Here is a 288,358-nt window from a genome sequence, read left to right as displayed (position 1 = left end):
AGGCCCTCCTTTGAATATTAAACGCACAGAGAAACTACAGAAAGTGTAGACAAAATTCAAACAGACACCTATGAATTTGAGAGTGATGTACTTTCCCTTTAGTGGCCCTTGTTATGTCCTCCTTAGAGCTCTCCCTATTATTGAATGGCAGTTTCTCACAATTGAAATCACTTGGCCTAAGCCCATTAAAAAAAAACGTAAGCATATTAATAAAGAAAATCAAATTGAAACCATTTTTGAGGCTGACAGAAGATAATTTAATCCTACCCTGCAGCCTGTAGTCTGTGATAGGCTGGTGGCATGTCAGCATTCAGAGGAAATCATGTTGAGACCAGCGGTCTCAGCAGCAGCTCACACTCAGTCAAACAACAACCTACTGTGGCCCTTTGAGTTTCACACATACTGTACCTATCAAAAACTGCATAGCTTTACTTGGGAGTGATAGCTTTACAACCAGAGGACCATATGCAGCTCTACAGGAAGGGGTCTGCTTCATTGTGGCAGTAATTGGAGAGAGAGGAGAGAGGAGGAGACACAGATAGTGTGATGACACTTGAGAAATGAGATCTAACTCTATCCCAGCGCCAGTCCTGACAGCCAGAGTCCTCCACCTCCATTCTTCTGCTTTCTCCCTTTGTCTGGACCCTTTTCAGTCCCTCTGAGCCAAACCTGTTCCCCTTCACATCCCTTCTCGCACGGGATGTGAGTCCTCTGTTGAGCGGCTGCTGTCTCTGTTTTATCTGTCCATCCATCCATCTCTGACACCTCTCCTCCTCACTCCTCTGCTCTCCTCCCCGTCCCTCTCCACTGGCAGAGCAGTTTTCTTCTCCTTCAATCATCTTGGCTCATAAAACTTGGGGAGGAGGGCTAGCAGGCTGTGTTTTCAGGGCTGGCTACACTGCTATGGGTGCACTGACTCGGACTAATGCTATTCACATCTCACATTTGCTCGCCAGGTCCTATGAAAAGGGATGGCCACGGCACCCTTTATGGGACACGCAACAAAGGACCATCATTCATCAGACAGCAAAGCACCAAGGAGTGGCAGAGTTTGGGTTCATCCTAGCCCTCAGCTGCTTGCATTTGCTAGCATCTTGTTCGGGCATGGTTGTCTTTTCAAGACCTGTAATTATGGTCGCTTTATTTTGAAAAACAGCTACTCCCAAATTGAGAAAAGTTGAATTTTCTTCTTCTTTTTTTTCTCCAGAAGGTTTGATCTGTCCTGGATGTCCTGGTTTGGTAGGCCTTCCACAGCTTTCACATGGTGCTGATGTGTGTGTGTGTGTATGTGTGTGTGCAACACACAGAAAGACAGACATGCACTATGGCTGAGTGTCTGGTGGCGATATAGATTTATAGCCCTACTCCCAGGTCATTGAGCCACTATTAATCTTCACCTTTCCTTGGCTGTTCCTTCACACAGCGCCAGAAGCTTTTGAGTCCTGTTGGCAGCTCACAACAATACCCAGAATGCCGCAGGACCTTGTCAGCCTGTCCTAATTTGTGACTGTGGTCCTGGGGTTGAATTCAGCCGCTGCTGGCTGCTTGACCTGCTGTATTCTGTTGGCGGATTAGCAACATCTTTCAGTCTCCATGCAGGGCAACACCAATAGGCTGATACGCAGCCTGCAATCACACAGCAGGAACACCCTGCTTAGACACACACACATGCATGCATGTACACACACACACACATATAAATGTTTATGGATAGATGGATAGATGAAGAGTTGGCTGAAGAGGGAAAGAGAAGCAGGTGATGTGGCGGTTGCCTCTTTTGAAGAGGACTTAAGAAAGAGAGGGGGAGACTGCAGGGGAAAGGGAAACTGTCTCAGTGTGTGTTTTGGGGTTTTGTACTTACACAGTGGGTATTCAGCCGATATTGTGTACATGGAAATCAATGTATCGAGGGACTGAGCAGCAGCTTATCTTCACAGAGATGGCACTGTACCACAGCACAGCATCAGAGTGCCAACAGATGCCAGACAAAGATTAAAATGGCCAAAATGCTCCAATTCAAATCAATCACAGGGTGTCATAGAGGGTGTAACCATGCAAATGTCCTATAGTGTTTGAGATATTATGAAAGAAACTCCTGAGTAGTGTTGGCAAGTGACTGATACTGTAGTAATGCAATGAAAGTGAAAGTGCAATGTCATTGGATAAATCTTTAAAGATTGTTTTAGAAATTTTATGCAAATAAATCAACTTTATGAAAAGCTGTACCTACTAAGTGTTTGTTGTCATTAACAACTTTATTACTTTAGTCATTAATAGAACTTGCACTAATGTTCAAAAGTTAAAGGACCATTAGTATTTCTCACTGCTGGTGAAAACAGTTGTATAATGTCTCCTGTGCCTCTGAAGAGAAGTTTCTGAAGTCTGAGAAAATAACTCTAATTATGTCATTCTGAAAGTCGTTATTGAGTTGCATTGTGGAAACTAGGATCCAGCATTTATAGAATTTAACCCAAATGAGTAGCTGAAAGTTGAGACATCTCAGCCTCTGCTGTATAGGTTTTGGACTGTTCTTTGATTTAATCCATCTCTCATACGTCACCCAAATGTATATTTATATTGATATATTAATATTAATATACTAGAACTAAAAGAACTCTTAGCAGCTCAGGTGTGAGCTGACATTTAGGTAAACATTTCCTTTGGTTAGTATGAGTTTCCTTTGACAATATTAATTGTTTTATTAGAAATCACTTGTCCTATTAACCATTTACCACCCTAATATTCTGGAAAGACAGTACACAAAGCTGATGCCATAAAATACATTAATGACCTACAAGCATTTGCAACTACAGACTGGTTACCTTATTGTGAAATTGGGAATTTAAAACCATTACTAACATGGTAGGTTCTCAGTTCTTCGCCGACAGTAGCAGATTGTTATTTCACTGGAGATGCATCAATAAAATTCACTGATAAAAGTTTTAAGTCTCAAGGAAGCTACAAAATAAAATACAGTGTTCAAAATTTCTCCATAAGCATGGATTTGCACAGTGTTGTCCCAGGGTAAAACAAAAGACCTAAACATAGATAACAACGGGCAGATATGCGGCAGGTCAAGCGCAGATCAGAGTTGGCAGCGCAGAACAGCATCTTACAGTGAACACAAAGCCTTCAACGATGGGAATAGGGAAATTGGCAAACCTAACATGGTCCCCTGCCATCATCCCTCGCTCCCTCCCTCTGTTTCACAACAGATGCTGTGTTCCATGAAGACACTGTCAGCTGCACAAGAATGGCCCGAAATTTGTCGGCAATGATGGTGGACAAAAAAAAGGGACCCAAAAAAAAAGGAAAAACAAAAAATGTTCTCAGAGTCAGCATCTGAGTTAACAATGACAACACAGCACAGAGGGAGGAGGGCAGTATGCAAGTGCATGCAGAGTCCTCTCTCCAGGAATAGGACCTATCGCTATGGAAACACGCCCCTACACCCCTCCCCACTACTATTACTATAGTATACATATACACGCACACACTTGTCAGCTGCAGGCCAGGCGCTGTCTGAGCCCAGATGGTGGTGAACTACATAACTCACTTATCTGTCTCTGGCCTCTAAAGGAATGCTTAAAGGCCTCTCCAATTCCCAGTGGACGTCACCAAAAAAGAGAGAGAGAGAGAGAGGGAGAGAGAGGGAGAGGCACGCCATCTGCTCCCAGACACCGTGGGCACCCCCCTTTTCTGTCTGTCCCCCAAATTCATCTCCTCCTTTTTTACCTTCAACCCCCCAAAACCCTTCTTGTGAGCCCTGAGTCGTTCCTAGAGAGTCACCGGGAATAGGTAGAGGGGTTACACGGGAAGAATTAGCATCATTTGATTTGTGCGATGCATAAATCCACTAGAATAATGCTATGTAGTCATTTTGGAACATTAAGAACATTTGGAACATAGGAGTTTTGCTTCCTGTTAGCCAGTTGTTTAAATAAAATAACTAGAATTTAATTAAAGGTTTTAATGAGGCAAACTGAGATTCTGGTGGTAAAACTCAGCCTGTCTGAGTCTTTCTTATCCACTGTTTTTCATATATTGTACACTGTTCTGTATGAAAAAAAACCCCAGAATGACGGGCATTCCTTTTCATAGAAATATATAACAAACCTCCCTGTTTTAATGCTCTACAAAACAAGACCGTGCTGGAACACATAACCCCAGGACAAAGAGAGCTTACATATTTTTCACAGGGACAGTACAAGCCAAGGGTCACTGGGTTCAGTCTATACAACCTTCTGTCAGGAATCTTCTCATCGCTCCTGATGGTTTGCAAAATGGGGCTTTCCAGAACGACTGTAATTACGCCTCCTTTTCCATATACATATACTGGAAATGTATGTTCTTTTGCAACTGATTATTCAGTTGCATAAGATATAAGATAAAGGTTTACTGCTGGAAAGACATGTAAGGAAAAGAGATGTAAGAATGTGAATTAAATTAAAAAATTAAATTGACATTTGAAAACACTTAAAAGAGGGTGGTGAAAGTTTTACCTTCATCAAGATGCCAACTCTTTACTCTCACTCTTAAAGCTACTGATTAAGCAGCACACCCTTCTCCATCTCATTGAATATCACTGCACTGTTTAAAGAGGCGAAATCTGGCGAGCTCTCCACCACCCACTGAGTCAAGTGTGGCTCAGGTGTGTGTGTTCGCCACATGTGCTTGTGTGCATGCTGGTGTGTGGTCCGTCCAGTTCGCGTGAGCACAGTCAGAGGGTTTTCTTGTACGTGCCTGCATATGCACACACGGAAAACAATAAGTGTAGCTTTTCACAAGCAGTGAGAGAGAAAGATGACGAAAGAGACAATGATGGAAATGGGGTGTGTGTTTGTGTGTGTGATGAGAGAAGGAGAGGAAGATAAGGCAGCAAAGATGCACTTGCAGCAGTACTGGAAACCACAAGACCGAGTACAGATAGCAAAAGTGAAGATTGAAGTGATGGCCTGTGTTTATAAAAGCTTAAATATTATCTCTGAGGACAAAGTTGTAATGTCCACAGTATAAAAAGGGTAGTTCTATTTAATCTTTTTCATATTTTTAAGTTATATTAACCTTTCTTGCTTGTCCATCTTAAAAGATGGGACAGGAAGATGGTATGCCTCATGCATGGAGAAATGATAAAGTGAAAAACATAATTTGCACTAGAGATCAAACATATTCAAATTTACAGCACAGAGGTAGCTACATTTCCTAGAGTGTCTTCAATACCACCTGTTACTACAGCTGCTATTGTTATGAAGAGTGCATTGCTTGCTTTGCTTTAAGAACATTGGTGGCTCAGCAGGGCATTATCAGTGACAGACGATGAAAAAGGCCGGGACTGTCGGATTGTTGGTTTCAGGGACAACAAATCCTGTTTGTCCAAATATCTGCAGGAGAAGGACGCACAAATGAATCTTTACCAACTGATTGTATTGAATCATGACTGACACTGACAGAATCAGTAAGTTAGCAGTGGAGTTCTGCTCACTGGTGACTGAGAGCTCCGTTGCTCCGTAATTCAGAGTACATTACTTCCTGTCAAAGCAATTAAAGAAAGGAAAGAAATTAAAAAAATAATAATAATCTGATAACTCTGCCAAAAATCATCAGTTGCTGAGCTATTACCCTTACATACGGTGACAGTGAGGGAAAAATAAGAGTGGCAGGAACAAGACTGTAAACGTTTTTGGACTCCCAGTTTTTGGTTCTGAGATCTGAGATTTAACTGTGACATGACACAATCTACTTTGAAATGCTATTATTGTGCTGGAAATATCTTTATATCATATCATGTCATCTACATGATTAGATATATTGGGGAGTAAAAAAAAAGATACATCTGTTTTAATATGGTTTTCCCCTTTAATTTCAGTCTTTGTTTCAGACAGAGAAAGACGTACTGATTCTCTCAGTAATTGCAACAGTAGGATAAGTTCAAAATCCTTGTGTTGTCAAAGCCCCACTGTTCTAACAGAAAATTCATCAAACTTTCCCTTGTTAGGAAAGGATTACTTCTGATAGATAAACGCTTGCTTAAGTCTCAGGTCATGACACAAGTCTTCAACAAGTCAGGACAAGCACTTCTATCATGTGGCCTCACAGCACCACCAGCTCTTAGCAGCTTTTCCTCAGCCACCGACAAAACGTGTGGAACAAATGGCACCAGCCAAATGGAGAGGCAATAAGGCGAGGGGCCCTCTGTGAAGTGTGTGTGTGTGTTTGTGTGTCTGAGAGTGCGTGTGTGGGAGCGTGTGTGTGTGTTGATAAAGTGTACCCAAGCAGACAGGACGTGGTGTGTGTGGATTTTGCAGAGTGAATGGTGATTGTGTATTTTCAAAAGAGAGGGGGTGTCTCCCTGTGTGAGAGTGAATGTCAGAGCCCTCTGTGAGTGAGGGTGTGTGTGTGTTTGTGTGCGTCGGTGTGTGCATGTGTGTGTGTGTGTGTGTGTGTCACAACAGGCCAGACTGGGTGAGAAAGTGCAGTCTGTCGGTTCAAGTATGCCCCCATGTGACCGTTGTGAGAAGTTGAAGGTCGAGACGGAAGAATCACAGACTTCTGGTTTCTTGCAGACCATCGAGTTAGCTGTAATTTCTCCTTTTCTAAACACCAACATGTTGGTGATGTTCAGCTTTTGTCAAGACTGTCTTTGCATGATGGAATACAGATGGGTGAAAAATGAAAAGACTAACCAACATAAAGCGTCTTTGAAATGGTATGGAACACTGTTCTTCCAAATGATATCCCCTAATTTGGTATTTCAAAGACTGTGATGGGGATCACTGCTTAACACAAATCTCCCATAGGTGGTTTATCTATGGACACAAGCAATTAGGGTTCATTGTCTTCCCTAAGGACAGTTCAACATGTTGTCAGGAGGAACCAGGGATCAAACCTCCAATCCTGTCATCAGTGGATGACCAGCTCTACTTCCTGATCCTCAGCCTTTCAGTGAACCCTGTATGAAAACATCTGCATTTCTTGTTTTCTCACAAAAAAGTTTTTCCCTTTAATTTGTCAGCTGTCTCTGTGTCATTAACAAGAAATCCTCCAAATTAGACTGCAAAGTATGTTGTTTGTTTGTCCTCTAGAGTGAAAAAAACCCAAACAAAACAAAGCAAAACAAAACAAAACAAAAAACCTACATAAACTTTCCCAAAGTGGTAGTTGCTGTTCTGAGTCATGTGATGTTATTGTTATTTTGTCAGTAGAATACAGTGCAGAGCCTCTCTCACTCTTTGAGTGACTATGCAGAAAATTTGAAGTTAGTAACTTTTGTGGTATTTCTGTTTTGGGTAACTGAAAATTGCAAGTCAGCTCTGTTTGAGAAACTGGACAACAGCACCCTTCATGCACTCGTCCACTGAATTGTGGATTCATGCTCATCCAACACCTGCCCTGTTCACCTGATTTGGCACCTTCAGACTACAACCTCTTCCTCAAGATGAAGAAAGAGCTCAGTGGTCTCCAATTTGACAGTGATGATAAAATGAATACAAGTGGCTGACAGTATCTCTGGTTTCCACTTTTTTAAGCCCACTAATCTCTCATGAAAACTTGTGTGTTAAGAGTTAAGGAAGATGAACAGTGGAAATGCCCATCATCACCCATTCACAGTTTACCATTTTCACACACTAATAGCAAAAGCCTCACCATGTATATTCCTTTCAGTGAACCAGTTGTGGATAATGTGTTTTCCTGTGGAGGGCTTGACTCCACAGTAGCTGAGTGGCTTGTTGACCATCTCATCAAATCCCTGCTTCTACCGCATCCAAGAGGATTTTCACCCCTTTGATTAAAGTCCCCCAACAAAGAAGGAGAGCATTGAGGTTTTAAAGCCCCAAATAAGACACTGTCAGCCTGAAGAGACACTTGCAAAACAGACAGGAGGGGAGGCAAGCAAAGTAAGCAAACAAAGCCACTGGGATAGAGATATTGTGTGTTTATCTTTTGTTAAGAAAACACAAATCAGCCTTTTTGTTTTGCTCTTTTTTTTTTTTATCAGATAGCCATAATGAGCTGCCTTCTGAGTAGTTCAATAAGAGGGCCCTATGATCAGAGGGTGCTTTTATCGTAACCAGAAAACTTCAAAACGAACAACAACAAACATTTCAAAAAGCTAGCTGAACCCCAGGAGCTGGCCTCTTTTATCTGCCTCCCTTGTTACACTGGGATTGTTTTGTGAAAGAGAGTCCAGTGTTATCAGGCCATTATGTCTAAAATTATCCCCAAAACCTTTCATCTCTTTTTCAACCAGACCCTCCGTCATGGAATCAAACCTTCTCACTCTCTCCTTCCCTTCCCTTGAAAAAAATAACTCGTGTCTATTAAACTCTTTCATCTGCCCACAACGTCACATCTGGGCTGGGATCTGACATCAGTGCAGAGGTTTGTGTCAGATGTGGTTCCCAATTAGCTAACGTGGCTGGTTCACCGCCCTCTCCCCTCTCCTTCCTTTTTTTTTGCCTTTTGAGCAGAGACCAACAGAAAGACTGCATGTAAAGGCCAGGGGCTGCTGGGTAGCAGGGCTGGAGTGTAAAAACAGTACTAATTGCGCTTGGCTGCTCTTTATAAAGTTGGAAGTCATGTTGCTCGGTGCCACGCCCACCTCCTCTACTCTCAAGTCACACAGAGGCGACAACTACACACTATAAACACCGCCCTGGCAGGATTTGTGGTCACTTGTGATCAAAGTCACACATGGGTTGATGGGTCTGGTGCTGCATGTGTGTGTGTGTGTGTGTGAGAGAGAGAGAGGAGGTTAATGTATAGGTTTTGTCATTGGAACTCTTTATGACTGTAACTGCTGTGCAGTTTGATGAGTGAACATGACGCTAACATGCTACCCTCTGACGCACTATGTTTGTGTGTGTAAGGGTGTAGCTCAATTAAAATGTAACTGTTACTAGTAGAAAACATTCAATCCATCCCCTTAAGAGATGCCGAAGAGATACCAAAGCCTAGTAATGTCTTATCCACCTTGAGGCTTGAGAAGAGGGGTGGGCTGATGTTTTCATGCAGATAAACTGCCAATAGTGTAATGCACTGTTAACTGAAAGAATTGTCAGTTCAGCTATGATATGCAGTGTGTTATTTTGATAGTAATTTAAAAAACAGTGCTTTTATATGCCTAGTTTTACACTGAACTGATCAATACAAGCTACAAATTGAACTTAGAATCCAAGAATGGGTCATAAGAAGCAGTGCTTTAAGGCCAGTGTGGTTGAACTGGGTTGTACAACATGCTCTCTGGCCACATCTGAACAGTCACTCTCAAAGGTGGGGTGAAAGGCCTGCCACCATAGGAGAAGGGTGAATCAATAGGGATTAAATGGGGGATTATGGTGCACACTTTTGGACAGTCTCTCCACGAAGCCCGAAGAATGACAAAAGAATGCCTGAGGGAGAAGTTCAAACCATGACTACTTTTGATTCCAACACTTTTGTAATGTGACAATGTTGTAGTAAATGTTTGGTTAGGTTTTAGGCACAGAAACAACTTGGTTGGGTTAAGGGAATGGTCATGGTTTGGTTACAATAATGAACATGTGGTTTAGGTTATAGAACTATCGTGGTCATGGTTAACAGAAACAATGCTGACTATCGGTTTAAATGGGAAATGAACAGCAGCCTTCGATGTTGAAGTCCAGTGTTATGTCAATCCATATGTAGTGTGAAGTGCTTTGAGTGGCTGATCTGACTAGAGAAGCACTATATAAGTATAGTCCACTTACCATTTACCATCTTTCTGCCCTGACCTCCTCCCACTGAAGACTTTGCTGCTCAACAACAACACCTGACTTCCTCCTTTGCTTCTGTCATAAGACCCTTGTCACTTAGAATAGAATAGGCTTTATTGTCACTGTACAGTTAAGTACCACGAAATTGTGGGTGCTCCACGAAGACAAACAGTGCACTATGGAATTTATGGAAATTATATACAATAAGAAATACAAAATGTACACTTGAACATAAACATATGTCATTTTGGGGCAAAATAACTTGCACGACTGCTAGATGTCACTTAACAATAAAACATGATAATAGGTTGTCTAACACAAATGACCGCTTGAGTTGTTTTTTTAATGGGAGGACAGCCTCATTCGAACTGTAAATTAGAGTCAGGAATTATGAACCATTGCACTAATACGAACACAATGACTTGAGTCAGCAGAGCAATTAGTCTAATGTCACTGTGCCTAATGGAGGATCAGTGCTGTGCTTTGCTGCTGATATGGAACAGCTGCACTGCCACGATTAAGTTACAATTAAGTGGCTCACTTATCACATCGATGGTGCAAGTGGTGGCAAAACAGAGGCAGTGGTAGTTGTTGGTTGTAGTGCTTTTAGTGGTAGTGCTTTTACAGCCGTTTGTTTTGAGGAAATGAAAAGTCTTTTCTGTGCCTGTGTCTTACTCACTGTGCTATCTCCAACATCAGTTTGAGGATACTGACTTTAAGTGCCCTGCTGGCCATTTTTCCTCCCTTTTCCTCCTTGTTCTCCTGTTCCTTCCCTTTATTGTTCCCTTTGTCCTTTCTTTTCCTCTTCCTGTTTCTTATTCTTCATTTTCCTTCCACTCCTTTCTCCTTTCCACCCTCCTCACCCCCCTATGTACGTACAAAAGGACAGTCAGGCCATTTCTATTGGGTGTTGTTTTGTTTGACTCGGTTTTCTCACTCTTCTCTGCCTTTCTTTCTTTCCCCTTTTCTCTCTTTCTGTGTGTTTTGTATATACTTCGACAATGCTCGATTTTACACTATCTTTTTGTTTCCTCTACCTGTCGGCCTCTTCTTCCTCTTTAATCATATCTTGCTCCATCTTTCTTTCCTCTTCTTTTCGATCTCTTTTTTGGTCAGTGTCCCATTTTTTTTCTTGGGCTCTCTCCTCTCCATTTATTATCGCCAGCTGAGAAAAACAGAGGAGTCTTTTGGCACCGAGCCAGAGCAAACACTGATATCCAACCAGCCCCCCTCGCTGCTCTCTCCTTCCACTGGCAGCTGTCCATAACTAAACACACAATGTAACAGTACACACACATACACACACTCCCTGGAGTGTCCACTGTAGCTGTTTGGCTGACATGCCCTGCTATAATTGCAGCGGTCTGTACAGTGCACTACAGCCTGCAGCTGTGGACCTTTCCAAAGCTTAGGCTGCAGCCAGCCAGAAACAGCAACAAACTCCGGACTGGCAGAAAATAAACAGACACTTTTAGTCTTTTACATGGCCTCTCTACTCATTTTCCCCTGCATTTTTTTAAGAGGATTGTCTGCTCTTTACAGACCATATGCAGAGTGAAACTGGAACTGGTTGGAGCAAGGGCATGCCATACAACAGAGGTCATTAAAAAGATCAAAAAATATATTTGTAGTAGAAGGGATGATGATGAGTTCATCCCACTGAATCATCGAAAAACATGAGGAATAAGTTGTGTAGTTGACAGCAGTAGTAGCAGTGTCACAAAGTTCCTTCTTTACAAACTCACAGTCACACAGTCTCACTTCTCTCATAAGAACTATTTTCATATTCTTGCATATCATTGCTTGACATCCTTTTTTTGTAATTTGTTTGTCTTCTTCTTGACTTTTCCTTTGTTTACTTGTACTACCTTTGTGTGTTTATGTTGTAGATGTTTTCCTAAGGTAACTAATTTGTCATTACCTACACACTTTTCTTTTCCCTACTGTTTTTACAGGAACGGTTTGACACTTTGGGAAATGTGCTTATTCACTTTACTGGAGAGGATTTACACTAACATCTGTCCAGTAAGATATAAGGCTACAGCCAGCAGCCAGTTAGCTTAGCTTGACATTATATGCATCCTAACACCTCCACAGTTCACTGATTATATCTGTATATAACCCAAAGTGTTAAAGCACAGCTTGCAGTTTATGGTGGTAATGTGTGGCATATTTCTGCACGTAGGCACTGATGTGTGAAATCTCCATTCATGGTGACCACAAATCTTTCCCCCATCACAGAAATATCCGGTGCATAATTCCCCATAACACCACAACATGTTTGTTTTACTTTTTAGATTTTGTACGGATTAAGCAAACACGTTAGCTTCATTTAATGGACAAATATGAGAGTTAACTTCTAATCTAAATCTTGGCAAGAAAGCGAATAAGCACATTTCCCAAAATGTTGAACTATTCCTTTAAGTAACACAGTGTAGGAAAAGCTGGGATCGGTCTCTTGTGTCTGCAAGTATTCACCCTGCTGGAATATTACCAAGCGGGACGCTGGGTCCCTGCCAGGTTACTGTTCTGTAGCTCTGATCTCTCCACAGGGAGGCTGTGGAGGAGGTTGAGCAAAGTCATAATTCCTTCTGAGGATACATATAGAACAAATCAAGTGGTACTTGTGTTATTATTATAATTTCTGTGTATGTGAAAAAATAAGGAAAAGAACATGCCGCCTGCACATTGAAAACGTAAGCATGCCAAAATTCCATCATACAACATTTATGCTTACATCATGAATATTTCGCTTTTTCTTTGTATGCTTTTTATGCCTTTGTCCAGCACCTGTACCCAACTGGGGTTATATGTGCACACCATCCACCATCATTGCATGTCAGAAAATAAACCATCCTCACGTCAAAACATGTTTTTCATAGTCAAAGCCTGTTGCAACATGCTGAATTTGTAGAAAAAGGAACAAAACTGTGTTTTGCAAGGTTATTGCAACAAATATGTTTATTGCAAGAATGAAACTTACATGTACCCTACAAGACAATACACAGGTCAAAATGATGGTTGTACAAAACACAAAAATAATGTGAAGAGGTTTTGAAAAACTGCCTTATGTTGTGTTTTTTTTTAAATTTTCCTGAAATTTAACACCAGGAATTTGTTGTTATTGAATCATACAAGTAAAAAAAGTTCACTTAAAATCTATGTTAGAATTAAGAATTAAACACATTACTCTTTATAAGATCTGTAATTAGTTTGATTATTTATTATTCAACTTTTCCCAACCTCTCAAACCCCTCCCCCCATCACATAATTTCCTGACTGTAAATGCTCTCCTGACTGCTTCCAGTCTGCGTGCCAAGCTAATACTAGACTAAACATGTCCTGGATCTCTCTACTGCCTGCACAGACATGGAATTAAAATAAATCTTTTTGTATAACTACCGTAAGATAAGGTTAGAGAGCAGACAAGGTCTCACAAAATGTTTTTTACTTCAGGGCATCTTAAGTATTTTTTCAGATCAAATCCATTTATTCAACCACCTCTTGGTCACAACCATTGCATGTCTCTGAGGTAAACCCTCAATTGTTTCCACACACACATGCTGACAGCTCGTTAATGACAGGTAATAAAGGTTGTGTAAACACATCTGTTGGCGCTGAGTTACCATACAGTTAAAGGCCTTCTCCTCTGGCTGTAAAACTGTGAGCCATCAGGCCCAGTACAGAGCACCCATTATCAGTTCAGTGTCCTCACTCCAAGCTCTGACCCTCACTTACAATTCAGTTGCTCATCACCACACTTTGTTTTTGTTTGTTTGTTTTGTCTCTATTGTGGAAAGTTGTTTAAGGAATACCCTTGAGTTTGAATGTCCCCCCTGCTTTTGTGTATTGTCATTGTGTTTTACTGCTTCACACTGATGCCTTGTCATAAAAAAGACAATGACAAATGATTTTAAAGGTCAATATCCAACTTGAAAACATATATAGACGGCTGTTAGAAAGGTTATTAGCAATGAGCAGAATGATTTTTCTTCCCAAGAAAAGCTGTGCACAGCAGTAGTTTCATTCACTGTAAATCTTTGGATTGTTGCAAAGTTAAAGGGGTAAAATCAAGAGATTAGCACCTGCCCAACGCCCTGAACACCCATCCCCACACAGTCACTCACATACAACACACACACACACACACACACACACACTAACAAGTATCCTGTAGGAGTCACAGTAATGAGCTGGTGGGCAGAAGCAGCTCTATCCTGGACAAGCACGTTGTTTGAGTGTTGTATGGGCACGTCTACTGGGAATAAGTGCCACATGGCTGATAACCAGATCTGCCCCACGCTCTGAACAGATGGCACTGGGCGTATCATTAGTAGTGCAGAAGTGTTTGCCAAATGAGATGAAACCAATAGTGGTGATTAAGAACAATCAATAACAGTGATTAAATGAGATTTGACACAAAGAACAGGACGCTAGGACGCTGAGACAGAAGGGCTAAACATGTCCCAAAGCACCTTTTACGATCTGCGCTGAGCTCTGTCGACCTGCTGAAATTGAGGCCATTGGATAAAATCAGTGGCTCTATTCAAAGGAAAGACGCCAATAACATGCAGATTAATATGACTGAAAAATTAGTAATGCAGATTAATTGATTTTATTTATTTGCAAGTCAATAACTCGTCTTCCTTTTGAAATTCAAATCTAACACTGATTGCCAAAAAGAACCCTTTGATGCAACACCTTTGGATGGAAAAGTGGTTATGTAAAACCTATCTACATATTCTTTTTGAGCGTTTACCTTAAAATCCTTTGAGGTAGAACCTAAAAATCTAACTTCCCTTTGCTGCGCACACGTTATTCTCAGCAACACAGTACAATATTTCATTGTACTCTATGCAAAGATAAAGCACATATAGGCTGTGATGGGCATTTACAGTGGACAGTAGTATGAACCTGGAAATTCTCTGAAAATTCATTACCAGCACATCACGTTCATGTTTCAGCTATGCTAGAATATATCTGTGTATGTCTGTGACTTTAATATGAATGTACAAGACAGTTCAGATGGAAAAAGAGGTACTCACACACATGCACACTGGCACCGAAAGCACACCTTGTCCATCTTATAACTCTCAGAGTGATTCCAGGTGTTTTTGGCATCTGTCCTACTCTGCAGGGGCTGTGAATTAAAAATTATATAAAATAAAATGCTGGCTCCATCTCAAGGCCAATGCAGCACATATGGTTTTAATCAAATTCACACCTTAGGGAAGGACGATGAAGGGTGATACAGAAAGAGGGAAAGAGAGAAAAAGTAAGAGTGAGAAAGAGCAAAAGAGAAAAACGAGACCATTTTTGCTTTTGTGAGATCAGGATTTACTGTTTATCACTGATGCAAACTGTGAAAGATCACAAAATGATCACTGATGTTTTCTTTTCTTAAATTCGCCCACATCCTCCCCTCAGTGTGAATGATTGAGAGATCTGGGACATGGAGCGGAGCCAAAAAGGAAAAGTGAGTGCACTGATGTGTCCTGGCTTGTTTTCATTCAGCCTCTCTGACTTTGTTTATGTCAAATCAGCAAAGTGGTGGCTGGGGGCTGGGCGAGGTTTTACGTATATATGTGTGCGTTAACAACACACGCTTGTTTGGCAATATACAGTAAAGTTTACAGGGAAACAACTGAACAGTAAAAGGAGGATTTCTCCTCCTCTGATGATGAAGCACTGAAATGGAAAGTGAGGGTGAGAGGCGTCGAAAAATCTGCAATGAGATGACAATACAATACACAGCATTAAACTAAATTAGCAGATACAAATATTAAATAAATATAATTCTCTTATTTATCACTCTGTTTCTCCGTATTGTAATTTTATAACTACTTCTTCTGTCTATACACTCTGTATATTTAACATATGTACGGTACAGACATTATAACCTCACACTTGTCTTGTCTGATTACAGGCTCCCACCGCCAAGCCAGACTTCTCTGAAGACTACGTCAAAGAGTCTTTTCTGACAAATCTAATTGTTTAACCATGTTCTAGATGACTGCAACACAGGTCATAGATGAATGGAAATGTATATAATGTCTGCTTTTCCTGGAAAGTGGGTTACCACTGCGAGTAACCTAGAAATATAGGTGACACCAGTTATTGTTGTATAGTTTCTTCAAACTAATCAGAGTTTTCTCTTACAACTTATTTGTGGATGTGGTGGAGGGCACATAATTCAGTGGTGCTTTGAGAGAGTATATGTTGCGGACTTGGCCTCTTGTCCCCACCCCTTCACCCCCAATGGAGAAGTTAAAGCCAGATTCTTTGGTCACTGAGTGCTGATGGTTCAGGTCCAATCAGCACTACTGGCTCGTCTCCATTTTTCCCTTGCCCGACATTCCACCCCTCTGGACAGTGAACATAATCCTTCACTTTCTCCCTCTCTGGGTTTCTTTGGGACAGTTTTCCATTGCAGGAAGCCAGATGGGACTGTGGCATGCCAGGCATTTCACCTGGTTCTAGTCGTGTCTCTTGACGTTCCCCGCACGTCAGGAGTCCGGGCATGAACTGCCTCCTGCTGAGGCACGCGACGCCCCTTGCATTGTTCCCAGCTTTGGCTGCACCTCAGGACTTCACCGCAGGCTATTGTTCCTGCCAGTGGGGAAGAGAAAGAGGCACGTTCACACAAACAAGGACAAACTCACTCAGACTGACATACAAATCCACTTTCACACTTGGAATCATTCAAAACTGAAAAAAAGTTCCAAGAGCCTACAAAGAGCACACACTTATGTTTCTGTATTCTACTAAATACAACAAATCAACACCTTCACTCACTTTGCCTGCAGATCTGTTAGTGTGTGTTGCTGTCTCTCTGTGCCTGTTTCAGCAGGCCTCAGACTGCAGTCTCTTGCAGTCTCTTGCAGTCTGTTCTTCGTTGCATGCTCTACTTTCTCATAAAATAGTTCTTGCCTGTCTTACCCTATTCACTCCAGTCTCTCCATAGTCCATCAGCAGTTTTGCTGTCTATATTACCCCTTTCTTTAACATATCGCATTACATTCCTCCTGGCTGCAGGCAGTTGAGAGTTGCAAAAACTCTTTCTAGGTCAATGCCTTTGTGGTGAATCCTTTTTAAGAAAAAAGTTGGACTTAGATTCCTCGTGTCAAACACTTTAACTGTAGAAACCAAGTCAAGTCAATTCAAGTCAAACCATACTAAGCCACACACAAAATGTTTACTTAACTCAGTGGCCTCATGTGCACCCTTTTGTCAAATTAATATCTGTGTCTCTGGCTTTGGTAAATGTGAACATTTTCACCTTTATTCCTCTAGGAGTGAACTTCTGTTATTTTTTTCCTGCTCTAATTGTCCCTGTCACTTCCATTTTCCCACACTGTCAAAGTTCCCTTAATAAATGTCACAAACTCTGACATCATCACATCTGAACAATGCTCACTCTGCCCATGTTCCTCGAACCAGTCGTTCTTTAATCTTAACTTAACTGTAGCACTGTCAAACAGATCATCACCCCCTCATCACATCCATTACCTCAACTAACAACTTCCTGGCTTAACTCCGCCACCACCACCACCAATATCTGGATACCACAGGATCCTGTCCCATCTCTTGTCTTCATGGGTTTACACCTAATGAAGGTGCTTCAAATTGATGAGGACTGATCAAACTGCTAAAGTTTGTCTTTGTTGCCAGCCTCAATAAGTATTGTTACATTTCCATCTGATCTCTCTTTATTGGACTGATACTTGGGAGATTGCCAAACATAAGACAATGGGTTCTGCTTCTCTGGATCCTAGTAACAGAGGAGGCACTACCAACTGTGTTGGTGCAGTTTATATTTGGAGAAAATGCCATGTGTATAGTGGATAGTCTGATTGTTACTGCTCAGCTCTCCCTTACTCGTCTCTTTGCATAAAGAAAGGCACTCACTAAATTATTCCCAAGCTTGAATGTGCAGTTTTTTGTGGTAAATTGGCAGCACGACAAGACATGACAAGAAAATTGGTTCCAGTTTTTCTGTGTGATTAGTGTGCTACATTAGTGTTGAGATAATGGTATGATGGCACAAACAGCTGGTGTATAGGCCTACTCTAAAAAAAAAAAAAAACATGTGGTGAGACTAACAGTTGGCTTTTTTGGCTCAGGGCTTGGCTGTTTCCCAGTTCTGTGGAATTGGCCAAAACAATGGAAAATCATTTCAGAGCAGAAGAGTCAAATTTCTAAGCAGGCTTCTCTCCCTGTCCCAAACAACCACAAATATTTAAGTTTTTGATGGTGCTCTGAATCGAGCTGTGGTGCATGCACTTTGGACCTGAATTCAGCAAAAACATTTTTCTACAAACTGGGCAAAAATTTGAAATCAAGTAAATGGTTAATATAATGTGGCACTACTTTTGTTTGCAGTGAATTCTTTTTTATAATAATGATAATTATTAGAATAATTCCTCTGCAGCCAGGGCTCTTTCAATAAAATACAGAGACGACTGGCAAAGAACTTTCATCTTGGCTCAACTTTTGCTGTAGCTCAGTTCGATCATCTGGCAACACGCTATACTGGGAAAAGAAAAAAAGTGCAGTTGCACATGTTGGGTAGAATACCTGATAGTGTGTAACTTGTGGAATTGCACTGCTTAGAAATTAAAATTTAGCTTTATTTTGCTGGTCCGTAATTCCCTAAAAATTATTTTTGACATTTCATGGAAAGACTTGTGTAATTTAATCCAAGTTTACGGAAAACATGAATGTCCTTGAAAGAAAAGATCTGTTGAACCTCACACAAATATGCCTTCATTATTCATTTATAATTGGAAACTTTGAATGAACTATTGAATGTAGATGCAGGACACAAGGCTTTAAACCTCATCTAATCTGTTCATTGTAACTGTAAAACAAGCATTTCTCTCAAATCTGTATCCTGCACTGAAAGTCCTGTTTTAGTCAGTAAGTTTTCCATCACTACTGGTTTGTAATTTGGTTAATTCTTTGTATTGGTATTTCTGTCTGTTTCAGGGACATCTAGCAGTGAACAACAGCTGTATTTAGCTGTGTCTTAACCACTTGGCTGCTGCCCACTTCAGATTATCACCCTCGTAAAATGCAGCCATGGCTAATTACGTGGGAAGGGAATCCGTGACTTTTGCAGTTTTGGGTAAAAACGCACACTTGCAAAGCCACATAGACAAAATTTATTCACAAAATGTGCAAGCAACAAGACACAAATTCACTAACACGTATACACACACACTCAAACACACATATTTACACTTCTGGGGGCCAACACATGGAGGGGACCACCCAAGAAGGAGCAGCCTCTTTGAAAATAATGAAAATTCCACTGCAGCCTGGTGCTGCACAGCAGGCCGAGGCATCGCTGTGTCTACACAGGAGAGTCTATGGACACTTGCATCCCACCTGGCTGCAGTGGTTGGAGAGTACAGGCAGAGAGCAATAATGATAAACAGTTACAGTTTTTCCATCTGCAAAAAAACCCTCTGTGGGACCTCTGTGATCTCTCTGCCTGTGGATGCTGTCAGGGGCGAAACAACAACAACAGATATCTGTGCTAAAACCTGGACTGATTTCAGGCTAAATGACTGTATATAATGGAAATATCTGAAAAAGAAGGATCATTCACCTGATCATTTCCCTGTTGAGGAAAAAAGATCAGTAATTGTTGCACCAGTAAATGTATATGTTATTGTTTGTTCCAAGTCAAGTGTCTTCTCGATTCTTCAACTGTGAAAACTGCAAGTACAGTAAAATGTTTAGTGGCTAACACAATTATAGTATAACTGAATTTATTCAGTAAAAAACAAAACAAAAAAACAAAAAACAAAAAACCCCCAAAACATATTTCAACACCTGTGGTCTGCTTTGTATTATCTGGTTTGTATTGATGTATTGACATGTTTTTGCATTTCTGACAGCACCAAGAGTCATCAAACTTAATTACTGACAGAAAAGAGCACCACCTTCAGAAACCCAACCTAAATGGAGCGTTGCACCAGCTGTCAGCTGTATAACTGGTTTATGGGTGCATCATCCACTTGCTACCACCCAACAGGCTACATCTAGTCAAATTTATACACAAGGTGGCCTTTACAATGTGACACTTCTCACAATCGTTCTGCTGATGACTTTATGCCACTACTGCTTGCTGCAGCAGCTACCACCTCAACACAGACAATCATCAAACCACCTACAAGTGCACACCCCCACTCACCCTGTGGGTGCAAGAGGAAAGCTGCAGATGAAGTGAAAACATGGTTTTGGTGAAAATCAGGGCTTTCCTGCTGGTTGAGACAATAAGTGGGAACCACATGGAGTCAGGAGACTCTTTGACTTCCTGTGAGCATAGATTGTTCAGCCCAAAGAATGTGCCAAACCCATTTGTACAATAGAAGTTAAAAGGTAACTGAGGAAGGCGGGGGTATTGCTCAGACCACAGGATCCTTCAGTCTCCAAACCTCAACATCTATCACCGAAGTCAAGCCCTGCCCGCTCTCTCTTCTGCCTGGAACTTTGTCAAATTTCGTGGCTCGGGCCAGCAATCATAAGTTATAAAAATGATCACCCAAATTCCACCAGCGTAAAGTGGGTATTTATAAGGCATCCCTCGACTGCTCCACAAGCACTCTCCTGTTCCTCTATAGTGATGCTTCCATAGTGATGCCTAATTTTGATTATGGCTCACCCAAGTCTTGTGATTTAACAAGAGCCTAACCTGTAAATCGGAGGGTCCCAGAGCACAGAGGGAGTGCTGATTCACTGGTCAGAACAGTGAAAAACTGATGAAATCATCAGAGAATTCATCAACTCCCCAGTGCCTGGAGCACATTGAAAACTCAGGATAGACACTACAAATACTACTACATTGAGAACACCTTAACTGTAAAGAGAAATTGGACAATTCAGCTAGAGTAAGAAATATATATGGAAGTATATTTATGGCTAGAGGAGGAGGAATTTAGACTGGTCCTCAACACAACCGTATCTAAACAGACAGTGGCATTGAAAGAGCATATTACCCAAACAATAGCCGAGAGTTCCATTTTATAGTTTGACCAATTATTGGAAATAATACTTAGCTACAGCTGACTTAAAATAACAATTGTTGCTGGAAAATCAGTTGTCAAAACCAACATGAACATATAATTTTGCAGATGCTACACTACCTTCGCTACACAGATCAAAATATTAAAGTTTGGTGTATGCTACAGTTTTGTTTTCTTTTAAATTACAGCTTTCAAACCCACAAAAACACCAGAGTGGCCATCTCCTAGTAAGGAAACTCAGAGTTACATAAAGCAACACCAATATTACTGCTAGCTAACGTCAAAGAGGAAGGATTTTAACTCCATTGTTTGGGTTGAAAAATTAAGGGAGGATAGTGAGTGAGACAATTCAATGCAAGCTTCATTTCCTACGTCAGCAGCACTACAGAGGAACCAATAATAAAAGGGTCTAAGGTCAGAGCCATAATGTCCTGAGAGCATTCCTGAGACCAAACAAATGAGCATTTAAGAGAAAATATTCCAGAGAGAAATAATAACAGCAGCCCAGAGAGAGGTGTGTGACACAAAAATTAGAGGTGTGTGTTGGTTCCTGTTATTAGACTGGCAGTAGTACAGCTTCTTCACAAGAATAGAGAATTACATAGATAGGTATTTTGATCGAATCCTGTAACAGTTTGTGGGTGCATGTCATCAAAAAGAACATGACAGAAAAAAGAAGGTTGAATCAGCATAACAGTGTATGTGTTTGTACAACTGTGGGGGTTAAGCTTGGGCTGTGAGATAATGCAAGGCAGCCTGAAGAGTTATGGAGCAGTGAGACTGAAGTTACTCCAGTCCAGAGACTTGGTCTAGTGCCAGCCCTCCTGGTCCAGAACATTTTGTACCATAGTGAAGGCATGCAGGCAACAGCCATTGTCCTCATAAACGCACACATACACACACACACACACACACACACACACACACACACGTATACTTGACCCTCTTTGTGAGAACCACAGATTTATTTTGGAGTGGAATCGTATTTCCTTAACCTAAGACCCTTAAATGAACCCAAATCTTAACTCTAAACCTGAGCCTATATTGCAGTGTCAGAGCCTTAAAACTAGACCTGAATGTAACCTCAGCTGTAACCATTATGGTCTAAACCATTGCCAAGAAATGAAAGTGAGTCATAAAAATATTCTCCTCTTCTAATCATTCTACGCTATTCTCCCCTTGTACCTGGTATTAAAAAGAGTCTTATATCCAGATTGTATTTAGATATGATTTTAACCTGATTACATTTACACTTGGTGTTAATGTGTCTCTAGTCATCAAGATCACATCAACATCCGAATGAGATTTGATCACACATGTCGCATCCTCATACTTGCGTTTGTGAGGATGGATACATCAATAATGGCTAACAGTAGTAAAACAAGTTTATTTCCTGTGTGATATGTTTCCATGCATTGTTTTTCTTGTCAAAGCTCCCGTGGCTTGTGGAAGTTACATTGAACAGAACTTTTCCTCTTTTTTGTTTAAAGTTCTTCTACACGGTTGAGCAGAGTAGAACAATTACGTGCTTCAGTTTTATGAGGAAATCAAAACAAGTGCAGAGGAACAGATGACATTTGAATAAATTTGAACCTTTCTTGACTTCCCCACTTCGTGCTACCGCCCAACTTTAAGTTTTGGTGTGCAGCATGTTTTTTATGTTTGAGACCATATGTGTGAAGAAGGCATTGCAGATATCATCTTAAATTTCTGCTTTCATCACATATGTTGACCAAAGAGCTGGTATGATTAAAGTAAAATGAAAGGAGGTCAGTAATACCTTTGATGCTGTAGCAAAACACAAATACAGCTGATTAGATTAGATTAGATTAGATAGATATTTTATTAATCTGCAAAGGAAAATTCACAAATGATGACAGAATGAGTGGCTTTCAGTGCTGTAGACATTTTTTAAATCACTCATTCACCTTGTGCTGCTGTTTGTGTCTTTCATCATTTCTTAGTCCCATATTCACTCTACTTTGTCCCAAAGGGTTGTAAATATGGACCCATATACAAACACACAGAGCATTCCAATCCCAATCTCTCACACACAGTCACACACACTTACACATAAAATACTCTGAACAACTTCAGTGCAGTTTTGAACTAAACTGACAGTTTAACACACGTATCTTCCACTAATACGCTCTAGGCCTGGACTTACAAACAGCTCAATTTAGCTGTGGTTAGCTTTAACCGTTAGCCGCAGCCCCCAACCCAAGAGAATTAATAGGTAGGGCTGGACACAGGCATCCCCTTGTCTCTATCTGGCAGACCCCACACCATACACACACACACACACACACATAGCTGCACACTGGGTACGCTACGCTAAGTATAGTCGTGCAGGGTAACCACACACTGAGCTGGAGGTTTGGCTGTGAGACAGCTTGAGCTGCCAGGCTAGCTTCCCCCTGCTTTTAGAAGTGTCCGTCACACATAAACACACAATCACACTGTGGGCCAGAGCTATTTTGAGAAGCCCAGTAAAATAAGTGCACGAGCTGCATACGACACAGCCTGAATACACACAGGCAAGTATGCAGCATATGCACACAATGTAAACACACAAACCCAAAAGCTGACATGGGGCGCACACAGAATCACATGGCACACACAAATGGATATTTACACTTGATAAACACCTGGTGGCTGAGAATAACCATGTCAACAGCCCTTTTTACCTGAGCTCAACGGTGCCTTTAGGATCTTAAAATACCCAATAAGTAGCCACAAGAGACTCTCCCGGGACCTTCAGTACTTTATTTTGATAGGCTGAGCAATCTGGCCTGAGCAACAGAGCTGCCTATAGTGTTAGGGAAGCTACTTGAAAAAAGGGATTACTTATTACATGTAAATTATACTGCTTTATTAATTACTCATCATCAAAAGTAATATGTTTTTGACACAGCCAAATCAAAGATGTCTTTGAACTCTAAAGCCTTCAAACCCATTTGTCATATATTCTGTATTTAACATGTGAAAATAGAAGCTAACTGTCTCCTCACACCTTGAGACAACAAAAAAACTGACCCTAGAACTGTTCAGGTATAGGAGCATTAGAGTCAGATGAGGATTATTTGACACAGGTGAGCCAGCTAAGTGGTGCTGGGACTCTCTCTTTTTTGTTTTTTACAAGGATAAATGTTTGTGGCTCATTTAAATGTGATAACAGATGCTTTGTGGCTATACTTGAATATCATATCTGTCATCACTTTGTATGCTCAGCAGCTTGGTAATGACCTCTGGTCAGCATTGTATATATGAGCCATGATCAATACTTGTTCCAGTGTCTGAAAACAAAAACAGCAAAATACATAAATATGAACAACTACATTGTGAATTTAGCTGCAATAAAACACAGTGTGGGTGATTGCAGGGAGTAGGAGTGGTATTGCTCCCTTACACTGCTGACAACTGGCAGTTACATTCCATTTAGCTTTTAATTGTGTAAATGAATGTGTTCAGTCATTTGAGGTGTTGTAATGACAAAAATGACTCACTATTTGTTTTGTTTTGCTAATAGCCCACACTCTAAATTGAAATGGTGGAGTTATTAAGCAGTGAGTGATTTCTATTAGTGCTGTTTCTATACACAGAGGAACCTTTTTCTTTTCAACACAGCAAACCCATAATACAACCCATGTCACTTAAAGGCTTGCAAGCATCATTAATAATGTCATGACCCCAGACGACGGTGAAAACAAATGAGACACTGTGCTGCAGACCGGCTGGGGAATCAGAGGTATACAACTCCATTGAGGACTGTAACTCAGCTAAATGAGTGGACTATCAAATAATTACAATCACAGTCTCCCCTCCACCAAAATGGAGTAAAAAAAATAGTTGGGGTCTGCAATTTAAAACCTACTCAGTAAAATGTGACCACCCCAACAAGGACCTCAATTATCTGGCAACACACCCCCAGCCCCAGCCCGATCCCACTTCCATGGTAATAACCTCCCTAAGCAGACAGGAGACCTAAATAGCAGCACTTAAGATGACCACGGGTGGGCAGACATCTACCCACGGGGCAGCCACTGTTCCATAGTCTGCACTTTCATATATACATGCATACAGCCCCCAGCCGAGAGCAAACCCAGCCAAGTGATTAGGATTGGACTAATGAGTAGCCTTCAATAAACCAGTGGCTCCTGTAAGCTCCTGAATGTACCAAACCACTACTTCCTGTCCTCTGGGATCTCTCACCTAACAAAAAATATTTCTGCTCAAGGTTATCATGGTTGAAGTAGAGGTTAACAGGATTTGTTCAGTTGCCTGATGGAGAATCACCCCTGAAATGTCAACATGAAGTCTTTCATCTCCTCTCTGATAGCTATGATGGGTCTGACTTGACCCATTACTAAAGCAACCTGGACACACTCATTTCAGAAAAGGTCAGAGGTCACAAAAGAAAAACGAACATTCTGCCACTCTCCAAAAATAACAGCTTGTCCTCAGACACACTGGGGTTAATGCCACATGTGACCAGCACTGCAATTAGCAATTTGCAACGGGTAACTGAGGGGCACTTTGACTGAGTCAGGTAAGAACTATTGTATTACTAATCCCCATTTTAAGACATGGACAAATGAGTTTGTGTAACCAGCTCTATTTTTTAAAGAGATATAGTTTTGGACATAGTCCTGGAGCATGGTTAAAAAGAGGCTGGTTTTAGTGACAATGATGTGATTACACTATGCTCCAGAAAGTCAGAATTCATGGAAGTTAGTCAGGTTAATGTCCTGAATTCTACACACAAAGTATAATGCCTTAGATAAAAGTCTCCTCTAATAATGGCCATATTGACAAACTTTTTAGAGCATTTTATTTAATTGTAAACCAAATAAAGACATCATTAAAAAAAAAATTACATTCTTCCAACTTCTTCTAGCCTTCTCTCAAGTAAACTGGTGAAAACATCATTGCAACAAAACACAGGAGAAACAACCACCTAAGAGCAAAGTTTTATCTATATAAAAACCTTTAAGTGATTTGGCTGGAAAAAGTTTTTAGAGCTTTGAAAGTGTAGCATAAATACTGAGTGGGAAGAAGACAAGAAACTTTTTATGTCTTCCTCCCACTCTCAATCTTGTCCCATTTCAGTTCCATGAATCCAGCCTGTCAGAACATGTTGCGATGCAGCTCAGTAGAATGAATGCAACCTTTGACACAACATGTGTTTAGTTACGCAGATGGGGGAACATGCTTGTTTGCCTATTGGTTATTTTTTAAAAACATATTTATCTGTAGTATTTGTATAAATGTGAGGCATTTGACCGATGAACCCATCCTGACCATCAGGATCAACTGATCCGAGTGTGACTGTAGTTCCTGTTACTATAATGTTTGGAGGACTATGTTAATGTTTTCATGGTGATTGTCCACCCAGTGTCAGAGAGACAACCAAGCACCTAAGGATGAATGACTTTTTCATATGGTTACCTTTTTCTCTATATCCTTATATACATTTATTTAATAGTAAATGCCAGGGTATTTACAAAAACCCTTATATCTAGTAACTTTGTATTTTATTGTTGAAATTACATTGGTTTTACTATCTGGAAAATACATATATTTTTAATGGTAACTTTGTGGTGTACAGGCTTATATAAAACCCTTTAGGGTAATACTATTTCAATCTTTACAAAAACCATGCCACGCCTTTTTCCATCATATAAAACTTGCATCAAAACTTAAAAATGACATAAGTGGATGACAAGGCAGCTCATTTTTAGATTTTATTTAATGTCAACTATGTAATTTGAAAAAAGCCACAAAGGTCCACATGTATCCTCCGAACCACATATACAGTACAATGATGATACTATAGCTCTTCAGTCCTACACAATTGATTAAGGCTGCTGAAAACAAAAATTTCTGTCTGAAAGTGACTGGACTCTATATTTCTATGTCATCTATTCATCTGCAGCTGTTATAATGTGTCTCAGTCCAAACAAAGCCTCCAAATCTAAACTTCTGGGTGAAGTCAGAGGACAATCAGCTCAGTGTTTTTCTTCTGGAGCTTTATGAGTGAATCACGCAGCATCCAGACGTCCAGACATGCCTCTGTGGGTCTGCATCCCCACAGGCCCTGGGGAGTAAAGGTCAACCTGCTGATCCTGCTGATGAAGGGGTGGGGTAGGTTGAGTGAGAATGGAACAGAGGGGTTTGTGTCTGTATGTGTGTCTGTGTCGGAGTCAGTCTGCAGGTGTGTGAGTGGGAGGATTTAAGAATTGGCTTCTGTGTCAGTCAGTAGCCGGTACCATGTGGGAAACCACCAGTCAGATGTGTGCCTGTGACTTTGTAGATCGCGTTTGCTTTACTATTATTTTATGTTTTGATAATCATACTGTCATTAAAAAACTTTATTGTACCTTTTTCAAGTATGTTCTGAAATCATTACATGTCTACCCATGTTATGGCAAATTCAGATGTACATTGGGGAAACAAAACAACTGCTTCACAAGTGCATGGCACTGCACAGGTGAGCCAACTCCTCAGGTCAGGACTCAGCAGTCTACCTACATCTTAAGAACAAGGGACACTCATCTGAACACAGGAATGTACACAGAGAAGACAGAAGTCATCTACACCAAACCAGAATGACCATCACTAAACAGAGCAGGTGGTCTGTGACACGAACAGTGCACAAAGCTGCTGCACCCCTGTACACCACCATCTTGCTATAAGACATGACTAATACATGTACACTCACACACACACACACACACAGTCCAACTAAGTGTCAGGGTGCCCTCCAGTAATCCTAAACTCTAAGGCACCTGGCTGATGTCCAATTGCTCCAAGCAAACATTAAGAAGACAGTTCCTCCAATCAGCCCCCATTACACACACACACAAAGTTGTTAATGTGTTAAAGTGTTATAATCACACTCACAGCTCTGTTCTAGTTCGAGGGCACTGAGCCAACGAAACCTTCTGTCTATGCTTACTTCTGCACCACTTCTGCTGCAAAAGCACAGATAACATCTATCACTAGACTGGACAGGGAGGAGGGTAGGTGGGGTGGGTGAGTTGGGCTGAGCAGATAATGTCAGAGAAGATTATACAGTTTTTTTCTTTTTTTTCCACTTTGCCCCCCCAGTTATGGCAGCAAAACTGTGCATACCCTGAAAGTTGATGAAATGAGCACAGACTGTAACATGCAGATTATACGTTGTAGACACAAATTATATGATGATTATGATCCTCCACCGCAAATGATGTGACAATGGCATAAATTAGATATGCCACTGTGTTGTTGGCTACATGTAATGGTTAGCTCGGAGTAAAACAACTATGATTAAGGCTGAGGTTAAGAAGGAAAGAAAACCTTAAATTTCAGCCATGTATTGACACGAGGTGGAACTTGAACCTGGGTTTCTTTATCTTAAAAGTGAAAAGTTACCCACCAATGCCCCATCTTAACCTACACACTTTTACATGGCCTGTGTAACCCACAGGAAGTGCTTACTGGATGGCTTGAACAATGTCTACAATCCCCTTCCAATCACCACAGACCCACAGCATCATTTGTCTTGTCTGCCTTTTACTCATTATTTCTTCTATTCATTATATTGATTTGAAAATCCCCTTTTGTTAAAGTAAACTGGAAATGAAAGCAGTACTAGAGTTTCAAGTTAAAATTCAAAAGACTCAAAAAAAAGTGGCGTAGATGTGTACAAATGTTATGAAATTACACTCGCAAATCTTTTTCCACCACTTATATCAAGAAAACCTCCTTCCTCCAGTTAAATTACACTGTCCATAATTACATTGCCCTCAGGGACATTCAGCAATTTCAATCTCCTTGCTGAGGATGAGGATATTGTCCAAAAGCAGGCTTGACCAAGAACCAAGGTAACACACTTGTTACACCAAAAGAATGGAGGATGACTAAGAGAGAGCATGGTAGAGAGAAATGCAGATCACTGATGAGGAGTGGGGTTGGATTATTAAAAAAAAAAAGCTGACTCTGGCTCTCGTTGCAGATGTAGATATTGCCTGTACAAGATGGACAGAGGCTCTGTACACTGTTATGAGTTTTCTGTTTGTGTTTGTTCAAGAGATATCTCTGGCTATGAGACAGGAGACTGTGGAAGTTGTGTGCGCAAACAGTGTGTGGGCTCAACTTTAATCTGTCTGTCTCTGCCAGGAGGCTAACACTAGGTAGTATCTGTCTGCAGGTAACAAGCTGATGACCTGTCAACACAAACAGTGGAGATGAATTAGTGGGCAGATCTTCAGTTCCTATCCTGTCTGTGCTCACAGTGGTCATTAAAGTGGTTGTCTGTAAGTAGTTGAAGCATCTGTTACTGACAATCCATCCTGTTACTTTATAATATATGCATAGGGGGTCCAGGCTATAATTTATGTTGTGGAGACCTAAATCAGTTTGCACAGTCACATTATGGGGACTTGTCTTCCTTATGAGGACAATAAGCAAGTCCTCATAATGTAAATTATTATTCTTTAAGGTGAAGACATGTTTTAAGGTTAGGGCAAGGTTGAGGTTAGGTAGTAGTTTATGGTTAAGGTCAGGAAATGAATGTACGTCAATGTAAGTTCCTCTGAAGTCACAGAGACATGACAGTGACTGTGCATGTGTGTGTCTGTGATGCATGTAACCTCCCTTCCTCCACCTACTCTGCAATGTAAAGCTAATTATACTTCAGCCACACTTCCGTCCCTCTCGACTTTGACCTGCCAAAAGCTGCTAATTATAGACTGACCTTGATAGTGCTGCTTCATGGTCAACTGCCGCCCTCCCACTCACTGTGCAGGACCTGGTAATTACATAAGTAACTATCACTCTTGGTCAAAGGCACCCACACCCTGTCCTCTGACACCCTTCAACTGGTTGACTGCTTAGAATAGGACAAGGGTGCATTTTTATTAATACGCAAACACAATTTCTTGAAAAACAAAGGCCAGACTCAGTGACTTGGTCTTAGTCTTGGTTGCCAAACTAGTCACAGTGAGTCTCCAAGTAAATAGGTAACTGTTTGTCAAGAAATAGGTACAGCACACAACTTTTGTGCAGCTTTAACAAATAAGGTTCAACATGTTAATTAGTGAGCTTTAGAGGTTTTTTGTTCATTTTTATTTTACTCTGGACAGAGTCAGGCTGGCTGCTAGGTTTATTGCAAGTTTCACCTTTATTGGTTTGGTTCTAATAGCATGGTTTTTGGCCAAAGCAGCTGTTTTCAGCAAAGAAGCTGTAAAAACGACTGTACAGTACCAGCTCAGTAGCGGACTGCAGACAGACACATTTAGCGACTAGATGTTTAACAAGACTGAGCATTCAATAACTAAAGAGGAGTTGGAAGAGACAAAAAAAATGTATATGGATATGTAACTAAACTGCCCTTGTGTGTCAAAAAATAACAATTAACAAAGCATTTAGCCATAATTAAACTTGCATAAAAAATGAGGTGAAAAACAGACAATGTAAGTGGAGTAAAAGTACATTTTCCTGCTATTTAAAAGGCTGCCTAAATCTTTGAACAAGTCATTCCCACAGCATCAAAGCACAGGCATAAAAGAGATGCTTCCAGACACACAAATTTACATCAGTGTTCAAAGGGGAAAATCCATCATTTCAAAGGATAAACTTAAGGAGTCACTGAAGTAGATGAGTCAGTTGGAGATCAGTTGGAGAGCTTGGTAGCCTGATGACACAGACTGACAATATGTAATGCTTAAATAATACAAATAAATAAGTTAAAGCAGGGTAGACTGTATTAAAGCATATACAGAACATATAGACACTCAAGTATATGTGTGTTGCATGCCCTTACATTGTATTGTCAGATTCATCTCAAAGGGTTTTGTCATCTTCTGAAATAAAATGTCAAACTAACTTCATGTCAGAAGTCAAATGCTGAATTATCCTTTAAGGAGAAAGACAGAAGAGTGGCAACTTCACAGGACTCCACATACTACCGCCAGACTGGCATCAGTCAGCCTCATTCACCATCTCATCATGACTAATCTAAAATTAAAGTGGCACTGATCACATGCAGCTAGCCACATGTGTCTGAAGACTCCCCAACTAACTACAGACCACTGGAGCCAGAGTAGAGCCCTCCCCAGACAGAGCTGCCCTGGGGCAAATGTGCTTCATGTTCCACCAGCCTCCCCAAAACAGCAATTTTGTTTCTTTGAGGTTGGTTTGGCAGACTAACTTAAAAGACATTGGCCATGAAGTATCAAAGGACAGTTTCAGTTGCTCTCAATTCTTTTTCTGTGACACGATGGCAATAAAGATCTCAAAATATGTCATAATATAAAAATAACAATATGCAACGAGAGTTTTGGAAAAGGCTTTGGCAAAATATTATTCTAAAGACTGTTTCTGTGCATGATATATTTGTTGAAATTAAAGTATTCTTACTTTCATAAGTTACCATGTCAGTGCGATGGACTGCTGATCTACATAGGGTGTACCAAACCTCTCACCCAATGTCAGCTGGGATAGGCCATGACCCTTACTGGATAGGTGGTATAGATAATGAATGAATGAAGTTACCATGTTTTACTTTGTTTGATAGGTTTCTCTTTGCTAAAGGATAAGCTGAGTGTAAACATTTGTTTTAGATCAAGTGGCCACTAAAACAGTAGTTTTAAACTGCTAGCATCGCTCAGCCTCTGTCCTCCTCATTAAAATCATTTGCTGAATTTAGGCTATAAAAGCAAATGCAGCAATTGCTGGCATGAGGCTTCAATTAGAGTTATGACTAGAGGGGGGGCTGTATGGGGGATTTTTCCAGATCTATGTGTGTGTGTGTGTGTGTGTGTGTTCAGCATACACTCAATGTAGATGTTTTGCAATATGCCTGTCATGATATCATACGTCCTCAAAACACCTGTATGCATCCGTGACAGACAGTAGAAGAAATGTGATTAATCTCTCTTGATAGGGACGTGTGAACGTGCAAAAGCTTGTCTTCTGCTCCTTTGACTTGCACATGACCCGCAAGTTAAAGCTTCAGGCGGTTTACAGTTTCATTAGCAATCAGATTCTTAGTACCTTAATGGCAAATCTATGATTAGTATGTGCATGAAAATGTGCTTTTGGCATATACAAGTCAGATTTAGTGTGCCTCGTGTTTTTTCAATTTATTAAATATCTCTGTCTCTGTTTGACTTCAGTAAATCTTCTCAGGTTTAGCCTCTAGACTGAATTCTAATCACATTATAAAACTATAAAACTACTACTTCCTCTGTAAAGGAGAACAACAATGTGCACAGAACAGCAGTATGCTAATCAGCTTGAATCATGTGCGCTTTGCACAAAAAGCTTTCAGCCAAAATCTACATCTGAATCATTTGACATCAAAACACATTTGTAAAGTTTGTTTAAAACATTCTGTCCTTAAGTAAATTGTGTCACATGAGACTCTCATGATACATGTGCGAGTCAGTGGATTTGGTCATTTTAGGATTTAAGGTGAAAAACATCATTATTTATGATGTGTTTCAAAATGTAGACGAAACCTTTTCTATAGAAACAAAGGTCCATCCAAGGTGTGCGAAACTAAAAAAAAACAAAAAAAAAAACACTGCATTTCATGTAGTATTAACAAGCTCAATGTAAAAAAAACCCCCACAGACATAACAGTATCAATTATACCAACCTGATGTGGGTTATACAACACTATTGTGCAACGAGAATTTCAATATTGGATGATGGATTATGTTTAATAACAAAAAAAGCTAACACTAAGAAAAGGAAAGGATTGTATTTTGAGTTAACAAAAAGGAACGTGGTAATTGCAGGTCGGTTACATGAGTCAAACTCTGGCCTGCGGCATGAAGTTGACGCCCGTTCACCTTCCCGACCTTCGCACTATTACTGTACTTTCTGTCTTGCAAAGTGGAGGGCACACTATTTCCTGCACTGGTGCTGAATGTTGGCATCGTGCACAAATCATGACGTGTAGAATTTCTCACCAAAAGATCAAATAAACTGACTATTGCCTATCAGTTATGGGAATTGTATATAGTCAACTAGCAAACCGATGAATAACTTCAGCAAATCTCAGGTCAGTTAATGAGTAGAAATGTAACTTAAAACTGCATTTGGGCAGGTTGCAAACACATGAGCAGCTAGCATTGCTCTCGAACTTATTTCAAATTCAAGTGCATGTTATGACACTTGCACCATTCAGACTGTAGTTTACCCTGATTTACAGGGATATATTTATGAAATCATGTGCATGTTATCTATAATTTTCTTTAAATCATTCTAAATATGATATCCCAGAAGAAACATGAGCAGTGTTATGATAAGGGGTGGGGTTTCATGTAATTTTAAAGCTACAATCCCAAGAAATCATGTATGATTAACATCCATCAGTGATATCAGATTTCTGATGTGATGCATCATACACTTCAAAACATCTCTCAGTTAATATTAAGAGCAGCTGTGTTACCTGAGGCCTTACAAGAATAAAAGATATTGAATCAAATCCAACACGCACAGGGAGCCAAAAAATGACTGAAGAAAGACAAGAAGGGGAGGAGGGATAAACAGAAAAGAAAGTGACAGGAGGAAAGAGTAATGAGAGAGGAGAGAGAGAGATCGAGATAAGAATCTTCATTGAATGTTTATTTGAACAGAGATGGATATCTAAACGCAGACAACTCAACAAACAGTCTGATGCCACAAAACACAAGGTTTATAAGATAAGTCATAGTGTTTTTCCCTAATGGGCTTTTGTTGATAAATGAGATATAGTGCAATAAATAAGAAGATAGGGAGAGAAAGTTACCCATGATTATATGACTGGTGGCTCAGAGTCAATTTATATTTTAAGTTGTCCAAATTATGATTAATTCTGTGTCGTATGGGAAAGAATGCCCATATATTGACCCATTGTACAGATGTGTCACCAGTCAGGAGCCTGGTAAACATTTATGGATGACTTTAAAGTTGGCTGATTAATGGCTACTTCAAAATCTAAACACTGCTTTTGCCATGGGATATGATATGAAAGGTCCTATTATCTTGAGAGGTTTTATTTTGGCAGAGTTTGCTGAAGACAGCACAGTATAGTGTGTATAAATCTGCTTTTGCACCAGTCTCATCACATAAATTGGATTCTCTGTTGAAACAACATGAAACTTGTTTCCTAGGCTGTCTTCTCAAGGCAAAGTTTAATAATGGTTGATTCAAACATCTTAAAATATTCTCTACATACACAGAGCACCAAAACAGGAGCTAAAGCAGTTCCTTGGATACTGCATACAGTAATCTGTGGCATTACATGAAATTTTAAATGAATAGCTCAACATTTTGGGTAATACTCTTATTTGCTGTCTTGCTGAGAGTAAGATGAGAAGATGGATACTACTCTCATTCCTGCACAGAAGATATGTAGCTGGAGCTAGCAACAGGTTAGCGTAGCACAAAGACTGGAAACAGGTGGTAACAAACAGAACCTCTAAAGCTCACGTGTTTACATGTTATATTTTGTTTGCTCTGTTTTTTACAAAAGTTAGTGTTAACCACTGCACCGTTGCCTCACTGTGGGGAGATTGTATATTTCCCGTGTCTGCGTGGGTTCTCTCCGGGTACTCTGGCTTCCTCCCACTGTTCAAAGACATGCAAGTTAGGTTAATAGGGGACTCTAAATTGCCTATCAGTGTGAATGTGAGTGTGAATGGATGTTTGTTTATATATGATGGCCCTACAATGGACTGGCAATCCATAGAGGGTGTACCACACCTCTTGCCCAATGTCAGCTGTGATAGGCTCCAGACCCCCCGCAACCCTGATAAGCAGATGACTGAATGAGGCTGAACAAAAAACAAGTGACAAATCACACTTATTCCTGGTCAGCAGAGACTATAATCCCCACACCTAGTTATAGTTCCCACAGCTACATTGATAGGAACTAAAACTTTTTGTTTCATCTACATTCTAAGATTAAGAATTGTTTCCAGATTTGCACTCTTGAATCCAGGCTTTTTCAAAAGATGATGTCAAGTGCGTGTGGCCAAGTCAATAGTCCCATTCATAGAAAAACTGCCCACACACAGACAAAGAAGTAAAGCAGTTCTGTTTCACTGAATGTTTCAGTCAAAGGACCATCAGCACAACTTACAGACCCTGCCGTTCTGGAGACATAAATAGGCTACCAGACTATCAACAAGGACCAATCAGAGCAGGGGGGACAAGGAGCACAAGGTGTTCCACATGAACTCATCAGGCACCTAGGTGTGGTCACACAACCTGCATGGAGAGCACAATAATTACACTGACAATACATTTATATGTATGCAACATTCAAATCATTATGTATGGGATTGTATATACAGTAACATATATACATGTACCAAAAAATTGTGATGTTTGGGTGCCTAAAATTAAACATACAACCACATAAATGGCAAATCAGAAATCAGGTAATGACTGCTGTTAAGATATGAGGACTTGTTGTGTCTGGACTGGACTGGATGTGACTGGATTATCTACTGACAACTGGGCTATATGTTGAATCAAAGGGGAAGACATTAGCCATAAAAAATGTTGACAAGTGTTGACAGGCTGGCTGATAATTTACTCATCAGTTTTGATGATAAATTCACCCTGGGGAGAGCTGGGTCTCTTTTATTCTCTGTTTATTGTGTCCTTTAAGCCTTGGAGAAGAACTGAAATTGAGACATAAAAGAGAAAAGAAGGAAAGAAGTAGTAGAGTACAGAAGCAGGGAATAGACTGTAATGGCTTTGAAGGACGAGCAGGTCAAACGAGATGAGTCAACATGGGAACTGAGAACTGAGAGAAAAAGAAAGGTTTTGGTGATGGGACTTTTTGATTCTTCACTCTGACAGTAAATTCTCAGCCTGGGACAACAAGCAGGCGAGTCACTCCTCTGCTTCATCTTCCAACGGCTGAAGAAGTTTGTTTCCCCTGTGAACAAATGTTACTATGGCAATGAATTGCAACACAATGTGGCGTTACCAGAAATCTGAGGTGAGTAATAAAGAAACAATCCAAGCAATGGATGCCTGGTTGTCATTGAGACACAAAAAACCCCTTACAGACATTCAGTTTCTATATCTGTACACCAGTCTGATGTGTAATCACCCCAAGTAAAAAAAAAAACTGGAATCTGGCATCATTACACAACAACAGGACATACAGGTCCAGCATCTTTGACTGAAAAACATCTCACTAATACTTAACCTCATGCCACCTCACCTGAAATGCGATCAGGTTCCAGCACAGTTCAGGTCAACATAAGTAACTTCTGATTTAGAGAAGCATTGTAGTCAGATAATCTTGTGGTAATACTTTGTCAATGAGTGTTGCTAAATTAAATCCTTTTTTTGACACCAGCCCAAAATATATACTTGAGTTCTAGTAATTATTTCAAGTTTTTATAAATCTATCTTACACACAATTTCCTAGCAAACAGGAAAATCACCTCTGTTTTTTCTTATTTTTAAATTGAGTGGTCTGTGCTTTTTCAGGGAATCTGAAACCTAGAGAACTTGCCTGGACATGAATGCAGTCAGTATGGATGGACAGACAAATACCAGTAACAACAGTAATTGCATAGTCACAACGAAACAACTGGTTTTTCAAGAGAATGGAGTTACACCCCTTACTAAAAAGCATCATGTACTGTTCACACTAGTTTGTTGAGGGTACTTTCATTGGAGAAATATGCACCCCTTCCTCTTTCATGATGAGCCTTTCCCTGTGTGATGTTCTGCTGACTGAGTTTAATAAAAGGCATCTACACCATGTCTTGCACGTGACAGATAAGAAAATAAAAGTGGTGATGTTCAAGCACAGACATCACGGCATTGTTGGGAGTTTTTTTTTTTTTATTTGTATTTTTATTGCTTAAATGCTCTAATGAATTAATGTTTGATTTGGTTTGGATTTGATTCAGTTTGGATTTGATTAACTAATTTTTTCAATATTGTATTATTATTTGTTGGTGCTATAGCTGTAACTTGTCTGAATTTAACCAATTTTAGCCCATTCATGTAAATTGCTGTTTTAATTGTGTTCATTTTCCTCATTGATATTTTTATAATTATATTTTAGGCATTATTAGACAGGTTTATCAAGTTTGCAAATTAAACAGTCATGTTATAGTTTTGACTTTTGTTGACCCTTTGGGGTTATCATTGACTTTTTGTGATTCATGGTGACTTTTAATGACAATGGCAGCTCCTGATGCCTCCCATGACATTTAAAGTAAGCTGCTTAGCTGTGATAAATAGAGCCTCATTAGTTACCCAGATGACTGCTCATCTCACTCAGACAGGTATCTGACTTCTTCATCTATGCAGGAATGTCTAGGTGTGATGGATGTGATTACTTTCACTTCAAAGACAAAGGTGAAGTTGATTGACTCGTTTGTTTGACACAAAAGTGTGAGGAGACAACCTGGGTGGAGGCAGCTAGTGAACTGAAATGTCATCGTCCAGGCCACGACTATCAGATGCTAATCACTGCTAACAGTAGCCAAAGACCGGCTAGACGTTGACAAAAGATGTTGGGCAGCAGATCAGGACAAGCTGCTCCATCTTTAACATTGCACCAACATGTTGCTTCAGCTTGGTTTCATCCTTGCATTTAACTGAATAAATAAAATGTGATTTATTATTGGAAAAACAATCACATATATCCTAAAACTGTGAAGATTATTGCATGTATAATTTATTTGGTTACATATACTATATATAAAATTAATTCATATATAGCTAAAACCTTCTAATTACTGCTAACATAGTTATGTAAAATGGTAAAAATAGGAAACTAAGGAAGGACTGGTTTGCTGGAAGTAAGAGGCTATCCATACAAATGCAGGTCTTCAAACCGTTAGAATACACACAATCAAGCTTCGTTGTCACCTCCCTGCTGTGAGAAGTCCCCGTTTTTTGACGAGTACCACAGCTTGATGAAGTCCATCTGCATCAGACGTGTAATATTTGAAAGATGCATGTCAAGCATTTCAATTTCAGCAGTGTCTGTTACCCTTCACCAGAATAACGTGATCTCATGGGATTGAGGACAAATATTATGCTACTTTGTGTGTCATTTCTATGCATTTTAAGTGTTTACACCCACTATTCACTCATTATTCAAGTTAATGAGACCAGGCTGATCAGTGCTACTTTTTTTGCTGCTACTCTCAGTTTCATGTTTCGTGTACTTTCAATTTCGTGAAAGTAGGACTGAATAAATACTGTTTACTGTCACTTTTTCACTCTTTCATTTTCTATTGTGGACTGTCTCTTTCTCCTTCTGTTTTGTTAAAAAAATTCCCACCTCTAGTTTCATCAAAAATATTGGCAAACCCTTGACATACAGTGCATATAAAATAAACCCCTGGGCAGTTTTCAGGTTTTATTGTTTTATTGAACACTGACTGAATCAAAGACAATCTAATTTTTACACTGATCATCAGTAAAGATCTGTTAATGTCAAAATAAAATAGCTTGCTACAAATGATCTAAATAATTGCAAATATAAAATACACTCTCCAATTGGGTTAAGTACTTAAATAAAACATACTGTGGCTTTAGAAATTATTTTTCACATCAATCAACACTCAGTAACTCACAAAGAGTGAAAACATATGTTTTATAAATGGAAAAAATCAAAAACTGAAATCTCTCACTTACAAAAGTATTCAGTCATATTGCTTTGGCTGTCCAAATTGTGGTCAGGTGCATCCTGTTTGCCTCGATTACCTTTGAGATGTGTCTAGAGCTTGATTGAAGTCCACCTGTGGCAAAGTGAACTGATTGGGCAGAGTTTATAAAGTCACCCACCAAACATTTCACAGCCAGCCAAGTCCAATGAGCTCTCTGTAATCTCTGCCATAAACATGTGGCAGATTAGAGCAAAAACACTTTCTAAGGTTTTAAGTGTTCCTAGGAGCACAGTACTCTCAATAATCTTGAAACTGAAGCAGTTTGGAACCACCCCGATTCCTCTTAGATGTGTCTGTCCAGCCAAACTGAGGAACGGAGGACTCCATCAGGAGGGTAGAATGAATACAAGTCTGACTCATAAAATTTGTGTGAAGTGGCCCAAGAATCTTCAGTGTTGAAATGTGAAATGATTCCTGTTCTTTATATAAATTAGTTTGTGTTTACAGGTAGCAGGAATATTTAAAGACCGAAAGCTTTCTCATGGTCCTGTACACCTTTTTTTTTTGGGGGGGGGGGTGTCCTCTTAACAGTATATCAATGTGTTTTATCTGACCTGGCCTCAAGACCTGGCTTCTGACCCAGGTTTAATATGCTTCTTAAACTGTACAGATTTGGTATGAAAGGGGTAAACTCAGATTTCACGAGGTAGCGAGTATGTATCACATAAACACCCCACAATTCACGTATTAGTCAAACAAATACAGTGTCTGGTTGGGTTCTCAGTGGTGGATGTTTTCTCGCATTTAAATTAAGCTCTTTGTCTACACCCATCAAATCTGTGACAATGTCATCTCCAGCACCTTCAGCACTTTATGTTGGAAGAACATTTAAACTATAAATCATACACTCCTTTTATTTAAGTACAGTATATGAGACTGTCAACAGCCCCTGGTATGGTTAAGGGCGCCCACTGTCCAGTGATGTCACCTACAGGTGAAAGCGACACTGTTGTTTTCGTGAACTCCTCCTTTTCTTCCTGTGCCACCATTACATAATCCCCTCTGAATAGAGAGCCGCGGATACCTGCCTACCTACTTTATTCACCATACATGGTGGCCCTATATCCCTTACCTGTGGTGAATAGTACTTAGTGCAGCCGGTTCTTTTGTACCTGCAGATATAGAGAGGGAGGCCCAGGCCCCCTCCGTGATCCGGTGTCCTACAGTCTCAGGTTTCCTTCAGGGAACCCCTGGTATCTTTCCGTTTGGCCAACATTATGTGTGACTTCCTGTCAGTGGCAGGGATATGACTGGAGGATGTCTCAGGGGACAAGGTGACAATTGTCCTCTTCTTTAGTTTGCCTTTCTTTTCTTTTTGTTTGGCTGTTTTTGTTTTTTTAACTAGAAGGGGGTGTGTTTGTCTGTGTCAGTAACAGTATGTAGTTTTGTATGCCTGAGAAATGCTGGCAGAATAAGGCCCAATGTTGAAACTTGTAGCACTCTTCTATAATGTACAAGGTTTTTTTTGTTGTTTGTTTGTTTCGTTTGTTTTTTTTAACCTCATACACGTGTATTTTAGTAAAGGCTGTATGGATTATTTTAGATTATTTAGAGGAGACACAACAGATTATCCTAAATGGATAAATGTGGAGGCTTTTTTTTGGCAAAATTAGCAGCAATAAAATGAAAACAGCAGAACATTTGAACCATATTTTATTCATTGGCATTAGGAAATTGTGGAATAGCAACGTTGGAGTTAACACAGACCTTCTCAAAAGTGTAACTACAAGTCAGAGTCCAGTGGTTACAGAGATCATGGAGACCACAGAAACTTTAACTAGTTCAACTGGTGACCAATGACTGTATATAAAGATGGACAATAGGACAGATGACGATTGCCCCCTTGTTGCTGGCTGCAGTAACGGAGAGGACATGGGCAAATGAAACTGAAAAATCAAAGTACACACCAAATAACTTTTTCTACCAAAGATGATTTCTGTCATTTTAGGTAGCTCTTACCACACTGTATGTTCATTTTTCCAATAAGATTGGTTTTAAGTTTTTAGTTATTTGAGGTTATAAAAAGGGAGGGTGGCATCATAATTACCAGCTGTGATTTACTTGCGATTGGTTGGATGGGTGCATGGATAAGAGTTTACTATATAATTAGATCATGGGACCATCTGTTTTAATTCAATACTCAAAATGCATGTGGAAAGAATGAATGGCGGCTGTAATCATCCCTCCAGTTTATACAGGCCATAGAACGTTCCCTCATAGTGCAGCTCCAATGTAAGATATGGGGACCAGAATCCACAGTCCTGTTTTTAAAGTGCATTTTGAAGCTAATACGACTTAGACAGATGAGGTGGATAACTAACTACAGAACTATGTTACTATCTCCTCCCAAACTGTCCAGGATGACACAAAGAGGTCATTTTGTTCTAAATACAATGTAACTTTGGGAGATACCAGGCAACTCTTTCAGTGTACAAATTGGCTTGTGAGTATTGTATTAAGACAGACATGGAAAAAATCTGCTTTATTTAAAGCACAAAAAAGCCTGTTAACATGCAACACATTCGACTAGTGCTGTAATAATGTCAACACTGCATGAAATCCAACACCTAACTATAAATCAGTTTCTGCACCAGAGGCGCCCACATTGCTGCGCACAGTGACGCAGGCGCATTAATCAACTTATAGACAGAAGATAATCCCCATTTGTGACCCCAGTGCTCTGTACTTTACGGCGGTTGTATCTTACGATCACACAGACTTCTACTTAATGCTGGGAATAATAAAATGTTTGCCCGGGGTAAAGAGAGAAAAATAAAATTCTGAATTTCCATAGAGTGTGTGACTATGCGAGCTGTAGCAGGCTTAGGCACAGTCTGTGGAAATGTTGGATTTGATCACTGGTTTATATATAACTTTTAAGATGTCACAGGTAGAGCTAGCTGGAAGGGCAAACTGCCAGCATAGTTTAACGAAATCTATTTTTGCATTCATTAGCAAGCAGCAAGCAGGTTATCAGTGATGGATTATTAATCATTCAGAAACTTCAACTCTATTATTGCATTTCTGTACATGGGTTAAATGCATAGTGTGGATTTTTTTCCAAACAGCAGTAAATGAATGACTACACTGTCCTTTAAATACATGTCAAAGTCCTTTCTGTCCTGCTCATTTTGTTTAGAAAAGGTTGTCATGTTTTCCTCAACCTGAGAAAGCCGAGAGCATCCTCATGGGACTCTGGTAAAAGGTGAAACTCGAGACGATCTCTAGTTAGTGTAGCGTAGGTTAAAGCATCCTTCTTTCAGAGGCAGGCGGAGAAAGAGTGAAGGAGACAAATAGGTTCCCACCGGCAGAGAGAGAGGTCAGCTCTCCTGGGAAGCATCTCCACTATTCTCTGAGTGAGATGTGCTAGAAAAGAGTTTTTTACGTGGGTCTAGAGTGAAGAAAAGGCTCCCACCCATAACCTCACATTCTGCCTTTGACGAGCGCACAACAACATACACCATCCCTCTCTCTCACACACACAAACACACACTGCATTAACCTGCTAATGGACTGACCCCTTCTGCTCTCTGCTCTTTGTTTCCAGCTCGATTGTAGAACAGCAGGTGAGCTGCGTTCCCTCACACGCCCATCAAAATGTACAAGAGTAGGTGAAAAATCTTTCATATAGGTTTTGCTTTATGGAGGGGAGGCCTGTGGTCTACCAACACAAAAACAACAGCTGTGGGTCGCATGGTTTCTCTTGGCCTCTTGCCATATTTGTCTGCTTCACTTTTGATGCATTTGAGAGACCCTCATGCCAACAATGCATAAACAAGACATTTTCTGGCAGCGTAATACCTTATTAAAATAAACTGCCCAAATCCAGGTGTGCAAAGCTGTAGAGACTTACCAAAGAAGGCTCACAGCTGTAATTACAAAGTACTGATTTAAGGCTCTGAATACTTTTGTACGTGAGGGATTTCAGTGATTGCTTTTTAATAAAATTGAAAAAGTTAAAAACATGTAATTGAGTATACATCGATTGGCAAAATGGCAATTTTATCTATTTACAATTACATTTTTAACACAGTGTGCAAAAAGTTGCCCTTATTCTGATGCAATGACTACATGACCATTCTGGAAATGAAAGTACCTGCAACTGGCATTTAGTGTCACTTACTGAGCAGTACCAAAATTTAGTTCCAGGAACTTGTCTACAAAGTGTGTGGAGAGCTGTGAAAACAAAAGCAGAACCTATGACAAAGGATACTTGTTATGTTATGTTTCAATAACTTTCTGTTGTGGAAAAGGGTTGTAAGTGCCTGTCCTGTGCTAGTAGCTAAGATAAGTCACTCGAGTGAAACAAACCACACAGTGAGAGTTAATATTTTCAGCCTGACCCAACTTGGCAGGTTTAGACTGGTTTGCTCCCTTGGGCTGAAATCAGTTTGGATTTTATTTTATTTGTTTTATGTATTCAGGCTAATTAGATGCTGAAGTTGTTTGCGATGGAGGCAGGTTAAAACAGAACCCATGCTGGCTCAAGGAACAACGCTGATCTTTGTGCCATTAAAATGAAAAGATGATAAAAATGGTGGTTTATGTTTGGCTTAATGGTGTGTGGTGACAGCGTGTTGGTCAAACCACATTAAGTTAATTTAATGGAATGTGTGCTTTTTGGTTGATGTGAAGGCACAAAATGATTTTTCAGTGTTCAGCTGAAACTAGCATTGCTCCTATATAACACTTTTTTTTTTTTTTTTGTCAAGCTAATCCTTTCAAAAGTGATCTGTTCCTCTTGAGTCTCTGTGAATCTCTTATTCAGGGTCCATCCTGTCTTTCCATTGATCTGAGCTGCTCCCTGACTCTGACCTTTCCATTTAGAGCAGATAATCCTTCTGTCCGCAGACATGTGCAATGTTTGAGTGTGTGGCGAATGCCCTTGATCTGCCTGGGTGAAGGATTTTGTGACAAACACACCACCTCACACCGGCGTCTGAGGATACACAAGCCCATCAAAGAGATGTAGGAGACGACTAGAGTTTCACATTTATCCGTGTTGTTTGGACTTCAGCCCAGCAGTTGTACGTCTGTGTTTAAATGTATTTGAGCTGGGCTGTTTGTGTGTGTGTGTGTACGTGTATGTGTGTGTGGATGTGTGTCCCTACTCATCATCACTGGTACCAGTCAGTGTGCAGACTGTGAATGCCTTGAAGCATGCAATGAATACCAGTAGCAGAACAGAGCTCTTCCTGTAACTACAACATCACAAGTTTGACTCCTGAACTGTCAACAATGAAAATCTCCACCTCTCTTGGACGGTCTTGAATAAGATGCTGATTATTTATTCTACCTACTCGCTCAATGAATATCATTAGAAGCAAGTAAAAGTAAATAAGTACAACCTTCAAGGCTGTGTCCACGCTGAAAACAGTTTACACTTAACTCTTGTGAAATGCTGCTGATTTCTATTGGATATATACCTTTTGACTGTGAGATAATGATCTTTTAAGTTTTTGTGCATATCACACTGTGAAAGATGGGTGTCATAACTGACTGTATGATATCAATTCCAGGCACAGCAGATGAATGTGACAGAAATTGTATCACAGTCTGAATGTGAGAATTTGATGGATGTCTCTCACTGCAATTTAGGACAACTGTCAACTGTGAAACCAACTAATTAGAAACTTGGACATGTCTCAATTTCTAACTTCTTAAAATTATAGTCCTCAATGCTAGGGGGGTCTCAGATTTGGTAAAGCTTAGTTTCAGAGTTAATTTAGCCAATGTCAACTTTCAAGAAAAGTATACAGCTGCAAAATCTTTCAAAACCCCTGAACACAAGTGCTACCTCAGAGAGGAATTGTAACATAAACCATGTGTGTGGAGCTGGAGCTGAAATGATATGAGGAGGAGGAAAATGACCTCCAATTTTATGGTATGTTTGTCTTCTCTTTACTTCACAATTTATGCTGATCTGTGTTAGCCAGAGCATAAATGTTTATCACTGTCTTTGTCTGTTTATAACAGACAAAACGGAGGGAGGGTGTGTATGTGTGTGTGTGTGTGTGTGTGTGTGTGTGTGTGGTGGATGAAATGTGATCCCAGTAAGCAGAAACCCCTCCTCCCTCCTGGGCCATTATAACTCTCCTCGCTTGTACTCCCCCTCTCTCCTCCAACCATCCCTCTCTCAAAGTTTGGGCACCTGCCAGGTCCCACAGTCATTATCCTAATGAGCACTGACAACCTAAAGTCAGTCTGGCTACAACACCAGCACACACACACAAACACACAGGTTTTTGTGTGTATAACAAGGTCAGAGACAAAACACAGTGCAGGGTCCATGAAGACCCATGCCTGTATGGCAGACTGGCAGTGCAGGGCCATGTAGGCATGGCATTACTGCTGTTACACACACACATACTCTCATATCCTGGATACAGTGTGTGTGTGCATAATGATAGAGTCTTATCAGCTCTATCATTGTGCAAGTGTGATTCAGTGACTGAATCATACACTAACTACAAGTTTACATCTTTGTGTTCATTCACTTTAAGATAACTTGATATCTGCTGGTCCTCCACACCAAAATACTAGTAATTACTTTCTAGAGAACCAAATGTGTATTAATCTGTAGTTGAAAATGGCCTCAACAAGTCAACCATTGCTTACCACAGCCCAGCTGTTTTAGGAGATTACTGGGCCTTTTTTCAAAATTAAGCTATAAAGTTGTGGCCTCTCCCTCTCTCTCTCTTTGTGCATTTTTTGCACAGTTTTCTTTAGTAGGAACCAATATGTCTGACTGCCTCATGGAAGTCAGGATGTACTGTGAGAGGCAGTGTTCACTTTGGTCTCTCAGTGGAGTGGTTGGTTGGTTTATCATCTCTTGTCTGATCCTCATTGAATAAAACCAGTGACAACAGACTCATATCCATCCATGTCTGTTTCACATGGGAAATTTCATGAGTGAGACACCTGCCAGCCTTAAGAGAAGCTACGTGACCTGTTGAGGCGGTGCACTTCCTGCCCATCTGGCAGGAACACACGCAGGAAACAGGTTACTGAAGAGGCTGGTGAATGTGTGTGTGGACAGGCTACACCCTTAGGAGTGTGCCACCACGGCAACTGTCTCCGTGGGAACAATACCACCTGTCGCGCAGGGCTACCAGACAATAGAGGCCAGATGGGGAGCAAAGGGTGGAGGACGGAACCAAATGCCGACCTAAGCAGGGGCATCAAATCAAATACTTTAGGTATTCCTGATGCCAAGAACCTATGGTTTTATTGTTTATCACTGTTTGTATGGGTAATACAGTAAATGGCCATCTGTCTTTCTCTTTTTTAATCTCTTTTTGTCTCTAGGTCTTTGTGTCTTTGTCTCTCTTGCTCTTTGATACACATACATACATAGGCAGGATGAAGTCATCAAGCGATATTGTCTTGAAAATACATTTTTTGGCAACATCATTGGTACGATGCCACTTTTGTGTTCATGGTGCCATCTTGCAAGTTACATACAGTACTTTCCCTATATTGGCCATGACAAACTTTTATTAACTTTAGAGATACATGAAAATCAAAGGGTAAAACTGAAAAGATGGAATTTGTGCACTATGCATGAGTATTATTTTGTCTCTCAGTAAAGGTGTTTCATTACAGTATTGGCTGCAGTTGTCAGTTGTGAAAAGAGACAACAATGCTAAGCTGACAATCAAGTTCAGAAATGTAGATAGGCCTACATAAAAAACAAACTAGACAACAAAAATACATCTACATAAAGATTGTTACTGAGAAAGCAATTAGTTTTTATTATTTGTATTTAGAGGGTGAATAATACTGGGGCATATACTTGTAGACCTCTATGTGCAATAGGTTGTGAATGTTGCCAGTACACTATTTTGTTTATTGACATGCCAATAATGAAATGATAAAAAACAGTTTTTAAAATGATTTTTGAGTTGATGCCCGAACTGACTGGCTACATTTTTACCCCACCTGTGAGTTGCTCTTTCTGTTTCTGCTGTGTGCTGCATTTAAGGTCAATAGTATCTATCAACAGCCCACTGAAAAAGTCATTTTTTGAATCAGTGTTTGCATTTTTTAATATACGCTTATTTAAAGTGTTGACCGTTTGAGATCAAATAACTTGTATGGCATGTTTAAAACTGCATCAAAATGTATCACTGCTTATTTTACATACTACATTTTTGTATAGAGTCTATATTAAGAAAAATGTTGATGTGAGAACAAGTGGTTTGGATAAACAGCTGTATTTTTTTCTTTAACACTGGGCAAATTAAGCCATCACTAAGTTCACGTGTGGCTTAAAATTGTTTTAATTCATATAGAATATCAACACCAGCTGTGCTGTGGAGCCTTTGCAGACTGCTGCAGCGTGAAGAGTATTGAAACAGAGAGAGCTTCCGAGCACTTTCACATTAACTACACAGAACATTTTCACCTCAAAGTGTAATCTTTTGCCATCACTCAAGTCTGCAGTACAGTTACATTTACTGCTAAATCAGTGACTCAAACAGAATTACTGAGATAAGTCAGGTAGTTGGGTAAATGTCACTCTGTATGTCTGAAAGGAGTATAAGCAGAAACTGCCCTTTGGCCTGGGAATCCACCAGTGCGAGGAGGCAACAGATTTGGTCACAATCCACTTCTTCTTCAGCCAAACTCCTCTTTGTCTTTGTTGTGAGACACATCTCTCATTTCCTCTGTTGTATCTCTCATGTCCTCCTCCCTGTCTGTATCGGTGATCCCCCTCCTCCTTCTCCAGAAGCAGGATGTGAAGAAATGTTTGTAGATCAGCAAGATAAACTATGCACTTACTTTTAAATATGAAACATATCCTTCCTTAATGCTCCATAAGTTGTGTATATGTTTTGAGGAAATTGCTGTCTGTATATTTCTCAGTATTTCTGAATTACAGATCATCCAGTTCTCAGAAAAGTTTTCCAAAAGTCTGTGTAAGGTGCATGTAATATCTGGACCACTGTACCCTGTAATACATTTATCTCAGCTACTATGTATTTATGCTTACGATTAAGCCTATGTAACTTTGGCTGAACAGTGGCCACTGTGGACATAGGTAGTAATTACAACACAAAGGCATCCTGAATTAAGGCATCATTTTTCATTCAAACTATACATAATCTACTTGACTGCAACTCTCTGTTTTTGGAATGAAGGTCATAGCAATTTTGGCTAGTCTCATAATCAGAATACATTTTGTTTGCCATCATCATTTTCAGTTAACACAGAAGCTGTGGTTGCTAGGAGCAGTTAACTTCACAACTTCAATATTGATTTGAAGGCACATATCAATTACAATTACAGCCGTGCTTCACCTGCTATGACAAGTCAAAATATCTGCTGTGAGAAATGTATATTGTCATCATTTTTGCATCATGGACACTCTGCTGAGTGTGTGGAGGAAAATCTGAGAGAAATTTTAACCAAACAAAAATATGTGAAGAATCAGATGAGTCAAAATGTAGAGGCTCTGCATGAGTCAGTGTAACTGTATCCTGCAAAAACAAGAATATTTTATTTAATTATTTTTTTCTCATTTCGCATTTTTGGTTGTCAGGCACTTAGCTCCTATTGAAATATACAATACACAAGACTGTTCTTTCTGTTATCATGGCAAGACTCATTCTCGTTTTCTTGAAGCACGCTGTCTTTCCAGTAATTGACCAGGCACCACTCCCCGGTTCCCATAACTTGTATGATTACCCCATGAAAAGAAATAGTATGCACAAGAGAGCAGACGTTTTTGTGCCCCCCTTCTTTTTTTTTCTCTTATAAAAGTCTTTGCATTAAATCTTCACTATCCCTGTCACACATGCTATGCAGTATAGGAGTGAAGGCTGAATAGAACAGGAGAATGTGGGAACTGGAGGTTTTCTGCCCTGTCAGGGTCGCCATCTGCTCTTTATCCATGCTGGCACCAAGCCCTGGTCCAGCCCTTGGCACCTACACACACACACACAAACACATACACACACTGCATGCGTAATATAATTGTAACTTTGCTAAGAAAAGCAAGGAGAGCTGTGTGCAATGTACTGCAGACAAAAAAATTAAGAGGCAAACAATTCCTTTCAACACAAAATATGTGATTGTGCTCATTTGAATATGTAGGATGAGATCCAAGTGAGTGGGTTTGCATATTTAGACTTTCCTACAGAGTTCCTGGCTCTTATTTGAAATGAGTCAGTGAATGGAAGAACAAGAGTAAGTGTTTATTTGTGGATGTTCTTGCATGTGTGTGTTTGTGGGAAGGGGGGTGCTTGAGTTTGTATGTGTGCGCGAGTATGCATTTGTACACACTGAAAAACAAAGAATATGTCTTGGTGTTTGAATGGCAAGACAAGAGGGCCCTAAGTATTTTGTGTGTGTACTTCAACGTGAATGCAAACCCAAAGTGATTGGCTTTTGTTTTTGGAAGGAGTGGGTGGAGAAGGTACGTGAGAAGCACGTTTTCTCTCCTTTTGGGTTACTTGGCTCAGTTGGGGTGTTGGTGCGTGTGTGTGTGTGTGTGGCTGGTGATGATGTTGGTTCCCAAAACAAAACCAGCAGCTGTTTTTACAGGCTCACACACAAACCCATTCATCTGTTGTCATCTTAGACCCCCCCCATGCCCCCTTCCTCCTTCAGCCATGTCTTTACACTTTCAAAGAAACAAAAGTAAAAGGATGTTCAAATATAATTTCTCAATAACATAATTTCAGTGGCTGCAGAGCTTTAGCTACCAACCTGTGCATTGTGGCTAAACAGAAAAAGTCAACAATGAATTTTACTGTACAGAAGTGAGATTAACAGAGAGGAGAAAAGAATGATCGCTCACTAGCTCCGTGGTGGCGGCCAGAGTTGCCTCAGCAAGCAATGAAGCGCAGCTTGCTGAAGTTTACAGCTGGTACCACATCTGTGACCAATCAGATTATTTGGCTAAAACTTCCTGTTGTATAATGGAATTTGAAAACATCAATCTTCAGAAACTCACAGAGACATATACATCATTAATTTAGAAGGCATGAGGAGTTTCAGAGGAATTCAACTGAGATTTATTTCTCGTCAGTAACGCATACTGGAGTTGCACCACCAATAATTTGAGCAGGTAATGGTAATATAGTTGTATGTATATGTCATGTTGTAGCTTTTGCTTTCAATTGGATTGCATATTATGTATTTATTATTACATATAAATCAGTACCAATGTGCTTTGGAGATTGCATGAAGGATGAAGAAATAGAGAAAAAGATGCATTTCTAAATTCAGACAGCTTAATGCAGCGATACCTTCAGATGTAATGGGTAATCAGGTCAAGACAGATAATCTAATAATGTGATTAAGGGTAAAACTCTTAACCTCCAGTTTACATGTTGTTTGTAATCAGATTCCCTCTCAAACAACTCCACGTCTGTTGTCATTTTCGGTTTCATTTTCTGTGAACTAATTCAATGTAAAGATTTACCAAACAGAACAACTTATTAAGATCTTATTTACAGTGATTATATCACTTTATCAACTTAATATTCTTTCACTCATACTTTTCCATGTTTATGTGCAAAACAAAACAAACTTAAAAGTTTTGTTGAAGTTAATCTGGTTCATGCCTCATAGCTTGCTTAACTTGCCAAAATATACATGGAGTTTAACATGCAAATCGTATTTGTACCAAAAGTGTGTGTGGAAACATCAGATGACAGTAGTGCATTTAAATACACTGATTGACCCCCAACATGACCCAAGCAGGAAATTAACCAATCATACACAAGCACTGAAAAAAACAAAACAAAACAAACAAAAAACAAGTCAGACTCTCATCGGTGTCATCTATAGGCGCTGACTGACTGACCCCATGACTGCACGTCACTGCTGTTGTTGGTCATGGTGTGTGTCTGTGTGTACACAGATATGTTTGTGGCTTAGGCGTCAATCCCTCCACACAAGACTGTCATTAACCCTTGTAGCTCTTGAAAGACCACCCAGATCTTTAGCTCTGTGTATGTGTGTGGGGGGGGCGGCCCTGCAGACTGACATTGTGTTGTATGTTATCTATCCACTCCAGTCTGTCCATTTATGCTGCTGAGACAACAATCTCCAGAAGCTTATTATATCACCATGGCAACATACAGTTCTCAAAATGGATGAATTGAAGTTCACAATATAAAATAAATTTCATCAGGAATAAATGAGATTAAGATAGTATGAAACTGGAGTATTACAGTGGTAACCACTCCCCAGGCTTTTGTTTGAATTAAGGACATGTCTGTGTCCTGATGTGACACTTTGTTGCTTCGGTTTTCCCCTAATGACCCACCAGAGGGACACAAGGGGGGCCCACATGCCCTCTGGTTGGCTCAAGGACCCCTTAAATTGTCCTTGAATCCCCCTCAGATTCACCCCTCTGGTCAGCCTGAATGTCCCTCTGGTTGGTTCAAGTGCTGCTCTGCTTGGGACAAAAACAAACCATAACCTTGCACCTTTGTTTCCTCACAACAATGGAATGCATTTTGACATTGCGTTGTAGCAAAAGAAATCATAGAAGTGAAATCCTCAAAAAAGGCAATCACAACAAGAAAATCTTTTGTTCATAGAACATTTTACAAAAAAAAAAGGTCAACTAATGCTTAAGTTTACTCTGACGTTCACTCTGAAGTACTATTAAATACACAATTGACTCAGTTTTCCATTAGTAAACTGTTCTCTACACTGTATTAATCAGAATTACAAATGTCTTTTGGTTGGAAAAACAACAGAGAGAAAGAGCACGGCATTTATGATACTTCAGACTTCATTAGAGATGCATGAAAGGCTGTGACTGCTCAAAAACAATGTTTGCCTTTTTGTGGGCTCTCCTGAAGGGAAAACCTTTGAAAACTGTATGACTGCAGTACTTAAAGCCTCTTAACAAAAGATTATCCCTGCTCAATTTACTGACGAGAGAGATAAGACTTTTCACAATTGGTTTGTTTCAACTGTGTGCTAATGACAGCTGCGTTTGTATCTCAGAGATGTAGAGACAGTAGCCAACACCTGGAGAGGAAGTTGGACCATTTCAAAGGCACATTTAGATCTTTTCAAACACATACAGTCTTTAGTATTTATACTTGGAATTAGCATTTATAGTCATTTCAGCTGGTTGTTGTCTGTGTGGCTCCATCATTCAATCACAACTACAACCTTTCAAGAAACATCTAAGCAATTTACTTATACTGAGTCTTTTTGCATCTGAAGTGCACCTTAGTAGTAGCTCTGAAGATTAATTTACCATTCATTTTCCAAACCCTCACCTTGATTTTGTGCTTTAACGTGACAGTCTAGCAGTAACCAGAGCTCTATGAGACTCCTGCAGCTGCTGAAACATACAAAGAGTCCCTTCTTTGTAACTTTATATTCAACACACTGGTCCTCTGCACGGGATATGTTCAAAGATGGAGGGAGAAAGAGCATTACATGGGAGTTTCAAAGGGCAACCTTGGCTGCAAGACCTCAAACGCACTCACACACACACCAGCCCTCACACACCTGTGCAAACTCTCCATCTGACTTCCTTTCTCCAAGTTGTACACACACACACACACATTTCCTGTGGGCTCACACACTGCCCAGTCTGTTCTCCAGGGCGTTGCCTACTGGGCACTTAGTCAACGTGTATCCAAGTGTAATGCCTTAGTGCTTTGGGACTGGCATGCAGACAACACACACACACACACACACACACATTAATATTACATGCTAAAACACATTTGTTAAAGTTTTAGGGACATTTTTTGGATTTTGGATTGATAATTATTGTATACTGTATATTGGCCCATTGGAACAGGGAAATTTATCTGTGCATCTTCACAAAACGTGTTTGGTGGCTTAGGAACTACTCGTAGGGCTAGTTCATGAGCTACTGTAGCTGCTGAACTAATTGTTAATATAATAGCCAGCCAGGAACATGCTACCACCAGTCAGTCACAATATTCAGCAATTAATAAGCTAATCAGCTTGGTCACTAATAACACAATATGTCCAAACAGACATGTCAAAGTTCACTTGAGATCAAAAGATCTGAGTGGATTTACATAACTGTAGTGAGCAAATCCACACAAATTGTTCCCTTTTAAGTGGTGGTGTGACCAAGGGCTGATGCTTCACAGTTCTTACACATATTTGGCAAAGTAAATCTGCACTATGAAAGACTTTCAAAGGAGACAGAATTGTCTCTACAGGGCTTGCACTGCAGCCAGCTTCATTACTCGTTTCTTTAAGGTGTTTCTTTTTGCCTTTAAGTTAAATATGTTCAAATGGATTTGGGTCAGATGAATGACTTTTTTGGGTAGCACATAGCACAACCACTCTGCTGGGGCATAAAAATATTACAGATGCATAGTGTAAAATTTGGCACTTTAACCCACAGAGTCAATGTTTCATTTAAGATCCATTGTGCTGGAGTACAGAGGCACAACAATGAAAACTCACAATTAACCGATTCAAAGTGCTGTTAGACACACAGCGTTGTATCCACACAGCTGGGCAGCTGAGAAGTAAAGGAAAGACCTGGGTGATCTTTAACACACACTTGATCACGCAAACACACCTCCACACCTCCACTGTTTACACACCACTAAGCAAATGTCTGAAGAACGACGCAGCCGCGAAAAACTAAACTAAAACCCTTGTGTTACGGTCGACATCTCACTCAACATCAACCCAACATCAGTCCACACCACACAGGTGACATGACACACCATTTGCAAATACACCACGCACAAGCAACGCACACACACACAAATTCAAACTTTTATTCAATGAAAAGGGTGCTGCTTTGTTCCCTGTGTTTGGAAACTGCTTTGAAATATAAATACAAATTTGGTGAGTATGTTATTTATTTTATTTTATTTTTGGTAAATAGAAAGTTTTGAAAGGAAACTTTATATAATGGACTTATTCACCCAAATCCCATTCAAGCACAAGTGTATATTCAGTGTAGTGTACAGACTGTACAGCTCTTCGTCAAGCATGAACTATAGTGTACTGTGACATGCAGTAGATGGCTGACACAAGCAACACACCGAGCTGAATTCATCTCTGGGAAAGCTTTCTTTTCCAGTAAATCTAACTCTGCTTTAAGCTTCCATAGAAAATGATTCCCCAACCATGGCATTGAGTTAAAGCTCTGACAAATGTACCTCTGTTCCCTTTGCTAGAACATGGCATGCACAGACCATGAGATATTACCTGACATGTACAGTATGTTTGACTATACATTATCATCTAGTGGCGAATTCCAAGGCACATACCTTCAGCAACTCCAAGTTCAGGCTACACAAGAACTACATCTCTCTGTCGTCCATATTTCTCTCAAACAAAAAGAAAATAACGACAGCTGGGACACCGATTAAAAACAAAAAAACACACAGACCACCTAAACATGGTGAAAATATATTTTTTCATTGTTTTACTGTTGCCAGCACATTGTTTTTGCACCTTAATAATTCTTTTGCAACTTCTTTAGTCCTAATTTTCTTCACTTTTCCTCTTTACTCAATATGTCTTTCCCTGTCTTTATCATCACAGCTCCTCTTGTGGTCCATATTACCTCTCTTTTACTCTCTACATTACTTTCTACCTCTCTCACCAGTGTTCGACAGACTAGGCATGTGATGTACCTCTTGACTGACAGGATGGAAGTGCAGTGTTCATAGCTGCAATTATTACACACACTATAAAAAGTATTCAAAAACCCTCTCTCTACTGTGGAACATTGGTCATTTTCAATGCTTTCTGAAAGAATCAACATCAAATTATGAGATCAACAATACAGTAAATCTACTTATCTTGTACATCTTATACCTTAAATATATGCAAAACTGTCCGCAATAACCAAAATAAAGTATTTAACCCTCATATCTGCAACTAAGTGACCCAAACTCAACCGTAGATACAAGGAGGTATATTTGAGCCCATACAATCCTTCACATCCATCTCACAATATTTACCCGCCCGTCAGCCCTTTACTTCCTACTGACCAAGACGATCTCTCCCCCTGCCCCAGGATCTGACCTTTCCCCTTGGTATCACCTGCCATAAACGCCCAACGTTTGAACAAGGCATTCTTAGTCGGGGTGAGGCAACAGTCTATATCAGGAGGCACCAGTGGCCCTGAGGGAGGGCTGGAGCCGACCCCCTCACTGCTTTATGGCACTCATTTAGGAAGGCAGGCAACCAGAGTAATGTGTGCAATGATTGTGTGTGTGTGTGTGTGTGTGTGTGTGTGTGTGTGTGTGTGTGTGTAAGATTTGATTTAGGGCTGGAGGCAATGAGTGTAGACCAGTGCTGGAATCCAGCTGGCTCCACAGCTATCTAAGTATCAACCAGTAATGAGTCCTTGGGACACACAGACACAGATGTGTCATAACAACATAACACACAAAAATACACTGAAAGTGTGTGCTGGTAAAATAAATATATTGTAGGCAAGTTTGTACTGCAGTATCCAATGCACCATCATGACCCTGAAGATTGAACCTACAGTATTTCTCTCTTTGGAGTTTGACTGTCTGCCCTCTTAAAATCATAGTAGCATAACAGAGTGTGAACACAACACTGGATCTTTTGCTTTTCTCATCCCTGTGGTTTACATACAGTAAAAGACACCATTATTTAAAGTTTTTGTTTTCTGTAGACAGAGCACATACATACCGTGATAGACACTGGTGTTAAGGAATAGTTGACTGTTAACTGTAAACTTACTCAGAAACAACGGGAGGGTATATTTTGTTGTGATGAAATTTGTGATTTAGAAGTATTATCATTGAGTAAAATTACCTTAAACAGCCAGCCCTCTCAGCATATGGCACCTTCAATCACTGTCTTAAGTCAGTTCCCAGAGTTAAAGGTTGTTGCAAAAAAAAGGGATGGCAGTTGTGTGATTGAGTGGAGGAGGAAAGTCACAAAGACTTACAATAAGTGTGATAAGGTTTAGATTTTCCTTATTTTAGTGGGTATCTTCTGTATATAAATACTGGACTTCCACTGTAATGTAATGAATTAGAGAACTTTTTGTTGAGTTTTTTAAATTTAGAGGTAATGGAAGAGAATGATGCTTAACTCTATTACCATCAACAACACCAGTATTATCTTCTAACAATGAGGAGGTGTTTAATGATTAGTGGTAAAAGTTTAGATGCCTCCAACCCACTCACAGCCTGTGCTCTCTGATAGGAAGGAAAGGCTGCTGTAAATTTGTTACACACTCAGCAGGGGACATCTGTTGGGGTGATGAGTGGGCGGGTGAGCGGGGTAGGGTGGGTCACTCCGCAGGAAATCAGCTAGAGCTCCAGAGCAGAACAGAGGATGTCATGATTTTGGTGTGTCAATAGACTGTGTGTGTGTGTGTGTGTGTGTGTGAGAGAGAGAGAGAGAGAGAGAGAGAGAGAGAGTGAGAGAGAGTTCCTTCACATCAGAGTCACAGAGCCATCCTGTGCAATACACACACAAGCCACATTGCATCAACTGATAACATACAGCATACTGACAGAACAAGCAGTAAAGGTAGAGTAGCCTGAATGTGCTGCTTGAGAGTTAATGTGGTAAATTTACTGCTTTTCTGAATTGACATGCATTGATGCTGGAACATATGACAACAACATATCCTAGCGATGCAACAGATATGTTAGCAGTGTGCGGGCTTGCATAAAAGTCAATGGTTCTGGTTGTACTGGATGTGTGTTGCCCTTGATACTTGAAACTCTTCAGCTTTCCGTGTTTCAATTCAACCCTCTGCTCCTTTCACTACACTTAAGCTTCCTTTATTTCTCACTGTTTTAGTTTATCCCTCTCTCTTTGATTTAATTTTTTATGCTAGTCTTTCTACAGTTCCTACTCTTTCAGCTGCTCCTGTACACAAAGGATTTCTAGCAATGAATTGAAGCAATTAAACAGCATTTATTTTACCACATACTCTAATTAATGTCTAGTGGTGTATGGACAGATACACAGCACTGAATAGACCAGGTCTGCATACCTTGGCATGGATAGCCCGAGCAAATTTGCAGCAGTTGTTCTCACATGGCTATTACGTGATTCCTTCATAAAGAATTCAAGCAATCATCAAACACTGGAAAGAATGAAAGATCAGCTGGAATGAGGTATAAGACAACATAGAACACATAAACATACATTGATACAACATTGTATCTCCTGTTGAGAGACAGTTCAGATTTGTTTTGTTAACCTTTGCTGGCTCATCTTACCTTTAGGGGGACACTGGATATGTATCGAGGTTTGGTTTACATTTAGTAGCAGATGGTGTTCACAGAGTTGGGAAGATGCCTTTAAACATGTAACCTTATACCCAACCTTGAAGTATCACCACTTATCAGTTTTAGATGGTCAGACATTATTGTCCTAGCAAAGCGGATTTCTCTATTTCAGAAACACTACCTGATTCCTGCCAGGTGCTTCAGGTTTGAAGTCTGACGAGCAGATTGTTCCAGTTTAACGACCATGGGTTGAAAGCTCTCACTATTGTCTGTAACCAGCATTTTAGGATGCGTTCATCTTCATTGCTTCTGTGTAAATCTAGAACACCACTTATCTTCCCAAATGAGTCTGATCTTAATGTTCTTGTAATAGTTACTAACTGATTACGTGTTGAAAGGATTACATTGGGTACTCGTGTGGGTGTTTCTTAGCACAGTGACTGAACACAGCAGAAAAACAGGGGTTAATCCAGCTCTAATCATGAAATCCAAATCATTCTAGCAAAACCATGTAGCTGTCTTGCATTCTTACTTTTCTTCAGACCTGCACAGTCAAATAACTTTGTGTTATCATTGAATGAAAAACTCAGCTGATAGAAACAGAAAGTTGACCATTTAAAGTGGCTTGTATACTTCCAGGTTTTAAAACAAAAACCTTACACTTAACAACCAAATGACAAAACAGAAAACTGTGGTATCTCTGCAATAGTTACTTAAAATATATAATTCATTGTGATTTCAGAGAACAACAGTGATTTATAACAAACTGCTGATAGAGCAAAATCCACTGGTAGTTCAAGCATACAGTGAAAAGTTTGGCCTCTCCACATCTGCACAGACAGTAGTGCCTGCAATGCGTTTTTTCAGTCTCACAGTCCTCCCAACCCCCACTGACTTCCTTCTTTCTTCGTGCATGTGTGTGTGTGTGTATTCTCCCTCCACGGCACAAAGCTGTCATTGGCTGGCAAGATTTGTTGGAGGGAAAAAAGAGTGAGTAGCGGGGAGAGTGGAGCAGGGAGATAGTGCTGACTCAGGCACTCGGCCCATTGTTCTCGTCGTCTCGTAACCCTACACCTCCCTGCTTCCAGCCAGACAGCCCATTGGCCAGCCGCAAGTGCTGGAGCCAGGGGGACTGCGGTGTTAAACAGCACCAAAAAAAAATCTTATCTCTTCCTCCATTAGTCCCACAATGAGAGAATTCAGCAGACAAAATCACAATGGACACAGGGCCATTCAGGTTGTGATATCTCTGCTGCATCTTGACGAATTAGAAACAGGTATTTTGGTGATAATCAGGGCATTTTACCTGTTGTTACATTCTACCTGTTTGTTGTGTACTGCTTTGACAGAAAATGCACATTTTGTAACTTGATCTCTGCAACTATATGAGTGTCAGCCTGGTTTGTTTGTTGTCAATCTTGTCTCCTATAAATTATGTCTCTATACAACCAAACTGCAACAGCAAGTTTGTTTTGTATGAGACATAGTCACTGTGTTAAGAGGCAAGATATTGTTTTGAAGAAATGAAAAGTTACATTTACTAACAGCCGCTAAGCTTCCAGGAGCTGGACGAGGTGGATGGTGGGCATACAAATCACACAACTATCACACCACAGAAACACATCCAGAGCCTGGTCTGTGGCCACAGTCTTACCCTAACCTTAACAAAGTGCTGTTACTGAAAATGTTTTTTTCCCCTAAAGGACTGAACTAACAAAAGAAAGAATAAAACAACACTTGGAAGCACACAATTTTCACAAAAGATAGAATAGGTGTAGACCAACTTACATGGACTCTCCATCTCTCATGTGATTTCTCACTATCCCCTCTGCTACAGAGCAGAGACTAAAAGTGTAAACATAGCACATATTGTCACAATACCACAGAAGAAATGATGCAGGGGGGTGGGGTGGATGCTCGCCTTGGGGAGACAGATTACCAGGTAACAAATCAAGACTTGACAGGGGAGGAAAGTGAGAGTTGCAGCAGCACCAGTAATGGGATCCTCAGTTAACTGGGCCCTTTAGATTCTCCAGGTGATAAATATGTTATGCCTGGTACAGAGGGTTGAGTTTGGTGAGGTGGAATTTGAAAGGAAAATATTGAAAACTTTGCTGTATAACAAATTTTATGTTTTTTTTTTTAAGGCTTTGTTCATACCATAATTATGTGTTTTTCATACTTAAAGTGCCAGTATCTTTGTTCTAGCACATATAAATGTGTTTATATAGATTTTTACAGATTTAAATTATATCAGATGTTCTGAAGAGGTATGGAGATGATTTACATCCTCTATCTCTCTTGGAATAAGATTGAGGTGTGATGAAAATTGGAGGTGCATCACCTGTTTTAAAAATCAGTCGTCTTTTGTTGCACAAAAGTGGAGACAGCAAAAAGTGTTCATTATTACTGAATTTATAAATGTGCTCTTTTGTTTTTCATTTTTCATTGTTTTGTTTTAAGCTTGATTTTCAACATACAGGGACCATAACAAAAAAAAGAAAAATGAAATGCAATAAAAATGGCAGCCTCATAGTCTCACTCTACAAAACCAGTTAAACTTGTGTTTGATGTCATGATGTCATACTTCTGCTTAACAGGCCTTTGATCAGCAGTGGGGCTACGGTAGCTATGGAAGTGTTTCTACATTTTTTGTAGAGTTTCCTTATAGCATACGGAAACAGGCACAAGGAGCATAAGGAAGCGGTTTCACCATATTCATAACACCCAAATTTCCAGCTGCATCCTTCCTTAAGTAAGGGGAAGATCATCATGCTCTTGAATAGTGGATAAAAGTTTAAAGTCTGTGTGATTTAAAAGATCAGCAAAAATGTGGCCAAGGGAAATGTGAGTGCAGGAACATTGGAAGATGTAGAAATGTATGCCTTCAGGCACTGCTGAGCCCACACGCGCGTTCACACGGATATATCCACCCTCATCTGCGTTCTTTACGTTCTCCACAGCAAACACATCACATACAGAATCACAACAGTCCGTCTCTACGTTCTCATAGCTGAAGCATTGTTTGCCTGTGACGCCGAACAATTAGCTGTTTTTCCCATGTGAGACAATTGATTCCCCTAAGCCCACGTTTATTAGATTCCGCCCTGGGTGTATGAATATGGAGGAGGGCTGGCGCTGAGGGCACAAAGCCCTGCTCCTGTCTGAGACTGCACATCAAGCTTGGTCATAGATTGAAAATTCTGCCCACTGCACGAGACAACAAGGCTCTTTCAGCTGGTGGGGCAGCCCAGACTCTGCCTTGGCAACGTAATTTTGTGCATTCGTTTCTACACTTCTCCTGGGAATGCTACGCAGTAGGTTAAGAGTCATTTAATCAGGACCAGAATTACTATCCAAAAGCAGTAAATGGACTGAATCTGTAAAGTTGATGGGGCAATTTGGCAACTCAGAGAATTATTTTCTCTCAAGCTCAAGATCCACAGTGACAGGTTTGCTGGTTGTTTTGTGTGGAGTTCAGTCATGAGGGATAAAGACTTACTATTGCTGAGACAGCAGAGCAGTGGCGTGACATACAAAGCTGAACGTTTGACAGTGAAAGAAATGGCTGTGCTCCAAAATAAGATTGAGGATAGGGGACATATGTGATTAATGTCCTGCTGCTTGTATATGTAGACATACAGTAACCAGGCTACAACAGTGCATGCAAGGGAATTGTCAGATTTCTCTGAGTAACTTGGCACTGCATGTTTGAACTCTGTGGCTTGTGGTTTATTTTTTACCTCCACCATCCTCCACCCTGTGCACTACAGTCACTCTGCTCATTTGTCTTCTCTCCCTTCATTCTTCGCTTCCTCAACCCCCCACCCCCTCCTCTTGGTTCGGGTGTACAATCAGCTGTCTGGCCCTCTTTTTTCCATCCCTATGTTCCTTCAAAGAGTCAAAGCGGGGCCTCTCTGAGGTATTAAATATCTTTATTAAACTGCTGCTTTGCCCCCCCCCAGCCCCCTGCCTCTTCCTTTTCTCCTCCATACATCCCAACTATCCCCACAAACTTGGCCTCTGTCGGCTTCTCTTCAAAGGCTCCCGCCATGCGGCTTCTGCCGGCTACCTGCTGCGCTGCAAGATCATGCACAATGGCCTCCGCTGGTCCCTGCTGCGTTAAACCCTGCAAGCTCCGCCACACTCGGCTGGGCCACATCTGACGGGGGGACTTTGCCCATGTGGAGTCCAGGATCAGCAAGTTGACTGAGATGGGGGGCAGTGGGTAGAAGGGGGAGTGGATTTCGTAGGCCAGCTGTGTCATGGTTTAGTGACTGCTATCAAAAGACGAGCTCTGGAGTAACCACGTTTCCTCCCCACAAACACACACACAACAACCACATGCACCTTTTGATGGTTTCACTCATGCACGTAGTGTCACTCTGCATGTGTGTGAGGGTGTTAGGGATGTGAGTCCCTCCTACGCTATGTGAACAAAAATCCACGCTCTTTGGCAGATGGTTGCTACAAATTTGTACCATCAAAAGGTCTGACACTCCTCTCTCCAAGGGTGAGTACACTCAGAGGCGTTCCTGACTTGCATTAAGCTAAATCCTCACACCGTGGCTTTACCCAAGTCATCTGTCATAGTGACGTCACAGGAAATCATGTTAGCTTCTACAAAATATCACAATCACATAGATTAGTGGCATAGAGAATGAGCAACAAGAAACTCAAGTATTCAACATGTAGTCTCCTATATTGTAAAACAGACTGCTCAAGCAGCTAAAACAGCTAAGGAGGCCAAATTAGATTCATAAATCACCTCTTTAAAAGTGGAATCACTAGCATATACTATAGTCTGCAATAAATGGTGGTGTAATACTAAACATAGTCACTGTGTTGGAACATTCTGTCCTTACTTTGCATTTGGAGAAATGTTGTTCAGGTTTGTCAAGTTGCACCTGTCTGATGAACAGTGTTAGTGGTGTTCAATTTCATTGTTTTCAGCAAACAATATATCCACTTTGATCTTACCTGACCAGTCAATGACAGTTTAAACTAACTTAATGACTAATGCCCTTGTGTTAGTTAGTTAGTTAGTTCAGTTTTTTTTATTTATGACATCTCATCGCGATCTTTCTCAAAAGATTTCTTTTGCAAGTAAGTAACTTTACATTAGATTATAACAATATAATTCACACACACAAAATAATCATCACACACATATAGTTACACTAATTTCAGTTAATCACAAATACAAATGAAAATATATCCTTTAAAACTGTCTCTAACTAAACTTTAAAGGCTGTGTGCAAACACATTCTGGTTGCTTAGACGTCTGCATCGGCTGATAAAAATGCAAATTGTCCTGCTCTAACAGGTGCAACAAAACAAACAAGAGTCCAAGATATCTTTCAGTGTATCTATTAGTACATGCCCACTCAGACTAATCAGCCTAAAGAGTGAAAACCTGTGTGGTTTAGTCATGGATGCTCAAACATAAAGCTGCTCTTTGAGAGTCAAGTCTTGTCAAGTCACTTGTCAAGTTCTCGCAGAGGGCAGTCTTCACGGTACTTTCCGAACTGTCACTGTAATAAACCCGGCTAACAAATTAATTTTTTTGCTAAAGGAGTGCACAGAGTTTGGCGTATGCTGGACAGGAAAGCTATCCATCAACAAAAACGAGTAGATCACTAATCACGTCTATTAGTGAAAGCAGACCTTTCCAAACACTAAGTAAGTATTTTGCTAAAGTTTGAAATATTAATATTAGTATATTTTGGTATTACACTTTATAATCTAGACTACATCCAGCCAAATGTCCAAAGTGGTCTAGATCTCCTAAAATTTCTCAGTTTTGAGAATGTGTTCCTGCCAACATGTGAGCCAGTCTCCTCACATCTCAGCGTGTAATCTAACAACCTAATCAGTGAAATGTTTTGCAGTTTTTTTTTTTTTGTTTTTTTTTGTCCCCCTATCGACCGACTTCTTCCAGTGTGAAGTGGCTGCTTGTAAAACTACACTTTCAAAGTAGCCTCCCCCACACTGCCAGTTGCAGCAGACTCTTTGTCCATCACAATGTGAGCTGAGGAAACAAAGGCGCCATTGCGGACCCTGAGGTTTTTTGGGAGCCGTCTGTCACTCAAACCCATTGTTGACGTGTGCAGGGCTCAGAAGACAAAGGCACTTTGTGTGAGGAGAGAGCCAGGACACACCCTTCTCCTCCTCTATCTCTACCTCTTATCTGTCTCTCTGTCAGATTTCTCTACAGGTCTCTCTCTGATTTTTTTTCTCCAGTTTTATTCTTGCCTGGAAGTGATTTTTCAGATTTGAAAATTCAAATTTTTTTTGTCTTTTTATTTTACTCTTTGTCTCTCTCAGTGTGTTGCTTCACAGAGCAGAAGTTTAGTCAGAGGGTATGTTTTTTACCATCTTCTCCTGTCTCATAACTATCTGCAAACCAGTCGGTCTTTCTGAAGGAATGTTTTTTCCAATAGAAAAGGGTTGGATAAGACTGGATGATGTTACACAGCCTAAAATGCTGTGACAGCTTCATTGGTTTTGGATTATCCAGTAAAATTCTGTCAGTAATGCAAACTGAAATCAAAATTCACCGAAGCTGAGCTCAAAGCCAAAGATTTACATGAGCAAATCTGCTGGCACCAATTCTACTGAAATGAATGGACTTTATCTTCAAGTTTTTGTGTAACACTGGCTCTTAGTTTTTGTCCTTTTAGTCCTCCACTGTTCAACACACACACACACACACAAATAAGTGGTAATATTTATTGCAGCAAAGTTTCTATCCACATGTGACAGAAACATTTGACAGAAATTACATGGATTTATTTGTTGATTAAACCAAGCAACATTTCAAAAACATTCTTTGACAGTTCAGTAGAAAATGATCCATTTTGTGTATCTGGCTTCAGTTTCTTTGTTTCTCTACAGTCCTGTAAGTGGACCAGTAGGTCAGGACTAGCAGAATAAAGTTGGGGTTTGTTCGAAGGCCACAGGCAGTCTGGCTGTGTAGGCATCACAGTCCTGCCCTTTGACCCTGATGACATCATATGACCGGCTCTCATGCGTCTTTCGTGAACCGGGGAGGTCAAGATTATTCAGTGGACTTTCAAACAAGCAAAGAGTAAGTGTCGAGAAGCGAGAGGCTTGGACAATTATGTGTGTTTGCTCTGAGAGGCGCGGCTCTCTGTGTGCATGTGTGGTCAAAGTCGGTGGCATAGTTTGAGTCAGAGAGTGTGTGTGTGTGTGTGTGTGTGTGTGAAAGACAGAAATGCGTGTTGCGGTATGAGTATGAATGTGAATGTCCATATTTTCATCCATCTTGGATTCATTTGAAATTAATGAAATTCATGAAAATGAGGTATTTCGCCACCTCTTTCCTTTTCTTCATGAAAACGACACCATTCAATTAGTTACTGAGGTCATTTACATAACGCCTTTGATGACCCTGGTTAACCTGCAACTTGTCTCATGAGCATGTTATTCAGGACACTTGAAATGAACAAAAGAGAAACAGCATATCAGTCGGCCATGACATAATTTGATAAGGTGGTTTACTCTGTTTACAACAAAATTCTTCTCTTCTCTCATCACTCCATCATCTGCTCTACTTGCCCTTTTTCCTTTCATTATCGATCTTTTCTCCTGAAGCCCAAGTCAACATGAGTAAACTGGATAAAAGGTTTTAGGACAAATGTTAATCCCAACCCACAGTGATGAACACAACAGATATTGTAAAGTGATTTATTTTTCAGATATAGTGGACTGATTGGATTTACAATAACAAGAAATCCAGTACAAATAAACCTAATAAAAACCTAATAAACCTAATACTTAGTTTCATTAAAGGTGTGGGAAGTTTGAAGTTACCAGAGCACTCCACCATTTTAGCAGTGCACTCCTGTAACATTGTCTAACCATCTGAAAATTACATTATGTTGATGCACAAGGGACATGGTTAATCTTTAAAAGCATATGTTTTCTGTGTTTAAAGAAAAAAAAGTAATGGGATCCAAAAAAGTCAACACTATGGTTTCAGTATGTGTGGTCTGTTCTGTATATGTGGAGACTGGCATGGGCTGACATTTGGGTTCCTGACCTGAATGATCATCCTAGAACAGCACTGTTCACAAAGCACAGTTTAAAGAAAAGTTTAAAGAAGATCAAAATCAATGCAGCAGAACCAGAGACCTGTAAAGGGAATAGTGTAAAATTGGTAGACCTCCCCTTTAACAATTTTTGCTCTGTAAACCTAAGGCCATATGATGATAATAAACTTTTATTTCCATAGCATTGCTCATGTGTAAAATGCAACACGTGTGCAAGCATCATAACATTTACAATGAAACAAGGAAAAATACAACAAAATACAAAAAACTGACAAAATAAGTTAAATTAAAAGGACCACAGAGGACCTGTCACACCCAAACTCCAACACTAAAGCACTGAGTGGAATCAGATGAGCTTCTGTTTGCCCTTTACCATGACATGACATGTTCTGACATTAAAACCTGAGAGTGTTAGAGACTGTTACAAAATCTCAGCTTTTGTCTGACTGTGTTTGTGTTGCATAATGAAACGCATATGCTAGATATATGACTCCTGACCTGGAAATATAACACTGCTGTTGTTGTAGTTGTTGAACCTGAGACTGTATGAGGTCAAACACATGCAAATGAAAAGCGCAATAAATATGTTGTATGCTAACACATCTATTTGTGATGGCTCAGCGATGATGCTTCCCCAGGTTGTTTTCTCAGAAATCTCTCCACACCTGCATTTCACACCCATTTGAGTGAGTCTATTCAGCAGCCAAGGAGGAAGAAACCATGGTTGAGGTGTATGTCATCAAATAATTATGCAATGACCGATTATGCAACTTGCATAATCCAAGGCTAAATGTTCATTTTAACAGCTTAAAAAAACTATAAATAAACAATTTTTGTAGGGGGTAAGCTCAGTTTAAATTGATTTTCATTAAAAAAGTTGCTGTTTGAATTAGAGTTTTGTCATTTTCACCTGTTTTTAAATGCATTTTAACCCAAAAATTACATAACATTATTTTGATGAAATGTGAAAAAAAAACATTTTGACACTCACTCACACACACACACACACACACACACTTTCTACAAGCTTTATTTCTGGCCAGAGGCACGAGGAGCTTTCAGTGGCTTCTCTTGGCCTCTTGAGTCAACAGGGGCAGGAGGTCAGAGGTCAGAAATGATAGAATGGAGCCCAAGGAGAGAAGAGGAGGGAGGGAGGGTGAGGAGTGTTGTAGGAGGAGGAGTGCAGGACACCAGTGGGGGTGGAGGAGAAACAAACAGCAGGGGACATTTTTGGCGGGAAAACTGAGACAGACCTGGTAAGTCACCTCTTGCAGACAGACGGTGAGTCAGAGTCTGCTTCTGTCGGCCGACACACAGCCCTCTGAATCACACTCACATGCTCATACACAAGCGCAGAGCTCAGATATATAAAGCCATGCACACATACACACACACACACAACCCCCCACACCTTAGCAGCCTACACACTTACACCAAACAATAACCGCACCCCTTGCAGTTACCCCCCCTCCTGCACACACACACACTTTGAGATGATGTCATCTTTCTTTTCCTCTGTGGCACAAGCATGACTCAACATTTTGTGTATGTGTGTGTGTGTGTGTGTGCAAGTGTTAAGTTGACTCATGAGGTCAAGGTCCACATTTCAAGCCTGATGTCACTTATCACTGACTAATCCTCTTGCAACCATTTTGAACTAAATAGGACAGAGGGCGGGAAGAAAAGGGTGAATTGGAGGGAAATTTTCTTTTTCACTGTGTTTGTTTGTGTGATTGCAAGTCACAAACCACAATCTTTGTCCCCTTCCACTCACACATTTGCTACACATGCACATTACATCATTTCATCAGTCCTTAATTAGACACAGACCCAGTGCATACTGTGCTAACCTATAGAAATACAAGCACCTCTCCTCTCTGTCTCTTTCACACAGAAACACACAGAACTAAAAACAACTTTCACCACAGGTATGTAAGAGTGTCCAAACTCCTCTAATCACATGCATATTAGCTCCCACAGCAAATGCATGTGCATTTAGAGTCTGCACACTTCCTCAAAATGAGTAGTGTATAAACATGTCGCCATCACCTCCACTTCAGTGAAATGATTAGAGTGCTGGGCCAAATTAAACATCCCTTGGACCCCGGCCTGGGAAATGAACTCATAGCTAAACCCATGACATGGCCCAGTAGACATGAAAGCCCTCATAGAGCGGGCCGTCAGGTGAAACGGGGCAAAGGCAGGGTGGCACCAGGCCTGCACGGATGTGGCAGGAGGGCATGATGTCAGCTGTGTCTCTGCGGGCCCTGCCAGGCAGCGCGGTGGCCACTGATCAAGCATGCAGTCCAATGCCAGCACAGGTGCACACACAAACACACACACACACACACACCTACTACACAGTGACAGCAGCTTGGCAGGAACCTGCAGGGACATGGAAAGATGGGTTGCATATTTCACACTTGTACATATATCAGCATTGGTGTAAATGGCAGTGAGGGGAGAGTGTACAAAAGGTACTCTGTATAGGAGTAAATATGTGATTTTGTGTGTGTTTCTGTACCATTTCCTGAGTGTTAAGGGAAGGTGACACCTGAAGCTGGTGACAGCAGGTAAGATGTGGGCTGCTGCTCTCAAAAACATCAACATAATAACAACACAGAAACATATATGAATGTTACAGTATAGCAGTGAATAAACATAGTCATATACCTTTAAATAATCAGGGCATTACATGGGTTAGCTTTTGGTCCCTTGTAGGAGAGAGTTCAGGTGTCAAAAGGAGGCAGTAGGCATGTTTTGTTCACCTAATAAGGGTGCAACTCCGACCTAGAACACCTTGCTAGGATTATGAATTAAAGATGCCTTTGTTTCTAGCAGAAGAAATATGAGGCTACTGAACTGAAATAATAAAACATGTAAAAAAAATACATTGCAAAAGTGAATAAGTGAGCAACTGAGTCAGACTATCTACTTCATCACCCCATGGTGGGTGAGAAAAAATCACTGGAAATAAATTCCCAACAGTCCAATAATAGTTCTACATTAAAAAACACAAGCAACTGCACTAACTAGCAGTGACTCAGCATAGCACTGCTGCATGTAGTAAATGTAGGATTTATGCAATACATAATCTGTAATTAAGGCTAAATTATGTCAGAGATATATGACATCCCATGTAGAAAACAACCAATCACCGTACCGATGTAAAGACGTCAAGATCCCACTGCTCCCCAGACATGCTGTGGTCGAGACAAGATGGTTTGGTAAATCACAGACAGACGCTACATCATGTTAACAAGAGGCAGGGAGGTTTTTCTCTAGCACTGCGATATGTGCGATATTTTTTGTACAGAATGTAAAGAAGGGTGTGTACATGTTCTTTAACAGCACAGCCCTGATTCACATGTTGACACATGGATGTTTCTTCTGTCCGCCACAGCTCCCCTGGTGCCTTGATCAATGATAGTGAGATTGTCAAAGCTGAAGAGAAACTTTCCTCGGCTTTATTCCCATGACATTCTTTGCCTCATCTGCTCATCTCATCTGCTTATTTTGTATGTCAAGACAACTGGTGATGCATTATGGCATTAGGGTAATATCAATGAGGTTATCTTGGCTTGGAGACTTCAAATTTACTGTGAAAACTGGGCTGTGACATTTGAAAGATATTGGTATTTATTAGGCAGAGGCAGTCTACTTTGCTGCATTACGGCCATTTCTAAAGTTTGGCCCATAGTAAGGACTAAAAGTGAGCATAGCTTGGCCTCTGCTGCTTAAGTTTTGATCAGTCTTTTTGGTCTGTCTCTTATGAACCCCACAACTTTATGGAAGTGCAATTTTAAATCGCCAGAGTATGTCATCAAGCAATGAGACCACAAGTGCCACCTCAAATTAGAACCATGTAAATGCAAGCGGTTTTGGTTGATTTTTTTCTTACTTTATTCCTCCAGATAAGTCTAATTTAGGTTGGAAATCTCTTTTGCAAGGGAGACATGACCAAGATAGCAGCATAAAAAGTCACAGACAGAAAAATGCAAAAATAGGCAGCAGATAAAACAAAACTAAATATAGAATAGTTCAAATTAGCTAAGACTGGAGACAGTTAACATGTAAGAAATCATTTATCACACAAGTTGAATTTTTCAATTTGGCCAAATACTTTAGACTTTGGTTGACATTCCTTTTGCCAACTATTCAAAGTGACTGAAAGCATGAAGGCCTTCTTTCCCCTGTCTGTCTGTCTGTACATTACTGGGGAGAGGTCACACTTCGCAACAGTATGCCACTGTTTGATAGTAAACTTTGGTTTCTTTTGACCATAACCATGATCATTCTCTGACCTTACTTGAGTCATTTATGTTCTTAAATCCAACCAAACCCCAACCACAGAGGTGACAGAGCAGAATATGTTTCTGTTTTTAGTAATGATACATAACAGCTTTGGAAAGCAATGGCATTATTGTTCTGGGGGACAGTTACAAATGCTTTATTTCATCTTATAAATTGGTGGACTTTTGCTTGTGATCTAAGATAATAATTGCAAGAAGAACTCTTAAAAATGTATGTGTTTGGTTTTTGTTGCAGTTTGACCATAATCCCATCATGGCTTCATATTATTTACCTTTCTGACACAAAATTTGACACCAACTTTGTTACTAAGGTCATGTACTAGTATAAGCAACTAGGGGCTACTTTCACAGTTTCCAGAGGAAGTGAAAGTAGTGAGTGGAATAAGTTCATCTAAAAAGCACTGCTCAGCACATTTTATGTTGGTGAACACTTTTCAGTCAGGCTTTTAGTTTTAGTGTGATGCCAAAAAAGATTTACATTCAGCCAGAAAATTGTCTGTGTTTAGATCATATCTGGACTAAAATCCTTAACACTCAAGGTTCTGATAACAGGTGTGGTTTGTGAGCTTAAGGTCAGAGAGGTCACATCACATGGACATCTGTGTATGTATGCATGCCTGCCCCTCACCTAACTTTGTTTTTGTCAGATCGTAGTTTTCCTAGAAAAGTGACATGTTTCACATGCTTGTCCACAGGTAAAATTTCTGTCCAGTCTTATCTCTACAGGTTATCATTATGGGCCTTAGGTCACATCAGTCAGCACCTGGCCACGCCTTTTGTAATCTTAAAACATATTTATCATTCTCTTAAGTAATGACTATGTCAGGGCTACTTTTACTCTCAACTTTTACTCACTTTCTGTGTTCTCTTTTCCTCCTTTCTTCTTGTTGATCCAGACTCACTTATTCTTCCCTCACTCTCTTCCTCTGTCACACACACACACACACATGCGTGCGCAGCTGTGACACAATATAAGGAAGCATTTGACCTTCGGCTCGTTAACGGGAAAGTGCACAGATTTGTGAAGTAGCAACCCGTCCAGGAATCAGCATCTGGTGAACACACACATTAACTGTATCATTCATTTTGAACATTGCCTTGACAACAGTCTGCATTTTGGAGCCATTGTGAGACTTTGTTTATTTGTTTGTTTGTTTTACCTCAGGTGGGAACAATAGGTGGAAGAGGAAAAAAAAAGAAAAGAATGACCATCACTAACCTCCAAGTGCACCTAAGCCACTGTAACCCTGATAGTAATGACCCTTCCTCATGTGATCTCTGAGGTTGTAGTGACATACATAAATATCATAGATTCAGGTGCGTGTGTGAGAGAGAGAGCAAGAGAGAGAGAGAAAGAGGTGAGTGAGACGGAGATTGAGTATGTGGTTCCCCACAAGCTCTGTTCATCAAGACAGGCAGGAAATGGACCTCTACTGTCCCCTTCTGGTGCCTGTAACACATAAGGAAAATACCCCCCACCCCTTTTCCCCCATGATTTTCAGTAATACGTAGGCTTAGGATAAAAAACACAAATTTGAGTTTTTGGTAAAGGTTTTAATGGAAAATAAAGACATTGCTCCTTTGGTTCAAATGAATTAATACAGATTAATTGCCAGCGTAAATCAGAGCCATTGCACAATAAGCTGAACATACAAAAATGTCAAATTTGTCTTAAGGCAAACATATAATTTAACCTATATAAAAAAAATGGGACACCCAATGTAAAGTAAATATTTTTGTACCCAATAATTAGCACTATATTACATAGTTCTCTCCAGAAAACATCCATTAAATGTAGTGGAAGATTTATAGGAAACTATATATTTGTAAAATGATTAATTACTGTGATTTTTATTTAATTTGTTGATTCAATATCATGATTTCTACAGTTGTTCAGTGGATGAGCCAAAAAAAGAGTAGATCAGATATTCACTGAAGCAGGCCCTCAAACATCCCTTTGAAGACACTCATCCCTTTGAATTTTACAAATCATATTGGTCTTCACAAAGATAGAAATACAAAAGAACACACACACACCAATCCTGCTGTGGTGGATTGGTTTTGACACTCAAGGTACTGAAACATACCATGCCACTGATGGCACTTCTCAGTCTTCACTTTGGGCGCTGGACTTCAAAATTCAATGAGCTCAGAAGGATCAAACCCACATCCTCAGAATTTCCAAGTATTCAACTACCATGCCAAGTTGTTTGGTCAGAGACACTTCATTTCTTAGAGTCCTTAAATCTTTCATCTGGGTATTGGACTTTTAAATTCACCAAGTTGAACCCACAACCACAAAACACTCTGAGCCATTTCATCAGACATTTCTGAGTTTTATTTCTGTCATTTGAGTCTTTTGATGTTGAACTTTCTCATTGGAATTCAGTGAGCCTAAAAAGGATCAAACGCACGGCCTTCAAATTTCTGAGAGGACTGGTTGGTGGTTGTAGGCTTGATCCCTGTGTGGTGCATTGGATTTTGAAGACAGTAGGTTTGAGGTTGTGAGTTTAAAACTTATTACACCCAGTGAAATGTGAAGTCTAAAACCCAAAGTGACAATAGAAAAGTGCTCAGAAAGAAGCCCTCTCTGTGAAGGGAACTTGGTGACGTATGTGACCATAAAGTGCCAGTGGTGCAGTGTCTGGTTATGTCACAGAAAACCATGGGTGGCTAATATTTTTCTGCAACATGAAAGTGCAAGAGCTTTGTACATGTATATCCGTCTGCCCTGCATTGTGCCTCTGCACTACTGCTGTCCATGCCAGCAAGGGCCTGCATCAGTCCTGCACTGTGAGCCTGAGTAGGTGGGAGAAGGTGAATTCTTGTCACTGACATGATCTCTGGCGTGATTCCAACAGTGGACCTCCAAAATGCCCTCTGTATGCTCATGTATCCACTGTTGGTGAGTGTGTAAAACTGGGAGGTCCCCTGTTGGATAGGTATGCAAGCACACACACACATTTCAGGAAATGAACCCCATTACCTTCACATCAAGTATGAAAAGTGCTACCAAAACAGCAGAGTCACCACTTTACACAGAGTAGCCTTTCACCGATACCATCCACACGTGATCCATACACACATACACCCAAACAAAGAGGCAGTTCTCTCCAACAAGGGTGTGGCTGACCTGTGGTGGGCTGCAAGACTGAGGTTGGCATGGGTGTGTGCATATTTACATGTGTGTATCCTGCTCATGTGTGTTGAGACAGACGAGGCAAAATGGTAAAATGAATAAAAGACACAGGTATCACCAAACACTAGGATAAAACTTTCTACAGAAAACAAAACTGATGCTTCTTTCATATTGCAATGTGAAACAAAAAAGTTAATGATCACAGATATGTGGCTGTGGTCCCTCACAAATTTGTTAAAATACTTCCACACAATAGCAACATAACCTCGTCCTTAAACTGTAATCATTTGTGTTGTGTTTCAATATATGTAAACACACAAAACAGCTGTTAACACTGAGATGTCTTTATGTTTCTGCTGTTACTTGGCTTGACAAGTTTAAAATGACATATTGCCCTACATGCTAAAATGAATGTTTATATAGATTAGAGTGAATTCTCCAAAACTACACGTAGTCAATAACACCTCAGAGAGAGTCACATTAACCCTTGTGATGTGTTGCAGGGAGACAAGAGTGTTTCATTCCAGCAGTCTCCAGCAGGCTAACATTGCCTCCTGCTGGTGAGAGTGGTCAATACACAACTGTTCCTGTGTCAAGCTCAACTGACAGAGGTCAAGTGATTTTTGAGAGTATTTTCCAAGTAAAAGGATGCTAGAAATCTAAATACCAAAAACTTGTAACTGTGACTTATCACATCTATCTCAAGAAATATCATGTTATCTATCAAGTTACAGTGATATAAGTATATACCGTGAGCTTTATTGATCCCAGTGAGAAAACTGGTTAACTACAGTAGCAAAGAATAAAGGATATAAGAATATAAGAAAATTAATTTCCTCATGCCTCCAGATTTATGATTTCATATTTTTATATTGTTTGCATGCTAGTAGAAATATAAATATTTCAACAGTTGAGATAACGCTTAATCATTAATTTAGTCAGTAATACCTGTTACAATGAATAGGATATTTTGTTCAGTTAATCTTGCTGTATATTCTACAGATTCAGAGGCCAAAGTAATTCAGAAAGTGACCAGAATATAGAGTCTGGATTACTTAATGGATTATGTTAATGATACTGCAGTTTTGAAAAGGTAATCTATGGTCAGAAGCAGATTATAGTTGAATGAAAACCTTTTGAAGCTGTTAATCTCTGCTTTTCTCGGAAACAGGCACTCCTCACAAGGCAAGGGGCTAAAATTAGAAACAAAATTGCCCTAATGGGATGTAATAGTTGGATGTTTTCATTAGTGTAATGAAGCATGATGAAATGTTTCCAGAATAGATACAGTGTACTGGTTGCAGTTTTTAGCCATGAAAACAATCCTGACAGAATCAGTCTTTAATCAAACACAGGAAACACTGATAAGCCATTAGCTCAGCTTCAAGATAGAAAGTGATTAAGTCCACAACTTACAGCTCACTTATTTTATCTTGGCATGGCCAGGAGAAAACACACAACCTCATGCAATCTCACACACACACACTCACACAGAATGTGGGACTTTCTCGCAGACCAGGAGGGCTGATAGAAGAGGTCTGTATTTGATAACAAACACAAAGCGACACCAATGTCACCAAACACTGAGATTAAGCAGCGGTCGACAGGAAAGCACCAACACCTGACACCCTGAGAGGTGAGGGTAGGGGGTGGTGGTGGTGGTGGTGATTTTAGATTTTGGGATCTCACCAACAGGATTTCAGGAAAAGACGCTGTAGGTAAGGTGCTGGTGCTGGTGAGATCTAGGAACACAGAAATATTAAAAAATAAGTCAAACACAGCAAGAGCCACTAACGCTAATACTCTCAGTTTTACTTCCTAATCAGCTGGTTTAACATTGCATAACTTCAAGTTGTGGTACAGCCTCTCATCCTGAGCAGGAAGAAGTTTTTACAACACAGGAAAAGAAATCATTCTTTTAAGTATTTGATTTTTGTGAATGAATTGTGAATTATGAGTTTAAATACACATGCAGAAAATTCAGTTAAATCAAACACAACACTGACAACACAAGACAGCTTTAGGTTTTTATTCTCATTCCAGAATATTCAGATATAATATATTATTACCTCACATAAACTTTACCATCAGTCAGATTAACAATGTCTTTATTTATCTAATCAAGCTCAATATTATATTCACAACTAACACACTCCACAAAACAATATTTAACAATATTTCCTTTATCTGGTCCTTGGCTTGTAGCTGACAGACAACATTATGAAAACCCCCTTCATTCATTTGAATTCACTTCATGCATTGGACTACAAACGCAGAGGGATCGGGCAAGAAAGAAATCAGGGTCGATAAAGTAGAATCTGATCAAGTTTTGTAATGCAGCATCATGACCCAAGAACCTGTGTTGTGGCATCTAAGAAGCCTGTAATCTCAGTGATTTGTGATTTATTTCTCAAACCAGCCTTCCTGTAGCGTATTTCATCATCTTGTTGGAACCTGAAACAACACAGCAACACGTCAGATGAAATTATTCACCTCCTGGGGTCCTCAGGCACGATGTGTGATTATTTAGTCGTGTTTCCTGCCCTGTCAAACTTCACTGTGTTCCCAGATTGTGGTATTTAGTGTGATGAGTACAGTGTTACGTAATCCATTACAACAACGGCCAATGCCACAAAAATGAACCACAATTTCTTACCCACTGTATACACTTCAACCTTTGCTCAAGGAGTTTGGATTTGAATGAATAGTTTTACTCACACACCCCTGTGATAAAAATATTAAACCTTACCGCCTCAAAGTCTTTGTTCTTTGACAAGGTTGACCTCACAAAAATAACAAGAAATTGTACAATATGTTCCAGTGGCAGTCTGGATTAAATTAGGGCAATATCGTCAGCTCATCTTCGGAGTCCATTAACACAATGTGTTTATTAAAATCTACAATACAAACATCAGCACAGCTTTCCAAAGCCACTCAGTGCTCTGTCAGTCATCTGTCATCCATTGTTGTTCTCTTAATCCTACCATTGACAGTGAGGTCCATTTCCACCATCAGGGACCCAGAATTAATCAGCAGACTTAAATTAGCCCAGGGCAATTAAAACACCCAGCAAATGGTTAATTAATTGACCTTGGTGGTCATTAAACAACTCATGGAATCAATAAGGGATCAATGGTCACCAGCGACCTTTCGTGCTTGGAGCAGATGGGCTGTGGCCACTTAGATGAAATTGTAGCTGGATGACAGTGAAGATGAACTGATCATGCTTTATTTACCAGACAGATGGATATGTATAGCCCCCATCCTCCACCTCTCTTACCCCCTCCTCCCTTCCTCCCTCTTTCATCCTCAAACCCCCCCCCCCCCCCCCCCCAAAAAAAAAAAATAAATAAATAAATAAATTTTCTACCCTCAGGATACAGTGAGTATAAGCCTGAGTGCCTAAGCTGAGTGAAAAGCATCAAATACTCACTTCTGAGAAGCTGATGCTAAACAGTGTTATGTATTAGATTTAAACAGTTAATCAGTTGTCAAATTATAGCTGATTCATTTTCTTTCAATTGACTAACCAGTTCATTCACTTATCATGTCAGCTGTAACTTTTAATCAACAAAGTATTGCTTTGTTATCTATAGATCATTTGTTGGCTTACATCAGTTATCATCTAAGCACACGAGACTTAAAATGTGAAAAAAAAAAAACCTTATCATGTGGCAGCAGTTATTATTACAGTTTCTGTCTCCTCCATCAAACATATGATGTGTTTATGTTCAGTCAGTATTTTATGGTTCTAAAAATGTTTGTTTTTTTGCTATTGTTGATTTTTATAATAACCACAAGGCAACTGAGCTCAGTTGTGACATCCACCCCTCATCTTTTCTTTGCCTCTCTCTTGAACCATGGTTCGCTCCTGACCCCTGTGTGACCAGACTTTTTGAGGACAAAGGAACTCTGCTCTCTAGTACAACCACCCCCCACCCCCTGACTTCTGCTCATTTAAACTCCCCAGACTCCACCCCATCCCCCCAAACGCACACAACAACACCACCCCTACCCCCAACCCTATCCTGGTCCATCCATCCATCCACTACAAAATCTGTTGATTCTAGTTGGCTAGTGTTGATTCGTGTTCTGGACACAGGACCAATAGTCATCATTGTTTGTTTTATCCGTGATCGCTCCAAAACCTCAATGGTGTGCTTATTATTTTAACCATGACGATGAAGTTGTTTTTGTGGCTATGGCTAACCAAATAATAACCATTCCATAAGCTTAGCTTTATTATTGTTATCATGAGGACAAAGGTCCAGTACACCTGCTGCCGAGGGAGCACAATTTCAGGACACGCTCCTGTAGGTCAAATCAGAGGGTATGGAAAAACCACCAATGGTTAACATTAGCTAAATAAATCTGGTTGGTCAAAATTTGCCCAAACCATTGGTGCACATACTGAACTGAATACTGAAGGAAGCAAAACAAAAACATCTGTCTTTAACATTTTAATATGATAAAAGTCAGTATAGTGTTTCAATAGTCTTTTTGTACAACTAAAATAGGCTCATGAATTTCACAGCTGTAAAGAAGACGTGTATGAGGTCATAGTGAGATAATGTTGAAGTTAAAATGCCTTTACTGAAATATAATTACAGGATAAAGCCAGCTTTTAAAATATGTTTTCCATACTAGCAACAAATCCAATGAAACAGGTCAAAACCAATCTATCTTTATTTTAATCCATTTCTCATTACTATGTACTTTCTCAGCTTGTCTGCAAAACTCAAAGGTTCCTACAGAAGATGTAGTTTTTAGTAGTTGCTATCGAAACACCCATGGATTAACACATGCACCATGTTCATGCAATGAAGGAACATGCTGACCTGTGCAGCAGTGTGGCTTACAGATGTGTTTTTAATAGTTTTTCACCAACAATGTGTCATCTGTCATTCTCAGTGACTCTTTGCCCAAGCTCCTATTTATTGTTTCATGTTTTATGGTTTTGCTTCCTGTCCTTGTGTTTTTTTTCCCTCCGGTGTTTCATCCCCTCACCTCACCTGTTCCCACTTCCTCAATCAGCCCTGCAGTCACCCAGTCTCTTCCCACCTGCATCTTATTCCATAATCAACCTGGACTACATATACTAGTGCCTTGCCTTTGTTCCTTTGTCAGTCTGGCTTTTCAGTTTAGAAAGACAAGAAAATAAGACTGGAGGGGGGGGGACCTCAGAATTTTATTTGGCTGAACAACAAGAAAAAGTCAACAAAAAGGAAACTCTAAAACTCTAAACTCTAAACAAGAATCCTGTTTGCTTTTCTAGCACATGCACTGTTGGTGCATACAATCCATGCATTCACAAATTTTGACTGTTCTTAGGTAGCGGATTGTAATTCACTACCTACCCAGATCCTCATGGTCACGAGGATGCAGTATGGCTATTTCTGGCTGCTGAATCTATGACATGAGTTTACTGTTTTTGTTTGTTTTTGTCACAGGTTTTATTGACAACAACAAAATATAGAAAATCCCCAGTCTTATCCTGTAAGTTAAAATAAAAGTATTCAATGCAAAAACTTGTTGCAGTGTGACAGCCTTGCAGCCAGTGAACAGGATCAAAACAGTATATGTACGTGTCCGTGTGTTCAAATGCATCACCTTTGCAGTGATGTCATTGCTGCTTGGTCTACCCCCACTCCACGCAATACACATTCACAGAAACACATTCTCCGCCCTCCTCTTTCCATGGCAGCACCGGCCAGCTGTCTCCCCTGCTGCTCTCAGCTGATGGAGCATGGCTGTATGAGGGGGACACGAAGGAAGAGAGGTGGGGGTGGGTGGGTCGACAGCTGAGCAGATGCAGAAGCCCCTCCTGGGTTTGTCGGGGACAGGCTCTTTCCCAGCCACCCCGCAGCCGTGCAGCTGCCTAGGCACCAGCTGTCCTGACGATCGCACCAAACAGACCAGGGACTTCCTCACTGTAGTGGTTGGCTGAGGAAGGAGTGGAGGTGGTGTAGTGTATGGTCTCACTGTATGGACCAGCTGACACTCTCTAAACACCCCAACCCCCCACAGCCCAACCCTATCACCATACTCCAGACCAAAACTATCCCAGACAAAACATGCCTGGAAAATGCAGTTTCCCCTTTTGACCTTAGGCCGCTGGCTCGCATTCAACAAGCACATAAGGGTCTAACTTATATCTCGCAAATTAGACATTGACCAGTAGATCAGTACATTTTTATGGAAGCAAATGACTAAACGTCTAGAGTAAAGGCCTCAGTATACTTCAAACAGACTGCTACCATTGCCTCCTCCTGCATACCACTGCCTTCATAATCACTCTCCAAGAATTCTGTCTTTGGTGTATTTTTACAGTCTCTAAGACTCTACACTCTAGCCTTTCATGCTGCTGCACTGTTTGTTCATTCAGAAAAAGATAGACATAGTTGTGTCAAGAAGTTCATTGGCTACATCCACACCTCTGCACACAAAGCCATTTGCTGCATAAGGTGGACATTGTTGTTTGATTGTGAGCCCATTATGCTTATTATATGGACAGAAAAGACACTGATGTCAATATAAACTTTGGTGAGCTCCCTAATGTTGCCATGGTGGTAGTTTCAAGGGGTGAAGTAATTATATTTAAGCCTTAAATTTCTAAGGTTATATCAGTGTAAGATAAGCATATTTGTTTATGCTGTCCGTTATCAGTTAGGGGGTAAGGTTAGTGTCACACACACATTAGTTCCATATGAATGCCTAGGTGCAGAAGTGTCTCTTCTTCTCCTTGTACCATATATTTAGGAGAGAAAACTTGAACTTCTTACATAACTGTAGCACCTTCAAAAATGCAAACTTGTGTTCAGAGCAACTGCTCACATTTGCACACAACATTTGAGACTAGTTAACAAACCATTTTACCATTATAGACTTGTACATACAAGTCCTACCTCACATTGTTATTTTGCTGAACTTGGGTTTGCTTTTTCAGGAAATGAAAAAATTGAATTCTGGATAGAGAAAGTAGACTGTCTGTAAAAGGAGTTACACGTTCTTCCACCCCGACCTTGGCTATGGTCATATTCACTTCAGTTACACTTAATGAGTCCATTAGCACAGCTGGATAAACAGATCTAAAGTAACAAGACAAATATATCAGGCTGTACAGATGTGAGATGTGTGACTGCCTGGTTTATTTTAACTTTTACTCACCCCAAGGTAGGTTTGCTCAAAGTTTATACTGTTTTTCAGATCTTATCCATGAAAAACTCAAACAGTTGCATACACTTCTACCTGGCAGCTTCTTGTTTGGGTAATCATTTTATACTTATTAGACCCATTCTTAACAGGACCCAGCAGGTGGACTTTCTGAAATACAAAATTATATTCATATCTGGGAGAAACTAAGCTGATGTTTTCCAAGATCTGTTGATACAAATAGATTGGAGATAAACTCACAAACTCCTGTACAACGTAATGTAATCCAGTATAATAGCCCTATAGACTAAACATTGCCTTTGTGACCCTTATGATGTTCAGTTTTTGTTGAGACTGTGCTCAAACAGTATTGATTTAACCTTACAGAAAATTAGTTTGTGTCATTTTATGTGACATTTAAAGTTTGTAAGCTTTTACAAAAGATACTGATGCAGTGATTTTATTGTGTTCATTATTCATACAAGTACATGTATAAAGTATATGTTTTTTTTTTATAGATTTTTGTGATAGTATATGTTTTTATCATTATCAGTGATAAAATATAATAATATAAGAGAATTATACATCAGTCAAAGACAGTGAAACACTGTGTATAATACACAGGGATTAATAGTGAAATGCCAAAGTGTCTGCATTACAATCAAAGCTTTAATATAAGTGGAGGATTCTGTGTCTTTTCATGTGCATGTTTATGCGAGTGGGAAGGAGGATGGGTGAAGAGATTGATCAGATGACCAAACAGAGAGGACTGTGTGTGTGTGTGTGTGCGTGAGAGAGACAGAGGGTGGGGAGGGGTGGATACAGATGGATAATGGATGGGAAGTGCACTGATGGGCTTGGAGCTGGCAGAGACACAGCAACATGCCACTGGTGGGAGAGTGTGGGTCAGAACTGTTGACACGGCCATCCTTCCAGCTGACACCAAATGAAATTACAGTTTAATTTAATATAATAAAAGTACAGATTAAAATTAAGGTCTAATTTCATTTTCTCTCCAACGTCAGTGCCTCTAAGTCCATGTGGTGACTGGAAATGGAAAATTCCAACTTAATGACATTATATCACCCTGCAAGTTCTCATCTCATCATCACAGGTGTAAAATACGCTCACAGCTTGAGTCATCAAATGTAAAATGATAAAGCTCCAAAAGAAAAAAAGAAGTTACTGTACCAAAATGGGAAAGTGCAAATACTTAAAAGCAGAAGAGGTTTTGAATAAATGTACATAGTTACTTTCCATCTCTGCTCATTGTAGGTCATTTCATTTTAACCTAATTTAACCCAACCCATCTAATTTAATCCGGCAATTGAGTAGGACAGATGAACTTTTAAAACTGTAAAACAAAGTTGTTATGTTCGTTTTCAAAATCAAGTTTTCTCTCCCAATTTCGGGCAACATAACAGCTAATATTCAGCCTCTGAAATAGCAGTTAGACCTCCATGGGATGCAAAAGACCTTCACTACAAACCAACCAAGTCTAGTTAAATTCGTAGAGGTACAGTAGCACATTGACAGAGAGACTCTAGCATGGTAATCAGATTGACTTGCCATTTAATTTTCACTTGATTATTTATTCTATTTTTATCCCCAAATTGAGATGTAAACAGAGAGTCAGAGGTCTGGAATCAGTCTCAAGATGCCCTGGCCTTTATCAAACTGGATGAACTGATACTTGTATAATCAAAGATTCTAATTATTATAAATGACAAATGTGTCATGACAGTCAAACGTCTTTGCTGCTTTTACACACTTCAGCCAACTTTATGTTGCAGGGTGTAGCCTCTAATATAACAGCAGAGGTCAACACTCACCAGCCGATATCTGATATCCAATAAAAAGCCTAGAAACTATCTGGCAAACTAATACATCCTACTTTTCAGTGAGGGAGTACAATAAACAGAATTGAGGAAAGACTGTCAGAGGTCAGGTTGTCCTCAGGGTCAGGTTGTGCCCCCACCCAACAGTCATTAGATCAGTTTCCCCCGACCAGGACTGTCTCAGCTGTACCCTTCCATCACAGAGGCCCCAGGCACTGGCCTGGGAGCCCCTAAACCAACACTGAGTGACTGACCACAGAGAAAGGTGAGCTGCTGTCCCCATCCCTCCCTCCCTCCATCACCTGTCACCTGTTATTGTTGTCACACATCAACAGTTCTCTGACTCCTGGCTACAAACTGTAAACTGGGTGGCAGCTGCATGGCCTAATAGAGAGCAGAACACCCTGTGTGTGGGGGGTTGGTTTCTTGCCTGGACCCAGACACTAATCCTCTCTACTGTAGATGTAGCTTCTTTTGCCTGGAGGGAAGAAATGAACCAAATCACAATGGCACATGCAGCACCTTTATCTGAGGGTAAAGGAGGTTTGCAGACCCCTAAGCAAAAAAGGAAAATGGTCATTTAGCAAGAAGGGGTGGGAATATGACTCTTTGTTTGGTCCAGTATCAGTGATCAAAAGCTCTTCATGCTTTGAAGTTATCCCATTGATCCACTTCCATATAGTATCTGATATGAACAGTATTATACTTGGCTCACTAATTTGTTTCTTTAATTTCAACAATCTTTGTTTCTTGATATAAAATGATTAAACTAAGAGACAGACAAACAAAAAAAAATGTGGATTTTAAGACAACTCCCAAGAGACAGAGATATCCTAAATTTAGTCTCTAGTTTGGGTCAAACTACAAGCATACATGTCCCATAATGCAACTTTATAGTGTCTTTCACTAGATCCTTCTTGCCTCTTAAACACCTACTTCATCCAAACCCCACATTGGTAAAATACAAGTTTCTGTAAAGTTTTGTGTAGTTTTTAAATTTCATGTTAAAGAACAACTAATGCCCAAACTGAGATTACCCAGATAACATTTACATTTATTTATTTACACTTTATAAAGCTCCCCTCAGAACCACAGAAGACATGTGTTTTCACAGGCTGAGATCTCTGCTAATTTTGCTCCTGTAAGACTTTGCAAGTTGCTGTCCCACAGTGACGGAGCATCTTTCAAGTGATTCTTTTGGCATTAGTTTTAGTTTGAAGAAAAAATTGCTATCAAACTGCTTTTTTTTCCTGTTGCTTTTGGTTACACCCACCGGGGGGTGCCAAAGTTGAGAATTATCAAATTCAGCAAGGCTCAAAATACAGTGTAATCCTCCTTGTCATTTGTAGTTGGAAGATAAACTGATTTTAGCATCTGAATCAGTGATTATTGTTCTTTCAATTTGGTTTTCTGTATGCAAAGCTTAATTCCAAATCGAAAGTACTGATGCAGTTGATTAAATATGGGCAAGTACAGTTAATTAGCAGTTGGTGAGAAAATGGAATCCCTTCTCTTTCCTGCTGCTGCTGAGAGATTTGCTGAGCCAATAATTGAAATCAAAGAAGTCACATTATGACTGTTTGTTGCCTCGCGTCACACCTGTCACCTCATAACAGGACACAGCAGGATCCTGTCGACTGCCATCAAGGTGATTGGGGCGTGTAAGGTGAGGTCACAGCACCATGGTGCTCTCTAATGCTTCTGTTTCAGATGTCACCTCTCGTGTCTGTGGGAGAGGGTTGAAGTTGGCTTTGGCGCCGGCAAGTGACAAAATCCTCACGACTTACAGGGGCTGACTGTTCACAGGAAGTGTCAGCTGAGCTATTTGAAGGGTTTAACTCTGCCAGTACATTACAGCAGCTTGTGAGGATTTCTGTGAAAGATGTGAGACAATTTACACAAAAGCTGAGCTGTGCGGGAACACTGAAGAGAATTTGGCCACCTCTTTTTGTTTTCACCACAGCAATACATGACAGCACTGCACTTCATTGAGTGAAATGAATCACTCTCTAACAGATACAATACTTGTTCAGTTGCATACACCTAGCATTTTCAGGCACATCAGAAGTTAATGGTGATCATCCTCAGTGTACAACCAGATGTGTGATTGTAGCTTCAGTGTTCACCTTTAGATTGACATTGTACATACATTACAGTACTAATGTCTCAATGAGATGGTGAAAAAAATAAAATAAAATGCCATATATTGTTAATTCTGTTTAAAAAATGAAGACACTGATTACTTCTACAAAATTTAGTTTAAATGCCACGAGAAAAGAAAAGAGAAGTGCATGAATACATGAAGGTGATAACAGGAAATAAAGAGAAAGTGACAGAATTAGTGGATGCAGGATTATCCAGAGTGGAAAACACATGGAGACAACTGTTCAAGTGTCATTAGGACCTCACACACAGACAAAGGCGATCCAACACCTCAGCTGTCTGTTGACATGTGGGTGTAAGAGACAGGAACTGGTGGTCATGGTATCCAGAGGTGTCCAAACCACACAAGAGAAAATTAAAATCCAATGACAACCACAAAGTGATCCAAATGATGAGAGGGTATGAGGTGTCATCTTCCTGTCTGATTTCTATTTGTTCTTCTCTCATTTCTGTTTGACCTAAACAGCAACACATTAACCACCTGGTTTACATGACGACAGGCAGAAGACTTTGTCACACATTGAGCCCATAACACTAGTGTTAGTAGTTTCTCCCATTCACACTAATGGTTGTATGACAGTTTCACAGAGGTGAGAAAAGAAGCCTGAAAGCCATATGTTGCAGTCACAGTAGCAAACAGAAGATGTTTTTTTCATCCAAGGTTGGCATGAGCTTTGCCTTGAAGTCTGATTGTAATACACCACCTCAGAACCTTGTGTGACTAGTTTGCTTGATGTATGTATTGGTTCTCTTCATGCTGGCTGGCACCTTTCTCCATCTCACTTCTTTATAGCTGACATGGCAACCACTGAATTAATGATGGTGTGATGTAAAGTAACTATTAAAAAAATATCTCACCAGTTATCTTCTGGTTTGGCATGTCTATTTTCCTAAACTAACAGCATCTGATACTGTATACCTGCAACATGTTGTTACCATGGTAACACATCAGCATAAATATACAAATTTTTGTCATCTACTGTTGTTTCTTTTGTTTTGACAGTTAAAATTTGTGTATATATAGCCCTTTATGCAATATTAACTGCAAGTCAGTTAATATCATTCAAAGTCATGGCACTTGAATTTAACCATTACAACAACCAACACTGATCTAAAAGCTAATAAGGGAGGCAGCAGATGGAAAGACGTGTGCATTCCCGAGCAGTTGGAGGGAACAAGACACCAGATGCTTTGCTTTTATTTTTATGTGTTCGCTCAATCATTTGGAGGTATGGTGGCCCGAGCAGGACAAAGAGCCAAGGCCAAATATCTTGGCTTTGTAGGGACAACAGCTGGAAGGAACAAACCAGGAAGTCGCTCCACTTCATTAAAGGCCCAGCAGGAGAGGACCAGAGCTTTTCTAGCTCTCCTCCCACTCTCTCCATCGCTCCACTCCTCCCTTCTAATAATACTAATACTTTTAGTATTATTAGAGTAATACTTTTAATGTATTGTGATGTAGTTGAATCTCTACTGAGGTGGATGATAAAGTTGCATTGTGTTGTTCTGATTTCCCACGAATACTATTTTATTGATTCACCTAAATCAATAGACTTCATTGTGAATATTTTTAAACAGTAAAATAGTGTTCCAATGAAATGACAAATGTCATGTCATCTACCTGTTCTCACACCTGTCCTATCTGAGAGCTTAATATACCATTTCCAGTGTGTGTATGTGAGTGTGTGTCTGTGTATTCCTCATTCTTAGTTAAAGTGGTTAGTGACAAGCTCTGTGACTTCTAAGCTCTTCTGATCTGATCCTCCTACAGTGTGAAAGTGTTTCTCTCCAGCAGCAGCTACACTAATCTCCTCCACAGTGGATCCTTGCAGAGCTGCTGCTTCACAGTCATAACAACTGATCAGCTGCATCAAGATCAGTCAGTTTCTCAAAGTGTGTTTCTCTGCATGAATATTCTCACAGTTTAACACCAGTTCAGTTAAAACACTCTTCTCCTTCTTGCCTCATCTGACTCATTTCTTGCAGATATGACCCCTGCTTCTTAAAAATTACCACCTTGCACTCATCACGGAATAGCCAGTGGTGTCTAATAGCACATACAAGTCCAAACACAAGCTAGGTAAACCAAACCAAACCAAGACACTCACACACATGCAATGCCCTTTTGGTATCACTGGCCCCATCAGTAATAGCTGATCACTTCATGATTTGCTCAATCAGTGAGTGATGGACAGATTCCCCCTCAGCACCACAAAAAAAAAACACCTGTTAGAATCTGCTTAATCCTAGCCAGCGGCCCTGGTCTCTGGGCTCTTTGGGGCCCCATTTAATCTGCACAAGGGCACCAGGCCAAGGCCAGGGTAGATTAGACCCCCACCATCCATCCATCCATCCATCCATGCACACACACCTCAGAGTCTGCCCCCTAGAACGAGTGTTTGAGTTGGCCCCTTAATCCTTGGACTCGGTGGAGCCCTCCACCCAGCACACACCCACCTTCCCCCTCAGCAAAGACCTAATCTCCATGCATCCCCTTCATACCCACTCGCAGACCTGGCCCAGCCCAGCCACTCCCAACCCCCACCCCTCCTCTTCCTTTCCCCTCCCTCGGTGGGGCTGAAAGACCATTGATTTGTTGATTTCTCTTCTTTTGTCTGCAGCCGGCCGAGTGTTAACGAGACATCCAGAGTTCGGGGGCCCAGTGCCAGGACTTTTGGCATGGGAGATTAAGGTCCTGATCTGGGCATCTGTCACTGCCCAGTCCCCCTTCTCCCTTGTGGCTTTGGGAGAGGCTTTTCCTTCAGTCATTTTCAGAATGAGCTGTTCAAGCTGTAAACTGATCCAAGCAGGAGAAGAAAATGGTCTTCTTCCATGCAACAAAAGCAGATAACAGAAAACAGTTTAAAACTAAAAACAAAATTCTGAAGATATACTGCCAGTAATTGCAGTTTGACTGACTGACAGGTTGTGAGTACATCATCCATGTAAAGATACACTAAAGACACAAATGGCACATGACGACACATATACAGTAACAGATGAATGCATTGTATTCATGTGCACTCAGCTGTTTACAAACATACACACTCAAACAGATATTAAACACTATAACAGGATCCTGTCTGTGCACAGAACTTGCCTGTCAAAATGTAGGTGAGGTAGAGTTAGTCTGCTAATTTCAAAGAAGAGACATTATACATCATATATTTACATGACAATGTACAACTGTTTAATTATGTATTGGGAGGTACGATATTGTCCTCATATGAAACTGTCTGTCTAACTGTAACATCAATGTAACTTCTTCAAGAGTAATTGTGGAATAAAAAGTATTAACATCTACCTACCTCTAATATGTTGTAATTTCCACGGTAACTGTGAAACTTGGTAGTATCTTTTTAGTATAATGACATAATGAGGTAAACATCCAAATAAAATATGTAAACTGCTAACTACATAACAAACTATAACATCACATAACAATGAATGTGCAGAAAAATTCATCAAGGCTTTCATGAGTAGTGACACTACAGACCCAGGAGTTTACTCAGACTATGTCTCCATCTAGTGGTAAAAAATATCTTACATACAACCTGTAACAGGACTTTCAACCTCACTGACCTCAGGGGGTGCATATTTTATTACACCAGCTGCTCTTTATATTTGTGTAAAGTTTAATTGCTGTTTTATGAAATTTTGCTGTAAAATAAACTGGATAACTGGAAAGACAGGGTAGACTTTAAATACAATTAAACAATATAAGAAATTTTAACTGATACTAATCATTATTAATTTTTAGTAAAGGTGACTTTAAAAATATTTTAACTTGTTTCATAATGAGATGAAAATAGAAATTGAATAAACTGGCATTTAGCTATTTATGGATTAAAACAATTCAAGTATTGTTCTTCTGTTTTATATGAGCTACTGATATGAACTATAAAACTACTTAAAATACTGAGGCACACAGTTTATTGAAATGACCATGAGCTGTCACAAATGGAGTTACACAAAACTAGTTTACATCGCCATCTGGTGGTTAAGGGTTCTTGTTTTGTAGATAATAAAGGACAAACATGGAAAAAAAAACCAGTAATATGCTGATGCATAGAAATAAAAGTTTATATGGCTTTTATTCAATAAGGAACATAAGAAGGATATCATAATAACATAGAGTAAATTAAAACAGCCAAATTTGATCTAAGTAACAAAGCACAGTCTCTGCGGTCAATTTAAAACACTTTTCATGCAGTAAAAAAAAAATTGAAAAAAAAGATTTTTGCATCATTTTGTAGCAAATCTGTAGCAAAGTAAAATGGTTCCATAACAGGGAATGAGCTAACTGTTAAGTTATTGACAACAAACTGCAATCATAAGTCTATGACTTAAAAGTGCTTTAGACAAAGAATGTGTGCATTTCATTGTCACAACATTTTGAAAACATTTTTCAATTTAGATTTGGATGTCTACAGATACAGCAACTCAACCAAAATAAAAAAGAAATTAAATTAAATTAAATTAAATGAAAACCTGATTCTATTTATGTAACAAATTTCCAGTTTTAATTGGCTCTTTAATTGAAACCTTCATGATTTGCAGGAAGATAAAAATACCTGATGTTTTTCCATTCAATAAAATATGATATGTCAGCATGCAGAATATATTGTGCGTTGACAGCATCCCCAAGCTGCTCAGCAAGAACATCAAGAAGTCAATAAGAAGTTGAGAATCTTGGCTGGACCAACTAATTGGAGATGAGCTGGTCACATGGCAGCAGTGGGTTGGCACCAATTTTTTTAGCACATTCATTCTGCAGAGAAAAAATATCACAACTGAATCAGGTTAGCTTAATCTCAAAGGCTTGTTCTTCAAAGCATTAGTTGGACATTCTGGGAAATATGCTCATTTGCTTTCTTGCTAAGAGTTAGATGAGAGAATTAATACCACTGTCATGTCAGTAAGGTAAATATGAAGCTACAGCTAGCAGCCAGTTAGCTTAGCTTAGCATAAACACTGGAAGCAGGGGGAAACAGCTAACCTGGCTCTGTCTGTTAACAACAAAATCAGCCTACTAGCACTTCTAAATCTCATTAATGAACACATGTTGTATCTTGTCTGTTTCAACTGTAAAATGTGGTGGTTTTACAAGGGATTGTGTTTCAGATGTAGTCACTTTTTGAAGTCTTACCATATAGTTGATGACATTGATGTGGTAGGGAATCCCGCCCATCTCTTCACACTGGTCTATGTTCATCCTCTCGGGGTCTCCAGGAGCCAAAACAGGAGTGTCAGTGTCAGCCTGTGACAAACAACAGCAAAATGAAACTCAAGGCAATTACCTTGCTTTAAACTTGTTTTTTGTCTTGAGAAACTGCAATCACTGAACATCATCTACATATTTTCCCCCCCTTAATCAGTCTGTACATCAACATTGCAGCAGTAGGATCTACTCACAGGGTCTAGCCCTCTATGGATGGACATCAGATCTGACATCCTGTCGGTGAACCCGGGAGCAAAGTTCTCTGGGTTGATTGCCACAAAACACTGACCCTGAAAACACAAAAAGGATGACGATGAAGACTCTGTGAACTTACCAAATACAAACAGCAAAGAGAGCCATGACCTGACGTAACATGGTCTATGTCTGAGTCATTTTTCTTATCTTTTAGATAAGAGTGGCTGTCAAAGACTTGGCTCTCAACAGAGAGAGAGTCTGTTGAGTCTGCTGTTGTAGAGAACTGATCATTTTACTAACTTTACTCCTAGTCGACTGATTATTATTACAACATTGTAAAGAAATCTGTCGTGTGCATTATCTAATCTATCTATTCAAGAAATGTATTTTATCATTAGTATGTGAACTTTAATTAAACCACCCTGCTGCTTGGTCAACTGGGCAATAATTCCAAAAGCAAGACATTTGTTTAGGGGAGAACGTAACATATCTACATTATGAAATATTCCTAAATATGGCTAAATACATTTCCTTTTCCATTTCAGATATAAGAAATTAGGGTTTAGCTATAATAGTAATAGGTAAGTAATTTTCTCAAGTCTTTTCTATTTTTTTAATGGGGTCAGTATGTCCTCTCTAAAAAACAAGATGAGCCAAAAGCAAAAAAAAAAACAAAAAGACAAAGCAAAACAAACATACCAAGTTGGCAACACGGTCTGTTTCTTTCCATGTGCGGATATGTTTGCTGAATGCAGCACCAGCCAAGATACCACAGAACACCTCCACCATCATTGCCAGACCATAGCCTTTGTACCCTCCTGAAAGCAACAGAGACATAGCATGACATCAGTGAACCTCAGTTATTTCATGCAGCAAATGAACTATGTGACATAATATAGAATTGGCCATTTCAAATGGGGAATCGTCCCATTAAGGGCTGCTGCGCACAGATTAAATCCAGTCAGAGCAGTGTTTAAATTACAAACTGTTCAATTTCTCCATGATTGTTACACAACTTATATTTGAAGAGTTGGAGATTATTTCAACATGATCTAGACAGATGGACAATGTTAATATTATATTTCAGTGACATGCTAACAGAGTGGAGACATCTTAGGAAGTATCTCTTACTCCCTGAGCTGAATTCTGACAGTTGTATCTACTGGTGTCTGACCTGTGGCTTCACTGCCACCAACGGGCACCAGTCCTCCTCCACTCAGGACTCTCTTGGGGTCTGTTGTCAGCTTTCCCTGAGGGTCACAGCCCCAGCCTTCGGGAATGGGATCTCCACGCCGCTCGTGGAGCTCCACCTGAGTATATTACAAGCAATATGTTACACATATATCACTTTTCAAAACAGTTAGAAAGTGCTTGACAAACACGTATCAGCCATCACACATGAATGAAATGAAGAAAAAAAAAAAAACTAGGTCAAACTCCATAGGTGCAGGTAATACAGGTCTTGGCAGTGAGGAAGTTATGTTTTGTATGTGAGACATCCCTGATGGCTTATCAGCATAAAAGTAATCTTACCTTTCCAATTGCTACTGCTGATGTGGCCATGTCTAGAACAAAGCTGTCTCCGTCCTTAGCAGGAGCTGCCATACTGATGGGGTTGGTGCCCAGAGTGCACTACAGACAGTAGGTTCACAATATTAGGATGGGAAAGATTTTACAAGCAAGATTTTTTTCACTGATTTTGGAAACATCTTGGCTAAATGTACATTCAATCAATACATTGACATGCATACTATATACAATAAGAATACAAACACAAGATCAACTCATATGTGGTGTGTAGTACAGATTATTCCTTTAAATAAATGATGTATTTACCTCTTTCCCACGTGTAGGAACCACCAGTGGGGATGTGTTGGTAAAGGACATGCCCTGTGGTGATCAGAGCAAAATTCGAAAAAATAGACATATTTGTTAGAGTAACAGCTTTCTCCCTTCTGGAAAAAGCTGAAATGAAACAATTAAAAAAAAAAACCTGAGGAATCTTAGATGATTTAAAAAAAAAAATCTTACAACATTAACAGTGTAAATATTTAAAATGGATCAGCAGGCAGATAAATGTTTCACTCACAATCATGTTTTCCTTCAGAGCTTGCATTGCGTAGTATCCAGCAATACCATAATGATTGGAACCTAAGAATGAAAAGTGTCATTACATTTAATGGTGTAAAAAGCAATAGTAATCCATTATCATTGTTTTATTCATAAAAATGTGTTACAAAATAAATATTTATTTATATGATCAAATTTAGAGGGATTTTATTGATAAAACAAAAGTGAACTGTAGTATTTCAAGTCCAACTTGTTCAAGTATTTTCTACAGTCATCAGTCTTAATTATAGTGGTTTTCTATACTCCATATTTAACTACTTGTAATATGAGCCAAACACTCTTCTAATCTTTGAACAGGGAAAATAATCCCTTTATGAATGCTGGACATTCTGTCCCAATCAAAACACGCCCATATGTGATGCCTGTGCATGTTGGTGTGAAACATGAACTCACAATAAAAAAATAACCGTGTTTATCCAACTGTTGGACCTTGTCCCAATCAAAATGCATTATACAATTAAGTATAGAATTAAAGTATTTTAACTACAATTAAAGAAGCCACATCAACATGCCTGTAAAAAGGGACTCACCGTGTGCCACCACCCAGCCAATGCCGACTTCCTTGGCCTTCTTTATGGCCAGATTCATACAGAAGTTTCCCACCACAGGACCGAGGAGGTTCTTCCCATCCACCAGTGCTGTGGCTGCGCTCTCCTTCTCCACCACCGGTTCACCGTCCTTAGCACAGATTCCTGACTGGATGTCCTTTACGTACATGTCTGTCAGAAAGTATAGAGCCAATGAGCACAAACAACACCTATATTTAAATACCAGTCACGCTTTACCCACTCTCCTCTTCTATACCACTACACCACCTTTAAATGAAACATGCAGGTGAAGTGATGAACTTCCAGCACCACACTGACCCATCCTGTTGAGTCCATGGCTGTAGTGGCCTCTGTGGTCTCCTTCCACCAGCACCTCAGCCAGGCTACAAGCATGGTGCTGCTTGGTGCCCACGGCCATCATGCACCTCTCGATGAAGCCTTGCACCTCAGCCTTGCTAATAAGACATCTGCAGAGAGGAAATGTTTAATCAGCAATATTTTGTGTTTTTTTTTTTTTTTTGAAATATCAAAAAAAGTATCATACAGATGATTGCATCACTGTATTCAAATTATTTTAGCTGTAGTTGAGTAATGTTGGTTAATCAGTATGACAGTTGACTGATGACTGCAACTCAGACCCAGAGAAGAAATCAGTTAAGTCAACACAATAGTGTTGTGGCAAGGACGTCTGACTTTTGGCCTAAATAGCAAACCAAGCCAAAGACACAGTTGCCCAATTACGTCCCACAACAAGGATTTAACAGAGTGGTCAGTCCTGTGCTAATTCAAGGTTTGAAGTCCATCTTTGCAAAAGTGCTTGCTTAACCTGTAAACATAAAGATGATGCAGGCCACGCAGTAAACCTTCGGTAAATTGTTCCCGCAAACTGAGTTTGACCACAGTAAACAAAACTGCAACCTTTCTGTTGATTTTGCAAAGTGATGCTACGGTGAATATAACAGCGGGCAGGACATCATGCACCTGAAGATATTTTAGAAAATTTGTTTGTCTCTCTCCAAGCTATTAATATTTACATCACTGTCTCTGTTTCTGTTTTAGTTAAATTAATGTGCATTAAACCTTCGGAAAAACTGCATCAATCACACAGTATGTTTGACAGTGTGAAAGATCATATGTTTAATGCATTAGGATGAGTACTGATCAGTCATTATTTTGCCATAAATTCTTAGATTTTTGGGGAGAAAAAAAATGATTATGAAGGTGTACCTTTGCAATTCTTACAGTCTCCTGCAGTTTCAGATAGGGATTAAGAGGTCACAAACTTGAACACTAACCTTAAATGCTAAATGAACACCTAGTCTGAATAAACACCAGATGCAAATAGTTACATTACCACAGTGGTAAAGTAAATGTATGAGAAAAAAAACTTCTGAAAATTGATGTGAAAAGATGTTTAATGTTGATTATTAAGATATTTAAATACTATAAAATTGCTCCACCAAAACAAAACTTTTGAGCGCAGATAAGAAAACACAGGCTAAAGTTCAGTGATAAAGAACAAAGTTTACATGTTCTTTTTTTGTGACAGGTTAGCCTTATGTCATAGTCCGTAATACGTAGTTTTTTTTTCACTCACTGCAGTGAAACATGTTTACGCAACTAATGACAAACAGATTAATCAAAAACTCATGTCTTTATAAACACTAACAAAACAGAACACATCTGTCTTCCTGGTCTGTCATGCTGACTATGTAATGTTCTACTTCCTCCCTCATGCTTTTCCATTCCCCTCTCCTCATCCCCATGGTTCCTTCATTTTATTTTGTGGTATTTATTGGGTGGTTAGTGGAGGGAGGACACAAGTTGTTAGTGTTGGAACCATAATTGAGTCTAGATTTGGGCTGATGGTAAGTGTCTGAGTGTCACTGAGTCTTCTGCACCTCAGAAACCTGTAACTGAATTCATCGCCCAACTGTCGGATATGCTATCAAACTTGTGTAAGACTATGAGACGAGCAACTTCCATTCACACATGCTGACTAAATTCTATAAGATCATGCCAGCAGCATATTTTAATCCTTGATCCTTGTTGGCCCAACTTTTTGTTTGCAACATTTTGTTTGTTTGGTTCCATCCTCACTAAAAATTATTTGTGAGGGAAAATTGTGAAACATGTTCCTCAGCTGTTATTTATCTAAATCAAGCTGTTGCACAAGCAAGAACACTGTGTACGTCTACACCACCCCGTCTTTAATTGTAAACAGAAAAAATGTTGGCATTATTTCAATCCAGCAAGTTGACACCATTGTGCTCTTAAATGCCTTACAGAATGTACAGAGTCCCCACTGTTTTATTGTCTATGATTAATAAAACATCATGATGTTCTGATGTAGAACGCACTTCTATATAAATGTTAGTTTCTTTCCTTTCTATCACCAACACAATACAAACCTTTACCCTAGTGGACACACGTAAAACCTAGGGAGGTAGGAGTACTATCATCAGCAAGGGGGGCTGTACTGTCTGTAGGTAAGGTGGTGATCCCAATGGAAACTTTTTCAGTGTGTTCATACCATTCCTCCATTATATATAAGAGATAAAACTATATATATTCCTCCCTGAAAGAACAGAGAGCATCACATGATTATCTGGCTTTGATTGAATTCTCTGTGGACTATAGGACAGTGCAGGGTCAAAGGGGAGGCCAACTAACCCTTCACCAATTCATGTTTGTGTGCATTGTCTAAGAATGGGTTAATACTTGCCAATAACCAAACATAAAAAACAACAGAAAAAGTTCCAGTTAATAGCTGTAAATCTTGATGTATTAATGAACTGCTTGGACCTACTCTTTATCCATAAAATAAAGAAATTGCATCACCAATCATCCCTCGTGAGGAGAGAACTGACTTTGAAGATCCTCTTAAATGTGTGCAGGAGGGTGTGTAACTGTGTGTCTACTTGTCAGGTGGTTACCAAACTACATGTAAGAAGTTAGACAAGTCTACATGGAAACTAGTACACAGACATTCAAACCTAAACCCGAAATCTGGGCATAAGACTACTTTATCAACAGACTGTGCAGATTATTACTGTTTGATATGTTTTAATTGATTTATTGGTATTGATATATGTTCACAGAACTGCCTAGAAAGTCACAGCTTTTGATACTGAAGATGACTGAGATGTGATGGATGAATATGACTTGCATGGAGGATGCATTACTTAAGGATATATATATATAATCAAGTTTAATGCAGTTCAATCCAAAAACAGAAGTTTTCTATCTACATTCAATATAAACAGGCAACATAATCACTACATTGTAGTTTGTAGTGGTGTGGAAGTATAAAGTAGCATGAGATGGAAATATTAAAGTACAAGTGCTTCAGAATATGCAGCCTACTTAAAGTACAAGTCTGTGAGTCTTCTTCATAAAATAAAGAAAAGATATCTACCATGCAGCTCAGTGATACTTTAACTATATTGTCCATTATTTCTCTTAACTGGAAACCACAGCGAGTCCTTACCTGCTCATGTTGACTGTCCTTTAGGCTCCTTCGGATCTTTGGTTTGTTGGTCTTGGCTGTGGATCTGATGATCTGCTGCTGGTGTCGATGATCAACGCTGACTCCACCAACTTGCTCGTCAAGACCAGGAGTGTTTGGAAACGCCCAGTGTTGCCAAATCTAACAGGTATCTGTCTGTCTCTATCTATGGGCGTGCTGGAGGAGAGGCTGTAATGGAAAGGGGGTAGTTAAACTGCGCGCCTATCACATTAAAGCCTTTTGTGTCGTGACAAGGTGTTGGGGCTCCAGGCGTCTGGAAACATTTGTATTTTATTGACATGCTGGTGTTTGAGGCTGTCGACCGTCTGCTTACTTACAGATAATGCGCCTGACAAAGATATCACCTAATATTGGTGTAAGGACTTCAGCTGTAGATCATCAACCGGCTACTTATTAATATTGTTTTTTTAATTTTTGTTTAATGATGTTTTTTTCTGTTTCAAATTTACTAAAGTGATTAAAAGTCTTGCGGGATAATTAGTTATCCCGCTCCACACCTGTATAATACCCAAATGACTATGTAACAAGTGAAACATATTCCTGAGGGATTTTTCATATTTCTAAGGGACTTTTTTCCCTAAGGCAAATAAATTAAGAAAGCTCCCAACAAGTAATGTTGGCTGCACAATATGTAAGAAAAAATCTTACTAAAACATTTTTAGTCCTTTTAGTCAGACTTGCAGTCTGTTTGAGAATCTGCTAAAGTCACGTGAGCTGTGGAATGGGCACATTTGGCTTGAGGCTAAGGTGTTGTCAGCTGCATAATAAGACGCGTGAGGCGAGGAAGACAACACACACACACACACACACACACAAAAGAAAGAAATTATTTATTGCTCCCTCTAGTGGTGCGGATATGTCTTACATTTGTGGTACAAGTGTACCATAATAGTTGTGATACTAATGATCAAATGTGGGAGTTGTCTGCTTATTTTCTCCTTACAAAATGAAAGCATTTATGTTGCAAACTGGTAGCAACAGGAGCAGGGAAATAAAAACGCAGAAAGTCGAATCAAGCTTGAAACTTGAAAAACGTACATAACTGCCATAACCAAGATTCTCCTGATTTTTAAATAGAAATGGGCTGGGTGGATAAAAATCAGGAAATCCCATGTTTCTAGCAGGCCACAAGGGGTCAGGCACTCACTGGACATAGAAGTATGGACTCTTCCAGTAACACAATATGAGGTGTGTGGTGTAGATGTAAACTGCATATAACCTATTCTATGCGGATACTGTGTCCACACACACTACTAATGTTTGTGCTAAAGTACAAACATTAAGAATCTCAGATTTTGGCAGTCTTGTGGAAGGGCACATGTGGCGCCAGCACTGCTCTGATTTGTGAGTTACCCAAGTTCATGCTTGGCTTTCATACGCTTGTTATTCTGGCATTTATGAGACACAAAGGAGATAATGAGATTTAAGCCTCATTTGCTCTTCACTTTACAAAATATTTGAACAGTTTGTACTTTAACCTACTTTAACCCAAAAAATAAAGCTCTGACAAAATTTACTTATTCACAGAAAGAAAGAAAAGATGGATGTTGCAATGTGGCAGTGGAGCTTGTTGTGTGTTGTGTTTCTTTCTTTTTTTTTTTTTGAAAGAGTGTTAAGACTTAACTTGCTCTTGGAGCTGACACAATGCAATGAGAACAAAGGGTGTGGCAACCAGTTTAACTACAATATCACTTACCCATAATAAGAATTAATGAATTTTCACAAGAATTTTACAGGCACTATAATCAAATTATGAAATGGATACAATATATTAACAGCATTTTGACTAAATTCAACACCTGGTGACAAATGGCAAATTTACAGCATGGATGATTTTCAAGCTGTATTTGCCTCCTGTGTATTTTTATGTATCTCGTAATGAAGAGACAGGTCGAAACAATGTGTTCTCCTGTGTAACAGTCAAATTTATTTCCAATTTAACAGGAGGAGCTTGGAGTAAGTCAGGTGTGATCTCATGGGCTGTTTAAATTGGAAATTAACTGTTCTGTGTACCCAGTTACAGTGTCAGTGGATTAGATTACATTGTGACAGTTACACTACCAGTCAAAAGTTTTACAACACCTCCATTTTTACAGCTGTTATATAAATTTCCATAACTCAGTGTCTCAGTGTTTTTAAAATTAGAGTACAGAACAAATAAACAATTGGAGATTTTGAAAATATGGAATTATGAGATCTTCTTGTTGAAATCTAGATTTTGGACTCATGCAGCAGATGAGGACACTTGTGATAATCACTCTACTGTGGAAATCAAATATTGCCCAGAGAGTTCGCCCCAACACTGTTGCAGAGGTTCCCACTGATGTGTTGAACTTGTAGGCTGCTTTGCTTTCATTTTCTGTCCAGCTCATCCCAGACCAGATCCATGGGGTCAGTCTGGAGACTGTGCTGGTCTTCCATCAGTCAAAGTTACCATCTGGTTCTTTTCTTCATATATGTAGGACTAGTTTGCATTAACTTTTAAGTCTTCATAAGCTGCAGATTAATCAGTTTGTTAATCGATGAAAAAAGCCTTTCTAAGACATTGACATGATTTTTCAGTTTTGGTGACCCAACCTTTTTCTGTTTTTTATCTTGGGCAGATTCCAGCTGGGCCTTGTGCCATTTAAAGTTATTTACTGGACTTGAACTGCTTAAACTCTAAGAAAAAAATGGACAAGTGGGATGTTCTAAAACTAAAAAAAACAAATATCAAAGGTAGTACCTTCCTGATCAAACAATATACATATGCAGGGTTCATAAATAATCCACTATTGTAATTATTTGTCTAAACAGCAACTGTCCAAACAAAGGCTTAGAATCAACAATGAATGTGTCAAGAATGATTAAAATGTCTATTTGGATATAGGTGTGTCTGTAGATGTGCGCATGTTAATCTGTGTACTGTATGTCCGTTCTGCTACCGTATGTACTGCTGTCACAGTAGTGTTAATTATTGTTTCAGGAAGGTTTCAAAAATTTGGGGATGTAACCACTCGCCTCCCTTGATGGACCATAGAGAAAACAAGACTTGAACTGTTTTTAGGGTGCCCATGAGCTTGTCTGATGGTGCCAGTCAGAGCTTTTAGTCCTATTATATCACTGAGAACAACGTGTCACAATGGCAGAAAGATTGATGATATTTTAACAAGTGGGGACATTATATCAAGTCAGGGGGGTTTGAGGGTTAAAGGTTTGGTATGGGATTTGATTGAATTTGGATTTAGAAACAGGATTAGATTAGGTTTAAATTAGAACTGAGTAAATTAAGTAAGTAAGTAAGTAAATAAGTAAGTAAATCCTCACTTAAACACGTTTTAATCCCTAAAAATGTATTCTTTATGTATTGTTCATCATATACATGCTGCATAGTGCTTGATTTGACTTTTACCACCTGCTGAGTGAGTTTTAAAAGCTCTTCAGTTAGGGCAAGAGTGAGGCATGTTGTGAAGTGAAGAGTTTTGGTTAGATGTTTGTTAATTAATACAAAGGTTTTTGTATGTGTTCTTCCAGCACTGTCTTCCCAGTGCTTCCCCTGGCCTCAGCTGTAGCAAACAGAATGAGCAGCAAGAAGCTGGCGCCCCCTCCCTCTGCAGTGCTAGCCTGTAATTCTCCATGGCTCAGACATCTGTAAGCATTTCTCTCTGACCACAGGAGGAAAATAGAAAGTTGGAAGCTTGAGGCTGTGATTTGGGTGCGTATAAATAAAGTTGCGAGTGAAGGAGAGGCTGCTAATATGATGGAAGCACAGAGGGTGGGAGGTCGGGAGGAGCGGGACACCCAAGTCATCAAAGACAAAGGACAAGGAACAAGATGACAAATTAAGCCTCTAAGGGATATGCAGTGTGATGTTCACATTTATTTTCTTGATTGCTCAAGAACATCTCAATGGGTGTATTTCAAATATCACATACAAGGCATGTACCAGCTTGATTCGTTGTCTGCTGCCACATCCCTCTTGATTTGCATGTTGTCTTTATCTCAACACACTGTATGAGATGTCAGTAGTGAAAGGTAAAAATTATGCTTGCTGTTTAAATCATTACATATACGTAATGTTTATGCTCTGTACATGATGTCAAAAACACTTAAGTCCTTGAGGGCACCACAGTGTTTGCACACCTCTCAAAAATATTGGCAGGAAAGAACATCTTGGGATGATAATATATCAATAAATGTTGAATCTACATCTACTTGTTCAACTCCTTGGTTTAAAAATAAACAAAAGCAATTCCATCAAATGCAGAAGAAACCTTGTCCTGTCTGATGTATGCCATATTTAGTGTCTTTGGAAACTTGAACTTTGGGGTTTTAATCGTATTCTGATATTCAGTGGTTTTGCAGCACAACATACATCTGTGATGATGACCCCAAAGACAGGACAAAGTAGTTTGGTATCTGTTCAGTGGAAACTCCTACACATTGGCTCAGGTCATGAAGTTTTTCCTGGGACACTAAACAGCCAGCCAAGAGCTAGCAAACAGACAAGCGTTCCCCAAAATGCCACTCAATTTGTGATAATTCCTCAGACTGAGAGCAAATGAGCCATCTTGTCCAACTGCAGGCTTCCACATTGCTGCTGACTCCTCTGTAGTGGTCTGCCTGGGCAGTCCTGCCTTACAACTGGAGGGCACATTTACACAGTTTCCTAAAATGGGATGTTCTGTTTATAGTTGGTACAGCAGCAGGCTCACAGCTGGGATGAAAACAACTGTGCCTTGCCCGTTCCCTCAGATCCGCCCCAGAATCAAACCAATGAAGCCCAAAATGATTGCTTTGAAAGTTGGGTGTAGGTGCTGCAACAGAACCGCAAGGGCCATTTGAACAGTCATCTCTTCATTCCTGTGTTCATTAGCTGAAAGGGGATCTGAAAAAGACCTGAGGACTTTTGAGAGAGTAAGTAAAAGCATCATGTAAAGGAGAATACTAAGGCCAGTTTCTTTTTTTAATGCAATACTGAGGTAACAGTATCTGGTTTATTTAGCTCACTCACAAGAGACTGGCAATATGATGTAAAATCAAAATACATAAATCAACAAAATACTATTAAAAATACACGAATAATGACAAAAAATAGATGTATGTTGTAACAGGTATACAGTTTTAAAAACTGATGAAAGACAAAAAAAAAATAAAGGAGGTGGGAGGTGAATGTTGATTGTCCCTTGTAAAGTGGCTTCTCATCATCACGGTATTCAGACTTTGGCTCCACAGTCTTCTGTTCTCTCTGCTCTTTCTCTATGCTGACTAGCGGTAATTTCAGCTGTCACCCAAATTTCCACTCAACATAAATACAATAAATAACAACAAATATGACCCAGAGTAGCTGCTTGCTCAGTCTCTCAGCCTTGACTCAGCTCTTAGTCTTTCTCATTTCCACTTATTCCCTTATTTTCTATTTAACTTCACATCTCAGTGGACCATTTCTGGGAGACTGGCAGGTGTAAGCTAAACGCCCTCCAATGCTGACATTACAGTTAGGGATGCACTGATACTAATGTTCTTGATAATGCCAGACGAGACCAGATCATTCTTTATGTGTAACTCTCAGATAGTACTGGCCTAATATTTGACACTAGCATTAGTATTGGTGCATCCCTAGGAGGATATTCTTGTAATACACAACCCAAAGTTTGCTTTTCCTTTTCACCAATTAGGATTATTTTAATGCTTTGCAGATTTTAGAAAGCCTAGAACAGGCCGAGACTACAATACAAAAAAGGAGCACTTATCCCTTTATCACTTGGCTTAGCCTGGCTAAAATTCTTAGGAGCTATTATGTCAGCCCTCATATGCTAAATCTAATCAAATGCCCTCTCCTGACAGTTAGTGTGAATGGGTTGACTTTGAGACTGAACTTTTATTTGTTTTTCCCCCTCCACTGCTATCTACCAGCTGAACAGTTTCATGAAGTTTTGGAAGCCGTCCTCTCCGAGAAAGTCGAAGGAGCCCTGGGATGAGCCCAGGTGGACGAGCAAGAGGACGAGGAGGACAATGGCCAGAAGTGGAATCAGAAGGTTCCAGCCAGCTGCCAGGATGTTGTACCACTTGGCCTTGTCTGAGCACTCCTGGGCCAGCTGCAGGTTACCCTGAGTTTTCTGGTCCCTGGCCTACACACACACACACACACACACACACACACACACACAAAAAACACACTGAGTTAGTTTTAGCTGATACAGGATATAGTTAAAGACATGAAAGCTTTGTCTCCACTGTATGGCCCTGCTAGACATGCACATAAAGAACAAAAATGCCTAGCATGTGTTTACACCCATGTAAACACTAACAAAGCCTATAGTATAGCAAGGGCAAACAAAGGAATATTGTAATGTTCAGTCATGCCTTTGTTTACAGCCAGGTCATTGCAGCTTGTCCCATAATTCCCAGTTTTTCCACACACAGCACAGATTCAAGGCTGTACACGGTTGGAGTGATATGAAATCCTTGAGCTGCCTCTGAGTGTATCCGTGTATTTTGGAACAGACCAGGCCGAATCTCTCCCCAGCACTCTCTAATTTCCCATGAGTACTTGCCCATTAGGAGGATGCCAATTACACCATTTTTAACTCCCCAGACAAGCAGCCAGTCCTTGTCTTTAATTTGAGCGCTGAGCCAATACAGGGCCTGTGATTCAGAGCTGCTCCCAATGCAGACAGAAAAAAAAGACTTAAATAACGGGTATACACACCCTTTTGTGGTGAGTTTTCAGAAACCTTTTTATTCAGGTAGTTTTACAGTTTGTCCAGTCCTGCTTTACACATGGCATTTTCAAGGATCTTTTGGCCATCTTTTAAGTGAGAAAAACTTTTGTTTAGGTTTATGTTCCTGTTTCTGGACAGCCCCATTCCTGTGGTAAAGGGCACACCTACTTTCTGCTGTGTTTGCCATCTGACCAGGGACAATAACAGGTCTCTATGGTCTCAGAAATATATTGTTGTTGTTTTTTTTTTTTTTTCATTTTACAACAAAGGTTTTCCCAACAGAGCATTTACATGATGGAACAAACGCTACATGATCCTTTTTATGGCATCACTCTACCTATTGCACAAGTCTGGCAGTCTAAATCCAGCCATGCCATTTTTTTCTGTTTTGCTGGAGAAGTAATGGCAATGTCCCACTTGTTCTTTTAGCAATATGTCTATGCTTTATTTCCCAATATGATATTTTTCTCTGCCCATTATTATAAAGCTTTCTTTGCCAGTTCGGCACAGCTTTTTTTTTTTTTTTTATCACTGCCTAACTTGCACTATATAAGGCATTAAAATTATCATAGAGATGTTCTTGTTGTAGATCTAGTTGCATCAGACTGGCACTCCAGTATTTCTACTGTTGGTGTGTTCATAATGCCTAATCACTCAAGAAATCAACAAATAAAACAATTCTACTAAGATCGGTTAATAAACATCGTCAGTATTAAAATCATTTAATAAAACCCTTTTGGAGTTACAATCAATGATGAAGGTTTAAACAGATTTTAAAAGACTTTTAAAAATATGTTACTACAATAATGTCAAATAAAACAATTTTCACATAACAATTAACAATGGCTTTGGTTTGGACTTTCTATAAATCACATCTGTAAAGAGCATCTTCCAATCATTGCTTGGACATCTTCTTTTAAACATACAACAGTGCAAACTCTTCCTATCTCTTCCTTTTGACACGTCAGTTGTTGAGCGCTTCAGAAAAATCGTCCAACCTGAAACTTATACATAAAAAATGGCCCAAAAGTATGGAAAAAAACAAAAAACAAAAGCACAAGACCTCACCTTGATTGAGTAGATGAGAGCCATGAAACCCAGGCAGCAGAAGTTAACATACAAGGTGTTGCACAGCGACCAGATTAGATAGTCCCGGGGAGGATTCTTGCCAGTGTTGCCCATGTTCACCACGGTGGATCCAGCTGGCTTACGGGCAGACTTGCAGTTGGTGAGCGGGGTGCAGTCGGAGGGGAAGTTGTATGAATGGTTGTCCATGGCTATGTTAGGTAAGGTGTCCCCCCAGCTGTGGGTGAATAGATGCCTTTGCAAACTAGCTAGTCTTCCAGATGCCTTGTGCAGGTCCCTCTTTGGAAATTAGTGCCCCCCCTGTGTGAGAGGCTTATAAAGGCCCATGGAGAGGGAGGTGACCGGGAGAGGACGCATGGGCAGGGTCCTTTAATATACAGTAGGTCTGTTATTATGTGGTCAGGTCTGAGAGAGACTGAAATAGAGATACAGGAGAGACAGAAATCTGTATGAGAGAGGAGACAGAAAAAGAGACAGCAAATGAATGCATGGGCGCTGCACAAAGTCTTTCCCACCAAAGTGCCCTTCACCTCCACTTTCTTAGAGGTCCTCATGGTTGACTTGGATGGTGGTTGGAGAGGACGGTGGAGGCAGGGTTGTGCTGCTCAAAGAAGATGTTGAGGAGCAGTTCACCTAAAATGCTGTCTGCCATAGGCCTTGAGGGACGAGTCTGTGATGTGGTTCTCGTAGGGAACTGGGTGGGTGCAAAAAGGTCACACTTTACAATAATTCCACTCCTGTTACATGGTTCTAGCTGGGAATCATCGAGCCTGAACATTGTTTCTCTTAAGATAAAGTTAAAATGGTTGGTCAATCAACAGAAAGCATAGACAAGCAGAGACAAATTGGAATATATCTTTGGGTTTTGGCCTGTTGGTCAGACATTTTAACATGAAGACATGATACTGGACTCTGATGGTCGACAGCAAGGTTGAAAACTGTTTTACTTTGGTTAACTATCTTTTCACAGAGCAGGAATGGCTCAGTATTATATTTTTATAAACTTCAAGTTCATAGTTACTCATATTGGAGTTTCCAAGTACAACCACTATCTGCTTTTCGATGACCACTGCAGAAAAGATGTGTTTAGTTCCTCCATTACTCATATTCTTACACATTTTCCCAGTCAGTGTTGTTGGGGTTTACTTTGGCAAGATGTAGACACAAAGCTGCTTCTCTAGCTTTATACTCAAAGCATTATTTATCATTAAGAAATTGTTGTTTACATAAAGGTCCCGGATGTGAAGGATTTTAAATTTCAGGCCAATTAGGTGTTTCCATAGTTCTGTTTTTTTTTTTTGATTTTTTTTGTGGTATATTTGATATCCTTCAAGTACATGGGCACCCGCATTGACAAAAAACTGACCTGGCAAACCAAAACTGAGGCTATACCTAGGAAAGGGATGAGCAGACTCTATTTCCTGAGGATTTGAATCTGAGATCCTTCAACGTGTGCAGGAGGATGTTTGGAATCTCCTACCAGTCTGTTGCGGCCAGCGCACTGTACTTTGCTGTAGTCTGCTGGGGGAGCAGCATTGGAGCAACACCAACAGACTGAATGAATTCATCAAGAAGGCCAGCTCTGAAATTGCCTGTAAACCAGGCACCTTTGAAGTTATGGTGGAGAGGAAGACACTGAACAAACTGTTGTCCATTATGGGTAATCCTCAGCATCTTCTCCACCACCAACTGGACAGGCAGCGGAGTACTTTTTCTAACAGACTGGTTCAGCTCCACTGTCACATGGACCGATACAGGAGATCTTTCCTGCCAACAGCAATTAGCAGACCAACAGCTCTGGACCTTTGTCTGACAGAGAACTCTCAGGACTCTCAGCTTTATGGTTTCTGGTTCAATCAAACTCCATTCCGTTAGCACAACCTTATATGCTATGTATAATGAGATTTTTATTTTATTTTATTTTGTTTTATCTATTTATCTATTTATCTATTTATCTATCTATCTATCTATCTATCTATCTATCTATCTATCTATCTATCTACATAATGGGCTGAATCTCATGGGTGTGGTATAATAATTGAATGATCATGTTAAGCTTAAAATGAACATAAGTACTGTAAAATAGGAAACGTTCAAATCCACAGTCTATGTTCACATCTTGCAATGTGGAACAACAATACCCTCTGCTGGCCGCTTAGAAATCATTAAAATTATGGCTGATGGTCCTGTCAGCGTTCATAGTGATCTTAAAGGCCGCTTTGCACCCCTTGTGTTGTGACACAAACACAAAATACACTGTTTTCCATTGTATTTGGTACACCTGGCTAAAACTAATGCAGTCACACTTCTGGAATAAATTCTAACTTCATGAAGCTAGAAAAAGCAATACTTGTCACGTTAATGTAATGTGCACGGAACTTAAAATAAACAAGCACGGAACGTGTGCTGTTAATGGAAGAGAGTTTATTTTTAAATAAATAATTAAATAAATAGATAGCAGAGGATGGTTTCGATCCATCGACCTCTGGGTTATGGGCCCAGCACGCTTCCGCTGCGCCACTCTGCTCGACGCCATAACAGGGGAAGACATGCATATTTAACAACATATTTTCATACCGTTGACAGCAGACCATTTTGGTCTATTAATCCGGTTTTCGCCCATTTTCGCTCTTGCACTTGCTTAAAGTGTGAAATGTGTTACTCATCAACTATTCAAAATAAATGACGATAAAAACGCAGGATAGGAACGAAAGACGCTTCTCCCAAAATAAAAGCACACATTCCTGTAATGTACGGGACAGATAATGGATACATCTACAAAAGACAGTTAGCAAAGCAGCAACATTTTATACACTGTGGATAATGACTATTGGAAGAAACAAGCGTTATTGATATTTACTGTTAACTCTCAGTAAACTGTTAACTCTCTTTCTGTTGGAAAAGGAAGGGGAACCATTATCTGGGGCTTCCTATAGACTGAGGGTATTTATAATTAATTAATTAATTAATTCACTGTAAAATCTAAACGTCCAAATTAACCTTTCAAACACTGCAACATTTTCGTCAATAATGGAAACACGTAAGTAAAATAGGAAAAATGTGTCCTGTCCTATCAGGATCTTACCTTGGCCAGTTACTAGGTGAAAAAAATGTACAGGAGCTCTGTGATTGGTGATATTAAAACTAACCAATCAAAATTTACCGGTAAGAGGGAGGTGTTAAGTTAAACTAAAGTAACGCTGATTCACCGCGCAGTTAGTCTCACGTGCTACAACCTACCTCCTTTGAAACAACGTGTTTGTTATGACTGAATTTTATCGAAAAAACGTAACATAAACCGAGCCAATGAAAAATGGAGGACCTGCACCTTGTGCTGTATATTTTGGGGCAGAAAACAAATACACGAGAAAGACATTTGGATTAAAAATAATCATAATCAGTGGACCACCTGGCTGTTGGGAATGCTGTTTGATACTGAGGGCATTTTGCGTTGATTTCGCCTGGAGCTTGGGCCAAGCAAACTGGTGAGTTTGTTTTAAATGATTTAAAACGCTTACTGGGTCGTATTAAGGGGGTGGTTGTATGGGATTTTGTCTGAAACGTGCTGATGGTTCTGTGCAGCTGTGTTTTTTAGTACTTATTTGCTGACGTGCATTATGGAAACGTTTTGATTTAACATTATTGAGAAACTGTATGCTTGCTGGTTGATAGCTCAGGTTTTTAATGGTGTGTACATATCGGTTGACAGAGGCTTCAAGAATTTGTCTGCGTGTTTGGTGGGTGCACTGACCCTAACCCTAACCTCTAAATATGGGAATCCGGCTATGTTTGTGTGCCTGTTGATTCATGTGATCTTACTTTTTAAAACTGTTGTAGTAGTGCTGTTTTGGTCATATTCTGCGTGCCTTAAACAGAGATTGGTGGATCATAATGAACGTGTCATATTTAGTTTTATACATGAGATCAACTTGTCAGATCTTGTGTGTCTGTGATGCTAATCGTGTGATATTTGAGGATGTTGTAATGACCCCTTTCATATGTGATGAAAGGAAAACAAAATTACATACATTTTGTCCAGTTGCACCTATAATATAAGTTGCACAGATAGGTGCAGTCCTTGCCATTTGCTTTGAGTTTCTGTAATTATGTATTGGCACGCCATCATGGTCAGTATCTCTGTTGCTGTGAAAGAAACACCATCCATTGACAGATCCGTTTGCACTACCATTATAAAGACATACAATGCTCAAATATTCCTCTAGTTTTAACAGTGCTCATACAACTTTGTACGTTGGGATAAACTTTTGATGGTGTGAAACAGGGTTGATGGAATCAGATAAATCTGGAGCAAAACACAAATTGTTTGTCTTTTGAGTACTTACTTGACAGCAGTTCTCTTTTCTGATTCAATTTTGGTTACGCCAATTTTCACTTTAAGCTTTTTTTCCTCATTTTTCCAAAACGAAAATTAAGTAGGCTGGTAAAAAATGTCTCAAATAAATACATTAATGAAATAAGACTGCATCATTGATGTATGCTTTATTCTGCCATTGCTTTCAAAACAAAAGTGATAACAGGCTTTACATAACCCTATGCTGCTCATGGAATTATACTTATTTTAGAAAAGATTAAGATATATTACAAGGATAGCAGTGTAAAACAAAAAAAGTATTACGTGTAAGAGCAAATATTTCAAAGGGCAGTGCCTCCAAAATGTGGATCTTGCAACGGTGTCTATGATATCAAAGTGAAAATGTGGATAAGTTTATGGTCAGTATTTATTTAATTTACTGGACATTAGTATGAGAGAATGCATCTACTCATAGTATAGATACTACTTGTAGTATAGAGGGACTTGGGTGGGATACAAAACCTCTCTATAACTGACAAATGATGAACGCATTCAAGAAACATTCATGTGTTACTCGCCAGACACCATTTTCTGACAGCATGGTGCAGCCTGTACCCTGGATGGATGTGTCTGGCTGCCCTTCTCCCCATTTGGTAAAGGTCAGAGGTCGTTTTTTCTGATCAACCTCAAAATTTCCCTCCGCTTTTTTATTGTTGACGTCGATCCAGGCTGTTTTGTAAACATCTCCAAACACTTCAGTCAGTACATTGTTCTCCTCCTCATTCTGTGGCAAAGCCAGCTGTAAGCCTTGTTGGGAGCAGAACTCGACGGCACTGGAGAAAGAGTCTCTCTCCTTGTTGGACACAAAGTACTTCTGACCAACTTTTCGCACAAAGGCATAGTTTATAGCTGAAGAAAAAAACAAAATGAGCAAATGAGGACATTGTATTCTGATTGAGTGATTGTGATTGATTGTGGGAGGTTTTGTTTATAAAGATATTGATGTTAAGGTTAATGAAATCATAACTAGAGTGCAAAAATCTCACACACTGTCCATCACTTCTACTCAGTTTATGAATGACATTTTAGTTCTTAGTTCTTTTATCAGCTCATCAGCTAAAAGATGCAGTGATGGACAGTGTGCTAGGTTTTTGTATTTTGCCCTCTAGTGTATGAATTTGAAAAAAAAAAAAAAAGATGAACGCACTGTCTCTTACTTCTTGTAACCCTCCCTTGTAGTTGTTGGTTATGATACTTACCCAGCTCTAACTTAACAAGTCTGTCCTTTAAAGCGTTGAGGTCCACACAACTTAAACCAGTGGCATCTGGATGAAACAGATCAAGTTTAGTTACCAAACATTGCAACAATATGGAGCTCACATTTGCATGTACAAATGTGCAACCTTTTCAAATGACAGGCTCACCGTGTCTTCCATTTTCAGCTTCAGTTCTCTTACTGCTGTTATTTTAGTGCTCTAAATGGTTTTTTGATCTTTATGATAATCCCCTTATGTGAAGGATGTGCCATGGAGGTGTCAATTAACTTTTTGTGGCTGAAACAATTAGCTGATCACTTGATAGGCTGATCAGCAGAAAATTAATCATCAAATATTTTAATAATTGACTAACTATCTAACATTCCAATATAAGTGAAGCGTTATGGTGTTACAGAGATGCTGTGGCCTACATATTCTCCAGATATAAGGGAACATGCTTGTTTGATACAGACCCCAGCAAAAATCACATCATCATCATATTTTGTGTTGGCCCTTAGTCTAACAACTAGGCTGGTTGTGTGTTCTTTGTGCAGGATAATAGAGAAATAGAAATTTGCTCAAGTTGTATTTCAACTGCAGCCTCTAATGTAATAATGAACAAAAACAACTACTCAGCTGATGAAAAACAACTCTATAAAATATATATTATTACCTTGTGTACACATAGGTCCAGGTTGTCCATCTCTCCCTGGAGGTCCAAGTGGTCCTGGGGCCCCTGGGCTCACACGTAAGGTTAAGTAAGACAAAAACAAAAACAAAAAAAAAAAACAAAAAAAACACGATGGTGACATGGGATGATCTTGGGAAGTTTGAGGTAGATTATAGGACTGAGGCTACAAAACAAACTAATTTGCCTGTCCAACAGGGAGTTGGCAGAAAGCAGACATAATTTTGTCTGAAGTTTGGTCAGAAATAATATTCTTTGGAACAGTATTGTGATGAAGATAATATTACCTACCTACTCTACCTGGAGGTCCGGGTATACCAGGTATCCCTGGAAACCCAGTGGCACCTGGTTTACCTTCAGGTCCGGGGAAACCAGGTGGCCCTGAGCTTCCAGGAGGACCACGGGGACATTCACATTGACTGTAGCCAACTGGCAACATCAGGCAGAGGGTGCAGATTAAGAGAAGCAGCCTCATTTTCTCTGTGCAGAACTGAAAATCTGCATGAAATATAGTTAAGATGTTTGCTGTATACTGGCATATCAGAAATGTTTTATCATCCATTACAACCATAAATTCAAAGTTTATGAAATGAAATCAAAGGTTATATCACAACATTGATGCTGTAATAAGTATGAGTTGCCACTTGTTGCAACTGTACAACCAACTAAATACATACAAAGATTAGCATCTAAATTTAACCCATTACAAAAGAGAGAAGAGCAGAAAAGAACTCACTGTACAAGTTGAAGGGATCTGTGGGGTGTGCTGCTTCTCCTCTATTTCCAAAGAAAGTAGAACTCATGTATGAGGGATTTGGTGTAAACAACAGATGTAAAGTCTCATGTGGGACATAACAGAGTCCAAACCCCTCCCTCTTTTTTTTAACCAACTTATCCTGCAGAGTGTAATGAAACAATATCTTTTACAAGGCATTACCACACATTAATATGAATTGTTTGCTGATCCCTGACAATTTTAAATCGGCATGATGTGTTTCTGATAGTGTCAAGGAAGGCATAGTTAATGTATCCATGGACGGAGTGTTGAGGATTTGCCAAACATTTCCCAACCAGTTATCTTTATTCATCTTGGCCTCAGTTTGACAAGTATGTTTGTGTTTTCAGTCTTTTAAGTTCCTGCAGTTAGCCACAGTGAAGTTTTCAAGCACAGCTACAGTATGCTTTTCATTATAACTAGAGATCTTGGCTGGAGAAAGGAGGTGTTTAATGGTTTGTTCAAGGAGACGAGGAACATTACTCAACACCTTATAAATTTCCTCTGCCAAGATCTGTGTAGAGATCTATAGTTCCATGTGGAAAGTATGCATGGTATCAGGCCAGTGAGGAGGATCTGTGAGGTGTTTTTCATGGGTCATTTTGTGAATGTTTTCTGCTCCATGTTTGTTCTGATATTCAGAGGTGCTTAAGAGCTCAAATCAGATAAGAACACAAATCATGTTAAGCATAAACTGAGCATGTGGATGCTAACAGTTGAGAGACGTGCCTTGGTCAAATGGCACATTCTGGCACCACACTGCACCCTGCTGGACAGTTTGATACTATGGCTGGGTGATGTCATGGGTCTCATCATCTGTGATTGAGTGTTGAATGTTGTGATTAACAACAGCGTAAGTTGACAGATTTTCTGTATTTGCAGCATTAATATGAACACATTAGAGTCACAAAAATCCTTTGGCTTATTTGTTTTGTGTTTGAAAGTGAGGTGCGATGGGATGATGATGTGTTTTTTTTTCTTGTTAGAGTTTGAGACATGATACAGGGTTTATGAATTGATTCAATCATAATACAATTACAAGCTCAGTGACAGCAATGTCTGCATTGTCTGCAATTACTGCAGAATACTTGTACTTTTTTCCTCTTTTTCCCTTTTAATATGTAAAAAATATATATGCAGCAAAGTGCAAATAATATTTCTCAAAAATGTAACCTGTGTGTGTGTGTGTGTATGTGTGTATGTGTATATATATATATATATATATATATATATATATATATATATATATAGAAAGCAAATATGTCCAAGAGCATTTTTTCCTAAAATTGTAATCCCCAGCAATGATTCATTTAACATCACCATTGACAAATTCATAGATATTAACACAATGTGACATTTAAGATGGCTGTACAGTACTTTCTCCCAACATCAAACAAACCGAGGACACCTTAAAAACTTTCAATTAAAATAACAAGGGATATGAGAGTTTTCTATATCTGACAAATGATGTCAGCATGAAAATTTTCTGCTTTTTTAGTGTTTTTTTTCTTTTTTTACATCCAGATAATCCTTTTAGCAACCCTGTTAACTTTTCTATTTCGCATTCAGCACATAAGTTAGCTATGCAGCCAAATAGCTAAAATGTTCATGTGTTCATCTTTACTCTTGAATGATTGAAAAGAGACTGTTCCATTGCTGTACACTTTATTGTGGAATATGCTTTCAGAATATCCTCTGTTGTTTGTATATAGATATATTATCCTTCTTTTAAATTGTTTACTCCAATGATTTTTCATATAGGAATGTGTCTGCGCAACAGTAATAATGCCATGCTAATGATGCAGTTACACAAGGCTTTAGTAAGGACTACGTTGTCGTACATGGATAATGGTTTTGTGAAACAATAACTTCTGAAAGCAACAAGTGGTGATATAGGTCCTTGACACAGTTTTCATGTCATTCTCAGGAGAATGATGATACATTTAACATCAAAATTTAGAATTTGTGTGACATTTGGATGAATGTATTTGGATAACATTTGTTTCAATAGTTACAAAAACTCACTTAATTGAAACTGAAGACAGACATTTTATAAGATACAATACATGAAAACACTTGCAAGGGATATGAGGCATTTCTATAACTGACAAATGACACCATTTTCTGACAGCATGGTACAGCCAGTATCCTTGATGGATGTGTCTGGCTGCCCTTCTCCACATTTGGTAAAGTTCAGAGGTCAGTTTTTCCAATCAACCTCAAAATTCCCCTCTGATTTTTTTTATTGTTGACATCACTAATGATCAGTACATTGCTCTCCTCCTCATTCTGTGGCAAAGGCAGCTCTAAACCTTGTTGGGAGCAGAACTCGGTGGCCCTGGAGAAATAGTCTCTCTCCTTGTTGGAGACAAAGTATTTCTGACCGACTCTCCGCACAAAATTATAGTTTATAGCTGAAAAGAAAAGATGGAAGAAATCAGGAATAAATTCCAGTATAACAAAATATCAGACACTATGATCAAGGTGAAATATAGGCCTGTGTCACTGTAACAAAGCTATAGCTACATCAGGTAAAGTTCCAAATTCAGTTCAGGAAAGTAAGTTTGAAATGAAAATATATATTTTAAAAAAAATTTTTTCAGTTCTCAGCTCTCATTTTATCCCCTTTTCCTTTTCCTTTACAGTGATATAAAACTAACAGTATCATGCAAAACCAGTGAAAGGGTCCTAAATACTAATGTTATGAAAAATAACATTTACCTTTTGTTCATGATGTTTAACAGAGGTGTTGACTCACCTCTACTGTAATCTTTTAGTCCTTTAGTGCTAAAACATGAGGTCAAGTGCATACACAATATGTATAATACTGTAAGACAGAATTAATTTCAGCAGCCTTAAACCAAAAGTGTGAAAAAGGAGAAAAGTCTTAAGGGGTTAAATCATATTGTCTAATAAGTTAGAGGGCTTTAAGTGTAACAGAGTTGAAGCAGCGCCAATGTCTCAACATTAAAAGCATAACAAAGGCGTGTCCACTACTTGTTTATGTGTTAACCCCTTTGTCTGACAACTAGTCACCATGGGAAAGGCCATATTGTGAAGTCAAAAAGGTTTATCCTTTGTTGAGCATGAAAGTATTCAAAGATTTTAATATAAATCTTCCAAATTTTTTGACCTGACACTGATAGTAGACAACAGGTGACTGAAATACATTGGGCCCATCCACTATGAAGCTTTGAAGTACTCCCTCAATTATGTGGTAATCCTTGCATTATATTTCAAGATGTCTTATGTGCAAGTGGCAGCACAAAAAGGTGTCCTTACTACTGAATCTGCACTGAGCTCATAGAATCCAATACACTGTTTTCTTTTCTGCCACAAGGTGTTGCAAAGGTTGCTGCTTCATCACCACTCTATGTTGCAGAGAGGAGACCTGAAGTGGTTTTATCTATTGTCTCACTGTTTTTCATATCATTCAGGGACTGCAGATAGATCACAATCTTTTACTCACAGGTTTTCAGACATTTAGTCAGAGATCTATTAAAACAGGTTAACAATGCCTCTAGTCATGGAAATATTAAACTCAATGTAGAGTTAAGAGGGCAACTTATATAAACATTCATTTTAAAAATATGATATAAAAACATAAATGAGATAAACTGTCTGTTCTGCTGCGTTAAGACCCAGAGAGAGGGACAGGAATAATTAAAAAAAGAACAACAAAAAGCAATCCTTATTAGTCCATCAGTAGTCAGCTCTCAGATATTTGTTACATCCGTGCTCAGTCATTTCAAATGTTGATATAACCATTCGCTGTTTGTCATTAAACTTTTTATGCTGATGCATAATCCTACAATGTCAGGATTATGAAGTAAAACTGTACAACTGCACAGAAAAGAATGTATGTAACTGTGGAAGTGAATCTGAGATGCCTGACAAATTCTGTCTTGGCAGAGGTTTTCATTTTATATTGCAGTGAGTTGAAGTGTTTCACAATATTGGTTTAATTCCTGATAGTCTTTATAAGAAATAACATGCTTGATGTTTTGTTTTCCATTTTCAGTAATTTCAGCCTGTTGCAGGGACTAGACAATAGGACAATGTCATCCATCTCAGCGTGATGGGTTGGACATAGGGTTGCAAAGGGGTGGAAAATTTCCAGTAAATTTCCAGAAAACTGTCCATAGGAAGTTAAACTGGTTGAGATTAAAATAGGGAATTTGAGGAATATTCCAAGTTGGAAACTGGTAAAATGTTTTATAATTGATACTGAATAAATAAATAGAAACAGATGAATGGATGAACTCTCTTCAATAAACTGCTAAATCAAATTGAAGAAGAAACAGCATCACAGTTGAGCTAGCTAGCACCATAATAGCTAGCCTCTTGAATACAAGTCAAGTCAATTTATATTTATATTTATATTTATATAGCACTGAATCACAACAGAAGTTATCTCAAGGCACTGTACATATAAAGCAGATCTAGACCCTACTCTTTGTATTATAATATTTATAAAGAGAGACCCAACAGTTCCCACCATGAGCAGCACTAGGAAACAGTGGAGAGGAAAAACTTCCTTTTAAGAGGCAGAAACCTCAAGCAAAACCAGACTCAAATTGTCCATGAAATGGTGTTAGGTAACTTAGCATCTCTGATTTTCTGGTTAGGTAGCTACTGTATAAACACATTTTAATTTGTTTTTTCCTCATTAAACTTTAATACCACATATCAAATCTATTTACCTCAGTTATATCATCAAACCTTACTTGATTCAATGTAGTCTGTGGGCTCAGATGCAGTATTGTGGCTGTAGTGAGCAGGAGTCTCAAAATCCATAGAATCTGGAAGCAAACATGTTGGAATTTACGTGGCATCAGAGTGGCACTTAAAAGTAAAAAGGTCCAACAGATTCAAACAAATTATTGGATCCCATAATACGACTCTGTGCCTGGCCAGTGCCCATTCCATGCTCCCAGTTTGTATCTGAGGCTTTCCAGTAAGAGTTTGAAATCCCAAACCCAGTATAACTAATTATTTTCTCCAACTTTCAAAGCACCCTCCACACACACACAAAACTCTGTCGTATGCTGAGTTGTACTTTTCTCAGTAGGTAAATTAATCTTTATAATTGATACTGGCGACATGCTGCTATAAATTACATTGTGTTGTAAGATTTATAAACTCAAAGTTTTTCTATAATGCAGTCTCAAGAAAGTTTCAACACTAGGATCTTCAAAAAGTATTGTTACTCAACAGGGATGTAGTGTGTTCACCTCTTCTATATCTAACAACAAGTGAGTGTAAGTACTGAAGCTTCTTTGTGCAGGGCAATGACAACACTGAAATTTGCTCAAGTTGTACTACAGCTGTGTGCTGCATTTTCCTCTTGGTCCTGGGTCCCCTTAAAAGCAGGGGGACACATATGGTTAAAAATGGAGAGATATCTTTGCTATTTTCAGGTGCTTAGTGGGACAATACTGCAAGGTTAGCCTGAAGATGGCAGCAGAACTTACCAAAGTCTGGTTTACCTATATACCACTGCCTTGACCCGTCTGAGGTCAAACTGAAATATGAAGCTTTTCTCTTTGTGTAACGATATATAACCTATAATGATAGTGGTGCTACTGTGTTTGTTTTTCTCAAGAGACTATGGAACAGTTTCGTCCATATTTGTGGAAACAATGTCTAACAGGCCTCAGGTTTTTTCCACAACAGCAGTTAAGAGACATTAGAGAGCTGTCATTGTCAGGTTATGTGCTGTCAGTATCTGTGGTGCACAACTTATTGGAGCACATCATAGGCCTGTATGACCTGATTGATAAAAGATATCTGTTCCCACTTATCAACAAGCACATATTGTGTTTGTTAAGTATGATATAAGGAGGTGGTGGAGCTGTAGCGTTGGGCACCATCCAGATCTCCAGCTGCCTTCCAGTCTCTGGTGTGCAAGAACTTAAATACCACTGATGGAAAAATCATGATTTCCTTTTGAAGGTTTTTGGGGCTAGCACCAGCCTGTTTTCTTCCACCAAAAGACAATGAGACAAAAGCAAGCTGACCATAGAACATATAGTACATGACTTTTTTGTGTCCATAATAGTCTGCATATTTAATGCAAAAATAGAATAAGAAAAATAAATACATAGAAAGACTGGGGTCACAAGAGGACCCAACATAGTTGATATTTTAGTGGTGCACATTTGTAACAAATTTGTGATTGATAATATCATATACATCCAGGCCCGGGGGTTCGAGGCCTATGGGCAGTTGCCCACTTTGCCCAGTTGGAGATCCATCCATGTGGCAGTGGCGTGGCTGTGGGGATGGTAGTGCTGGACAGACAGAGCCTGAAGAACAACAAATGTGTAACTGTCCAAATACTACTGTCTGAACTTTGTCTTTCTGTGGAAATTAATAAAAGATAATGGGTTATATTTGGAGATAATACATAGGTGTATAAAAATATTGTGTCCCTAATAGCTGCCACATTTACTGGATTGGCCAGTGATGTTACAGAATTCAAAAATAATCAGATTCATATATTTAATAATGAATAATCATTCAACAGCAATATGACACAGAGACTTGGACATCGTGTCTTCTATCAGACACGAGTTTCATTTTTATAGATTTTGCTATATAAACCAACATCCAGATAATCTGAGGACACACCTGAGACACAGACCTTTAACACCGTTCCAAATAAAACAACTCCGCTCTCACACTCAGTGGCTTGAGGCATAAATGAGATTACTCTGTCTGAGAGACTCCCTCAACAACTCTAATAAGCTGCTGGCTGTATTGTCATTGAATCGGTGCCATCGAAAATCTTTTCCCCACTCTAAAACTGAGCAATTATGTTTAGTATGTTTGTAATATTCCCATAAACCAATAAGCCCCAACTGACAGAAAGTAAATTTCACACTCGCTCACAAATGAAACTTTGTGTTTGTTTCCCTGTAGTTTCTAGTTATTATATACTATGTATACTCTATTTTATGTGTATTGTGCATTGCTCTTTGGGATATTAGACTCAATACCTTATTCTTCTTATACACAGCATTTTGATTAGCTCATCATTTCAGAGTCATAATAAGCAAACAGTGCTTCTTTAGTTGGAAATTAGATCGGTTACAAACAGTTCTTGTAACACGACATTTATAGAATGTGAAATCATGCAGGTATACAACTACATCTGTTTACTTTAAATCTAGAAAGCACATTCAAAGAATATGAACAGATCTTTACTGACAGATGAAACTGTGACAAACTGCAGATAGAAATCTGAAATAATAAAAAGTCATAAATGTCAAACCGGACTAAAAATTAAACTAAACTAATAAACTAAACTAAAAAATTTTTGCCTGAGGAAGTAAGTAAAAATATATGAAAAGTGGTAAATTGTGCCATGAGCATAAAGCAAAGGATCAAAAAGTATCATAAAGCCACAGCAGCAGGCAGCTTTAGCCCTGTTTGAAATTCACCATTTAAAACCAAAAATAGCATCTTTTGTTCTCTTCAATTGCCTGTAGTATCACAATGATTATTGTAATGATGGAAATAAGGATCATGATGGCAGCCAGGACTGTGGCCCAGATGTTGAGGCAGCAGGCGGTAGAACCATAGTGTCAGGCACCATCCAGATCTCGAGCCACCTTCCGGTCTTTGGCCTGGAGGGACCAAAGCATATTGGTTTTAATGGTGGATTCATAGTCATCCTCAACCTCAAGGGACCTAAAACTGCCAATGCTGAGCACAGACTCAATCTCTGTATCTCATGCAAAAGCATTAGATCCTTATTTGCTGCAAGTGTGTTGTTTCTACTTCCATTCTTCCTTTTCCAGATATGATTGTTACATCTGATTCTGTCTTCAAGGATGTGCAGTCTTTTTTCTTCTCATTTCCAAATGTTTTTTCATATTTTTAAAAATATTTTATTGTTTTATTATTATACATTTTAAGCCAAATAATATCTAAAACTTAGTTAGGTCTGCATCTTACTGGTCTCCAAAAAAGATTATAAAGCCTTCACATTTTGTCAGATGACACTAAACCTCTTTTTTTCTTTCTCTTCAAACAGGCAATATAGAAAAAATTGGCACACAGATGATGAACTTACCTTGACGGAGAAGACGGAGAGAGCTGCAAGTCCGAGACAACAGGGGTTTGAGTCAGACAGAGGGACCAGATGATGTGGTTATTGGGGGTGGCTCAATGGGAACATTCACAGTGATGTCCAGGAGGCCCATCATACCTCTCCATCTGCAATGGGACAGCGTCAGCTGGGTAACCCCCAGGATTCATTCACTGTAAGTGTGGATTTCCTTTGAGATTTTGGGTTTTTTTTGTTTTGTTTTTTTCCACCCAAGACCAATGAGGTAAAAGCAGCACTGCACACTTGTGTTGATTGTGGCTTTGGCAGACGTACAATACATGACTTTTTTTCTTTCTTAAAAAAATAGCACTGAGGACACAGTACATTCTGTCTGTTAAACAGTCCTTTAAATTTCCCTCAACCAGACGGTTGTTAGACATATTTCACTCTACGCCATCACCCTCACGCCCAAAAAATTAGGCCTTCTTTTGTAGGTCTACTTTTAGAAATGTGGTTGTTGCATAACTACAACATTATGTGAATAAGTACTGCAAGGAGGTGTGTTTCAGTATACAGGTAATACTCTGATTCAGAATATCCTAACACATGTTTTGCCATGTTGTGCATTTATCTGTGTAAACTGTAGATTGTGTGGACAGTGTTGGGAATATGTTTCTAGTTTAACAACACAGGCCAGCAGTAATCCAGCAGTTTACAAAATAGAAGCTACTAAGACAAAATAGTCATGTTCTTTCTTGACTAATGTAAGTAATTAACAGATAAGTAAAAATGTTTTTCGTCTATCAAAATTATATACAGCACAAGGTAACACAGGGAAAATATCACACTGTAATTGTAGAAAATTTAGAAAATGCCAGTGTGTATACAACCACAGTATTTCTTTTTTACCTTCTAAATCCCACAAACACACTCAAGAGTTATGAAACAGAAAAGTTGAACTTTAATTATGAACTGAAACAATTGCTGAAGACAGGAAAACTGAATTTAATGTCTGGCATTCAAACACAGCAGTTGTACAAACATGGATGAGTTCCATTTAAGGCTTTTGTGATGCAAATGAGATAACAAGTGTCTGTTAAGTTTCTGTTTTGCATGCGTAAGGCAGCTAAAATTATGTGATCAGTGTAAAGCAGAAAGTATCACCAAGCCACAGCAGCAGGCATCTCTCACACTAATTGAAATTTAGTATCTGTGTCCAGCCACAGTTACAGTGAATGTAATAATGAATAGAAGCACACCAACAGCAGCCAGGATGCTTGACACAATGTTAAGGATGCGGGCAGTTGAGCCGTAGTGTCTGGCACCTTCCAGGTCCCCAGCCACCCTCCGGTCTCTGGCCTGAAAAGACAAAAGCACATCTCATAATCCCCATGTGGCAAATTTGATTGCGCTAACCTGTACTTTTAAGAATCCACCTTTTGCCTTGCTGTTCCACTTTTCCCACTTTTTGATAGATATGATTGAAAAACATAACATCACTTTGGACTGACAAAGTGCAATAATGCAATAATTTCTGAAGGAAAACAAAGTATAGGATTTGGTGTACTGGCCTACTATTTAGTGGAAAAAAAAATAGCTTACTACTGTAAATTTTGCAAGATGATTTTGAAAATATCTATACAATCCATACCTTAGTGGAAAAGGTCGTTAAACTAGAGACAGACAGAAACAAAAGCAGAGCCTATGACAAATGACATGTCAGTTGTTAAGTTTAAAAGCGTAATTTATGTGACAGCGATCAGGGAGCAGCTGGTCAGATGTTAATAAAGTATAAAATACTCCTAATATTGTTAGTATTATTATTGCTAAAATTCTTACTTTTTCTAAGAATTTTTTTCTACTACTAAATTTAACTGAAATTGCGATTTGAGCTGATGCGATTTGCAAACTGCAAAGGCTGTGATTATTTTTACTACAGAATGTCAGTGAATGAGTCGTCCTTTTTTTTTTTTTAGCTGTCTCACAGTTTACACACTGAGTACTGCAAGAGCAACAGACTTTACAACCAAATCTTGTCTTTAAATGACCAAACCATAAAACCGGTATTATGACGAGTTAAAAGCGGCTGACAGTGTCAACAGGCCGGCAAGAGAGATAACTGAGCTGTGACCAAGATGCCAACTTTGTCTGCAGTGTTTCCGCTATATACATTTTGTAGCGCTGGCCCACCACAGGAAAGTTATTGCCAAATCCCCAGTTGAGAAAATAGTAGAAAGAACTAGCTGACATTAAATTAGACTTGAAAAATCACCATTGGCATCAGTATGACCGATGTAAAATTAAGGCCAGAGAACGTAGTGCTACTGTATGTATTGTGAGAATTGTATTATGGTTAATTATATGTATGTTCTATACCTTTCTGGTTAGGATAAATAGTGAATCCTGAACTGAAGCTTGAGTTTCAAAAATTATATTGCAAATTAAATCGCAATATCTGTTCAGAAAAATCGCAGTTAGATATTTTCCCAGAATCTCTCAGCCCTAATTGGTACATTAGTGATGTAATTCACAAGCTGTTCAGAACCGTCACATATAAACTCACCTTGATAGAAAAGATGAGAGCCGCCAGTCCGAGGCAGAATGGGTTTGAGTAGACAAAGCAGCAGAGGGACCAGATGATGTGGTCTTTGGGGGGCTCAGTGGTGACATTCACGGTGGTGTACTGAACCACTGTAGGTCCTCCAGGCTGTCCAGGGGGCCCATCATACCCCCCTGTCTGCAATGGGACAGCTTCAGCTGGATGTCTTGAAGGATTCATCGCTGTCAGCTCAGCTGTAGTTTGGAGTAGAGGGAGGTGTGCAACAACTTAATGCCACTGTTGTTGAGTTCCTTTTGAAGGTTTCTGGGGTTAGTACCATCCTGTGTTTTTCCCCACCAAAGCCAATGAGACAAAAGCGAGCTGACCACACCTGGCAGAGAGTATAAAACATTTTGCTTTTTAAATAAAAGTCCATAATACACTGCAGATTTAGTTCAAAATCAGAATGCTAATAATGCTGATAATAATAACAATAATAATAAATAAATAAATAGGAGCAAGCAAGAAATAATCCCCTTGAAGATGAAGGATCAAATGTAATTGATATTTTAGTGGTGCACATTTGTAACAACTTGATATTGATAATTTTCTCAACATTCAAATGTGAAACAGGGCATATGGTAAAATTGAATTTTTCCAACTGCTGAGATAGTATACTACCAATTGTAGATGGTGTACAGTAATAGTACATATTTAGGAGACAGACTTGGTCTTGGCAGGGTGATGATGTAGAGTGAGATACATCTAGATGAGAGATCTGATATCAGTGGTACAGAAGGTGACAGTGTTTTTTGTACTAGGAAATTACAGGCAGGTAGGTGCCAGGTGTTTGACCAAACAACTGGGTCAAGCACAGAACAGATAAAGCTCTGCAGTTTTTGCAGTAAACCCAATGATGTCAGATTCAATCTGTTGTGCTGCTACTTAATGAAACTTCAAATTAAATGAAAATGTTTTTGGTCAGTCTGGTCAGTTACATTTCAGTGTTGATGCACACTATTCTCCTCTAATCAATGCAAAAAGGAAATGGGGGAGTTGCTCAATTGCTGAAAAAATAAATGTATAAATAAATGGATTGTGGGTGATGGCCACATAGATCCACAAAACTTAAAAGAACTGAAGCATTCAATCTTGCATTAGACTCTCTGATGTCTCTTCGTGAGGTTTAACTGGCAGTAGTATCAAACAGCAGAAGTTTGACATACATGTCATTTCACACATATTGTATTATTTCCTATTCACTTCAAACTGTGAAGTATGTTCATATTTTTTGCATACTCACTCATAGTATATCTATGCATTACATTAACGCACATCCGGACAATCACTGCCACCTTCCAAAATTTTTGCACTCTACACTTTACACTTTACTTTTTAATTATGTATATTTATGTTCCTTGTAAATATAGTTCTTGCTTCTTGCTCTTTACTATAACTGTCCTTTAGCACCAATATACCAAGACAAATTCCTTGTATGTGCAAACTTACTTGGCAATAAAAAGTCTATTTTATTTTATTTTATTATTCTATTCTATTCATAGAAATGCCATAAAAGTTATTAACTTCTACATTAGGCTGCAAACTTCATTTCAACCCTCATATAGGTATATATAAAATAACCTGTGATGATAGTGGGGGCATTCCTTATGCTTTTCTCAAGAGAGCATAAAACAGGTGGTCCATATTTGTGGAAACAATGTCTAACAGGCTCAGGTGACTTTTCCACAGCAGCAGTGAGAGACATCAGAGTCGTCATGTTAGGACATGCACTGTCAGTATCTGTGGTGCAACGATTGGAACACACATAGCCCTGTATAACCCATAAACATTAATACAAGGAATCTGTTCCCATGTTTTAACAGGCACATATGGTGTTTGTTATGCATGATGTAAGCCATCTGGCCCTGTACAACATTTTCTTGTAGACACACTCTGTGAGGTGTAACAAATGTTTTGAGTTCATTTCCATCCTGAGAAACCATTTGCAAAGCCAGTTTTTAAAATACTCAATCAAGTGATGTTTACATAGGCGTTTGCTTGCTAGCAGTCTTCTTGCTACACAGCTTTGCATGTTACTGCCACCAACTGTTGAGTAGTGTGCTAGTGTGAAACCAGAAGCAGGAATGTGTATTGTCACCTTCATGTTCTCCTGCACATGCATTGTTGTAACTGGGTCGCACTTGTATAGACATTGCTCTATAGCCCTATTAGTACAAAAAAAAATCTACAGGGTACCTTATAAATTTATACTCAGCTTAGAAAACTATGCATGTTTTGTTCTTAAGGCTCTGTGCTTCAGCACATTCAGTTTGAAAACAATGGATTCTACATTAAGTACCAAGGCTGAGCTTTAATTTGAATTGTTTTGAAACAACTATGTGGTAGCTCTTTTAACACATAGTCCTCAAAGTTTAGGGGTCCAAAAGTAATTGGACAGCTACACATGAAGTCAGACATTCATCATGTTTAATATTTTGTGGAAAGTTCATCAAAACATACAACTTTGTTCCAGAGCTCTTAACGCTTTTGTTTTGCCAACTGCAGTCTGGCCTAGATCAGTCTAAATGGCACCTGTCAACTCTCAATCAGCACTCACTCATCAGTTCTGAGTGTGTTTGTGTGTGAACTAACAATACCACACAGCTGCCCAAGACACATTTAATAGCTATGTATCCATGTACTTTTGAACCCTTGCAATTGGGTGTGTGTTTAAAAGGGCTATATTTCACACACTTTCTGTATGTAGATGTAAACTGACTCAAATTAAAGCTGATACTTGGCACTTAAATCTAGTATCAATTATATTATTTTAAACAGAGCCTGAAGATTCTAGGCTCCATACCTTATTCTTCTTACACACAGTATTTTGGTTTCTTCATCAGTCCTCTCTCATTTTTTTACTCCAATTTTATGAAACACTAGTTTGTCTTGGTGTTGTCTATAACGCTGGGTGAAGCTTTGTCAATAACTATCTTCGAGTCAGTATAAGGAAATGGTACACCATGCCACCATTGCTTCCTGTTTCCGCTATGGGTGGAGAGGCTCTTTATATTAAAATTACCATCAGTTACAGATTAAATACTGTTTATTTGTAGAAACGCTATAATTGTGAGTATACAGCTACAATCTGTTTTTACCTTTAAAAGATCATAAAGCACATTTTAGAGTTATGAAACAGAAACTTTTATTGACAGATGAAACTGCTGTGACACAGGTCTTGCTGATAGGAAGTCTGAATTTAATAACAAAGTCTGGCATAAATGTCAAACTGGACTAAAAATTGTCATCAAGAAAAGATGGCTGAGTTCCATTTGAGACCAACAAAAAAAGCTAATTAATCTTGCTTCAGGAAGAAAGTAAAAATATATAAAAAGTTGCAAATTGTGCCAATAGCATAAAGCAAAAAAAACAAACAAACAAACAAAAAAAAAACAAGCATCATGAAGACACAGCAGCAGCACAGCACTCACACTATTTGAAATTTACCCATTATAACTGTAATGATAATTATTGCTGTAACTGTAACTGTTTAAATTGTAAATGATCATAATAATCATGAGGAGGATCAGGATGGAACCCACAACTGTGGCCCAGATGTTGAGGCAGCGGGCAGTGGAGCCATGGCGTCGGGAACCATCCAGATCTCCAACCGCCTTCCGGTCTCTGGCCTGGAGGGACCAAAGCATATTGATTTTAAAAGTGGATTCATAGTCATCCTCGACCTCAAAGGACCTAAAACTGCCAACGCTGAGCACAGACTCAATCTCTGTAATCTCATGCAAAAGCTTTAGATCCTGATTTGCTGCAAATGTGATTGTTTTCTCCCTCTTCTCTCCATTCTTCCTTTTCCAGATATGATCGTTACATCTCTGATTCAAGGATGTCCAGTCTCCTCGTTTATATCATTATCATTTAGAAATGTTTTTCATATCCTTTTTTGTACTTTATTGTTTCATTTGTTTCTAAAATTTTAAGCCTAATAATATCGAAAACTCAGAATTATTCTTGTCATGTTCTTAGTTAGGTCTGCATCTTACTGGTCTGTAAAAAAAAAGAAGAAAAAAAAGATGGTAAAGCCTTAACATTTTTCTATTAACTCTATCTCAGCATTTGAAGATGACACTTAAACTCTTTTTTTCTTTGTTTTTAAACAGGCAATAAAGAGGAATTGGTAGACAAATGATGAACTCACCTTGATAGAGTGGATGAGAGCTGCCAGTCCGAGGCAGCAGGGGTTCAAGTGGACAAAGCTGAAGAGGGACCAAATGATGTGGTCTTTGGGGGGCTCAATGGGAACACTCACAGTGGTGTACTGAACCACTGAAGGTCCTCCAGGCTGTCCAGGGGGCACATTATACCTCCCTGCCTGCAATGGGACAGCATCAGCTGGGTAACCCTCAGGATTCATCGCTGTCAGCTCAACTGTAATTTGGAGTGGTGGCAGCAGCAAGGTGAGCAAGATCTTAAGTGTCACTGTAAGCGTTGATTTCCTTTTTAAGGGTTTGGGGGGGGGTTTCCCACCCAAGACCAATGAGGCAAAAGCAAACACACCACATTTGTCTTGGTTGTATGTGACTTTTTTTTCTTTCTTAAAAAATGTCATGAAGAGTTCGCAGATTATGTACAGTAGTACATCTGTAGTACAGTAGTACATCTGTTAAACAGTCCTTTGAATTTCCCTCAACCAGGTGGTGGGTTTCAGGCATATTTCACTCTACACCATCACCTGTAGAAAAAAATGAGGCCGGTTGCAGGTCTACTTTTAGAAATGTGGTTGTTGCATAACTACAACGTCATGTGAATAAGCCCTGCAAGGAGGTGTGTTTCAGTATACAGGTAATATTCTGATTCAGAATATCCAACACATGTTTTGCCATGTTGTGCATTTATCTGTGTAAACTGTAGATTGTGTGGACAGTGTTGGGAAATAAGTTTCTAGTTAACAACACAGGCCAGCAGTAATCCAGCGGTTTAGAAGCTACTAAGACAAAATAGTCATGTTCTTTCTTGACTAATGGAAGTAATGAACAGCTGCACTCATGTCTATATCAAAATGATACACAGCATGTGCTAACATGGTGAAAATATGGCACTGTAATTGTGGAAAATAATGCCAGTGTGTATACAAATACAGCATCTTTTTTTTACCCTCAAAATCTTACAAGCACACTTCAGAGTATTGAAACAGAAAATTGTAATTTAATAACAAAGTCAGGCATTCAGACTTGATAGGAGACAGCAGTTGTACAAACATGGATGCCTTCCATTAAAGGCATTTATAAAGCAAATAAAAATACAGATCTGTTTTGCTTGAGGATAAGCAAAAATTATGTGATGAGTATGAAGCAGAGAGGCACAAGTATCACCAGGCCACAGCAGCAGCAGAAACTGTCACACTATTTGAAATTTAGCCGTAGTGTGAGCCGGGGTAGCGAGAGTAACTGTGTACCTGCACAGATATAACCGTGATTGTAATAATGAAAATAAGAACACTGAAGGCAACTATGATGCTTGACACAATGTTAAGGATGCGGGCAGTTGAGCCATAGTGTCGGGCACCTTCCAGGTCCCCAGCCACCTTCCGGTCTCTGGCCTGAAAAGACAAAAGCACATCTCATAATCCCCATGTGGCAAATTTTCCATTCCATTCCATTCTCCCTTTCCCATCCACAAAATATATAATTTTGATTGTACAGTCATTGTAACTCTGAACCTTTGTCTTTAAGAATGTCCAGAAAGTTTATGACACATCTAAATTATCTACAGTTTTCAACCTTTTATGTCATTTATCATTTTGTTTCTTTTATTGTATCATTAGCTGTCACACACAAGGATGATTTTATCAAACATCTTGAAATGAAGAATTTTTTTTGCCCCTGAACATTCGTTCATTCATTCATTCTCTGGACATTTATAGTCAGGTGTTACTTGGTTGTCCAAAAGCAGAAAAAAAGCAATCTGGTAGAGCAATCTGCTGAAAGTATGTCTCGTCCCTGCTCTTGACCATCAACCCATGATTTTGAAAATATAAATCCAAACCTTACTGCTGTTGTTAAACTAGAAACATATTCCGTAATACCATCCACACAATCTTCAGTTTTAAGCAGATAAATGTGTAACATAGCAAACACATGTTGGATATTCTGAGTCAGAATATCATATATCATATACTGACACACATTTAACTTGCAGTGCTTATCTAAACACTCCCACATTATTAATCGGTGTGCCGTTTTGCAAACTGGCTCTTGAATTTCTTTCCCCGAGAGTACCCGGAACTTTAATTTGATATTTAGTCGAAGCTCCTGAGCCGTGCTGCATTTTATGTTTAGATACCCATAGAAAGAAAAGCAGAACCTGTGACAAGTGACATGTCAAGTCATCTGTTGTGGAAAAGGCCTAAAAGCGCAATTTATGTAGCAAATATTAATAGAATATAAAATACTCCGTTTTTATTGCTAAAATTCTTATTTTTATGTCTAAATGTGAAAAACAGAAGATCAGTACATTAGTGATGTAATTCACAAGCAATTCAGAATTGTATATATAAACTCACCTTGATAGAAAAGATGAGAGCCGCCAGTCCGAGGCAGAATGGGTTTGAGTAGACAAAGCAGCAGAGGGACCAGATGATGTGGTCTTTGGGGGGCTCAGTGGTGACATTCACAGTGGTGTACTGAACCACTGTAGGTCCTCCAGGCTGTCCAGGGGGCCCATCATACCCCCCTGTCTGCAATGGGACAGCTTCAGCTGGACGTCTTGAAGGATTCATCGCTGTCAGCTCAGCTGTAGTTTGGAGTAGAGGGAGGTGTGCAACAACTTAATGCCACTGTTGTTGAGTTCCTTTTGAAGGTTTCTGGGGTTGGCACCAGTCTATTTTTTTGTTTTCCACCAAAGCCAATGAGACAAAAGCAAGCTGACCACACCTGGTAGAGAGTATGTAGGACATGACTTTTTGCTTTTGAAAAATCCATAATAGTCTGCAGATTTAGTTCAAAATTAGAATGCAATTTAAAAGCAGGAAATAATTTCACACCGTCCCTCTTGAAGACTGGGGTCACAAGATGGATAATTGGATAAATGGATAAACATAATTGATAGTTTAGTGGTGCACATTTGTACCAAATTTGCATCTGATAATTTCATCTACATCCAAATGTAAAGTTGATGGTTTTTTTTTGTTTGTTTTTTTTAAATTCTAACTGCTGAAATAGTATACCACCAGGTACAGGCAGGTAGGTGCCAGGTGTTTGACCAAACAACTGGGTCAAGCACAGAACAGATAAAGCTCTGCAGTTTTGGCAGGAAACCCACTAATGTCAGATTCAATTTGTTGTGCTGCTACTTATGCTGTTTTTCATCTCAGTTTCATTTCAGTTTGACGTTGCGCACTGTGTAAAACATCAATGGTCACAGCTGGAGCAGAGAAAAAAGACAAATGAAAGCTGCTGATAAGATTTAATTACAAATTAATTAATACAGGCATGAAGTACACATCACATCACATCTCAAGGAGGTTCACAACTTTGAACCTTAATAAGAATAATTAAAAATCAGTTATATTCAGAGCAAAAATGTAAGAGTTTACAAATACACAACAATAGCAGTTTACATGGACAATTTATTTTGGCTCTGAGGCTGATTTTAACGTCTCCTCTCTCATCTCTTCACAGTTGACAGAATGAAGAATTATGGCTCAACTCTGGTGAGTAGGAAATAATTAGGCTCCTTTCAAAACTTTGTCGCATTTTGTAACTTTTAACCTTAAAGACACCACACCAGAAGGGCATTTTTGGGGACTTGTTCATTTTAAAAATGAATACCATTTCAGATCAGAATGTATTAGTCACTGTGAATTTACTGGCAATTTCTATCTTACAAATTATGTTACTACTTATGTTACTAATGGCACTAAAACATAGTCTCTTTCTACATTTGAATAAGTGTCCAAAATTAAACAGATCAATTCATAACAGATTATTTTAGATTAAAGGTTGAAGTCACCTGTATATTGTATATTTTGTACAAAAAAGGCACTGAAGAGTGTTTAAGTTGTAAGGAAAATATCTCATCTTAAAACTTGCTCTTCATGAAATGCATCTGATGAGACATAGACGCCCACAATGAAACAAGATTTCTCTTTGCCATTTCTACTAATCTGAATTTACATATTGTGTTGTTTCATAATTCATAATTGTCTGCAGTGTTTTAAAATAGTCAGTGGTTCAGTCAAGCATGGAGAAAACTAGACAAAACTCATCATTGCCTGTACTGAAAACAAAACAATACCATTAGCAAAGCCATGTCAATCAGGTATTTTACCAGCTTGAACCCAGATTCAAAACTGAAGCAGCTGTCAGGAACATGTTGGTGAATTACATTTCTTTTTTGCCTCAAATGTTTTTTGAATGTTGACAGAAGGAATTCTGAACGGCTGTTTGTTTTCTTTAAATTTTAGCAAAGCGTTGGATTATAAGAACATAGTAGTATACACAGACAACCTGAGGAATTATTGGAAACAATCATCACTTAATATACTGCTTCACAGTGGTTGGGATTAATTCATTAAATTTCATTGATTACTTTCAAGGCCTTGTGTGGCAGATGTCAAGTGGTATAACCAGTCAATGGTCAAAACTAGACACCATGTCTGTTTTGGTTTGAAAAAAAAAAAAGAAAGAAAAATATTTGTAATTTTTTTCAAAATTGCTGCTCACTCAAGACAAATTTGCCTCATCAGGCTTTATCACAAACCTTGAGCTTCTTGAATGTTGCCAGCTTTGAGAATTTTGAAGAAAATCAATTGTTTGGATTGGATTAGAAATGAACTAACCCCCACCCTGACAATACATGGTTAGTATTTAAGTCAAGTGCTGTCTGATCTTGTTACTGGTAGTAGCAGTTTGTAACATAAGTGCATTTGTTCTTAGAGAAGGGAGAGGGGCTGCCCCTGATAGACATTTAAGGCATCACATCTTAGAGGACGCAGCGATGGCTGAGGCTCCTGGACGGCTGTAAACACGCACGGTTGAGTTCTGAAGAAGACAATGGTAAGTTCAGTAAAGTCTTAAATTGCTTCATTTTGGTCACTTCTCCTTATTCAACAGAATGTTTTATGTTCACTTATTTGGAATTTATCAAAAATTGGAAAATAACCATAAAATCTGTGGAGTGATCAGCCATGACATCAAAACTACTAATGTCTCTACCAAAACTTGTGGCAACCTCTCCAATAGTTGTCTAGACATTTCTCTAACTACAACCTTGAGGTTGTATGCCTATTGCAGCTAATTAGCATGTGAATTCTTAAGTTATAGCCAAAAACATGTTTTTTGATGTCACAATCACCCTGACCTTTGCCTAACATATTCTAATCAGTTCATCTTTGTGTCTAATTGAATGTTTGTGCCAAATTTGAAGATATTCCCTCAAAGCACTCCTGAGAGATTGCATTCACAAGGCCAAAAACATGTTTTGTGAGCTCATTCCATGCCTTACAAGAAAAATATTAACGTCTGGTTTTTTATTATTATTTGTTATGAAAACCTGAAAATTATGAGATACCCACTTTTAGGAAACAAGGACAAACAGCCCCTGCTGCCACTTCATTAATATACCATACTAGTACAATGACAGTAGGTCAAACTACCACCTAATGTTTTGAAGTAGTAACTAACTATGTTAAGTAGCCTAGTAGATCACTGTTGTGGTACGGCAGCAATACAATAGAGTAGTTTAGTAATTAAATAATTATAAAGTAATTAAGTAAATTAGTCATGGGAGGGGGGCCAGGCCCCAGTGCTAACATTGCAGTGGGGATTCTCTCTGCTAGTCCAGGTATTGGTAACAGGTAGGATTTGAACCTTAGACACACTGCACCATAGGCACCTTACAAACCCACCACGCCACCAAGGACCTTTGCATTGAGATCTTCTCTCAAAACGCTTTTCAATCTTTACTTTGAGTGTTGTACTTCTAACTTTGGAATCTAACTCACGTCCTCAGAGCTATAAAGCAGGTGTCTTATCAGCCTGAGCTATTTAAGTCATATGGTTATCAGCTGTTTAACCCTAACCCTAACCCTTTCCCTTTACACTTAAAAATTCATTACTTCATCTAAGAATCAAACCTTCAAGCCTTCGAGTTTTTACATTTGGTCTTTAACTTCAAAAATCTTTGTTTCCTGCAATGTTTTTGTTTTGTGAAATGCTGTGTTGTAATGTTTTCTCCTTCAGGACCACCACAACATTAGAATTTGGTAGTCAAAGGTCAAGGTCATTGTGACTGCACAAAATACATTTTTGGCCATAAATTCATTCATGCTAATCAATTGCAGCTGGACTGGTTTGTGGAGGAACACAACCACGAGACAGTAATTGTAGTGTTTACCTTCTGGGCCTCTGCATTGTATTTGTTGAGAAGGGTCTGAACCCTGTTAGCATAGTCCGGATGGACAGTCTTCAAGTTCTCGACCTACAGGAAGAAACAAACAGTGAAACTTAAAAGGCCCCGAAAACACATCAAGTTCTCACTAGTGCTGAATAAAAAATTGAAATATTACAGAAACTGCAATAGAGCCAAGTGCAATCTACAAATGGAATGAGCTGCAGTTTTAAAGGATGAAATATGTTACAATATTCCATTATAAATTATGCATCATGGTGTTACATAGATGCCCCAGGCTAAAAATCAGATTCTCCAGATGTAAGGGAACATTCTTGTTTAGTACAGACCCCAGCAAAAATCACATCAACATAATTTTTAGATTTTTTTTCCTAATGTCAGTGAAATTCAGTGATTAATCTAGTCACATCTGGATTATTGTAATTCCCTGTGTTCAGGGCTCAGCCAGAAGGCCATTTCTCATCTTCAGTTTGTTCACAACTCTGCTGCCAGATATTTAACAGTTTCTAAGAGACAAGACCATATCACTCCCATCCTTGCTACACCTCATTGGCTACCTGTTAGGTATAAAATAGATTTAATATCTTTTACTAACTACTTAATTAAAGCACTGCATAGCATCTCTTCTACCTACATCATGCCCTGTAAACCTAGCCAATGTCTTGCTCCTCAGGTACAACCCACACCTCACCTCGCTACAAAAGGAAACTGGCCATTTTCCACTAGAGTCCTGCAGCTGTGGAACTCTTTACCTGAAGAACTTAGATGAGAAAACTCAGTTCCCTCTCTTGTTTCTATCCATCTTTTATCACTTGTTTTATTACTCACTGTTTTGTTAGATCTAATGTAACCATGTTAAGTGCAACACAAATAATATTTATTATAAAGACACTAAAGCCAAGTTTTCAGGGGCCTGAAATTTTTTCTCAACATCCAAATTGAATTGCCCTAATAGGCTGACAAAGTTTGTAACATTGAACGATTTCTTGTCTGCAAACTGAGAGACCACAACCAGACCACAGTGCAAAATGAAGTGCATACTTTAGCAGAAAGTTATAAACAGTTCTGCAGAAAGCCACAGTGGTTCGAGTGGTTGTGGACTGCAAACAGTGGGGGTGGCCAAAGTAGGCCTGGGAAAAAACAAAACAAACCGTCTGAATGGAAAATAATGGACTCTTTAAATGTCATCTATGTTAGTCTCAACATCTCTGTGGATACTAAAGACCAATGCAATAAATTCTAACCCAGTAAATCTGGGCTGTATTTGAAGAATTTGGTTGTTTTGCTTCTGTTGTCACATATACATTAAAAGATTTCTATGGGGTTGAATTTCAGACCTTGTTTATTTTAATCTCTATAGGACTGTGCTACATAGTATTGAGAATATCATTTTCTATCATAATTATATAGATACTGAACTTTACATATCTCTTTCCTATGATAATTTTTTCCTGTTGAAAAATTGAAACAGGTGCATCAGTCTGATTAATAAACCCTTGTCCCAAAAGTCACTTTTTTGACAGTCCACAACAAAATTCTTGATGATCTTATTATTTGTTTACAAATCAGTAAATGGCTTATCGCCCAAATTTACAATTTAACTGCTTGTGCAGTATAGAAAACAGCCAGACCTCTATGATCCACTGAGAGAAAAAATGCTCTCTGTTCTGATCAGTGAAGATTTATCCAGTTATTATTCTGTCAGTTTATTGGGACAAATTACCAGATAATGTAAGGTGTGCTCCAAATAATATTCTGCTTCCTTCTAACATTTTTATGGATTTTATTTTGTTTATATGTCTTTGTTTTCCTTTTTTATATCAGTATTAACCTCAACAATTGTGTATATATTCTAACATTTTCTTTTATTATTTTATTTATTATTTCACATTAAAAATTTCTGTGTTTGTTTTAAAGTTTTAATGTTTGTAAGCACTTTGAAACTGCCTTGTATGTATGCATATAAAACATTTATCTTTCTTTACACCACCATAACCACAGATTTCCTGAGTGCAAGTACAGTTGGTATTTCCAAAAGTTACGTCCTGTTTTTTTTCATTATGTTGCATCTCTGCATATACGAGATGCAACACCGAGTTAGTCATAATTTATTTTTAAAAATATATAAAGATTTTAATAGTAGATTAGCCATTTTAAGAGATGTCTTGTCACTGCTCATCCATTCTAAATGACCATGCTTTTTAGAGTTATAAAGCACAACAACATTAAAGACAATAAGGTGAGAGACTGTAGTGCTTGCACTGAGTGGACAATACAAAGTGATGTAGACTCACCATGCGTTTCTGGATGAAGAGCTGAGCTCCCTTCAGGGCCCCTGCCATGTTCTGGCAAAGTCTCTGGCGCTCCTCTTCATTCAGCACCTGGGTGTAGAAGGCACGAACCTGCAATCAAACACAAAGACAGGATGACACACAAAATGAGGTTCATTTAAATGAATTTCATACAGAATCTGTGGCACTATTTCAACAGTGCCCTGCCAATATACTGTATACACTCATGAGACCAAACATTATGATCACTGCTGAAACAAATAAAGATTGTCTTAATGATGGATGTCAAGGTGTGGGATTTATTATAGTCTATTCAGTCAACATGTTGGATGCAAATGTATATTGTAAAGGCCTCTATGTGAAGGCAGCATTAGTTGATTTTGTGTGAATAAAACGTTGACATGTCACAATATATTATGGCAAACGTGTTTGCATTTTTACACATTACATTAGCATACATTTAGAGTCATGCTTCTGCCCACCCACAAATCCACAGCCAATCAGAAGAGAGGCTAGAGACACAGAACACCCTATTGCTGCCAGATCTCTGCAGAAGCATGAGAGAGGAGATGTAAAACTATACTGAGATAGTTTTTGGTATTTAAAACCACAAATATAAATTTTTATGGGTGTCAAATATTATGCTGAAGCCATAGCTTATTACACTGCTAATCCTCACAAAATGTATAAGAAGCTATACAGTTAAGACACTTTTGGATGATATTTGATCATTGTGTTAGGTTAAGTGGTCTACTATTGGCCTTTCTGTCTTGCTCACCTTAATGTTCTGTACAGTTGGAAAAGCATATGAAGTAGTACATGCAAAACAACAAACCACAGATAACTTGACCACAGAAAGCATGCCCATAAAATTGTGATTTGATATTTACCTGTGTGACATTATCTTCATCTGCACTATTGTAACGGCCCACATCTGGAGACACCTTGAACTTGGACTCCACAAACCGAGGCTGGGTCTCTGGAGCACTGAAGCTGTTGGGATAGTAGTTCGGAGCTCCACCTAGAGATCAGACAGACCAGGTAGTCAGGTAGAAAGGAAGAAAAAAAAAGGAACACTGAGGGTCAAATCCTGCATCATACTGCAATTACAAAACAAAAAGCATTATTGTAGCGAATAATTTTGATCAGTGAATACAATGACAAAATGATGCCAGAGACTCCAGGTTTTAAATATGACATGCTCTAAACATTGTATAGTATGTTTATGTGATTTTAATGCATGCTATGACTGCAGTGCAGTGTGCTCTTTAATCATTAAATAAATTCATTAATTTCTGCGTACATTATGCGTTAAGTGGTTTCTCAGTAGACAGATATACTTAAGATGGATATGGATATATAGACAGAGAGACCAAATGTGACATCCTCTGGCCAAGCCTTGGTACTGCATTTGTATGGAGTATATCATCATCTCAACCTTTTTAACTACAGTAATTGTTCAAAGGTATTCAGGGTTTCCCCAGGGATATTGGTGAATGGCAAGGTGCAAACCAGTAACACTCCAATATTGCTAAAACTGCAATTATGTATAACTACACATATAAACTAAAATCACAATATTATACATGTTGAAAAATCCTTGTTAGCACAAAGGAACAGACACACAGACTGGACTATGACTTACCTTGGTTGTCAAACATGCACATCGGACCATCACGCTGGTAGTTGGCCACACGGGCCCTGAAGGGACAATTTACAGGGATCTGCAGGTAGTTGGCTCCCAGCCTGTGACGATGTGTGTCTGGGTAGGAGAAGAGACGACCCTAGAACGAAGACATGGGAGAAGACAGAGCATTGATCCACTGTAGATCTCTGTAATGTCAAACAAGGAGTTCACACTAAAGGCTGGAGCTAAAAGAACTAGCTACTTCAAAGTGTTTACAGCCATTTCAAATGGCCATGCAGAAAGGCAGGGTGAAAAGCTGGTCTTCATAGAGAGACAGGAAACATGATGTCATTTAAAAATGGGGATAACAGAACATATTTTCACATGTAAAGTGCTACAACTTGTTGTATTTCAATTGAAAAAGCTGGCTCCAGTCGCACTTACACAAAGCTGACTGATAATGGTGTGAAGTAGGTGTGAATGTCCGATCAGTTTCTGAAGGTATCCGATAAGCAGTTTGGACAGAGTATAAAGTCAGCTTAAGCTAGCTTTGAGTACTTTATTCACAAGCATGTAGTCCAGCTTTACCTTTGCTGGGAAAATGAAAACATCCTATCCTGGCTAGTACCAAATAATCTCACTGAAATGGCTGAACATGCACCACAGACTGGTCCATCATGGTTATATAAAGTTACAGGAAATGGAATGTGTTTTTAGTGCTCAAAAACTTGTTTTCCATGACCAGGCATCTTCAATATGAAGGACGTAATGTAAATTGACAGGATAAGTAGTACAAATGTTTCCCTTTTGTTCCAACAACAAATGGCACCAGGTGCCATTTTTTACACAACTGAAAAGCAATATAAACAAACCCTTTCAGGTTGTCAAGAGAAAACCTGTCATGGTGTTACCTGCAGCATCTTGTCAGGGCTCGGCTCAATGCCTGGTGGCATGTTGCTGGGGTCAAAGGCCAGCTGCTCCACCTCTGCAAAGTAGTTGACTGGGTTCCTGTTGAGAACCATTTTGCCCACGGGGATCAGAGGGTATTCTTTGTGTGACCAAACCTGAATGAGAAAACCCCATTAGATGAAAGACAGTGAAGTGACACAGCCAGGGAAGGTTTTGACATGTAAGTAAGCCCTTGCTCAGCATCCCCTCATTTCATATTTGTATAAACATTCAAAACTAGAACTTACTTTTATTAACCAGATGGTTAAATTACTCGTTAAGTAAAGTCATGATCACAGTCCAAAGCAGAGTGATATGAAAATGAGGCTGCCAAGATCAAGTTCTCCACATGTACATTTTACAGCTGCCCAAGGGATGTATTATTCATGGTTAAACAGCTTTCACATAAGCTCAGAACTTCTTACTACAATAAATGCCTGTATATGCTCATGACTTGAATTTTTTGTAATTTCTTTCAACAGATAACTGGTAATGGCATTCTCTGACACCACAGTAATTTCCACAAATACACTTTTGTATTAATAATGTCTTATTATTAATTCTCTTTGTCAGATATATCACTCAGTGTCTTGGTCGGACTGTTGTGGGACTATCTGATGCAAGTTGATAATAATGCTGTCAACCTACAAACACTCCTGCAGTTCCATACAATAAATACACGTAAGTAATGAAACAGGTTATAATGAAATTGCATTTTTACAACTGCACATCTCAACTTTATCGCCCAGATTGTTCTGCTATACCTTGGTGAGATCAAAGGGGTTGAACTGGAACTTCTCGGCCTGCTCGAATGTCATGACCTGGATGTAAAAGGTCCAGGACGGACAGTTGCCATTGGCAATGGCATTAAACAAGTCTCCGATAGCATAATCTGGGTTGGTTGAAGCCAAGCGGTCTGCCTCCTCCACTGTCAGATTCTTTATTCCTTGATCAGTCTAAAAAAAACATGACATGAAATGTAAGTATCGGCAAAATCCCAGGAAGTAGATCTGTAAAGGTAACCTGGGCTCAAACTGACCTTGTAGTGGAACTTGCAGTAGACGCGCTCCCCATCAGCATTAACCAGTTTGAAGGTGTGAGAGCCGTAGCCATTCATGTGGCGGTAACCATCAGGCAAACCTCGATCACTGAACAGGAAAGACACCTGCACAGGGGACACAGGATGAAGGACAAGATAATGACAGTTCTGTGGCAGTTAATGTTGACATAAACCAAGCATAAAGCAACACTACACTACAACACTAAATTACTTAAGAATATAAGTAAAAATAGTCATCAATTACATCATTTACATAATTTTCCTTTTTGAAATATTCCTCTGTACAATGACTACACTCATGTTGTTTTCAACAACAGCAGCAGCTACCTGATGCAGACTCTCAGGCCTCAGACTCCAGAAGTCCCACACCATGTCGGGGTCTTTCATATGAGTTTGGGGATTACGCTTTTGGGAGTGGATGAAGGATGGGAACTGCGGGGGGTAAAAGGCACAGGTCAGCGTAATATGTTTTACACTTGATTCAGGTTGACAAAAATGTGAAACATGAAAAAGTGTTTCTGGTCATATTCATCTTACAGTACAAGTAACTGTTTTAGTCTACATATGTTTGTTTTTGAAATGCATTAAATTTTTGACAAACTGTTCTTACATTTATTTGCATGTAAACTGTAATGTTGAGCACTGTGCCCCTCAACTACTAAGTAAATACTAAGCCAGTTCTGGTCCATACATCTCCTGCACCCACTCACCAGCAGGGCGTCCCTGATGAAGAAAATGGGGGTGTTGTTTCCTGTCAGGTCCCAGTTGCCCTCATCAGTGTAAAACTTGACAGCAAAGCCTCGGGGGTCTCGTACTGTGTCTGCTGATCCTGACTCCCCCGCTAAAATAAAATGAAAATATTAAGAGATAACATTTTATTCATATATTAGTGTATTAATGTGTCAGAACTGCACAAATATTGTATTGTATTATCAGTAAATGGCAACTACTTTAACACTTAATCATTTAAGTTAGTTATCAAGCAAAAACACTAAAAAGTCATGATGGTACCGAGCTTCTAAAATGCAGCTCCTTTCCCTACATTATATTAAATTGAATATCTGTAGGTTTTACACTGCTGGTCAAATAAAACAAGACATTTGAAGACATGACCTTGGACTTAAGCATCATTCATTAGACTGTTTTAATTTGAGTTAGAAGGGAAGGGGTAGTGTTTGGAGCTGTGATCTCAGCTGATAAAATTAATACAATTTTCCTAAACACTCTTGCAAGTGTAACTTTAAGTGAAAGTGGCATCATGCATCTTCCAGTACCACTCAGGCTAATCTTACTAACCATTCAAGCCAATGAGTGTGCCAAACTAACATATTCAGGGCATAACCCAGTTGTTGGAGAGAGATAACCAGTGTGGTGCCAGTTTCATACAAACAACCATCAAATTAGCCTATATTTAAACTGTAGTTGCCCTTATACTTATTTGATACTTTCTTTTCTAATATCATTTATAGCTGAAAACATGTCCTTACACCATGTTGTCAATTAATATGTGTGTTCTCCTGAGGCAATGAGTATGTGATTGTTGTATAGTTACACACATTTTTTATGGGGGTAGCACAATGAAAGAAAGAGCGCTCGGAAGACAGACACTAAATAAATACACAACCTGAGGAGCAGCTGATTAAACTAATATGTTTTCTCAACATAACAGTACCTGCATAAAATAAAGCTAAATGAGTAAAGAATGCACAACTACAATTAGTAAAAATCTAATTGTGAGTAGCATTTTCCAAACCACTTCTTCCACGGGAAAAATGACACAGGTTTAAAATCAGATTGGAAAAAATAAACAATGATACAAATACAGATACAAATGTTGAGGTGGAAATAAAAATGTACAAAAATACATGATCGTCATCTTTATACAAGTTATTTTAGGTTTGCTGCGTACATTAGCAGCAGGAAACATAACTGTGTGAGGATATAAAATTCAGGGGACAAATCATCCCATCCTTAAAATGAATCCTAGATATTCTTGATATTTTAGGGGAAATTTTAACTTGGAATAAATAATAATAAGGTATGAATCATGCTTGAACACACTGCTTATTCTTACCCACGGTGGAGAAGCGGACAGCAATAGGTGTGGTCTTGCCGACATGCTCAAACACCTTGGCCTTGCAGTAGCGGGTGATGTCATGAGTCACCTCAAAGTAGCCGAACGCCCCTGCATCATAAAAATATTGAGATGCGTCTTTTTTTTAATATCAGCTTAGACATGTTTGGATTAGATATTTGTAGCTGACTGCTCAGACTAGCTGAGTGTTACTGTATGTAACTAAGAACTGGAAAGAATGCAGCTCCCTCTTGAGTAGGCCAACAAACATAATTTGTACAGTATCTGCCCTGAATGTGACCCTAATCTGAAAATCTTGCAAAGATTTGACCAGAGTTGAATCATTTCTCACTACAAAGATTGCATTAGAATACAAAACAGGAATAGTTTCAAATTACAAGCAATAAAGGTTGAGTTTACTCTAGTTCACTTATTCTATGATGAGATATTTTTAGATTTATTTAATAATTATGACAATTTTCGACTGTATTTTTAGGCAAAGTTCATATTCAGTTGCTCTGTGTTTGGACATAGTTAGACATTTCACAAGTTTGGCTTTGTTTGTAAGATTAAACACAGGCAACATGTTTATTATTCCTCAAAGTAATGTACTAAGAGAAGTATTGTTTCAGTGTCACATTTGGTAACAAAACTGAGGTACTGTGTCTGCATTTGTATCAAAAAGCTAGCAACACACAACTTTGAATAGTACATATTTGCTGTTTACTGAAGGAGGGGATGAAACATGTAATGGGGAAATTGATCAGGACATGAAATGACAAAATGTAATGTGTGTTATGTACAATTTCAACGTGATATAACCACCATAGAAGTGACAGAACCAGCTACAATGAAGAAGCTCATCAGTGCCCACTCACCTGCACCTTTGGCATGCACCACTCTCTCTGGGATTCGTTCCCTGTCAAAGTGGGCCATCTCATCTGTGAAGACCACATCTTGGACCAGCAGGGGGCCCCTCGGTCCTGCAGTCTGCAGGTTCAGCTTGTCGCCAACAGGATGACCAGCCCCTGTGGTCAGCGTATCTGTCTTCTGATGTAAACAATGTTGGCATTAAAGAAAAAAATTTAATCACTTAGATAAGGTACATATGTTAGGCCAATTACAAAGAGCTTCATGTGTGCATGTATCACTTACATTTACAAGTACTCATTTGGCAGAGGCTTTTATATAAAGCGACTTACAAGTGAAGGACAAAACTAAAGCTTCAATACAGTAGGAGACCCTGAAATCAGTACTAAATCTATAGAATTTAATAATAATAATAATTTAATAATTTTATAAGGCATGTGTAACAAGGTAAACTGAAGAGGTAAACTGAAGAGGTAAACTGAAAGTGCATAGTAAGTGCTAGTTAGCATGTTAAGGTGTTATAGGTGTTAGGAGAGGAGGTGCCCTCAGAAGAGATGAGACCTCAAAAAATTCTGGAAAGTCCTGTCCACGTGACGGATGTAACATGGTCAGAGAAGGATAGTTGTTCATTAAACATGACACCCAGGTTTCTCACAACCTTACACATAGAGGTGGTGTATACTGCGAAGAGAAGGGGCCCCAGTACTGATCTTTGGGGCACCCCTGTGGGAAGGGAGTGGGGTAAGGACATTTGTCCTTGCCATGAAACACTGAAGGAGCACCCAGTGAGATAGGATTCAAACCAAAAAAGCACTTTGTCAGAGATGCCCATATTGGAGAGCACAGACAAGATAAGAATGAAGGACTGAGCTGCAGCTCTAGCTGCTGTTTATCCTCAACAGAGCAGATTCAGTGGAGTGGCCGCTCTTAAAGCACAACCCACAGTCTAAATTTTAAGTCATGCTGCAAACAAGTCATTATGTCTTAACAAAACCCAAAGATATTCAATTTGAAATAAAATAACATGCAAATCAAAACTGCTGCAAATTCATTTTCTGTTTATTATCTAAACTATGTGTTTAATCTCTAACGTTTAGAGATTCCCCCTTATATAGTGCTGAGACAATAAGTTCACATACACATGGTAGATGACTGACTTAAATTTAGAATATGGAAGCAAGCAAATGCAAGCACACCTATGCAACCAGCATGACACTGATGGTTGCACTGTTGCACCACAGACAATACATAAACATTGGTCCACCAAGTTGACGAGCTCAGATGACATTAACAACCAAAATGAAACTGTTCCTTCCTCAGTTGTTTTCACAGCTGTGAATAAATTTTAGAGGGTGCACGCTGCTTAGCATGAGTATTGTCATTAAAACATTCAGACCGCCTTCGATGTGCTGCAGAGCTGCCCAAGCAGCATGAAAGAAAAAATAGCGAGACAAGTAAACGAGCAAATTAAGAATACGTAGTGGTTGCAGGTTGGACGTGGCTTTAGTAAGGGTAACTTTATAGGTAACACTAGCTGTTTGCTCTGTTGTGCCCTGGTTACATAACTGGCGGGGCTGAAGTTCACCACAAATATGCCTCTGGACAATGACCTACTTCATATCTTTGCACTGAGTTACGCACATTAAGGTCATTTCAGCTGCATTATTTACTGAGAAACAGTTGGTGGTTACTTGTGATATCCTTCAGAGGCCAGTTTAGCCTGTGACGTTAGCAAACGATTGTTGGCAGGTTTGCTAGTGAGACAATTACAATAATGCTGATTATACACTGCCAAAGAACAAGCAGTTAACCAAACACTGAAGCATTTAGACAGCTTATATTAAGATGTTTGCGAATTGTGGCTTCGTTGTTGAGCGCATGCTTCGCCGATAAGATAGCTTCAGGTTTAGGCTGTTAACGTTAGCTATGTTACCCTATACGACCTCTCACCCATTTACCCGAAGTCAGGGAGCGCTGCGCAGCAAAAACTCTTAAAATGCATAGCATATACATACCTGAGACCCCCTGTTCTCCTTCCATATCTTCATTTGATCGGTAGCTTTGTCTCTGTTGTCGGCCATCTCGACAGGTCAACAGTACTGGACGTCTGGACCACAAACTGTGCTTCGGAGAAAGACGTTATTTTTCTATCCCGACGCCTGAAAAATCTTCCTGGACTTTGCCCAATGTGAGCCCGCCCCCCTGGTGCCCCTCTCCTCTGATTGGCCGACATGAGAAAACTGACCTACTTTTGAGACAAGAGGAGAAAGCACCAAACCAAAGATCGTCTATTGTGTTTACATGATGCAGCACTTTATTGCTTTGACTTAGTTTTCTTACAGAATTTCAATGTATAAAATATTAATGCAAATAACTTAAGACCTTATAAGAAAACGACCTTTATATCTTACATATCTTCTGCAGTTTAGGAAAAAGAAAAAAATAATGTTGCGAAGGTCAGGAATTAACTTTCATTCTCGGCTTATTCTCACTCTGTTAAATTATTTACTTCAAAGGAATGTTTATATGGTCTGTTCATCTGATACGTTGATTAGCATGAAAGCGGGATTAACACAGTTACCTGCAGATATCCAGGCTAATTAAAAAAAAAAACTAATTTTACACCTTATTGTTACCTATATTCCACTCTTTAGAGTTATAAGATAGAGTGACCGATAGGCTACATGTTACATGCACTTTCAACACATTTGAAATTTAGCTTACACTTTATACTCTCAAACTAATTTATACTCTTAAAACGTTTGCCATTCCCAGTCTCCATTCAAGAGTAACTGTGCGTTTTAGCTCTGAGTTGGGTTTTAATGTCATGCATATAATGTTTAACAAATGTGCAGAATTTCACAGATAATATTCATATTTAGATACCATATATCACTACAACAATCCTCAGCACTAAGTACAAATTCCAGTTTACGTTTTTGACTGCAATTCTTCAAGATTACTTTTGTAGTACACAGAAATAAGGACAGAGTGAGACATCTTTTTTTCCTCTGCTCAGATTCCAAGAAGTCAAGCGGTCACACTAATACTGTTGAATTGCTTTTATTTCAAACAGCATTCACACAATACACTGTATTCTTGAGGCACATTCACATCAAGTGCTAAATAACTTCATGCATGGTTGAATGTAGGCTACAGCTTTGTTGAACTGAATGCAAATGCTGATTGTAAATGAAAATATTGCTTCATTATTTGGCACAGTAGGAAATATTGTCTATTACATGACCACAGGTGTGTTATTTTTGGACTTCAAAGTGAGGTGAGGAATGTGGTTAGATTTTGACCAAAAATGTAGAGTAGGTTCTGCTGGAAAAAAAATAAAAACAACAAAAACAAAAATCACAACAATGCATAAGGCTGATGATACTTAGTTAGCAGATATTTCACATGATAATTCACATCCAAAAGTTACAACAAAACAGCACTATTGCACAATGTTTTAGAGAATATCTAAGACAGATAAAAATCCACCTTGACATTCTGACTTTTACGAGACTCTTGTCACATTATCTTAATTTTAACAAATAAACAAAAAAACTTTATAGCAATATTACCATTCAAACTTCAAGCTGCAAAGTGGTTTCAACTAGGATTGCCCCCACTGCTAACGGGAAGTCTGCAGGTAGCTAAGCGACAAAAGCTAAAATGAGTGTGACAAGGGCCGTGTGAAATAGAACTACAGATGAATTCAGAATATCAAGGTGTTCCTCTAACATAAAAGAAAGTGTAAACCCATTTAAAGGGGTTAGTATACTTAACATCACCAAGTTAAATTCCCAGAGGTGTTTTAATAATAATTCATTGATCAGCAACGATATTGGTGTTAAATATAGTGTGTAAATGAACTTGGAGTTTGATATTTATTAAAGTGTAATACTATGAAAAACATGATTTTCACTCAGATTGTACAGAAAAAAATGGCAATGAGAAGACTGTTGTAGTACACTATTTACACTGTTTAATATGCTTATGCAACTAGTATTGCATTAATTATGGTAAAAATAGAACAATGTAACATGATATCTATATGCTGATTACATCTGATTTGGCCACCCTGTAACAACTGCTACAAATTACAATTATTTCACCTGGATAAGAGTACCTGGATTTTTTTTTCAAAAGCACAATAAATACAGAACATACTAAAATCTCCATTATTATTTGTCAATCTCACTGTCAACTAAGTACACAAGCAAATCAATCAGGTGGGTACAATCAATGACTGGTTTGAAAAGACAAACAAGAATTTTCCTGAAAGAGAAAGAATCTCACCCCTCCATCCGTCGTTCATTCCTAGACAGCTATAATAGGCTACAACCAGAGTAGGCACCATGCATCTAATTAAAACTCACTTCAAAGTCCAAACTGAAATTTCTGATCAGGACTTTTGAGAGGGAATCGGACTAATTCTCAAACCAAGAGGATGAGTTCCTGGGGGGTAATTTAGGACATGGACTCCTCCTTTCTTAGCACCACCCTCAACCATAGTGCATCCAAACCAGAGTGAAGCCAAATAATACAGAGAGGATTTAAATGTATAATTGATCCATATACACCCAGATACACCAGGTTCAGGGTCAAACACTTGCTTTTCAGATTCCTTCCCCTTACATAAAGATGAGGTGTTTACTCCAATTTGTTACTTACCAGAAAAAAAGCCACCAGAGCAACATAGACAACACACAGTATCCTCCTGTGGGTCACAATGTAAACTCATATCTTCCTAAAACAGTGCAACAGATTTGAGCATGGCACCAGACAAGGGGAGAGTTCAAAGGAAAATGAAGAGGCAAGTGTTTTACTTGAAACAGGTCTGGTTATGCATGAGGGCAGACAAGGACTAGATCCTGCGTAGAGGGTGCCACATGGACACGGGCTTCCTCAGGGTGGCCAACATCTGGTTCCAGTGGGTGATCCCCATCCCGCTAGCCTCGGGGCCGATGATCACGTGACCCAGGTTCTCGCCCCTGCCATCGTCTGTGGCCTCTGCCACTGTCACCCTCAGGGAGAGTTCCTGCAAACAGAGTAACATGGTTACACAATCTGTTTTGTAAGCATGACTCAGCATCGTGTTTACAGCATCGCTCAACCAGATCTCTACAGAGTCAGTTAAAAGAACGTATAATAACAACATTTTCTACTTTTATTGCTTTTTAACCTCATCACCTTTTACATTTCACATTTCATTTTATTACTGTTTGACTCATTTTCTAAATAGCCGGGGTGTAAGAGAGATTTTTGGGCTTTAAACATTTTTATAGATGTATTTAAAAAGTGCATTGTACTCTGTAGGAAGATTTAAATTATGCTGTTATGTTTTATGTCAGTCGACACTGCTGTTTCCAGCCTCACTAGTCTTGTTGCTGCCTCTATATCCATACTAATATTTGTTTTACTGTATTGTTATTTAACATCATTATCTATTTGTTTAACCTTTATTTAACCAGGAAGTCTCTTGAGGGCCTTTATCTCTTTTACAAGAGAGTAGTACACATACAGGCACATAAAACACACACAATAAATACACAATAAATTCACATTCACATTTTCATAAGACCTGAAGAGAGAGGCTTGACTATTAAAACATGGCAAATACACTGTAAATAATTATATTAAAAATATAGTAAGATCCATGCAGTCCACTTAACATGTTCTAATTGTCAGCAGCTTGTGCATACCTATTTATATGCAAATACACAACTGTTTTTGTTCCTTTTGTGGCTTTGATAATGTAAGTAGTGTCGCTAGACTTAGTATTGCCAGTGTTGGTTTGTTACTCTGTTTGTGGTATAACCTTTCATCTCTCTTATCTTGACCTAAATTCCTTGTGTGGATAGACAAATTTCCATCTTATCATCTCCTCATTCAGTAACAGTTTATTCCACAGAAGTGTCACCTGCAGGACGATGGATGGCACAGAGAAGATCATGGCTTCATTGAAGATGGGGTTTGTGTCGTCCCTCTTGGTGGAAGTCTTCTTCTTGCTGATCTTCCTGCCGTCTTGCAGTAGATAAACTTTGACAAACGGATCTAGTAATAAGAACGTAAGATTATAAGATTATATCTGCATTTCAGGCCTCTAACACCCCAACCTACACATATACAAATATACACACCCCCTCCCATAAACTTCTCATTAAAGGGTGATCAATTAGCTGCACATTCCTGTACACACAATTAGCTCAGTGGATGATAATGACATTGTTTCAGTAGGTGACCTTTATCGCTATAATGTGGACATTTAATGTGATGAACAGGTCAATTAAATTGCATCTGCCTCTCTGAATGAAGATAAATGTATCTTCTGGGAGGTGGCATTAAGAGTCTGTTATTACCAAGTCACAAAGTGTTTTGCTCAGTGGTGAGATGTGAGTCATTTAAAAAAATGTAGACAGATTTAATGGCAGAAACAGACGTGTACATGCAGTGCATAAGTTCTTAGGAAAAGGAACAGATACTCACACACTGAGTTATATCATATTTTCAAACAATACACACTGCAGCAAACAAATGAATGTCCCTGACCTGCAGTGTTCTTGCCGTTGGTCCAGACCAGGTTTTTGCACTTGGCCACAACCACAGTGAGGCGCTCTGCCGTCGGTAAATAGCTTAGAGACAAGAGGATCTCCCCAACTGCATCAACAGCCTGTGGAGTCAAGGCAGAACAGGGCAGACATTGAATGCTCTGTAACATTACATGTGTCAGTCAGAATCATGATTTCTGACAATTTGTACCAACCACCTGCCACTCATGTGCTGGCAGAAGTCTGGTCAATCACAGCCCCACACTTATCCTCTATAGTTTTAGGTGGTGTTCTGCTAACACATATTAAAATCAAGTGGAGCTTTGTTTAAATATAAGCAAAGGCAATATGGAAACTGTACGTCTTAAAACAGGACAGAGATTGTAAGATGGGATATGATAGGCAGACATATTAATGAAAATGTTAAAATTAACATCATTTTATGATTACATTTTAATATTCAATTGTTAATTAATCAATAAAGAAATAAAAGTAATAATTGTAAGATTTATTGTAAGATTTATTGTTTTATTGCACATAATTTAAATGTAAATGTAATCAATCAAGATACAATAGATTTTTTTAAACGCTAAATCCATTAAATGATTATAATTACACACGGTAAAAGCCTTTAATTATTCAAGTGCCACACTCCATTCCCCATAGTCTGTTATCTGTTATATTTGGTGATGTTCATCACACTCCCAGAGTTATTTTGTTGATGAGGGTGATAGGGACTTTAACTAGACTGTCTAGTAGAATTTTCATGTTCAGTGTCTTATTTTCAATTTTTTATGATTACACATGGGAAACTGTAAATAAAAATACAGAACTGGTAGACTTACACACACACACACACACACACACACATATATATATATATATATATATATATTCAAAAAATCACCCAGTTTTTGCCATGGTAACCTTCACTCTTATATACCTGGTGCACACTCTATTTGAATTACAATCAACTTCCAACCAGATATATAATTTCTGTGGCTATGGCATGAAGGTATTTAATTTAATATCTGTTTTTGTCATAACTGACTACATTACCAAAAACATTACTTATGCATTATATTTTGAAAGTAATTCCCTCAACTCTGATTATTATTTATTGCATTTGACCTGTAGTTAGGCTGAATTTCCAGCAGGGGGTCTCAGACGCCACCATACCTCCTGACACATTACAATCAGACAATAGTTACCACCTTTAGCAGGTGGTACAATATGATATTGGAAGTAAAATTCCAAGCTTAGAATATATCATAGCTTTGTTGTACCATATGATACATGTCTATGTTGTAGTTCACCTTATTGACATCTTGAAGGTAGAGCCAAGCGTTGAACGGTCTGATGGTCAGGTCCAGGTCTGACAGCTTGAGCTCTGCCACTCCTGCGCTGATGTTTCTCTCATCGGCATCAATACCAAAGGCGGCAAAACGCAGGCTGTACTCATCCAAAGAGGACAAGTCCATGGGGATGGAGAAACGCTCATCAAAAATCACGGTGAATGCATTTGTCTGGACCTGTAGTAAGCAGACGGTAGCAGAAAAGTAGGATCATAAACTCACTTTTTGACAATAGTTGGCTTTCTTAGGTAGATTAAGTACATTTGTTAGATAGCTAACTTTAGTACAAGTAAACAGAGCATGTACTACAAACACCTACACAAAATGCTTTATTTGTAATGCCTTTAAAATGAATCACATAAGAGTAAGTACATTCTAAGAAAAGATCTGTTGCTATCTTCATCCTTTGCCTGACTCATTTAACTTCAGAGCCAGTGTGAAGCACAAAAGGACCAAACACTTTCTATTTCTTAGATGATAACTTGCTCAACTGTGAAAAACCTCTGGTTCAAACCATACAGTCTACAGTTAAAACAGGCAGAATGAATCTGTGTGTATTCACAGTGTTCACAGCCTAACTTACCTGCCATTATTTAGTTTCCAAGCATCACATACAGACCCCAGAGAAAGAGGGTTTACAAACAAAGGCTGTCTGAGCTTTTTAAAGTGGAGAAAAGGAAATACTTGGTGTGTAATTAAACTTAATCTTAATCTTTAACCACATTTGCTAAAAGATAAATTCACCCAAAATAAAAAACATAAAGTATCTTATCATTTACTTCTAGTGGGATCGAGCCATGCAGATCAAGTTGGCTAAAGTTGTTTAGGTGTTAAGATGTCTGAGATTCCTGCATTCCTGCATCTTTAAACTGTCTCACAAAGAGCAGTCTATTCATACCATACATACTATGTGTTGGCTTATTGTTCATTCTGTGCACATCTTACCATAATGCACTTTACTACACTTTCTGGTTAGATGCCAAACCACCTTTGGTTGGTCAGGGGCCAACTCTGTGCAATGACTGGATCTAATGTTGTGTAATGTTGTGTAACTTCTCAATACCTAGAGTAAATTAACTAAAACTATCCACATGGCTTGATACCATGACAGGTAAGATAATACTAAAAACAACAACAACAAAAAAAAAAACGACAAACAAAAAAAGCTTGTAATTTGGGAAAATAAACTCCTTAAACATTTTCTTTTTAAAAGTGAAGAGGCAGCAGTCAAAATAAACAATGAAGCCATAAAACACCAACAGCAACAACAGAGCAAAAATGCGGAATGTGTAGGTTTAACAGACAGACACTGGGCAGGGGGACAACATAAAGTACATTAATAGCACAAGGTCAGAGAGGATACTTTTCTCACCATGTCATATTTCGAAAAATATTCCTTCACTTTACTGCCACTGTTATAAACCTGGAATAAAAACACCAGCTACATCATTTGCAGGGCCTGACAATAAAAGCTTTTTATTTATTTTTTTGAGCCAACCTCAAAACCAAGTGGATTCAGATAGCTAGTCACTATTGCATCTTTTTTCTTGACAAGCAAAAACAGCTTTTACAATGAAAAAAACAAACTGAAGGTCTCACTGGCAGAACGTACCACTACTACTTTAGATCAAAGTGAGAGACTCAGTTATTCAGCCAGAGAAACCGCAGCTAACTTTGTGCCCTGATGCTGATTTCAAGTCATCAGATGCTGAAGCGTGTGTTGAAAAGAGGGTTTACAAAGCGGCTGGAAGTTACCAGGCAACTAGTAAATGTGCAGAGGAGAGTGGATTTAATAATAGCCTTTTTTCACACCAGTGTTGTTGTTCTTGAAGTGTGAGATACAATAAGGAGTATTTCTTCAAAATATATATGAATTAAACACTGTAGCTTTCACGCAACTGCAGTGAAACAGAAGAAAATAATAAAAGCAGGTGATGTCCAAACTCACCAGGAGTTGTAATCAATAAACAGGAAAATAACAACTGTCTGTGCCGTAAAAGAATTTTGAATTCATCGCACAGGGGCTACAAATCAGCCAGTGAGGCCGACCTTGGATTTCGCCTCATATATAACAGTCGAATAGCATCATATTCATGCACCTACAGAATCCAGAAAAGGCCCTGCTTCTGCTGCTGTGTAAATATGTACATAAAGATATAAAGCCAATCCAAATCAGGCAGTATCTCTCTGCCAGCCCAGCACACAGACCTGCCCTCCATCCACAATATGAGACTGCCTGTCTGCACTGTTAGGCTTATCGCTTGGGGGATAACAATGAGGATGTGTGTGGTGAAAATGAGGCAATAAAGAAAGAGAGAGAGGCTTGTGTGTGTGTGGAAATGTGAGTGTGAGCTACAAAAGACAGAGAAAGGGAAGAAAGAAGACTGGCATATACTGTACATTATTACAGGCAAAACAAAAGCAAAAAGCAGTGACAGCAAATAATTCCAGAAAAAGAGATGAGGGGGGAAATAAGCGAGAGAGAGGATAGGCAAGGGGGGAAGAGGGAATGATAGACAGTTGATGGACAAAAACAGTTGCAACAAAAGCTGGAGGAGAGAATGAGCGAAGAGACAACACAAGAAAGCAGAGAGCGAGAGAGGGAGAGAAATGCTGGCTTGACCATCAGGGTGAGTGGAGCTGATGTCAGCATTTCCTTTGGTCTTCACCACTCCTCGACATTAAAGAGGGAGCCACTAAAGCTGCCGCATCAGTGGGTGCTTCCAATATTATTACATCCAGCCTGGACGCATTAATACAACAAAACAACATGCTCAAGTAAAAAGGGAGCCCTGGTGAGTTTGTGTGTCGTCTCCGTCAGCCTGTGCAAACTGTACAAAGCCACAGTCACAATAGGCGCCATGCCGATGATTCACAGCCAGGCAGGAATTAACTGATTTTCTGGCAACGTCGAGCTAAGAGCAGAAGGCGACTGGCAGGTGTAGCAGATGGAGGAATGTAGCCCTGTTCTTTTCTTGTCAGAGCAATCACTTCACATTAGAGAGAAAAAGTAACAATCAAGGTAAACACATTTCTGTCAGAAAAGAGATAAGCAATATTTGGATTTGATAAATCAAGATTATAAGGTAATAAGGCTTTGGTTTTAGTTAGTACCTCATATTTTGTTAGATTACAATGCAAAGACACAATTATTATAGTTAGTTACTTACTATTCTAAAAAGAAGAAGAGAAGAAGAAAAACAGTATTTTTATTCTGATAATTTCAAATTTTATCTTTTATATATGTATTTTTTTTCCTTTTGAGTGAAAATGAGATTCCATACATACATGAATCCCAAATCACAATATATCTAATTGCCAAAATGTGTTTTGAGATATAAATCATATATTTTCTGAGATGGATATTAATTAAGAAATAGAAACCAGAGAGAAATATCTGCTTTTGACTAATTCAGAAAAAGAGATCGCTGGAAAATGAATGTACTTCATCATTTTGTCTTACTGATTTGCAGAACTGTCCCCGAAGGCCAATAGGATAGAACTGAAAAACCTATGATGGTTTGTTCTCTAAACTCACCTTTGTTATATTGTGACCTGCAGCGTCGATCTACATTTTAAACCGAGTGAATTCAAATGAATCACTTCTCATCATGAAAACTGTCAAGGATCATATCATAAAAAGTGCATAATGCCACAAATCATCATTATTACAACCTAAACTACAGGTAAACACAGGTTATAGGTTACATGTCAAACTGAGTGAACTGAAAGTCAACCACATCCACTCCTGATGAAGGTAAAGGATGTGAAATCAACCTCCTCTACTACATCCAGCTCCCAGGGGGCTCGCCACTCAAGCAAATGAAATAGGCTCTTCCATCAGACAGGAAAGGATTGCTTGTCAAGCTGCAGGATCAAGCCTCTCACCCCGTGGGACGTATCACTGTCTTCAGACACTACAGGCTGCCTGCTCTCCCACAACATCCAGAGCAACTTTTATCTCCAGTCCATTGCTTAAGTTCAGTCATGACAACTTAACCACAAATTACCCATCTGAGAAACTATTCCTTTCATTTTCACCCTCAATCTGAATCTGAATCTCTACTCCATTTGTGGTCAGTGGCAGTTATGTTGAAAGTCTCCCAGCCTCTCTTTGTACTATGGTGCCAGCTAACAAGGAACACTTAACTTGACATTAAGCCAGCCATGTTTGTGCAAGAATTCCCACTTCCTACAACCCATTCGGGAGCCACAATGTAACTCGAACAAACTTCACAGACTCTTATAGAGTCTTGTTATTATTAGATACTATATAGAATAAATGATTAACTAGTTAAACAGAAAAAAAATATTGTCAGAATGAGCAATGATCAACATAATTATAAATTGCAGCCTGATATACACTCACACACATAAAGTTGTATTAGTCCACCCGTGAGGAACTCCATTTAAAGGTGCCCTATTGATCTTCCTTGTAAAGAATTCTGTTTACATTCAGTGTTAACTCACCACAATACATTGTGTGTATCCTTGCCATTTAACAAATGAGCTGAATGGAATTTTCTTCCTCATAAAACACTTGCAAAGTTGATTATTTAAACACTAGCCGTCAAACCTGCAGTCTTCCTCTTCCATAAATTTTGTTAGTGAATATTGCTGTGTTTATTGGTGCGACCCGAAACTCCAGTCTAAACTTTTAACAACCTGACTGGAAAAAAAATATCCTAATTTGTGTCATGGTCAGACCATAAGGTTGACAATATCCAGAAAAAAATAGTTAAGTTATGATATCTTTGTCGAGCTACTATTTCCAGTGTCAAGCTTTGAAGCTCAAGTCCAAGAAGCTCCACATCATCGGTGGGATTTTCCTTTCTATAATTTTGAAGACATACTCATATAATCACAAGAAGGAAAAAACACAACTTTCTTACCCGTGTGACTCCAACATTTAGCTCCTCTGGCCCCAGGGAGACTCTGATGAAGCAGCCGGGGAAGTCTCCTTCCTCCCTCTCCAGCAGGTCTTTGCCCTGGTGCAGAGTGATGTGCAGCATTCCCACCCCCTGGCCAGGCTGCCTGGATGGCTCAAACTCGAGTGTCACCTCCAGCTGGCCGACCGTGAAGTCATGGCCAAAGTTGTTGGCGATGGAGGAGATTGAGCTGAGGGAATCGGTGGAGATGGAGCGGTTGAGCTGGGCCATGCCTGTTGGGTCCAGCTCCCTGCTCATCAGCTCCAGGTGGCCCAGGTCCCTGAGGCCATCCGGGGTGTCACCGAGGGCCAAGCTGGGCTTGCGGCTGGAAGTGGTGGAGGTCCGCCGGTGGTTGTTGGCCGCCACTCTCTTAGTTAAGGGAACGAAAAAAAATAAGAAACTTCCTGTGACAGTTGCTGGAACTACTAGATTATTTAAGAAGATTAGTTACATGGTAGAATACATCTTAGCTCAAAAAGAGTTCATGCTAAATTGTTTATACTGCCAGTGTCTTGTAAAATGTGTTTTGATTTTTGTCATTCAGGACATTTCATGACAAAAGAATAAGATCTATTTAAGTGAGTTTTATTGAATAGCTCCAAAAGTATTTTTAAAGTTGGGATTTAGAAGGCGAACCAACTTCATTCTTCCCTTAAAGCATTTATAACAACTTTTGCATATCCAGCAGTTTAAGAGCAACATTATCATTCATTTCGTGTCGTGTTTATGGCTAGCTGATGACTGTAAATCCAATATTCAATGTTTTTGGTCTCTACCAACTCCTGCGGGAAATATCTGGCCCTTAAGCTGCCAAATGCTCAAATATGTTCACCACCTAGTGGCTAACGTTGCCTGTCTGCCATTTGGTGCTGTGTAGGTAGTATTCAATGAATTTTTAGAGCTTTTTCGCCGAAAACACCTTCTGTGACTGAAATAGTAAAACTGTGGGTTGGTCAGTTAAACAGTGAGCTAAGACTCACTATTAAACTCCATAAAGTGGAGCTGAGCTGCAGACTCAAGTGATAATTCTCTGGTGGTTCATCATAACGATTGTCCTGCTTGTGTTTCTTGTCCCATCAAATACTGCAGTAACATCGCTGTGTTTCCAGGTGTCAGAAACTTTTGTTAGCATTTATTCTAATCGATAGATACGATGGTTACAATTACAAAAATAAGAATAAACTGTGACAAACCAGAATTAGCTTTGAAGGCAGAGACAGTTAATTATATAGCATTGAGTCCAAAGACTCTGAAGGTCGAACTAAGGTATATTTCAAAGAAGAATAAACCTTCAGCTAGAGGAAACCTTTCTTTGAAATCAGATGCTGCAGTCCAATTGTAAGGAAAACCCTGCAGACTCTCAACCCTCCACATGATTGCTCATCACTTGCTCCAGGCGAAGAAGCTGGTTGATTTTGCCACTAACATCAGCCTCACAAAACCTCTCACTTCCTTGCCTTATGTGAAAGTTTTACATATATATATTTTGTGCGCAACACTGATATAGATATGTACCTTTTGTCTGACTTCTGAGAAGGAGGTTCCATATTTTTCTTGCAGGTATCGATAGTCAAAGTTGGGGAAGGGAGACGGCGTGGGGAAGGTTCCAGACTTCCACAGCTTCCAGATGTTGAGTCCGGCCACACCCAGCAGCACGAAGAAGCCCACTAGGTAGATGCCCACCTCCCAGCCCGGCGGGTTACGCACCACTGAAACAGACACATGAAACAACAGGTGCTTCAAGCTATCCTCATGCACTTCCATTTCATCAGTGGTAACATAAAGCTTGGTCTCATAACTGTCTGTATTTTATATTTAAAGGGAGAGTTTGATCACTGGTGGAAGTGCACAGTTTGGGTGAAACCCAGTAAGGCTTTTTATTTTAAGACTGGTAGGAGTCTTAACAAGCTCACAGTCACTGAGCACAGCCAGCCACTGTTTTAAGCCTTGTCATTTAGCAGTGAGTTGTGATTTTGGGAGATGGTCAGGGCTCATGAAGTTTTATGTAAATCAGGTAATAGTTTGGGACAAAATCTGACAAAATGTGACAGACAAATTGAAATGCCACTTTGAATTTAACATCAGAGCATCTCATGTTGCATTTCAGAGAGGGATTATGAGCCTGTACCGAGCTGACTTTCTCAAGATGAATTGCATCTGTGGGAGGACTTTGACAGCTTTATCTCTGCTTTCTTACACAAGCGATAAACAAATTATAGGGCAAGTTCACATGTTTTGTACACTGACGGCCTTCAGCAGCAGATGAGGGCAGAGGTGTTGCAAAGGTTGTGTATAAATGTGATGACAGCTGTCAAATAAACCGGAGAACATGCACATAAATCTACACAACTGAAAGAAAATCTACAAACAGCCTCATCTCTCATCGCCTCATACACATACTCAGATAAAAACACACATTTACATGAGTGTGGATAAAATTGCAACTTTCAAGCATTCATCCCCACAAGGAAGCTCATGCAGAGATCAGTAAAGGACTGTGCTGGAAACTGTCTGTGACATGCGGTGCGGTCCACTCACCACTCAGATGGTAGCCTGATATATCCCCACTTTGAGCCGAGGACATGGTGCTGCAGCCAGCCTGCAAAAAAACATCCAAACAATAATCTGTTCAAGTGGCTTTTTATGTCAAAAACTATAACAGAGTAAAGTCTTGCACTCTGAGTTGTTGCCAGACTTTGGCTTAGAGGGAACAACACAAAGAAAAATCACAGAACTCACACAAAATGGCAACTTGGTTCATCATTCAGAATAAAATTTGAGTTACTTTTTCCCCTAAAAGAGATTGAATATGCAGCTGAAGGAACAATTTATTCTGTTTTGAAGTGTATAATTAAATAGCCTTTTCATACTTAGTGCCAGTAACAACATTTTAAAAACTTTTCAATCTGAATCATTTCCCTTCAGCATGAATTAGAGTAAATGTGGGTGGATTAACCTGCTCTAAGCTACAGGAACCAAATGCACCACTGGACATTAATAGCTCCTGACATCCATTGCTGTGTTCAAGATACTATACATGAACAGGACGGGGTACATGCACACCAACAGGCATGCATAACAAGGAATGTCAGGGCACATGGTACATTTTAACATTTCTGTTAAGGGGTTTCCAACAGAGGGCCTACAAACAAAGGAAAAACTCATCAATGAAATCAGCTACTGAGGTGATCTGCTGGAATGAAAGCCTGCACATTGTTGGCTCACTCATTGTTAGTCACCCTGTGGGTCCAGAAACAAACTGCTTTTCAGTCTAGAGCTAAGTTACTTCTTACTGTTATGGATGTCATAGTCAAAAGAACCCAGTATTTGCTGTTAGCAGGGAGCCAGATGTGAAATGAAATCTCTCAAAGTCAGAGAGACACTTCACCCTGACACACTCCTGAATAGTTTCTGCTGTGCTATAGCAACTATGGGGTGGATGGGGTGGCTGTACAAAAAAACAACTGTCACACTAAAGTACAGCAATCATAACTTGAGTCTTGTCTGTGGTTAAGTCTAGACAATAAAACACTTAGGTTAAGGGTTAGGAAGACATCATATATTTTTGATCCATATTAGTTGTATTTGTAAGGGACAGGTTTGCATGAGCTTGTATTTTTATTAGAAATTGTAAAGAGTGTGAATGAAGAAAGTGAGGCCCGTCATGGTCTGGGGCAAAGGATTATTCAGCCTGTACTGTGGGTAATCACTAGTAATCTCCTAGCCAGGCTTTTGTATTTTTTTTTCCCAACACAGATCAAATGTACTATAACATCCTATACTTTAAACAGTACATGGATTCTGGGTGAACTTACTGATTATACATATGCTTCATGTACAGCTATTAGTTTAGTTTACACTAAGAAATCAATTCTGTTTTTGTAGTTTTTTTTTTAAATATCTGGAGGTTTTTTTTTTTTTTTTTTTAGAAACAAAGGAAAACAATATTTTCCTGCACCCTTCTCTGCCTCTGGGAACTGAAAAAGAAGAAAAAAAAAAAAAGATGGTCGCTGGAGTGTGACTCATTCCTCCCCTCCTCCTTCCCCGCTTGTTGGAATCTCCCCATATCTCAGCAGCTCTGGGGAAACGGGAGCATTACACTAATGATATAGGAAAAGCTGGAAGTGGGGGTGGGGGGGGGGGTGTTGGGTGTGTGTGTGTGAGGGGGTTGTTCACTCAATTCTGCTGAGCGCTTTGCAAACCACAGCCGTGCAGGCCAATTAAAGTGGCTGACGCAGTGCAGGGCCCACTGTCAGCTGCTGATGTACCATTAGCAAAGCATGGGGAATCTCTAGCAGAGGGAGAAGCTTCGAGCTCCCCCCCACCCTCCCCCACCGACTTGGCCCAGCGTGGTTCAGATCAGCTCAGCTCTGCTCAAGCTAACGTATGAGTGTAGTGGAGGTCCAGAGGAAGCTAAAAAGAGGGAGAGGAGGGAGGATCAAAGTTAGCGAGGGAAAAAAACAAGAGAGAGCGCAAGTCAATGTCTCAGACAGATTTAGTAAATAATGAGGCAGCGTGGGCGCTCTGGTGCCTCAGTGGGCTTAAGGCAGCAGAATACCAACAATGAAGTCCAAATTGCCTGAAATAGAAACACACTTGAAAACAAGAAGGCACACACATTCTTGGACATTGACTGCAGCTTTGGAAAGTCTGTTAATTTGAATTCGATGCCAGTGGATTTAAGGAATTGGAAGTCATAAAGGTGCAATTATCTTCTAACAGTGGTGTCCAATCTTTTTTTTGTCTGGCATATCCCCACGGGGCTCTCAAATGAGCTCAAGTATCACTTCATCAACACCAGCCATAGCCTTTAAAAGTGAACATAATAGCAGTACTTATATAAAAGTGGATATTGAGAAATTTGTTCACACAATACACCGTGATCTTGGAATGTGTTGTCTCTCTTCTCATATTTCAGCTTGCTTTTAAACTACTTACTTAAAACCTCAGCACATGGTTTTAAGGTACTAGAGCTGACTCAGGTGTCCTTAGCAGTCAGCCTATAATTACTGGTAGTTTATTGGTTATTGGAATAATAGATACAAAAAAAGGATCAGCCTCACAGCAATTTGTTATCCTATTTCTATACTTGCTTTTCTCCTCGAGACAAATGTGGACATAAATATATTTTTACCAAATCGTAATTTGGTAAATAATAGGCACTCTGTAGTCTTTGCTGTTACCCCTGGCAACCACAGAAATGCCCCCTGGAGTACCCCTTGTGACGATTAGACAATTCAATTTTTGGCCACAAGCTCAGACAGAATCTAAGGCATGTGAATGTGAAGGAAAGAATTCTCACAATTGTTCTCAAAAATATCAAGAACAAGATTTGGTCAACAAGAGCCTTGTTTCTTTGTTAAAGGGAAAAGGTGTCATCTGTCAGCCTAAGGCTTGGAATTACATTTCTGCAGATACAAAGAAACATCTATGGGTAAGATGATGAAAGATCTATGGGCTAACCATAGATCACAGAGGCTCAGAGAGAAGCCAACACACAACTCTCGAATCTCAGGAGGTGGGTTTTCAACAGAGAATAAAAAAATATGCTCACGTCCACACAACTATAAAAGACATCATCTATGCAAATGGAACCCATGGGTATTTGCTTATGTGCAGACCAGAGAAGCATACCCCTGAACACTGCCCTTGACAGAGGAGCATATAATCTGCCCAACAAGTCCCCCAAGCTTTATTGTGTGATAAGGAAGATGGTGTTTGTGTAATAAACTGGCAGGCAGAAAAAGGCAAACAGAGGCAGAGATGCCAGGGGGAGAAATCGACTAAGCCTTCGTACGCTGCACTCCCACTTTTTAAACATTTTTCTCTATTGCAATTATCAAGCTGACACCCATACAACTGGAGCAAGAGGCACACTGGTCTCAACTTAAACCATGATGTCTTATTTCTATGATATCAACAGGCAACATGCATATGTCTAAGATATATATCACATCCATTTTCTTCTTTAAATATGAGACTTTCATTCAACTGACAGCTCATTAACACATGGCTGTGAAGGGAAAGGTGAGAATTTGCATAAAAGCTTTTCCACTGATGTGTCATCTTCATGCCCACATGATCTCAACTCTCCACATCTTTAGATTTATCTCACTGTTGCTGCAGGGATTCTGTGTCTGATAGCATTCCTCATAAAGCCTAAAAAGTCTGTCTCCCTCCAGTGCACACAGAGCGTAGTTGGCTAAAGGACGTTTTAATTACCAAGATATGCATGAAATGATCGTCTTGTCACAATGTCAGCTTGCAGAACAGGCTGCGATGAGCATTAAGTGGCATGTGAATAATGCAATGGAACAGAGCTTGTGAAATTTGTGAAATGCAATTTTCCAGAACAGTAATGAGGCTGTCAAAGGAAAGTCAGAGTTGAGAATCATGCATGTTTCCCAACACTGACACAAGATAAATGTTTTTCCTCTGTATCATGGGCTGAGGAGTCAGATTCATATATCAGAGTTGTTTTCTGTGGTTGCAAGGCAAACTTCCTGGCAAAATTTCCCTCCAGGCGTTTATGGAAGTAACTCTGGACTATGCCCTGCTTTCCAAAACACCTGCAGTGTGTGTGTGCCTGTGTGTGAGAGCCAGATGGATATATCAAATCTATTCTCCATCACTACTGGTCTTTCACAGATACAGTATCCTAGGCATTTAAATAGCACTGAATACTAGTATCAACTTTCTGATCACTATAGAGGATGATGTTTATTTGCTTCAGGCTGCTGCAAAATGAGATAAAACAACTCATGCACACAGTTGGCAGATGGAGGCGTGCTTTGGAACAGTTTCCTTTACCTCTATTGGAGGAAGGCTGTGTTAGCAGGATTTATAGTTTGTCATTCTGCTGCAGCCAATCAGCTTACAGCTTGTGCAGGACAAAATCACTTCACTCTAGTCAATTCCAACATTTTCTTCATTAAAAAAAATGTTTAAAAAAGTATTAAATCAACTAAGACCTTGCTGGAACCTGAAATCTGAGTCTCACTTCAACAGAATGTTTTTTTCAAATTAAAAGCACAAGGCATCTCTGTGCCATGGAATTGCAACATTATTTTCTGACTGGGAACCTTTGTTTTCGGGTCACCCCCCTTCCTTTCTCTGCATATTGAGCAGGGATCTTTCAATGTAGCAACTAAAAACTAGAAAGAAAATTCCTGATTTAAACACTTCGGCAGAAATAACCTTCATAAAGAGTAGATGGTTTTTTGGAGGGATGGTTTTAACTCCTTCTATCTAGATAAAAACCTGACATGTAAAGGCTTTCTCTATTTATTTTCTATGTTTGGATGTACCTTATGACCTCTGGAACTGAGTGAAAGATACTCCTCTAACAAGACAGGACACAATTCCTCATGCAACTGGTAACAACATGAACTCATGCAGGTCTACCAGTGTAGGATGTGCTGATTTCTTAGTGGTTCTTTACCCACAGAAAGAAGAAAAATGGCTAGTAATTCAACATGATTTCTTGTCTTCCAACAGCCCACTGTGAAATAGATGAAAGCTATATCACATTCTTACTGTAAATATTACTGAAGCCTTTATCATGGACACTCTTAAATTCATTTGGTGATGTTAAATTTCCTGCCAATGGTTCAAAGAGTGAATGTCTTGACCCACGTATCTTGAGTGTGAAAGCTCCATTTGTTTTCCTGTGGTCTGGTGCAGGGTCTCCTACTGAAAAAAGCAACGTGACTAGCGAAGAAAGAGACACTGTGGCTGCTGCATGCAAACCAAGCAGCCTCCTCTGTCTCTCCAGCTGAACCTAAAGCAGCTCAGCAAACCCCGACACACCTGCTCAGAGAGCAGCAGTTTCTGCACATTGGATGTAAATATGCCATAGCTGCTGCTGTTTGCTGTGAGCAGAAAGGATGAAAGAAAACAAGCATTTCCCTGTATTGGATGTGCATGTTAAAACAGGTCTGATCAATAGGAACTGATGCACTGATTTATGTCCACACATACACACACGCACGCACGCACGCACACACATACACACATAAGAGACAAGAAGAAAAAAAGAGGAGGTTAGATAAGGAGAGAAGCGCGACAAGGATGAGATAATAGAAAATTGTGACAGAGGAAAATAAAAAAAGAGATGAGTGTGTGTTGAAAAAGCAATAAGAAACAGAGAGCAGCTGGGCAGAGAGGAAGGGGGAAGGGATCATAGGCCTGTCAGCTGCCCTCCTCTGACTCTTTCTCGCTCGCTCTCCCAACAACTGATCAATCAACTTTGCTTTTAATCTTGCACAATGACTCATAATCAAATTAACTGCCTTACTGCTGTGCTCGTCAGAGCAGCCGGATATAACACGGTGTTCAGGCAGCAAAGCAATAAGTCTCTCTCCCTCTCTCTCTGTGTCCTACCTCCACACACATCAGTATGTTTCCATGACAGCTACACTTTGACTTTCTGGTTTAGACCGCTCATCTGGTGCAGAGTTAAGTGAAAGTAGCATCACACCAGCTGGCGCCAGTTTTTAAATGTCAGCAGTGGCGCCAGCTGAGACAGGAAGAACCTGCACGCTGTGGCCAATCAACTCAATCACTCAGGGTTAAAAACAACAAACCTGGAACTCAAATTTTCTTGGCAAGGATGCTTCATTTCTGAGGGCTGCTAGAAGTGTTGCAAAGGCACTGAAACCACAAAAAAAGTCTGTGCAAAGGATATCAGACCAAAGCTGTGGACCAGGTGTCCGACCAACTCTGTAAACCTTAAAAACAAAATGTTTACATGAGCTTTAAGAGCTTCATAATGTATATATAGCAATGACTATGAAAATAACAGAGATAGCCTTGATTTCAGTTTGTACAGGGTCATGTTTGCAAATTCTACAATTCAAAACGGAATGAAAGGAAATGGCATCTTTGAGTGTAACAGCAAGTAGATAATTGTTTGCATTCTATTTAGTTTGATTATTCAGTCTAGAGCTACTTAAACAACTCTCACAACTGGAATTTGATCTGTCTCCAAAAATCTGGAAGTTAAAATATTTTCTCTTCTCCTTTGGCAGAGACAGAGAAAAGCTCACTGTACAGTTTGTGATGAGCTTACGAGAAAAAGCCTGCTGACTTCACTCTAAACCACATTAAACATCAGAATGTCCAAAAGGCTAATATACAGAGTGGATAAAATACAAACACAATTAAACCAGGCAAATGGAGACGGAGCGCTTATTTGGTTGCATTAACTACAGGCTAATTTTGTAAAATAATGTTTTTGCCTTTAATACTGATAAATGATGACACATGTTATTTTCCAGAATCAGCTTGATCCCGATTTCACACATGTGGATGCACAACAATACAACCACAGTATTCAGGGTAATTAAAGATGTTGCTGAGTGTTTCCCATTTACCTCCACACCTGAATGGACTTTCTGAATGCCACTGATTTTTCATTACTTCTGTAATCTTGGCGCCTCAGTCTGTAGCCCTGATGTTAGGCCTAAAAAGCTAAATCATGTGTGATCATTGCCCTACCACCCCACAAACTCATTATACCCACTACTTATTAGATTAACAACCTCACAATTAGGCTAATACAGGACAGAGAAAGCACTTAGTGCTGCAGAAACGTCTGTCAGACCTGACTTAATGTTTTGGAAAAAGGTTCATTCACTTTCGGTAATGTGAAAGTGGGTGGAAGCCTAAACTCGCCAAAGTGGGGAAGAGCAGTGATTTGAAGCCAAGCCACAGCTTTATTGATTAACTATTGAGTAACTGCAGTCAGATCCAAAGGTATTTGGGCAGTTTTTATGCTTTCACTGTGCAACCCTGTGTCTTTGTAGGTTAAATCTTACTTTGAATAGTTAATCTGCAGACTCTCAGCTTTAGAGCCAAACTAAGATTTGAATTCCCCTCACACACAAGCTAATGTGAATAATTTTCCATTTTCCAGCAGTTGACTGACATCTGAGGGCTGCTTTCGGTCAGAGTTCAGTTCTGTGCGTGCCACTGATGGCAGCATGTCACTGCCCTGTAGCCTACAAATGTTGATACAAGACTCCACCCCTAGGGTAGCCTAGCTTGCTAACTTTGCAAACCTGTGCTTCATTTATCAGTACTGTAACTACTATGTATAACTATTTTTGATGAAACTGTCAGTTGGTACAAAAAATCCACACCCTCTAGAATATAGTAACATAATGTAGTTGTGCTGTCACTGCAAAAAAAATCTTTTTTTTTTTTTGGTTACAGTTTTGATGAAACATGTACAAGAGTCAAAACAGCACAAACTGTGTTTCAGAAAATTTGAATAGGTTAAAGGAAAAGGTTGACATTTTAGGGAGAATGCTTATTTGCTTTCATGCAGAGACGAAGATGAGAAGACTGATACCACTGTCATGTCTGTGTGGAAAACAAAGTGCTGAATTGTTATTTTTACACTTTTTGGTTTTTGAGTGTATTTCTGCAAATGTTGAACTATTGCTCTAAGAGAACAGTCAATAAAGAAAGCAGTTCTATATGTTGTTAACACTTAGCCTGTTAACTTTTCTGAGTCTCACTCATAAATGTGATTCATCTTATCTATCTCCAGCCTGCTGTGATTCAAGGAATCTCTGAGAGAAGAGAGCTGTGGATACATTCAACAGCAAGCTGCTCTGACCACAGGCATTCACCAAAAAAAAAAAAAAAGAAAAAGAAAAGAGAGGCAATCCATTATATGATCTGTTCTGGAAATATTAGCTGTGATGCATTAGGGTGTAAGCCAGCGTTCCATGTTAGGAAAGACCATGTTGATAATGGCGGTTGGCCTGTAGGTGTTACAGTAGACTCACAGAGCCACATGTCTTCACTGTTCATCTAAGTGCTCTCAGTTTTCTTAATGTAATAACACTTTTCTTCCAAGGGGTTCAACAGGGACACGGGAGGGAAAATGTGGTGTGTTATGGCTCTGTGTGCGTGTGTGTGTGTGTGTGTGTGTGTGTGTGTGTGTGTGTGTGTGAGAGAGGCAGGGGAAATCCATGAAAGAGAGTGAGAAAGAGAGGAGGTGTTAAACGAATGGCTGAGATGATTGCAAGTACTGGTGGAGGAATTGAATTCTAAGCAGGTCGTATTTCAGCTCGACGAAGAGACGAGAATCCCAGCGACACACGCGCACACACATACACGCTGCTATTTCACCTCTACTGCCAAGCCACATCACACAGACCTCTAGCATCATTAGAAAGCTGCAGGGGAACACACTCGAAGAGTGGGAGAGTGTGATATCATGTTAGCAAGACTGAGTTGTTTTCCAGTTTGAAATGTCAGGTGTTTTTCAGCTTAACTTTCTTTCTTTTACATTCTGAATGTGAATCATGTTTTCAAAATCACAGCTTTTGTAACTGTTAACTGAAAAGCTTTCCAGGTAGTCAACACACAACATTTGCTCTTTACGATGGAGCACAGCAAGGTGAGAAATCAGTGTGGGCGGCTTCGGGGAAAGAAACAGAAGACCTCTAGAGTCAAAGAAGTATTAATCAGCCAACGTGAGTCACAGTAAACAGGACCACAGACAGCTCTGAAAGTACAAACATCCATACAGTGTCTGCAAAAAACACCAGACAGCTGCAATGATAGAAGGGGAAGGAGCATTTAGCTGACCAAACACACCTGGCAGTGGACATGCTGCTACTTTAGGATCATTATCTGCGTCATTTTTTTGGTAAAAAGCAAAATTAAAAACCCAAGCAGCATCTCTCTCCTCTCACTTTAGAACAATGGCTCCCAACGTCTACCCCTTATCACAGGTTGCATAATGTCTGAGTTGTGAGCCAAAGAATGATGTTATCTTCATTTCAGTCATTTTCAGAGGCCTGACATGATCAAAGCATTCAGTGTTTCACGATTAAAAATAAAAATAGGGTTTAAGTACTGACCATGAATTGCAATGACCCCTAAAAATGTGAAACGTGTTGGTTTTCCCCAGTCTTGTCATTCATCTCAAATTAATCTTGGGTCCTGATCCCTGATACTTGGCAACAACTGATTTTGAATATCAAGTGGAACGAAACAAACACACACTGCCTGTTCTGGCAGTGCTTCAGGACTCATGTTTGTCTGAGCATCAACCAAACTTTGACAAAAGGTAATAAAATATTGGCACTAAATGCTTTTCTAATGCTTCTTGCTGAGTCTTTATTATTCTGTGATCAGAAATTCATTGATCTAACTCATAACTTTGTTAATTTAAAAGTAAAAGAAATACTAGGCAAAGTTCTTACATGGCTGTTGTGTCAGGGTGAAACTGGAGGGTTTGAGCAAATTATATTCATATTGAGCAAAATGACATCTTGGGAAAGTCAAGTAGATTTTATTTATTTAGCCAAAAATCACAAACTTGCCTCAACGTGCTTTACACTCTGTACAGCCCTTTATTCAAAGGATACCCAGTCTTGCAATGGTTTACCTTTTCAATGCATAAAGATTAGCAGCTCAAAAAGCTAACTTAACTCTGTCCTGCAAACAAAAGACCCGCCGAACCAGACTTTTAGCTGGTTTAAATTTACGCTGCAGCCCTAAAGCTGCTCATCAAACCTGCACTAAGTTTTTTTTCAGGTCACAGTTTTCAGTATGGAGTTCAGCAGAGTGGTGCTGAACAGACACCTCCCGCTGCTCGGGGGTGCAATTTGTTATCCCTCTTTTAACCCCTGTAGCCCACTGGAGGCTTGTCCGTGAGCATCGGTTCACCAGCACAGCCAATAACCTGCTCATGGTTCAGGTCCACTTGCAATGCGAATCAATATTTGGGTCGACTGAAAGAAAAGAGCGGAGTCGCGGAAATGCTGTGCCAGAGGAAAAATAAGCCTGCTATCCCGTCTGCTGGGATACATTCACAAGCGCAGCTAATGCCTCACACGCTTTAAATTAATCCTTTCACTGTCAACAAAGAAACAGAGGAAAAAAGATGCATGCAAGTCCCGAGTCTCGCCATGATGCATGTTGCATGTTAGTGCAGAGAGGAGCGCAGGAGCGCAGCGGCTTATGGCAGGTGTTCGATGGGGCCAAATGGCCTGAGTGAGCACGCATTTCTTACCCGGAGTTTTCTTTTGGTGCAGTAGGGAGGAAGGAGCAGGAGGAGGAGGAGGAGGAGGAGGAGGGGGTAAACCAACTCCACCGCTCTCCCTTCTTCAGGCGCCTCTCTCCATCCAATGACACCGGCGCCGGTCCGGTCTGTGTATCCCGGGGGGAGGAGGAGGAGGGGAGGGAAACGGCGTTCTCACTCCTCCCGTTTCAGCGCATCCAGAAGCTTTTCAGACGCGGCCAGCTGGAGAGGAGGGAGAAGGAGCAGAGGGATGAAGGAGAGGAAGAGGAGGAGGAGGAGTGTTTATCTTCAGCTCCGAGGTGCCCGTCTGTTTCTGTTGCTGTTGCTGCTGCTGCTGCTCGCTGGAGTCTGGAAAGCTGCTGCCAGAGGCATTTCTGTGTGAGTCGAAGCTCACCCCCCGACCGACCGACTGCAGAAAGAAAGTCCCACCCCTGCAGCGCAACTTCCACCGCCGGGCCGCTCAATAACACGACCACCGCCTCCTCCTCCAAGGCTCCACAGCAGCAGCACTGGAGAGGACCTGCCTGCTGCACACGCGCACACACACACACACACACACACACACACACACACACGCATACACAGCCTGGTCTTACGCAACGGGTGCACGAGGGGGGAGACCACGATGGGAGGTGTGTGAGTGCATTTCAGGGACACCCAAACTTTTTCTTCATCAGCCCACCAAAAAAACCTCCTGACCCCGAAACTGATCACATTCTGTCCCAAGAACAAACCTCCTCCTCCTCCCTTCCTCCTCTGAGATTTTTAGCTGTTAGGGATGATTCAGTGTGAAATTATATAACTGTCTATACTGGAGGTGGGCAGGGGCGCAGCGATGACACCTCTGATAGCAAAACACTCATCTTTATTCATCCTCTCATCCAGGCACTTGCCAGAGAATCTAATTAAAGGTAAATTAAAAGCGCTCCTCACCCTGCTGCCATGCAGTGCAAAGTCACAACACATTACACTTAGTTGGTAAGTTCACATTTTCAAGTGCCACTTTCTAATGAGACACTCCAAATATAGGGTTTGTAAAATGTAACAAATGGCTTAATTAGTAGTTAATAAATCACCTATGTATGCGGCATAGATCAGAACAGTCAGAGCTTGTTATATTACAGGATAACAAACACCAGCAGCAGCTTGAGTAAAGGCAGCAAGCCCACAGGGTAAGAATACTCTGTTACAAGTAAAAGTCACACATTCAAATGGTTTACTTAAGCAAAAGTATAATCTGTTATAATTTATTTGCTGATTACAGTTTGTTTTAATAATGCAAATGTAGTAGTGGGCTAAGACATCTAAAATACTCAAGGGAAGTACATCAAAGTACAGCACTTGAGTGATTCTACTTTCCACCAAATAACTAGGAGTTACTCCACTTGACTCACCTCTCATCCCACTGTTTCTATTCCATCTATCATTTATGATAAATATTTACTGCATCTCTGCCAGTCTGCAACTTAAACATACCTCCACATTCATTTACCGACTTCCTGGAGGAACACGTTGTGACAGGGATTTAAATATAAATTTGAAAAAAAAAAAGTATAAAACTGAAAATCTGCTTTTATCAGCGCACTTAATATTTCCTCCTTAAAATCTGTCAAAGGACTTTTTTTTTCTCTGCAGGGTGCACAGGAATTTTTATTCTAGCTTTTTCCAGTTTATTTTTAATGTTGCTGTAACATTCATTTTTAAACACAGTATAATTTAGTTTAGTTTTTAGGTAGTTTTTCTGCATTTTAACCCTCAGCAGACTATGAGTTGTATGGAAATGTATGCAGACACCCTATGACGACCATAGTACCATGAATGAATCATTTAGATATTTGAGAAATCTCAAGTTGCCAATATGTTGACAAAAATTTTTCTTTCTTTAATTGTTGCTGATATTTTACTGAATGTGAAGGCTTTCCCTTCCAATATATCACAAAGGTACTTTTATTTACAGTATATAATGAACATGTACACTTCTTCCATTGTTTCCTGCAGACACCCCTGGATTTCCTCTGACCCCGTTTGGCCTGCTTTGACCTCATTCAGCTGGATTATTGATTAAGTAATGGGTCACAATATAGGTAATAAACCTATTGGAGCATCACCCTGGATCCAGACTGATGAATGTCACATTTACTGCCCTAACAGGAGACACTCACCATAGCCTCATGTGGTGGATAAAGACAGCTTTGAACTGGTGCAAAGACCAGCAGTGAGTCCTGGAAGAGACGAAGGAAACATTTGGGCAATTTTGCAACCGTAAATCTTGATTATTGTTGTTCATCAGATAGACCACATAAACAGTAATTTGTTTGGATGGAGATGCAGCTTCATTAAATTTCTACCTTGCATCATGTTGTCCATGTTGCATTGACAGAGTCCTCAGTGACCACACCAGGGTTTGCCCTCAGCTGCAGCTGTGACACACTGTGGCTGTTGTGTGGATGAAGACAGAAAAGCAAACAAACGTTATGACCAGGAAGCGAGATTAAAATACGACTTTGTTTGCCAACAGAGGTGCAGTCTGATCAAACAAACCTCTCTTTACATTTGAACTGAAACTCCACTAGTAATTTGCCTGACATGCAACATGAAATACACAGGTTAATTAAGAAGTAGAACATCCCACAGGAGTCTCCTGTCACTATAAGATATAGAAGCAGGTACTGTGGAAGAGAAGTGTTTAATCTTGGTTCCCTTTCTCATTCTCAATTAAAGAAGAGACAGCTAAGACATATTATGTTAGATAAGACTATAATCTCAGTCTAGACAGGATAATCTTTGAGCTAAATGACTGACTTGCATCAATAGCAGATTCTTCTGCTGCACTGAAATTAAACATCTTTGCTTTCATATTTGTACATTTCAACTGCTTTTACTAAACTCTGAACCGAGCGTGGCAAACTTTAAAGTCAAAGTAAACACTAAAACAGTCAGTGAAGAGACTTAACAGCAGGTGAATTTCTGCATTCCAGTTTTTCTTTGCCTTTTGAATGTCTCCATCTGGTGGTGGAGCTGTTGTAGTGACATAGGCACAGAAATACTTCATGCTCCAATACAGAGCACCTACCTCACTGAGCCATGAGTCTATGACTCATGCATATGCTGCAAAAAACATAGTCTTTCATTTGACCCAGACATTTTTAGCCACTCAACTTTGTATCGAAAACATGACATGATGAAACGCCTCAATAACATACAGGTGTACATCATCATACTTACTTTCACTATGATAAAGGTTACAGTGTTTAATTAGATTCCCCCAAATCCCAAATTTCAATACAGATCAGTGGTGAGCTGTGAAGAAATTTTGTGCTTCAGGGTTGCTGTTGGGCATTATAACTAAATCAGAGAGTGTATCTTTAAATCTGAAATCTACCATTCTATCAAGAAACAAATAACTCTCTTGACTGAGAGCAGTGTGGGAATGTCTTCATCTTTAAGATACTGGGCTCCTCTGAAATATATCTGCAAGGATAAGCAAGTTCTTCAAATTTTACTAAGAAAGAAAAATGAAATCCAAACACTCAGATTTCAGGTTTCTCTAGAGTTTAAATGAATTACCGTAGATTAAGCTGATGTTCCAAACCACTGAAATGATTAATATGTCTCCAGTTTTAGGATGGTCACTGTAAATAATTTAAAGGGCTCGTTATCAGCCAAAGGCTTGAGGAGGATGGTTCTTAGTTTGCTGAAATCAGTGACGCACAAGTAGCAGTTCAGGGCAAAATGACTGGAAAAAAGGTTTTCACTGCACAAACTACTCCTAACCCTAAAAATCAGACTCACGTATGTAATAAAAGACTTGATGAATGAGACTTTAAAAATGACTAAAAATAGCATAAAAATCAGTCTTAACCTTGAGTATAGTAGCACTAGTTGAAACTTGTTCCTTTTACAGTCTGTCCAATTACAATTTCTAGTTATCTTCCACCAATAACACAATGGCACAAAGTTTATCTATAAAAACATATATTTATTGTTCTGTTACTGTTGGTTAACTTGATCAACAATAAATGGCGGCAGGCCAGGAGACATACTGTACACATATTAATAGAAAGCCTCAGAAAGCTTCTGTTTTTCTGTTCAGTGGCAATTAACAATGCAAAGAGAAAACCAGAGCAAAGAGAGAGAGAACAAAAAGCGATATTTGCTGTAGGCCGTACAATTGATGAATGTCTCGTTTTAATGGTGCGTTCAAAACTCATCCTTCAGCCTCTTCTCAAAGTGGTTCATCTCCTAAGCAGGTAATTTTTTATTTATTTATTTTTTTACAAGAGGGGTAAAAATACTGTACATTGTTCTGTATATTAATGCAATTGAAGAATACGATCCTTTTTTTTAATCCTTTGTTTAGGACAGTGATAACTACTCACTTTTTTTTCTTCCCCCAAAACAAGCGAGGTTGAAGAAAGTCAAGTAAAGCTTTAAAAATGAATAAATGATATTTAGACTCTAAAGACAGAAATAGAGGTGCTCCATACTCGACAAAATAGTGTGTGGATTAAAATAGATAAAGGTTATATATATTTATACTATATATAATATATAAAGGCTTAAATCTCTAAATACAAGGACAGCCACCAGTGCTGTCCACACACATTCCTTAGTACACAAACCCTTTAACGCAGCAACAAACTCACACCTGCTTTGTCTCATTTTCACTCCATGGACCATTAAGTCTTGTACTGTACAACTGCAGTAAAACAAACACAGGATCCTGATCCCAAAAGTACATTACCCACCCACCCTGCAAGTGACAAGCTGAACTGCTGCAGTTTTTCGGATATGAAAAGAAAAACGTAACCAGAGCAAATAAAGTAAACTTGTAGATGCGAAGCCGTTTTTGCAGTGTCAGTTTGAAAACATCGTCCACCTGGATGCGTATCAAGGGAACATTCTGTACGAAAGTAAACCGAGTATAGTTCTGAGTTAAAGATGCTTTTCAAGGTGTTTGTTCATCATAACCACAAATAAACCCATGTGCATAAAACTCAAAATAATTTTTCTGAGGAAGCTGAGGTTTGTGTACACATGTTGCTTCCACTGACTCCAGGCAGGAGGGTACTGATCAATAACACAGAGCTCATTTAATTAAAGCAGAGCAGATCTGTTGAGTGACAAGCGCAGAGCATCGATGCAGGGCGTATCGCTACCGGATAACTACAAGAGGACGGAAAACATGGCAGGAGGAATGGAAGTCTCAGTGGTTGAGTAGATTCTCTTCAAGGCTCTGGTTGATTTTTTCCACAAAGAGTTTATCTGTGAAACAAAGTGGTTCAGCTGGAAGATGAGCGCGTTCAGAGGTGGATGAGACCAGGTCCAAATGTCTGTTTCAGTCCAGGCAAAACTTTTACATTCCACACGCTGCAAAACAAAATCAAATCCAGTTCCTCAAATTCACAGGAACTTTTCTCAGTCTCTCCTGCATCTGCATCATCATCATCATCATCATCATCATCATGTCTTCAGTCTCCATGGAGGAGCGCAAATGTTCAGACTGAATGTGCAAATGTCATCTGTAACGCAGAACCGTTCAAAAACAACTTGACAAAAACAACACAATAGACAAAGAACTTTTTTTGCAGTCCCTGAAACATCCCTGTCTCCCATCAACGGTGAAAAATTCTTCACACTGAAAATCACTTTGTTTATAATGTTGCAGGATTTAACTGAAACAAATCAGTTTATGTGCCACAAAACTAATGGAAGAGAGGATTAGTAAAAGGCTGTATAATGTCATAAAAGTGTTCATACACTGTTACCTCCAAAAGGAAATAACAAAGGTAATAATTGCACATACTCTGAGGAGAAACCAAACTGACAGCCAGGGCAGTTGTGTTCCATTTTAACTTCAAAGCATCTAAAACTTGTTAACTGTTCTCCGAAAACTGCAGCCAAGCCAAAATTAGCTCAGTGTTCATCGCCTACCTCATTCAAAGCCCTGTTAAGAGGTGTGGTATGATACAACAGCATTTAAGGGAATATAATTCAACTGTAGCTTGGCTTTTTAAACCATAAAGAGTGACATTTAACTGAGTCTCAGGTGTGCAAACATTGGGAATAATCAATAATAAATGTTGGTACTGTTAAATCATATTTTACTGTATTTTGTAATAAGGTGAAATAAACCTCTCTGGTAAAAACTTGTAAAAGTATCTTTAAACTCTCCAAATGGACCATTTGTGGTCAATCTTTGGCTTCAGTGGAAAAACAATTTTGCTTTTGCATCAGTCTAGATGAAAACGCAATCTAACCCTGATAAGATTTTAAAGAGGGCAAATCCATCCATAGTCATTTGGCCTTTCCCCCATTGCCTTCATTTCAAATATTCTCCCTTCATTTCTCTTTTTATTCTCAAAGATTTTGTATCTGTGTCTTTTCAAGAGTGAGCTGTTGCTAATTGGGATAAAACTTTCTGATGCTATCTCAAGTTTCCACTCCAGAAATCTAACTGTTATATCTTTAAATGTCTGGTGAAACTTCTGTAAAATATTCATGTGTAATACTATAAAAACTAAAATGTATTCCATTTGACACAGTCTCAAATAAACCACAAAAGACAGCTGGCTTTCAAACTGTATCTAATATCTTGATGTCACAACTCGGTAGTCTTTCAAAAATCCCTCACACAGTTGGTAATTCTATTCAATCTCGTACTTGTTTTGTGTTATAACATGTGAGAAGTGAAAAGCTAAAGAAACAGATTCACTGGATGTCTGCCAGTTCACTCCCAAGAGCCAAAATGACATCAACTTGCTATATGAGAACAATGTCAGACAGCCACTCCATTTGTTGGACTTGTTACCATCATGCAGTCGTTAGTCTGAGTGCTATGAATAATCTCGATTGTGAAGCCTAGTTGTTTGATGGGAACACGGCCTCTCACTCTGTGGATTGATTTGTCCATGAAGAAAACACAGACATTGCACAACCAGCTGATTAGTTTTAGGTGAGCCCTGTGGCTGCTGCAACAACAAAGCTGACTATTAGCTTACATTACACTTTTAATGTCAGCAGAAGGACTGCACAAGGGAAGTTGGATCTGTTGCCATAGTAACAGCTGGGAAGAGGAACTCAGAGTGGCTGTGATTGAGTCAGGTGGAAGGAGTGTGCTAGTTGTGTTTGGGTTTGAGTTTGGTTCTGTGCTGCATGTACTTGCTGGTTCTGGTTCTGTGACTGAGGATGCGGCTGCGGCTGCTGCAGGATGTGTACCACCCGGCTCAGGGTGTCTGTGGTGGCGAATGCCAGATACTGGCAGCAGAGCCAGTCCTCCAGGCTCACACCGCAAGCCGTGTCCAGCGAGCGCTCAGCAAACTTGATCATCATTAGTGTCCGCTTCAGGTCCAACCAGTTCTGGAGGGTGGCCTCGCGCTGGCTGGCAGTGGCCCCTGACATGGGGCCTGTGCTGCTGCAGCCCAGTGCCTGGAACAAGTCCTCCCGAGGGCCCCACAGGAGGCACTGCAGGCAGGCTCGGGCCTCGGACATCCGGATCCTTTCAGAGGGGTTGACTGTGAGTAGTAACCTGGCAAGCTGCTGCAGACCCTGCGAATAGAGTGACCTGACTGGCAGTGGCGGGAGGTCAGCCCAGGTGTACTCCCTCTCCTTCAGCTCTGGTGTCTCCTCAAAGGGGTTGGGGCGGTGCAGCATCTCATAGATGAGAATCCCGGTCTGAAATTCATCACATTTGCGATACTGAGTAGCTGTGACGATTTCAGGTGCCAGGCGTGACTGGTCGCGCAGTGTACCAGGGTCAGCTGCCATGAGAGTGCTCTTCTGCTTTGCTTGGGAGAAGTTGCTGATGATGAGGCGGGCGGGGCACGTTGCGTTGGCAGCAGCGGTAGCAGCACTGGTGGAGGTTGCACCAGAGCTGCTGCTGTTGCTGTTGTTGTTGGGCTCCAGTAAGTCCAGATTCCATGGGTTGCCGGGCTGGCAGTTAACCAGCAGCAGGTTTTCCAGTCTCAGGTCACAGTGGGTCACGTGGTAAGGTTTCATGTGCTCCAGGCCAGAGCACAGCTGGAGCAGCAGGAGACAGACCTGACGCTCGTACAGCTCTGGGTTGTGAGTGTGTCGGGCCACACCTTCTCGGACAAAGTCGGCCACCGTCTGGAAGGGCACCTCACGTGTGATGACCACCACTCGGCTCCTCAAGCAGCCGGCAGTATTCATGTGACCTGCTGTTGGGGTTTCATCTAATTTGCCATTTGGAGCTTTGGAGTCAGTCGTCTTGGATTCTGTTTTAGTTTCTTTCTCTTTCTCCTTCCGCCCACTTACATCTTCTTCCTCATCTTCTTCCTCCTCATCATCTTCTTCCTCTTCCCAGGGCAGCAGGCGGGTGGGGACATCAGCCAGGAAGTGTCCACAGTCCTGCTGGATGTTGAAGTGTACGGCTAGGCTCTGTCTCACTGCGAGGCTGTGGAAAAACTGCTGCTGCGTCTCCTTCACTTTGCTCCGACAGATCTAGATAAACAAAGATAGGGAAAAGAACTTTAACATTAATACAAGTTTTGTTTTGAGCTGAAAAAAATCTCTCACTATGAAGTTATTACTAAATTTACAATTCACCAAATCACAAATATTTCTATAAAAAACAAGTGTATAAATATGCGTTATTTTTATTAATGTCAACAAATACAGCAAAGAAACAATGAACTGATCTTACCAACAAGTATTGTTTGTGAACCTCAATTTGTTACTCTCTAAATGAGAAAAGATGATGTTTATGAAAAATATTTCATTGTTCAATATCAAGATACGGCTGTTAATCAAAATAAAATAAAATAAACTCTACCAACAGAAATTGCCCCTCGACTGCTATGGGAGACTTTTAAACAAACAGAAACCTTCTGTGACATCAGGAGCAAAACACACCAATTTAGCAGAGAATGCACTGGAGAACCCAAAGATTAAAAAAAAAAAAAAACACTCTGTCCTGCTCACTCTCTCTAGAATATTTCAGTTCATGCCATTAATGATATACTGTACAGAGCTGAGAGAAGCAGATAACAGACTCTAGGCTGTCATAGACACCAGTGAGTGTGTGTCTGTCTCCTAAACCGCAGCAACAGCCTCTGCAGCTCTCTATCTTTCCACACTTTGATCACAGCAGAGAGGAGAGGCTAAGTCAAGGATAGGATCAGTCTCTGCAGATGTCACAACATTCACTGAAATACCAACAAAGGGAAAGAAGTCACGACGTATTACTAAGATATTTTTGGTTGAACATTGTTTACAAGTTTTTTCAAATTAATGGTGAGTTTTCTAACTATCTGACAAAAAGAATAGTCTTTCTATGAGACAGTTACTCTGTAAGACAGCAATTAGTTACGTGGAGGTAAATGTTGCTATAATTTCTGTTGTGTATTGCAAAAGATGGCATCATTTGACTGTGATTTCATCAGTATTCTTTAAAGGCGCACTGCATTTATATTTGCTTATATACTGTATCAAGTTGAGTGTTGTCTAATGCATGCCTGATACACAGACATGGATACACTGAAATTGAGATTATGCAAAACAAAGAAATTAATTCCTGCACACTGTCTGCACTGAGTATGTTAAAAATACAACAAGGTCTTAGTGCCTTCGTCAGGTGCCCAAGGTTGAATGTTGTTTAGAATTTAGTTTATTAGTTGTGACAGCTTATTTCTCTTAGCTTGTTTTATGAAAATCATACTAATACTAACATGTAGAAGACAATATATAAACTTTTGCACAATTTACTTACATTTTCCCCCTACATACACCCACACTGGGAGCTGGGGTTTGCTGTCTTGCTCAAGGACACTTCAACATGTGGACAGGAAGAGCCCCTAACCACTAACCACTTATCTTCTGACTCATCCACTCTTTCAATTGATCTACAGTCACTGTTGATATAAATCACGTCATGGCATATGTATGAAACATTACACTGAACTGAAACCAAATTATTAGTGCACAGAAATACATTACACTTTTACTCTCACTTTTAAGTTATTATCAGACTAGGCTTTTACATGTGTAAAACAAAAGTAATTTTGTTAAGTTTCTAATTGTGATTCCCTTGGATTAATTTGGACAACTTGTTTCTGTAAAACAAAAATATATCATCATCATGACAGGATTGTAATAAAAGTCAAGTCAATGCTCTACATCCCTTAAAAAAAACTTGTCTTGTTGACCTCGGTCTCTGAGTAACACCAACAAGGCTGCAATAAAACTGTGTGTGTGTGTGGTCTTTTATGACTGCTACTACCTCAATCATTTCACTTTATTACTTCTATTAAGGTTGACTGTAATATTCAAGGTCTTTGGTACAATTTATGTGCACTTTATTAGATTGTGATGTGGAATGAACAAGTGCACCAGTGAATTTCATGTAAATACACTGCAAAACTCTGCAAAACTGTAGGAATGCACATGTTCACTGGATGTTTGTTTAGACATGTTGGCTCTGAGCTAACAGAGCTACAGCTGCATACTGATCATTCTTTGAAGACATATTTATAGATGTCTCCATGTTCACATGTTATATTTTGTAGAAGTATCGCTGGTTCAGAGAGCCAGGTCGTTTCCCCTTAATGTTGACATTTCGGGGAAACCGTTAAAGCTTTAAAAACCCACTGAGTCGCTGAATTCCTCTGAGAGAATTCACACAGACATGCTAAAGGTGGATTATGAATAATTAGCACCACATTAAAAACATCCCAGCATGTAAAATCTCATTTGCAGGAAAATCTACTACACTTACGGGGTTAAGGAAGGCAGGCGCACAACTGGGCCACATTAAAATTGCGAGTCAGGGAAAGTTTAATTGGGAAGTTGGGGCCTGTTTGTGTTCTGCTGCTTCTGCTGCTCCTGGTTGTCTTATTTATGGATGAGCATGATAAAAAACAAGACTTTCTCTTGAGTCTGCTGCTAATATGAGGGCAAAGCTTTGAAGTGCTGTGGAGCACAGAGAGTTTCATATCCTGTGAATAATGCAACCTTCATCCATATCTGCTTTGTATTTAGCTTCAGAACTCTTCCAGCAAGCTCTGCCCCCGACCCCCACCTCTCTCTTCTCTCTCTCACACACACATACTGTAGTGCAGGCAGACAAAACTGCTACCCTCACACAATTATATAGAAGAAAAAAAAATCTAAATACATGTACGCACAGGTTTTATTGAACAAGGTCATGCCCTAAAGGCTCAAAGTTTAAGTGCTAAGATTTCAGCACAAACACATTCCTCCACCTGGAGAGTGGGAGGAGATTCTGTCATCCAAAAAACAAATACAAGGATTTAAATCTACTGCAAGGACAACTATCACCAGGCTCCAAATATATCTAAAATCCCCCTCTCTGCAGGGGGACTCAGTTTGTATGGTCAGTTAGAGTTTTAGGGTCATAGAGTATTTTAGGGTTTTAAATGTAACATGTTGTATCAACTGCTTTAAATTAAAACATCATCATTAGTGCAAGGGACAAAAAACATCCAACAGACTGTTAGATGTGACTCTGTTAGTCACATCTAAGCAGACTAGGGCTGCATTTTTTTTTACAGACTAATTCTTTGTTACTGATTCTTTGACACAAAACCAATTTTGAAAACTCAAAGAAATTAAGTTTACATTGATATGAAACTGATATGAAAAAGCAAGAACAAGAGAAAGTTTGGCATTTTTGCATGAAAAATTTCTGACACAATTAATGGATTATCAAAATGGTTCTTTCACCTACAAGTTCATAATTTTCTGCTAGTGACTCATTTTTCTATCAACTAATCACTGCAGCTACACAGCATACCATTAAATGTATTTCACCAGAATAAAAACATTTAGACAGCTTGTTTTGAATTTTCTAGACATTAGAAAAAAATTCAAAGGTATTTCATTTTAATGTGGTAAATTTTAGAAATCTTTTGTTACATCACTCATTTTAAACTTAGTATTCTCCTATCAAAGGGCATATAACATTATACTGTGCATAAAAACAGAAGTGGTCATTTGACAAGACAAACTGATCTATAAACAGATCTGGATATCTTACCTTGATGGCATAGTTGACTAGTGGGTCCTTGGCATAGGAAGCAGTGTAGTACACAGCGTCTCCTGCCTCGCAGCAGGGTTTCCCAGTGGTCAGTCTAAAGTGGGACCAGCTGTCAGTGCCAAATCTCAGGTGATCCTTCTGGCCAGCCATGAAACGGTCCTCGCACTTTGCTGCCAGTTTCCGCAGTGTGTCTGTGTGGAGACCCCGGATCCTCCCCACCACCTCATCCCAGCTGTCCAAACCCCTGTAAAGAGCAGGTCTCTGGGGTTTGGAGCCACCTCCTCCAGCGGCAGCACCTCGACCTGTCGTCCGACCCCTTCCAGCCAGAGACTCTGTACTTGGGTAGGCCCTCCTCTCTCTGCCAGTGGTGGTACTGGGTGCAGCAGGTGCAGGCTGAGGAACCAGGGAGGGTGTGCTGTTAGTTGGGCGGCCTTTGTTGGCAGCCATGGAAGCTGATGACCTCTCTAGGGAGTCACCGCTTTCATGGTTGTGGGCTCGATGAGGCTCGGAGCTGAGAGAGGAGCTCTGACTAGCTGTCTCCCAGGTGGAGTCCAAGTCGTACAGTGGGTTGGCCACACTGAGGTTGGTGCCTCCAGGTTTAGCCTCAGCCCGAGGTCTCAGGGCTCCCTGGACTGGCTCTTTTCCTGCCAGACTGGGTTCAGTACTGGAGCGAGGTACAGCCTTCTTAGGTAGTGGTGGTGGTGTGGGCTTCGGGGCTGGCTGGTCAGCGAGGCAGTCCAGGTCGATGGAGGCCAAGGTGTCGTTGGATGCTTTGATGTTCCGAGGTTGTTTGAGTGGGATCATGTTGGCTCTGGATTGACCTGATTGAGAGAAGATTACACCATGTTTATTGTGTGAATAAGAATCAATGAAATTCAAATGGAATTGATGGAGTGCTTAAAACACTGACTGCACCACACAAAACTCAGTGCAGAGCATAATGCAATACACATATCCATATTTCTGGTACTATGTAGTTACATACTACTATACTTCTGAAGGAAATATTGCTCTTTTTACTTACATTTATTTAATGACTGCAGTGTCAAATTCAGATTGAGATTTTACACACACACACACACACACACAAAAAAATGTAAATAAGCACTCAAACTACTCAACTGCTATGTAAAACAGTTTTTAAAAACTGAAAAAAACCCTTCTTACATGCAATTATGTAACTAAATATAACATGGATGTAAATTGCTGTTTTGCTATTTTTAGGGCAGGCTGTGTTCAATTTATACCCAAAAATGAAAGAAGCAACTGGGGAGTTCATCTTTCTAAGGGTTAGCCACTTGTTTAGATTATAGTTTAGGATTTTACTTTCAAGCTTGGATTCTTTGATTCATTTCCTGTGGGCTCAGAATCATTCAGTATAAAAACTTTAATCAACCTTTCAGGACTTAAAGGTTGTTTTTGTGACTTAAGCTGTCAAGATTGCTTCTAATCGTAAGAAACAAAGGGATCTGTAAGAGATAAAACTATGTAAAAACACAGGTATCAAATATGATTTACAATTATCAGTGAATGTCACCTTTACAAGAATCAAACCAGAATTCCTGACTGGAAAAGATAAAAATGACACCTGAAATACAAAGCACTCCACACTTTCACCACCAATTTCCCTAGAGCTACTTGTTTCGCCCTCACAGCGTTTCCAGCCTCCCACTGGCTTGCTGCCTCTCAGGAGATGATGAGAGGGTGACACAAGGTTGCGTGCTGCGGCACGTGAGGTAACTGGTGGCCCTGGGGAGAATTCAAGCCAGAGTGCAGGACAGCTGGGCACAAGTCATCCCTCCAACCATCCAGCTGCCCGACTCAATCTGCAGTTCTGTTCTGCACTGAGGCTTAAGGAGGCAGGATGGAGAGCACATTTATTGGTGACTTGAAGTGACCTTATTTTTTCTGGGATGGTGGTGGGAGGGAATTGAAAGGTTGAGGGGTTGATTGGACTCCCTTGATGTTCTCTGGAGTGGAGGACCACAGAGGCAGATGGGTCAGAGTTAAGTGTCTGATAAGATGAAAAGAACAAAGGAGCTGTGCCGTTTGCATGATGGGAATGAAACAGCCTGATAGATTAAATTGAGTGGGTGTGCAAGGTCGCAGACAACCCTGCTGCGCAGCTTTTAACTCACCAGGGAACACCCCAATTTCCTGGAAGATCATGACGAGAGGCTGCCATCCCTACGGTAAAGGAATCTGCTTGAAGAAACCGCCTCTTTTTGCTAAGTCCAAAATGCTACTGACTACAAACTCTTCTCAAATGGTATGAATAACTCCTCACGTGTGTGTGTCACGCTGCCATCATCTTAAGTAAGCAGTGGAAGCCTTAAGAAAGAGCAGTCAGGATAAAGTAAATGAGTCTTGGTAATCCTCCCTGGAACGAGTATATTTAATGTGTTCCTCCACCAATCTGCAGTAATCCATCCAAGAAAACAACTGTCTCTCTCAATCTTTTATTGCAGCAACATTGCTGTGACTTAACTTAATTACGTAACACTAAACCCATTTGTGACTGTCACTTCACTTAAAATAAAGAATGTTACTCAGTTGGCACTTTATTAGGCACACGTTGCTAAAACTAACGCAGTCGAATACAGCAGTCCTGCAGTAAATCCTCTTTTCATGAAGGTTATAATGTTCAGTTTGTTTTTTAAAATGTTTTAGAGAGGTGTTCAGACTGCAGTTTATGTATTATTTTTTTTTCATAATTATAATTCAGTAGAGAGAAATAAACTTAATTATATAACAACCAGCATGGGGAGATAACAGACTTCATATGGTTGATATGAACATATCCCCATACAATTTATATCAAAACATAAATGAAATTATGGTTTCAATGAATTGCTTCATTTGCAGATTATTTATTTGATGTACTGTTTAATACTTTTGTTGTGGAAAAATACCCATCAAAGCTTCTTAGACCTCAAAATGACATCTTCAAATACCATAAAATATTCAGGTTCCAGTGATAGAAATGGAAGCTAAAACTAGCAAATATTTGGCCTTTTTTTTTAAATTGACAAACCAATTAACTGACTAATGGATAGATATCTGTTCTAGATGGATAGATATCTGCAGTTCTTTCTATAATAAAAACTTTCAGTGTAGCTTATTCTGTTTGCTATTTCTAGAATTGTAAGAGAGGCAGTTCTACAATTTTAATCAAATGACCTTTTAACACGGCTACAAAGAATGCTGTAATCTCACTGTGATGGGATAGGATCAGAATTAAAAAAAAATCTGTCAGATGATAGTATGATAGATGTGGTCTTGGAAAAGTGGTGATAAGTAATTGAAAACCTCAACTACTTGACATCTTTTAACCTGTGTTCACATCCAGGAGGTAAAACAGCAAAGAGTCAAAATCTCTCAAAAATCTGCTCAGGATTAAGGAGCTAATTCTTCTTATATTATTTTGCTATTGCTGTCTCTCTCCTCAACCCAAATCTGGGCACCCAAACATGCAAATTTAGAGGCACCACATTCTCTCTGCTGCGCATTATTACATCATCATCCTAGATATTAAAAAAACAAGAAAAAAGATTTCTAACAAGACACACACTCGCACACAAACATAAGTTATTGTAATAAGGCAGTAGCAGTAAACTGGCTTGTTACATTCTCTAACAGGGTTATGTTAATGATTTCCTTTCTCTTCAAGTATATATAGAATATAAATCGAAACCACAGTTCACAAATGAAAATTAGTTTACCATTTATTAATCTCCTCTACGACAGAATAAGAAGAATGAAAAAGATATAACATATTCAAATAATTGATTGTTGTTGACCATGATATAAAACCTAAAGAATTCCATATTAAGGCATTCCATTCACAATTCCAGTAAACAGAGACTGACATTTCCCAACACCTGCTAGAAAGGAAACGAAGGAACTTGTTGCCGTAGCAGAGCAATTACTGTTCAGCCATCATGGCGCAATAAAACTAATTCTGACACCACAACAACAGGAGGCGATGGAGGAGATGGGTAGAATAGAGAGGAACAGAGGGGAGGAATGAGGTTAGAGCAGAGGAGTGGGTAGCTGGAGATGGTAAAAGTGAGGGAAGTGACAGAGAAAGAGAAATACAAAAAGATGAGACAGACAGGTGATAAAAGAGACACATACTGAGAGACAAGGTGGAAAAACAAGCAAAACAAGCCTACCTCAATTCCACTAATGCCTCAAAGTTTTTAGGTAAATGCACTGCAGCAGCTGCGCAGGGAGGCAGAGTGAAAGGCTTTTCTCTGCTTCCATCCCTGAGAGTCTGTGTGGAGCCGCTGGTGCCAACAGGCAGGCTCAACGCTCCCACCAGTACTGGAGATTTCTCACTGAGTGAGACAGAGAGTGCTCTGCCTCCTACTGCCTGACGCTCTGATTAAAATACAAGTGTGTGTATACTGTATATATAGCGAGCGAGAGAGAGAGAGAGAGACAGAGAGAGAGAGAGAGAGAGACACTTGTGTTTGAAAAATGAATGTGATTTTCCACTGAAACGTGTGAAAAGGGAATATTACCGCAGCCAAAAGTGAACAGCAGAGAGAGAGGAGAGGCAAATCAATTCTGAAATCCTGACAAGTAGAAAAGATGAGATAGATATGGCAACTTAAAATAGGCATCACATTCAGCAGCTATGTGTTAATGTTGAAGGCCACACACACTCTTCTAAACAAAAATGGCATATTGTACAATGTATGAAGGCAGGCAAACACACAAACACTCACTCCTGCCTTCCTCCTCATTAGCAGCATGTAGAAGAATAAAATTAGGCTGCAGGCAGTTCATCATGCATCATCCAGGGAGCTTTTAGCACATTCACAATATACCCATCTACACAGCGGGTGTGCATTCTGAGCATCACAAAAACACATACACAAACACATCATACCCTTGTGAAAAATCCTAATTAGTAAAACGACACACAAACACTTTGCTTCTGATGAATCCTTTAACAAGAAGACCCACGCACCTTTTAAACATCACACAACCGCGTGTGTAAACACACAGTGAAGCACCTCAGTAGTCCATCAGCTCTACAAACCCACACTCTCCACCCTATCACTTTGTGTTTCTATTTCTTTTTTTCTAACACGCTGCTTGATCACAACGAGATCTGTTCCCACACACAGAGAGCTCCACATTTTAAGTGGCCGGCTATATTTGACAGCTGTGCCTACCTCTCTCTTCCTCCCCTCATTCGACCACCAAAGCTGCTATACTGAGCTGCTGTCAGAGTCTAATGATGAAATGCTTACTGTCAAGTAATCACACATAGGCTCCAAAATGGGGACTTTAACAGGAACTTCATCAACACAGTATTAGAGGAATGCAATGTGACAGTCTGCAGCAGTATCTGTCATTTAATATACCAGTTTTGTTTCTAAGACTACCTGAAATTGTTACAGACTGCTGAGATAATTTTAAGGAATTAAGCCTTAATAAGAATTAGAAACTCCTCCAAAATTTGGCTCTCTTGCCATTTGGATGCCTTGATTTTTTAAATATATAAATAAATTAAAAATAAATCTTCACACTGCTGGCTTGTTCCAAAACTTTCAATTTTAACCACTTGAGACAAAAATCAGAACACTGTGAAACATTGCCATGTCCACGTAGAATAACAGAACAGAGAAAGAAACAGCAGTGTTCTTAAAGTTTGTCTTTTGTAAGACAGCAGATGCACCTGAAAAGGATTTATAAATGTGCTTGTGTCTCTTGGTGATTGTCTACTGTCTTGCTTTTAACATCAAAAAGCAAAACCAAAAAGACTTCTTCCTCAGTTATTCTATACCATTCTATCCTGTGAAAATAAGTAAATAATTTTGACACTTTTGTCAAACTGGACTTGAAGATTGCAGAGTCAGACCAGACAACTGGGGAGATTTAGAGTAAAAAGACAGTATAATAATTACTCTCAGATATAGTATGAGGATAAAAGCTTTTATGCAGTACTGAAATCAGTCATGCATGTTCCTATAATGTGATAATTACTAAAGCCCTACTCCATGCTGATCAATCATATCAAATATGGTTTTCAGAAACACAACAAGAGACAGAGATAAAGGCAATGAGACAGAGAGGACCACAGAGAATGAACGATTTCAATGAAAATATGTACATAATCTGTTGTTTTGTGTGAGCCATCCACTCTCTGTATACCTTTGCATGTCCAATAAATATGCTGATGAGAATTAGTCCCACCTCAACAGGGAGAGAGGGAGCTCCACAAACAGGAGCACTAACCTCAGGACAAATATTTCCAACCCTATCTGAAATTAATTATTTCAAGTTAATCTAGATTCCAACTTGCAGGCTGTGGGTGACAAGATGTGTTGAGATTTTAAGCTCCAGCAGTTTTAGCAGGGAATAAATTATGACTTGTCACATGTGGAGTTGTGCTGATGCTGAGGAAAAGTAAAAACAGCCACTTCTAGTCAGAGTGAGATGAACTGCAGACACAGAAGAGTGAGCTACTCAAGATTCATCCACTGACTTGTTACCCTCACGACAAAACTAAACAGAACCTCCATACAGAGACATATTCTGCTGCCTTTTCTAAAAAATATAAAACCTGTGATCAGTTTTATACAAATGACTTCTAAAAACAGATGCAAATCAGACAAAAATACCATTTGCAGCTCAAACACTGTAGAGCTTAACCATGTGCAGTTTTTTTTCTTATTGCTCTGAGGGGTTGTGGTGCACAATCAGCAGCTTATTTGCAATCTCCCCCTCATTTTTCTCTTCACCTTTTTTATGATAACCATATTCTGAGCTGCAAAAGTACCTTGTTCACTGTAAATCATGCTCAACAGTGCCTTTCTGCAGCAGGAAACAAACAAATTTGCATCGCAAAATGAAAATCAATTAATGCATGTAGTAGTGAAGATTATAGTATTCTGTCATTTTTTGGTGAGATAGTCAGAAATTTTAGTACATTTAGTACATTGAAGTACATTTTCCCAGCTTTATGTCAGTCATATACAGTGCTAACACACACACACACACACACACACACACTCTACGTACACAACATTAAGAGACTATCTTCATCTCACGTGTCGTTCTTACCTAGGTTGCTGTATGTGGCACTGCACTGGCTGGAGGCGGGAGAGTGGGAGTGATGGGAGTGATTCCCATCCTCCTCTGGCTCTCCGAGGCTGGCGCTGCCTTCGCTGGCTGAAGCTGGTGCAGCAACCTGGTTGGCATGGCTCTCCTCGCCCTCCCCAAGCACCAGCCCCAGATTCACTTTGGCAGACAGCAGGGAGGTGGCGCCGGGCAGCTCCCGATCCCTGGCATTGCTGGCACTGACTGGTACCTGGCTGCACATGACAGACACAAGCATGGCTTGTTAAGTTATGAAAATGTGGGATACTTGCTCCATTAACAGTCTGATTAAATTAGTTTTACTTCCTTTCTCCTTTCTGACATTTTACCCGCTGTCTTGATTTTGTTTGTTATTCTGTTTATGATAAGGTTTAATTAATAAAAAACAAGTCAGAAAAGAAGCAGGATGAAGATAGTGGTGTTTATAGATGATAAACAAGCTGCTTCTGATGAGGGCTTTCATCTGTCATTGTTCATTTTGTCTATGACGGATAACTGTATCGAAGATCACAGGATATGAACAAAACACATACAACCATGTTTTTATCTGGTCAGTTTTTTTAACTTTCTCAAATGAATGTCTGCATCGCTTTATCAGCACACTTCATCCTTAGAAAGTGATGAATTGGAGACAACATAGCTCTAAGTGGGGGGCTTTTGAAGCACGATGTGTTTCAAATGCAGCTACACATACGTTGCCTGAGGGTAGGTGGAAAAATAAAGGCAAAGCAGGTCACAATGGTGAGTGATAATATGTTCTGAAGATCCCTCTGTGATGGTAGGTGGCTATGATTAGAGGTGTTTATAGAAGTGAGACAAATTTCATCTAAATCTGCCACAGCACACTGATGAAAAAGTGTGACGATGAGGTGGCAGACTTAAATGTGATTATTAACTGACTTTCTTTTTCTTTTTCTTTTTTTTTTTTTTGCATCAAACACTTATCAAAGCTGTAGGCGTGTAATGAAGCATTCTGATTGTACTGAGTAATAACATAATGAACCATGAAGCTTAAAAAGAATTATAAAACAAAACAAAATCATGATCCTCCGGTTGACTGACATTTTGAAAGTGCAGCAACATTGATACAAACTGTGACTTCAAAAGATGTATATGAGCATGGCATTATGAAAAACAATGCCTGTCCTTTTAATGACCTACTGTGTGTTATGTCTCTGTTATAATGCTGCTCTTCAGAATGACTTACAGCAGATGAATATATATTGTTCCCTATTACGACAGGAAGCCATATCTTCATGATGTACTGACAGTGGCCCTTGTGAGTTGTGGGCACCAGAAATCTAGGTAATATCTTACAGTTACTGAGGGTGTGTTATCGCTGGGAGAGCTGAGATTGCACAGACTGACTCCAACCACAGTGTGAAAGCCCTGGGGATGCTATGATGAGACTTGTTGTATACTGTAGTTTGTTACTGCCAGAGATGCCTGTTGTACAGGCGATCTGCCACATATGTGTCTTCTTAGGGAAGTGACAGCACAACAGTTTCCCCAAGGGGCCTGTGTGCATCACCCTATTATTGCACTGTAAAAGAGTATTCTTCCTGAAATGTCTGACATAGCTGGGAACCAGTTTGCATTTAAAGTTAACACCTAGAGTTTTCTGACTGCTAACTTTTCTCTGAAGCAGTTCTGTTAGGAGTGGGTCCCTGTTTTGCTTAATGCAACTTACAGACATCCAGCCCTCTCTTTAAATGGTACTTTCAAATGTAGCAACATGACAGCCGGTTGAAGCATCTGAACAAAAAAAAGCATATTGTTCCAAACAGCCTTGACTTTTAATTCAAGCTAAATGCATCAAGACTGCTCATCAAGAAACGATCAGATTTTTTTCACAGTCACCTGGGTAACTGTGTCTCTCAACTCTATAGTGAATAAAACCCAGCAGCTGGTGTTTCATCAAGAGCTACCTGGGATCAGTCTGCCACTTTGATCACAGTAAATAAGATACTCAAAATGACCTGGTAACTGACCTCTGATCTGATAACAGTTCAGCTGAGGTCTCTCAATGTAACCTGTGTGAGACATTACAGCCTCAGGCCACCTGGGTTGTGACCACCCAGGTTGGGCGACATTCTAAACTACTGTAGATATTACCTCCATTGTAACACACAAAATACCTGCTATCTGCCACTTAAGTGAGTGGCTGGCCTTGCCATCTGTTCTAAATATGAGATATTCTTCTGGTGGCATATTGTTTACTATTCTGGCACTGCCGTTATGAGTCTGAATCTTATTTACCTATTTATTTTTCCTGTCCCTCCGGTGAATGATAAAAACAAAGAAAAACAAAAGCAGTAAAGTAAAACATAAAAGGTAAAAAGTCACAAAAAGTTCAAAAGGCTGGTTTCATAGCCACTAGCATTGTCATGGGTGGGACTGACTGGCAGTAATATTTTTATTATCCTGAATCAGACATACCATTTCCTTTAACTGTAATGTTGATTAAACATGCTCCTAATATGACTAATAGTCTATGTGATCATAGGCAAAAGTCTCTGTCAGGAAAAAGTGGCTCAGGAGACAACAGAGCTCATGAGAGCTTTGTCTAATAACAAGTTTGGGACCTGTAGTTGACTTTTTTACAGCATCTATTACACCAATAAAATTAACTGAAATTCTTCTGTGGCCAACAAGTTGGCCAGTTATTCACAACCACTAATAAACAGTATAAAATCAAGTGCTAAAGTCTTCCTGTGTGCCCAGTTCTTAATTATAAAGTAGTTTTGGGCACTTAGAAGATGTGTGATGCAGAGACCACATTAAGCTTCAAGTTAATCATCACAACAATTTGTAAAAACAAATAATGACAGTTTTGGCCTAAAAGAATGCTGAGATAGTAAAAAATAGTTAAGCAATTTAATCCTCTGTCTTAAGAAGAGATAAGTATCCTTAACAAAACAAAAAGGCCAATGATTAAAAAGAGAAACTTGAACCAAGATTTTTTTTCAGTTTTCACTTTAAAGATGGCTATCATTTTCCAAGTAAACATTTTTTCTGCTCACATAGTTCAAAGATGGATGGATTTCATGTGTTGTATCACCTTATAGTAATCTAAATACACTGAAAGCTAATCTGATAAGTCTTTTCTGGAATTGTTATTAAGCAGGCATTCAGAGACGAGTGTTACTGTAATATTTTGACCATGACGTGATAGAAAAGTGAGCTCTTGAGGAAAACACCCAGCTGCTCATGTATCTGTCTCTCTACCCTGGGGCACTGTGTCTGAGGAAAGCATCAGATCTGACATGTTTATGATCTGTTTTTGTAGGCCATGAGCCCTCTGTGTCTCTTTTAAAGAGAGCCGATCAATAGCCTCCAAATTGCCATAGTGCATTACTTTAGCACTTGCCAGCAGCAGACAGTTGATATAAAAGGCCCATCACAGTACTGTGAGCCAACTACAAAGCAAAGAGTAAATAAACTGTAAAAAGACAAAGGCATTAAAGACTGAGTGTAATTATAAACTTAACAGCATATCAACGGTACAGTGTAATATAATGGAATGTAGAGGGTTTATCATAAAAAATTTGCTTGTGGCCTGACTTCTACATATTAATTCAGTTTCCTCTTATATTCCTCCTTGTTCTAAATACATAAAAATTGTAATTAGAGCACTCACCTCATACTAGGACATAACTAACATTAATAGGTTACTATCAGCAATAAAAGTGGCCAAAAGACCATCACATCACAAAGACAATCTCCAGCATATAATCCAGCATAACATCCTGTGTGGATACACGCCTTGAGAGGCCCTTAACGCAAAAAATACCTTTATACCTTCTACTTTTTTCAATGTCAGGACCTGACTTGTTGAGACAGCATGAAGCTACCTCAGTGCATTTTACTGCCTCTCAGACCTCTGCTTCAATACAGGAACAAACACAATCCAAAACACAAATCATATAATCTCAGAAATCTCTCCTCCCTACTGAGTCAACATGACCTGGATGGTCCCAGGTATTTACAGAAGTATATGAAAGAAAGGGGCTTCATTTCAAGCTTACCCACTGTACTGGCTCACGCAGCTTCCCATCTGGAAACCCTGAATACCAGGTAAAAGGTGAATTCACATTCTAGGTAGAGCAGTGATTTTAGGCAGGCTAGTTGTGAAGAATCAAAAAGTCTTTCCTTGCATGTGTTCTTTCCTGTCTTCCTCTGTTCTCCCTCTTTGAATGTTCTTACCTGTCTAAGGTAATGTGTGTTTGTCAGTACTGAAGACCACGCCTAGTGTTAGCCAATAAAAGTGCTCCTAAAAAAAAAAAAAAAAAACCCAGTGGAGTTAACCCTTCTTCTGCCAATCAAAACAGAAGATCTGTAGAATGACCTGCACAACCAGTTCATGACATGTAATCACTGACCTAATGGTATGTTAATCCAGGAATTGTTCAGGTTTCTAAGATGCCTACAGGATGTAAAAACAAATGTCCTTTCACTGATTGAAACATACAATATTACTATTTGTCAGCAATAGTAGTTAGTACAACCATGTGGGACTAAAAATAAAAATAAAAAAACAAAAATTTGTGAACTAATAAATAGCAACTCTAATAAACTGCCTTGGTTGCACAGAATCTAATTTTTCAGATGGATCTAAATGCTCCAGCACTTTGCAGGAGCACTGATTTGAAAAAAACGCTACAACTATATATAAATCTAGAGGGACCTTGCAGTTGATAAGAATCAGACTAACTACTTAAAAACGCTTCCTTTCCCTTTTATTCACTTTCCATAAGCACACTCTTTCTGTAGATAATGTCACATTTCCCCCTTCACCACCAAAGGAAGCTTAGGCATCAAGGGAGAGGTTTAGCTATTTTCTGTTTTTGGGTCAACTCAAAAAACTATTTGGCAATACCTGAAATAAACAGTGGAGTAACGATGTAACCTACAGTGCTGCCAATAAACCAAGTGAATAAATTAGTTACTGATTGACAAGCTCACAGTAAATGCTCTAAACAGCAGGGTCACAAAGGAATGTTTGTAAAAGACAGTTGTAAAGAAAATAAGGCAAACTAGACCAAAGGTGAGATGTTTGAAAGTGTTGCGATTTATTTAATATGATTTGCTTAAAGTGTGATTTCACATAAGCTTGTACTATATGTTGTGCGTTACATAGTATGTGAATGTGTCCAGTCATATTAACATAATAAAACTGCAGTTATTTTTGGTATCAAATATAAGTGAATAGATTTTACTGCAAAAAGTTGATCAGTATTTTAATAATGGAACAGATGTTCCCTGATGTTCACTGCTCAGTAAAAACAAGAGAAATATCTTCACTGCTGGCACCAGGCTTGACGACTAAATTTGGGATTGACCAATGCTGGAAAGCCATCTGGTTATTTTACTACATTTTAAAAGCTTAGTTAATATCTCATTTTTATATATATTTGACTTTTCCTTCATCCCTTGTGTGAACTGAGAGAGACCTCATTTGCTCTGACTAATGCTTTGTGGATTTTGGCATTAAACTTTTGGGTAACATGCACTAGGTAATCTCCAATTTAAACAGCACACCCTAATATATCCTATCCCATATTAACAGTAAAACTAGCACATACTTAATACTTGTACCACTTGTTATTAAGTGAGAGAGGAGACAGGAACTTCTGGAAGAAAGAAAGAGATGACTAGAGCTGAAGCTTGAGGAAGAGAGAAAAGCAGGGAAGCTAGAAAAGAGACAGAATGGGGCCGAGCTCTTGACAGGATGGAGGAGTGAAATATTTAAGAGTTCACAGTGCTTTGGGCTCAAAGGAGAAAATGTGGAAGGAAAGCATGGAACAGAAGCAAAAATCACACAAAACAGGGAAAGTAATTGTGTAAAGCCAACCACCAGAAGGTATGGATAATATGAGGGTGGGAGAAAGGAGAAGTAACAGATAAGGGCAGTGTAAAGAGAGCATCAAAATGTAAGAGATCAGGTGAGACAATGAACAAGAGCATCTGAACAAGTCGTACATGAGCTAAACTGTAGGAGTGATGCCTCTCAGTACACAATTTCCAGGGCACTATTCCTACTAATCATGCTGGTGGGTGTGGGATGCAGGGGCCAGTAAGGAAACACTGTAGAGATAACTTGTGTGAGGTGAAGAGCATTTACTTATAGTGGAAGGTTTCATATTACAAAAGAACTTTTTATTTTTCTTGCTGTCCAATAGTCAAATTTACTAATAACATTTTTTTAATGTACTATCATTAGTCAGTTTGCATCATATATTTGCATGTTTGATAGGAAATTACTATTTCTATGAGTCTGATGATTCATTATTGAATCACCTACCATGGAACTGTCGTTTTCCTACATTTGCAAGTGCAAAGGTTGATATTTTTAACACTAGGCTTAATGCATTCTAGATCAAATCATGTACTTGGTATTTTCCTGTTGTCAACAAACAGTAATGGTGTAAATACTGTGCTAAACAAATGATTGACACTAAATAGATTGGGGATGTTTTCAGGGTGTATTATCCAGCCTGCTGTCTAAGTGATTAGTACTTCACATTATTATCAGTGCTTTCAGTCTACAGCTTTCCTGATGAATGAGTTTTTGTTTGGCTACTGCAGCATCCATTTGACTGATTACAATCTTTGAGTGAAATAGCAGTAAAACACTTCTTCACTTCTTTACTTCTTAGGCAAAAACAAGTCACATTCAGCACAAACAAGCTTGTCATTTAGAACAGAAAAAAAGATATATCCAACACCTAGGCTATCTTTATGTGACACCATAACTCAGGAAATTTACCTCAAGAAACACAAAGAGAAACAGGAGGTCAAAGACAAGTCATGAACTCATCATGCCAGAATACAGCAACTACACTAGCAGGTAGACTGATGCCTGTGTGTGAAGCTAAAGGGAATATGCAATTTAAAGCAGTGATTAATAGAGTAGTTGTTGATCCCACTACTGTTGAAGACTTGTAACACATTGAGGTCCACTCCCGAAGGGAGAGACACTAAGCACAGAGCCTGCTGTTCAGGTAATAGATGACATTAAGGAAGAGACCACACAGACTGTATAGCTCATGCATTCGGCTGGGCAAGTGGGCGAGCAGACATGCCAAATTAAGATCAAACACCTCTAGAATCTGTGATGAAGGATCTGTGCGATCAGAAGAGAAACAACCCTGGCACTTTGGAGGAGCAGTTGGCAAAGGTTGAGCATCTTCATTTTAAGCTGGGCCCCATGAGTGCTCTGAAGGGAATGGATGTGGGTAATGGTAACACGGGCATTGCATGCAAGATCATTCATTAGACCAGCAGGAGCTGATGTGGGCAGAACATGTGTGAACTCATTTGATTGATTACTAAGAATTCCACTACAAGTCTTCAAGACAAAGGCACATTAAAAACAGTTTGTGTAAAAGTAACATTAATCTCACAGCTGTTTAAAGTATCATTAACCTGTTCAAAATTCCTGTGAAATTATACATGGGTTGGGTGGAAATGGTGGACTTCTCCTCTAAGATTTATCTGTTTATGAGCCTTCAATAGCAGCATAAATGCATCCTGTCTAAAGGCCATAATCCCACAGGTCTTACAGCTACACCATGCACATATACATACCTATTAAATGATAATGACTGTTTTTAATTATCATCAACCCTTATTAATTACACAAAGACATATACACTGTTGTCTACATTTGAGACTGTTCGATCTGTTTGAGATGGAGTCCTCTGCAATATGGATTTAGTTTAATAGCTTTATGTTTTTTAAATCTCAGAAATGTGATCAAAATCTAAACAACATTTATCTTTATGTTATATTATCAACTGTGTAAATGCCAGTTTTAAACAGAATCTGTACTATGAAGTATTAGTGTTACAGTTATTCTGGTCACTGGGGCAGCTTTCAATTTACTGGTATCAAAATGGTAAATAAAACCTCAGAAAATCTTGAACAAATACCTCAAGTCCTTGCTGATGAGATCAGCTCCAGTGTTGTGGGAGGGTGGTGTTTGCCCTGGGCTCAAAGGTCTGGATTCTTTGCTCTCATTAGGTGTCAGCTGTGAAGTTTCTCTGCACTCCTCTACTCGTAGTTCTCCTTCTCCGTCACCAGAGGTGCTGCCACTGTCTGGTTTGTAGGTGAAGATGATGGTTGGCTTCTGTGTGGGATCCTCTGGTTTAGCCTCAGTGAACCAGTGATGGTGTTGGATTGGTGGCGGTGGGAGAATGTGAATGACTGTTCCATCAAGCCCAACCAGCTTGCCTTTCTCCTTCTCTCTCTCCACCTTCTCTCTCTGCTCATCCTCATCTTTCCGCCGACGGAAAAAGCTCTTGAAGGAGATCCAGCGTTTGGGTTTGGAGCTTTCTGCTGAAATACGTCTCCCCTCTCCACCTGGACTTCCGTCACCTTCACTGGGTCGTAAAGGAGAACTGGAGGCAGAGCTCTTGGTCCAGTTGCTGAAATGTCTCTGGAGGATATTTGAAGCATGGTACGGGGATGATGTAGATCTTGGTGGGGGGAAGGGGGCATTGGGCTCAGAGCGTGGGCTGGAAAGTGGAACAGCAGCAGAGGCACTCTGGGATTTAGACAAAACTTTTGAAGGTGTGTCCTTCTTGGGTTTAGAAAGACAACCATCAGTTGTGGAAAAGAGCGACTTGGGTCGGGTGAGCGTCTCCTTCATGGCATCAGGTGGGAGAGCATACAGCTCCTCAGAACTGAAAGTGTTGCCTTGTGCTGAGGGTGACTCTGGAGGAGACGGGGGAGGCTGAATGGAGGCCACAATCTGTGAAAGTACAGCACTGGCCTCTTCCCTGTGGCTAACCACTGCCCCAGAAGACAAAGATAAGTCTGCATCATCATCTTTACTGCAAGTAGCATCTCCACTTGTCTTGCAAGTGCGTGTAACAGCATTGGCAGTAGGGCTGGTTTTAGGTAGGTTTGCAGTAATGGCAAGAATGGCAGGGGAATTTGTTGATGTAGTGGGAGAGAGGGCCCCAACCATGGAGCTCATCACAGTGTTTGTCACAGTGTTAGAGTCTGTAGTGGTTCTAGGTTGTAAATTTGGTGCTTTTGACACTGCTTCAGGTAGAGCCTTTGTCTCTTCTAAAGAGGCTCTCTCTGATGTGCCTCTCCCAGAAATAGTTTTCTCTGTTGAGGAGGACTGGACGCTCTCAGAGGACCCAATCTCTTCATAAGTATGGCTGGCTACCCTACCACCTACCCCTTTTGGCTGTGGGAGTTCCCCACTGAGACCCAAGAAGCTCTTATACACAGCTAGGTTGTCATATGCACTTGGATTGATAACAATAGGTACCTTAACTGCATTCTTGGAGCTGCGGGCATAGGCTGGCTCATCTCGAATAATAATAGGAAAAGGAGGCATGCCTGCGTTATTGAAACTGTTGAACTTGATTTCTGATAAGTTGGGGGATTTCACAGGTACAGTTCGAGAGGAGGACAGCCCAGCAATGGGAGAAGTGGGAGCTGACTTGTGGCTGCAGTGTTGTGCAGGGATGGAGGGGCAAGGAGTGCTCCCAACCCCCAGATCCACTTTGGGTATTTTTTGGCGGGGACTTGTGCTTGATGTCCACACTTCTTGATAACGTATGCTCCCTGATTTCTTTCGGGGGGTACCCGACAGAGCAACAGATGTGGGTGATGTTGGCATCACAGGAGAAGATGGAGAGATAGGGGAGATTGGAGACAGGGGCTGACCTAAAGGAGTGCGACAGAATGATGTAGGGCTGGAAGGCATTGACAGGTTTTTGGGTTTTGGAGTAGAGTCAGGTATTTGTTCTTCTTTATTAGCCATGGATGCTGATACATCCACTACAGTGTAAGGCTTACAGATCAGTGATTTTTCCAAATTCACTACACGGTATGGTTTTGCTTGTTCCTCTGTGGGACTAAAACTAATAGTGACTGGCTGACCTGGGAGAGCCTGGGGCATTGGCATGCCTTCTCTGCCATCCTGATCTTCTAATCTAATGGCCAGGACAGCTTTGTGTGTTTCAGTCACCTTGAGTGGACTCAGTGCTCTGTGGACAGGCTCCTTTTGTTGAGGAGAAGTGCAGGGAACAGGTGCCTTAGGTGAGGTGGGAGAATGTAGGCCATTTCGAAGAGCAGGGGCAGCACTGCTCCCACTGCTGGAAGTTGTTCGAGAATCCTCTGGTAGTGATGATGATGATTCTGGAGAAGTAGTAGACTCTGAATTTGACAGGAAACCACTGCCTTGCATATCATGAGGCCCATACGGAAGAAGACCTCCACTGGAGTCCATGGAGGGATACCCATTTAGGATTTCATCATAGCTATCATCATAATCCACTGCACAAATCCGCTGTAGTGAGCGGTTGCGAAGTGGCACTGTATTCCACTTTTTCCCTGCAGCAAAGGGCACTGGAGACAATGTGGCAGCACGGAAATTTGCAAATCGCGGTTGGCCTCGCATACGGATCTCCATGGCTAGTAACTCTTCATCGCTTTCATCCCAGCTCTCATGTTCATCATCATCCCTTTCAGTCTCTTCCTCCTCATCCTCATCTTCCTCATCATCTTCACCCTCACTGGAAAACTCTGGATAACAAAAGCGACCCCCCTCTGTGCTGATGATCTCTGCGCTGTCGCTAAGTGATACCCGTTTTTGAGCAGTGCCACTGCCACCACTACTGCTGCTTCCCATGGCCAGACAGCTTGAGGCTGGAAGGCCTCTTTCCAAGGACCGTTGGTATGAGCTACTGATTCGTCCCCAAAACATGTCCTTGGAGCCTGAAAGGGGCGTGGGGCTAGTGCCAGGACCTAACCCAGCAATCTCCTTTAGCACATCTGTCAGTCCACTGTTGTTGTTATTTCCACTAGGGGTCCTTGGGATAAGTTGTCCATAACCCTCAATCTCCTCACTGCCATCCTCTCCTTCGTTGTTATTGCTGGGCCCACCAGGCCTCTTACGGTTCAGTCCATTGCGATTCCAGACGGTGAAGGCAGACGTTTTGCCCTGTTCTATTACATTTGGTGGTCGCTGCAGGTTGCCACCTGAATCTAGTCCTGCAGAGGAGCAGGGCAGCATCATGGTAGGCTTAACAGCAATGGTTGGCTTCTTAGCCACTGGTGGACGGAAGTGTCCTGATCGGGCCGACCCACTGCCAGCCCTCTGGGAGTTGTTAGTAAGGTTAGGGTTGGCTCTGGCCCCAGCAGGGGGTGGATTCTGTTGCTGAGTTGTTGGCAGCCTCTGCTCAGAGGGAGGCTTCCCTCCACTACTCTGAGCCAGACAGTGCAGACTTTTAGGTTTAAAGCAGTTCTTGCACTCGCCTGGTTTCCACACGTGTTCGGTGAAGGTACTACAGGCAGACATGGCTGCTGGTCCAGTAAGGCAGCCTACTGGGTCAGTGGACAGGAAACCCCTCCATGAAGCTACAGGCTACAGGAACCAACTGTAGTACAGCAAAGATGAACACTGCTAAAGCCTCAAACCTGGGGGATACCGGACCTGAAAAAGAAAAAGAGAACAGAAAATAATGAAATTATGTGTTTTTTATGTTTAATTGTTGTCACTTTAATTTAAAACACAAATTTAAAAAGTAAAAAATACTTCACTTAAACCAACTGCACACAGGAGTTAGAAAACTTACAAAATTATGTACAAGCGAGACCAAAGTACTGACCCAGCCAAGGAAAATCAGATCCCATACAATTACACTTATCACACACATAGCTGATTTGAAGTAATGAGGGTAGGGAGCAAACAGAGGGAAGCTGAAAAATGAACTTTGTGAGGCAGAGAATGAATTAAGAAGCCAGTGCTACATTGTCTCCATTAGGTGGCAAACTTTCTCCACTTAGCAACCACTCTATCCTACGGGCCAGTGATCTCTCTCCCCCTACCCCACAACTGGACCTGTTAAAATTGAAAAGCAGAGACGCAGAAGTGAAGAGGATTAAGAGAGATTATTTCTGAATTGCTGTCCTGTGTTGTAGTTGGCTGTTTCAGCCAGGCTTAGGTGAGATAGAGGTACTGATATTGTCACTGACTCAAAACCTCAAACTCCTAAATCCTATGAACTAGAGCAGTTACATAGAAAATGGAAACCAAAAGTGCTTCAGCTGGGTTCACATGTGCAAAAATCTGACGAATGGCATGGAGGCACAGTTTATCAGGCTCTTATATTTACAGTGATGTCTGAAAGTAGAAGAACAGTGAAACATTTTTGTAGTTTTGACTCTGTCAGCTAGACAATTGGGAAAGTGTTGTGGAGGCTTACATCTGTACTGGATGAACAGTGTAAGACGAAGATAAGAAGCTATTCTTATAGATTATTGATTCTAAACATAAAGACAATGCAATGATTTATTTAGGGCCAGACAGTGGATTAATGTTAACAGTCAGTTGCTGAAGACCAGACTGAAGGAACAACAACAAGGCTGCAAGTTTTCAACCAACAATATTATATGATATAACCGACTTGTTTTCCATGGAAACTAAATAATTAATATTTTGTTTCTAATTTCATTTAATGAGTGAATCCGCCTAAACACAAAAGAAATCGGTTTAAAAATAAAATAACAAAGACTGACATTTTAAAACCTGGGCACAAACATTCTCTCAGGTTATCGGCACCAGTGCATACATATCAGACGCATCCTGTTTTCGCAGCCCACCAGGTCACACTTTGTAGCATTAGGAAGCCACATCCTTTTGTTTTTTTCTAATTATGCAGCAGAAAAGTACCTTATTTTAAATCCAGTCTGTCACACAGCCCATGCCCCTTTGGATAAAATTTGTGGGTGCAACAGTCATTCAGTTATTTGCTGTTGAATAAATGCACAAATATAATTGTGACTACTCCCATCTAAATATATTCAAAGAAGATACGTTGGTTTCAAACCTTACTTAAAAACACTTCTTAATTTGGTTAAGCTCCACTTCAGTGCAAATCATGACTCTAATGTAGGCAGAAAGACAAAGGAAAATCCACTATTAAAATTAGTTTTATCCCAACTGACCAATGTACATTCTCACAATTACATAACGAGCTCTTGAATACATTAACATCAAATCCATGGATAATAGGAGGTGTGCTGCTCAAAGAATCAATTAAAATCAAACCATTACATGCACACCTGTTTAATATCACACAGGAATCAGCATGTTACATAACCTGGTTAGTTATTTCTACAAATGAAGCCTGCTCTGGGCAAGTCTTTCAAGGCCAGAATGATATTTTCAGACAAAAGGCACGACTTTAAGATTAATGCAATAAAATACTGAAAAGCTTGAATGTGGATAGTAATAAAATGGGGTCAGAATTAAATAGCATAAAGAGGAAATGTAAATAAAAGGGCTAGTTGCTAAAACTTTACATAGGAAAATACAGTAGTTGGTTTTTTTATTGCTCCTATTGCCTTCAAATGCATGCATAATCTCTTCAAATGGGCAGTACATGGGAAAGAAAATGATTAAGGAGCTTTTATGGGAGGTTATAATATATATCTAGAGCAGCAACGATTAGTTGATTAATTGATTAATTGATCAGTCTATTGTCAATCAGCAACTATTTTAATTATCAAATAACTGTTTTAGTAATATCCAAGGAAAAGTGACAGCCATTTGCTGCAGTTTCCAGCTTTTCAAATGTAAGGGTTTGATGCTTCTCTTTGTCATACATGAGAGCAAAGTGAATACTGGGTTTTGGACTATAATGATTGGTTCAGTCAGATAAAACAAAACATCTGAAGATGTCACCTTGGGGTGTGGGAAATCATAAACAGGCATTTTCATATTTTCTGTTTTATAGTCAAAACAAGGAAAGAAAAAGATAAATTGAGAAAATAATAGGCAGATTGCTTGATAATGAAAATAATTGTTGGTTGCAGCCCAATGATCATCTATTGTATAAAACAAATGAAGTCAAAAGACACAGATCTCATGAGACCTATCAATAGTTTAGAGATCGCTCCCTCAGCCAGCAAAACCTGATTAAGTGATTTTTGCTAAAGCAATATTCTATCTATTGGATGGGATGAGATAGCTCATTCAGCTCTGTTTGACATGTAAAGCCTGCCAAAGGATTATTATACTCAGCTTGAATACATTATTGGATAGGGTGTACTTCAGAGGAGATAACCCATACACACAGGGTGAGATATTGCAGGGTGAAGTTAACTCTTACTCATCCTTTGACTTTGGATGATGATAAATCAAAATGAGCAAATAATGACCACACAAACCCTACGTAATGACTTCCTGAAGGACCTAACATAACATAACTTACAATGTGCAACAGAATGTGTGGTGATTCTCTGCTTTTATGAGCGACCTAGGCGTGTGTTTTATCAAATAAAGCTAAGGCTATGACTCACCATACAGCAGGGCTGATATTGACAGGGACGGGTGAATCAGTTTTTTCATTCATCTAACAAGGTCATGGGTGTCAGATCCTGTACGGAAGGATGTTCCCATGACAACCCTCTGCCCTGGGCCAGACGCAATAAAACAGGAACTCCTGAATCAAACTGTGCTGACCAAGTTGTGATGGGTGGGGGGGAAGATTTATCCTGTTATACCGCATCCTCACAGGAAACAAAGACTGTAATTCAAACAACATTATTCGAAACCTGCTGGCGCTGTGACACGTAAGCACTGTGTGCGTCTGTGGCTAACTTTTAAAACTGCACAGACAACCAAGAAAATTCCAATATGTGTCTGTGGAATGTCTGTAACAGTTGAGAGTTGTAGGTAGCATCCAAAATCATTTTCTCAGCTCTGTGCGCTTGTCCTCCTTGAAACAAGGAGGCAAAGACAAATTTAAGACTTTGTTTTTTACAGCTGTAATGCAGCTGTTGCACAAGAAATCAAAAACTGGACAGCAGAAAAAGGCATAAAACAAGTGGTATTAGCATGGATAGTTCAGTAATTTTTTCTCACATTGAGAAAAAGCTGAGTTGAACTGCTTCCATGGGATCTACACCACACAGAGTTTTTTTGTAATTCCATTATTTCTTTCCTGACAAACAGGCAGGGGGAACCATTTTCTTTTGAAATCAAGATAAAGCCTCCTTATTGTGTTTACTTTCTTCAAAGCAGCTAGATGGAATTATGAAAAGCAGCTCCTGGGGTGCATTCTAATAAGATAATTCAGTTTTCCAGGCCTTTGTGTTTCTGATCATACATCTGAGAATCAAGAAATATTTGATATCCAATATACACATGCTAAACCACTAACAGCAACCTACAGTGGTGGATCTGACAGTATACTTTTTCTGTTGTTGTTTTGACTTCAGTTTTCCCTCTTTCCACAGGGGGGACTGATATGACACTATGTCCACCGGCAAGCAAACTAACTTACATTTTAGTTTCTCATTAAGCTGAAGGCAAAAAGTAGTGCCATGTTGTTACTGACAAGACCCCAGAACATCTAATCTGGGATGACAGATATGCCTTGGGGACAGCAGCAATCCCATCTGCCCAACAGTCCAATATTTTTAGTTCACACAGTACGAGGCATATCATTAAAATATGACTCCAGACACCAAACAGAGAGAGGGGGGAAACCTTTTTGAAACAAGCACTCTCTCTTGCCTCTTGCTTATGTAATCATCTTTGTCGTTAGTGTTAGAACATGAAAATTCTATCTGTGGTTGCAATATAAGTGTTCCTACTCATGGCCATCAGCCAAATAACAGACTGCTATTTTTGTGTTACTTTCATTATGTAACAGCTATTACACAACAACAATTGAAATTAGATGAATTACAATACAGCAAATCGGTTTCAATACCCCCAAGAACAACACAAAACATTTTCAGAATTACTGGATGGATGTGTTGCATAGACATGAAAATCAAACACATATATAAAAGATTTTTTTCTCCTTGGGATTGTTCTAAATATTGACAGTGCCTGTTTGGTCCAGTCTTTGCATGTGTCCACAGTGACACTGCAACATCTTTCATTAGAAAGATATGAAGCAGCACTAAGACACCAGCCACAGGCAATTGTTGGAAAACTGGTTGCCAGCATTAACCACAAAACACCATTAATACTGGACGTAAACATTTTACATTACATATTATTTCTTCAAACTCTGGGAACACATAAAAAACAAGCGAACCATAATTGGTCTTGATCAGTGAAACATTCTTATTGCTGTCTGCTTAATTATTCTCCTCAGTCTTGTTTTTGTTTATCACTGACTTGCCTGTCATGAATATTTAATGAGGCTAAGGCATCAGTGTCGATAATTTAAATGGATCCCTTATGTATAAAGACTGATGACTGTCTGAGGTAAAGGAATGACTGCTCCACATCAAAGATGCAATTATATCCTATAAAATGAGATTGATTAGTGCTTGGAGAGATGAAAAGGAAACAATCAACATAAAGCAGAGACATCTACTGTGATTCCCATATGCTGAAACATTTCTGTAGAAGTTGTGGCGAGATTTGGTTTTAGTTACACACTCTTGATTTTAGTGTTTAACTCCCCTATTTGTCCTCAGTACACCTTGAGACAGGGGTAGAAGACCACACATGACTGCTCTGCTAGGAGTGAGTAGATCTAATTAGGTTATAGCCTTATTTTGATTGTTATATTTACATGAATTTAAAGTGATAATAACAGACAATCTGGTTTATTGATTTGATTTTTCATTGGAAATCTCAAGGAAGTACTTAGAACAAAATATTTCATTAGGAAATTTCAACTAGCAGTTTAAGCTGTAGTGTGGAGCTGGGAAACCCATCACAGACTGTGGATCAGAACAGCGTATGTTTATGGGAACAAGTCAATCACAAGAACAGCTAAAGCCTATTTTCTGTATTCACTGTGCATAACTCTGTGTCCCTCTGTGCTAGTTATTTTGTTTTGTAAATGGTCAATTACACGTGTCAACATACTGTTCTCTGCTTCGCAGATTAGATTGTCTGAAACCATCTGGCAACACACATTATAGCCCCAATTCATATGATTGTAATCTGATCATTAGGGGCCAGACAAGTTTAGATTGCCTGCCAGTCCCAATGAAGATCAGAAACACACACTGATTCTGAGTTCTTTTTACAAGTATATGATACAATAATTTATTTTTGGATGATTCTTTAAAATAATTATTAGAGAAACCAATAAATTATGACTGAAGCACATGTTTTCCCCCCACAACTTAAAATGTTACTTACTATATGCCAATTTGAAAATCAAAATTAAATCTTTACAAATGAAATGAAAACACATAATGAAAGGCCTGAAAAACAAAAATTGCACTGTATGTTGAGGTGAGAGGTGCAATAATTGCATTTTAACATTTAGCACACAGCAACAGTGCAGCCCTAAATACAAGGGCTGAACAGGGAATTGAGTGCTTGTTTTTGAGTGTATGTATGGACTTTGTAATGGTATGAGAAAGCCTGCCATTAGAAAGTCCATACGTCCAGTAGGAAACATGTTGATTAAATATTAATTAACATTAGAGAAGTGAGCGTGACTTTTTGTATTTGACACAAATAGCATTCAGCAACACTCAGATCTGCTGTCTGTGTGCCAGTACTGACAGGGAATAGACATTAAAATTAAAAGAAACAGCTCTGTCTGGAGCATGTAGCTGTAAAAGGTGAAAGGTCAGGTTACAGATGCCTCATTTCAGAGGCTGCATTATCCCTGTTGTTAACCTCAGCTGCTCCCCAGTCTATCCTACTCTCCTCACTTTACAGATTCTCTTCCTTTATTGTATTGAGGCTCTTCTTTCTCATCTTTGTTTCTTCCTACTCCATTCTCTCCCTTTCAAAGTTTTTCTTTGTTGTTTGTGTTTTCCCCTCTGGCTCAAAATTTCCCCACTCTCTTCTCTCTCTATCTCCTTGTCCATACCCACTCACTTTTTCATTCGGGTTGTTTTTTGGAGCTTTTTCTCACTTTTGCTCTCTCCTCTGAGATATGTAAATATGCCTCTCTTCTCCTTTTCAAAAAACACTTTTAGAACTGTCAGACTTAAAATTTTGCAAACCACCACCACCAAAACTCAAACTAAAAGGTGACCACACACAAATAATCAATAAAACCATTTTACCAAGTGCTGACCAGAAAAAACAGTCACTTGCAGTGTGGCTTTCTTTAATATAAATCTGTCCTGAGTTCGAAAATAAACACGCACAAATAAAATACAAAAAACTAATTATAAATATATACTGTAAATCATTTATTTGTCCACATATTCACTCAGCAAGCTTTGTTGCTGTTTGTCTGTTGCTCTTCCTGTCCACATGTCAAAGTGTTTAAGACCAAGTTGTTGAACTGTAAATTGCTACCGATGGTTAGGCCAGCACCTTGCAGAGTAGCTGCCATCACTGAATGAGCATGTGTGTGAATGAGAAGCAAACACTAAAGTGCATTGGATAAAAGCACTATATAAATGTAGTCCAGTCCAGCCATAAATTATACTGATTTTTGTAACTGTTCCCATGGAACTTTTGCGCAAATTTACGTGTCTGATGCACCTGTATTTCTTAAGTTGTGATTTTATTATGGCTGCAACTAATGAGAATTTTCATTGTCATCATTTTATTTCATCATATAAAATGTTGGAAAATGTGACATTCAAATTGCTTGTTTGTGGCCACATATGACAAAAAAAGAACCAAATTCTCAAAAATTAAGAGGCAAGAATCTGAGAATTTGTGGCATATTTGTTGGAAATTGTAAGGATTAATTAATTATCCAAAGAGCTGCCAATTAATTTTCTGTCAATCCAATGACTGTTTCACCTCTAGATTAAATGATATGTAAAGTGATTATTTCATTATTTTGTCCACATTACAAAACTTATTTCACCTGTGTTTTCAGTGGAAGTGAGTGTTCCCATATGTCAAAGATTTTGTGGGTAGGCCACAGGAAGATATAAAGAAATCTTACAGCTGTATGAAGACAGCTGAGGCCACTGCCCTGCTGAGTGTGTACAACACCAAAAAAAAAAAAAAAAAAAAAACCACACACACACACCACACACACACACACAGGCACACACACAGATCCATGCGTCTATGCATGATTCAATTCCATATTACCACTAAAATGCTCAAAGTCCAGTGGTGCCTCTTGTGGCTTTCTGTCAATGACAAAAATCTGAAAACAACAGACCAGTCACACAGATGAAAAACACCACAAACCAACAAAGCTTTGCCTCATTAAAAACTAAGACAGTCAAATATGATGGGAAGTCTGAGGGTGGGTTTCTGTTTCTGCGACTGCGTTTGCAGAGTTAGCCGTTCAGATGAGATGCAGTGTTAGCCATCGATCTGTGACCATCTGTTCCTGATTTGATAGCAGCAAACTGTCTGGTTTTGTGCCAGGCGAGATATCACACAACACCTGCTGCTTGGTGCCATGACCACCAAGACACAAGCCCCATGGGAGTGCCAAGTGAGACCCAGATTTGTACTGGGATAAGAATAACTTCTGAAGAGCGACTAGTGGGATAGAAATTGATTTACTGAAAGCTACCCTTGTGAGACTCATGCATAAAATATTTCCCTCTGTGTGTGACTTTCTAAAAATAAATAGTTCAAGAAATCAGTTTAGTATGCAGCAAATTAGCCCCAATCTTGCAACAAGGTGAATGCAATCAGAGTGCAATAGACAGATCCTCTCAGCGTGACAACTACTTCACCATTTAACCCCCAGCAGTCACACATTAAAGGAAAATAAGAGGGCAAGTTGTCAAGAATTTTTTTTTTTCAATATGGATCTCTGTATCCCAGCCCAGTTTAACTGGAGTCAAATAAATGCACCCACTGGGAATTTTAGATTGGTATACATGACTAAGATTGTCCTACGTTTTGAAATAAATATTTCTCCTTGAATACATAATTACAAATAATAGATTTCTAAAACAAAGAAAACATCAAAGTGCCTTTGCTTAAATTTCTAATGTAATCCATAACGATTACACAAAGGGAAGTCTTTGAATATCAACAGCCTATTTTTTTAACCTCCATACCTACACCACCCTTTCATCTTTTTCATTCATCCTATACACCTGAGGCCTCCCTCATCACTTCCCCCATCAGTTATAGCTCAGTGAACTGACATGCCAGAGAAATACTCATTCTGAGGGAGATAAAGCATTTGGGACCTGTCAGAGACAGACTGCCACGATGTCACTGTGCATTTAGCATCCAGTACATTTCAGCCAGAAAACAGAATCACTACCCCAATCTCATCTGTACCCCCGTTTCCACCTGGGTAAAAATTGATCCCGACTCAGGCAGACCGGTGACTGGCTGTTTGACTTGCTAGATGGAGAGAAGGGAAATCGATCATGCTGTCTGTAGGTATGTGTCACAAATGTGTGCTTGTGTGTGAGTGGTGAGAGCATTTGACTGTAAGGGACAGAGTGAGAGAGAAACATGGTGGGGACAGGAAAAAAGTAACTGCTTTGCATCTTTAATGAGCAATTTAATACTCTGTTTTAGCTTCACACACCCACGGAACCATCAAAACTGCACGGAAACCCAGTCTACTATTCTATTACTATTGCCAGTCTTAATCAAATGCTCTCAAGGCCCCATATCTTTGCAAACTACAACTCTTAACCCTCCACATTGCACACAAGTGTCTTTTAAATTTAGATGTGGGCAATGGGAGGTTCTGGGGCATGGAGTACCAGACAACATCACAGAGTTTCTTATTTCATTTTACTTTCAAATATTTATTTGTTTGTTTATAAAAGGATTAGAATGTTCTGGGAAAAAGGTAAAAAAACTACTGTTGCAATAGATAATAGACCATGGATGTATTATGAGAGCTATTATTAGGTCTCATAATACACCCATGCATTGGACTTGGACCAGGAAGTGACTTACATACTTACATAGCGACTACATACTGTTCAACTAATTAACTCAAATTTTGTGTTAAATTACTGTAATGTGGAGATTCTCTACAAGAGCCAGTTTGGTCAGTTCGGGACATTTGTATGTGTACAACTAACATCTTTTGCAGTTGGTAGTTATAAGTGCAAAAAGGTTTGGTTTCAGATGTACAGAATCCTGAGGAAATGCTGTGAGCCTGAACACCAGGCAAGTACTGTCACAGTCATGAGCAGGGTCTTTAGTCCAGCGTATGGACATTCACAGACTAAGAAAGTAACACAGTGACCTTTTATGATTCTGTGATACCACAGCAATGTGGTGTTTCCAGACAGTTTTCTTAATGCCAACATAGTCTCACATTTCAGTAGTACACTTAGAAAGCAACAGTGCAGTTGTATCGACACCAGTTTTGCACCATAGAGAAGCACAAACTCATATGTATGGAGAAATTTAAGTTTCATATGAGATTTCTGAGATATAGGTGTCACTGAACAGAGGAGACTAGGTGAAACAAAGAGAGAACACACAACAAAAAAGGAAACAGGGACCACTGAAGAGAATGAGAGATGGAGAGATTGGGATGTAAAGAAGTGAGGCATCAAAACCAGACAGAAGGCTCACGTTGAAATTTCAAATCAGGTTCTACCACACTCACCTCTCCACAGAGAGCCAATGTTTTTCCCCTGAGTAAAGTCAGTATGCTGAGGACAGAAGCTCATTTCCCACCCAGAGCACGTTCACAGAGAGGGAGTAGGAGCTCGCTGAGCCTGGAACATAATAGTGGAATAACTGAGGCTGAAAGCTGAAGCCATGAGGAGATGGGATATGGGATTTTCTGCCATTTTATGGCAGAGGGCTTGAACGATAAGACAGCCATGGCAGTGGGACAGACAAGAGCAGAATAGATATCAAATAGGGAACGAACTGCAGTGCAAGAAGCCGGGCGGTGGGAGAAAGCTGTGTACTCAGTTGTTTGTTAAGACAACAGTAATCCAGTTTATGTCATCACAAGTTCTTTAAAAACAATCTGCCATCATTTTTCTCACTGTATTACATGAAAAGCTTTCAAGATGTTATTTGGGATAGAAGGGAAATCAGTCAAGCACCACATACTCCATTACTGTTAGTGACACACCAGTTAACCAATGTCACTTTCTGTCACACTTCATGCTACAGCCTACATGCTATTTATGAATCTATGGTATGTTTAGTAAAACCTGAGTGTAACTATTTTAGCACACAGAGAAGGTGTTTGTGTGAGTTATTAGAAATCATCCCATTTGATCATTTCCTCACTGTTTGCACAGACCCATCTGTTTACAAGCTTAATGTAAAAAGAATACATATCCCATTATTATTTCAGTTTCATACTAAATATGCCAGTTCATGCTTTTTCAACAGTTTGTGTTTTCAGTTCACTTGAGTACATACTTTCCTTGCAGGATGAAAACAATGTTGAGAAACATACAGTGATACATTAAAATGGGTGTACATGTGGGAGAAAAACAAAAACAAGAAGTCACTCCGGATGAATCTCTGCCAAATAAATGTTAAATAATGTAAATATGAACCATAGTTTGACCAGTACTGGAATTTTTAAGTGGAGTTTCGGTAAATCAGATATGTGTATATCGGCGCATGGGCTTTCTTTATACACAAACATATTTGATCCCCTGAAGTTGGTTTTTGTTTGTAAAGACTTGAATTGCAATTTACTTATCAGACATAAACTAAGGTGATAAAGGGTCATATATCAATGTGGTTAATTTATAGGTCTGACCTGATTTGTGTTAATCACGTACCACTCTATCCCTTACCTATCTCATATATGTGTAAATCATTTCACCTAGACATTGTAGGGCATATTATACACAGCCACAGCTGGGAGTACTGCCAGTACAACTACAGGCTCTGAGCAGTTCAGTGCAGCACTTTGGTGAAGGGCACTCCGACAGTAAATGAAGTGCAGGCTGCACTTATTGCCTCCTTCCCTCAGATTTTCTAAGCTCATCCAGGGATTTAAAGTGATGACCTTCAAACATTTCCCCCAGCCATTCAGGCAATATCACCTCAAAGTATAGTTAGTGGGTGCCATTGACTAATCTCTTCACTTAGTTGTGGATGCTGATGGTGCGTAACGTAAAGTCTCTTTCAGCTTAAACTGTCTTTAGTTGAAAAAAGTCTGAATGCAGTACAGGATGAGTAATGTCGAACAACATTACCTGCGGTATGTGACAATGACAGATTTGGCAAAATCTTCCCCAGACGTGTGTGAGGGAATGATTGAGTGTGTGTGTGTGTGTGTGTGTACACATGAGTGTGGGCACATGCCAACCAGCTTTCAATTTCAGGAGCAAATCCACTCCAAGTCATTGCTGACTGGTTCCACATAATTCTCAATTTCGAACTAAATTTCAGCTTGTATCCACAGAGGGATGCTGCCAAAATGATTCCACTGTATGTCACTCCAGTTTCAAGGAGTTTTTCCACAAGTATGCCTCTCATTGGCTCCTCAATTTAATTTGTAAAATCAACTATTTAGCAGACATATAATATGTTCTCTCGTTTATGAGTAAAGCCCAGTTCAATGGACTGAAAAAACATTCTCTTTAAATTAAATTGAAAAGTCCTCTCTGCTTAGTAACTCTGCTTTTTCTTCATTGAGACAGACCGTATGAAAGCTGAAAGGGACACATCCTTCAAAGGACCCAGACTGAGGCTTTAAAGGGAAGATAGCAAGATTGAGATATCATACTGTTTTATCTGTCTTTTAAGTGTTGAAAGTTAGCAATAAAGTGAACATCTTTTAGCTATAGTAGCTGAAATAAACACTTATTCTACAAATAACAGCCTCTAGCTCATAGTAAATGGAGGAGCGCCAGGGTAGCATCACCAATTAGAGATATCAGGTTTTGTTTACGATCTTTATGAGAGGGATGCTCACAAGTATTGACTGAACCAAGGCTAGAGGAATAAAAGATGGATTCTCACAGTGAGTGGAGAATCCCATTAAAAAGATGTAAGTTCCATAGCATAGATAAATGTCCAACCATTACAAGCAGCAAGTTTCCAATTAAGATTTATTAGCCAAAGAGATTCATGAGTTTCTTGAGTTCACTAACTTGGTTACACACTGATGTGTAAATCATACCATTAAAGTTTACGTGACCTGCACAGAATACTGAGGAGAGACAAATAGCCTGGAACAAAACATGAGCAGCTCAGACGCGGCTAAGTAAAACAAAGCTCCAGCTACAGACTTTACTATGAGAGCTATGTACCAACAAATGAATAGAACTGAGTGACATGGTATGTAATCTTCAGAATTTCCCTAGAGATACTTTCCCAATCCAAACAAGTCAGCGAGCTGACAACACACAGACCACCCCAGGGAGCTAGACAAGAGAAAGGAAGTGAGAGGAGACACAGAGGACAGACAACTTTATCCACATCATTTCAGCTGCCAATTTTTCATAGCTGGTTCTGAGTATTAGCAGAAAAGTCAAAGTCTTATGAGAACATGTCTGACTCTCGCATACTATATAACCATACTGTCAATCTTGATGAATCTTTAAATGTGATAGTCAAGAAACAATCCTACTGTAGTTACTACAGATGGTTAAACTCTTTATATAAATCTCCAGAAGAAAGCTACTGTAAATCTTAAAAACAATAACAAAGTAACAGCTTTGAAAAGTAAAAATCCTAGGTCCAAACCATCCACTCCCATCATGTGACCATAAATGAGAGAGAAAATTCAGAGAGAGAGATGTCAAGAGAGACAGGAAAACCCCACTTTAGTAGATGTAATTTCCAGGAAAAATATCATAGCCAATACAGTATGATTCAAGGCACATGGGGAAAAGTTTTGTCATCTGTGAGTAAATGATTGTTGTGACCATGTTTGTACTTGCAGTTTTCATTCTGATGTAGCAACACAGCTCACTTGAACCCCCTAGAAGATCATTAGATTGTCCGTGGTAAAGACTGGGGGACTACTGATGGTAGGGAAACGTAAATACTATACTACACTACAATGATACATAAAAGGGAAAATGAAATGGGTAAGAAGTGGTTTTCGCTGTGGATTGGTCTTTACAGTGTTCATGCTCCATCTAGGGCTCATCAATATTGATGAAACACGAGCTGGACTGAGTGTAATGGACTGAATCCACCATGATGTACTAAGTGGCTAGATGGCTGGGTCTGTGTGTATGAAGGGTAGGGGGTTGTGTGCGTTTGAGTGTATTATAGCTGGCTGTCACTGTTTTGTATGCACAGAAGGGTTCTGGGCCCTGTAGGTAAATCAAGTTCATTGGACAGTCACAAAGCCTTTAAAATATGACAAAATGACAAATAATTTGCATAAGCATGGCATGTGTCATTAACAAGTAACTAAAAATGCTATAACTTACTGATGCAGTTTAGAACAGCCAGGTAAAGTACAACAGATTTCTCCTTTGTGAGACCAATTTCTGTACTTGGTAATGTCATCAACTGAGTGCCCAGGTGTTGGCCAAAACCAAAAGGTAATGCATCTGTGTCACTAACAATCAATGAGCTTCAAGTCCCAACTGTAATTTCTTTCCTGCCAATGAAACACTCTCTTCTACTTTATGTTTGGAGGGAAAACAGCTCTTGTGGGTGTAGATGCTGTTTTTGGGCTCTATTCCTGGAACAGGAGAAATACCTAGCTGCTTAAGATGCACTATCTATCATAACCAAATCATAATCAAACTCCTCACTTCAGTTACTTGCAATCAGAGAACACACTTTAAGTGCAACACTTACTATTCTCCTCTGCGGATCCTTCAAGCCTCATGTCTTCCCAGAGTAAACAGACTAAAATCATGGACTGTACGAGAACTTTTAGTAGTAGTGTTGACAGACAGCGATGAGTAATGTGACAACCAAACGGCCTCATTATAAGCTCACCTCCCGTGACTGGTTCACTGACAGATTTGACTTGGAACAAGCAATGCAAAACCAGATGACACTTTTTTTTTCAAGCCACCCTCTCTGAAGCATCATCCTCTAAAACGGCAGACATAAATGCTCTGTAGATGATATCTATTTCTATGTTAGCTGTAAATATCAGGTTTCAACTTGTATCCCAAAAGTTAATGTTTTGTGATTGAAGCATGTCCATACATTTAGGAATTTATGTTGGAGAAACATAGAACATCTCATTTTCCTCATCTATTTTAACCCTTAAACCAAGAGCAACGTAAGAAAAATCTCCTGAGGGGCAGTCAGAAGGCACACTTTGTTAAATAATTTGTTATTTACCTCAATATGTTGTTTCTCAAAATACTTCATGCAAACAAGAAGGTGAAATGCATTATTAAAATTCATGCATTATAATCACTATATAATTTTATTGGTTTGCAACTACACTGTATGGGCAACCATGGCTTTAAGTGCCAAGAGTGTCTGCTGAGGTAAGAAGTATCATATTCATGTATGCAAGTGAACCAGAAGGAGTTTGAGTATCAGAAACTCAATGACAAAAGTTGAGTGAGGGAGAGAAAAACTAAAAAAAAAAGAGGAGAAAGGAAAAAAAGAAAGCAACAACATTCCAGTGCAGTGTTTGGTATTGTGCAAGCTCTGGGAGAGTTGTTGCAGTCTAGCCTGGGAAAGAGCCAGTGCAGATCTCTGGGGAGACCAACCCGCTGGCCTGCAGACAAACACCAGCAGAGAGTGGCAGAGCAGACACAGCCAGATGTGTGGGAGTGCATAATACACACAAAAACAACACACAGATCTATAGACACATACACAAAACTCTCCACAAAGATGCAAATACAGAGTTTTTCCACAAACAACTATCGGTAAAAAATGACACCTTCTTAAAGCAAAATACATTATGTAATATCAGTGAAATTTTTGGGTATCATAACACCTGTGCTTTTTGTGCTTTATAAAACTTTAAAGTAACAAAAGACAAGTGTCTGAGAAAAGCTGCAATACCAGCAAGTACCAGATAAATACAAATGTATAATATATGGTAGCTCCACATTCATAAGAATGATTGTTAACCTTTTGATTGTTGATTGTTAACCCTTCTTTCAGTATAAAATTATTGGATATCTATGTAAACTAACGGCGGTGACTGATGTCATTAAACATGTGCCAAGGAAACTAACAAGGCTGCTTCTGCAGAGCTAACATACCACTCACACAAATGTATATGTGCATAACTTGTACCTGATCACATAAATTCTGAACAGGAACAAAATGTTCCTTGTATTCAAGGAAAAAACCACTGTGTGCTGCCTCAGTGTTGACAAATTCCTTGTTAGTGGAGCAGGTAAAATTGTGCAATATGATAATCAAAGATTAGAGGCTGTGTCCTTTTTAATTTTTCAGAGAGCAATTTGTGTAAGGGAAAAAAAAAACATTTCAACTATCCAAAGTCATGTGCAAACTCTATAGTATGATATTTTTCCTCCCTTAATAACTGTACTCTACAATTCCCCAGCGATGGTAAAACTATAGAGGGCACAAAAAGAAGCTTTTAACATAAACCGCAAAGAAAACAGTCGGGAGGAGGATGGTAGAACAGATCTGGAGTCTGCTCAGTGTGAAACCCACAGGCGTTTTGCTTGCTCTGGTCAAACATGAGCCACGCTTCTTTGGCCATGTTTAATAACTTACTGTATGCAATGCAAAGCTGCAAAGGCAGAAAAAGACATTTGTAACACGTCCATTCGCTTCTGTGTTAATGGGCTGGTCATATGAAAAGGAGGAAATGCATAAAGATTTAATCTTTCATTACTTGCACACAACTGCAGCACTGTAGCAGGTCTGTATTAATGTACTATCCGGCTGTAGAGCTATAAATAACAAGCATGTCATCATGAGATTTTTTTTCTCTCTAACACAGCTTTCTCTTTTCTCTGTTTCTCACCCACAGTGCCACACCAACACACACATACTCTCTCTTTCACACATGTGCGCACACATACGCTCATTTACTCTCACTCTCTCTGTTTCACTCACTCATACTCTCCACACTCTGGTGTAAAACTGACACAGCGATTAGCCAGGGGCGGGATGGTGATGACTGTGGAGAGCTCATGAAGGTTTTCTCTCCCTGCTGACTAACATCCTCCCTGCCTTCACCTGCTCCCCCCCAGAGGAACACAGGCTTGTTTGGCACCAGGAAACATCGAGGGTAGCATCACGCTGAGAGCTGGATATTCCTGGGATGCCAGTGGGGGTGCAGTGAAAAGCAACCAGTTGGGATCACAGAAAATTCTTTTGGCTTCAGGACTGTAATATCACACTTACACACACACTAAGACTGCCTGCAGTAGTTGCCTGTACTAGCGTAGACAGTCTTTCAAAGCAAGGCAGGCGGTGTGCACACTTCCTGTTAATGAATTAACTTTTATTGTGTTAATATCTTTGATATTTTATAGTTTCTCTTTCCTTCTGTCTGCTGCTTTCTCAACCACTTTGCTCTTTGCTCTATTCAAGATCTAAAAATTGAAATGAGTAATATAACCAGTAGTCCGATTACATAAAAAAACACTTAATGACTCGAAAATGTTAACAGACTTTCGGAATTTGATCAACTTTAAAACCAAGTGCAATATATAAAGTCAGTTTTGTTGTTGAGACTATGGTGCAGAGATATTGCAACAGTTTTCAGTATTCCAGAACAGTAATATACAAGGTAAGAAGATACCATGAGGAGAAGAACAATAAAGCACTGAGCTTGATACCTCTACATTCAACTCCAGCCTATCCAGGCTTTAATTTCTGAAGTACAAGCGTGAAAAACATAGTATATAGGCAGAACATATAGGAAGCTGCAAAAGACAGAAACAGCCCCAAGATAAAACTGAAGCTGGTGGAAAAAGTCGTCCTACTTTCTTAGAAGAACAATCGCCTGCTTCTGCTACAGTGCTCAGCGCAGTGAGAAATGAGAGGAAGGGGGAACAGATTTGATAACAGTTTGCAATTACCACCATTAAAAAGAAACTGTGGTTTTTGTGAATGTTCCCTTCCTTTTCCCATGGTGGTGTTGGACTGTGTTAGGCTGAGGGTAATGGGGGACAGGCTTATTTCACTAATGATTTAACCATGGCTTTGTCTGTTTCTCTGCCTGCTAACTGTGCTCTCTGGAGAATGGCTATGCTAATCCAAAAATCTGGCTCCAGTCTGGAGAACATTCACAGCTGTCTTCTGCTGTTATGTGAAATCAGGGGGTCTATTCCAAAATGTGACAGACTTTGATGAAAAAAAAGAGAGATAATAAAATCATTGTACTCCTTAAAGAATTTCAATTTTGAAATGTTGGCACCACTTGTGTCTGAGAGTTTGACAGGTAAGTGTTGAAGTTGAAAAATGATCAACTCCAGAAAGACCTCATGCACAACAGTAGTGGTGGATGAACCATAACAGCCATAACAGCTGTGGTGGTCTGAACTGCGAAGGCGAAGTTGATGATGAAGGTTTTACCCCTGCAGATCATAGAAGAAATTTTAGGAGGTGTCACCCCCCCACCCCACCCCGCCAATCCAGTTAGACTGCTAGTAGCTAGCAAAAATGTCATAATAGTAATCACAACAATAACAAATCCCTGACCAGTCCATCGTTGTTTACAGTTATTTTTGTTTCTGACAGACACATAGCTTTCACTTTTGCAATGTGAGCAATCATTTCTCTCAGTGGCTTTAAGGAAGGTGATGAGAGTTGTGGGCCAAGAAATGGCTGCTGGCATCAAGAGCTTGGAAGGCAATACCACATCATCCAATTACAGTGAACATAACACCTCCCTGCTCTTAACTGCCAAGTGCAAAACAAACCAACAGCAGCAGAATCTAATGGATACCAGAGAAGGCAGAGGCAGCAGGAGCAGCTTAATGCCATCCTACACCACTGTTGCTTCCAGGTGAAATGCACAGGTGACAAAGGCGAGCAGCTGCCCATGGGTCAAAAGCCTTGAAAGACAGAGCCTACAGTATGTATGCTTTGTATGGCAGCTCACACAAGATACAGTACCTCTGCCTTTGCCTGGACAAGCATTTCATCCTCCTCACTTCCTCCAACCAGCCCCGAACCATTCAAGTTGGTGCATGTGTGTGAAATCGAGCCTGACGAGTCTCATTAAAAAATAAAAATGTCAAAAATGCAATTTCATACACTTCTTGGTTGCGTGGGGGAGTTTTGCTGCCAGCGAGTGTTTGCTGCTTACTACATGTGCGTTTTTTTCCCTTGGCACAGTGGAGAGATGAAAAATATGTAATTTCAGCATCAATATCACAAATACACACATGTGCAATCAGTCCCTCCAAGCAGTCTTAAGAATGATCATAAATTCAACCTATCTCCACAATATTTATGAGAGCTTGCATTTTTTTTCCAAATCCCCATGATTTTTCCACAAAAACTGGCCCAACTCAGAGAAGCACAACTTCCTTGAACTACGGTAAGGACTTTCTTTCCCTTAAAGCACTTGGCTTCCCCAGGCTATGGATCGCTCCAAATAAAGCCTTCTGATTTATGTTGCAAAAAAGAGAGAGATATGTTATTTTTTTTCAAGGTTTCAATACAAGACAAATATTCCAGACAAAACCAAAGAGAAGACAGCTGTCTGGTGTTCCCTTGTAAAAGGTCAAGTACAGCACATGAAGTATCTATTGTTAATACACACACACAGTAACATCTGCAGTGAGGCTGTGATGCACATGTAAACAGAGCAGGACCCAAACCTGTTGAGACACAACAACACAGATGGCTGCTTTTTACCCAGCTGGCACTGAGGCATATGGGAGCAGAGATCATTAGCAAGATATTAAGTGCATGACAATGTCATCAACAAAATCCTCACAACAGGTATAAAATTTCCCTGCCAAAGAACCATGTCAGTCAGGGGTTTATGGAGACCAAAGCAGAACCAAAACAAGAATGAATATTGGAATAACATCCGACAGAGTACTAATGTTTGACCTTTAGGGCCCTATTTTCGTGGTAGCGTAGTGCACAGTGAAAGCAGCGCTCTAACAGTTTGGTAATTTCCTGACCCTGAAATTCATGAAAAAGTGATACTTACAGTATCTGTTCTCCACAGCTGCTCTACACTGCAGCTTCTTCTTCAGTTCATTGAATCCCAGCGGCCATCTTAAGGCAGTGGGACACATATGTTGATAAATCAACACCCTCTGATTTGAGAAGTGCCACATCAGAAGCGCAGTTCCATTATGCATGGCTGTCCAATCAGCAAATGACACCATGCTGCTACAAAATAATCCCATCAAATATCACATGCATCAGACTGCTATGTTATGACTCTGTATTCTGTTGTTTGACTGAAAAATGTTGTCATTGCCTCCTTTCCAACTTTCTTCATAACAAAAGTATTATTTCATTTCATTTAATGTTTTATTCTTGAAATGCATTATGGTGCAAATGGTGCTGTGTCCCATTTAACAATATGATGTGATCATTTACAATGTCCAATAGAGTAGAAATAAAACTGAAATGGCGTCAGATGGATGTGCTTGTATAAATGGCTGATTTAAGGCGTGTGCGTTAACATTGTGCTGCTCTGCTCCAACCAGACAACAATGTAATTTCCTGGAGAAGCCTCTTTCCATTTGGTGAGCTGTTGTTGCTATGCGCCACTGATTGACACAGCTGTTTCAAAGAAATGAGACCAGTGATATGACTGGCTAAAAGTGAATTTATTAATAACTGCACCCTCTGATTTATAGTCCATTTAATCCAGCACTTTTGCATTTTGTGCCAAAGACCTACTACTACTGCTTTAGCTGGGTTTGCAGGGTTAACATAGGGCCCTTAGTTTGTAATGATCTTAACTCTTGTCTTAACAATAGACCTCTGACAATATTAATATAAAGTTTCTTCTACCAAAGATCTGCCCAAAATCATTAAGCACTGATTTCTTTAATGTTGCAAATACCAGATAGCATTGGCACAACAGTCCAATAGACACATGATATTATAATCAAATGTTCACACAATGTTCCACTGCAAGCATCAGCTGTAACACATCTCATCAACTCATTATGCTGAATGACTGTTAATACGGATGGCGTAAGTTTTGAATCATACACCAAGAGGCAAACTGCAATGCTTGGGAGCTGTAATCAATATCACAGGCTGTCAGAACACTGGCTTCAAGCATACAGCTTTTGTTTTGGAGAAAGCCAGTGTTTCCATACTAATGCCAGAGTGTGCTGGAGCAGCACAGAGAGTAGAATCAGCAGAATAATGAACACAGCATGAGAGACTAATCACAGCACGACTCTGGTCCTTGGGGAGTTACCAGACTCACTTGGCATCAACTTTTAGAGTCACAAAAATGTATCTTTGCAATTCAAAACAGTACAGCAAATAAAGCCACAGAGAGACATCTACTGCAGAGGATAAACTGAGGGTTTGGTGAGTCATTAATTCAAGGGTGCACGCTGCATGGGCTAACTAAACAACCATGAAAAACCTATGAGGATATGGGAGAAACACAGATGGACTAACAGAGCCACACACACACACACACACACACACACACACATACAAAAAAGGAGTAAACTCACAGCGCGATGAATCAAGCAGCAGCAGTGGCAGCCATGGAGTCCAAGTTGGTGAAGCAGAGAGCACCTATCGCTGGAACCTACAGAGGACAGAGGGACAGAAACAGGCAGAGAAAAACAGAGAGAGAAAGATAAACAAAATGCATGAGTGTATGAGAGAAAGAATGAAGAGGGAGGGTGACAGAAAGGGAAACAGAGAAAGTAAAACAGAGACAGAGGGAGAGGAGAGAGCATTTTGTTAGTTTGCCTGAGGCAGATTCTCTTAACATCGTGGCTCATTTTCAGAGCAAGTCATTGTTCTGGCATGGCGTTACAGAACAGATACCAGATTTACTGCTACATTTAGCACCAGGGAAAATTTATCTAAAATACATAGATACTTTATTACACAAATGGACATAACTTGATGCATATGAAGTCATTGTGCTTTAAATGGCCCTGAGGTCAGGCCTCTGGCAGGGCAAATACTATTAATGAATCTGTTTTGTTTTTTTTTTCCATCTGCTTGTCGAACAGTATGTGGTGGATGGAGTTTCCTGCATCAAGGTAACAAGTGCCGGATACTTTTCTGCTGGCATTAAATATAGTTTGTTTTCTGTATTTGTTGAATAGGATGTATGTGCTTATACTGTAGAGATATGAGCACACATACAACAATTCCTAATGATGTAAGTTCTCTTTAAGTATTGTTTTACTGAAGTATTGCATGTAGTTTAGTCTGGAATGATGAAAATAACACTCCAGTGAGCAGCTCAACAGAAGTAGCATCATTACACAAATTATCAGATTTAGTGCTACACTTAGCACCCAGGGAACTTCATTTTCATCTTCTGAGAGGAAAAGCTGTTGTTGCGTCAGAAACCAAAACACAACACAGACACAATGAACTGCATCTGAAATACATTAGCTATTTTATCTTGTACTGTCAGATAGTCATGATTCTTACTGTTTTCTGTGCATATTTCACTGCTCAGTGTACAGTGTATCAGGTTTAACATTATTAAATATATACTAAATACTCAGTTGAGCAATATGCATGTATCTATCTTGTCCTGGTATCCTGAATGCTGAAAATAAACTGTACAGTAACAGTTCTCCTAATCCTGCTGGTGGATTTAATGTCAACTGTGAAGGGAGGACCATTTTCTGTCAGTGTATTGAAATTGCTCAGCCCACTTGCAAATCCTTCAATCTCCTCCTTTTACTGTAGGATCTGTTTGAGGTGTTGTATTCGGAGACAAAATAGGTGGCTCCATGGGTGTTGCTATGCAACCAAGAGAAATGCATGAAAATACCCCACCCCCCCCAAATATTAGGGATTCAATCTTAAAAATGGTTCTGCATTAATTTATCTGAGGACGAAGCATCTTGTTGGGGTATAAAAATAACCACAGTCATCTCAGGAGCCTTTTTTTCATGAGATTATTTATTTGCTTTAGAAAGGAAGAACGGTGTGTCAAAATAGAAATGTGGAGAGAAAATCCTTTGCTCTGTGGTGATAAAACTGTTGGTGTACATTAGTGAGCCCATATAGTATATAAATGCAGTTTGGTTTCAAAATTGCATCTTTGTAAGCTTCCTCTTTACTACTGTGGGACTCTGATTGTGGATATTTGTGACTAAGCTGATAGCAACACACCTGGTTTTATATGCCTTTTTTAATGTGCACTTCACTTCACTATGTGTGAATGAGGCATGCAGTCTCATTTGTATTCTCACACACATTATCACATAACTCGTAGTATGAATGCACAAATAATTCTTTGACCAGCAGAGTGACACAATTACAATGGAATAACTTTATGTGGTGGTCCTGTTAGCCTCTTATGCAATCTTCATTGCTATGCAGTACATTATAACCCAACCCCCACAACTTTGAAGACACCTAATGAACATTTCTGGGAACACTCAGGCACAAGCCACCAATGGTTCAGCTTGCTGAATTGTCAGTTTGCATGCTGGTTAGAGGGAGACAGTTTTTTTTCACAACTTGGATCCTATTTCTAGAACATGTTTCTAGTTTAAGTTCTAACTATTTTCTAGTGGAGTATAATTATATTTTCTCATCAATTTAATTGCTGAGATCTCAGGATATGGTGCTATTGCTACAATTGAGTCCTGTAGTAACAGCATCACATGAGCACGACTGATGATTGAACAGGTTATAAATAAACTATTAACATTAAGAGATTAGATTATTATTAAGAGAGCAGAGAAATCATATCAGTCTGTTAGATTCTGTAGAATTAATACCTGCTATTTCCAAACTAATGGTTTAGAAAATATGGCAAAACTGGATGTTGGTCTATAACTTATATGATCATTTGATCACGTGTGCTGCTTGCCCTACTGGACTCTGTTCTAGTGATGTCACTGACCCCAGATGAAAGCAATTAACTCTGTGATTAAAATGTTATAACAGTCAGAAAACAACAATAGAGACCAGTGGAAAAAGAAATGTGAATTTTCCTTTTAAACACTGCAAAGCTGAAGCTCTCAGTCAGGAGATATGTATTCTTTATTATGAGGGTTGGGTAAGTATCACAACTAGTTAACTAGTTGTGTCATGAGGTGCATGTAGAACAGATGAAGGGTCAAGAGTCACGCCCCAGGCAGTTAGGGGTCATTTTCATAACAGAAAAAGTTCAGGAAGCTGAAGATGGTTAACAGCAGAATTACACTTGCTATGCTCTGTTAGTTTTTAGTTTTACTTAAGAATGGCAGTGCACTGCACTCGCACACTCTCAGAGCTACACACACCTGGGAGCTGCCCAATAAAACCACCTCCATTTGACCTAAGCAGGTCAGCTAGATCAGTCACTATTTAAGTGGCTCAGTGGACATATGACAGAAGCACAATTACTTTGAGAAAAGGTTGTTTTTGTTCATGTTTTTTCAGCCTAGACTTAACACTCTGAAAATGACAGCCTTGCAGTCATAAGCAGGATTATCAAACCTTTAGTTTACCACTGCTCTGCGCTCTGGTAATTATCTTCAGACGCTGCTCCAGTATCAGTGTAACACCATTTGTTTTGCACATGTCTGCTGACTTAAATTTAAGTGTGGTGTTTGCAGGTGCCATTGCACGCATGTTCCAGCTTCTGTGAACTCTGTTGACCGCAATCCCTACCTCATACCCAGTAAACAACAGCTGGTTCCAGCAGTCCATCTGCTACCTGTAAATTCCCTTCCACAGGACTCATAGCTCTAGCATACTATTGGTCTGTTTGCTCACAGAGATGCACTTCCTGGGACACTGAGAGTGTGCGTTGCTGCTTTGACACTATAATAACAGTCTGAATTTTCCACTGGCAGACCCGACAGTAAACAGGCTTTAAATTGACTGTCTGAGTGTTTTGTCTCAAAGCATGACTGGATGGCTTGAAAATAAATATACTGCTTACTGCTGTGGCTGATGTCTGGAAGGTATGTTCAATATCTATAGTGTACGTAGGTGAATTAAGCCTCCTGCTGCTTTAAGACCAAGAGTCCAAGAGTTTGTCTACTGCAAAGCAGCTGTTCGATTTCTCTGTGGCGTCACTATCAAACAAAAATATCAAAGGACAAATTATTTGTTTAAAGGCCAAAAGATGATTAATCAATCACATTATAAATACCATACTTTCCTAGAGTGAAAATGTTAATGTGGAGGCTTTAGCTGATCTTTTTTCGCTGCAGTATCTGAATAATTAGCACTGATTTGGTGGCATTTTTGTAGTTGCTCTGGATGCTGTTCGCCTGACCTCCCAGACCACGTTCACCTTCCCCAGCCCATTACCAGGTTTCATTAGAATAATTTGCTGACTCACTCTCATTAACACTGACTGCAGAGAGGCTGGGCTAAAAGTTTACAGTGCAACCACTGAAACCCCTGCAGGATAACACAGCATGAAGATAGTGAAATAAAAAATTTTAAAAACAGACCAGAGATACAATCACAGGAAACAAAATGAGCATTTGTGTTTGGTACAAACAATACTTTGAATCCGTAATTTAACCTCAATTGTGCATAATACCCACTTGAAATCAGGATTAAGGTATAATGACTTTAGAATAGGCTATTCATCAATCACACACCTACCAAGTGACCACACTCACTAAGCTGGACAATGCTTGCATGTATTCTTTGGAAGTTACAACATAATGACCACTGTCAATGTTTCTGTCTTGCTCAATGGCAGTTTAGCAGTACCATATGATTCAATGGGCATAAAACACTCACTTTGTTGAAAAAATATCACAAAATGGCTAAAACTACAAAACTATTATTTGTCTTTCTAACTTTGACTATCATCCTCAGCTAAATTTAGGGGATTGCAATGCAAGCCTGTCTTAAAATGTAAGACCTGTGTTTTTCTTAAATACGGTGTGTTGGATATAGTATAAGTCTGCGGTTGAGTACAAAGACACGCAGGAAGCTTTTACACAACAAGCATGCTCAGTGGAAGACCACAGACAAATCATCACTTAAAATCCTGAGCTTAGTGGCTGAGTCGACGCCACACAGACAAGGAAATTGCCACCATCAGATGCGACTTACACTAAATACACAGGTTGTTCCCACTGGCTGCTTCATGAGTATGCACATTCGGTCCATCCCAGGCATCAGAGCGTTGTTATGCTAGGTCCCCTATCATCTTTGTCGTTGTTTCCTGTCATTCTGCTCTACCTTGTCCGTGTCTCCATAACAACCACCTCCAAACTACTCTGCATTTTCAGTGACAGCCTGGGAGCTGTTGGAGGTGAGAGGGGCTCCACTGTGACAACTACCACTGTGACTCTTCATTTAATCGACAGATAACACAGACAGGTGAGCTAGAGTGGGGAAATCTGAAAACTGTAGCCTACTTGTGGAAACTCATCATGGCCTGTTTCTGTTTTACTGCATAATAATTTTAATAATTACAGTCCAGACCATTCCTCTTTGAAAAGTTGTCTACGGAGAATAAGTGCAGATAAACATGTATTTTATTAATAAAACCTCTATGTAAGTAATTTCTTTTAGGCTTTAGAGCACATTAAACTGCTAAAGCTGCCCCTTTGAAGATAATGAATGATTTTATGTCATCAGCTGATGCTGACAACCCCTCTAGTCTGGTGTTCCTACATATCAGTGCAGCATTTGTTACAGCAGCAGATGATTCTATACCTCTTGGTCAACACTGCTTGGGTAGTATTGGCACAGCTCTTGGAAGGTTAAAGGTAGGACATGTAGTGCAGACCATCATGACTGAAGGTTTTCTGTCTAAAAACCCTCTGCCTGGTTTAATTTTATTCAGCTCCCCGCAGTTATATGTTAAAAAGACCTCAAAACTTGCACTGTGGTTGGTCTACCAACAGTCCATTAGTGTCACACTTTTCCTTACATCTCAGAGCCAGAAAACAACAAAATAATATCTAACCAGTTTTTCCACATGCATGCTTCTATAGTATGTGCTGCTAATCTTTTCCAAGGCTACCCATGATGCTATTTAAAACCTTTGCCATCAACACTGAAGCTGTGTTACGTACAAATCATGACTCATGATAATTCATCATGGGCTCAGACAAAGATTTGGCACATCATCCAACTGTGTTTTGGCACCACTCCTTCATCACAACAAGCCTGTGGGGTATTCAGCAAGCTTAACGTGAAGATTCTCTGAGAATTATCCAAAGAAAGCTTCACTGAGAGGTTATTTGAGGAGCTTTATGCCAAAACAAGATGCCCTCCACTTAAGTTTAGTTCCAAGAAGAGACTGTATGATAAACACCATCCCTGACTAAATGATTAATGGCACAAATTAAAAGCTAATTACAGTAGAGAACATTGTAAAACAAACCTAACATTAACAACAAGTGCTTCATCTATTGTTGTGAAACTTTTATCACACAGCTATTACAGATCTGCACAGCAAGACCAGTATTTTTGACTTTGAAAAGTGTTTTCATTAAGAGTCATTTTATATGGTTGGCAATGGCAGCCAAGTTTGGACAGAAATCCAAATTTGTCCACAGTAGTGAGGAGTGTGAAAAGAACAACTATTTTATCCACTATGTTTAAACTATGGTTGCTGTGTTTGTTTTTTATAAATTCTATAGACAGAAATGGTTTGGATGTGATCACCCAAAATCAGATTTTAAGTATATGAATCTATATTGCCAGTTTTTTGAATGACTTAAAATGTAAGCAAGAAAAAAAAGACTGCACTACCAACAGCATTTTGAGTAATGAAAAGATACCTTTTTTCCCATTTCGAACTCAGGCTCTTGAAAAACATGAGAATCATTGATCATACATGTATTTTGATTGTTTTTTTTAAACTCTGGTTTAGTTGAAATGCAAACTGATTTTAAGTGGCAACTGTAGTTTCTCCATTTGTCTCCTTAGTTGGCAGAAGAAGCTTACAGTTTACAGCTTATAGTTTGTTTCCCAGTCAGTTTGCTTTGTCATAGCCTGCCCTCAGTTCACCCACGTGGGTGAAATGGGAATAAGGAAAAGTATGGAGCCATGCCAATCAACACCTTAGCTCGAAAGTCTGGCTTGAGGACAGATTGCAGTAAAATACTTCAATGCTAGAAAAGACAGACAGAGAAAAACATGCACCAAGGTAAAAGGGCACACAGTTTACATGAAGCCATGTTCCAAACGACTGAGGTATTGGTCTCTCTCCAATAGCTCTAGTGTTTTTGACGTCACCTATGACAGTTTTAAGGATTTTACAAGACAGTTCTCGTTTCCCCTTCAGGTAACGTGCTATCACTAAATGAAGTAAAATCGAAGCTTGCGAAAATAAGCACAAAACCCTTCCTCTGGCCCAAGCTGGCTACATCTGCAAATTACTTTTAGGTTTAACATCATGCCCTTAATTCACCTTCAAGTTAACTGAATGATTTCAACTTGAATCACTATGTGAACACAATATGAATGAGCTCAAATTAAGGCAGAACTGACTAAGAACTACCTACTACCATGTAGTGACAATAAATGCTGAGTAAATTGAAAACAAGAACTAAACACAAACCATCAAACAGACTGTCTCTGGTCTGCCCTAAAAGTATTAGCTACCAAGGAGATGTGTGTATATTGTGTCCTCCTGCTTAGAGCTAAAAAGAAATGTGTTGGAGAAGGGGTGGGATTATCCAGAATCCATACAGCAAAAATAGTCACAGATAAACCACAAATCAAGCTGTATTAACTTGACTGTACTCTAAGCACTGCTGAGCATGTACTTTTCTTTCTTCACATTTGAGCATACGAGAAGAAGGTTAGCAAATCATTCATTCCCCATCTCAATCTTAGTGTTCATTTCTCTCTCTCCCTCTCACTCCCAGGTTCTATTATTACAGTCCCGTAAAAGATCCTTTTAGTATGGATGGAATTTCTATGCACACTGTAAAGGATTATGTTTAAAATGCAGAGAGTGGAGTCAGGGTGCAAACAACAGTCACTGTAAGCAGATAAACCTTCTCTTTTAAACATTTTTTAAGCTGCAAAAGCTGCTCCAACACAAATTCAATACTCAAAAAGAGGAGAAAAGGCAGCATGTGGCTGATTCAATGTCGAATAAAAGAACTGAAGCGAACAGGACAACAAAACATAAACATCGATCTTTGTGTCAAAAAGCTTAAGTTACATGAACAGAAGCACAGACACAAGCAATGACACTTTCATTGTTCCCAAAACACTGAACTAAGAAAGCTGCAGTTATTCCAGTGTATAAAGAGCTCTCATTAACATGTAAGACAGTCTGTCCGAAGCCACACATCCTGCTTAATTAGAGAGTGTCCCATCAGCACCGAAAGTCCCTTCTCTGAACACTGACACTTGAGAAAGGAGATGATAATAATGATGCATAGACTGGCTCGTGACTCCCTCTCCTCAGCTTCTCCCTAACTTCTCATCTTCTAATCTGTCCCCATGCACAACCTTTTGTCTGTGGATCTCTTGTGTCAGTCCTGTATGATCATCTTGTCCATCTGTGCCTCTGACCCTGTCAGTATGATAGCAAGTCTCTGCCATACTGAGTAGACAGCAACAGTTGTTAGAGCAGGAAGAGCAGGAAGAGGAGGGAAGAGTAAACAAAAAGAAAACGTGGCTACTACTTACAAAGCACTGGTGTGTATCCGATAGTGGCCAGGCAGACGAATGGGGGGAGAGAGCCACATGACAAACGTAGTCGAGATGAAGCCGGTGCATGAATGAGAGACAAGAGAGGGAGGGAGGGTGGAAGAACTCGAGCATTATGCAAGGGAGGGAGGGAACATGTATGAAAGTGGTTGTTGATGGGGAGCCAAAACATGACAGAACAGAGGCAGAGACAGAGGAAAGGAGAGCGATAGGAAAAATAGCTAGGGACAAGTAAAGGATGCTGAGAATATTATCAACTTGGCTTCTCACATTAAAAGAGAGGGTGAAAGAAACAGAAAAAACTGAAGTGGAAATTAGAAAGAGGAGAGATATTTTTGGACTGTCCACTGTCTTTAGCAGTAGTAACTCATGTTCAGTCCTCATGTATGACCAGCTACTACAACAGTCAAAACATCAAGGCCCATTAAGAACTCCTCTCATTGTTCCAAGAGAGGAGAAGAAATGAGAGAATGAGGTTGAGCTGAATCCTCAGATTAAGACTGAATTCCCAAAGAGACCTATCAGTTTCATGATGCCTCTCTTAACCTTACATTTTGGAGGCAGAGCCAGAGTAGAGCAGCTGTCAACCTCCATAGATAGGGACCTAAGACGTTTCAGTAGCCACATGGTTTGAGGAGCGAGTAAATCTTCACAGAGAAAGTGATCTACACAAAATATTATTAAAAATACCAGGTATGAACCAGTGAAGCAAATCAGCACTATGAGGAGCAGGATTTTCGTTTTTTTCTGGGAATTTGCTAAATAACAGCATTTGAACATACCCCATGGTTGTAGAACTAAATAAAATGGCTTAACAGGGCTGTTCAATAAAGTATAAAGAAAAAACAAAACACAACTGGAAAGAAAACTTTGTTCTACCTCGTTGGTTAATGCTCATAGCTAAGAGGTTGAACTACAACTATGTCCAAGGTTTCAGACGACTATTAAACACAGTAAAAAAAATTGTAAAGAAATGCCTAGTACACAAAAGAAATCTGAATAGTATTTCAAACAGAATGAGTTGCATTGTTCACACAATTAAAATGTTATTTTACAGAGAAACGCTGATAATGGATCTGAATAGGCCTTTATCACAGCAGACATTTTGACTCATCATAGCAAGAAAAGCACAGGTGAAACAAATTTCATTAACAATGTTATCAGTTACACCTGTGCCTTTCCTGCTGTGACATGCCAAAATGTCTTGCAGTGAAAAAAGTCTATTCATAGCTAGAATGCTTATCAAGGTTAGCCTCCTATCCCCCACAGAGATAAAAAAAAAAAAAAAAAAAAACTTCCAGTGGTTCACACTTATTTCTCTGCAAAGTACATTAGCATAATCGGCTGTGTCCATTTTTTCCTTGGTGAAGTTCATGACCTACTTTTTGTATGCATGTCATAAATACACGTATTTATTAGAAACTTCTTTTCTAGGTCAAGAAAAATGATTATGAATTCAATTTCTCTGATGTACTGTAAGTGGAACAGCTATGGAATGACAACTCAATGCAATGTATGCATTCAGCCGACAAGCTAGTAATTACACACAAATGTCTACCAAACTGTCAGAAAGTGAGGATAAAATGAGATTTTTTTCCCACTTGCTCAAGCACGTCTTTTTTCAGATGTTACATCTGTGTTAAGGAGGACAGTAGCATTTACTGTGGCACTCCCTGCTAACTCAAACACCTTTAAGAGAATGAAATGTACTGAAAATGGTCATCAACTTGTGTGCAGCTCATGAGCCTGTCTAAAACAGCCCAAACTAAACAACATCAGAGTTTCCACATCTAATATGCCTAGTTTCCAGTACTGCCTCCGTAGTTACTCACTCTTGCTAGACTTACAAGACATTTGTTATAATTAGCTGGGTGCTATGGGTGACTATTTTACAATCAAAACAAATCTGAAGCATTCTGGCTGAAGGCTTTTCAGCTTTTATATGGCATTTCTGAGGATGAAGACAGAGACAGTTGATGACTACCAGCTTTTTTCCAATGTTTAGTCTCAGTAGCACAGCAGCACTAAATTAGCTTCAAGAGGCAATTTCCTATTGACCACAAAGGTGCTATGCATGCAGATGTCAGTGCAGTTGGCAGATGATGTGGTAAGATCTATGTGACCCCATCATCTGTGCTGACATCTGGACCATATGTCTTCTACACTGAAGGGCTGGGGTCCAGATTCAGAAAAAAACAGGGCACTGGGGGTGGAATAAGTCCAAGGACCCACAAGGGCATTGGTTATAACAAGAGGCAAGGGCTGGTAGTTCATCAAATAGCAAGAGTGCAGTATTAACTGTGGGCAGTTTTATGAGGGATTACAATGTGCAAGAAATTTAAGTTATCAATGAACTATGCACTTTATGGCACGTCCTTCATCAAGTTATGAATAAGCTATAAACACAAGAAATTAATCTGAAAACTGGATACAGAGCAGAAGCAGGAAATCAAGGAAAATGCTGAACTGGGAAAAAGCAGAAGAAGGATAAAGTCAGGGATGAGAAGCCAGCAGGATAAAAGTAAAGTAAGGGGGATGGGATAAAGACAAGCTGGAGGGTTGCCAGTAATTAGCCATTTGAATGTCCTCACAAAAAAACAGACAACTGATGAGCCGGAGTTTCCTGGGAGATGGATTAAAATAATACAGGGATCCTTTGTAGCCTTTGTGGTCGCTGATGCTCCAGTATCTTAGGGATCAGATTAAGCATAGCTCCATGAAAATATTATCGTTCTGATCACTCCACGTGACCATGGGACGTGATATTGTATTTTGCTCAAGGATGAATTCTATACTCTAGACACATAAACACATGGGATACACTACACTGCAGAGGAACCACTTAAAGAGGTTAGATAATGCTACTTGTAAGGGGAAAAGCTGCTCGTTTTGAAATAAGCAGGGTGAAATAGATGTATCTTTCATTCACAATAGACATGAAATGCTCTTACCACAATGGTTCTTAACAGGAACTGCTTATAGGGGGTTACTGAATATGACCTATTTACTGTCTATTCACAGATTTTATAAAACCCATAATAACAAAACGGCAAGATGCAAGACAAATCCAAATGACTTCAATACACATCTATTCCTACTTCATTGGGAAACATCTTCCTCTGAGTTCTGAATCTTCTGTGACTTTTAAATACCATGAGTCAACAGTTACAAACTGTCTGCGATCACACTTAATGTCAGTTGACTTCCGAGAAAAATGCCTGTGGTTAAAAGCCATTATGTACGGCCAACCTGCCATTAAAGGTTTACCACCTTTGATCTCTCTATGTGAGCTGCGGTACATGTTTGTATGTGAAGCACTACCCGTTGCATAAGAATCACTGTCATATGCATTCACACAGACAAACACCACTGACTCCTCACCAACCGCTGTTTTTCCATCACTGCCCTCACACATATGTTGGGACACCTCCCGCTTCGTCATCCTCATCCATCGCTCTGTTTTATCAGAGTGACACAATCCCTCACTCCCATTTTTATTTTTCCAACTTGACAGGGACCATAACAGGATCATCCATCCCTCTGTCCTTCACTATCAGCTGCCTGCCTACCTGCAGGTGGGAGGACTCAGGCAATCTGAACTTTATCACCATAATGACTTCCTTTTACATGTTGTTTCCAGAGCAATAAAGTGAGTGAAGGATGTGAGTCTTGACCCATTCTTCTTTCTCAATGACGATTTACCTAGAACCTCAATAAATCAATGTTCTTATTGAGCTCTGGTATCATAAAAGTCTATTTTAATGACATTATTAAAGTCAAAACAAGAGTAGGCAATCAATCAGTGATTCAAATGACTCATTCAGGGACTTAAGATGGGTTTATGCTTGAAGCAAGGGGTTGACACCTTTCCCGCCATAGAGTGTAGCCACTTCAGTTATGTGTCTCTGAAGCTATGCTGTAACCCCCTGACATACAAATACAAATCCCTCTTGATAGTAAGTAAGAAATGGAGTATGGAGGTTCATAATCATTCCTGTTTATTTTTGGCATTTTCATACATGCCAGAGACATGATTTGATGGGATTTGTGAATCCTGTCACGTATCCCAGGGTCTACTGAAAATTCACAAATTTCCACACAAGTTCCACAAATCACTGTGGTGTGAGATGCTGTTACAGATTACTGCATCCTACTGTCCTGAGTGGAGAAAAACTGCTTGAAATGTCTGTATGAGTGATAGTGAAGCTCTTTGTTATACTGTACATGTTTTTCAGAGAAATTCCTGCATTAAAAACAATTGGCTTCCTGACCCTCAGTGGAAACAGGGAGACCTTTTTGCTTTCTGATCACGACTCCAGCAGGCATGATATAACAAGAGGCCAGTATGAGCTCCAGTATCTATGGAGAAATGGAAGAATGTCATGGTAATCTATCTCCAACCCCAGTGGAGAGAGAAGGATGAAGAAACAGCTGAGCTCCTTGGCTTGGTTTCACCCCCAGCCAGTGCTTTCCTTTTTCAACCCTGCCAGCGGACCAGTGGGGATGTCGATTTCAGTTCTGTTCTGAGTCCATCCAGAGCCACTCTAGATAAGGAGCCAGTCCAAAAGGGAAACGTCTTCCAACAGCAAACGACGGCAGGCAGGAGATAAGGCAAGGCCTCTTTCGTCAAAAAAAAAACCCATCAGAAATAGAAGTATTTTAATATCAGCAGCACCTTTTTTTTTCAAAAGTTTAAGCAAAAACAGGGAAATATAGATCTCAAATTCAAGTATTTTTATTCAGGGCGGGAATGTTGTCCTTTGGCATATACTCACAGTTTCAGATTAAGTGTTGAGGCCATTCTCTGTTTTTTCATATTCAATGGAAATGTCTGAGAAGGACAACATAGGGTTGTTGAAACCCCCACACCACAAAATGTTCCAAGTTTTACTCTCCCCCCGTCTTTAAGTGCCATTATCAGTGCACAGCATTCTGCTGCTTTTTCAATCTGCCCTCCTTCTTCAGCTGCATAGCAAATAATTATTAACAGGATCAAAGCATATGAAAGGGCTTCTGCGTCAGTGAGGTTGAGCTTGGGGAGCCGGGTGACTGAAAGCGATAATGGCAAAGAACTGAATTGTTTTTCGCCCTCAATATGCTGCACTGGAGTATCTGAACTCTGAAATTAATACTGGTGGAATTGGGGAGCTGTCTAAATCATTCTAAGGTAAATTAATTTCTGCTGGTGCTTTCATGAAATCAAAGTCATTTTCCAGATTTTGGCATTGGCAACTACTACATCCTTTGAAGCAGTTGACGTCTCTGACTAAGAAGAATCATTTAGCCATGCCACATTTATAGAACAAGTGAAAACTGAAATATAATTTTAGAGAGGCAATATAAAAATGACTAAGAAATGAGTAGGATTCACAGTCAAACAAAATAGCCAGGAAAAATGTAAACAGTGTAGCAGTGTAGGAGTGTATCCTCTGGAAAACTTTTATCTGTAACCGGCTCACTACTGAACATCTCCACTCACTATCAGATTCTCCTCAGTGAACGGACAGTTACATGTACTGTGGAAGCACAGTATACAACAGTTAAAAGCATCCTGGCTTAACTGGAAATATATACCACCATCTGAGTCCAACTATGACAATTTTGGTGAATGACACGTGTTTGTGTGGATGCTTTAAGACATTTACTAGATGTGATCTACACTCTACTATTTCCTTTAAGTGTTGAGCATGGAATCTATGTGCTTGAGAGACAGGGGTCTTGCAATCAAGCTAAAAGATTGGTGGCATGGAAAAACCACTGTTTAGTGCCCACAGACTGTACATCAGCATGACAAACTGACAAGATGCAAGTCACTCAGTGGATGGTCCACTTGTAAAATCAAGGAGAGAATGATGAAATGCATCCCAGGATAAGATTTTAGAGAGTTTGAGTGACACTTGGACAGGCTTTGATTAAATCAGAGACTGTGCCTTTATTCGCATGCCACGTGAGGTAACAGTATTTATGTAGTGTCTCAGAGATGTACTTGAACACTCGCATTCCTACAGGAGATGGCAAAAACCCTTGAAGAAACTCTGCTTTAGTGCTGTTGAATAGTAATTACTTTTAAAAGCAAATGCAGCCCGTCTTTTCAACAACAGTAAGTTAAGCCTCCCTTCAAACACACCCTGACTTTATGGTAAATTTCAGGAAGGTTCAGGAAGCTCTGAAATAACACTAAACAGCATTATCTAAGTATAACTTGACATGTTATTATTAATGTTCTTTATTCTGCTTCACCAGACATCTACTGCGACACGGCTAAGGTTGCCCAAACATAGACTGTTATGGTTTGTTCACAGTGAATGCAAAGCAAAAAAATTTAAATGTCACAAATGTAAACACAGTCAACAGAAAAATATGAAAAAGGAGTTGATCTAAGGTGAGGTTAAGATGTGCCCTAAAAATCCTTTAAGCTGAGAAAATTTAGTTCATTCAGAGTTGAATATAACACAAAAAATTCAAGGATTAAAGAACAGAGCAGGCATGCAACAGTGATAATGTTGGCATGCTGGAGAAACTACATGTTATGGATGTTATAGTCTTTTGATATTGCAAGTTTGAGTCTTGATAGATATTTTAATAAATAAATACTTACTGAATTGTTCTTGACTACAGTAACAACAGGTTGAGTGGTATTAAAACTTAAAGTCTCAATTGTGTATTTTCTTCAGTTGTTTTTAACAACACCAATGCAATAACCCTGTCATTTAAAGCAATTCATGTCTTGTATATGGAATTATCCTGATGAGATTTCACATGAGGGAGTGTGATTCATTATTCCTGTCCTGAACTAGAGATAGATATTACATTACATTACATGTATGTCACAGCTATATATAATTTACAAGGTAATTTAACACAAGCCACTGTGCTTTTACTTCTCAAGAGCACAGAGATGATTTAAAATGAATATTTCACATGGCCATTTGATCCTATTAAATAGTAACAAAGACAAAAATCGCAGAATCCCTCCCACTTTAAGGGCAAAGGCAAATTTCACTGAGCCAGAGGAAGGCATCGTGTCATAAAATATTCAGGAGAGAGGGATATTTGATAGTCTAACCCAAGCAGAGAACATAAAGTGGTGAGAGTGATGAAATAGTGCAATATCAATCTGTGACCATAAAATACTGAGTCACGGTTTAAGTATGCACACATGTGGAAAGGCTCAAAAACCCATTATCTAACAGTTGTAACCATGTATGGCTACTCTATGAGACAATAGCAAGGCTTCAAAGGGTCCAATCCAAGCTCCAAGACATCAAACGGGAGGGGGGACAGTTTGAATTGTATATGCAATATTATGTATAGTATGCATGCAGTCTTTACTCTCTCTTATGTGCTGGCATTACATTTTCAACAACTGTATGCACTTGAATAACCTAAAAATAAACAGTCTGGGAGAGGGGCTGCTGCAACGAAGCTTTTCATTTATATAACCATTATGAGTTACATGGAGTTACGTGGAGTTTGAAAAGATGATAGAAGTGTAATGAAACTAATTTTGGTATCACATATATATGAAAAGTAAGACATTCAGTGTTTGTGCTCAAGGTATACTCAAATTTATGTGCATATTTCTCATCTGTTTCTTCAATCAGAAAAAAATGCAAGCAGCAGTGTTGTCTAATGATGACACGTCCTTGAGCAACTCACTTGTCTGTCATCTTTTTTATGCATATGCATTTAAAGGAGACTGCGCAAATACAGGAGGAGATGCAGCTGTATACAATAAAAGCGCACAGCCCCAGTAGTGGGACAGCACTAAGCAACAGTTACCTTAGGAACCACTGTGGTATGCACAGTGTCTGTGCCCTCATTTGGCCACAGAATCACCACTAATTAAATTAACAAGACTCAAACACCTGTAGCCTGTCCCCAAAAGTAATACTTCAGAGAGAAAACAGCATAGCCTCAGTAGCAGTTCTGATATGATATTGTATTTGTATTTCGATACATTTTGGATGAAGGCAAATCTTTTACTATATTTTAGTGTGTGCTTGCCACCCTCCTGATTTCTTCTGTCTTGTTGTCACCCCATCAAGAATATAAAACTAAGCATACCACTAAAGGTGGTCTAAGATTTTCCATGACAAAAATGTCTGCAAGCACAAATAATATACTGTATATTGGATGCCAGTGAGATCTAGAGTTTTCTATTAAAATAAATGAGTCGTCTCATAGAGCATCTGGGTAATTTTCTTCTCCAGTGTGTCAGTGGGCACCTTGATACAGAGTGATATTTTTCATCTACACATTTATTTGTAATTCACTTTCCAAGATAATGCATTATCACATCAGTGTGAGGTCAAGACTGTTTATTATTCAACTTCTGAGGATATTCTGTTGGGAAAGGAATTTGTAGTGTAAATGAGCTGACTCTGAAAAAAAAAAACAATGCCTTGCTAAAGGCTAAATAGTATATCTAAGAAACCATTTAGGAACTTTATGAAAGATGTAAATTAGAAAAATCACAGTGTGTCTACTTTGTATTTTACTTAGTAGTTATTCAGCCTGAGAAGATTAATCTCTATTAAGGCACATACAATGTTGAAAATGTACAAAAACAAAAAATCAGTGGAGGCTTTCATGAACTTGGTTACTTATGTCTGTTGTTTCCATTCATCTATAAAGAAATGAGATGTTATAGCAGCTAAATAACATGATACAGATCCAGATTTGTTCAGCAATTTGTTGACAGCTTGTGAGGGCTGATTTAATGGCTTGATACAGTCAATTGCTTGATAGCCTTTCAGCAATGTATCAGTTTCAGACCAGTAAATGCTGATATGTCACACATCACAATACATTACTTTACACCTTACTCCAACACATACATTCAATAGGCTTTTCACAGTGGGAGACTTTTGACACCAGGGAGGATTCTCCCAGAGCACCATCAAATATCAGTGTTAATGCCTGTTTAAACAAGGCTTCTTGAACTTCACCCAACAAACACATTATTTTACACATACACAGACTGAGTTCCATTTCTCATAACCCACCAAATACCACACCATCACCTGCCCACACAAGTCAGAGAACATTAAATTTGATCCTTTCAACTTGCAACTGCTGTCGGTTTATAAATATCACATTGTGAGACAAAAGTGAGACTCACTGAGTGCATTTGGATTTGCTGAAAATATTTGATAAGAACACTAAGAAAACACTAAGAAAAATGACATGTACTGCATAATATTAAGTACATTATATACATACAACTTTATTCACAATCTGCATGTCTTTCAATTATGGGGAGAAACCAACATTTCTGGATCATACACTGAATTGTGTGTTTGTTATGTTAAGATACTAGGCAGTAAATGTTGGGTAATTCATAGAATCTCCTGCATACTGTAGATTGGCAAGTGAAGTTAACTGGATCATTTCAGTTAATGCAATATAGGAAAAACGTACATTTAGCTACAGATGTATTTGACACATGACACCATGATAAGTACCAGCCTTACCAACTGATTATTTCATGATTCTGCAGTTTTGAGTAGATGACAGGGGGTGAATACATGCACAATGTTAAACTGACACCAACACAGACGGTGAGTCATTATTTGGAATAATAAAGGATTAAACAGCAGGGCTGTCATTAGGTCCATGTTAAATGATTCAGTGGGTATAATAAGCCACTGGTAACTCACTGTCATCTAAAAACATAAGCAGAATTGCCTGTGCTTCTTGACAAGACTTCTTAAAACAACTACAAATATATGCCATTTAGTAGATATTCTAGTCACAAACACTTTCTTTGAGAGATCCACTCACTCCAAACTTCTAATGCATGCATCACATCCTCCTATGTTCAAAATATAACAACTGTCATTATGTAACGACAAAACAACCTTTCAGAATTTCCCTTTTTTGCACACTAGCTGAGCACTGCGTTCCTCCACAAGCTGTAAACATTTCAAAGAAATCTCTGGTGCTGCATTCAGTGGAAATGAATACTCTCTCGGGATCAACTTTCATGACAAGGGCAAAATTTAGAGAGAAATTAATACCTTAAGCAAAGACAATGGGTATTGGGGGATGGGGGGGGGTCATGATTGTTAAGTACAGAATACTTCCCACTGCATAGCCTACTCAGGCTGATTGCAGCAGGTCTCTGAGGGCCTGTCTTAGACTAAATACATGATAAGAACTTGCGAAGGACCCTCTGAGAAAGACAGAAACAGAGAGAGACCAAAAAAGCAGAGACAAAGAGGAAGATAAGAAGATGCAAAGACACTGGGAGAATACAAAGAGGAGAGAGGAATAAGGGAAACCCTAATATACAGTATTATGATGCAAGCAATAAAATAATTAGAACTGTGAGTAACTTGCAAGAAGTCAAAAAGTGGCATAACCCCTGCCAACACGTTGCACAGAACAGATATTAGGGGATGGCTGGCAGTATATCTCCATCATTTCAGTGCAATTCACAGGCTGTGTTACTTAATGTCACCATAATGCACATCAATTCATGAACATACAGGACACACCACACAAGGTGCAGTGATGCTGTAGGAAAAAGTTGGAAATTACTGCTTTTCTTGAGAGCTGTGTGTCAGTGTACAGTGTACAGTGTACATCAACATGCCACTGGTGTGTGTGATTTTACATACAAAACAGGTGGTGAAGGTGTTTTGACTCGTCTCATATGCCACAACATCAACGGGTTTCATGCAGGTGCCAAATTTTTACTTTCAAAAAGTGAAGTTTGCCAAAAAGTAACAAGCTTGCAGGTCTGAATTTCAAGCAAAAGAAATAGATTTCTGAATAATCTATGCTATCACTGTGAATTCTGGATAGGATGTCAAAGAGCTGGGTCTGCCTTAGACATTCAAATTCTGATGGATAGCTATTCTGTAAGTAGGGAGAGAGAAATACAGGTAATGAGAAAAAAATGGTGAGACCACATGTCAAAGTCATTATGTCAGTTTCTGAATACTCATTAAAAAGTCACATGGCTGTCTTCAAGCAGAATACTTCGACCCTTATCATGAGTGCTATAGACGTGATGACTGAGTCATCACAAAGCGCAGCAAGACATCAAAATCCATCTACGCTCCTCACAATGCATAGAAATGAAGTCATTAGAACAGTGAGCGAAGGCAATCCCTGTTGCATTTTATAGCCTTGTGTCACTCAGTTCTATTTATAGTAGGTTAGTCCAAATTAGCTCTTTGAAGTGTAATTCGTAATATTCACTGGGTACCAAATAATGAGGGAAGTCACTGATAGCTACATTGTGGATTACCATGAGAGCAGGACCGTGAATTTGAGCAGCCCTGTGCATACAATCTAACAGGGAAATGTGGAAAATGAAAGGGTTTCTTGGATAATAAGGCTTGTTTAAGACGAGTCTGCAGAAGAAGTTGCTTCCAGATATTTTTACACATCATATGTGTTTGCTTCAGGTATGTCAAGAAGTCAATCTAGCCAGGAAAGGCATAAACAGATGCTGCATTTTTAGTGTCCTCTCATTAATTTTATTGAAAAAAGTATTACCATTAGCCAATTGTATGAGGATGAGAAACAACCACTTCCACACTAAAATCATGAATTCTTTCTGAAAAGATGATGTTCAACACTCATTAACTCCAGAACAACTGTTAAAAGATCACATTCAACGACAGGGTCTACATCATATTGTTCAGGGATTGTTATTATCGTATTTGTGTTCCCTGTATAAAACTGAAGCATTGTAAACTGTTCCCACAACTTCAGACAAATTCTGTTTTGGGGAAAGCCTTTGTGAACACGCTTGGTTGCTTCGCTCTGGCCTGAAGTGGTGCACTCTGATGCTTAAACATGTATGCCAGTCTGCTCAGAAATATTTCAGCTCTACCAGCCTTGCATTCCTTCAACAGCTGAGTTTGTAAGAGACATGCAGCAACAGGACGCCGCCAACACTGCCAGAACCATGGATCAGCCGATGAAGGCTTTAAGAGCTGTATCACGTTGCAACCTGACAGGGTTTGTGGATTCATAACAATGTAGCTCTGGACTGCTGTGAATTTTACTCTTTGAAATGTCATGATGAGCTTACACCACTGCGGTTTGTCATGAGACATGAGACAAACATCATTTGGAATGTGAAACTGATTCTTTTTAATACAGGGAATACACTAGATTCTCTGTGTGATTTTAGTGGCTCATCAGGTTTTAAGATCTAAGTGGGTTCCAGGCATGTAGACTAAGTGATAAGAACTGACGCAATAATCCTCACATCATTATCCACAAAGCTACTGTTTTAAATTACAGCATAGAACTGCAACTGCAACAATTCAGATCAGTGAAATGTGAACTGCAATTTCTGGAATTTATCTGGAAATTAACCACATTGTCAAGCTGGTAAATAAGGAGAAACATTAAATTCTTTGCCTCTAGAAATTCCTTTCTATAAGAGACATGACATTCCCAAAACAAAACCACACTAATGTTTCTGATAATCGCAGTTTTCCATGTCTTTTTCTGTGTTACACCCTCATTCTATCTTCTTCCTCTTTGATCCTGCGCCTCTTGACAAGTTCAATTTAGACAATCCAGGCAGTAGTGGGTGGAGAAACAGAGGTGTGGATGAAGCCCTGGGAAGGTGCCTCATTAGTCCTAGAAATGTAGAGTGCAAAAGGGGTGTGGACTAGAGTTTCTATTGAGCTGTGTGAAAGAGAATTTCCAAACATCCACCTCCAAGATTCAGCAAATGGGACAGCAGTGCCAGCTACAATAAATTTTATATCATTGCTATTAAAATCAGACTGTAATATATATAACATATACAAGTGTAATACAGAAATATTAGAATTTATGAGAAAAAAGAATTTTTGTGAAGATGCATCATGAAAGCAATCACCATTCATCTCAATAATTGGTCATCAACAAAGAACCTGCAGTAGATACAGTGTTTCATTTTGCATTCACCTTATTTTGCACCAAGTTTCTTTTTCACCTTGATAGCATATTAAATGAGGTATTATATTTCTGGCCAATTTTTAACCCTGTTCCACTTTTCTCTCCTAAAATAGTCTCCACTTTTTTCCCCCGTCTCCCTGCCAAGCTCTCTAAAATCTAATTTCATTTTGGCCATTTGGCATCTGAAGACAGATTTGGCTCTGTGGGCCTTCTGGCAAAAGGTAATACACAGCTTTTCCAAAGAAAAGGGACAGGCAATCAATCCATGGACAGAAAGTTATTACCTTGTGACACTGGAAGGAAACAATCACAATCTTAGCTTTTATGAGATGCAACAGAGGAGCTTACGTAACATTTTTTACATATCAGTCCTCATCCCTCTAGAAACAAAAGCACTCTGTGGGTTTAGCTTTCTCTCAGGATTCCATGGGAATATGTGATTATATGCTGCAGGCTTTTTCACTGTTTGTAGTCACAAACTGACACAAGTTAAAAATACATTTCACATTCATTCAAATGCCTCATTCACTTAAACATTACAATTAAATTTGGTCTGCTGATATGACCTGCAGTTGTGATTCTCAGCATTGACAGGCACCTAGGTAGAAAGAATGAATGACCTGCAAACTAATGACACCGTGTGAGCATTTGGATTGAAGGATTTAATTTGCTTTATCCAGTGTCATCCCTGAATGAATATTTCTAATACTCCTTGGATAATGGTGACTATAATAACATTAGAGGTAGTGTATCTCTTCATGTGAGGGTCACAGATTTCTCCAAGTACTAGCCTTGCAATGACAGACTTTATTCCAGTCTTTACTTACTGTATGCCTAAGTTTCCATCTCAACCCAAATGATCATTGTACATGCTGGGAAATAGAAATGTTACATTTTTATGCTGACTGAGCTATGATGAGGTTATATAAGACATCCTTGGCTACATAAAAATTACTTGTAGTGACAAATGTAATCACAAAATCTTGAGCCGAATCTTTAAACCTGACTGAACGTGATTTTATGAGGTTGTCCCCATGGAACAAGTAGAGAACCAAAGAAGGTACATTTTTCCTCCAAAAGTCCCCTGGGTAATCACCCTGTCTTAATCATCTCTCATTCTTTCCCAGTGACACAGTGTTAACATCTTGATGACATCACCAGTTAAAGTCCCCATCTGGTTTCTGCCTTTGTCACGGATGCACTTTTTTTCAAAACCGTCTATTTTTATTATAGGAATAACAACTCACATCATTATGGCTTGAACTAAACATGAATTATGATTGATGAGCAATACTTACCTGATGTGATAGCTCTTTGGCAGTTCTTTAAGCCAGGCTAATCATATACTGTGTTCCATTAGTTTCCTTTATACTGCACATAGCCTAAATTCTTAACTAATTCATTGTGGTATATTAAATTAACACAGAAAATAGCTCCTCTGTAACTTCAGTACTGGTAATACGTACAGAATTGAGATTGAAAATAAACTCTAACACCACAAACTGCCTGCTGTTGCTTTGGCAGCCTGTTACCTTTTTTTATTCCTGAACAATATAAACACTGAACAAACTTCTTCAAAGATTGTGATGGATTACAATTATATTGGTGCATAATTTATTTCTTACATTACCATCCACGCAAAAACACCTGTCAAGGTTAATTCCATGTCCAACAAAGTCCAAAACAAACAGTAACTGAGTGATGACATCAACTCCACAGTAGCATAGTAAGCCTTTGGCTAGATTTGCTTATATTGCAAATAAAAAAACAACATAAGAAGAACTTGTAAAACTAATCAAAATAAGCTGTGCAATGCTACATTTATGTTACACGTAATTGTAATTGTTACTGATATTATCTGATAATAAAAAAGAACAGACAGTATAGATGACCATACTGACATCACCTTGGGGGGTTGAGTGACCCTTTGAGGTGAATGATCACAACATACTGCCTTCTCCCCCAATATCTCTCATTCCCTGGACCTCGGCTGACTGCATTACACGCATACAGACTGCACATTATTCTGCATGAAATGGGCCAATTTAGAGCGCAATTGATCAATAACAGAGCAAGAGTGCGGGGTGAGGGCCGAGGAGTGGACCCTTATAGATCGAGGGTACCAAATGTGCTGTGCACCAGAGATGAAAGATTACCTATTAGCTCAGAGGCTCCATTTTCATACTCATCAATAATGCATGTAGTATAGATGCTTTTCTTCCCAGCTAACTGACTGACTGGTTTGCATTATTTGCTGTGAAGCAAATATGTATGGGAAGTGGAAGGTTAGTATTAAGAATATACCCTACGGTGTAGTCTTTCTGTCCCCATCAAGCTCATCTATCCTTCTAAAAAATTATACTTTAATTAAGTCAAGGGAAATATGAGATGACTACATACGTGAAACCAGGGCATTTCTGAAACTTCTAATTCAAAAGCCAGAAATCAGTTTGAAATAAGCACCAAATAAACAGAGAAAGAACAAAGAAATATTTTTCTTTAACATAAAAGAGCTTCCGATGTGTATGTGTGAGCTTAAAACTGGCTGTTATATGTCATGTAATGGGTAAAGAGAAACATGAATGATGTTAAGTCCTGACAGATGTCAGAAGTCTGGTACAGAGGAAGGCATTCACCCCACCCTTCAAGTTTCAGAGAACTGGCATGTAAACACAGCTGAAAAAACATGCAATACAGGGTGGGATGAACAGGGTCTGGTCGGGTGTAGAGGAGTCACAACAAGGCAAGATTACTTATAAAGCAAAGAAACTCAAGTCTCCAATGTCCACCCTGATGATAATGGTCTACAGTCACACTAGCCTGAACCAGTATTTTCATATGCTAAAGGATAAAGAGTGTGACAGAGGGATTATACAGTTATGTAGTCAGTGGAGACAGGAAGCAGTTTTTACTTCAACCAACCCACCCTTCTATGAAAATCCATGTGACCTGTCCTCTGGGGAGCAATGTTTACATGATATCATACATAATTTTTTTTACAGAGCCTCTAGCCCCTAAAAATCTTCCTCCAGTAAAACAGGATTATACACTTTCAGCAATCGCATTCAACTGGATAGCTTCTGGGTTGTCAATAAACCTGGTGTGCCGTAATATGTGTCATAATGTGATTCTAATAGCAGCTAAATCCCTTCAAAATTGACAGGATGATAAATCCCTCATGTTCTGTCACTTCCTTATCTAGCCTTGCACATCACCTCCAATATTGAGTGACATCAATCATGTATGAGTTTGTGTGTACGCGCCTGCACACACACAAGTCCTGTGGTAAAGTAAGACTCTGCCAATCTATTTATTCATCAACTTAAAAAAAGTAAATAAATAAAATAAATAGAAGAAATACTTTGAAAAGTGCACAATGCAAACTGGGGACGGTAAAACTTGTACAGTTGTTTTCCAACACATGCTTAAAAGTTTCTATACACTTTTATTGGCAGTTTTTCTAAACTTTGCCAAAGGCAATCAAAAGTATGAATCTCGGAGGGCCCAGGAGAGCTATGAGAGGATTTTAGTTTGAATCATTTTATTAAGCCCTACAGGAAACATATAGCCACACTTCTGAACAGTTGCAAACAAACTAAAGGAGATGTCAAGTTTGTGATTTTGCAAGTGCACCACTGTTAATGGTGCTATATGTAAGTTTACAACAATTTCCCGCAAGGGATAAATAAAGTATTTCTGACTCTGATTCTGATTCCGATTTTTGCTATCACTACATAGCCAGCGTTAGTGTTGACAGTTGTTTACTTACTAAGAGCTTCAGTCTTTGTTTTTACAAGAGGTTAGAATATGCCCTCTGGACAGAGCTACTTCTTCATCCTATGATGCTGAATTGACTGAACACTACAGTGACTGACTACTGCAAAATGGTATTATAAGACGGACGGGACAGGGCTAGCTGATTAGCATGCTAACATCAGTAGAAGAAATAGAAGCAAAACAAAAGTTAACATCACCACTGTTTTCCACTGCTGGAGACGGTTCTTGACAAGTAAAGGAATGAAGTTTGATGCTGAACGCAAAATGCAAGTAAACATTAGCGTTAACATACAGCTGTTAATGCTAATATTAGCTATGTAGTAATAGCAATAGCAACAAATGTACATACAGCACCTTTAAGGCCACTGAAAGATGCTTTCTGAAATGCCTTCACTTCACAAGTCTTAAACCTGTTCAGACCTCTACAAAAAGCAAAGTGAAGTACTGTAATATTCTTACAGCCTTTTAAAGTAAGTTTCAAAACAACAAAATGTATGTTATTTACAGTATAATGAAATGTTCTTCTATCAGGCACACACCAAGTTATTTTTCAGCTGCACAAGCAGATTGTTTATGTTTAAGTGGTCATGAGACTGAACAGACAGAGCTGTGACTACACTGCTGAAATAAACGAAGAGATCAGTGCTACTTGATAGGAAAGCCAGAGTCATTACTCAATTGGAAAACAGTGATACTTCTTTTAGAAATTTTCCATTTTAACTTTAATATCAACTCTAAAGCATGAAATCCAATTTCTAATTCAATCTTCAAAGCACAAACCACACAGGGGGGAAGAGGCTGAACAGCTGAAACCTCAGCCTGTCTGAAGAGCCTGGGAAGACAAGGTTGACTAAACAGTGAAACAATAGGTGGTCAGACTAAAGGGCTTGGCACAGATCAAGGTGAAAGTCTTTGGGCTGACTAGTGGCCAATAAATCTGAAACACAGACTACAGGGCAACATGTGAAGTAACTAGATCCATTTTCAAGTTAGGGGTTCTTCCTTCCATTGAATTTTAATCAGGGTAATTTGCATTTTACTTTATAACTCCAATTTATCAAACACTGTAAAAATGATTTATCAATCTAATCTGACAGCATGGTCCAGCGGTTTGAGAAATCAGCCTTCCACCAAAGTCCATGTCCATCCAGCCAACAGCAAACATTCACCCTCCTGAAGAGCTCCAGAACTGACACTCTGACCCTTCACTCTGGTCTACACTTTGCTGGTTGTTAACATTACTGTGATTAATCACCATTTACTTTACTTTAATTTAAGATGATTAACATTAGTCAGCCTTGGAAACAGAAACACTGAGTAACCAAGGTAACACAATTTTAGAGTGAATACCAAATTGCTTCCTTATGCACAAGGAAAAGTGACTTAACCATTTCATAACATCTTAAGGTGATTATTGAGTTTATTCAGCTACAACTAATATCCTTATCTTCAACGTAACACCAGTCTAAACTGTCAAACATGCGCAAGCATGTCATTGACAATCGCATGCTTTACCTATGAATGTTGCTGGTTTGTTCCCACCAGGGCCATTGGGGAAAATCCTAAACTGGCTTATTACTCAGAGCATCTAACACAGCAAATCGAATCCAGTTTATAATCCCACATGACAGAGGCACAGAAAATTACCAGACCATTTACAGGGTTAAGATGCATGTGGGAAAGCACCTTCAATGATGTTCTTGTGGTTGCAGTGCAATACATTTGGGACAACTTGGTGGCATTTTGGAGGAGCAGTATGCATAAGGCTCTGTGTGAGTCACAGATCAAGACTTGGTTAAATGTGAAATAAACAATAAACTGGAGCATAGATTTATTTAGAAAGCAGATTGCATGGGTAAGTAGAGCTTCAACGAAAACAGACAAGACTGATACTTCCTCTAAATAGCCTAGATAAAGCAAAGTCAAGCTTAATAAATATCAGCATTCTTCACTGAGGAATGGTAGGGTGGTGGGAAAGCATGTCTATATCTTAGCAGCCTTGACTAAGAACTAGGGAAGAACCATGGCAGGCCATGAGGAATGATGACCTCTTCTCATGCGATGGCACATTCCTGCCATAACTAAGTTGAAACAGGCCTGGGATAACTATAGCAGGCAGCATGGAGGGGAAGAGGGTCACAGCTTGGTGGAATTTCAGGGAGACTGCCACCCACCCCTCTCAGGCTTTTATGAATAGGCTACCTAAATCCACTGAGAATGCTATTAGACCTAGAAGGTTCAGAAGTCAACCTGATGTCATTTTACCGCTTGACCTTAGTTCCACCAGCAAGTGATGGCAAAAGAATGCAAAACATAACTTAAAATTGTGGTCCGTTTACTCGGGATGTCGGTCAGAAGACAACTTGGCATTTTCTTTAAAATAAACTATTCATTTCTTCAGGGGATTGTAAAGAAAATGTACTCCAAAAAGAGAGAGCATCAATCACCATCACTTTTATTTGTTCCAAAAATAAGTGAATTAACAGTTTTATGAAGAACTTTTACATCTGTTAGTTGGCAATGATTATTAAAACCGTGGCTAATATTATTTCAAATAGTTCTATGCCAGAATTTAGGCCTCTCAATCCAATGACCCTTAATGAAAATTAAATCCATAAACTTGAAAACAAGTGTAAAAAAACGATCTGGTCAAATATCTGTCATAAAAAAACTGTTGTAATAAATTTTGTGGCTCCAGTGAACATGTCTGTTATTCCTCTGAGGTTTGCTCTGGCTAATGTTAAAGAAATGGAACAAAGAGCTGACCCATAGATCATTTCATATTGATGTTTCAGTCTTCTATGACTCCTGTAGCGAAATTCACTTTCCCTCGCTGTGAGGTGCTCTAATGGGAACTCCAACAGCTGCTGGTTTCCACAGTTCACTTAGTGGGGCCTTCAGAGAAAGTCAGGGATGGAGAGAGGAGGAGAGAGAGGCAGAACAGGAGTGTGATGGGAATACATGTTCCAGACACCCACTCCATTTATTGATCTCAACTGACCTTGGCTCCATTGACATGATGGGCTTCAAGGGCAGACCACTATCCAACCTCTATCTTTTTTCCACTTTCGCACTGCATTTCCTGGAAGTTAGATACTTTCTATGGCTTAATTGATTTAAACCTTATCAATCCTAATGGGAAAACTTTACATTGTTTTCTGTTGGAAACAGATAGCAAGGGCACTTTTAGTGAGCACTGTTGAAGTGGTAACTCTAGAGGCAAAAAGCACAGGGCACATCCTAATCCATTTATCAAGGACAATCACAGTGGGGAAATGCAACAATCAATAAGTGGAGCAACTTAAAGAGCTTCCATGAGTCAACAGTGTGTAATCTTGATAGATCTATACATATATACTGCCAGTCAATATACACAGACTTTCAGAGTGCTCAGAAACTCCACAGGGACTCAAACACTACACTTGGCCTCTGTAGCAAAGCCGCAGGCATTTAAACAGAACAGAAAAACCCAAAGCTCATAATCTACCACTCAAATCAGCTGACACTGATAAGATGTGCAGTTTTGCAGTCTTCATGCAGATGAGGGTAACACAACAGATTAAGCATCTTACATGGATATTATGGATAGTTAAGCAGCTTTCAAACAAAACATACGATCTTACTTCATTCTACTGCTAAACTGTGTAACAAAAAGGTAGAAAAATGGCACTTCCACATATAATTTGGCCAAATATCCACAGAATATTCAATCAGTGAATGTAGATGTGTTGGCCAGACATTGCCAGTTATGCCTAATCAAAACTTCACTAAACAATCTAGTTGAGTTCTTCATTTTGCTCAACCATCCTTTTATTATTACATGCCCTAACATTAGGGCACAACACCTAGGTTGATACATTCTTGTAATTACCTAGTATTACTACATCTTAATAGAGTGCTGCAAGAATGAGTCCTAAAACCCAGAAATAAGTTAGCATTTTAGCAGTTCCAGTTCCCTCGTCCAAAAGTAAAATGGTTTTTTGAGTGTGCTTTTGGTTAGATGCCTGAAATGAGGCCTGTGGTCAACTAACCTGCAGTGGCTCTGTTAACATGTAAAGAAGACTGAACGTATAGAGGCCCAGAAAACCAGGGTCATGTTAGTGTTATGTTCCAGTAGCCAGGGCTGTCATACGCCTGGTAAACTTATCAGAATATCCTGAATAAAAGTTTCATGTTAAATAATGAAAGCTTTATTAATCAAATTATTTTCAAGTATATCTTCTGTGTAAATGCTCCTAAAATGAGGAAACTGTTCACAGAAGAGCTGAGGTTACAGCTAAGTGTTTACATGGCATTTGTTCTGACAGTTGTAATCAAAGGATTATCTCAAAAACAGGAGTTGATGGGCCTTGACGTGAGCGTTCATTTCTTGTGAGCTCAGCTTTTGTTTTCTATTACATTTGTTTGAACACTGAAAGCTGTTGGAGATCGGGGAGAGAAGAGTGTAGCAGCAGGATAGAATGAAAATCAGTGGAATGGTATTTCACATCTGATGGAATTCAACAACTGCAGTGTGTCACTATAAAAATCTGGATCAAAAATAAAGATATTAAGTCTTTTAAAAATCACAGGATAATATAGTCATATACACACTACACTAAAAGTTATTAGTTCTAACAGAGTGTCAATAAATACGGTTGCATTACAGCACACATGTTGGCTTTAACAAGTATAATATAGCTCTGACTGTACCGCTGCTTCTATTACATATTCATGGATAATTATAACCCCAGACATCCTGCTTCCCGTCATCCCCAAACTCACCGATTAAGTCCCCCAGAGGAAACCAAGAAGAGATGTAGATGCCACATTCTTGCATCCTCTTGAGCACATTCAAGCTAATGACCAAATTATCAGTGAAATCAGCATTTAGAAGATAATTATGTCAAAAACTACCTTCTCAATTCATCTCCCCCTAAAGATCACCCTGATCCGCCATGAGACTAGATAGTGCAGGGCCTATCACTGGGAGCCTGTGAACAGAGAGCTATGTGTAGTGGCTGGCCTGGACTCAAAAACTAATAGAGCTAGCAAGTCCAATTATGCTCAAGCGATTTCAAAGTCCATTTAAAGACAAATATGGGATTTTGCTATGGAGCTAATTAGGGCTGGGAATCATGAGAGACATCACAGTGCAGATGACATTGCCTCAATAGTTGGACCCTGATACCCTAAACTTTTTCATGTTGAACAGTGGAATGTAGCTGTTAATTATTTTGTTTAAAATAAAACATATTTAAATGGCATATACACCCATATATATGAGCATTTTCATATATGGGGGATCAAAATACAGACATAAGTATAGATACACAGAGCTAACATGATCAGAATTTACAGCCCCAAAAGACAGAAAATTCAACTGACATGTACCACCAAAACTGTCTGATTGTAGCAACTAGAACACAGTTTGTTTGCAAGACACAACAACAGACAGAAAAGATCAAACTGTACCAGGGGAGAAGGAAAAAAGGAAAGAGAAATATGCAGTGTGAATGTTAAATAATAATACAGCAATGACAACTTGGCATTAAATGCAGAGGGACTTACTGAGACAACACAACATAGCAGTCCCAGTCATCAAAGTAGAGGTGGTAATAACTACCCAAAACAGAACAAAAACAAAACATGTCCAGAAATAGCTGCTGTGCTTTGTAGGTGGCGTGAAGGTACAATTTTGAAATACCTTGGTCATGAAGTCAGAAAGGATGAAATCATTTTCCAGAGACAGAGGATGAGTGTATATTAAAAAGAATTGCTTCATATCAACTGAATCATTTGTACTTGGCTTGAAATAAACTCCACGGGAGTAATCCTTAACGTGGATTAGTCAGACAAAAAAAAACACAAATATAATATTGAATGCTTTCAAAATGAAGTATTACCCCCCAAAATGTCATCTCTTATCATTGTATTACCGGGAATATGTGGGGAAAAACGTACTAAGTTCCTGACTTCTCCCTCGTCCTTGGTCATAGCAGCACGATGCATTTCAGGGTTCTCAGTCAGTATGAGCTGAGTTGTGGAGCCTTAACTTAAATGCAACTGTGTTTGGATAGACCTATGCTACAGAAACACACACACGAGCCAAGTTCACAGGGTGAGGTTGTTGAGCAGTTTGGCAAATCTGGCTGCTTTGTTGCTTTGTTGCTTGTTGCTTTTTTTATGCAAAAGCATGAGAGTAGCAGTTACAGAAAGGAAGATTTATAGAGGGGCAGGGACAAAGGCAAACAACTGACAAACTGACAATCAGCACAGGCAGCAAGGGCATAAAACTGAAATGCACAATATGGCCCTCCAGTCTCCCTTTGCAAAGATGACTAACACTACTAAGACTACTCCAAATATTAAGTACTATGAGAATGAATAACCAGCCTGTCTGTGAAGAGCCAGGTTGGTTTTGACATGGATAAAATTTAGTCAGGAATGACGACTTTTTCTTTGCTGTGTTTTGGTGGTGTTTCAGGTGCTTTTATACTGTTGCTGTTGTTGTCCTATTGCCGTGTGATGCTGCAGTTTATGTGTACAGCCCATTACTCATGTCTCAGTAGCTTTTACAGGCCTGCGACAGCAAAGATTCCCAATCAGCCCAAGCTCTTGAAGAAGAAGAGAGAAACTCCACAAAGCACAAAATGAGGTGAAAAACAGGCTCGTCATTTTCTGATGAACAAGAATTAGAAGGGCTTAATTTAATGCAACAGATCTCTCTACAAATTCAGCTACTGTCATGGGCAAAGAGATTACATAATAGCAAAAAATGAAACAGCAATTTTAATATGATGAATTGTGCAGCCCTACTACCAGATAATAACAGAAATTTTGACTCAGCTTACCTGCCAGGCTATGCTGCTCCCTGTTGTCTTGTATATTGTAGGTCTGAAAGAACCAGAATTTGCTGATTCAGACAAAACCACAGGGCATCCTAAGGTTGCAGCCAACTTTCCTGCAGACAAGGGAAGCAAGAGACAAGAGGGCAGATGCCAGCTTAATGTCACCATTAAATACTTCTGGTGAGCTCCTACTTCTGAGAAGTCACAGATATTGAATTATGAATGCAAAGCAATGAAAAGATTTTTATTTAGAATTTATACCAGCTTTTTTGGGGTATTGACATTTAAATCAAGACAAGCGTAGTACAATTTAGAATTATAATACACAAATGCTTTAATTACAGCAAAAAATTTGACAAGAAGTCTGTTTATTTATTCAAATACTAGAAGACAAGAAGGCAGATCTCACACCTGAAGATTGCCTTCTCAGGACTAACAGTGACAGGATTACCACATGCTCTGTGACCAAGGAGCTGAAAGAGAAAATTCTCTCTATCAAACAGGAAAAATTATCTCACAGTATTTTGAAATCATTTAATAACAGGTCTGAGTTCTTTTGTGTGCATTAGCTCTCAGGCTGAGAATGACAAAACACAGATGCTACTTCATGTGATCTAATCTTCAACACATGACCAAGCCAAAAAAACAACGTGCATTAATAATACCAACAGACTAACGAACCATTCCAAACCTATTCTCCACAACACTGTTGACATCCCAATTCTCATTAAAAGCATGAGTCAACAGAAATTAGACATGAACCACTCCCCTGCCCTAAATTCATCCCTGCAATCATGGCATTCTTATACTGTAGTCTGCTCAGGCAAGAAACCGAGCTATATAAGGAATTGTTAGTGTGGAGCACAGTTAGTGGCTCTAAACTATTAGAGCCAAGGGTTTAGATGTGGGGAGTCTGTTTACACTGAAAGTTTTTTATTTTTTTGTTTTAAGAGCATCCACTTGCTAAACATGACTCAGGCTTTAATGTATAATCCAACACTAATATTGGCTGCCAGTGGGCAGAGGTGGGAGGTGAACAGGGTCTGTTTGTGTGAACTCACAGGTGTGTCGTGTTGTGCGTATGCCCATATTTGGGTGAGTAGCCATGCATTTTGTGAACGGGTACACTTTTGTTGAAAAAAAATCACACACAACTCGATGTAATATATTTATATGATCTTGTCTTGGTTGTCAGTAAAGGGAAAACCTACAGAAAAAGAGTGGCACAGTAGTACAGTTTAAGAAAACATACATCCCAGTGAAAGTAAGAACACTTTCATATTGAACTGAACAGTAAAAATACAAAATGCCCTACACATCATAAATGAAAAAGAGAAAGAGAGAAGTCAAATAAATATGAGTAGAGTCAGGCCAATTCTCCCCTGGGCTTCCCTTTACTCCTGGTTTTAGCCATGACCACTTCCTTCCTCTGGCTCTAAGTGACAGGCAGATAGCTAAACAGCTCCATGTGTCCCTCAACAGCAGTTTGGCAATGGTAATCAGGACAGATACAGAACTGACCACACTAGGCTACTGCTACTGTGATGCAAACTGTTTTATTGCATCCCAACAGCACTACTGCAGTTTGCACCCACTCGCTGAGCTGTGTATGGATTATAAAGCCTCCACAGGCATTCTTGATTTACACGCTGCTGTTATGATGCCATAATGGGCAGCTTTCATGAATAAAGTTTGGGAAATGATCACTTTGAGACCAAAAGGAAGTGTGAGTTGGTCCTGCCAGAACACTGAAGCTGAGGGTGCAAGATTTGGACAATATGCATGTGTGCACTGGGCCTTTGATCTTTGACTCAAGCTAAAACTATGAGATCCCAATGGGAAGGAAACATGCCAAACTCAACAGAACATGAAAGCATGATACCTGCCCCTACACCACATATGACATTGCTGCTTGCTGGCTAAAAACAAGCAGAGCAAGATAAAGTTTCAAACACTGAGATGCTTGCTTATCACAATCTTATTCATGTGAGACAGAAAAATAGTGCAAAGCTACATGAGATGACTGTCAGGACTATTAGGTACTGTTACACTGAAACGTATTTGGCTTTATTTTACTTGGTGAATATTATCATTGTGACAAGATCAACATTTGGTTTATTTCTATAGCATACACAACAAAAGACTTTATGCAAATAAAGCATCTTTTCAGACTCCAAATTACCCTGACAGACAGGAAAGAAAGACAGTATGGTCCTTAACATTCACAAAACATTCTGGTGTCTGTATGAAGTACACAGATGTTTCCTCCTCTTAGCCATGTGCCTAGATTGGTTGTGTGTGAAGACTAAGTGGGCTGGCAGGCCACAGAAGGGGAAGCTGACTGTTTGCAATGGTCCGTGGAGCATGTCTTCAGGCCAAGACTCTATTCCCAAGACAATGACAACAACCAAGAGCCTGGAAAGTTGGGCATTCCAGATAAGAAGAAAAGGGTTTTAAAGACGTTGCAGTGCCAAAGGAAGAAGTACTGAGTGTATCTCCAAGATGTGAAGCCCTGGCTCAAACCTAATGTCTACATAGTTCTAAACACATAATCAGGAGTAAGGTTTGCAAATCTAACAACCACTGTTTGAAAAATGTATGGCCACAAAAAGACTATCAATACAAGACACACACGTCTACTCCAACCTAACCCAACATAAACCAGCCACTCTGTCTCCATGGTTATGACATACTATGTCATGACTCAAGCATTTTGAGGAAAATGCAGCCAGGGTAGACTGTGACAAGTGACTGAGTAGATATAATACTGGCAAGAATAAGTATGCTGGCCAAAAACGACTAGACAAATGACTGGAATGGAGAGCTACCCAGTAGTACATTAACCATGATGTCATCATTGTACATCTTGGAGCCAGGGCAGAAAAAGCATCTATGCTGATCCAAGAGCCGAGGACTTGCATCACATTTAGATGCTATCAGACTCTATATTTAAATGTGATTCTGCAGGAGGACAGAAAAGGAGTCTGACGTCTCCTGGATACAAGTCACTTAACAAGACCCTCTTTTATCACAGTCTTTACAAGGTATGTTCCTCTTTCCTACTTCTTCTTTCACTAGTATTTATACACTTTTCCTCTAACTAACTCCCCAACTTTCTCTTCCCCCGTCTCTCCATACGGTAGGCCCACTGTTCAGCTCCCAGGGCGGGCAGCTGGCTCTACATCAGACACATCCGAGGACAAAAGGGAAACTCCAGATTGTCGTGGTGAGGGCAGCCACCCGTGGCAATGCTCAGCGGGATTCCGGTTGTTTATGGTTGGCACTAATTACAGATCGACAGACTAACCAAGCACTAGAATCTCTCATTGGTACAAAGAAAACACAGAGCTGGTTTAGACAGAAAAACACAGACTAACCATTAAAACTGTCTCCACATGCAGCAGGCCAGATAAAACATGGAGTGATGTAAATTCAATAGGGTGCCTTAAAGACATCACTCAGGATCAAGCTCACACTCCCTGGGGAAGCCTGTTAACTTGTGCAGGGGCACAGTGTTACAGTTTTATTGCTACCCTGAGGCATGATGAAGTCAGCATATAGAGTGTGTATGTATAGAATTGAATTCACACTACAGACTGTTACTACTGTAAAGCTAATCGTAAAGATAATCTCCCTCTTCAGCAAAGTATTGCATTGAGCTCTGTAACTGATGTTTTGTAGGAAACCCTGCACTTAATATCTGTATGAATTGAGAGGCTAGAGACTGAGAATCAGTAATGGAATCCATAAACTCGAGCCATGTTGAAAATGCCCTAAAGAGATTAGAAGAACAGTTTGGGATATACTCTGAGCAACTCTCTCTTTCATGCACAGTAAATATGAAGCTACATCCACCAGCCAGTTAGCTTAGTTTAAAAAAAGATATTCACTTAACATGTTTGCTGTTGTGTTATAATAAATAGAATTTGTTATTGTGGCATTTAAGTAGCTCACTCATCAAAAGCACATTTTATTTCCTACCCTCTCTTCTCCACCGTTCGAGTCACACTTTACAGTAGACTGACAAATTAAGACAAAACTGTAGAATAATTTTAAAACGTGGGCTACTCTTTGTATGTTCCCATATTTTTACAACATCCATACAGCATCTTGACAACTGTGGGTGTATAATTTTTGTTGCTCACAAAGGTTTGACTGACAGGTTAACAGCTAACCACACACCAGAGGTCCCCATGTACAGTATGTGAATTACAGATAATACAGACACATGCGTATGAGAGGACACAGCAGATGGGATCACTATGAAAGCTAAAACCTCTAAACCAAATCAGTAGGCTTGCTGCAGACAGCTTCTTGTTTGGGCTGACAAAAAGAATGGCATCAGTTGTCAACTTCAGCCAGCCAAACAGAGTAATGAGTAAAATCCAGCATACAGTCCCTGTAAAATGTGCACTGCATAGGAATGTTGAATCCAAACAGAGCAGCCCACTGCTTTGTGCTGGTTAGAGCCCCCTGTATCATACAATGACAACTACGTATGACTTTTGTTATGGCTAAATAGAAATCACCACATTCTGCAGCTGGTGGCCTTGACAAGGAGGGTGATACATTCGATTAAAACAAAGGAGGGGGGACAAAAAATACAAGTTTATGTTTTTGTTATACAACAACATACATGCACTGTAAAACAATGTAAGCTAATGTTTGATATATTTTTGCTATTCATAATTGGCATTTATGTCCTTTGCTATTGTATAAAACAACTCTGTGACAAATCTGTTTAATTAAGGCTATTTATGAAGACAGTCAGCCACATTAATATGCATGTCTTCTTTTCTGTCATGCTTTCACACAGAGCCTAATTCTTGCTTATACTGTTAAAGTGAATTAACATGTCTTGCTTAACTAGCTGTGATGTAATAGGGGATTCATGAAGGCATGTGCAAAAAGTGTTGTGTGTGTGTATATATATATATATGTGTGTGTGTGTGTGTGTGTGTGTGTGTACAAACTTATGCTGAAGTGTACAAACTTGCTGAAACATTATTTTCTCTACTGATTTTTACAGAAAATCAATTAATTTAAACCAACAATGTCCTTGTGTATGAAGAACATCTATTTAGAAAAATATCTAAAATTAACAAAGTTTTGAATAAAATATAAGTTACTGTTCAACGACTTGAAAAAATCAGCAAGTTTAAATTAAATTATCCGAAGCTGGTTTAAACACAATTATTTTCTGAGTGTAAACATGAATACATCTGTACTTTACTGGCCAGTGACATGAATGTAAGCACTGAATAGTGCATAATATAATCATACCTTGATCAATGAATTTTGTCCAAACAGGGCTGTCATCTTTCCAGTGATGAATAATAGCTAGTCTAAAAGCAGATGTTCCTGAATAAGAAGAACATCCTCTTTAATTTGAAACATCTTAGATCACTCTTTTTTTAATACTTCATAATGTTTCACAGTTTCATTTAAGGGATACATATATACAGGGATATATCACAGTGTAAGAAACATTATTGTCTTCCAAAACAGTCCTCACTGCTCTCACAAAGAGCCACTTTGCTTCTCTGATTCTAAAAGAAACAAACATGAGAGAGTTTCCTCTGATCTCTGCCGAGTCCCCATCACGTGTCGGTGCAGGTGTTCTACTCTAGCACTAGCCCAGGGGGAAGAAGATGTGCTGGCACGAGGGAGAAATATGCATGCCAGAGTAAATACACGTGTGTATATATTATCCATTTACATCTTTTCTCTTCTTCAGCAAAGAAAACAAACACGCGATTCCACATTTCAGCTGAAACTCCTACTCAGTTTGCATTAACAATGCCAGAGAAAAACCAAGAGAGAAACCAATCCTTATGTTTGAACATCACATTTTCACTTTGATCTTATAATATTGTGTCTCAGCACTGGGTCCAGACATATAAAATTAACTGAATACTGGATCTTGTTGTGCTTTGGCCTTGTTTGCCAGCCTCATGCTGATTGGCTAGTTTCTGCACAGCCACTGTTCCTGTCAGTCAACAGTCCACTGGATCATAGTGCTCCCAACTCCTCCTCCTCTTCCTCCTCCTCTTCCTCCTTCCGTGTCCCAAATCTAGTGGCTCAATGCCAATATCTGGGCAGGACACCCACCTGCTCTCACAATCATACACTCATGTAGACAGAAGTTTCACAAGCAAGCAGTCAGATCAAGATGCCAAATCCACAAAAGTTGCTCTTGTCATCTGAGTAAGGACTTCCGTTGCTTCTTTCTTCAGAGTGCTACAAAGTACTCTCTTTCACACCATTCTCAGACAGACACGTCACACTCGTCTCGTCCCATACACACGTTCAGTCACAGAGCCCCCGTCGGCCTGCCAGCCTGATATAGCTGTGGTATGGGACCGGGTGTGGGCCCAGGTCTGAAGGAAAGGGAGTGTTTGTTTTCTTGCCATTTCGATCTTCATGTGATCCAGATCCTGCCGCGCACCAAAACAACAACCTCTCACACAACCAAGAGGGAAGTTACTGTTACAGAGATACGGCATGCACCAATATTGCTAATGAGATCACAGCATGGATGGGCTGTGTGTGCCTGTGTGTATTGTGGGACAGAGACTAAAAGGAAGGGCCATGAGTTAAACGGGTAATTTGAGATGTGCCCTCACTCAGCTGGGTGACTTGAAAATGGGGTGAGTCTGCAAATTTAATTTGAGCAGCACCAACAGGATTATTTGCGGAAAAGAGTCTTGCTGTGTCAGGCAAGGTCGGGCAGCGGATGTTTGTTTACAAATGGCGAGGTGGTAAATGCTGGGGTGCATTCTCACCAATAATAATGCATAATGTCTTAACTACCTTGTGATACAGAGTGACAAATAATGTAAGGCATGACTGTCCTTGTCTTTGCTAGTGAGGTTTCTGCTCCACCTACAAAGCCTTTGCAATTCTATTCTGTCTAAATGCAATTTTCTCTTATAATCCATACAGACTCAAAGAAGCGTCATTTCACAGATGAATCATTCATGGTCAGAGCCTACCTGTACTATTGAGCTTAATTTGAAAATCTAAATATCTCACATCTGTGAGTGAACACTAATTCAAAAGAAAATTAACTATTAATTGTTTTAAGAGTACTGGATTACAGTACAGTCCTACAGTATAATGTAGAAGTTGCGGTTTGTTTGTCACAATGTTTTGTGTTATGGTTTACGCAGTGTAACATGGTAATCAAACTGTGATTAGATTATTAGCCACACTACATTGGCAGCATATTTTTTTGTCCACTGCTACATTTCAAGACAGCACTTTACACAATGTTCCCAACAGCCTGAATCAGCCAAAGCCAGGGCACAGCAGTATTAAAGCCAATCCTGTCCATCACTGAATTAGGACAAGATTAGAAACTGCCATAAAAAAGACAAGGGGTCTCATTGTAAGAACAAGAGATAAAGAAGTAGAGCATTTCCAAATTTCACATTTGGATGGAAATAAGTGAGTCACGATGACCTAGTTTAGCATTCTGAACGGTGGAGGAAGGTTTTACACATTTGCAGTGTCAGGAAGAGCCATTATTAAGTGTGGATTTGCAGAGAAACACCACACCCACCGCCTCCATCCATCTCATCTGTAATTTATGAGACTTCTATATTCCACTGAGCTTTGTCAAGATGCAAATTAAGAACTATATAGAATATTTAGACTTCACAGAATACATCAATGCAGCTAAAAGAAATTCCTGCTAAATTAAGCTCCAAATTTCACTGTACAACTTTTCCTCTACAGAAACAGCCGTGTAACTGATGGCTGTTTTGATACCCAACAAACACAGACTCACACAACCCACCTCCAAAAACCTACCACACTCCATCCCGAAAGGTCGGCGCTTCAGATGAGTCTACAAGATAGCATTGAAGCATGTAAGTAGCCCCTACCCAGGCCTGTAATCTCCAACAGCAGGGAGAGCTCAGTTTCACCATGGTAAACAAGTCCAACAGCAGCAAGGTATGTCTGAGAGATTTCAGCACAACACGTAGCAAGTTATTTTAAGATGCAGGGTGAGTCCAGGAGAGTTAGTGAGGTCAAAACTTGGCCAAAAGCTAGTACCCCTTTGTGCTCTCAACGTATTTGAGTAAGGCAGAATTGTTTTGACCTCACCATAGCCACAACCAATCACAGGGGCCTTGCCCTAACTCAAACAAATACTTGTGTAGATAGATCACCACAGATCCTGTGAGGGAGAATTATCCTTCCATATATGGAGTTCAATACAGCATAAAGGCAGTTAAAAGTTGGAGAACATGTAACACTTTTTTGTATCAACCCTGTTGCTGAAACTGTAATCAAAAATTCAACAGAGAAACAACTGAAGCACAGAAGATATTGCTTTACAAAGAAAGCACAGTCAAAACACTATCTTTTCCCCCTGGACAAGATTTGTTAGGAGAGTCTCGCATTTCTAACTCGCTGGTAGTTTGCAGCTGTAGTGCTTCTCTCCAGTGCTAAAGTCTGTCAGGATCTTTGACAATCAGACTCAGTCAACAAAAATCCCTGAGAGCAGAAGCCACTGGGCCAGACTGGAGCCAACCCTCTCCTAGATCAAAAGCCTAACTGGAGAAACACAGTTGATGCGAGGGGGGGTATTTTTCACCTGTTCCAGAGATACATGATGACAGTGTTAAAAATGTGTGTGTATGTGCAGGTGTGTGCACATGTTGGGTGGGCTTACATGCATGTGACTGCATGTTACTTTATTCACAGTGTCGACAGTGAATTTTATGTGGATTTCATAGTTATTTGCTTTACCCCATATCCATCCACACCCAGATTTAATCACCAGAAATGCAGAACTGTGGGACCGAGCCTAAAGGCATCTTGCTTCTAAATGAAATTGGAAACCAGATTCATCCAGGGATTTTGATCTCCTGCCACATATTGTTTGGTGTTTATTGGCCATCTCCCATTCCAGCCTAAGGCTGTAAACTGTGTTAGTTCTCAGACTGAGGGAGGTATCAGAAGCTAGGATTGCTTCTACATTGCATGGTTATAAAGAGAGGGATTAATTCAGTGTTCAAGAGTTAAGAATTTATAGCAAAGTTCCCTTCAAAGACAATGGCATTAAGTGGTAGCAAAATTAGGCCATATTATCTACAAGAGGTAATTACTGCATACCACTTTCCTTGTCGTTGGTTTGGGACTTTTGAGAATCCACAAATGTATGACAACATTAGGCTAAAGAACTTCATTTGGTACGTTCACCACAATTCTGTGACACAAGAATTTTGCTACACGTTTTAGTGCCAAGTTGAGTTTATACAATTGGTGGGAAATGTGTAATGTGATTCACCTGATAGTCAGGATGTATAGCCATTTTGTTACCAGCTCATTAGTTAATTTCTGCAGGGGAATGATTTGATTTTGCCCTAAATTACTATTAATGAATTTCATGCTGGCTGTTCTGACATTTCCTGCCTAGCTGTGAAGCTTCTTTAGCCACTGTGCAGTTAAGCTTACACTGACATTTTAAAGAGAAACTCAAGACTTAAAATCCATGTTGTTAATGCGAAGACAGTTTCTCTCTTTGAATATGTGATACTGCAGAGCAAGATGTACACAGATGGCATTATCACTGTTATAACATGGACAATTACAAAAGAATCAAGGCTGTGTTTAATTAAACCAAAACAAATAATTAAGCAATCAACTCAATTTATTGAAGACTGTGCCTGCTGAACCTATTTAATCATTTTGTCAGATAGAGGTTCATGGGCTAGCTAGGCTGGCTAACGTTTGCCAGGCAGGTTGCTATTAGGTTGTTTTTTTTTCCTCCTTATGTTTTTTAGTACATGTCATGATAATGTTACAAAAAGTTGTTCGGCCAAAGATGGATTAACATACACTGCACTAACATAGACACATGGCAAATCTTAGTATGTATGCTAATAATGCATGTTAAACTCATCTCTGAGTAAAAAATGACTTAATGAACATATTATACGTATTCTATGGTTACATGCAATTCAGTCTTCATGAGCAAAGATTTATAACACTGACCATTTACTTAAAATGCCTCAATCTGTCTGACTGACATTGCTTGTTAATGTCACCAACTTAAATTCCCCAGCAACTGTTTTGTTTGGCTTGGATACTTCTTCAACTAAAAAAACTGTAAAAAATTTTCTATGTATTTTACACTTTTGAGAAAAAATGTATAGTGAAATTGATACCTTTGCCATTGATGCCTTCTCTAAAAATAAAATACTCTTTGGATCTTTGGGGTCTTTTTCCTTTTTTTTTTTTTTTAACTGAAAAGCCCTATGAATCTACAAGTCCAAGTCTACTGCTGCGTTAGTTAGTTTGAGCCTGAGAAATGACAGATCATACAGTATCAAGCTTGGATGGACCCTTGAAGGAATCTCCAAATGAAGCCTTTGGTTTCAGGATCAACAAGTTTACTTGAGTGTATGTACAGTGTGTGAACACCCGTGCAAAAAAGGAAACTAATTTGTCTGTAATCGTTCATACTGTTATGAGATGTTTGGATAAAATGAGTGAGCTGACTTTGCCAAGATCAACAATTTTCCTTCAGAAATACTCAAACTGAACCCACCTAAGTGGTGGTTGGAACCAGGTCTGATGAAGGTCTCCAAGCCAGGGTGAAATCTTAGAGGAATTTGAGACAGAGGTGTACCATCAAGTCATTCAACATCAAAAATGGAAGAGCCCACATCAATCAACTGTTAAGTAGACATTAACAAGACGTCATAGTGTCTTTTACAAGCAGGAAGACAGATGAGAGGTCTAGAAGGCGTTAACAGTGAAAAGGCTTTTCATCACCATTGGCCCTGGCTCAGTGGACCTCACAGGAAGAAAATAATGATGTCTATCCCACACCCACTGTTCAGTTCAAATGAAGAATACCTGACACCACTAAATCACTAAGTCCAGAAGCTTTAGCCCATTAAGTCAGTTTGGAATAAGCTGAATAGATGAACTCTGCCTGCCCTGTGAGGAGGAGAAACACTTTTAAATCACACACTTTGGTGAAAGGACAGTTTGACAAAGGGTGAGCAGCAGCATACAGCTTTTAGTCAGAGTTAAGTCATTAGAGTCATCACCTAAGCTAACAGCCCTCATTTATATGCACAGAAAAATAGCTGTGGTAGAGAGGCTTGTCAGAATAATGCACTCTAACTTATTAATGAAAGCAATTAGTGTTTGTTTTTAACATTTTATCATAAATAACTTGTCTGAAGGCTGAATATGAGTATCTTCACTACAGGCTGAAGTGCCTTTTGATTATTTCATAAGTTTTTGTATGCACCATTTCTAAATAATAACTTCAACTAAGCTAATAGCTCATTAGACTTGAATTTTTAAGGTCAACACTTAGCTTAAGCTTATCAGCAAAGCTGCAGCCTTGACATACCCAGACAATCACAAATGTTTACAAAGTCAACATTCCTTTAAAAGGTCAAATAGAAACATTTTAAACTGTTTAAAATTCATCAGCTCTCTTCAAATAGTGAAGAAATGGCAAGGCAACACGGAAAACAACGCAGATGCAGTGAAGATAAAAGGTATTAATATGTGCAAATCATCTTGTGAATGAAAACTCTATACTCATTTAGAATTTATGTCTATTTGAATAAACCACTGCAAGTAAATCCCAAGAATAAAACATAACTCATAGTAGTAACATTTTCACATTTAATACTGTACTACAAGTCAATTTTGGATGGTTATATGGAAACATCCTAATACAGGAACAAATCTTTGCCAGTCTCTTATCACACTTTACTGCCTTAATGTATGTGTAACCACATGTATAACTTGCCTATGAGCACACATATGGTCACACAGAAACACAAACAAACATGAGCGCTCATAGGGTTGCTGAGGGAGACTCTCAAGATCAAGTACCCCAACATGGGTAGATGCCTTCTGGCTCATAGTGTCACTTTGATCTGTTCCTTTATCATCCACCATCTTCCAACATTCCACAGATCGAAAACTGATTTGAAAGTTACTTATAACACGGATTAATCTTGGTTGATCTGGTAAAACATTGACAGACTGAAATCAAGGACAAGAATTGGAAATGTCAGCTGTATCTTCACTTGCCAGAGATACATAATCCCTCAGTTGATAAATCCAAACTAAAAATGTGACTTCAATTAAAGAATAAGGCTTACATTTAAAAATAGGCTTTTGATAGCCAGAAATATTTATAAATATACTGGACTTGCTGTTGTGGAACACAAAATTCATCGGTTGAGTTCTGGGGTCCAGTGGATTACTTAAATGTGTTCTGACATCTTCCCACCTGGATGACTCAGATGACACTACACTGACTTTTGGTAGGTGCAATGTTATTGCCTGGTAGCTGCAAAATGTACTCGGTATAAGCCATGACCTAGAGTTGCCAACATGAATTATATCAAGAAGACCAGAGTTTCAAAACAAAATGCAACTGGGCTCCAGCTCTGCCTTGACTGCAGACAGAGCTGAAGTTTTTAGTCATGGCTTCCAGCCCAAACTGCACTTTATCAGGCTCTACTGACCTTCTAAAACGTAGAGTGTTTTGTTTAAGGGACAACTATGTGACCAAATTCCTGATGGTGCAAAAGGGGAACAGAGTTGTTCACAACAAAGAATGTGACATTTGGGAAATCTCAACTGGGATTGAACTTTGTGGAGTTCAACTCCACAGTTTGGAGATATAAAGCCCACCTAGAGCCCAGTTCTGCTTGAGGTTTCTTCCCATGAAAAGGGAGTTTTTCCTTGCCACTGTTGCCAAGTGCTTGTTCATAGGGGAATGTAGGGTCTCTGTTAATATTGTAAAGAATACAATCTAAACTTCCTCTATGTAAAAGTACCCTGAAATAACGTCTGTTACAAATTGGCACAAATACCTTAGACCTTGATCCTAATTATCAATCTCACAAAATACCAATTTTTAACAACACTTAACAAGTGTTTGGGAGTAAAATGTTGGTTTATTTTGATAATTTATTCAGGGACAACTGTGAACAGGATACTGGAGTAGATATGAACAGTTTCCTACCCCAGACCTCAACACGAATATCAGAAACTAAAGATATGAATGTTATACTTCACTGATCTCCATATAGAAATTGTTATTCCACTTGTCCCACACCATTGGTTGGTCAGAGTGCAAGCCTTACTAGAGAACAGCAGACCTGTAGTGAGGAGGGATCCAATGCCTTGTTCAAAGATACTTCAGACAAAGAGAAGCATGAACCTGGATTGAAAAACAGTATTTTCGATGGTGTCACACAGAGAGGTGTTTTTACAATCTGCAAACTATATTTGTGTGCTGAAGGGAGAGGTCTGAGTCAGACATGCACATCACTGTAAAAATAAATCCAATTTTAAAAACTACGCTACCAAGATTTTAATCTGGTATGTATATCATTAGTTTTATTTCAACTGAGAGAGAGAGAGAGAAAGAGAAAAAGTGTGAGAGTGTATGTATCTGTGTATGTGTGTGTGTGTGTGCGTGCGTGCGTGCGTGCGTGCATGCGTGTGTGAGTGTACTCCTTAACCCCTAGGTCACACCTGTTACCTAGCTCAAGCCCTGCCCTCAGGGCAAGGGTGAGGGTGTCACATGACACTTCCTTCACAGATCTGTCTCAGAGGCCACACATACACATTCACTCTGTCAACCAAGAAATTATCTTATTATTTATGTCATTGAATTTTCTCCAAAACAAATGTTTGAGAGATTCATACTGGCCAACAAACAAGTTTAGAATTATGGGTGTTGTTGTTGCACGCAATCTGACAAGATCTCAACTAGCTCTACTGTGTGATAAGGAAAATATAAGCACTTATACAGTATGCTGAAATTAGTTATAACAGCAGGGTTAGGGTATGATGCGATGACTGTGCATAACGTAATATCTTTGAAGTGGACTAAATCATGCAATCACACTTAATTCAACAGTTTTATCCCAAAACACCATAATGCCTGAGGAAAAACAAGAAGCATATGTGTATTGTACAATGTCTTAAAATGGCTTATTAGATTTGAATTACCCAATAATATTCTTTACTTCAATGCCAAGATTACAACTGAATGTATTCAGTGCTTTCAAAAGGCAGATTTGCTGTGTGGTAATTAGTGTATTATTTGTATATTTCAGTAAAAGATTTAAAAATGACAGATTAAAGTTGGTACCCCTCAGGGTTTTTATGAATAAATCTTTTTAATATACTGTATGTATCTGTGTGATGGACTAAAGCAAAACACAACCAACACATTTCCTGTAGCTGGAGACTCTGCTGTTGAGAAATATTGATTTAGTGGCTGGGTTGTTTTCCTCCAGCAATATTAAGCACGTTTGATGCTCACATTACATGTTCTACAGAGATAAACAAGCAGAGCGCTGCTGATGACAGCTTTACCATTCAAAATTCAAAGACTAGAATTTGATTTATCAATAAATGGCACCTGATATCCACTTCCTAAGCACGTATGGCTATCTATTTGATAAACAAATAGCGATAAGCCTCGGTTCAGGTGAGGGTCCGGGTCACTGATCTTTCTGGCAAACAGAAACAACTTTCATGCCAATTCACAATGTGAAGGGACAGATTTTGAACATCTCACTGCACTGCCATTTCACGATACGCCTCTAGGCCAGTGAGTCACCCATGACATTCATTTACAACACAAAAAGAGCTTATTGTAATAGAAAAGGTCATTTATGTCACATTCATGTCATTTCCTCTACCACCCTGTTTTAATAGTACAGATCAATATTACAGCTGAATTTCTGTGATAAGTAAACAGAAAGGTGAAAGGCCAAACAGCTGCCATGAAATAAATGTCATGAACTGTTCTGATCATTTAGGCATATACCCTCCAACTGTCAGACTTTATCAGTCAAAGACACAGGGAAGCACAAACCATCTTGTAGCCCTATAAAACCAAACCATCAAGACCACCACGAAACACTATCTTCCTGTTGTTCTCCACAAAGAATGTCAGGGATGTTCACAATTCAGAAATGTAGGAAACAATCCAACAAATATTTGTCCCACATACTTTGGGGACTGGCATCTGCGCTTATCGGAGAGGCAAATCAGAAATCATGGTAAATCCGCCTCCTCCTCCTCATCCGCTTTAAACAGGTGAAGAAGTAACAATGTCAGACGCCTGCCTTTGTTGACACTGTCAACTCACGAGTGGTAATCAAAACAAGAACGAGGAGCAAGTAAAAACAAGAACTGACAACCACAGTCCCACACTAATGCAAAAAGATCTCATTTATCTCAAGCCCAATGTCTGTTTTGAATGGACCTAGGTTTACAGTGGTAATGTACTTCAGCTTACACTGGCCTGAACTTGTGACACCAAGACAGAAGAATGTTTCACTTTCACAAACACATTCTTGACAATAAACAAAAGAGTTCTGTACCTACTATTGCGAAAAAATAAAGGGTACTGTGGATTTCAGCAGAAACTGAACTAGGATTTGAATAGTATGCGTAGCTGGGGTCTGATGCTGTTGTTTTTTCTCTGAAGCTAACTATATTTTATACATTTTCCAATCATTTTAAGCATTCAATCCATCACAGACAACCCACCTTGAGATCGGGGCCTGACCCATACTCCCATGCATAATATCTGTGAAAACATACACTGGATAAATGATTAACTGGCTGATATATATACAGTGAATTTTGTGCTCTCCACTGCTCATTTTCAAGGTCTTACACCTAGAACTGACATGATCCACAACTATTACCATAACTGATTCATTACATCATTCATTTTTAAAGCAAACATGTCAAATATTCACCAGTTTAGGCATTTCAAATGTGAGACTTCTTTAAGGTATGTGTTAGTTAATGGAATTTCTTGGACTGTAGGTTGAACAAAATATGTTTTTGAAGACATGACCAGGAAAGTGTGATGGGCATTTTTCTCTTTTTTTCCCCCAACCCTTTACTGACCAACATAACAGTGCTCATAATGTTGTTTTTGCATTGGTCTGTTATTTACAGTTCCTAAGAATAACAGGAACACTTTGCCATATCCTTTCTGACTCCACAATAGAATTTATTTTCAAACTTTTCCTAATGGTTCAGAACTCATCTGAGACCACAGATGTTGACGAGTGAAAATATCACCTTTGAAAAATGTTCTCATCTCTCCTACAACCTCAAATTTGGTCACTGACAGGCCTGCATTAGAATTTAATTTCTGTTATCACTTGTCAGATCCTCCATGCTCACTCTCCGTTTTCAGATGGCAATAAATTGGCAATTTAGAGCAATCTGTTTTCTACAAAATTAAACACAGTACTGGTTCTGATACATCTTGTGTGTTATTTAATGCTGTAGGCTATACTTACAGCCTCCCTTTTGCTTTACAGTGGCAGAGACAGCTATTCAAAACATACCTGAGATAGATGTAAAATTAGTCATGATGTAATGTAGACAACAACAGCTCATCTATGCAATACACCAGCTAAGCATGTCCCACTGTGGAGTCTTATATAAATATCTTGACATGATGGGGGTGATGGGGGTGATGCAGGTGATCGGGATTTTTGCACATGGGTCAACCCAATGTGAGGAAACACACCTGGAAGACAGGTCTTTGATGGTAATGGAGAATGATCCGCTACACTTGTTTACAGATAGGGTAAGGGGAATTCTAGGAATAAACTACACCTTTAAATGAATAATTATTATACGCCAATATCGATCAAATAATTAAAATCTGCAGGACACACATCTTTATTCAATAAATCTTAGGAGCACTGAATGTGCGTGTTACATCACAGACCCAACTTGACGACAGTGTTGCCAAATAAATTGCTGTTAAATTTAGTCTGTTAATGTTACACATAACTTGATATTGGTATCTGTTCTGCACGTAGGAGGCTAACACATTTATTGCCTAAATATATTAACATTTAGGGTGGTGGAATATATCTCAAATAAAACCATATCCCGCTGCTCTATAAGACCCCTGGTGGTCCTTGGACCCCCGTTTGGTAAGAAACGGTAAGATAAACGCTGCCTGTCCCATTCTGTAAACACTGAGAAGTTGTGTGATTCGGACTTGTTTCCGAACCAGGTGTGCGCTAAACTAATTTTTGAGCAAACTCAAACCACAGACAAGCAGCATCGAATTTCCGAACAAACTGAGTTGCTTCCCAGTATTTCAGTTCTCACTCAGTTATGACAGCAGCAGCAGCAGCAGCAGCAATGTTGCAACGTTACGAAGTCAGCACGCAGTCAGTCGGCGGCTATTATCAGTCAGTTCGGTGAAGCCTAACAGCTAGCAAACTTCTCCGCTGTCTTCGCATCCCCGGACTGCACAAATTTGACATTTAGCGCTAACGTAACCACACAGAGCCATTAGCTTATTCGTGAGGACACGGCATAGCCCCGCTGTACAAACTGGAACTTGGCAGCCCGAAGGAAACTGACGAGAGTTGTGGCTGAGACACTTTCAATTTGAGGGAAAAGGGAACCCTTAGCTAACTTTTCCATACCTTTTTAGACGCCGAATATCGCCCGGTCGGTCCCACCACTTCTTGGCAACTATAAATTCCGGTTTTGACAACGTCGTCCTCGGCAGGAGTAAGGAAAATCCGAGTGTGTGTAGCTCAACTCTTGCCAGTGCCAGTGATTTTTCGCACACAGCTCCGCTCTGCGTGGCTTCAGCAACAGCCGCTGCAGTTTTTTCCACCAGCCTGAACGCGGGAGCGAGCGCACTGGGATACTGGGGCTGGCCAGGACAGCCGTGTGAACGCGCAATTTACAAAGCACACCAGACTGTCAATTTAGAACCGTGGAAATCCACTCAGCAAATTCAAACTGTGTTTACCTGGATTTCAAGTAAAAGTGGCAAATTTCAACCTGTAAATGACAGAAGAATTTGCAATATTACAAACTTCATTGTCTGCAATATTTAAAAAAAGGTGAGATTGTTGTGTCTGGATTATAACATCCAGATAATTCTTAATTTAATCAGTTAATGAAATAAGGCATTTAAACACACAAAAGTTATAACTAAAAGTGAAAATAAACTGAAGTATTCAAAGAACAATTTGTAGATGTAATAAAATTATCTTTACTGTACAGTAATCAGTAATCAGTAATGTAATAAATAGTAATTTCACTAGTGTTTTCCCTACTTTCAGTAATTAAATTGTTGTGCATGGCTTTTTTAGAGTCAGTGGTGGTCAATGACCAGTGTAACTAAGTACCTTTAGTGCAATTTTGAAGCACTTGTGCTTTACTTACTATTTCTATTTAATTTCATTTATGTGATTCATTGTCCAATAACACTACCCAGCAGGTGTAGGTAAAATTATATCTACCTTTATGAGCAACAGTTTTTAAAGTATTTCTTATACATTAATGCTTCATCAAATATAATAACAATCTAAACCCTTCTGACAGTAACAAAACAGCCTCTGAAAGAGGTCATTATGCATAAGCAGAACTTTTGATATTGCTGATAGCCTGAAGGGCTTCTATTTGTAATGAAATATTTTTACAGTGTAATATTACCCAAGTAAGGGATTTGAATATGTCACTTTTTAGTATCAGTGGCCTAGTCAGGTGAATGGGATTGTAGCTCACCTACCTATGTATTAGCCTGTGATTCTATTCTAGGATATTATGTACAGTACATTGTGTTTCTGTGACATGTGTGCATCACATTGTCTTTTCCATTAATATCTGTAAAGAAAAGTCCCATTTGCTGATGACAAGCCTCGCTTCAAAGCACAAATTGATTTCAAGCATTTCTTATTATTTAAAACTTTGTTTGTGTGGAAAAGACAGCTGACATCATGAGGAAGCAAACATATGTGCAGTACAAAGCCACAGTGAGTGTGTGTATGTTACAGTTATTGCAAAGCGTTGAGAGCAGCAGTGTGTCTCTTACTGACATAATTCCTCTCATAAGGGATAATGACCACTGGAAAGGAAATCCCCTCCTTTCCTGCTGCCTTCAGGTGCTGTTGGAAATATTATAATCATAATTAAAAGCCAAGTGCACATGAAAAACACAGCTAAATGTAACTGCAGAATTAACTTTTCCAATTTGCTGCCCAAGTTCCCAAGGGCAGTATATAGGATAGGATATCAACAGCTGATGTTGCAGCTGCAAATTATGCATTGAGTTACGGTTCATTGTTTTAGAATTGAACAGAAAAGTGTCTTATATGCTGCTCTGCAAAGTCTTTCTTCGGAATAGAAGTCTAGTTTCAGACAGCAGCAACATTGGTTTGTGTGACATTTACATCCAGAACCTGGATAGAAGAGTTTATGAAGAGAACCTGAAGGCACCATGCTTTTGGGAAGAGGAGGAGGAGGAGCTGAGCCAGGGGTTGACATGTGGGAATGACTCAAGTTTTTTTACACATTCCAAGCATTGTTTCCTCCTCCTCCCTGCCCCAGTCCCGGGCACTTAGGCCAAGGTTTTTCCAGGGCTGGGGGAGATGGAGTGGATGATGGATCAAGGAAGAGGAAGAATGACTCGCATTTTCCTCTTTTGCCTTTTTAAGAACAACTCTCTCCTCCTCCTCCAGCTGAATAAATAAGAGTTAGAGGGGTATTGTCGTGTGCTTTTGAAAAGTCTCTCTGGGTTTTGTATAAATTGTCTGCATCCCTCACCTGCAGGACAGTGCCTGTGCTTGTCTCTAGAGATTATCAAAGGAGTTAACAGGAGATGAAGATAAAGGAGACAGTGACTCCAATAACTCCAATAACTCCAGTCAAGGTCAAAAGAACTGGTAAAACACTTACCTGGGAAATATCACTTCACTATGTGGACAAAGCATCACTGTCTTTTCAGACACATTTTTAGTTCCACAATTTCTGGCAGAAGCATTACTAGCAGTGTTTTGTGATAATTTGTATACAATGGGTTTCCTTTAAGTGCCTGTGCTCCTTGACAGTGCTTGACAAAATAATTTAGAGTTTCCTCTGTGGCCAAATTGTTCTGAAGTAACTACATGAGAGTCAGTGAAAGGAAATCAGGATGCATAAGACAGTGGTTTAATTTCTTAAAGAACATGCAATATGACATTTTGTTTTGCTTTATGGCTGCAGTGAAGGAAAAAGAGATTTTACGTGTCAGTGCCTTTTCCAAGAAATAATAATTTACAACACTTTTTGGAAAATTGAATTTCAGCTCTACAGTTGTTTGTGAAATTTGAGTCTGCAAAGTTTTGACTTAGTCACTCTAACCAATGTTTCAGAAGGGGTGCCAATGCAAGTATAGGCAAACCAAGACACACCACTATATACAATTTTTATTACTTTTTATGATATTATCAGTGAAGCATGTCATTACAAAATACTGATATGCATCACAACTGGAGTTTAGTCCCAAAGACCTGAGAGTGTGTGTGAGAGAGGGACAGGACAGTGTGAGTCAGGGTCGACTGGTAACAGAAGCAATGAAGTTTGAACTGACTCACATCAGCAGCAGAGTTGAAAATGAGGACATTTTCCCAGATGATGGAACAAGAGAAAAAAAAGGAAATGTTACTTTTCCCTATTATGGAAGTAAGAGAAGCTGATAGACCTTTACAGACAGAAGAGCCTCAATCTAAAGGACAGTCAGAAAAATCATGTCCCTCATCACTTTGTATCTCAAACACCATTTAGATCACTATATTTTATCTCATATTCTGCACACATTGCAGTACCAGCATGTGTTGTTCTGATTGTGTTTCAAGTAGTAATTTATCTCAGTAATTCAGAGTACTTCATCTTTTGGAGATGCCATTGGAGGTGCTATTTGTCTCCTGTCAAATCCCTTTACTTTTATAAGAACTAATTTCCTCCACTTGTTGAGAGACTGCCGTTGAAGCGGCATTTGGAAGATAGGGGACCTGGGTTTGGTACCATGTGTTGTCCTGCTTAAGTATCTTTAAAGGCAAAGCCACAGAGGACAACCAAGACACCAGCTGCAGAGAAGCTGTTCTACAGCTGACTGTAATATCTGATTGTAATGTCCTCTTGGGGAAATCAACAAGAGAATCATAAAAACTGCTCCACTGAAACTGTTTTTCTTCTTTGATGATAAGTATTTGAAATAGGACATACACTGAACAGGGGCTTAATAATAGAATGACTTAGTCATGAAGAAGAAATTAAACCTGAGTTAGTAAAAGTATGACTAAGTAACAGATTTTCCAATGTACCCAATAAAGTGTATGAAAAAACTATTCAGTCACAGTAGTCACCTCCCACCCCAGACACCAAGGTCAACAGTGGCCTTCAGCTGTGACTCACTGAACTAAATACTATATTGATTTCATATATATTTATATTGAAGTAGGGGCTATTTTAAAAAATCAATCTCTGTTGCATCTCACTGTAGATGATAAAAAGGATTTCCATAAATGTTTATTGGCCCACATGCCTGAATACACTAATAAAAGCTCATTTTGACCATAACAGTGCTCGTTATTGTGCTAACAGAGACCATTCGGGACATTGAGATCACTGGGTGCCAATTCAGCACATGACGCCTGACTCATCCTCTCTTTTCTGAGTCACTCCCTCCCTCCCCTGGTCCAGGATCTGTGGCTCTCTGCTGGAGCTGGCTGCTCTCTCCCATGTCGACCCCGCCGCTCCACGGGGCAGGAAGCTGGCCAAGGATGCAGACACGGCCCTACTTAGGAGGAAGAGGGTGTTTGTATTACAGTGGGTGTTTCTTTGTGAAGACAAAGACTGGGTGTGATGATGGCCTGGCAAGAAGAGTGTAAGAGGAGTGACATGATGAGGGACTGGAGAACAGCCAGGCTGCGTCTCTGTTCCAAAAATTCTGTCATCTCTTTGAACAGATAAAAAAGAGGACAGAGTGGATGCTTGGAGGTGTGTGAAATGGGTCAACATCTGGACTTGAACTCAAGGTAAAATAAAATAACAAGGTATGAGCCATTGCTCTTCGCCATTTAACCCCCCACCCCCATGTTGTTTTTTTACAACTTTGGGCCAACATCAAAGCAAAAAAAAAAAAAAAAAAAAGCTGTAGCTAAGCTCATTATACAAATGAGCTTTGGGGCCTACTGTACACACCGTGTGTATACATGTGAAATATGATTCCAGAAGTTAAAAGGTAAACAACTCTAATAAGGTGGAGAGTGTCTCAAAAGTCACATAGTTCCCCCAGATGTAGTTTATGTCCCATTGTACATCTAACACTTGAATAGCTAGAATATCATATATATTGCATATTTAGCTATGCTAGCAGCACAGCTACTGCTCAGGATAAATTTTAAAAACTGTCAAGCTCCATCATCAGATCTTAAGTTTTTGGTTTATGCAAATACCTGGAAAACTGTCATTAATTGTACTTTGTGAGTTGTGCTCATTTGCAAATGTTAACATGCTAACACACTTACCAAAGCTGGTGAACATAGTAAACTTCATACCTGCTAAAAATCAGCATGTTAATGTTACTGTGGACATTCTAGCATGCTGACATAAGCTAAAAGCATCACTGTGTATGAGTATGGTCTCACAGAGCTGCTGGTATAGCTCTAGACTGTAGTCTTATTGCTTGTTCTTCTTTTACAGTAAACTAGTATTTGATCCGCTTCCAGGTTGTAAAAATTTAAACTCTCCTAATTACATAACTGCAAATTGCCAAAGTCCTCTCCACACTGCATCACATGACACCAGGAAGCCTGGCTATGAGAAGCTGGACTTTAGCAATGTGCATGCAAAAAGTGAAACATGGATTCCCCCCAATGTCCTAACACATAATCAGCAGTCAGTGATAGTGTATTATTAGCTCATTGTAGAAACCAACATACTCTCCTGTGGGAACTTAACATCTGTTAGGGACATTGTTGGATATAACACTGTGACACATGCAAGCATTGTGGACAGGAAGTCTCAGCTGGCAAAGAGGAAATGGGCATCAGTGAATGGAAACAGGAAGGGCTCGTAACATCACATTAAACACAAATACAGTGCTATGTTAGCACTTGATAGTTCGTATCCAAGCTAACTGGCCAGCTCCTGATCAAACAACAGGAACATTCGATTCGACAATCTGATTTCCTGAAAATGATTTACAGCAGATTCTTCCAGTCATTTTGTACTTCATTCAGCTGTTCTCCTCTGTACTAATATGGCTGTGAGTGGGGGAAAATTCTCAGAGACGATACAGTAGGTTATTGTTTCCCAAAGCTGTAGTGCAGCTCAGTGTCTGTGAATGAGCCAGAGTGCAAAGTAATTTGCGTCTCTCCCTCAAGATCCAGTAAATTACAGCCGAGCTGCTCAATTAACTTAATCAATCCAAATCTTCTTAACTCCACATCTACTCTAAGTAAACATACTTAGGCGCTGACCAAGCACAATTCCAGCAGATTTGCACACATATTTCTATTTGATTGACTGTAGACTGACTGGCTTCTATTAGACTGGTAGAAGTTAACAGTTCTTCTCTGTGTGACGAATCAGAAACTATAAATACAACGTTTAGAAAATAATTAAACTAGCAACTTTAATATTTATATTACAAATTTGAGACATGCCATCAAAGGGAGATTATTTCAGCACACGACATTGTCTGTTATATAAACCACAACTTTGAGAGAACCTATTTGAATGAGATGAAACGAGAAAACTAGGGCACTGGTACCTAGTGCATCTTAGTTTGATTTTCATTTTCAGAGCAGACATATTTCCAGCATGTCAAGAATCCATCCAAACAAACCGACTGCTCACATGATGTAAATACATTTATTGAAAACACAAAAACACCTTTTCACAGAGGGACAAAAACATAAATGGCACATTTTTCATCAACAGAGCATGAAAACAAAGTCGGCCTAACAATATTTTTTTGATATGGTAAATACAAACCCACTGACACAGTTTTTCTTTGATCAGATACAAAATGTCTGATAGTGGTTTAAATGTTGTGGAAGCATTTGCTATAAATGGACGGCGAGGACAGAACAGAAGCAAGGAGTGAAAGAAAACTGTTTCATGTCCTGTCATCTGATTAAAACAAACTACAGCTATATTAATAAAGAGTGAAAGAAAAAGATGTGTAAAAAATGTAAAAAAAAAACAACAAAAAAAACCAATAAATAATATCAGACGCGAAATCATCCTCAGCTACATCACCTTAGCAGGGTAATAAACGATATTTTAAAGTTGACTGGGATGACAGATTGACAGGAAGATTCACCGTGAAGGAGCAAGGCATCAACCTAAGAATAGAATCGGCTTAATGTCGCTGTGAATCTCAAATCCATCAAATCAGGTGGACTTGGTCCAATTATCTGGGGCAAAAGACAGCAAAAGACAAGCTTAGAAATCAACACAAAATAAATAAAATAAAATAATCTAATAGTGCTGAAACAATTAGACAAGATCCAGAAATGCTAACAACCTTGAGGAGAAACTGTCAAATTGATTCATCTTTGAAATTTTGAAATGTTGGTCAGACATTTTCCAACCTAATTTCAGACACTGTTGACTTGTGATCGGTAATTAAAAGTAAGTAATTTGTTGCAATTATAAGTTGTACAATAGAAATCAAAAGAAAGCATCTCGTACCTGTCCAAACGGTTGACAACGTCTCTCACAGTGTTGATGAGATTCTCATGTTCTTGGGGGTTACTGACAATGATGCTGTGGAGCTTCTTCATGTAGGAATCAATGGTTTCAAGAGAGGGTGTCTCTCCGCTACCTGTAGGACAACAAGTGTGTGATATCAGCACAAAGTTTCTTAAATACCTGTGTCTGTTTTTCAGGTGAAAGATGATTGTTGGGATGACACCTTTCAAAGTTACATTTTATTTGCAACCAAATTTGATATCTTATAAGACCTAATTTTTCACTTTTACAAATTATTGTTACACGTCATGCAGAGGTTTTTATTTTTAACCACTGCAAACTTTAATCAGCTGTAGCCTGAACAAAATGTTGGCATTTTCTGTCTGCCCAAAAAGCTAACCGGTGCCAAACACCAGCGGCTGGAATCACTGAATGACAAGAATGAATGGAAAATGATCCAGGCGCAACACTACTTCTTGTCACCACTGATGCTTTTTTTTCTGTGAGCAACATCAAAGAACATCCTGAGACCAGGTCAAAGATTCATATAGTCTGGCAACAGTCTGGTCAAAGAGTCAAACAGTCTCAACGTCAGGCCAAGGACAGTCATCAGCTTGATATACTATTTCTGGATTTTCACTCTAAAAGTTGTCAAAATAATGTGTTCATTAAAACCATCAAAACTGGCACCTCACATTGTCACCTCTACATAGCCTACATTAAGTAAATTATTTAAATGAAATGAAAAACGGAGTGCCCTTAGTATACTCGGAGGTACACGTGTTTACTTTGATGTTACCTGTTATTAATTTATGGAGAGAATATGCCAGAGAGCTTCCCTGAGGCTAAGTCTAAATGGGTTTGGCAATCATCTTTCATTGTCAAGCTCTTATGAAATAATTCAAGCACTGCTATGTCAATTTGTGCTGTTTGCAGAGTCTGTGTGTCTGCTGCGTGGGCAAGAAATTCAAGTAGGTGTGGAAGAAAAGATGTGGGTGTGAGCTCAGCACAGGTGCTGTATGTGTATAAAACAAGCACAAACAAAGTAGGACCACATTCCTTCAATTTAAATAACGGACATGTTCATCGTAAGAAGGGTTTACAGCTTGATTTACATGGCCAGAACAGCGAGTGATCCTACTGTACACTGTTTACACATTTGGATCAAGGAAGAAAGACGCTGGATATGGTGTATGAACACACCAACGTTATTACTTATGTCTCACCAACTTAGACTGTCACTCCGAACTAATATCGTACCACAGTGTTTGTGTTTGCGTCTAAGGATGGATTACTGGTATGGGATATCAAATCAATACTGGTTTATAATGTGCCGTGATCAGTATCAGCAAATCGCAAACCCAAGAGCCATATTGCGCACTTTTGGAAATAAAAGCAAAGCAGTTTTATTTTACTTTTTCACACTCAGCAGTATATTGATTAAAGAAAAAGAGTATGTTTCATTTTTGTACAAGATTCCCAAAACTAATGGTCCAAGTCTGCACTGTCGTAATGGATGAGACAAGAACTCTATATCAGCAACTATCTGACAAACTTAGAAGGCTGCAGAAATATAACAATTCATCTAGCTTAGATGTGTTGATTCATTTATTGTATTTTATATTTATATTATTATTAATGAAAAATAGGTTTAAACGGACTAGAAAAATGTCACTGAGGACAAAAAGAATTTGAGACTAATTTACTTGCACTGATTTTTTGTGCATTTGTGGGAGGGAGTTGGGGAGTTGACACTGGATAAACACTGGTACAGTGTTGCTAGCTGTTCTCACCTGGCAGAGGTACAGCAGAGAAGCTGGAGGTAAGCGCCTGGCGCAGGGTCTCCAGGTGTTGGTGGAGGAGACCGTTGCGTCCCCTCTCTTGCATCACGTCACCCTCCAGCCTCTCCACCGCCCCGCGCATGCTCTCCACATGCTTCTGCAGCGCTGCGTTACGCTCCTCATACTCCATGTTGGTCTTACGCAGCTGCCGCATCTCAGCTTCACGTGCTTTTGAGGATATATGCAAACACACAGAGAAACAGAAACAATGGCAGATTAAAAGAGGAGTCTAGAAAGATGGCACAGCAAGATACAACAGCTAGGGGTCATCATCAATTTTTAATCTGCTCAAAGAAGTGTGTTCTTTTTAAGCTTAGGGCATCACTGAGTTCGGTGGACTGTGGAACTATTCTGAGATGGTGGAGCACTATAAAACAAAGTTCTCTTGAGGTAGCAGAGAACTGTGTTTAGAAACACTTAGACAAATGGAGGTTTTTAAAAAGTCACAGCACACGATGTACAAAGTATTTCTCAATAATACACCTAGCTGTGTTTGGGCCCTTTACCTTTGCTGTGGTTGAGGAACTCTTCTGTGAAGATCGGGATGTCAAAAGACAGTTCTGTCCTTCCCTTCTGCATCCTTCTGTTAATAACCAGAGACAGTGAGAGGGAAGGAGATAAGCTCAACTGTGAAACCATTTGGCAACACCGACTGACAGCAAGAGGTGGTCATTCATCTAGCCGAACTGCAGGTGGGTGGGTAATTGATTTCATATCTGGCCACAAGGGAAATACAGAGCTAGAGTTTAAGAAATGAGGAGGTAGAGGTAATTTCATCTGCAGTGCTGCTATGACATCAAAGGCTCTGAAATGGTTTGCAGTAATTTGAAATAAAAAAAGTACTTCACAATAGAAGAAGCACACAATACAGCTTTCCCTTGTATACTCCCTCCTTCTCTAAGAATGCATCATCCTTCCTCATTTCTTAGCATAATGAAATTTATGCTGGATTCCGTGTCCTTTGAAATCTGGAGGAGAAACACTGGTATTCCCACAGGAATGTTAATTCCAATAAAGTCACCTTGGCTCTAACCCCTCAGAGTATCCTGAAAGATTTACAAAGGAAACCTCTTAATTACATGTAGAACTTAATAAAAATGAATTACACACTTAGTAGAAGCCAAGTGTTTGGATCACAAACACAGCACCAAAGCGGATTAACCCAGCTTTAGTGATGCAACAATAAGCACTTAATGTGTAGAGCAAGAGGAGGGCAAACACAAACAGATTTAGAGGATCCTGGGTGAGAACAAAAGCAAAAACAAACTCTTAGCAAAATAACACAAACTCAAACTTAAAATCAGCACTATTTTGTGTTGTTGATGTGTCCCTGAACAGGCACTCAAGTCAATCTGATAAACTCTTGTGCTTTCTTTGCTTGGACAGAAATCTTGGGGTAAATAATTAACTTAATTAGAAGAGGATTTCTTCAGTTAAATCAATATGATATTTCTTCAGGAAAGTGATTGTGAGTGTGATAGGACAGGAAAGAGTTACTGACCTCATGAAGAGCCTCGTTAGCTACCTGGTGCCCAACATCTGGAGAGGAAGGAAAGAATAAAGACAGAAGACAGCAGATGATTCACATTTCCCGTGGTGCAGCATGCCTTTAGCACATTGCGAACTGATAAAAAGAATAAAAGTAATTCAAAAAGTCCCATCACTACACTCCATATTGTGAATCGACTAAAATGAGACCATCTACTTGTGTGGAGCACATTTCTCATAACTATTTTTGCCAGGGCAGAGCTGTTTATGTCATCAACATTTTTGATATTTAAACTGAGATTTATCCACTGTAATAAAATCAGAACAGATACTACAGACCATGTGTTGTGTGAGCAAAGTGATGGCCTCTTGGCCTCAAGCTGAACTATAACTTATGACCTGAACTACTACGAACTTGTAAAGTATCTCCTTTCCTTGCCATATTTCCATTGACTAAGCAAAGCAAATAATGAGTTCTGAGTTCCTACACCAAATCCTGGAGTATATTCAAAGTATGTAGTAATTCAAAATACCAAGTAGTAAGTAGTAATCTTTCAGGTAAGTGGTCCAAGAAGGAAAAGATTTCTGAGCCTTGGCAGTGCTTCTGCCGTGGTCTACCTGCAGGTTTTGCCTTAATTCTCTTTTTTGCAGACATCCTAAGCAGCTACATACATTAACATCTGTAAGAGTTACCCAACAAGATGAATGTTTTCTACTTTATAATGCAAAGGAGCTCCACTTTATCACTTGGTGATTTAATGCCTTGCCAAGGGTATCTTGAAAACAACCAAAAATTTTCAAGCCAGAACCGAGATTTCAAACTCCCCTTTCTGTATCTATATTTGTGTAACAGAAACTATAACTGACTACTTGCTGCGGCGTATGGTATTCATTACAGATTCGTGCATTTCTTTTATGTTTCTCTAACTACATCTCACCTCCCCTGTGCCGCTTGCCCTTCTGCTTCTCCTGGACCTTCCGGGTGAAATGTTTGTAGGCCTCTGTCTTCTGGTACTTTTCTAGCTCCCGCATGTAGCGCTCCTTATCTCGCTCCGCCTCATCCAAGTATCGCTGCAGGGCCAAGAAAGAAAGGTGAGAAGAGCAGGGAAGACTCAGCAAAAAAGGAGGAAAATTAGATTTTCAGGATGAAGGAGGATTGTGGGTGAGATGGAATGATGAGTGGGAGTAATTATTCCTAATCAGGATTAGTTCTTCTCAATAGACAAGAATCAGTAATTTCCAATATTAATAATCTACATTCACTCAACGCTTGCAACAAAAAAGGCATCTTGTAATATAATTAGTTTAGGAATTAGGAGAAAAGCTAATGAAACCATCTTTGTGAAAAGACCTCATCCCATGATACTGGGAAATCCGACTCAGCTGTGAATACTGTGTAAAACAACAACGTAGTACAGATCAGCTGCCTCTATCTCACCTTTGGATTTAAAAACAAAACATGCCCAGACTTCTTCAATCTTCTCTGAAAAGGTAAGGAAAACTGCACCTTCTAACTTCTAAATGAACTGTTGACTGATGTGTGAAGCTTTGAGGCTGGCATTATGTTAAATGTACACCTACAAACAGGGCAGAATTTTATGTCATAACATGAATATGACATCTTTTAGATGAACTTGTGAGCTGATTATGTCACATAAAGGTAGTTGGAAACTATTAATGAGTTTGATGATTCACATTCTCACTTATTTTGAAAAGCATAACTACATTTCCCTTAATTGATGCAGACATATTAGTCAAATATCTTTGCAGTGGAATGACAAATTCTTAGGAAGAGTCTTCCTGTGACTCTAATAATGTTTCTGTCATAACAAGAAAGCAATTTTATCCTTTGTAAACTATTTCTGCAATTCTTGCATCACAGCTGACAGCATATTTAGAACATATCTAGGACACTACACAAGATGCTATCAAACTGTGGCAATAAAATCTATATAAGGATGTCAAACAGCAACCAAACATAGTCGTGTGTAAGGCTGTTTTCTCAGCTCCACAACCCTGGCACCATGGACTCTACAGGATTTTGTACCTACAGTGTTATTGTGCACAGCGAAAAATTCGATGAACTCTGCTGGTTTGAGAGAGTGTAAAATCTGGCTGGGGATAGTATTAAGTGTTGGCATGTCACAGGTAAATATTTCAGCTCAGTCCTTCGGGGCACGAATGGTGCAATTATTGAAAGCCATAAATAATAACAATTAAAGCCGTTTTTGCTGCCTGTGGTCTGTTTATTTTCTCTTGCTGCTTTTTCAGACCAGTCACCCTGGTTATTTAATATTGCTGTAATAATCTAAATGAATACTTAGACAGAATTTGAAGAACTTTGCAGGTCATCATGCACAGAGTATCATACAAAGCAGAAAGAAAAGAAATGCAGAACTTTGACACATTCTCCTTCACAGGTGTATGCTCAATGTGTAATCCTGTCAGGAACTTATTCACTGACCTGCTTCTCCTCAGGGGGCAGCTTGCTCCACTCGTTGCCCAGCATCCTCGTAATCTCTGGAAAGGGCACGTCTGGACGCTCTGCCCGTAGCTGCTCCCGTCTGTCGTTCATGAAGCGAACGTAGCCTGTTAGGGGGGCCTTGGGTGCGTTGCTGTCCTTCATTGGCTTCTTCCTCTTCCTCCCCTTGGTCCAGCTGCCACGTCTGGGTTTCTGCAAAGATAACAAAAACAGATATGTTTTGAAGGTTCAGGTAGCAGCAGCAACCCCCCCCCCCCCCATACACTGTCAGGACATTCCTGGAGTTTGAATTGGAAAAACTGCAAAATATGTGATTTGATAGTTCTGTGTTGAGCTCTTACCTCATCTCCATTCCTCTGGTTGTTGCTGTCAGTGTTGGCTCCAGGAGAGCCTGTCTGCTCCTCCATGTCTTCTATGACTATAGGGATGACCTAAAGGAAAGCAGTGGGACATAATAGAAGAGAAAGCATCTCATACCAGTATGGTAACAGCTACAAACCTACCTGATATGAACGTATGATCTAGAAAAACCAGTGATTATTTAAGGCAAGACCTGTACCATCTAGAGGAGGCAAATGCACTAAATTGGGACATACATTGCTGTGTAATGAATGTGGATTAGGCATATATGGACAGTGTTTGACTGAGGCGTGGAGACATCACCAGGGACACTGCCCAGCCAGGAAATTGAGAGCAGACCGTTCCCTCTACAGCCGTATCGCCTCTTCGGCTTTTCCTCCAAACTCCTCCCAGGCTTGGCTCAAAACCTCCTCTTGGCCAGCCACATTTCCTCTAATAGAAATGTCTTGCTGCTATCAATCATTATTGAGCAAGTGAATGAAAAAACAGCCTTCCCTATCGCCTTCACTCCCCAGACGCTGATGTAGCCTATTTTCAATAGAAAGAAGTAGTGTTGTGGTACTGCCTCATTAATTAGAGTTAAGAGGACGCCTACATGCTAAGAAGCTCTCTGGAAAGAAAATAAAATATGTTCTTTAGCTGAACTTCTGATCTCACTAAGTTTAAAGAGACTTTGTGGTCCAAAGATCACTGGCAGAAAAGCTGGTTATTAGTGTTAAAAACTTTGCTTGAAATATTTTTGTTCACTCTTAAAATCGCTTTACACAACATTTGGTTGTAAAGTTTGAAAAAAAAAGACCAAATTAATTGGCAGGGCAACCTATTTAAACAGTATACTGACTCAGAAAACTTGTTGGCAAATAGCCCAGTTTGAGCTCTGAAAATAGGAAGAATATCATTGTTTTTTAACCTTTAACCTCTCCTAAATCCCTACGTGGGAAGTGAGCCTCTGTATCCTGGATGTGGTTTCTGCCCCTCTGCCACTAAATATTGTGGGAAAAGTCGCAGAGGAATTAGCCAGTCTACCACAAAAAAGCCCTTTTGGGAAGAGAATATGTGGAGGAAAATCCCTCTTAGTCAAGGTAAGAAGGGATTGTGTTTCAAACAGTTCTGTTTATGTCTAAAGTTAGTTTCCTGCTATGAATGCCCTCATTACATATTCCTGCCAAACAAGAGAAGCCCCCATGTTTCGCTTCATCTGTGAAGCGTATTTGAGCATCCTACGAAAAAAATATAACTTTCATAAACTGCAGGTAGAGCTGCGAGATGCTAAAGCTTAACGATAAAATGATACAAGAGCATAAATTCCATAAATTCTGAATTCCATATGTTGCAGCGCTCCGCTTTCAAATAAAGGCTATGCAGCAGTGCCCTCTGCTGGATGAAAGCACATATTGTACGATTCAACGAATAACTGCATGGAGTTTTACTTGGACAGTCTAATATAACATTACACTGCAATGCTTTACGAGGTGGGCTTAGCTCTTGAAACTTCAAAGCACCGTTATATAGTATATTTAAATTGTAAATGAATACTGTACGCATTCTAGTATTTAAATTACTTTATTTTAAACTATGAATCCCTGGACAGGCTAACCTCGCCATAAGGTACCTGAGGCCAATATACACACGGAACCGGGCTACGCCCATAATACAACCAAAAGAGAAGGCTAAATGCAAATATAACAACGCTTGTAGTAATTACTGCTATTTAGTTATTTGATTTGTGTGTAAGCTTAATAAATGACATGTAGGCTAACACTTCTATATGAGCTCCTAGTCAACTGTGTTAGACGGATCGACTATGTTAGATCTATAATGCTGAGAGGAAGTACTAGGGTCAGTATATATAGATATCGCCACGCTGGCCAGTGAGTGCACAGAAACATTTTTAACTTGGTTACTTATGTATGCGATCAAAGTGAGATGTTGACAAACCGTACGGCCAGCTGGCAAACCGTACCGTTGTTGGTTGGCATTAGCTACATAAGCTAGCATCAACCCTAACAGCTGCAATATATGAAAAGCGGTCTTCAGCACCACGTTTTTTTCTTTTTGCCGCACGGCTGTTAAATATATTATATTCATGACGACTAACGTCAACTTCAAAAAACAGAGACATGTAGAAATTATCATTACGAGAAACAATGGACAAGCACTAGCTTATTAGACCTCTGAGCTAACCGCTAGCAGTGCTGTTAGCTAGTTCAAGCAAGCTGTTAGCTCACAGACGGGAAGCTAACGCCTAGCTTCTCTCTGCATTAGCTCGTCAACATGCGACTCGAAACATTAGTAAATGAACTACATACAATAATATAGTAAAACCATTCAGTGGAAACTAACCTTAGATAACGTAATCCGTAGCTGTACCTGTCCAATTGATTTTCCTAATCAAAACAATACAGCAGCCTGTCTATAGAATCGTAATCAATAGAAAGGTCGCCTAGCAAAAATACTATTATTTCTGCCTGTATGTTTTATTGCATCCTCGAATTTGTAGCTGTGCTTTGTTAGGTATGCGAATCAGCCCATATTCGGTACACACCAGGACCATCAATATTATAAAAGCAAATTCTACACGATGTCCTTTCAAATTTAATGGAAACAAACTCAAGAAAGCCAAATTAATATAATCTCCTTTACAGCAAACTGATCTAGATAATCTACTTCTGGACCCCCGTCGTTGTCGACCAATTTCTTCGGGTTCATATTACATTGAAGACCAATGTCTTTTAGGATGTTGCCTCCCCCTACTGGTGATTTTGCGTATACATTTCTTAATTTACACCTGACTCCCTTGAGAAATTTCAAGCTTTATTTATCATAGATGTAGAAGTAGGCTAAGCATCATGGCTTGTAAGACATATTAAATGGATGAGCTGAGGAAATCCTTCATCTAATTTGGGCTTTTGTAGGTTATTCAGGCAAAATTATGTTACGAGCAGAGCTGGCAAACTATCAAGATTTTTGTAGTTTGTAGGGCAATCCTTAATACCTGTATGGCAGCTGCAACTTGTAATGCTGCCACTACTTCTTATTTCAGTGCCCTCTCCTCTTTCTGTAACTGTGAGTGAGTGTTTAAGCACTGCCAGTACCACACACTTGTTCAAACAACTCGCCAGCAGCAATATTTACAGTGCTGGCGTCCCTGGGGTACAATCGACTTCTGTGAACAATCACGTCATCATATTGTACTGAGCATCTCCAATACATTCATAAATAGTTTAATTAATTTGAGAAAAATACAGAAACTCTGCTCTGCCTTTCTTGTCTCTGTGGGTTAATGTGGTCTGTCCAAACAGAAAATTCCGTCACACATTACTGTCCTTTTGTGGACAAAAAACACAAGATTAATAATAAGGCTCCCAACCCTTGCCCTAAGTGGAGAGATGGAGTCAGAGAGAGCGAGAGAGACAGAGAGAGGGGGCTAATATTCTAATTCCAAATTAACAAATCACAAATCAACACCCAGGCAGGAGTAACCTAACTGTAGATGAAGTCTAATTGAAACTTTGATTGCAATCTCATCGCAATTATCCAGAGCTAATCCAACTCAATTCTCAGGCTCATTACACACAGGTTCGGTACTTCCAGCTGCCATGTGGAATTTAAAAAATAAAGTCACAAAACAAAATAAAGATATTAAGCTTGGGAATGCTCCTCAAATTTTCCATATCTTACAGATAATCAAATCAATTGCCAGGGACATTACACATGTTTTTTTTCCAAAGATTCTCCCAAAAGTTTCACTGAAAAAAAAGTGCCAAATAATAGCAAACCCCAGAGTATAAACATACTGAGAATGCTCAGCCACAATAAAATCAATATGTCTCTGTTTCCCCTTAAGTAGTTTATATTTGGAAAAATCTGCTTGTACCACATTTTTCTTACAGAATCACATGTATAGGGTTGTATATCTTTATGCCCCCACCATTGAAATTGTATATATTTTATATGTTTTCTGAATCATTCTATAAACCTGATGCAGCCTGATATATTTGTTTATATTAGGAAACTTTTGAATCTCTACTAGAAAATAAAATAAAGCTCTGCAGCCTTGAACAATTTTGTGGCACAGCACAGATTTTTAATAACTTGCTCACTGGTCAGTGAGGTTCAAGGAGTTCAAGAATAAACAACACTGAGTTGTTGATTACACTGTACCTGTAGGTGCTAGAGGTTATGGTGTTATAATACTAACAGCCCTTAGTCAAATGTCTTGTGGCTGCATTGCATTCAGAGGCTGCTCTCAGTGGAAAAAGCTACTATTGAATTCTCCACAAATCAGTACAAAATTGCAAATCCACAGGGCCCACATCAATACTAAACCTGACATTTGGTATTGATGTTTTAGATGGATGAAAACATTTCTGCTATAAACTCAATGGAAGGTGCATAGTTTGACTATTGACTACCAGTTTTATTTATATATAATCTCACCTCAAATGCAACCTGGCTAGAATTGAAAGCTGAAATCTGTTTTTTTTTTTTTTTTTTGTTTATGAGGCTGTATTTTTCCCCATGGGTACTGCTAACAATTACAACAACAGCTACATAAATTAGCTACAAGAATTTTTAGTTGAGATTAATAGAAAAAAATCATCTGCCAATAATATGGTAATCTCTACACATTTCATATTCTATCTCTCCAGCAGTCATGGATTAATAAGAGGTAACATTGCCTGTGGAATCATGTTTGTCACTAATTGGCTGATTTGAAATGCAGAAATGATGTAGACCAACTGTTCAGCTCCCAGCAGCAGCATGTCTGCCTTGTTTTTTTTTTAACCTTATTTATTTATTTATTTTAACCATTCAGCATCAGTGGTCACTGCATTGTGGGTAGTGGCACAGCAAACAAAGCTTGGGAAACAGCAAGCCAGGTTCAATCAGTTCTGAACTGGACACTCTTCAGGTCCCAGCAGACCTGGGAGGCACAGCGTCCAGCTGTCCCCTGTACTGTTATCCACCTGTCACGCCATGTCGAATCATCTGGTCTTGGCCTGAGAAGTTTAGTGCAGAGGAAAGGTTTCCAGAAACTGGCCCTGTGTGGGTTGATCATATGTCCTTGCCAGTCGGCCTGTGTGGTAACGCTGTGAAACCCATACTGAATGCATCAAGTCCTCCTCACTGCCTCAGGATATCAAGAGTGATAATGTCACATGACATGTCAGGAGCAGGAGAATAAACAGTGAGCTTAGTGAATGAGTGGATCAGCTGTCTAAAATGTTGCTACCAAATAAACAGGCGTGATGCAATGCAGCAATTTATATAACACAAAGTACATGCATCACTGGTATATACTACAAGGCTTCACTATCCCCTGGGACACTACGGTATGAAAACCTCTGACCTGGAGAGAATGTGCAACTCCTTTTGTTTATCTCTCCATATGGATCAGGCTTTAACAGTAAACTAGATAAAGCTAGAAACAGGATATTTAGATAGAGTCTTCAGTGTTTTATGATGATGAATACTAATAATGAACATTGCAAGTTTGTTGTCATCCTAACAGGGGACTAATAGAGCATCAGAAATTAACATGTTGGTTATAAAATCAGATATAAATTGTTCACTTTTTTCACCAGCAAGCAGTGTGAGGCTGTGATCCAATATATTTGCATATCACCAGCATAACACTGTGAAGTCACGGTGCCATCATGGTGTGCCTACATGTAGACACAGATGGAACACAGAGAGTCATTTGAACGCTAACACAAACACACGTGTGATAAAGGTCATGCTTGTACCACAGCCATCCCCTATAGAGCAGATAATTGGCTTCAATTTTTCAGCATCTTGCTGCATACATTTGGATATTAATGAGAATAAATTTACTGCAGCTCCATCATGCCCTCACACTTTAAGATAGGCGGTTAATGTTAATACCACCGTGCGTTGCTTGAAAACAAGTATGTCAACATATGCTAAGTAATGCATTCATTACCTTGGTTAATGACCTCATCAGCATAACTGGTTATGGTTCAGTGTATGATGGAGAATATGGCAGGATATTAGGCAGCTCAAGTGCCTATTGCTTCTTGTGCACAAACACAACTGTGAGCTTTGCTAATACACAGAGAACAAGAGCTTAAAGGGCGCTAAGGACTGTTGCATCATCTTGTTGCTATGCAACTGTCTAATTAGTCTTAGGTAGCTGACCTGAAGAATTGAAGGGATATGAAAATAAGAATGGGATAGGTGGATGGATGTGGGTACGTGTCGTCCTCTCTGGAAGAACACATTGTGGGGAGTTGGATGGAGGCAGCCATGTGCCGCAGAGGCCCAGGTATCCAGGATTTCATACCAATCAATCAAACACTATTCCAGGTGATTTGAGTGATTAATACCTCCTCCCTGCTTGAAGCTAATCAGTGAAACTACCTGGAAAAAGGCTCAGATAAGTTTAAAAAAAAGTATCACACCTAATCACGATCACAATGGGTGAAGCTACATTATCTCAGAACTGTCATTATCATCATCCCCTGATTCCTGTACATCAGAACAGTTTTGTCCCTCTTTCAGTTCATACAGTCTGGCTTTTGTGAACAAATGGCAGAAAAGGTTTGGTTTTCACCCAGTGGAACTATTTTCATATCTTCTGACTTCATGTTGACACCTCATATGAATGCTAACGATGCTAACATGAATGCATCAAACAAATACGAGGTATGTTAATCAGTGAGATTTAGAGTTGTTGGTAGGTAGATTTTCTTTAACACTAGAGAGAACCAGGCTAGTGTTTCCCCCTATTTTCAGTCATTTTGCTATACTATGGTAATTGCTTCCCCACTCTAGCTCTGTACTTAACCCAAAAACATGACAGTGGTCAGTCTTCTCATTTAAACCTCTGGCAGGAAACAAATAAGCATATCTCCCAAGGTGTTGAACTCCTTTGATCTCTCACTTTGTTGTCCACATCAAGGCCTTTCGGCAGCAGTGTGAATCCTACAGAAACGCCCCGCACACCACTCTCTCCCTGTATTGTGCTTTTTCTACACCTACCTGCTGTTATTTAACCTTTAATGTTATGGCGTTGTTACTGATTGAAATGTAAATTTTCATGTGATTTATTGCGCTTTGTGGTGCACTATTATATTTCACAGCCCTCTTAACAACAGTGTGGATAAAACAACACTTCTTAAAATCTAAATCTGAATCTTCAGTAGAGAAAGACGCCCCGCTAATCACCAGTGGAATAAAATTACCATTTGAAACAGGTGCATAAGTTCAACAAAGATGCGAAACCAAAAGAGTGATGCTACACTTATACAACTGTTCTAGGAAAGAAAAGGAGAGGCTTCTTAGAATTCAGAGGCAATGCTAAGAATGAATAAAATGTAATTGGTATTTTGTCAAAATAAAGGAGATATGTGTCCTTAAAAATATATACAGAGAGATATGAGGAAAACAAATGTCTGTAAATCTAACATCCATAGATAGTGAATTACCTTTCTGCCTTGATGATTAACACCAAAAGATTATTTCTGTGCAATTTTAATGAAAACAATTACAGTATGTTCAGTCACTTAATTGATTTTAAAGACACATTTTTGAAAGCACATATTTCCACAAAAGCACACAAAAGAGGCAGAGTAAAGAAACCTGATTAGACCTTTCATGTTAGTCAATGTAGATTTGAAGTGATGGCTCGAAAGCAACTACACTGCCCTTTGTAAAAGGCTAAAGAGGGGAGAGGAGGTGACAATGGATAATAACTTGATGTATGATGCTTCTGCAGTAAGCTTTAAATGTCTTATCTAAATTCATACACAATGACAGTGCCTCTCCCAAACCATGTCACGTTTATCATTTTCGTTGCACCGCCTGCCAGATAATGGACAAAAGAAAATCAATAAGTAAGAAAATCTTACTGATTGAACCACAGGGTGATAGCAACGAGCGCTGATAAATGCACTCTATTCTCGTGCATGCTGTATTGACTTTGTGGAGGATGGTCCTGAGCCTTATTCAGAGGGCTTTATGCAACACTTAATTTAACACTTTGCACCGGGTTGGGGAGAAAAAACTCAAACTATACTGTACAAAAGAATACATTACTCTTAATGTGTGCATATACTGTATCTTTTCAAGGACAAAAATCAATTTAAACTTCACATTCAAACAGATGAATGCATTTACAGAAAAAAACAACATCAGGCCATGTGTTAGAAGCCTGAATGCAGGAATTTAGTTTTAAAAACTAAATTAGAAGTTCAGCGATCCATTGTTATGATTTACTTAATAACTTCAAGTCATTTGACTGATGCTAACACCAATAGGTCATCAGCAATGTTTGACAGAAAAATTCATGCTTATTTTTGAAGTCTTACTGTGTAAAGGAGAAAGTTAAAGTCACATTTATGGCAGTTAATCACAACAAGAACATTACTGCTGATGTGTTAACTGTGACTTTGGTGTGCATTCAGACCTGATGGGTTGTGACTGTAGAAGAACACTAACATTACAACATTTGCTGCAAAATGTTTCCTTTTCAACCTAAAATGCAATGTACACAAAATGAAGAACCAACCAAAGGCCTGTCACTGTGCTTTTGTTGAGTAATTTCATAGAAAGAAATATGAGCTGGACAAAAGTAAAGCATAATACCACTGGTGAAATTCAGTCAGTGTGTTACCTTTGATAATTGAATTTCAGCTTAATTATACAAGCAGCATCTCTTGGAAATGGACTAGCGTGAAACAGTTTTAGTTTAATAAATTCATAACGTTCTTGGAGAAACACATTTTTTATGTATGCAGCAACAAGCTGCTCATTGTGGCTGTGACAAATTCCAGTCATGGATGTCATGTTGGATCACAGACACGATTACATTTAGAATGCATTTTTTTTGCATTGGTGTGTATTTGTGTGTGCTTTTGACTGAACAACAACACAACCTGAACTGTTACAGTCGAGTATTTTCCTCTGTG

The 288,358-nt window shown here is 39.4% G+C and overlaps 10 protein-coding genes and 1 long non-coding RNA gene across 18 annotated transcripts; 1 reads left to right on the top strand and 10 right to left on the bottom strand.

Moving 5' to 3' along the window:
* Positions 1-87,424: 87,424 nt before the first annotated feature.
* On the bottom strand, positions 87,425-95,100 carry LOC108883052 (uncharacterized oxidoreductase YjmC). 2 transcript variants are annotated; one of them, XM_018675915.2, is made up of 11 exons: positions 94,934-95,100; positions 91,711-91,910; positions 91,426-91,614; positions 90,855-90,916; positions 90,602-90,655; positions 90,299-90,397; positions 89,940-90,075; positions 89,465-89,583; positions 88,765-88,860; positions 88,499-88,609; positions 87,425-88,120 (listed from the first exon to the last, which is right to left on the bottom strand). In XM_018675915.2, the coding sequence occupies exons 1-11, from the start codon at positions 94,939-94,941 to the stop codon at positions 88,055-88,057; spliced, it is 1,140 nt and encodes a 379-aa protein (XP_018531431.1). In that variant the 5' UTR covers positions 94,942-95,100; the 3' UTR covers positions 87,425-88,054. The 2 variants fall into 2 exon arrangements, with proteins under 2 accessions (XP_018531431.1, XP_018531432.1); XM_018675916.2 differs by having other exon boundaries at positions 91,762-91,910; positions 94,934-95,092.
* Positions 95,101-99,904: 4,804 nt separating this feature from the next.
* Positions 99,905-103,023, bottom strand: LOC108883051 (interferon-induced transmembrane protein 5). The gene is made up of 2 exons (XM_018675913.2): positions 102,745-103,023; positions 99,905-101,082 (listed from the first exon to the last, which is right to left on the bottom strand). The coding sequence occupies exons 1-2, from the start codon at positions 102,949-102,951 to the stop codon at positions 100,861-100,863; spliced, it is 429 nt and encodes a 142-aa protein (XP_018531429.1). The 5' UTR covers positions 102,952-103,023; the 3' UTR covers positions 99,905-100,860.
* Positions 103,024-105,962: 2,939 nt separating this feature from the next.
* On the top strand, positions 105,963-124,703 carry LOC108883049 (uncharacterized). The gene is made up of 3 exons (XR_001960868.2): positions 105,963-106,247; positions 117,835-118,063; positions 124,564-124,703. It is a non-coding gene; the product is annotated as an uncharacterized LOC108883049 (long non-coding RNA).
* On the bottom strand, positions 107,248-109,895 carry LOC108883044 (pulmonary surfactant-associated protein D). Its single transcript, XM_018675908.2, has 5 exons — positions 109,755-109,895; positions 109,310-109,516; positions 109,004-109,066; positions 108,334-108,399; positions 107,248-107,983 (listed from the first exon to the last, which is right to left on the bottom strand). Exons 1-5 carry the CDS (start codon positions 109,819-109,821, stop codon positions 107,601-107,603), a joined length of 786 nt encoding a protein of 261 aa, XP_018531424.1. The 5' UTR covers positions 109,822-109,895; the 3' UTR covers positions 107,248-107,600.
* LOC108883048 (dispanin subfamily A member 2b-like) lies at positions 118,788-120,724 on the bottom strand. Its single transcript, XM_018675912.2, has 2 exons — positions 120,413-120,724; positions 118,788-119,208 (listed from the first exon to the last, which is right to left on the bottom strand). The coding sequence occupies exons 1-2, from the start codon at positions 120,626-120,628 to the stop codon at positions 119,053-119,055; spliced, it is 372 nt and encodes a 123-aa protein (XP_018531428.1). The 5' UTR covers positions 120,629-120,724; the 3' UTR covers positions 118,788-119,052.
* On the bottom strand, positions 123,577-125,063 carry LOC108883046 (uncharacterized). The gene is made up of 2 exons (XM_018675911.2): positions 124,602-125,063; positions 123,577-124,077 (listed from the first exon to the last, which is right to left on the bottom strand). The coding sequence occupies exons 1-2, from the start codon at positions 125,061-125,063 to the stop codon at positions 123,892-123,894; spliced, it is 648 nt and encodes a 215-aa protein (XP_018531427.2). The 3' UTR covers positions 123,577-123,891.
* A 523-nt stretch (positions 125,064-125,586) lies between these two features.
* On the bottom strand, positions 125,587-127,187 carry LOC108883045 (dispanin subfamily A member 2b). The gene is made up of 2 exons (XM_018675910.2): positions 126,966-127,187; positions 125,587-126,002 (listed from the first exon to the last, which is right to left on the bottom strand). The coding sequence occupies exons 1-2, from the start codon at positions 127,179-127,181 to the stop codon at positions 125,817-125,819; spliced, it is 402 nt and encodes a 133-aa protein (XP_018531426.1). The 5' UTR covers positions 127,182-127,187; the 3' UTR covers positions 125,587-125,816.
* A 661-nt stretch (positions 127,188-127,848) lies between these two features.
* cat (catalase) lies at positions 127,849-141,870 on the bottom strand. The gene is made up of 13 exons (XM_018675907.2): positions 141,699-141,870; positions 139,692-139,863; positions 138,814-138,924; positions 137,450-137,580; positions 137,067-137,171; positions 136,719-136,844; positions 136,444-136,635; positions 135,643-135,795; positions 134,750-134,888; positions 133,995-134,125; positions 133,108-133,215; positions 130,799-130,882; positions 127,849-129,444 (listed from the first exon to the last, which is right to left on the bottom strand). Exons 1-13 carry the CDS (start codon positions 141,762-141,764, stop codon positions 129,379-129,381), a joined length of 1,584 nt encoding a protein of 527 aa, XP_018531423.1. The 5' UTR covers positions 141,765-141,870; the 3' UTR covers positions 127,849-129,378.
* Positions 141,871-142,730: 860 nt separating this feature from the next.
* On the bottom strand, positions 142,731-166,073 carry syt12 (synaptotagmin XII). Its single transcript, XM_018675906.2, has 8 exons — positions 165,548-166,073; positions 155,050-155,110; positions 154,027-154,220; positions 152,476-152,880; positions 147,545-147,760; positions 146,230-146,350; positions 145,601-145,734; positions 142,731-144,718 (listed from the first exon to the last, which is right to left on the bottom strand). Exons 2-8 carry the CDS (start codon positions 155,093-155,095, stop codon positions 144,545-144,547), a joined length of 1,290 nt encoding a protein of 429 aa, XP_018531422.1. The 5' UTR covers positions 155,096-155,110; positions 165,548-166,073; the 3' UTR covers positions 142,731-144,544.
* Positions 166,074-169,514: 3,441 nt separating this feature from the next.
* On the bottom strand, positions 169,515-266,632 carry peak1 (pseudopodium-enriched atypical kinase 1). Of its 7 annotated transcripts, none has more exons than XM_018675899.2 (7): positions 266,204-266,632; positions 248,715-248,824; positions 217,083-217,159; positions 192,623-196,146; positions 184,653-184,903; positions 177,573-178,393; positions 169,515-174,019 (listed from the first exon to the last, which is right to left on the bottom strand). In XM_018675899.2, exons 4-7 carry the CDS (start codon positions 196,009-196,011, stop codon positions 172,637-172,639), a joined length of 5,844 nt encoding a protein of 1,947 aa, XP_018531415.1. In that variant the 5' UTR covers positions 196,012-196,146; positions 217,083-217,159; positions 248,715-248,824; positions 266,204-266,632; the 3' UTR covers positions 169,515-172,636. The 7 variants fall into 7 exon arrangements, with proteins under 7 accessions (XP_018531415.1, XP_018531418.1, XP_018531417.1 ...); XM_018675902.2 differs by lacking the exon at positions 266,204-266,632 and adding an exon at positions 256,513-256,803; XM_018675901.2 differs by lacking the exon at positions 266,204-266,632 and adding an exon at positions 256,527-256,803.
* A 5,783-nt stretch (positions 266,633-272,415) lies between these two features.
* Positions 272,416-282,095, bottom strand: hmg20a (high mobility group 20A). Its single transcript, XM_018675898.2, is given in 10 exon segments — positions 272,416-272,977; positions 273,255-273,387; positions 275,048-275,263; positions 275,602-275,647; positions 275,649-275,678; positions 276,597-276,634; positions 277,522-277,654; positions 279,048-279,257; positions 279,407-279,496; positions 281,769-282,095. Coding segments are annotated over 9 exon segments (876 nt in total). The 5' UTR covers positions 279,473-279,496; positions 281,769-282,095; the 3' UTR covers positions 272,416-272,973.
* Between the last annotated feature and the right edge of the window lie 6,263 nt (positions 282,096-288,358).

The sequence above is a fragment of the Lates calcarifer genome, linkage group LG10 (assembly GCF_001640805.2).
Source record: "Lates calcarifer isolate ASB-BC8 linkage group LG10, TLL_Latcal_v3, whole genome shotgun sequence".
Classification (NCBI taxonomy): Eukaryota; Metazoa; Chordata; class Actinopteri; family Centropomidae; genus Lates; species Lates calcarifer.
The sequence above is the reverse complement of the archived record's forward strand: the minus strand, read 5'-3'. Positions and strand labels throughout refer to the sequence as shown.

Coding starts and splice junctions, on each gene's coding strand:
- LOC108883052 (XM_018675915.2), bottom strand. Junction 91,615..91,710: donor CCTGCATGTTTCATTTAAAG/GTGGTGTAGTGG, acceptor ACTTTCTGACAG/ACATGTACGTAAAGGACATC. Junction 88,121..88,498: donor TCAATGTCATCAACTATATG/GTAAGACTTCAA, acceptor TTTTCTCTGCAG/AATGAATGTGCTAAAAAAAT.
- LOC108883051 (XM_018675913.2), bottom strand. CDS start 102,951: ATGGACAACCATTCATACAACTTCCCCTCCGACTGCACCCCGCTCACC. Junction 101,083..102,744: donor CTCTCATCTACTCAATCAAG/GTGAGGTCTTGT, acceptor GTGTGTGTGTAG/GCCAGGGACCAGAAAACTCA.
- LOC108883044 (XM_018675908.2), bottom strand. CDS start 109,821: ATGAGTTCTACTTTCTTTGGAAATAGAGGAGAAGCAGCACACCCCACA. Junction 108,400..109,003: donor TGGACCTATGTGTACACAAG/GTAATAATATAT, acceptor TGTTTCATCCAG/ATGCCACTGGTTTAAGTTGT. Junction 107,984..108,333: donor ACTTGTTAAGTTAGAGCTGG/GTAAGTATCATA, acceptor TTTTTTCTTCAG/CTATAAACTATGCCTTTGTG.
- LOC108883048 (XM_018675912.2), bottom strand. CDS start 120,628: ATGAATCCTTCAAGACATCCAGCTGAAGCTGTCCCATTGCAGACAGGG. Junction 119,209..120,412: donor CTCTCATCTTTTCTATCAAG/GTGAGTTTATAT, acceptor TTGTCTTTTCAG/GCCAGAGACCGGAGGGTGGC.
- LOC108883046 (XM_018675911.2), bottom strand. CDS start 125,063: ATGTACTACTGTACTACAGATGTACTACTGTACATAATCTGCGAACTC. Junction 124,078..124,601: donor CTCTCATCCACTCTATCAAG/GTGAGTTCATCA, acceptor TGGTCCCTCCAG/GCCAGAGACCGGAAGGCGGT.
- LOC108883045 (XM_018675910.2), bottom strand. CDS start 127,181: ATGAATCCTTCAAGACGTCCAGCTGAAGCTGTCCCATTGCAGACAGGG. Junction 126,003..126,965: donor CTCTCATCTTTTCTATCAAG/GTGAGTTTATAT, acceptor TTGTCTTTTCAG/GCCAGAGACCGGAAGGTGGC.
- cat (XM_018675907.2), bottom strand. CDS start 141,764: ATGGCCGACAACAGAGACAAAGCTACCGATCAAATGAAGATATGGAAG. Junction 134,126..134,749: donor GTGCATGTTTGACAACCAAG/GTAAGTCATAGT, acceptor TCTGATCTCTAG/GTGGAGCTCCGAACTACTAT. Junction 129,445..130,798: donor ACAATGCAGAGGCCCAGAAG/GTAAACACTACA, acceptor TGTCTTCTTCAG/AACTCAACCGTGCGTGTTTA.
- syt12 (XM_018675906.2), bottom strand. CDS start 155,095: ATGTCCTCGGCTCAAAGTGGGGATATATCAGGCTACCATCTGAGTG. Junction 152,881..154,026: donor TCTCAGAAGTCAGACAAAAG/GTACATATCTAT, acceptor CCCTTAACTAAG/AGAGTGGCGGCCAACAACCA. Junction 147,761..152,475: donor TAAATGTTGGAGTCACACGG/GTAAGAAAGTTG, acceptor TGCTTACTACAG/GTCCAGACAAATGCATTCAC.
- peak1 (XM_018675899.2), bottom strand. CDS start 196,011: ATGTCTGCCTGTAGTACCTTCACCGAACACGTGTGGAAACCAGGCGAG. Junction 184,904..192,622: donor CTCATCAGCAAGGACTTGAG/GTATTTGTTCAA, acceptor TGTCATGTGCAG/CCAGGTACCAGTCAGTGCCA. Junction 174,020..177,572: donor TAGTCAACTATGCCATCAAG/GTAAGATATCCA, acceptor TTGTTTATCTAG/ATCTGTCGGAGCAAAGTGAA.